This window comes from Arvicanthis niloticus, chromosome 18, assembly GCF_011762505.2.
Source record: "Arvicanthis niloticus isolate mArvNil1 chromosome 18, mArvNil1.pat.X, whole genome shotgun sequence".
Classification (NCBI taxonomy): Eukaryota; Metazoa; Chordata; class Mammalia; order Rodentia; family Muridae; genus Arvicanthis; species Arvicanthis niloticus.
The window spans coordinates 32,251,458-32,485,176 of record NC_047675.1 but is presented as its reverse complement, the minus strand read 5'-3'; the positions used below and the strand labels follow the sequence as shown (position 1 = coordinate 32,485,176).

The following is a 233,719-nucleotide window of genomic DNA, read 5'->3' as shown; positions in this document are numbered from 1 at the left end:
TGTGCATGTGAGTGGGTGTGCATGTGTGTGTGAGTGCCCAAGTGCACATGTGTGCAAGAGAGAGAGAGACAGAGACAGAGAGCTAACCCATCTTTTACGTTAGCATGCATTTTTCTTTTTCTGGCTTTTAACAAAATTTCAAGTCAATAACAATGTGTAGTATATATTTCCTATAATGCATATATGTTGTTATGTATGTATTTTATATAATATCACAATATATATCTAAATTTGTATGTATAATAATTAATATAATATAATAATAAATGACATTTTGTGGGTTGTCATTGTTTTGTTATTTGCTTTGGTTTTTGAGACATGATCTTACGTAGCTCCAACTTGCCTTAAAACCACTGTGTGGCTCAGAATGTCCTTGAATTCCTGATCCAATTGCCTTCACCTGCCAAGTGTTGGGAGAACAGGTATGTACCACCTGCCTTACCTGGTGCTAGGAACTGAACCCAGGGTTTTATGTCTGACAGTCACTTAACTAACTACCTATAGTCCTATTTTGTGTGTTATAAACACTTAAAATTGGGTGTGACGCACATGCCTGTAATTCCAGCACTTGGGGGTTGGAAGCAAGATCAGAAGTTTTCAAAGCCAGCCATGGCAACCTAGTGACTAGGTCAGCCTGAGCTATATAAAAACTTGTTCAATCAAAATAGGGGAGGAAGATGACTCAGTGGGTAAAGGCATTCACCACACAAGCCTGGTGACTTAAGTTCAGTCCCCAACACCTATACCATATAAAAGTAGAAGAAGAGAAGCAATGCCACAAAGTCACCCCCTGACCTCTACACACATACTGTGACAAGCATCACACACACAGACACACACACACAGACACACACACAGACACACTGAAACTAATAAAAAAACAAGCCCCCTATTCTTTTGTTGTTATTGTTATTTTTGTTTCTCGATACAGGGTTTCTCTGTATAACCCTGGCTGTTCTGAAACTTACTCTGTAGACCAGGCTGGCCTCAAGTAGCATGACTGGGGGGGGGGGGAGGGCAAACTATGAAAAAAAAAACTATATGCATACTTTTGGCTCTGGCGCTGCCAGCACAGTTGATCTCAGCTCCTACCAGAAGCCCAAGTGGCTTGGGATTTTGATGCTGGAGGAAACGCCACATCCTTGCTTCAGTGTCTTGAATGCCTAGACAGACTTGCTACACATCTCCATCTGCACTTGGCAGAGTTAGTGTTTTTCCTTTTAACCGTGTGACTCAGAGTGTGCTTGTAGTCCAGCGGTTTTAATGTGCATTTCTCTAATGATTAGTAATGCGAATCCTAAGTGTTTTTATCTACAGGCTCCTTGGCATACTGGGAGCATCCAACCACCCATAAGGGAGCAGACGGCAGGCTCTGGGCTATGTCAGGAGCCTCATTTTTCTAGACGTGAATGGTCCTTGCTATTCCTCTATGGCCAGCCTCTTGCCTGGGATGTGGTGGCCAGCTGGGCAGTGCTGCTGTTGCTGAGACCTTCCTGGGCATGGATGGGCTGTTCACTGTGACACAGCAAACCATAGGGTGGAGTATCAAGTTCTTCAGCCTCCCAAGCTCCACCTTTTAGAAAAGAAGTGTTGGCCATTGAATGGGTGGGGCTCTCAAGCTGCAGGAGGTTGGCTTCTGCACCTAGGATGGCTATTTATTTATTTATTTATTTATTATTTTTAAAAAAGACATTGTGGTTTCATTATGTAGCCCTAGTTGGCCTCGAACTTGCTGTGTCAAGCAAGCTGGCCTTGAATTCACATCCTCCTGCCTCTGTGTCCCAAGTGCTAGGATCAAAGGTGTGGGCCATCATGATGAGCTAAAATGGCTTATTTTTTTTAGTGATTCCTCAGACTTTGTCAGCTGAGTTCTGTTGTTAAGAGTCTCAAGGGAGGGCTGGTACGTTGGCTCAGTGGGCAAAGGTCCTAACTGCCAAGCCTGACAACCTGAGTTCCGTCCCTGAGACCCACATGGTGGAAAGGGAAAACTGAATCCCACAAGTTGAATGTTACTTAAAAATCTCAAGGGAAGGTACAAATAATACTTCTTTGCTTTCTTGTCTCTACCATTGGCCAGAACCTTGCCTGGTACCCCAATGAAGCCTCATTTGACTCAAACTTGGGGTCCTTTAAGAAGGACAATGTCAGCTTATTCAACCTGTTTATTGCCCCACTCAGAAATCTGAGAACCTCAAGAGGGTCGAGGCAACATCTGTCTGGCAACTTGCTCCTTCTGTTGCTCAGTTGGCTAGCAGGCAGGATGTCTGTCTCTCTAATATCCAGGGTTCAGGATGGGCAGACTCAAAGAGAAGCCCAGAGGAAATTTGTAGGTATGGTTTGTGTCTTAGGGGCAAGACAGTGACAGGAATAAAGAGTGGAGAAAGCGATGTCAAGGTTAAGAGAGAAGCCAGTTTGTAGAGGAAGACTGGAAGCCCTTCTTTACTTGGGCTTCTTCCAATGAACAGAGCATGCTCAGAAAAAAAAAAAAAAAAAAGTCCTCCAAATATAAACGGGAGAGGTGTGGAGTATAAAGGACCACACACTGCACTGGCCAAAGGCTTTTTGGGCTCCTTCCTCAGCACACGTAGTTCATTTCCAGTCTCGGGAGTGGTTTTCCTGAATTGATAAGCTATTTCTATTATATTCAATTCCAACTTAAATGGGGTGATTTTTGTCTCCATCTCTCCCATTCCTGGCAGCTGCCACGATTTACAGTTTGCCGGCTCTGTTGTTTTTCTTGCAAAGTCTAAATAAAACTGTCCTCAAACTTCCTTGTGATTCCATTCTAAAATTATTTTATTAATGAGATTAAAGCCCTCAGAGGGGAACCTCGGTTTCCCTAGTAACAAAACTACGCTACCCGGATCCATGCACCCAACATCTGTGTCAAAGGTATCAGGCCTGGGAGAACATTTGCTATACTAATATACTAAGAACCCAGCCTCCCTCCCCTAACCAGAGCTTCCGCATTCCTCCAGAGGAACATGGCCCTTCCCCCGCCCTCAGCAGCACCACCAAGGCAGGGCTGATAAGCATTACTCCCCTGCCTCCACCTTGGTCCCTAGGAGGAATTTGTTCACTGGGTCCAGAGATGCCCAGCCTGGATATCTGGCCTGAGCTCAAGTTCCTCCCTGCTAGACTTTCTTCCTGTGGTTTCACAGGCTGGCACTACCATTCAGTACCCAGCTCAGGGCTTTACTATCAAAGGACCAGGGGAATGACCTGGCTGAGAAAGACAGCTAAAAACCTAGCCCTGCACTCTGTGCCAGGCACTGCCCAGCTCTACACAAACCTTATCTTCTGCAGTGAGTCAGAATCTAGCTGGACTAGAGTCTAGCCTTAGACTCCTGACAGCTCCTCTGAGCCTGGGGAGAGCCCGGCCAACAGGAAGACCTCATTCACCCAGCAGGCCTGGCCCAGGCAGTCTCTCTTCTTCTAGACACTCCATAAGCAAGGACCCAGCAGGCCTGGCCCAGGCAGTCTTTCTTCTTCTAGACACTCCATAAGCAAGGTTAGGTGGGGCTTTTGCTAGTGGTGCCTCAAGACAGGGAACGTGCCAAGGTAGTGACAGTGACTGAGCCAATGGTCTCCAGGAAGCTCCCAGAAGTACATCCCAGAAAGCCAAAGTGTAGATATTCTGGAAGTCCCTGGAGCTCAGGCCGACAAGGTTGACCATTTCTGCCTAGGGTTTTGGTGGCCTGGCTTCCCTCTTTGGGTCTCTGCTTTATCACATACCAAGTGGCAGGCAAAGAGGTAACTCTAAGTGCCTTCCCAGGTCTGGACATTGACTCTGAAAATCCAGGGGCTTCAAGATTCATAGACAGGTCCCTGGCAGGATCCAATGATCCAGTGATCCTTTCCTCTCAACCAAACCAAATTCTCCCACTGGTCTAACTTAGAGCTAGGATGGGGAGCTACCCACTGCGGGCATTCAGCATCAACTGGCTGACAAGTGGCCACCTGAGCAAGAGAAACAGGAAGAACAACTTCAATTCATCTCAACCTGGTTTGAAAGATCTGAGCCCCATGTCTTTGCCACCCATGACTCAGGTCAGAGAAGAAGGGCACAAACACAGCTGGCAGGTCCCTCGATCAGGGTCCAGCATCAGCTCAATGGGGGTGAAAATACTGTTTTGTGGTCTCCCTAAGTGGCACAGAGATGGACATGGGCTGCCAGCTTTCACCATGCATCTCCCAGGATTTTTCATCCACAAGCAATCCCCATACCCCTGCCTGCTGTTCCTCCCTTCTCTGCCCCTTGGCCCTGCACACTGTTCTGAAGGTGAACTCTAGATATGGCAGGTGTCACTGAAGGTGGGTGGCTGAAGTGACAAAACATGCTGGACTGGTGTTCTGCATTTGGTATACAGCCAAATGGCAACAGCAACAACACAAGAGTCCCTTGTTCCAAGAGCTTGACAGTGATCACAGCCAAGACTCAACTTTCAGCAAGTATTAACACATCTAACGCCACCACCCTCCATAACAGGCTCCAATTTTCCCTCCATTATGTCCCAGTCTTGAAGAAGATCTATCCAAGGGAAACTGAGTTCTTTCCTTTCAAGGAGTTCAAAGATTTGGTCCTTGGGGATTCATCAACTGCCTGAGGAATTGGGAGGCAAGAAGAGATTTCTGAGCTTTTGTGTCACAGGTGACTGAGCTGCTGGGAGAGTCATTGCAGGTTAATAGTTGCAGGTTAATAGTTGTCAAATGTGTGTCAGTGACTTCCTGATAGCCCCAAGAGGACACCTGTGTCCTCAACCATCATCTCCGTGAAGAATGACTGCTCAGAATGGCAAGTGATGGATGAGTGGAGGAGGCGGGGAGATACGTGCCTTGGCCCAACTGTGATCATTGAAGGCTTCTCTGCTGGGACCTAGCCGCCACCCTCCATCCGTCCAACCATGCCCCATCTGTTTATTGTTTACACAATCCATGTTTGCTGGTGACTGATGACAACAGTTTGAGTAGAGCCAGGAGACTGGAGGCAGCCCTGGGCTCCATGCCAGCCACTCTGCTGGGCTTTGAATTATCTCACCACTGCTCGACTTAGTTCTCCCTTAACTCTTCCTAGGGATCTATCTGGTCTATGCTTGATACTTTGTCTCCTCCATCTTGGCTTTAAGGGATCTTTCTAACCCAAACCATATCTAATTACTCTACTGTGGGGAAGCTGTTAGTGTTCCCTGTGATGAATGTTGTCTAAATTACTTAGTAGGGTCTTCCTGGGTCATCTCTGGATCTGATAAGGATAATTGATATATGAATGAATGGATGGATAAATGAAGAAATGGACACACCTTGAACTCCAGTGGAGCTTATGCCCTGTAGATTATATTATCTCTTAACATCAGAGATGCCAAGTCCCAAACAGGGGACTTGACCAGAGAAAAAGGCCTGGCCCCAGCAGTAGCTATGCAGACAGTGACATTGGTCCTGGATATTGTCTATCAGCTCTTTCCTTCAGGGAATGGGTCTAAATCAACATTCTCTACTCTAGGAAAGTCCTCAGAGCTCTGGACTCCTAAACTATGTTTTCTTTCGGGGGGCGGGGGGAGAGGTTCTTGCTGTGGACTTCCTCTCCAGAGTCTGAGATCAGCCCTACAACCCTTGGGGGCCCTGACACCAGCTCAGATACATGCTCTTGAGAAAACTAGTTTCTATGATATTTTACCTATAATTTATGAGATTTTCCATCTTCATGGCCAGATGAATTATCTCAAGTACTCCGTTTGTTGTGTCCTCTGGGCCTGCTCAAGTTCTCCACCCTCTAAAGCATCTCCAGAGCTGGCAGCCAGCTGAGAGGATGAAGCATCTCTGAGAGATTTCCAGATGCTCCTCACTCCTTGCCCCAGGCCCTGGAACTTTGGTGGAAGTCACGAACTGGACAAGTCCAGTGGGGACTCAGTTCTGAAATCCTTCCTGCAGTTTGTAGCAGCCAATCAAGAAAGGGCGTGTGGGAGCCTCAGAGAGGAGAAAGTGTAAAATGGAGCAAGCACTTTGGAAAAGATGTTCTGAAATGTCTTTTAAAAATGAACATAGAGCCTGAGATGACTCAGCAGGTGGAGGTGCTTGCAGCTAAGTCTGAACAGCTGAGTTTAGTCTCCGTCTGGAAGGAAATAATTGATTCTTAGAGGTTGTCCTCTGGTCTCCATATGGGCACTGTGACAAAATGCACACCACCCCGCCCCCCCCCCCCAACACAGATAAATAAATGTAATAAGAATTTAAGAGGCTGGTAAAATGAATCAGAAAGTAAATAAAGGAGCTTGCCACCAAGACTGATAACCTGAGTTCAATCCCCAGTACCCAATAATGGAAGAGAGGACACTGTGCCATGCCTCCCCTCAACCTGCATAAATAAATGTAATTGCTTTTTTTGTTTTTTGTTTTTTGTTTTTAGTTTAAAAGAGGAGCCTTAGAGGAGAGGCAGGCAGATCTCTGAGTTGGAGGCCAGCCTTGTCTACAGAGCGAGTTCCAGGATAACCAGGGCTACACAGAAAAACCCTGTCTTGAAAAACAAAACAACAACAACATTAAAAAACAAATCTTGACAAGGATGGTGGAACACAATTTTAGTCCCAACACTTTTGAGGCAGGTGGGTGAGATTCACCAGCCTGGTTTATATAGTGAATTCCAGAGCAGCCAGGACTATGTAGAGAGACACTGTCTCCAAATTAAAAAGAAAGTTAAAAATAATTTAAGCATAAATCCATTATCTACTATGGCATTCTATCCTCAGGTATTTATTCATGAGAAGTGGAAGTTCATTTTTGACATAGACACTTGTATACAAACATACACATAAACTGTATTTATAACAGTTCCAAGCTGGAAACTATCCAAATATCAATTGACAGGTGAAATGGTAAATTGTGATATAATTCAGAGGAGGAAGTAATATTTAGCAGGAAGCAGGGACCATCTGTGACTATGCTCAGCCACGTGATGAATAAAAGAGCAAATAGAAAGAATATACACTAGATGATTCTATCTATTGAGAAACCAGAAAATACAAACCCAGGTTGTCAAGATGGCTCGGCTAATAAAAGTGCCTGCTACAGAGTCTGATGATTGAGTTCAGTTTCAGGAACCACAGGGTAGAAGGAGAGAACTGACTTCCTGAAGTTGTCCTCTGACCTCTACAAACATGCTGTGCTATGCATCCCCTGCCCCTATATGCACACATCATGCACACACACAAAAAGAAGTAAGTGTAACTTAAAATTAAGAAAAATATTTTTAGGTTAATACAAACTCATCTATATAGTGACAGAGTGTTGCCAATGAGTGACTGCCAGGAGACAGTGGGTGAAAGGGACAGTTTACAAAAGGACGGAAGGAATGGATGTGGTTGTCATTGTCTTAGTATTGGTTTCACACATATATGTACATAGGTGAAACAATCCAAATGTACATCTTCTGTATTACATATACTTGTATGCATCATATATAGATAGTATTGAAGAAGAGGAGGAAGAAGAGCCTGTGTTTATCCAAGATATTGTCACTGTTCAACATAATCTTAAAGGTTCTTGCTCTCCTGACAATCCATACATTATCCATGTCTGCCTGGATTGGCCAAGATGGCTGGTTCAGTCTTTGGCTTGATCAGTCAGAGAACTTGTATTCCTTTGTCAAGGCTCCGTTCAGTTGTGCCCATTTCAGGGAAGCTTTCTAGACTTTGGCAGATCACATTGTGCATGGTTCCTTTCTCTGTGTTTCACAGACCAGGCACACAGCTGGTTGTTGGCTGTCTGCCTGACCCAGTAGAGGAGTCTTTGAGGGCAGGATCCACATGTGTGTCTGACAGGGCTGGGGGATACTGTGGGTCTACATGGGGTGGTATGCAAAGGATTTAAAGGAAGGGAGAGTGTGAAGGTCTATAAAAAGCAGAAATTCCAGGCTTTAGGGAGAGCTGCTGTCTTGGGAAGAATGGCCACATGGGTCACTAATGTGGCTCAGCCAGTACTTTGGGGGTATAGGGGTTGGGTAGGATATGTCCACTTCTTCCTCATACAGAAACATACAGAGGAACTCTGTCCTTGGCAGAGTAGAAAGGATGGTTTCATCTTTCCTTCAGAAAGCCAGGAGGCCCAGGCCTCTGACCCACAGATAATCGGGAGGTTCCGAGGCATTGGCCAATCTGTATTCTTTGGGTATGCTGGAAACAGCATGAGAAAGGCTGTAGGTAACAGCTTCAAGGGTGAATGTGAGATCCAATTTCTCAGTGATTCCTGTATACACAGAACGACCACAAGAAGCCACATGAGCTCCTGATGCCTTTGGTGACCTCCTGGATAGTCCTGACCTTCTACCTGGTGTCCTTGAGTCCTGAGCAAGTCCGGCCCTGTGCCTTTGCAGTAATCTCCTTCCTATGCAGTCTACTGTGTGGGTTTCCCATTCAGCTCTAGGCTTAGATGAGTTGTCAGGAGTCGGGTCCTGCAGGCCATGAGGACTCCCAGTCAGACTAATCAAGGACCAGTGCAAAGGCCAAAGTGGAGAAGCCTAGGTAAAATCAGTCTTTGGGGGTTGAGCCTGAGAAGAAAGATGCATTACCCAGAGACCATGCACTGTAACCTTCTGCACTGGTAACTAGACACACATGTGAGTAGCTGGAGTTCAAAGTGTCCTCAACATAGTCACACCTGAAGGGGCAGCCAGAGCCTGGGCACTGCCTGGGCAACAAGATAGAACCAGTAACAGTCAGACTACTTCCTGGTGCCACCTGCTGCTGATCATTTAGACAACACTTTTTTTTTTTTTTTTTTTTTTTTTGAGCTAAAATGAAATGGATGGAGACTTCTCAGCATGTTCACCCTTAAGCAGAGCCAGCCGTGGTCCTCATTCTAGCTAGTCTAGTACTTATTTCCCACACACAGGCTCCTTCAGGGTCAGCTTCTCTAGAAAGTATCCCATTGTGTCTTTCTTAGAGATAGGTTGACTAATAATATTTTGTTGCTTTGACATTTTTCAAGCTACGACCCCAAAGTAGAACTCTAGAACAGTGCTCCTAAGGACTAGGGCATTGGCTTAGGAAAGTCACAAAGTCTCATTTTCCTTTCATCAGTGAGCATATTTAGGGAACCTATCAGATGGAGTCCTGCCCTGGCTGTTCTCAGAAGAAAGATGAATGTCCTACTAGACACTCACTGGCAGCCATGGTTTTTAGAACCAGGCCTCAAAAGGGGGCCCCAGGGATATTGACGATGAGGTCTCAGACCTGGTCTTAAGGATTCCACAGTCTAATAGAAGCACAAGTCATAGTTTACTGATGCATCAATGAAAGAATGTTCTAGAACAGATATAGTAGAGGAAGTCAAGAAGGGCATTAATATCTCTCTTTTTCATTCACACCCAACTCCAAGGACAGCTAGCTTACGGCTGGTTCTGCTCAAAGATGAACAAGGTGAGTAGCCCCTGAGAGTGTTGAAAGGTGTGTTGTGCAGGTGCTGCAGTTGGAGCAGAAGTGAATGGTTTTTCTGTTGAGAGAGTCCAAGGTTAGGGCAGGCTCTGGTGAAGACAGCCGCTGGACCACCTCTTGGGTGATGATGAAGAAAGAAAGAGAAGTCCAGGCCAAGAAGGCGATGAAGTAAATCTCAGAAAGCATCTTATGATGTAAGATCAGAAGTACCTCCAATGAAGTCCAAGCCTCTGCTATGGGATCGTCGAGTTCCAGAGAAATTCCAGATTTTAGAGTATGACACAGGAATGTTCAACTTCTTGGTGCCAGGGTGAGTGCTGAAATTGGCACTCACCTAATTCTCCTCCCTTTGTTCCTGTGGGGAATTTCTTTGAGACAGCTCATGCTAAAAGCTTTCGATAATGGTTTCCCGTGAAGACACACCAATTCCCCACTGGATAATTAGGATGTAGCAGAATCCTCTGAGAATGCTTGCATTCTCCAAAGGCTGTGGCTGCCACGGCCCAGGGACTGGGGCTTCTTAATTGGTTCATATGATCCACATCTGAATTTCACTTGCATTTGGGAAGGAGGGCAGTATATATATATATATATATATATATATATATATGTGTGTGTGTGTGTGTGTGTGTGTGTGTGTGTGTGTGTGTGTGTATGCACATGCATATGTATATAATATATATGTATATATACACATATACACATATACATATGGAGAGAGAGAGAGCTTGAACGACTTGTTTAAATTGTGTGTTTTATCCAGAGATATAAGTAAAGTGTTGAAAGTGCTGTGTTTGATTAAAAAATGACTTTGCTTTAGGATGAATGCCATCAAACTGTAGCATCGTGTACTCCCCTATCCCTGTGCTGCTTGATGACTGAATTTGATGTTCTGCACCCTGATCCTTGCCCCACATGACTCTGAAACTTGGAAGGGCCTCTCTGGCTGGCATCTTGCCTTACTTGCTCACATGGTGTGGACACACCCAACCTGTCTGACAGATTTCATCTAGCGTAAGGAATTAAAAATACAAGGGCCAAGGGTACAGAAATGGCTAAGGCAAGGTTCTCAACCTGTGGGTTGAGCTCCCTTTAAAGGTCACATATCAGATATCATGCCTATCAGATATCTACATTATGATTCATAACAGTAGCAAAATTACAGTTAGGAAGTAGCAATAAAATAATTTTTATGGTGGGGGTCATCACAGCATGAAGAACTGTATTAAAGGATCAAAACATTAGGACAGTTGAGGACCACTGAAGTAAGGCAAGATTCAGGGAAAGACAAGACTCTCTTTAACTGACACCAAATGGGGCTGAGGAGACAGGAGACAGCCATGTCATCTGACCTTGAGTTTGGGAACTGCCACTGGGAAGAAGAACAGCTTCCACAGAAAGCAGTGGCTATGAGTTTGGAAACCTCCTCAAGTCCTCTGGTGTCAGGAGGCGCGGCAGTGCCCCTGGCAGATGAGGGCAGTAGGGATTGTAATGAGAGAGGATGGGGAAGGTGCAGACCCGACTGTTTACTGTCTCAGGGAACTCCTGTCTTATTCCAGCTCTCCATGGTCCAGAGGGCCATCCTTGGTTGGGTAGGAAACCAGTTAATTTTGGAAGGGATACTCCCCACTGGCTTCTAGATCCAAAGGAAAGAGGTTCCCCAGTGGCTCAGCTCACTCACCAAGGCACCTTGAGCCATTCGCAGTCAAACCTACCTTCATGAGCCCAAGAGCAGCCCTTCCTGGAAGGTTGCTGAGACCATGAGTCCAGATACTCCCAGGGTTCTTTCTGTTCCTACCAGTGATGCTGGTAGTCAAGTACCTCCTCCATCACTGGTACCTGACTCAGTCTGATTGTGTTGCTGGACCCCACCCCACTACACACACACACACACACACACACACACACACACACACCTATAGGTCTATAAGGTCAAACTTTGAGAAGGTGTCTCAATGGTTGATAAGGATGAAGAATAGAAGGAGAAGAACCTTAGAAGAAGGGCCTGGGATTGAAAGGCTGGTAGGCTGCTGGATTCAGTCTCAAGGATGTAGTCCCACCAGGCTTTAATCGGGAAGAGAATCATCGTGCCAGTAAACACATTAGGCTCTTCACCTTCATTTTCTCATCCGTTTTTCCAACAATGAGAAAGGCAAGGCTGAGGTCTAAACAGGGGAAGAGGCTTATTCAAGTTCACAGAGCATGGAATCTGCCAGCTTTTGTTAAGGGAGTATAGTTTATAAGGGGTGTCGGGGAGGGAGAAAAGAAGAAAGAAAGGAAGGAAAGAAAAGAGAAAATAAAAATATAATTTCAAGGAATTACAAGTATGATTTTAAAAACTTGCATCTTATTTGGTGTGGGTGTGTGGGTGTGTGTCTGTGGACACACACACACAGAGAGAGAGAGAGAGAGAGAGAGAGAGAGAGAGAGAGAGAGAGAGACTGACTTGTGGTGCTTGAGAGCCCAAGTAAGCCTGCCACCCATGTGCTGATAAGCAGAACCTTTAGAGGAGTTTGACTTCTGCCTCATGCTATGACCCATAGTATTGAACAGAGTAGCTTTGGAGTCATGGTAGATGCTCAACTGGTGGGCATAAATATCTACAGAGGCATGGTTTTGCTGGTAAACTTGGCCAGAGCTGCCTTTCCATTCTCCCCCGGGATACTCAAGGTGACCTGTGATTGGCCTTGTTAGTGCCTTGTTCTGCCTTGATGCTTTGAGAAGTGCCATCATTCTCTTGAAAACTTTGTGCTGGGATCTGGTGAAGCAAGTTGATATGATGGAGAGAGAGAGAGAATGAGCAAGCAATAACGAATGGACCATGCTTCCAGTTCCATGTGACTTTAGAAACATCAACCTCCGCCTCTAGTTCTGCAGCTGCCTCCTGAAAAGGCCCCAGACTTCCCACTGCGCCTGTCTGTTGGCCAGTCTTCTCTTCCCACCACCTCATCCTCTGAGCTCCCCTCATGGTGAACTTCCTGACACTCAGCCTGTGGCAGGACTTATCTTTGAGATGAGTTGAGATCACAAGTGGCTTTCTTCAGGTATCTTTTCCTCCATAGTCCCCTCAGCCCGCCAACCTTATCTTGATACCCAGCAGTCCTTTGCTCCTTGTCCCAATTCTGCCCACATCTAGAAGAGAAGCATTAACTTCACCCTCAGGCTTTTGTAATCAGGATGTCCCCACCCACCTCCAGTTCTTGCTGTCACCTGATTCTACTAATCCCTTCTTTGAGGCCATGAAGGCCTTACTACCTCCTACCCATCCCTTCTGGAAAGCCTACAGTGGACAGCTAACACCAATGCTATGCATTTCTTCAGTGCTTACTGAATACAGGAACATTACTGTACACATTCCAAACCATACCTTCATTCACTCCTCCCAGCCACTTCATCCCAGGGTTACAATGAGGAAACCGAGGCTCTGAGAAATAAATTAACTTGCCCATGGTTCCCAGCTATGAAGCAACAAAGCCAGGCCTACTTGTCTGACTAAGAAGTCGTGTCTATAAAGCTAGCTTTCAAGGATGTTTATGAATCAGTTCCGAGCTACTACTGTAGGCTGATACCCCTTGCAATTCCCTACACTCAGGCAATGCTGGCTGTTCACTGTCCACTGAACACTGGCTACATAGTCCTAACACCATGCCTCAGCTCACACACCCCTTCTCCCGAAATTCCTTTCTCTAGTTCCTGCTCTCAGAAAGTCTGATCCAGAATGGCTTCTTACCACAAACAATCCCCTTCCTTTAGTAATCAGCCCAGATTTGATTTATTTTTGTACCTGGCTCATGTTTCAACATTTCTAATGGGCAGCAGGTTCACTAACAGCTGAGACCAAGCCCAGTTTGTACTTGAGTCTCTTGGAAGTGTCCTGCATGGAGCATGGCATTCTTGCTTACAGAACTGTTTTTGTTTTGTTTTTATTTCCAGTGTTGGGTGTTGTACATGCTGGGCATGTGTACTGCTTACTGTTGACCTACACCCACAGTCAATGTTTTTGTTTCTTTTTAAAAATGTATTTATTTATTATATGTATGAATATTTTGCCTGCATGTATGTTATATGCACCATGTGCATGCAATGCCTGTAGAGGCCAGAAGAGGGTGTCAGATCCCCTGAAACTGGAGTTACAGATGGTTGTGAGGGGTCATGTGGGTGCTGGGAGCTGAACCTGGGTCCCCTGAAAGAGCAGCAAGTACTCTTAACTCTACAGCTTCATTTTAGAATTCTTATGTTCAAGAAGATGAGGAGAAGCTTCATAGAGTGGGATCCTCCCTCAACAGGACAGCTTGGAGGGCAAGGTACATTTCCTGGAGATTGGCATGTGGAATATGGGAGCGTGCACTATGGAGACACCCCAGGCTCAGGCCATCCTGTGGGTGAAGCAATGGAGATGTTTCCATGGGCAGGAGTATTCCTGGGTGGGGCAGGGACCTGCTCTGAGCCCTGGGCCTCTTTGGGTGCTTGCTTCTCTTATCTTTAAAACTGAATGCCAACTGTTATCCATCCCAGCCTCCATCCCTGACCAGGGCTTGCCTAACTGCACCCACCCTCACCTCTTTCCTTTCTAGGACTCAGAGGAAAACTACAGACTGCAGTTTGAAAACTTGCCCACTTCCTACCAAAAGTCAACCTTGGGAAAATCTGATGATTGAAACCCATTGGGATTTGTCAAGAGGATGATATCCATGCTGAAGAGACACAATGCTAAGAAGCAGAGCCAGACCCTCCTCTGCTTAAGACACATGAGAAAGCTATACAGAGGGAAATGCATGAGGCCCAAATATCAGTTCCAGGCCACAGGGAAAGAGGTTCCACAAGACTGAGCTCCAGAGACAGGCTTGCCACACGTCAAAGTGGCCATGTCTAGAGTGCCAGGGCAGGAAGCAGGCCTGTTTTTTGGGTGACAGACACTGGGACCCATGTTGGCTTTTTGCCTCCTTAGCAGAGGGCAAAAGATGGATGCAAAGTTGAGCAATATGAGAACCATATAAAGGATGATTGTTCTTAAATCACTAGCTCAACCAGGTGGATAGAGGCCCAGGGACTAGCTTGTAACTTGGACAAGCTGAAGAACATGGCCCATGACAATAATGAAGCTCTTTAGAAATCCTGTAGTAGGTAGGGTTGGGAAAGAAATGTCAGACAGCCCCTTCTTGCCCTCCCCTCCTTCTTTCTCTTTCTCTCTCTTTTCCCCCACCTTTGTTCCTTCTCCTCCATCCCTCCTTTCTTCTTTGCCCTCTTCCTTCTCTTCCTCCTTCCTACCATAGCCTCCGTGCTGTGAACTGAGCCCTCGGCCCTACAGGAGCACTTCCTTTCCGGACCCAACGAAAGGCAAAGGAAAACAAGCCCAGTTCTTCTGAAAGGGGGAACACTACCCTCTGCCAAACCCAGGCCTTTGACTTACACTCACAACCTTAAATACACCCTTTGAAGACTTATAGCCAAGACCTTAAACACAGTCTTTGAAGTCTCTTGTCCATTGAAGTTGCCTTTCTTTGAAACCATAAAAGGATGTGAGGCTTTTCTTGGAAGCAGGAAAATCCCACATGCAATTTGCAACATTTAAAGAAGCAAGAATAGCTAACCAGGGAATGAGAGGTCTAAGCTCAGTCCATTCTTGATGGTGACAGCCAGGTGGTTGGCAGTGTGGCCCAGGAGTTAAGACTCTTTCTAGAGGGTGTCACTCTGTGGACAACTTGAACCAGGTCACCAAATCTCGTGAAGATCTTTCTCACTCCTGAAGTAAAGAGGTCAATACTTTCCTCCAGGACTGCTTCCTTTCATGGTTCATGAATCAAGGGTACCAGGCTAATTGATATACAGTTGAGTTTTCTTTCCCAGTGAAGAGTCCCAGTTCCCCCACTGCAATAGATGGATGTCTAGGAAGGCAGTTAGCACTGGAAATAAAAACTCTGACCTTGAGTAGGAGGGTATCAGAGCTGAGGCCATAACGTAGTTGGTCAGTGGCTTGTCTAGCACACAGGGAGACATGGAATCAATTTCCAGGACCACCCAAACCAGTGTGGTGGCTCTTACTATAATACTAGCATGAAGGGACATGGTAGCAAGGCCACTCTCAGCTACATATTGAGTTTGAGGCCACCCTGGGCTACCTGAGAATGTATCTAAAGGTGTGGAGGGAGAAAGAGAAAAAGAAAACGGGAATCATCTCAGAGAAATGCAGTTTGATCCCCTCCAACACTGACCCCCATGCTCAATGCCACATGATACACTTCTGGAGAATCAGGAGTAAGGTGAAGATGAGTCTTTGTCTCCACAACATTCTGGAATATGCAGAAGGAGGTCAGATGGTTGATGAAGGAGCCATCTGAGATTAGAATGGGTCTTAGCTTCACAAAGAAGTGTAACCGGAGGTCTTGTGAGGAGAAAGAAGAATATTGACTCAGAGCATCAGGAATGTTAAAAGAAAACAACCAAACTAAGTTTATATGTGCATGATGTGAAGAAATTCACAAAAATAAACTCGAAACGGATCATTGACCAAAATGAAGGGATTGAAAGTTTTAGTTAGAAGAAATTCTTATGGCACTGGATTTGGCAAAGACGTCCTAAACTGTACAGTAAGCATTAGGTTTACTACATCAATTCACTGATCTAAATAAAGATTTAAAACTGAAGCCAAGTTTAGTGCTGTGTGCCTTTAATCCCAGCACTCAGGAAAGGCAGAGGTAGGTGGATCTCTGTGAGTTCAAGACCAGTCTGGTCTACATAGCTAGTTCAATGCCATCCAGGGCTATGAAGCGAAACCCTGCCTACAATTTAAAATTGGGCTGGTAAGATGGCTTGTCAGGTAAGGGTACTGCGGTCAAGCCTGATGACCTGAGTTCAATCACTGAGTCCGACATGGAGAGAGAACTGACTCATGAAGGTTGTCCCTTGGCTTCCATATGCCTGCTGTGGCACTCACATACTTACAGATGTATACATGCTCACATGTACACACATAAAATTCAACGTTGATATTTATTTAGTTATTTATTTATAAGACAAGGTCTCACTATATACTTTAAAACTTACTATGCAGATCAAGCTGTCCTTGAACTCACAGAGACCCACCTACGTCTGACTCTGTGATGCTGGGATTAAAGGCAGCACCAAATAGGGAGGAAGCAGTAGTCTTGGTCTCTTGGTGAAGACTAGTCACTCCTCGGCAAATCCAGTCAGATGTGGGTGTGGGGTCTGATGACACAGATTCCATCTGCTGTTCTGTATGTGGGTGCATTACTAACTCATTTGCAAGTGTATTTGTCTATGTGTGTGTACATATGCGTGCACACGCACACATGTACATGTATGTACACATGCGTAGTGTGTATGTGTGTAATGTATGTGAGTGTGTAAGGATGGTATGTGTAATGTATATAGTGTGACTGTGTGTATGTGTGTAGTGTGTATGTGTGTGTAGTATGTATGTATGTGTAGTATGTATGTGTAGTGTGTGTTATTTGTGTATAAACGCAATCGTAGAAACTAGCCTAGTAGTGGCTGACACAGGAAAATTATGAGTTTGAGTTCAGTTTGGATTATATACATCTCTAAGGCCAATCAAAGCTATATAATGAGGGCCTGTCTCAAAAAATAATTATGAAAATGAAACACCTCAATTACTGAAAACAAATAACTCAATTTAGAAATGTAAAATATTCAGAGTATCACCAAAGAAGATACATAGATAGCACGGGAAAAGATGTTCCAGGTCATTAATCAGTGTGGGTGGAGGGATGCAAACGGAAACCACAAAGAGATACTATGATACACACTTGTCTAAAATTAAAACCACGGAACACATCAAATGCTGATAAGGCCTCGGGGCAACTGGGACTCCCATAAACAGCCACTGGAGTCGTAAAATTTTTTAATCATGCTGGAAGACAGTTTGACAACTTCTTTAAAAGTTAAAGACAGACTTGTTGCATAGGCGAGCCATTCCACCCCTGGGTGCTTACCAACGATGTAAAAGCATGTGTTTGCATAAACACTTAGGCTCATGAAGCAGCTCTGTGGTGCTCACTTGCTTAGCATGCATGAGACCCAGGTCCTCAGCACTGCCCCAACCAAACAACAAGAAAACCTCAGCTAGAAACCACTCAAAACCCCCTCAACATGTGAATACATGTTAATGTAACTCTACCAATAAGAAAAAACAATGCATTTTTTCAAACAATGGCGTGGGTGGACTTTCAAATAATGATGTGCTGTAGGATGGAGACGACGGACAGGAACATAAGCAAACTGTATACAGATTCCACTCATAAACAGTTCTAGAAAACGCAAGGAAATCCTTGATGAGTGGCAACACATGAGTGCTTGGCTGGGTGTGAGGTGGGAGGGGCAGGAAGAAGGGGATTTGAAATGGATGCAAGGGATTAAGGGAGACTGAAGTCAAGTGATGGATGGAGTCATTGTCTTGACCACATTTTACAAGGCAGACACATCTGAAAGCTCATCAGATCAGACTTTAAGCATGTGCAGTTTATTGAAGCTGTTTAAAAGAAGGAGGATGGGCCAGGTATGGTGAGTCATGCCTATAATTCCAATACTTGGAAAGCTAAGGCAGGAGGATTTTGTGAATCTGCGGCTATATTGGGCTACCATATTACTATCTGTCTGTCTGTCTATCTATCTATCTATCTATCTATCTATCTATCTATCTATCTATCGTGTGTGTGTCTGTGTCTGAGTAGTCTTGCTCCCTTGATGAAAATCAGACACTCCTCAGCAATTCTAGTCAGATGTAGGTGTGGGGTCTGATGACACAGCCTAAAGATTCCATCTTCTCTGCTATCTGTAGGTTCATTACTAGCTCAGTTAAACCTTCCCAACTCCTGGAGGGCAGAGACTAGGTTTTCTGTATCAAGTCTATCCTGCCGAGGAAGGGGATAATGACAACAATGAAGCATCTTCCACAAGTGGCAGCAGAAGAGATGTTTATCACCAGTATCTTGGAGAGTCACCTAACCGTGGGCCAATAACATCCCTGCCATTCCTGTCTTGTTCATGGAATATGAGTAACTCGCTCTGGGAAGACTCCCAACATAGCTGAGGAACTGGCTAAGGCAGAGCAAGATGCTGAGTCAAGTCAGCTCCTAGAAGAACTGGACCACTGGGGCTCACTCTTCAGGTCTGGGCTGTCCTATAAGACAGTTCTTATGTAATCTATAGTGAACTGTGATATTCCAGAGCTAGGAAGTCAATGCTATAGATGAGGTCTTCCTCTCTGACAGCTGAACCCAGATTCCAACCTTTCCCACACTGACCTGATTAGTGTCTCCGTGACCTTGTGGTCAGACTTGTTCTGCAAGACACAGAGGCTGGCAACTGCAAGAACCCAAAGCTGAAGTTCTCTCCCTTGAAGAAGTCAGTTCAACAAACCTAAATCAAATACCTGTTACATTCAAGCTCCATGAGAGCAAGCCCAGGCGATGGTCCCCATGTGGTTATGTAAGTCAAAGTATAGATGAGACTAAGAATGCAGCCTTGCTATCCTTTCAATAACCTATTCTCCTCTGCTTGGTAGCATTGGCTCTGCTAAGGAAAAGCTTGATTCGAAAACTCAGCCTCAGAATAGAAATGAGTGTTAGGTTTACTGCTTCCACAACAAAAGAATTAGCCAGCAAGCTGCTGGTTAAATGTCCTGAGTGGTCTCTCTCTCATTCTCCCTCTCCCTGTCCCTCTCCCAGCGTATGTCTGTGAGAGACAGAGAGAGAATGAGGAGAAACAAAAAGACTAAGAACAGAGAGAGAGAGAGAGAGAGAGAGAGAGAGAGAGAGAGAGAGAGAGATCTTGTAGGTCAGGCTGTCCTTGAACTCACAGAGATCTGCCTGCCTCTGCCTCCTATGTGTTGGGATTAAAGGTGTGCACCACTGAAGTGGTAGTATGTTAATCTGTAGCATGTTCTCCCTACTACCCACCCAAATGTTTTGGATCTACAAATGAAAGACACACACACACACACACACACAGCCTTCTATTTTAATATACCTTAAACAGCACAATGACTGGGCACTTCAAAACCTCCCCGTGGCTAACATACTCTCCCCTCCGATATTCCTGAATTATTACTTACTAAAGCTTATTTTCCATTCTGGCTACCATGGACCCAGGCCTATAGCCTTTGTGGGCCATGACCCCCGACTCTTACATCTTGGCAGTGTCTCTGTCTCTCTGTCCTACACTTCTCAGGCTGGGACCTTCTCCTCCTCAGCAATGGTGATTCTCTTTTTCCCTTGAGTTCCTTATCCAGGAACCTCAAAGTCCCGCCTGTCTCCCTGCCCAGCCATTGGCAGCCAACAACTTTATTTACCAATTAGAACCAGCTGGGGGCATGGACCGCCAGCGTCTCCCGTGTCGACATGTAAATTTTTGTGAATTTGGGAACTCAATTAGCACAATATAAACAGTAAACCAAACCCACAACACACCACCATGCTCAGCTCTGGGACGACCTTTAAATGACACACTCCTTTCCTGGGCATCCACAGATAATCTGGTTTTCAGATACCACGTGCAGGTGATTAGGCATTGCCCAGGGAGAAGCAAGATGATGCTTTCAGCCAAGTTTCTCCTCTCTACAGTTTTCTCGGGTTTTTGTTTTCTGATCGTTTGTTAGTTGTTTTATTTTTGGCTTTTGGCTTTTTGCTCTCAGAAAGTTTACCCCAACTTTGAGAAAGGCCAGGTTGCAGAGCATGGTGTAGGTTATGTATGGCAGACTGTACTTCTCTGTCATTGTCTGTACCCTGCTGGCTTCCAAGGACACCACAAACCTTGCTCCCAGGCATCTATGCTTGAGTTCAGCCCTACAATAATGGAAAGGCAAAACTTCTAGGTATCTTACCCAGTAGATTTCACTGAGTCGGGGAGCCTAGGAAGTCCTCCAGATGAACTGGAGTGTTAACTATGACCATCACTCTGTGCTCAAGGCAAGACAGAATTGCTTCTCTCCAGACCAAGAGCGTGGCATGTTGCCCCAGTATGTGTGCCCCCACCACATTGTACATGTATTTTATCAGCACGCCATCTCCCTAGGAGAGCACTGGTGGCTGCTGAGATATACATGAGGGTACGCACAAGCAAGGCAGAAAAGTCAGCTGCAGAATTGGAGGAGGGTGGGGTGGGATCTAAAGAGAACTGAGCGCTCTAACTTCAGTTCTGTGAGACACACCTAGGGATTGATGGTCTCCTTTATACAGTTTTGCACCCTTGCAGTGGGGTGAAGGGGAATCCATGACCAGAGGCTGCTCAGGAGTTGCATTTAGAAAGTTTCTGTGGTGGTTTGAATATGCTTGGCCCAGGGAGTAGCACTATTAGGAGGTGTGGCTTTGTTGGATTAGGTTGCTGGGGGAAGTGTGTCACTGTGGGGTGGGCTTTGAGACCCTCCTCCTAGCCACCTGAAAACAATCTGCTCCTGGCTTCCTTTGAATGTAGATGTAGAACTCTTGGCTCCACCAGCACCGTGCCTGCCTGGATGCTGCCATGTTCCTGCCATGATGATAATGGGCTGGACCTCTGAACCTGTAAGCCAGTCTCAATTAAATGTTGTCCTTTATAAGAGTTGCCTTGGCTACGGTGTCTGTTCACAGGTGTAAAACCCTAATTAAGACAGGTCCTAGGACCACCTGGCAGGCATGAGCTGGGGACAGGCTCAGCTCAGATTAAAGAGACAAAGTTGTGGGAGAAGACAGTATTGAGGCCTCCTGGGGACTGTAAGAGCTGATCTGGGAAGTACTGAGCATAGATAAAGTAGACTTGAGGCCCAGCATCTGTGAGACTAAAGGAAATCAAGAAAGCTGCTAAGATAACTGGCAAATTTGTTGTCTCTTTTTGTCTGAACCCACTGTTGTCTTTTTCCTCCTCCTGTATTTTGTTTGTTTGTTTAATTAATTAGTATTAATTAACTAAGTGTGTGTGTGTGTGTGTGTGTGTGTGTGTGCGCGTGTTTCGGTGAGTGCATGCCACAGCGGGTGTGAGGGCAGAGGTCAAATAGTCAACTAGGGAAAGTTGGTCCCCTCCTGCTACCATGTAGATCCTAGCAGTCACACTGAGGCCATCAGACTTGGTGGCAAGCATCTTTACTGAGCCACCTCATCAGCTCCATCACTGGTGTTCGTGGCTCAAATTCCCTCTGGGCTCCTGAAGGGTCAGCACAAAGCACAGATAGACGACAGAAGTGTCCCTATGACCTAGACAGCTAGGACAGTGGCTGCTAACTGAGGCTCTAAAGAAAGAGTGCATTTGCTGACCTCGTAGTCAGAGCCCGATCTTCCTCAGGGCGAGGCACTCTTTGAGCATGGCATTTCAGAAAGGGCTTTTTTTTTTTAAGCTCCCACAGGCCACAAAGATACAGTTACTAAATTTGCCCAGAGGGGCTTTCCCATAACTGTTCCCAGCTATTCATCATGCGGAATCGGGAGCAAAACTGTAGTGAGGCACTAAGCACTTACTCATGGTTCCAAGATCTCAAACTTCAAAGAGTTAACTCCATTTTGCAAACATATAATCAACTCCCAAGAAGAATGTGGCTTCAAGGTCTTAATTAAATGAAAAGGATGCTGAGATGCCTCTAGCCACCAGTCCTACAAGTGTCATCTCTTGCTATCTGCAGCTGCATGGCACATGCTGACTGATGCAATTGACCATGAAAATCCCCGATCCTGGGGCTGGACCATGCCACAGTTTGCTGTGTAATTCTGGGAGGATGCTTCTCCCCTGGAACCAGGGTCCTGCTTAGTAAAACCTTCAGCACTTGTGCTTGCTGGGGACCATTCCTCTCCCCTGCCAAAGAAGCAATTCTTCCCTGAAGCTCTTTGGCAGGTATGCAGGCAGAGAGCACTGGGAGCCTTTCTTTAGCAACAGTGAGTTCTCTCCACATGGCCCAGAGAAGCAGTTAAAAGAACAGAGAAATTAGAAGCAAGCCATGCTCAAGAACACTGGGCTTCCTCCCTCTCCACAAGGATGTTTCCCTGCTGTTCTTCAAAAGAGAAGTGTGGCCAGAGGATCCATGGGATCCATGGCTTCTTGACTCTATCGCCATGGTCAAGTAGCTACTCTGCCTTGAGCATCAGTTTCCCCACCATACATGACCATGATTGTGATATTAAACAGGAATATGCGTTTGATGAGGGTCTCAAGCACGCATCCCAGCAGTGAAACTGCTGTCAGTTTATAAGCAAGACAAAGGAAGAATCTGCCTGCTGTACAAAGGTTTCCTCTGAGGTTGAAGTGGCAAGGGAAACACCTCAAAAGAGTTTGATGACGTCCCTGAACTGATCAGGTTCATTGAGCTTATCCCTGCCAGAGTAAAGAGTAAAAGCAGAGAATCCCATTCAGAAATAAAGCTGAGCTGCATAATCCATTCTGAGACCAGACTAGCTGCCTAGAACCTTTGCAGAAACCAGCAAAGCTGCCTAGAAGGGGTGTAGACCAACTGGGGGACCTGGAAAGGACATTCTCCAATCTGTTAAGCTGCCTGCATGACATGCAGGCAGGAACTCCAGGCTCCCAACTTTGTGAGCTGTCACTTTGTATGCAGAGGTGGGCTTTGGTGATGCAGCTGTTTTTGAGTCATTTCTGCTCCTATAAGTAACTCCTCACCCTCACCCATATTCCTTTAAGTAACCCCAATAAAACCCATTGGCTTACCAAATTGGACTTTAATGGTATCTATACTTTAGTCTGTTGTGGGTTCCCTCGCTGGGGTGAATAGTATATGTGTGTTGCATCTCCCCAAGAAATATTTTGTCATACAACACTGTCTCCCAAGCTAGATGGGTGAAATGGGGTAATTGTAAAAATAGGTAAATACACACGAGCATTTGTACCCATTTTCAGGTATGTACCACTCTATCTGGCCTCACAGTGTTTCTTACCTATTATTTAGGCTGGAGATTAGGTTTGGTATTCACTGTACTTTTACTGGCATTTATCTCATTGATTTCACTAGATCTGACAAGGATTAACCAGAATTTGCTGGTTTGGTCTGTCATGGGAGTTTCTATACTTTGCCACTGGATGGTATATTATTATTGTTACTGTTGTTACTATTATTATTGCTAGATATTGAACCCAGAGCCAAGCCAAGCACTCTGTCAATGAGCTAGATTCCCCCCACGCTGGGGCTAGTTTTAAGCATTATTTTGGTATCTCAAGCCTAGTGACTATAACAGTAATGAACAAAATACACTATCCTACTTACCAGAAATGAAGAGGGCCAAGAGAAGGATTAAGTTCTATGGCTGTGGCCATTGAGGGAGAAAGGGACTCATACAAATTCCAAATAGGCACAGGCTTGATGGCTTGGGGATCTTTTTGCAGAAATCATGATCATTGTGCTAATGAAATTCAACATGCTAACAGAGAATCCAAGACTGGGAAGATGATGGATTCAAACACCAGCGAGCATAGCACTTTTTACCCAGCCACATGGGACATTTCTGCAGCATGCAATAGCCTGACAGTAAAGAACTGGGAGTGGGTATGTCTTCTGCTTCTGTTGAGAGCATTGGGGACTATGACACATGCTTGTAAGAACATACATTGGGACAGACAGTGGTGGCACATGCCTTCAATCACAGCACTTGGGAGGCAGATGTAGGCAGATCTCTAAGTTCAAGGCCGGCCTGGTCTACATAGTGAGTTCCAGGATATCTAGAACTACATAGTGAAACCCTGTAAAGTCCAAGAGACACACAGTCCTAAAGGAATTCCTGCACATGTGCACAAGGAGACAAGATTAAGAGCAGTACCATGGACAACATTCCCGAATCAGGAGCAGTCTTTATAGAGCCTGGATATGGTAGTGAGTCCTTACCATGAGCTCACACAAAGCAGCAAATACCAAGGATCATAGCTACATGTGGCCACAGGTAAGACAGTGGGATAAAGCATGGGGCAGTCCTATGGATGTAGTCTTTATGAGCAACAGTTTTATGGCCTTCAATTGTCTGAGTTCTTAAACAGGGAAGGAGTGAGTCACTGTTAAGAGTCCTCTCCATCCAAGAGTCCCAATGCCTGAACTTCTCTAACTAGAAATGGATTCCTCTGAGTCAAGACTGTGGGCTGTTGGAAATCCAAGAGTACTGACGGTTTCTGGTTTGTAGTGAAGCTATGGGCCCCACTGGTCACAGCACACATCCCTCCCAGAAAAGGTGCCCAAGAGGAAACTGATGGTCGGGAGGCTGAGTAGCAGGATCAAAGGCAAACCCCAGGCACACCAAAATGAGGGATGGATGATGTAGTGAGAAGTCATAGAAGGCCAGAAAAGCCAATGAAAATGACAAGTTTTAAAGAGCAGTTACTGAAACTGGTTAAGTATTAGGAGGTCACTCAACACCACCAAAGAACAAACATCTGTCAATTAATAATTTGACAGTTAAGGAAATCTTTTGTGGTTGGAGGTGTGGTTCAGTGGTAGGTTATTTGTGCAGCTCGCTCAGAGTCCTGGGTGGGTTCAGTTTCCAGTACTGAAAGGAGGAAAAAGTTATTTCGTGTTCTATAGCTGTAGCTTAGAGGTAGAGTACTTGCTTAACTAGGTTCAATTCTCTGGGAGGAGGAGAAGGAGGAGGGAGAGATGGAGGACATCATTGATGACCTTAGCAAGGGCAGTTTGGGCAGGTTCATGGAATGAAGCCTTGGTGGGAAGTAGAAAACACGGAAGACTTGGAAGCACAACATGTGGGCTCTTTTCAAGAAGTTGGTCAAGAATAGGATAAAAACTCCAATGGGGGGGGGGGAGGAGATAAGATTTTCTAGGAAAGGGAAGAATTATGTTTATAAGGGTGAAGGAAGGAACCAGACACAGAGAAGGATCAGATCAGGGAACCAAATGAAAGGGTAACTTGCTGATTTGGATCCTAGAAGAGGCAGGAGAGTGTGGGAAACAGACCCCTGGAGGAGAGTGGGTCTTAGAAATGCCATGTGATGCCAGATGCCCATAATCCAGCATGTGGGGGACTTGAGCAGGAGAACTGTAGATGAGGTACGCTGTGGGACTTGCATCACACAGGGGGCAGAAGTTTACATCATTAGAAACAGATGGGGAGAACAACTGAGTGTTGGATATTCAGGAAACACAGGATGGAATCGAAGTCCTGGCAGCTGTGTATGAAGGACTAGTGCAGAGCTATTCCCACATTGGTACTACTTTTCTTTTGTCCCATGACAGCCCTGAACTTCTACAGAGAAAATGGAAGCGGAATTATTCCAGGTTGGGGTAGACTCAGAAGGTTCAGCTAGCCATGAATATCTATCACATCGTGATAGATATGGTGACTGCGAACAGCTGGGGTAGGCAGACAAAAGGGAATCAGGAACTATGAACTATTGTAAGTTTCAAAGATAGTAAATAGGAAAGTCATTGGGAAGGTTGGAGCTGATATTTTCAGCATCACAATAGCAACCGCACCCCACCTGGCTGAGTAACAAGCAGGGTCAAGTGATTTCTATGAACATATGACCTCTGGCTCTCTCTCTCTCGTGTCTGTCCCATACACACAGAGGTAATAACACGATGAGTTTGTCATCTTCCTTCTCCATTGGACACAGGTACCTACCACTGCAGTGCTTAAGAAGAGAAGTATGCACGTTCCTGCACTGTCTAGTTTTGACATGTTGAGAGGCTGACTGCACTGAAAACCAGCACAGCCAAGTCATTGTATTTCTGAACGAGGACCAAGTTTTAAGCTGTCCAGCAATGCCTACCCATCACAGAAACTCCCAAGTATCTCTGGCCAAATTTGACAGTTGTTCAGGGATAAGGTAGGTGTGTGTGTGTGTGTGTGTGTGTGTGTGTGTGTGTGTGTGTAGCCATTTCAGCAGCCCATAATTTTTAAGTCATTTTCAGCCTTTTTTCCCACTGTCCCTATCCCGGTCTCTCTTCCTGTCCCTGTTCCCCTTCCCCACTTTCTTTCTAAAAGGGTTGCAAGCCTAGGCTATCCCTTAAATTCTGTATGTAGCTGAAAATGACCTTAAACTCCTGATCAGCCAACCTATATACTGAAATTATGCTATGTGCCAGCACGCCTAGTGAACTCTCCTTGTATTTAGGCCTAAAGGCAACACACTACTTTACCGCTTTACCTTTCTTTACCATACTGAGGGTTGAATCTTACATATGTTAAACCACATACTCCTGAGCTACACCTCAGCCCACATTACTTCTTTAATGCAGAGAGACAGAAAATTATGAATAAATATTATCATTAAATATTTAAGTATTTTGTACATTTTAGGGGCATAAATAGTGAAAAACAAAAATAATTAGCTGAGAAGATAGCTCATTTGATAAAGTGCCTGCTAGGGTTCAAGCCCCAGGATCTTCAGGATTGCATAAACTGGGCATGGTGAATCACATCTGTAATTCCAGTGATGAGAGTTTATGCAGAAAAATGTAAATGCACATAAGCGAAATGATAACTGAAGGATGTGTGTGCTTACTCCTAGAGGGGCCACTGCTACTTGTTACCCAGGAACACCACTTCAGAGGCTCCTTTAAACCTGTACCCAGTGAGTTTACACAAGACTTCCCTTTGGCCACCTCTTATAATTGCCTTACGATATTCAGCTCTCCAGGGCTTGTGGCTCAGTTGTGCCCCACTTCCACACTACACATCCCTCTCTGTGCTCTAAGGAAAGAGTATCAGAAGGGGTTGAGAATGCTGTATGGCTAACCGAGGGAGGAAGCAAAAGACAACATGGGCACCCCCTGGAAGGTTAAGTGACCCCTTCATTGAATAATCACGCCCATAACCGGTCTCAGACATCTGTGAATAATCTGGAGCCTTGTAATTTGTGTCTTTTTAGAGTTCCACAAAATTTAGAAGATTAAACAAGCTAAGAATGATGACATCTCTTTGACTGCTTGTTGTCCTAAAATAACATGGTATGGTTATTCTTTCTCCATGGATCATACTACCGTGCCCAGGCAGTAATGATGTGGGTGGCCATCTGCCCCTGGGGTGGTTCAAGAAAGAACTAAACAAAGCTACTCTGATCTGAGGGTCCTGAGGCCTGGAGAAAACAGATTCCGTACCAAAAACAAACAAACAAACAAACAAACAAACAAACAAACAGAAAACCCAATAATATAAAATAAAACTGCCTTCTATATAAGACCCTATCAATAGTAAGGGTCTACTTTGCTTTGGGAAGGACTATAGTATACCTTGAGTAACTGTGTAGATGTAAATATAAACTTGTGGGATACCCATATGTTTAGCTACAAGGTCTTCTAGAAAAGGGGGGGCTTCTAGAAAGTCCTTCAGAGGTTAAAGAGAGTAGAAGCCAGGCAGGATGGAGGACTAGAATGGAGTATGCAAACTGCAGACTGCAGAACCACATACTGGGCCTTCCCCATGTCCTGGGAGACAGGTTAGCACTGATGACAGGAAACACTAATAACAGTGTAAGAGGTTGGCAGGAGCCAGGAGCCCACAAATGAATCCACAGATGGGCAGAAAAGGATGAGACTCTGCACTGACAGGACTGAGGGGGAGAACAACACCCACTCTAGTCGCCCCCTATTCCAGGTGACAAAGAAATCCATTGCCCAAAAGATATAGACAATCCAAGGCCCACTGATCCCCCAGAAAGAAACATTAAATGGCAATAAAGAGGTATCATTGTTAGGGCTAAAACCTCTCTTCAATTAAACAGACAAGTAATAGCAAAAAGATAAAAATGAAATGTATTCAAAGTGGCCACATTGGGAAGAGGAATTAAAAGGTCCAGTGTGCGACCCAAGTCTGTCTTCCTGGTCCTCACATGAGTTTCAGGTCTAAATAGAGACAAAGAAGCACATAAGCAATTCTAGTCAAAGTGTGGTTCCACCCACCGTTCACTCCTAGGTGTTTGTCAGCTCCAAGTCTCTCCTAAATGGTGGTCTAACGAGTTGTCAGAAATGTGTCCAACCTCTTTTGGGGGGACAAGTTCCTCTACTGGCTGGAACCAGGTTTCAGCCTTTTCTTTCTTCCAGCATGAGATTCCTGGAGAAATTCCATTTTCTTGTAGACCATCGTTCCACTTGTCTGTTAGCCAAAGGGACAGTCTAGGCATCTCTTAGGATAGCTTCACTCCTGTCAAAATGATTACAGGGAGAGAGGTCCAGCTTTGCTGGGTTATGCATATGGTGGGCACTTACATAATACAGTGTGCTATGGTGATGACAAGATCTGGTCCTCAGGGTTGGAGCTGGGCTCTGTCCCCCAGTTTGATGGCCTAAAGAGGTCTCTGAGGAGGTCAAGCTGCTCAAGGGCTGACTCCATCATCCCAGGAGCCAGGGCTGAAGCTACACAGGAAGGTCTTAGCCTTTGTCCCGGCTTCACCTGAAGGTCCAGACAGACCCCTGGCATAGGCTCTGCACGTTGCCACCTGCCTAAGACAAGTTTCCTCTTCTGCCACCCACGTTTGCCCTCTGCAGTTTGGTCTTTTTCCACTGCTCAACTTTCTTGGGAATGGGAGATGCATTTTACCTCTTAGATCCCCAGAGAGGTTACCTTTCTGTGCCCACGGGCAGGGCCTGTGATTTCTGCCATTTCTGCCCTGGCAGAAGGAGATAGAGATGGGAAGTTTCTTTCATGACCCCAGGAGGCTACACTTCTTACTCAGAAAGTTAGGTAACCCAGTTTTAGGGCAACACGTTATGTGTGAAACAAGCAAAGCCTCAGGCAGACCTGCATTCCATCCTTTTCCAGACCTTGATAAAGTCACTCAGTTGCTTTGACTTTACAATTTATTTTTAAATTACATTTACTTTGTGTGTGTGTGTGTGTGTGTGTGTGTGTGTGCGCGCGTGCGCGTGTGTGTGCATATAACATTGTATGTGCATAAAGGTCAATTCCTTTCTTCCACCATGTGGTACCAGGGACTGAACTCAAGTGATTAGTGGTGGCCAGCACCTTTACCCACAGAGCCATGTCACCAGTCCCTTGGGTTTTTGTAAAATAGGTCTCACTGCAACAGAGTTTAAAGACTCCAGTGAGCCTAGCATGCCCATGGTCCCAGGTCTTCCTTGCCGTGACCTGAGCAAGAACACCCTGGAAATGGGCAGGAATAACATTCATCCAACCAACATTTCTACAAAATGTCTTATGCTTGAGTACCCAGGAATGCCAATGTCACATAAAGATTTAGGGGAGAAATGCTTTAACAGTGAGAGATAGCAGGGACAAGTGACAACTGTGGTAACATACCTGGGAGGCAGAGGCGGGGGGAATCTCTGCAAGTTAGAGGCTAGCTTAGTATAGAGAGTAAGTGCCTAGGTAGCCAGACAGTGAGCAGCAAAGTGAGCAACCACTTCAAAGAAAAAAAAATAGAAAGAGGGTGCAAACTTTGTACTAATTTGAAAGAAAAAAATATGAGCTGTTTGGCCCATGCCCTTAACTTCTCAGAGATCCCAGCCAGGGGAGCTCACAGACACCGATGCTCACAGCCATGGCCTCGGGTCACTTCACATGGATCCCCCATCTTTTCCTGTTGCAAGTCAAGAGCCCTGTGAAATCATTTTGGAGCTGGAGAGGTGCATCACAGGACAATCTAGAAACCACGGTGGCCCCCTACTTGATGCTCTCACTCTTCCCAGAGCCTGGCTCACACAGTCTGCGCCTTTCTGGCTGTGAGTCATCCTGGAGCACAGTTGTCCAGGACTGTCGCTCTGGAGTCTCAGGAGGAGGCACTCCCATTTCTAGGAACACTCCATGAGTTTTGCTTTGTGTCAAACAGGATGTTCAGCCAGGTCCAAGTTATTTTTCCCACACCCATCCTTGTCTCTTGCCACTGCTGAGGTCACCCTGGAAGGTCAGATGCTTAGATATGACCTGGAGGTGACCCTATCCCTTCACTTGGACTGCCTGTGTCCTACTGAGCTTAGAGTGGTAGGCCTGGGCTGGCACAGGGTCTTCTCCTCATGGTCTCACTATGCACATCCTTCCTGGGACTATCTTAATTGAATATATAATCGGAAAAATGGTATTAGCAACTAAATGGTGGGGGTGTAGTGAATTTTATTTTTATTGCCTGTTTTGTCAGTGAAATATCATGAAAATATATTATTTATGTACATAATATATTAATGTGATAGGAAAAAGGGAAGGCCAACATTGCTTTCTGTTAGCTGCTTCCTGGCAATTTTACATTTTGAATTTAAACTAAAGTTTTATTTAATTTAAATAACTTTATTATTTTTTAAAATCCATTTTGAGATAGAGTATCACCATATAGCTCATGTGATGTACCAAAGCTGGCCCTGAAATTATGATTTTTTTTTTCCTGCTTCAACCTCCCAAACACACAGAGCATAGGTAGGTACTGCCACAGTGGCTTAAGTTAAATTTTTGTTTGTTTTTGGAGACAGGGTTTCTCCATGTAGCCCTTGGTTGTCCTGGAACTCACCCTGTAGTCCAAGGTTGTCTTGAACTCACAGAGACCTCCTGTGTCTGCATCCTGAGTGCTGGGACTAAAGGCCTGCACCACCACCACCCAGCTTAAGTTCAAATTTTAAAGTAGAAAGACACAGAATGTTTTTCCCATGGGTGGAAAGAACTAGAAACTCAATGGTTCCTACATACCTGATGGAGCTAAACATAAATAGTATTTATTCACTAGGCTTTAGGTATTATTAAAGTTATCTTTTTATGAATCAAAATCATATGCACACAAAATAATTGGAAACCTGTTAGTGGAGTAAAAGAATACAGATTTTAAAGCTATGGACTTGGGAAGTCACACTCTCCCCCACCCCCGAAAACATACTGACTGGGGCAGTAACGGCAGATATGAAACTGTAGTCCTAATCCACCCAACAACGACTGTGATTTTCACCACACATTAGGCACAATTGTAAGAATGACAACAGTGGACACATTTGCAAAAGCTCCTGCCCCCATAAGCCACATTCCAGACAGAAGAACAGAGAATTTTCATCCAACAGCAGCAAGCATCCTTCACACAGCGCTGCTGCTATGTCTGCCATTTCTCCTCAGGAAGGGAATCTCTCCACCAGCCCCTTCTCAGAAGGTGTGAGCATCTACACTTTCTTGCCAGCATAAGACAGAGAGATGACCGGTCCATCTGGGGTCAAAGTGACTAGAGAAGGTGTTTCTCCTTATGCTTTGCAACACAGACTGGTTCAGTCATGCCCAGTCCTTTGGCATTGCAAAGAGATGCTATCATCTACAAAGCTTATGTTCAAGAGAGGTGCAATGGAGTTATGAAAATAAAATGGAGTGCATTCCTTTCATGTTTTTTCTTTTTTTTTTTTTTACTTTTGAGATTATAATTTCAACTTTTCTCCTTTCCCCTTCCTCTCTCCAAACCCTCCTGTATTACCCTCCCTGCTTTTCTTCAAACCCTGCTTTTTCGCTAATTGCTATTGCATGCATATATGCATGTATGTATATGTATGTATATGTACATTCATATATATTCCTAAATATAACACATTCAGTCCATATAATGTTACCATAATGTTTTAAACAAGTTCAGGCTTTTGTGTTGCACCTCATTCTTAGCTATCCTTGGTTCCATGGTGCCATAGGTTAGACATGCCTGATTTTTTGCAGAAAGAGAAATGGAAATGTCACTTCCATGATGGAGTTCACAGCTGAGTCAGAAGACTGGGAGTCCAGGGCTGCCTAGTGAGGAACTAGGAGAAGCAGAAATGGGAACAGTATTGTCTTCGGGAGGCAGGTTTAGTTGCATATAAAGGACAACTCCTGGAGGCTGAGGCCCACTTGAGTCAGAAGTTCCAACCTGAGCCACACTGTGAAACCCCAACCCTGAAAAGGAGGAGTGGGGATCACCGAGTAGGCCCTGTCCCTTTATTATTATCCTGGTTCTGCTGCCTTCTGATGAAGCCCATGACAGGAGAAGCAGAGTCAGAGCAGTGAGAGAGAAAAGAGCTTTACCAGCAAGAAGACGGGGATGTCCATCTTTTTAAGAAAGTCATCTTGGGCCAATGAGCTAGCCACAAACTCACATGCCACACAAACCTGAAAACTTGAGTTTCATACCCAGAAGCCCCAGTGAAAAAGAACCAACTCTTGGGAAAACATTCTAACTTCCACACACACGCTGTGGCACGTGAACACATGTGCACACACACAAGAAGATTTAAAAAATTAAATAGCCATCTTACAGGTTTTGGGTTGCACAGACTGCTATTTTCCACAAGTCATCAAATATTCTGAGTTCTGTAGATCTAAGGAAAATTGACTTTTCACAAAGTCTTGAGCTGAGGATGCAGCTCAGAGGTTCATGCACACGAGCCCTGGGTTCAGTTCCCACCCAGCCCCCCCAAAGTGAGAAGTTTTATAAATCATGTTTTTAAAGTTTCTTTTCCCAGATATAGCTTACTCTGCAGTTAATGTTTAAGATATAAAAGGATCTTTCCCTTGGAGAATGAGGGATAGTAAAAGGTTGTGCTTCCCCGGAGGACTAGGAAAGCTAGAAAAAGGCGATTTTCCTCCAGAGGACAAGGGGAGGTAACATTTACTAGAGAACAGTTTTAAACCACAATTCAAAACACAAGTGTGGGCAGGGAGGGGGGCCCTAGAGGTATCTAGATCTAGGGGTATCTAGAGAGCCAGGGCTTCAGGCCTATGGCCACATTCTAGCTCCTAAGGAAGTTGTCTCTGTCCCATGAGACATAGAGTTACATAGAGTTAATTCCTCAAACACATGGAGGAGGTTCAGATGCTAAGCAACAGGAGTGACAAACGTCTACTCTTGCATCTCATTTCATCATTATATCAACACACGTTGTTAGAAATGCCTTCTATCTCTATCCCTTTGTTTTAGACACAAGTGTGACGACGAGCTGGTGAATGACAAAGCCTTGCTCTCAGGTCTACAAATTGCAGAAGTATCGGGTAACAGGGACTAGAGTTGGCTGCAGGACACATGGAGAAGACTGCGAACTGTCAGCTGATCAGACACTTCACATAAACCAGCTGAAGGAGATTCAGCACCTCATGGAAACCAATGTAAAAGGCTGATGTATTGTAAGCCACCCAAACTTTCCCAGCAGTTGGATATTCTAGCCTGGCCATGTACTTGTGGAGATGGAGTTAAGGTGAGAGGTGCAAAACTAACCTATGTAGCACATAGATACATATGATATATGCAGTATGTAGATCCTGTTTCTGTGAAGGCTACATCAGCCACAGGGGGCTGATGCCAGCTCAATACTTGTAGAGCACAGAAGTCTCCATTAGCATGGACATGCAAACAGAGGATGTCAAAAATTTTAGTCAGTATAAATGATTGATTCAATCTTTCCCTACTCTAAGATGCTTTGTGAAGCTTTCATGGTGTGTCGAACAGTGGCCATGATGATCTTTAAGAACCCTCCAAAACCTATCTGGGAAACTGCTGAATTAGCCGCTGACAATGAGAAAATTTTAAATGGGAATCCTGGGAATTAGGGAGATGGCTCAACTGGTAAGGTGCTTGCTGTGCAAGCATGCATGGGGACCTAAGTTTGGATCCTTAGCACCCATGTAAAAGCCAAGTATAGGGGTGCATGTCTCTAACTCCAGTGCATTGGGGTAGAGATAGCGGATGGGGAAGGACAGGCTCTCAGACCAGCAAGCCTAGCTCAAACAGTGAAATCTAAGTCCAGTGAGTGTCAGGAGTCCTTTGCCTGCTTCTCTGAAACAGAGAGAGAGAGAGAGAGAGAGAGAGAGAGAGAGAGAGAGAAAGGAGGAGGAGGAGGAAGAAGAGAAGGAGGAGGAGGAGGAAGGAGAGGAGGAAGAAGAGGAAGAAGAGGAGGAAGAAGAGGAAGAAGAGGAGGAAGAGGAGGAGGAGAATGAAGAAGATGAGGAGGAGGAAGAAGAAAAGGAGGAAGAGGAGAAAGAGGAGGAAGAGGAGGAAGAGGAAGAGGAGGAGGAAGAAGAAGAAGGAAGAGGAGAATGAAGAAGAGGAGGAGGAAGAAGAAGAAGAGGATGAAGAAGAGGAGGAGAATGAAGAAGAGGAAGAGGAGGAGGAAGAAGAAGAAGAGGAGGATGAGGAGGAGGAAGAGGAAGATGAGGAAGAGGAGGAAGAAGAAAAGGAGGAAGAGGAGAAAGAGGAGGAGGAGGAAGAGGAGGGAGAGGAAGAGGAGGAGGAAGAAGAAGAAGAAGGAAGAGGAGAATGAAGAAGAGGAGGAGGAGGAAGAAGAGGATGAAGAAGAGGAGGAGAATGAAGAAGAGGAAGAGGAAGAGGAGGAGGAAGAAGAGGAGGAAGAAGAGGAGGAGGAAGAAGAGGAGGAGGAGGAGGAGGAAGAGGAGGAAGAGGATGAAGAGAAAGATGAGGAAGAGGAGGAAGAAGAAGAGGAGGAGGAGGAAGAAGAAGAGGAGGAGGAGAAAGAGGAGGAGGAAGAAGAGGAAGAGGAGGCGAGACTGCTTGCCAGAAATGCCAGGCATAGTCACGGCGGGTCGGGATCTGTTGGCAGATTTCCCAGCCTGCTGAGGCATGGAAGGATAAGAGGAAGCACACTTGAGGCTCAAGGCTAAAGAATCTATTGACCTTGGTGGAAGAAGTAGGGAGGCTTTTGAATGGGAACAGATGTCTTGTGTGTATAATTCAGCAAATTTCTCTGTTAGTTTGTGGCTTTGCTCCCCATGATACTGAGAGGTATAAAAAGACTATAAAAAATGAACTTGCTGCTGGTGTGGTACTGACCTGCAGCCCTCCTACATCTGTCTCTTGCATCTCCCCCCCTCCCCTTCCTATCTTTAATCCTTGCTCTTCCCTCAGAGGACTTTGTACCTGCAGGCTGGTGCAAGTGAGAACTCCTGTCTCAAACCAAAAGGAAGGTGGAGAGTGACACTCATCTCTAGCCTCCACACACACCAACATTTTTTTGTTGTTGTTGTTAAAGATTTATTTATTTTATATCTGAGCACACTGTCACTGTCTTCAGACACACCAGAAGAGGGCATCAGATCCCATTATAGATGGTTGTGAGCCACCATGTGGTTGCTGGGAATTGAACTCAGGACCTTTGGAAGAGCAGTCAGTGCTCTTAACCACTGAGCCATTTCTCCAGCCCCATACACACCAACATACATTGACACATGCACAAGCACACTCACACATGCATGTGTATACACATACCACACAAATACACCAAAGAGAAATGTGTGTGCTTGTCGGATATAAATTGAATGCAAAGATAAAAAGGACTGTTTTATCTTGTGTATTAGCAAAAGTATGAGTTATGCATAACGTGGGCTAGAAGAGAACCGGGGCACTCATGCTGCTGATTGGCTAAGTTGGGTACCGCCTTCAAACACAAGTACCAACAGCACCCAAAAGTCCAAACCGCCTTGAGTTCTTTAACTCAGTAACTCTCTGTTTAGGTATTTTGTCATGAAGAACGATCTATGGGAAAGTCATGCTATGAGCTTGTAGATGTTTATTTATTAATAACAATTTATTAATAAAATCATTCATTGATAATAGACAAAAAAGTCTCAAATAAGGGAGAAGTTAAATATAGGAAGATATATGATGGACTCTTAGGTCATCATTACAAATAATATGTGTAAAAATGTTTCTCAAGCGCTGGGCAGTGGTTGTGCACACCTTTAATCCCAGCACTTGGGAGGCAGAGGCAGGTGGATTTCTGAGTTCGAGGCCAGCCTGGTCTACAGAGTGAGTTCCAGGATAGCCAGGGCTACACAGAGAAACCCTGTCTCGAAAAAAAAAAAAAATGTTTCTCAAGGCAGTCCTGCACTGTTTAGGGCACACGGACATCTCTTTGAATATTTGTTGGACACCTGAGTGAACACATAAACAACTGATCAAGTGAATTCAAGCAATGGAAAACAACACTTACAAAAGACCAGCACTAATACTATGTGTGAGCCATGATACTCAGAATATGAAAGGCTGTAGATGAGTTTTTGGTGTGGACTATAATTTGGAAAAATTAAAAACAGATGCTAATATCATGTATTAGGATAATGTATTGTTATTCTTAGTCATTCAGTATGTTTTGCTGAGCACATATTATGTATGTGGTACTGTTCTATATAGTATGTGCAACAGGGGGGCAATAGTAGATGAAGTGTGATCATTCTAGTGGATCACCAGAAGGTTAAGATTGGAGAAAAGACATGATAACAAAATTATACAAATAAAACACACACACACACACAGATTCTTGGGGCGCCTGCATGCATGTGACACATGTAAAAACAATATAAATCTTTAAATAGACATTTAAAAATAACATTTTAAAAAGGAGATTCTTCAAAGCAGCTAACTGATCTCTCTCATTTCTGTAGACATTATAGGACTGTGTTTCTGAATTCACATTTAGATGCATGTTTCATATGCTGTATCAGGTCACATGACTTCAGACCGAGCTGCTGTTTGGGAAATCCTGAGGTTGGCTACTTGTTAAGGCTGCTCTTAGGAATTCCACACAAAGGACATCCGCAGCATCATATCCCTCACAGATCAACATCACTGAAGGAGGCCTTGTGGGAAGTCTGAATGTGTTGGCAAGATTATTTGAAAAAACTAATAAAGTCCTTGTAATCCTTTTCAAGGATACAGAGAGAAAAATGGCTGCATTTCAAATTCGTGGCATTTCAAAGGCATGAATTAAGCTCTAAACTCTATATTTGGGGGAAAAATCAACATAAGTTCTCTAATTTATGTTCTAAACTGAGAAAACAAATCGTTGCTAAGAAATAAAATTTGCAAAAAAAATTTAAATTTGTTTCTTAAACACATTTTCTAGTTGATATGCACATACTTAAATCTACAAACTACCCTGAAACATAAATTATAGAAATCACTATCACTGAATGTGGTTGATACAGCACCACCAAGAAGTCTAGAGCTGCATTTTCATCTGGCTAATTTTATTCCTAGGCGTTCTGCCTTTTAGGTGTGTCTAAAACGGCCTCATGTGTAGATGATGTTGACACAATAGTTCTGTGAAATGTATTCAAAAGCTCACTGCTTCTCTTTTCTCCACACCCCCAAATGTTAGATAAGACGACTTCCTCTTACTGTCTCTTGGTCTCTACAAGGCTCACATCAGAGGGTCCTGTACTCCATCTATACTCTTTGTTAGCTTACATTGTACAATTAGGATTAGAGATGTCACGTTCAAGGCAATTATCTTGACACAAGCTAGCAGTAATCAGACAAACTTTGTTTTCAATCCCTCCATCACTTCTGCCCATGCTAATCTCCCTGCCCAGAGCTACTCCACCTCTGACCAACATCACAGGCTCTACTCATAACCACATCGATGCCCCAACTCACCCAAGACCCGATTGCCCTGTGTCCGCTCCATACTGCTTCACTTCCGCTGGGTGAACTACAGCTTCCACCTGTCTTTTGTCTTTAAACCTCTTGATACTCTCTATTGTCTCAGAAAGCCAAGCTCTAGATCAGACTCATTATGCCTTTCCCAGCACTAGTGGGAGTTTGGAGAACATGTTTCCAAAGATTCTCACACGGCCGTGGCCTCCAGCATCTGAAGGTCCTGTTCCTGCCTGGAAGCCTCTGGAGACCACTTTTAGGTTCTCTTCTCTTTTCCACAGCAGCTACCTTGAGTATCTTCTTCACTTCAAATGTCCATTCTTCTCAACCTCCTCCCTGAACACATCCTTGATTCCGGTATTAAGGCAGAAACAGCTTTTCTCTTCCGGTCCCAGGCGCTGCGGAAGCCGCAGCTTACCGTGCAAACATGGCCAAATCCAAGAACCACACCACATACAACCAGTCCCGCAAATGGCACAGAAATGGCATCAAGAAACCCCGGTCACAAAGATACGAATCTCTTAAGGGGGTTGACCCCAAGTTCCTGAGGAACGTGCGCTTTGCCAAGAAGCACAACAAGAAAGGCCTGAAGATGATGCAGGCCAACAATGCAAAGGCAGTGAGTGCATGCGCAGAAGCCATCAAGGCCCTTGTGAAGCCTCAGGCCATCAAGCCCAAGATGCCAAAGGTCCCAAGCCGCCTGGCTTTCATCGCTCACCCCAAGCTTGGGAAGCAGATTCGAAGCTACATGGCCAAGGGTCGTAGGCTCTGCCAACCAAAGCCCAAGGTTCAAACCAAGGCAGAGGCCAAAGCTCCAGCTAAGGCCCAGGCCAAAGCTCCAGCCCACGCTCCTAAAGGTGCTCAGGCCCCTGTGAAGGACCCATAGAAAAGGCTCCTGCCAACATGAAGACAGATGGACTGCCGTGACACACCTACCCACACTATTTGCAGATGACCAGTGTCCTAGACTGTTTTTACAAATAAACTCGAGGCAAGGAAAAAAAAAAAAAAAAAAAAGGCAGAAACAGGGACCAAGCTACCTACTACACAAGGCTACCTCCAGTTGCCCCCTCCTCCCCTCCCATGTGACAGGAAAGCATTTTTCTTCCATCTGCATTAGTGCTCTCAGGACATGTGTAGGTCAGACTACAGCTTGCTGGAATGTATTGTCTCCCACCATGTGGCTCCCAGAGACTGAACTCATCTCTTCAAGTTACTCTTTCCAAGGCCACCAGTGACCCTGTTGCTAAACTAGGGGTAGGAACAGTTCAGAGCTCGGCTTTGCTAATCCTGACTGTGTGGTATCACCCCACTCCCAGTTTTGGCTTCTGTGACACAGCATTCTCTGATTTTCTCCAAATCTTTCTGTTCTTCTCACCTTTCCATTTGGAATCCTCTCCCTCTGCTTGTTCCTTAGTTGTTGATAACCCACAAGGAATTTGGGCCTTCTCTTTGACCCCCTCTAGTGAAGAATTCAGTTCATTTTCCATAGTTTTAGTGATGACCTATCTTCTAATAAGTTGGTAATTTATCATTCTATCTCACTAGATCTCATAAGCCTCAGACCACCTCCTGGAGATCTCACATGGACATACTACATGCAACTCAAATTTACCTCCTTGGTTTTTTTTTTTTAATTCATTTTGAATGACTTATTTTTATTTTATGACCATTGATTGATGTTTTGCCTGCATGTATGTTTGTATGAGGATGCCAAATCCCCTGGAACTGCAGTTACAGAGAGTTATAAGCTGCCATGGGCTGGGAACTGAACCCTAGTTCTCTAGAAGAGGAGCCAATGTTCTTAATGGCTGAACCATCTCTTCACCACCACCCCTTATTTTTTATTTATTCTTCTGGGTTTTCTGGACAGGTTTTCTTTGTGTAGCCTTGGCTGTCCTCAAGCTCACAGAGATTCATCTGCTTCTGCCTCCTAAGTACTAGGACTAAAGTCATGTGCCATCATTGCCTGTCTCTTTTTTATTTTTAAAGACTTACAAAAATATTTATATTTAGTTATGTGTAGAAATATTTTACCTGCATGTGTGATTGTATACTACATGCTTGCTTGGTGCCCAAGGAGGCCAGAAGAGAACGTTAGATTCTCTGGAATTACAGTTTTGAGATACCAGGTTGGTACTGTGATACTGGGTCCTCTGCAAGAGCAACAAGTGCTCTTAACCACTGAGCCATCCCTCTAGCCCCTTCTGTTTTCTTCTTTAAGGAAGAGGAGACTAGCATGACATTCTTCTGGAATCTTCTACAACTCTAGCTGGGTACCCAGCTAGGCACCCAGAATTCCATTCCTTCAGGGTTCTAAACCCTAAAATTGCTCCCAAAAATGAAAAACTAAATCTATTGACCATTTTTTTTTTCATGAGTCAGGCACTTTAACTTGCTCAGGTCATCCTTTCAGCTCTGAGGTATCATCACCTCCATTTCTCAGATGAGAACATTGAGATGCAAGAGATTAAAGCTTAAATAACCTGAGCAAGTCATGTAAGTACGAAGAGAGGGGACAGTCTAATTGCCCTGGGTGTCATCATTCCTTGTTTCTTCAGTCAAATCTCTGTCTGACAATAAGACCCAAAAAAAAAAAAAAAAAAAAAAAAAATCTAAAAATAAAAACATTTGTTGAGGCTTAATGCATGTGAAATACTTTACATGAGGCAATTTTATCCACCCTTTGCAACATGAAATAAGCAAACTATAAATCCGAAACAGTAATTTCTGTAAGGTCATTCAACCAGTAATTGAAGTTCCCCACCTGTACTCATATTAGCTTCTTCCTAACACCAATAAACAGCACTTTATAGCTGAAGAAACAGGTCTAGCCCAGAGTCACACATCTAACCAGAGACAAAATCAGGATTAGGACCTGGCTTCCCAACTCTAGCAGATTCTATTTAGGCACCCATAGTGGTTCTGAGAGAACCCAGGAACCCTAACTTATTCCTATTTGGTACCATTTCCTGAAAATTAGCATAACTTTTGGGGGAGGGGCAATACTAGGGGTCAATACTAGGACTTAGACAAAGGGCCCTGTACATGGTAGGTAGGTGCTCTGTCATTAATTTAATTCCTGCCCTAGCACTACTTTTGAAGGGCTCAACTGACCTCGAGGATTTCACCTCTGGCTCCAGGTGGGCTTCTTCGATAGCCTTCTGTTGATGTCCACTACATGGCATAGTCCTACTCTCCCAACAGCCTCTGCTCTCACTGTATCCACAGACTTGGACACTGAGCTTCAACACACCCTATTTCCCTGTGCTCCCTGCAGTTTTCTCATCCTTAGTAATGAGGCCGCATCTATTAAGTCAGCTCCAGTAGCCCTCCTTCATGATTTAGCCAAGATCAAAGCCCCTCTTCGATGTTTATCAGAGATCCTGTTAGGGAAGAACTAACATTTTATTCATTCCTCCGCCCTAGTCTTTGTTCTGTACAGGGAGAGCAGGCTTCCTTTTCTTCAGGCTCTGTTCGTAGTAGTAGTTTTTCCAGTTACTTCCTTTCCCACTGTGATTTAACTATACTTTAAGACATTCTTTCCAGAATGGTTTTGTTGTCATACATCCTAAACATCTAGGACAATGACAAACAAAACACGGATGGAATTAATGAGACATCTAATCAGTATCAGAATCTTTACTGGGGATTCAGGAGGAAAAAATGCTACCTAGCAAGGCAGGAAATCACCGTGGAGTCCCACGATGCTGAGCAGAGGGTTTAATGGACAGCCAGCATCTTATTCCATGACTGACAGGTGAGAGAAGAGCTTCCCAGAAATGGAGTGGGAGGTAGGCATTTAGACATACAAAGTAGGGCCAACAGCTAAAATAGAGGAACATGAAGGGCTGATGACATTTAGTGGGAGAATTGACAGGAATAGCAGGCACAAATACATTTCTCTAGAACCACAGGAGTAGAAAGACCCTCAGGACACTCAGGCAAAATCCCAACCAATCCTAAAAGTATGAATGGCATTTAAGCTTTTTTTTTTTTTTTCTTTTTTTTTTTTAGAATCCTTCTAGTGAACATCTTTAGGAATGGGAAACACCTTAAAAAATAAAGATTTTGAAGGTGTATGTTGAAATCAGATAGACTGCTGTTCATTTTCAATAAATATCTATAGGTAAATCTCAGCATTTGTTTAGTGCCTCCTGTATGTCAGATGTTATAGACATGGGACTGAAAATATGAATAATATAGGACGTGCCTCTGCTTTATGAGTTTACAGTTTCATGAGGAAGATGGGTGTGTAAACATGCAAATAAAATAGGGGAAGTAGAAGCTGACAAACACAGAAAGAGATGTGCAACACTCGGCAGAACATCAAGGAAGTCGTCACACATCAAAGCAACATTTAAACTGGGGCTTTAAGGATGTTGAGGAATTAGAGGAAGGCAAGATGGAGGGGATCAGAGGAAGAGAGAAAATCGGTACTCAAGGCTTGTCCGTTTCCAAAGTTCAGAACGATGCAAAAGAGAGTGGAGTCCAATTCTCAAGGGACTTTCCAGCTTTGCTGTGAAAAGTGGATTTGATTCCCAAAGGCCCAAGGAAGCCTGTGAAGGGTTTTAAGTAGAAGCAGCTCACTCTACCAGAAAGTACTGAAGGAAAGGCTGCAAGAATGTGGGGACAAGGAGGAAAGGTCCTAGTGGCGCAAGGAATGTGGCCAAAAGTAAAAAACCTTCAGTGTCAGGATTAAGGCAAAAAATAAAAGTTGAGAATGAGGTGTAAAAGTCTCCTCCTGTATCCTTTATCTTTGGTGGGCAAGAACCAAAGCGGCTCGCTCTCGATTGGCTCCACCGAGTGTTGCAGCGAGGCCGTCTCGTTACCTTTCTTCCTAGACAGGGAAACTGAGGTCCAGGGTCCTCAAGTAGAAACAGAAAGAAAAAGATAACCGAATCCGTCTTCCAAGACGCTGCCCACAAATCACGTGTGATTTTGTGAGGGTCCCAGGGCCTGTTCCACTTCCCCATCCCCCATCCCCCAAGGGGCCGAGTTTGCTATGGAAACAATCCTCCCACCCTTCTCCGCGCCTAGGTCTCCTCAATGCACTCTGGGAAATGTAGTCCATTTGCTTATCAGCCCTCGGCACAAGCCCACTCCACAGCCCTAAGAGACTACATGTTCCAGCAGGGAGAGCAAACACTCGGGCGGTCTCTGGGGACGAGGTCCCAACGGAGGGACCGGAACCTCCCAATGGGCAACCTCCTGGGCGGACCCTGCGTCTCCATTGGCTAGAGCAGCTCGCGGGAGGCGGGGTCAGTGGAATGAGGCGCGGAGCTGTTCGCCGCTCCAGGTGCTGAGTCCGAGGGAGGCTCCGGATGCCAGAGCCGCGGCCGCTGCAACCATCGCCGCCGGGAGAGCTGCCTCTGGGAAGCCCGGGTCGCAAGGAACTGGGAGGCGCCGCGTGCGCTGCCCCGCGCCGAGCGCCCTCCTGAGCGCCGTCTGAGGTGGGTGCTGTAGGACTTGCTTTTGTTTTATTGAGGAGAGAGGGGCCTGGGGAGTTGATGGGACGTGTCCTCGCTGCACTTAACACCATCTGTCCGTGGAGCTTGAGGACTGACTGCGGGCCTCTTCGTGGCCCAGTGCCTGAGGTCGGAGCAACCTAGGCTGGGTTTTGTCGTATGGTGAAAGAGCTTCTTGAGTGTAAGAGATGAGGGCTGGAAGACCCTCTCCGGTCTCTCCTGGGAGAGCATGGAAAAGGCTTGACTCTCCCTTTCCCTGCGCCTAAAGTCGAGGCTGCTTGGGTTGTTGAGGATGGAGGGACTGTTCTGGGATGAGAGGTTTGGAGATAGAAGGACCCTTCCTTACAACACCCCAGCGGCTAGAGGTTGCAAACAGGGATTGGGATGCGATTGATGAGACTCCTCCCCTCCTCTTAGACTCTCCTAGGTTTCGAGTTGTTAGGAAGACCCTTCCCTTTGCCCTCCTTTGCATCCTAGGAAACAGATAAACCCAGGCTCTCCCCTTACCACTTGCTCTCAGTTGGGTTCTTTGTGGGATATTTGTTTTTGAGGAATGGAGAAAGTGAGGGGCTGGAGGACTCCTCCCCACCCTGCTCCAAGCACTGATGGATGCTTTGGTCTTCTGTGATGGAGCCGCACCTAAGGTCTGAATAGCCTGGGTGTGGGAGGTGGGTAGAAGTGAGAGTCTGAGGTACCCCTCCCTACCTAGGTCTTATTTCCCAGGCCCTCTCCACCTAGATCCAGGTCCCAGGCAGTACAGAGTGGAGATCATCTCTCTTGCCCCGCCACACCCCGGGAATAAGATCGCCAGCACCGCGGCTAAGAGTCTAGATGGGCACCTGAGGGAAAAGACCCAGTGGTCTCCCTCTCCAGCAACCCGCAGCTCCAGGCGACGTCCTCCGCGTTCGCGGATCCTGAAGGGATGCTCCGCTGCATGCCGAGCGCGCTCCAGGTCTGGACGCCGGGATCTGGTACCCGGCGTGCAGTGGCTGCTCTCAGGTGCCTGGCTTTCGCGCTCTGCCCAGGAATCCACGGGAGGACAAAGCGGCGGTCGCAGCACTGGCAGGCTTGCAGGGCTGGACTGCGCGAGGGGCGCGGCTGAGGAAGGGGGGCTTCGGGCGCGGCACGGGTAGCTTCCACGGAAACGTGCTAGGAGAGGAGAGGAGAGAGAGAGACAAAGCGCGCTCGCTCCTCGCGGGCCCGCGCGAGCTGGGATGGAAAATCCCGAGGGAGGAGGTGGTTGTGCTGTGCTGGGTCCTGCATACACTCTTCTCTGTCCCCACCCTCCAACCCCACAGCCAGTCTTGCCCCAAGAATGCGATGGTTACTAGAGGCAGGACTTGTGACCATGAGGACAGAGATGACCAGGGGGCTCTACCTTGCAGTTTTGGGGATCTGAAGAGGCATGCTGACTAAAGCCACTCAACCTCATGCCCTACCAACTATATTAGGACAAATTTGGTTCTGTGGCTAGATGTGTTTTTATTGATGATGGTGTAGGTCGGAGCGTGAGTGAAAATGTGACTAGGTGAATGTATCTGTCCATGCTCCAATATTCACGCGTGTACTGTGCTGTGGTGAGCCTATGCATACAGCTGGGGGAGGGGTGGGAAGAAGGAGGAGGAAGAGGAACTAAGCGTGGATGTAGAAGGTAGCAAGACAGTTAGTTACCCTTTTAACTCTCAAGTCACAGTTGCTGACCTAAGGACCAAATGGGTGCCTTCAGGATGAAGGCAGCTTTGAACTGCCTCGGGTCTAACCTGAAGGACTGGCTATGTTCCAGTCAGTGAAACTTCACAAGAATGTGGCACCCTCTTCAGCCCTTCCGGCACCCAAATCTGACTCTGACATCTTCATCATCCTCATTCCCTGGTGCACCTTATCACACTGTAGTGGGCTGCCCTAATAACCAAAATCTACCTTAACACAAGTAACGTGTGGGAAGCCTGTCAATAGAGTCTGGGACGGCTATAGAGCTACAGGGCTATTACGAGCAGTCAGTCACAAATGGAGACTCAGAAACACCAGGTACAAGCCAGGCATGGTGGCTGCATGCCTGTAATCCCAGCACTTGAAAGCACGGAGGCAGGAGGATTGCCACAAGTTAGGGGTCGGCCTGAACTATATAATGAGACTCTGTTTTAATATCCCTAGAAGATGAGCACAACCCTCTCAGCCTTATCAGTCCCAGCAACTGACCCAAGTTTCACCACCACCATCACTTTTATGCCAAAGTTCTTCAGGTAGCTTCAAGATAATCTCCTTCACATAATTAAGGGGATAGATTATGGACTCTGTTAAAGAACCAGGCAGTGGAAACACCAGTCAGCCAAGCCTACCTGGTCCTTTTCCCTTAAGTGTCCACTGCCAGCATCCACAGTGACCTCTGCTGGAAGGAAGTCAAACCAAGGCACAATCTAACAACCACTACTCCCCTGTAGTGTAGTGAAGAGAGGCTCAGAACTGGTGTGGACATTGTTAAACCACACACCTTTCTGCTGGAGCTAATTTCATGTCTACCTTTGGAGTAGATGTCCTTGTTTTGTGTTTGGTTGCTTGTCTCATAGTGTTGAGGATGGAAAACAGGACCTGGATGCCTATTAAGTAAGCACTTTCCCACTGAGGCACCTTTCTCTGCAGGATGCCACTCTTGTCTATGGTTCTTTCAAACGACATCAAGAAGTAAATCTGCTGCTGTCTTCAGCCACATGGAAAAGTGGGTCTGAAGCCTACTTTTGATACTCTTGTGAAAGAGCATCAAAACCATTTATTAGAACAATGCATAGAAAACAATGATCAAGTTCAAGGAAGTTCTGTTATCTTTCTGGGCTCTTTCCCTTACTCTTCTTCACTCTTCCCTTCCTCTCATATTCCACCCTTTTATTTTTTTTCTCTTCCTCATTATTAGAGCAGTCAGTAACATTTTCAGAACCAAGCCTTATTTTCCTCCCTGACATTGTGGCTTAGAAACGTCAGACATCTGGAGTTACTAAACACAAAAGGTCCCTGAGCACTGGCTCTTCCTAAGGACTGGAGCTGGGGAGATGGATGGGACATGCTCAGTCTTAACTGCCCACCTGGAGACGTGTGTCTCTTCTGGAGTCACTCTGAAAGGATTTCACACTGTCACAAAATTGTTAGAGCTCCTCAGAGGAAAGGAGGTATTTAAATACCTGGCATTGTTCTTACTTTGGCATCCATGTGATTTGCATCGAACTATGTGACTCAGTATCATAAAGTAAAAATAGGACTTAATTTCTTCCTCGCCTGTTCAGAAGGTGACTGCATATAGTGTGTTATGTTCTGCATTGGCGAGTGAAAAGCTAAATCACCTCATAAATTGAGCCACCTGATTATCTCTATCAGAGAAGAGTGTTTAGCATCACTCAAGGCAATGACATTATTTTATGTTTCTTTTAATCCATACCTGAATCTTTGTCTTGTAAAACATTTCCTCATGCTCATGTGTTATTGCTTTTACTTGAGGTTAATCAAGAATGTTTAATCCAGCTGGGCAATGGTGGCCCATGCCTTTAATTCCAGTACCTGGGATGAAGAGGCAGATAGATCTCTCTTTTTTTGAGGCCAGCTTGGTCTACAGAGTGAGTTCCAGGACAGCCAGAGCTATACAACAAAAACAAAACTAAAACAAAACAAACGAGAATATTTAACCCTTGTACAAGAAATTAAATACCTGCAGGTAACAGGGAGACGTGGTGGTGTTTTTGTTCTTTAGAGGCTCAAAAAATTTCTTGAAACTCATAGGAAAGAAGTAAAGGACTCTAAATTTGAAAATCTTGTGGGTAAAGTTATGGCTTGCTGAGAAAAGGCTCCTTAAAAATATGCAGGAGGGCGGGCAGGGCAGTTGAAGAGTCTGAGCATAAATGACAGTGTCAGTGTGCATGCACGTGGCAGCGTTCATGTTGGGAGTATCTCTGTTTTAACACAGCCTTTCTGAAAAAATTGTGCCACGTTGGAGTTGCTCCTCCAACTAGCAGCTTCTGAGCAGCAGACTGGCTGAGTAGGGAAGGCTTGGATCTATCCAAGGTTCTGGAATACAGGCCTCTGCCTGCAAGCTGCAAAGAGTAAGGAATAGAACAAAGCTGAGGGCCACAGCATCTTAGAGGATTTCCCCAAAGCTGATCACAGAAGAGAATGGGAAAAAAAACAGAGATGTAGAAGTTTTCGCTGCATCATTTTGAATAAGCCCATCAGCAATCCCTATTTAAAGAATTACAAGCTAATAATAAATTTTCTAAATCAGTCTGTTTGCATGCAAGAATGCATTTAATCCTGACAGTCCTGTGAAGTAGGTGCTGGTGCTATTCCCACTTTCAAGATGAACAAAGCTTTTAAGAGCAAGGGGGCTTACCCGAGGTCACACAGAAGGGGCAGAGTATCGGTCCTATTAAACTCCCAATCTATCCTTTTTCTGCCCGCAGAAGCAAAAAATGGAAGTATTAGACTGTCCTATGTAAAGATATCTCTAAATTTAAAGGAATGAAGTTAGGAATGAACTAGCATTCAAACCCAAGCCACAGAGTGATTTCCAATTCAGCAAGTAAGTATATGGCCATTCTTTGTCTTATTCTGGTAAGGTTTGTTGCTTGAACCTGGTTACCAAAGAAGACAGTGTAATAACACAAGGCTTTCTTTCTAGAATGGAAAATTTTCACAGGAATTTAAAGCTGGATAGCAATAAAGCAGTTTTTTTTTTTTTAAAGGAAGGAGAGAAAAGAGCATATTTGCTGGAGTTTTTTTTAAACACCAAGTGCATTCAGGGATATTGTTAGGAGACTCCTTTCATCTATTCCCATTCTCGGATTCCCACATCAAAGTTCTTAACACCTACATAAAACTTCTCACTGTTGTGGACCTCACTCAGCCAGTCTTAGGGAAACACCATGTTCCTGTTCTCACACCACCACAGCCAATGCTCTGCCTTCATATGTGGCTGCAAGACTCCTGGAAATGGGCAGCTTGGAATAGTGAACTTCCTGCCACATGAAACTGCCCCCATCTTTCTATACACAAAAGACCTTGTGCCCAGGAACTCTCCAGTCAGTAGCTGTAGCATTAGCTGTTTACACTGGGTAAAAAGGAATAAACTTGTCTTTTCTCCCTAGGCTTTGAATTGCATATCATCCAGAAATAGCAGGCTTATTCCCCTAATAAAATGCTTTTCATCAAGCTAGGTCTCCATCCCATTTCTAAGTGATTCCTTTTCGCTACGTGCTGGGGCTTTACAGAGCTCTGACATGAAATGTGGTTCCTGAGGGCATTTGGAGGCCACAGATTTGGCTTCCCATCTGGGTCTGCTCTGATTCACAGGACCACAGACAGATTTGATTGTTTTCTTATTTAGAGTCTTAGTTCTCCCAGCATCAGAACAGCATGTAATAAGAAGCCATTTGTGGAGGCCTCTGAGCAGCCATGCCTAGGACTGAGCACCACCCAGAAAGCATATACTATGAAGATTTTTATCCAATATAAAAAAGGAAACAAATATAATTAACTCCTAAGACTATTATAATTATTCTGGTAATAACTCAAAGTTCCCTCAAAGGAAGACTAGGTATATAATCACTCTATAAATATTTCTCTGCCTCTAATGTACTAGGTACATATCTGGGCTCACGGAACCCAACCCCAACCTTGGCACAAGTCCAGACATAAAGAAATATTGAGTGGATGCAGATGCTGAATTGCTCAAAAGAGTGTTGTTATAAGCAGGACTTTGTAAGGATGGGAAGTGAGTTTAAGTATCATAAACTATCCTCTTGCTTTATCATGAAGACAGAAGCTAAAGGAATTTAAAGAAGTCTGTGACCAACCACATCCCTGGTTGGTGGCAAAGATGGGTCTTAAAACACATGTTTTCTGACACCTAATGCATATTCTTTCTTAAACAACTGCTATGTTCATCAAATTATCCAAAGGGCATATTTCCATCAGCATAGCCTTATTTGACCCAATTATAAAGCAAAAATTGAAACAGGAAAAAAGATAGAAAAATAGAAAGTCTGCTTTTATCTGTCATTCAATGGTAGCTATTGGCTGGCTACTGAACAGGTTGTGACCAGGCTGAAATATTTTGATATTTTGATATATTGAATTAAATCAAAGATACTATAAAATTAATTCTACTTGACTTCTTTTTACTTCTTCAAATGCAACTTTTAGAAGAGACAGCTCAACAATTAAGAGCACTTGTTGTTTTTGCAGAGGACCCAGGTTTGATTCCCAGCACCCACATGGTGGTTTATGACCACCTGTAACCCAGTTTCAGGGGACCCAACCATACATGCATGCAGGCAAAACATTAACACAATAAACTAAAAGTAAATCTAAATTTTATGTGTATGAGTACACTATAGCTGTTTTCAGACACACCAGAAGAGGGCATCAGATCCCATTATAGATGGTTGTGAGCCATTATGTGGTTGCTGGGAATTGAACTCAGGACCTCTAGAAGAGCAGTTAGTGCTCTAAACCTCTGAGCCATCTCTCCAGCCCCTTAAATATTTTAGATTATAGCTATATACCTGAGTGTTGGTATATAGTTCAGTGCTCAGCACTGTGAAAATTTATATCTATCTATATATTTGTGTGTGTATGTGTGAATATAATTATGTATTATTTACATTTATTGCCATTGTTATATTTGTATTGGATTAGTGCTATGCTAATTATGGGAGGGAATTTTTCCTTATAAATGGTTATTTAGCAAAGCAATTTCTATAACCAATTGGCCTGAGTTTGAATTCTGACTATCATTTAGGCTATGTGTCCTTAAACTTCTGTATCCACAGTTATAAAATGAGGGACTAATAGCCCGCTTCTTTTATTATGAATTAAATTACTTAGAACAATAAGTTCTGGTCTACAGTTAACATTAAGTAAATACTAACTGTTGTTGATAATGGAGACATATAGAATATTAAAAACCAGGAACAACAGGAGAAAAGCAAGCAGGAGATTTTTCAGATAGATCAAACAAAGATTTATTGGTCATTAGAACAAGATTGAAAACATTTGCAAGTATAACTCGTGAGTTGCTGAGATTTGGCCCCTGTTTTCTGGTGGCTGATGAGGCTGAGGAAAATTTTCAAGCCATTTCCATAAGCACACAGTAAATAAACAGATTAGCTAACCATATTATGTACGTATCTTGACTTCTGTTAATGAGTTGAGGAAGAGGATGATTAGGGTGCCTGTACCAGATGACTCTAACTCTCTTGGTCTCTAGGGTTCCTCAGGGGAATAAGAGCCTTGTGCTCTGGGGGGAAATTCCTGGACAGGAATCAAATACACCCTAGATCAAGGCTGTTCTGCCTTGCTCTTGGCCTTGGCAAGAGTCTTAATTCCTCTTCTGTAAAATGGAGATAGTTGCAGCTCTCTTGGAAATTGTGCTAAGGAGAAAATTAGACAATATAAATGAAAACCCAGGTGCATAGAAAGCACTCCATAGTGGTAGCTACTGCTGAGTGGGACTTCTGCTGTTCTTAATGGTAATCTCTTTGTTCTTAGCAGAGAGGCTTCTATTCAGAATCTCTAGAGCCTTTTCAACAATTGCATTGCTTTATTTCCCATCCTTACCCAGTCTTGGAGGGGCCCAAGAGAAGGACAGCCTCACCAGATAAAGTGTGCCAAAACACAGGATCTTGGTAACTTTGAACACACACTACCCAATTTTATGTTCTTTTGTCCAATGAGGTTTTTCTCTGGGATGAGGAAGCAGGTGGCAAATGGGCATTGTTCTCCATTACATTTATCTTGAAATCCTGGCATGTTCACCATGGTTATTTAGGAGTATGTAACATGCAGTTTTCCTTTTAAAAGAAGGGAGAAGCAACAGGGAGGGAACTTGATTCCAGAGCTCCAGAACTAGGTCCTTTTGCCCCTGGAGCAAGCTATATCTCCATTCACTACTTGTTACTGTTCTTGACCATTTTGTCTTCTGAAAATTCACCTGGATCAAATAAATAACAAGTGATCCTGATGTGGTGGCCCATATCTGTAAACACAGCACTTGATACATGAGGATGGCCATGAGTTCCAGGCCAGCCTGGGCTACAGTGTAAAACTATCTAAAAAATAAAAACCAGAAAGAAACAAAGAAAGAAGGGAAAGAAAGAAAGAAGGAAGGATGACAAACAGACACACACACACACACACACACACACACTGGGGTGTGTCAGAGAAGGGAAGGAGGAAAGGAATGAATATATGTGGAAATTATGTTGGTGTCGGATTTCATAGGTTAACATGTGATTGGTTGATTCAGGTAGAAGAGCCTGGGGACAAGCTCTTCCATGGTTCTGTTGGAAGGTCCCTGACTTACAGGGACCAAATATTGATGCTAAATTTAGGGGACAGCCAGGTCTTAAAATGCATGTTTTCTGAATGGGAAGGAAAAGGACCCACATACAAAGTAGACCAAGAAACAAAAACTGAAGTAACCACAAGGCTACATTAACGCAGGTCAGCTATAGCAGTGAGAAAGATGTGGATTCCATTACAGACTTCATCTTGAATCTAATTTTCATCACCAAATAGATGGCCTCATGCAAATGTGCAAATGTGTTTTTTAACTCTGTGTGTGTGTGTGTGTGTGTGTGTGTGTGTGTGTACATGTGTGCTGCAGAGGTCAAAGGACAACTTTAGCTACTTTTCCTCAGATGCTGTCCAGCTTGGTTTTTGACACAGCTTTTCTCATTGGCCTGGTACTTGCCTAGCAAGCTAAACTAACTAGCCTATGAGTCCTAGAGATCCATGCCCACCTTTTAAAATTTGGGTCCAAGGAGATATAACTCATGTCCCAGGCTTGCAAGGCAAGCACTTTACCAATTGAGTTTTCACCCCAACCTGAGTTTTAACCTTTCTGAGCCTCATTTTTCTCATCTAGTACAATAAAACAAAGTTTCCCTGTGCTGCCATGGCAATTATGGCAACATATAAAAATGCTCCAGGATAATACTACCCCTCCTTTATCAAGGCTTACAGTGGCTCAGACATTGTGTGTAAAACAGCCATTATTTCTGTATTTTAAGCTAAGGAAAGCAATGTTCAGGGATTTTTAAGTAATTTGCCCAAGGTCATGTAGTCAGTAAAAGGCATAACCAGGACACCACCCCAGACCATCACATAGCAGAACCTGCCCTTAACCAGTGATCATGGCTTCTCTAGTTCAATGTCAGAGGAACCCAAAACTGTTGAAGGAGGGAAAGATTCTTTGTGGTAAGTTTGTAGAGAGGTATTTTGTTTGGTCATCAAGGGTTAGTGCAATAGGAAAGGCTGGGTGGGGGCAGAAAAAAACGTTTGAGACACTTGAAACATCTGTATGACAAGTGTTAGAGAACCATGGTGGTTAATATTGTGAACATGACAAACTAGAAACTCCTAGGAGACAAGCCTTTGGGTACACCCGTGAGGGACTGATTAACTAGATTAGTTTAAAAGAAGGGAAAATACCCTCTTAACTAAGGGAATCCCCATCCATGGGCCAGGGTCCTAAACTGAATAGAAACAGAAAATGAGCTGAACGCTACATTCATTTTTCTCTGCTTCTTATCTCCTGATAGATACATGTGACCAAACTACCTTAAGCTCCTGCTGCCATGGCTTCCTACATGATACACCATACTTTCAACTGTGAGCCAAAATAAACCCTTCCCTAGTTGTTATTAATGTATAAAAATATGCTTTTAAGTACTTTAAAAGTGTGCGCACTATAGCTGGCAAATGGAAATCAAAGGACAACTTTTGAGAGTTGATCTTCCTCCACTTTGTGGTGCCTAGAGACTACAATTACATTGTCAGGAGTCTTTACCCAGTGAACCATCTTGAAGATCCCTTTCCTTTTTTACGCTGTTTCTTATGGGCACTGAGTCACAGCAATAGGAAAAGTAGCTACTGAAGAACCAAACATATTCCTAGGCAAAGGAATATAAGACACAAAATGGCTAGCTTGGAGCATCCCACTGGATGTACTCATTCTGTGGCAGTATTGAGTGCATGAATCCAAGGCCAGAACTTTGGAAGGCATAAGCAGATACATCCAACATTCCATTAGCACTCTTCAATCGCCAAAGAATTCACATGGCCTCTTTCTTTCCATCTTTTTTGTTCCCCTCCCTTTTTTCTTCTTTTGAGATAGGGTCTCATGTAGCTTCAGCTGACTTGTTACACAACCAAGGCTGGCTCTGAACTCTTCATCCCACTTCCCAAACACTAGGATTCCAGGCAAATTCTACCACATGCAGCTTATGCTACTTCATTTGGTCTTCACAAAAGCTCCAGGCAGGATAGGCGGTCTGCTGCAAGGGCTACAGGCTGTGTCACCTGGCAGGCAGCAGAGACTGCCAAAAAACACAGATGTGGCACCCAACCTCAAACATAAAACTTAAGAGAGGCCGTCTCTGTGAGGCAGAAGGCAGAATGTCTGTGTCCTGAGCTGAGGCCTTTGCTTCTGCTCAAGAAGACAGGCAGTTTTGTTATCTGCTTCGTGATTCCCCAGTGACATCTCCAAATGGTTGCCTCCCAAGGCGGTTACTGTGAGGACCTAAAGCAAGGTCTCTGCACATCCCAGAGCCCTTTCTGAGTGAGTTCCCATCATCAGTAACCCCTCCTGTGCAGAGAGCTTGCTTCACAATAGGAGATTTCTCAGGACTTGCCATCTTAAATTTATTCTGCTTATTTTTCTATAGGCAGCAGGGTTGAAAACCAAATCTTATCCTCTTTTGGCTGGTTAGAGGAAAAATCAGAAATGATTGCAATCGCAATCTGCACCAGATTTCTCTCCCTGGCTGACAATGAAAAACAAAGGCAGGAAAGGAAAGAGGTAGGAACGTGACATTTCTTCCAAGAGGCACCTGCAGCTATGTGGAGGATACAAGAAGTGGAGTGGGGGAGCAGCTTCTACAGCTATGAGAGAATCCCTTGGTGAGTCAAAGGGGAGTTTGATGTACAGGATGATAGACACTGAAAGAGATCATGGAGTCTCACTGTATTTTCTTTGATAAGTCGTGCTAGGCTTCCAGACACCCTCTACCGTATTAAAAGGCTAAAAACAGGGTAGGCAAAGCCACAAAGATGTTGCCAAGTTGTCCATTGACAGAACCACTAGCGTTTATAAATGTTTCACTCATGAGAAATGACAAACACTGAATGATAGAATGTTAAGGGCTTGTTGGGGCATTGACTCCAGCAACGGTGCCTACCTAGATATGCTGACCACCACGAGGTTGAATGGCAACTTCTGATGAAGAAAACCAGACTGAGAAATCATCTGAATAGCAAAGGCATGGGCATTTGCAATGGCTGGGCAATGGAAGGTTACACTTACAGTGACTTCATGGCTGCAACAGCAGCAGTCATTTACCTCTTCGTTCTGAAACCAAGGCTCTGATATGCTGAGTCTTAGAGGTTCCTGTGATCAGCCTTGAGCATACGGACTGGCACACAAGAGATGTTCTCCGCAGTGTTCACGGTTTACTCACATATCCAGTTCCTATTGTGTTCCTATTCTAATGACAGACACAGAAGAAATAGAAATAAATGAGACAGTCTCTGGCTTACATGAGTTAGTCAGTCAGTTCTTTTTGATTTTTGAGACATGTGCCTCATTGTATGGCCCTGGCTGGAACTCATTATATAGAGCAAACCAGCACTGAACTCAACAATGTCTACCTGCCTGTCTTCCGAGTTCTGGGAGAAACAAGTGTTTCCCTGAAGACTCTTTGCCCTACAATTAAAGCATTTGCCGCAAAGGGCAGCACAAAGCAAAGGAATCTGAGCAGCCATAGTTTTATAGTTTGGAAGCCTACAAAGTACACAGTTTTAGTGGCTGGAGAGATGATGGTTCAGCGGTTAAGAGCTCTGGCTGCTCTTCCAGGGAACCCAGACTCAATTCCCAGTGGCTCAAAGCCATACATAGCTCTAGTTCCAGGGCATCTGATGCCATTTTCTGGCCTCTATGGACATCAGGCATGCACAGACAAACACAGGCAAAAAAAAAATATATATATATATATATATATATATATATATATATATATATATATACTTTTTCAAAAGAACATAATTTCAAAATAATTGATTTTTTAAAAGTATTACCATTTTAATTGACACAGTATACATATTTATGAGGTACAGTATAATAATTTGATACATGCTTGTAATTTATAATAATCAAATCAAGGCAATTAGCATTTCCATTGTAAAGAGACTACATATTTAATAGGACCAAGCCATGGTAATCTATGCATGAGTGCAGGGTTGTAAATTCACCAACTTTTTTTTTGTTTTGTTTTGTTTTTCAAGACAGTTTCTCTGTTTAGCCCTGAATGTCCTGAAACTTACTCTATAGGCAAGGCTGGCCTCAAACTGACAGAGATCTGCCTGCCTCTGACTCCTGAACGCTGGGATTAAAGATGTACACCCACCTCCTGGCTTAATTCACCAAGTTTTTAAAAACAAAATCCCGACAGTGCTGCTCTTAGGTACTCAGTCCTGCAGGGATAGACAGAGACAATTATACTGTAGGGAGACAAGAGATGAGGAGAAAGCAGAGCAGTGGCTAATTCTGCTGGGAGGAACACATATACACACATTCATATGTTAGGTCTAGGTATTAAAACCTGAGTTAGCAAGTTCAGCACACTGAAATACTTTGAGATAGGGTAGATTTATTTGAGATAGGGTGGATTTGGGTGGATTTATTGAGTGACTTTGGATATATCACCTACAACTTTAGACCTCAGTTTCCTAATCTGGTGTTCTGAGGGCTTGGCAATGGTCATCCTGACCATGTAGGCTGGAGCATCATGAAACCTGGCTTTGTCCCAGTCCCCAGACTTCCTTGACTCCTGCTTGTCTAGACCCTTGGAGATATTACCTCTTAATTTTAGCTAAAAATGTTCCAAAGGATCCTAGCCAAGATTCCAGTTCCAGAGAAACTCTGTATTATAAGACATTCGCCTGTGGAGTCCAGTGGAAGTGCATCCACTCTCCTAGTGCTACTTGCCTTCATCACCCCATCAGAAAGTTACACTGACCAACTATAGTGCTAACCACCCATGTGCTAGCCTCTCTCTTCTCACCAGCAAATCCTAGCATATTACCTGTCTCTGAGAATATTCTTGGGGAAACCGAGGCCCAGTCAAACAGGATCAGTAATGGCAGGTCAGTCCCAACCAAGCCCTGCTGCTCAGGGGCCCTAGAAGTCAGAGCTGCCTCATTTGTATTTCCTCTAAAATCCTCCTAGGGCATGAAGCAGGTTGTTCCAACTCAGCTAGCCTACCTGCTTTTTGTAGACTTCAGCCCTCCTTGCCTGTGGGTGTGGCAGTGGCCTCCCCACAATCAACACTGTAGTAGGGAATACAGAAGAGCAACCATCTAAATAAATTAAACAGTGCCAGTGTTGAAATTTAAACAAACCATTTAAGGCTGGTAACTACACTATAGAGTTTTATTATACTGCACATCAGAGTTTTAATATACTGTATTTTGCAAAGACAAAAGACAAATGGAAAACTAGAAAATCTCTCACTGAAATTCCATTTACAAGTCATTAAGAGGACTTTTAAAAATGATTTGTGTGCCAGGAAATGTCATACCTGACACTGATATGTCCTGCACTGCCTATCTAGGCAAAAGTCATCAGGTCCCCTACATAACCTCTCTCTGTTCCTCTGCCTGGGACCCTCTTCCTGACAGAGCTCATTTCTGTCAGCTGAGATGAGAACTACTCATGCTACTTTCTCCACTTGAGGGCCAGAAGACCTGCAGGAAGGGCTCCCACACACAAGGACCAACTGTTGTGAGATACATACACCCTCTGAGGAGGATTTGGTGTCCCTCATCTCTCAAGAAAGCAATGAGGGCACTTAAGGCAGCCTGTCCTCTCCTGCTCCAGACACACAACTCCTTCCGGGAGTCGGTAAACAAAACTTAGCATCAAGCCTTTAGAACCTTTCTGTCCAGATGAGAAGGGCAGGCTGAAATAAGTCAAGCTGCTTAGAAACTGAACACAGAGACAAATTAAAACATTCATTGGAGGCAACAGAAGGCAGATCAGTGGAGTGAGAAACAAGATGTCTCCCTTCCACATCACTGCAGAAAAGAAAAGAAGAAATCACCAGCTATGGCTCAAAAGTCACAAAAGAAAGGAAATGCAGGAAACACAAAACACGTTGGCAGGGAGCCACGCAGAGTGGTTACAACAATCAGTGTAAGCATTTAACCCTCCCCTGGTAGAAGACAAAGGTCCCTATATTAAATTAATACAAGAGACTCACCTGAAATAAAACGGCTGCGGGGTAGGCAGAGCTATAGCAAGTAAATGCAAACAAAAGAAAAGCGTGAGTGGCTGGATCAGACAAAGCACAATTTAAGGCAGTAAGCAACGTCAAGCAGGATAAAAGGGTAATTTCATATTCATAGAAGCAATTGTGAAGGCATAGCTGTTCTGAACATTTGTACACTCAGTACCTTAACATCAAAACATGTGAGGCAAAAATCTGTCACAAGGAATACAAGAAGCTGGCCAACAGACAGTTGTGGGTATAAATTAACATACTGCTCTGGGAGTCTGACATCAAGTAGCCCAAACAGACATGAAAATAGAAAGCAGTGGTACAATTACGAGTGAATTAAAAGGTGGTACAGAGTTTGATGTGGTAGGAATGATGTTTGCCATGTTTCAAGAGATTGATGCTTGTAATCTGAAGGTTAAATTTAGTGCACATTTTTACATACAGTGTAATTATAACTGCATTTAAAAACCCTAAACCACCAAAGAGCCCCTGAAAGAAAATATACCAAAATTAACATCTGGTGTGTTTGGAAGATTAGAATTGAGATATTTATATCTTTCCACATTTTCTTCCAATGTTCCTTAATGATCATATAATATTCTATGACTTTAAAAAATAACTAAAAAAGAATATACAAGAATGGAAGAAGACTTACTCTCATAGCATAATTTTCAATATTTGAGGAAATATATTCATGGAAGATTTGGTAAAATGTAACAGACAGGGTATCAGATAGAAGTCTGGGCAGACTAATATTCCTAACAGTCTAGGCAAGACTAGGCCCTCTGAGGTCACTCTTTGGAATGCTGTTTTCTGTGCCTTGGATTCTTCATTTTCCCAACTTCGTTCTCATGCCTCACAGAATACCTTTTCCACCTGCACCCTGCACAGTAGTAGCTCGAATACCACTTTTCTAAGGTAAGACATGCCTGTGCTCCAGATGACCTCACCTATATTTGTACAGTGATGCAGCCCCTCTCTAAATGCTAAGGAATCCTGATTTCATTACAGCCCCAAACTCATTACTTAACTTCACGGGTGTATTACACGTCAGCCTGTAGATTGAACAATACCAGCAGGTGGGCAGGGTTGGACATGCCTGCAGACAGGTCTCTCTGAGAACCTGATGGTGAGGAAAGGGGAAGGACTGAGTGTGAGACAGGGATGCCCCCGTGGGTGGTGATGAGAACATTTAGGCATTCCCAGTCAGATGGAAAAGAAAGTTCCCACGAATGAATCAGAATAAATCATCGCCCACTCTATGCCATCCAAAAATGAAACCTATGGCTCTCTCTAACTTGCATGATTATATGAACTAGGTTATTGAAGTAATCAAGAAAAGCAGCAGAGCTGGATTTTAAACGCTGCCCCAGCCCTGGAGACTCCTTGGGTTTCCTTCTGCCGACCATACTCATCCAGCTGCCAGTTCAAAGGGTAGACGCCCTCACAGCTGAGATTTGATGGTCAGTGGTTTCTAGTCTGGCCTCCTGACTTTTCAGGGCAGAACACGAAGTCTGTAAATACTCTAAGGGTTTTTCATCTACCAGTAAAATGAGTGAGGGTTTACTCCAACTGATGCAGCATGTTAATTCAAAGGCTTTTATAACTACTAAGGTACAGTCTCTCTTGAAAGGGCAAAAATAAACTTTACTAATGCTAAACATATATTCTTATGAATTTCAGCTAAATATATGTACACACTCTTCATTGGAATGTAAATTAGTTTGAGAGCTTTCTAAAATTATCATATATAATTTCTCTTTCCTAGATCTGAATTGTTATCCAGTTAAACATTTTATTTTCAAAGGCAAAATGTTCATGAGACCACTTTATGGGAAAAATGGTCTCATGAAATCCTATACAGCTGTCTGGTTTCAGGGAAGAGACGTTGCTAAGAAACCTCTAGCAAGTAGCTTGACTTTTCTAATTCACAGTCTCCTCCTTAAACATGGAGAAAATAGTACCTATCATAAAAGACTCACCATGAAAGTCGTATTTCTCAGTACAGTGCCTGCTACAGTGGCTTTCTTGCTGCAGGAGCTCAGTAAACACCAGGTATTATTCTTACATTAAATAATAGAGTTTCTTGTCTCTCCCCTCTAGCTGCTGTATGTGATGATTGAGAATCTGTGTGGGGAAAGGCCCAGGTTTTGCACAAAGTCTCATCAGGACAGCTCCAAGTCCCGCCCCCCAGGCAGCAGCCAAACGCACTGATTTTTATTCTAATCAATGTAACTGTAGGAAAAATCCCAAGAATCTGCTTATTAATTTTAATTAAATTACTTCCAAACTTTATTGCTTTATCACCAGTAACAAATAAATGTCTAATGTCTAAAAGTCCCAATTACCGAAGAGCCTACTTTCATTAAAAAAAAATAAATGTCTACAATAACTTCTCTGGGAATCAGCAGCCCTGTCAGCCCACTCATTAGGTGAGACCTGGGGCCTGCCTCCCTGCCATAGGCAGCCACTCAAGAAATGGAGTACTACAGACCGCATTTCTTACTTACTCCCTCAAACCCATCTTCTCACTGGTACAGTGCTTTGCTGCTTTTGGCTGACAGTTAGTAAATGTTTTATGAATAAATGCTCCCTCCCTGAACTGGGACTGGCAAATGTGCATTATGAGCCAAAATTGGGTCAGATGACCTGGCTTCCAGCAATAATGTGCACAGAAGGCAAATGATTAAATAATGCATGTCTATCCACTCGACACGACATTCTGCAGCCACTGGAAATGATGCTCTCGAAGACTCAAAAGCCAAATGGAGACACATCTAACATTAATTGAGTAAATAGACCATAAAGAGTGTCCTGGTATAGTCATTACACACATGGACCCAAACTGAAGGGGAAGTGCAAACAGTGTATACACTATGAGAAGGTTCTACAGGGCATATTTCCAAATTCTCTTCTGTATTGTTTTTATGGTAATATAAAAATGGGCTGGGGGAACAAAACAGAAGATTAGCTTAGGGCTTCCTCATAGGCACATGCCCAAAGTCAAAGTACAGAACTCAGGATGAAGGCTGAGGAGCCAGTGGGGGAAGTCCATTCCGGAATAAAATATGGACTTGACCCAAAATAGCTGCCATGCTGTTTTGGTGTCTGAATTAATCCTCCTCTTAATTTATTGACACCTATGAAATTGATTCTCACCACAGAATCACAACCCGTAGCCCCAGCATTGCAGTCAATAAAAAGCATGACTAGAGAGGCAGAGAAAAGCATCTGCACCAAATATTCATGGAAAGGAACCACACTATCTTTTATGGAAGCTTATGCGTTATCTGTGAAAAAAGGTTTCTATGAATTATTAGAGATGAAGAGAAATTACAATTAGCATGGCAGGGAGAGTTAAGAGGTGGGGGGTGGTCTTAGTGCCTTCACTGGTACTATATACAAGAGTTCTCTGGTACTGAATACCAGAGAACAAGTAATTTATGAAAACTAAAGGGTTATTTGGCTTCTGGTTCTGACAATTGTGAGGTTCATGATCAGTTGGCCACATCTGGTGATGTCCTTGCTTGGAGGCACTTTCTGCAGAGTCCCAGGGCAGGATAAGCTATCATATGGCAAGATGGGCAATTCTAGGTTAGGCCATTTCTCTTCTTATAAAGCCACAGTCCATTGGATTAGGACCCCACCCTTATGGCCTCATTTAATCTGAATTGTCTCCCAAAGTTTTATGTCATTTAGATCAAGTTTCCACCCTTTGCATTGGGAGTTACATTTCAAATGAGTGTTAGTGGAGATGTTCAAGTCACAGCAGAGAGTAAATATTGGTAGCAGCGAGTTGGGGGGGGGGGGGAAGGGGTGACAGCTTCTGAAGCTGTCAGATCAAAGCTGACCTTGGGTATGCTGCCTCCTCTACACTAGTTGCTAAACATTCAGCCCCACTTTAAGTTCTTTTCCTCACTGGAGATCTAAATTTACTTCTCTCTCCTAAAACAAACCCCCTTGTTGGCCCCAGGAGAAGAAAAGAACAGAGGTCTCATAACAGTCACTGTTAGCAAGGATGGCTAGGACAGGCCAGCATTAACCCTGTATCACACTGCCCCATTTCTTCCTAACTGGGCTACATCTGATAATGCTACTCCCCCAGGCCCATAGGACAGGTCTGTGGTACCCATTGCTTGTACCCAAGTTTGTATTAAGAACAGAACTGCTGTGTTCCTGGATCAGTGCAGGAATCTTGGAGGCCTGGTGTTCTTGAGTCTCCTCTGATCCTTCTCTGGAAATGCAGCCCAGCACTGAGGTTTCTAGATCATGATGGGGGCTTATTGAAATTTTTAGAACCACATTTGTAAAGGAAAGAACACTAAGCAGCCTTCTGAAGCCCTGGCTAGTTCCTTGTCTGGAAGTACTGATCATACAGTATCTAACAAAAAGCATGATAGGAGTGGATCCCACTGAGCTCAGCAAGAAAGCCAACAGGCCCGTGGCTTTCATACGCTGGAGCCCAGTCACCAACAGTCAAGCTCCAGGGTTTCTACTTCTACCTCTGTGTATCTGGTAGGCCAGGGCCAACTTCAGATCCATAAACCTGCAGTTATTTAGACCCCAAGCAAGTAAGTGTACCCTGCTTTTTACGCACAGAGCATAGCCATCAGAGCTGTTATCTGTACATGATAGCCAAGTTTGATTATGTCATGGAGACGTCCCCTATCATAGCCAGGCTGGCCTGCTTTGACCATAGTTAATACTGTCCACTCAAATGTTTTTTCTCCAATGGTAAAGACTGAACCCAGGGTCTTGATCATGCCAGGTAATTACTCTACCACTAAACTACAGGAAACCCCTGCTCTCTGCAGGGACTTTTTGATGTTATTGCAGTTGTTCTCAGACTCTAGAAACTGATGGGTCATAACCTTTTCAGGGCTCTGGACACACCGATGTGTCCTGGTTATCTGTGTCCAGATCTGTCTCCAAGCCAGAGACTAGTTGTAACCCTTTTAGCTCCCAGTCCAGATCCAGGCATGGGTAGAAACTTCTATAACACGGATACCTCCTTTTGTAAAACCAATCAAGCTCACTCTATTCCCTCCATAATCAGGCACCAAAAAGCAGGGGTTAGATGTCACTTCCCAGCATGGCTTCCTGGAAAGTCCTTTGCTCTCTGTGACTATGTTTGCTGTTTATCTCCTGACCTGACCTTTAAAGCTCAGACTCAGGATCATCTGGGGACAGAAGGATAATCCCTGCTCCCCTTGAAAGTCCAAGCAACAAGTCCTTTTTGGAGCTAGCTAGCCAGACCCTGCTGCTGCTGCACCTGCTCCCTGCTGAGCTGCAGGGACAGAAGAGGGAAATGCATTCAATCTGCAAACCAGAGTGCAGTGGCTACTTGAAGCGGCCTGCGATGCTGCTGTTATACTGGGAGTGTTGCCTCTAACAGACCCATCAAGCACTAGTCCAAGTCTTTCCGATCACACACAGTTTATTGCCTGCTGCCTCCTAGTGCTTTTTTTTTTCCCATGGCCAAATCTTCCTGGGCAATGCTCAAAGAAGCAAAAGGGCCTTCAAGCTGGAAAATCTTGGGCTGTTAGCTACTGTAAGTGGAGTCAAGTGAGTTTGTCTCCACGGTGATGTTTATTTTGTTGCTCTTGGGACGAGACACAGGCTACTCAGACCCACCAAAGCAAACAAGGAAATGGCATGTGGTGAGGTGGACACCAGCACATGGGAAACTCAGAACCTGGCAGAGGGACTGAAAGTGATTCCCTCTGGGGCCTTGAGTTCTCTCCTTGAAAGCCTCCTCTTTCCACTGTATTTTTGGGCCTTGAGCCTGGGGAAAACAGGGATCCTCAAATGAACCCACTTTATACCCGCCCCCACTTTCTAAGCCTTCCTTCTCCATTCTGTCCTGCCCACACCTCTCTTTCCTTTCTCTGATTTAATGTCTCAGCTCCCACAGTGTATCAACACCCCCAGCCCCAGTCATCTTCAATTCTCCATCCAATCTTGGCGTTAAAATTTGGTTGTTGAGCGAACCAAGGATTCCTCAGCCTCCTCATCTGTAAAGTGGGAATAATTGTGTCAACATGTGGACTGATGGGAGGACACAATAAAAATATTGAAAGTATTTGACAGAGACAAGCAACCTCTAAACAAGGTTATTACTGCTGTTGCTGTTATTAATAAACTCCAGCAGCTTGGGGTGACACTGAGTCTGTGTGGAAGACTTAAGTGTGTACACATGGTCAGGACGGAGAGCAAGCACACTGATGGAAACAACTAGGAAGTAGCCATGTCCCTCGGCCTCTTGGGGATATTTCTCTTCTGAGTACTTCTGTCTCTCACCATATTGATTTTAAATCAATTGTTAAGAGCTTTTCATTGTTTCACGGCTTTTTGAAGCGTATCTCTCAAACATTCAGCAGTTACTACAGGCAGCTTCCATCAATGAGTTACTTGTATAGGGGCCAAGGTGTAGGGATGCGTTACTGGACCAAGCAGGGGTCAGCTTCAGACTGCCCTGGGGAGACTCTCAGAAGCTTCTGGGCATAGTCAGGAGCTGGCTGTCAGCATGACCTGGGTCAGACAGTATGCCACTTTTTCTTTGTGTCCAGTCTTTATAATGACATAGCCCATGGGGTTGTCAAAGATCAAACAGGGTTATCAAGTCAATATTCACTTCCCTGGTGCTATAATTATGTCTAACATCCATGTAGCCTGGTTAGATGCTGGGCAAATGTTCTGATCCATGTGAAGATTCTATTTTGAACTGAGCTATGCCTTGGCAAACATGAAACAGGATTATTACTGCAATAGTTAGTTAAGAGGATCTACCAAGCTTCTATTATGTTATTATATTTGTTCTGCCTTAAATTTATTTTTCTTGAGGCAAATATGGCCCACAATCAACATCAGAGATCCCTGCTCCTTTCTAGTTAAATCCACCCACTCAGCACCCCCAAACACCTTCACATTGGTAGGCTGTGGTAGAAGCTGGAAGTGTGTGTGTTTGACTGACTTCTGTACAGCAGAGTACAAGGGAGAGACTTGGCAAACCTGGGTTCTCTCTCTTCTAGATAGTGTTCTTCTACTTCTCTGACAGTGGAAATATTTGTTTTCCATGTTGCTATCACCTAGTTCTAACCTGGTCTGGCTTGCCCATATACCTACTAGCTCCTACCCTGCAGTTCACCCCTCTTCATCTCCTTGCAAAACTACCAGTGCTCTGAAAAGCTTGGGGCTAACGTTAAGACTTGTCATGGCCTGACATCTTCCCATCAACTCTTCCAACACATTTTGGTCACTTTCAGGCTCTAGAACTGCCTGATAAGCCTCCATAAGTAGCTTCATTTTTTTCCACGTTTCTTCCATGCTCAGGGAACCTGGGCCATACAAGAATGTCACGTTCAGAAAACACCTGTCAGTAGGTAAACAATGAGTTGGTCCAAGGTCCCTTGACTAAGTCAGCAGCAGAGATCTAAGGTATAAGAATAAGACCCCAAGGAGGAAAGGCCAAACCCTGTTTGCTGGTAATGCTCGGCAGAAGCCCCAATAAGTCTTCAGCCTGGTGGAACAGTCACAGGATGCAGTGAACCGATGATCTTTGAAATCTCTTTTGTGCCATAAAAGGCAAGAGAAGGAGGACAGAAAACCAGAAAGCCTGGCCCTCGTGCTAACTTGAACCAACCACTTTGCCTTGGTAAGCCTGCTTCTTCACCAGTAACTGGGGCTCTCAGTTCCTGCTCACGAGTAGTGAAAATCGATGCACTTATAACTGAACACCAGAGTAAAGCCCTCTATCAATGATTCTAACTAAAATCCTAGAAGGCAGGGTAAAATCATACACAAGGGACAATGGTGAAGAAGTTAGTCCCCATGCCCCCGAAACAGGGTTTCTCTGTGCATAGCCTTCGCTGCCCTGGAACTAACTTGCGCTCCCCCCCCCAACCCCTCCCTTTTGATCTGCCTGCTTCTGCCTCCTGAGTGCTGGGATTAAAGATGCACACCACTACCATCTGGCTAAAGTTGGTTCTTTTTCAAGGAGACTTTTTAAACTGAAAGAGATCACTAAAGACTTTTGCTTTAACGACCATTTAAAAAAAAAAAAAAAAAAAAAAAAACCCACTGCTGGAAAACCAGACTCTGGTGACATCCGGGAAGTCAGAAGCTTGCCTAGAGCTCACTGGAGGTCATAGTAAAGAGGATGCATATGCATGTATAGGATATAGTATCATCTCTCTCATATCTGTGGCCAAGGAGAAACAATTCTCTTCCTTTCTTCTCAAACCCTCGGCATTAGCAGACCTCAAGGAACTCCTGAGCAAGAGCTCAGATCCCTCTCAGCTGGTTCTCCCCTGGCCAGCGCCTCAACAGCTGGGCCCTGTGCTTCTTTCAACAGCAAATGCATTTTCTTCTCTGAGCCTCGTCTTATTTTTCTCCTGCACTCTTTTTCAGCTCCTGACTTTCAGAAGGTCTATCCCTGAATCTGGCTCTTAGCACCTGGCCCAACATATGTGGCTTCCATGGTTCTGGAGAAAGGGAGAGATCAATTCTGGTTCTGTAAAAATTAAAATAAACCTCCTTTCTAGTATAAATAAGTTCCTCCTTGGGCTGAGAATTTTGCTGGGGTTAAATGATGCTGAGTTTTTTTTCATCTTACCATCTCAGAGGCTGGAAACCTCGTCTTTTGTTTATTTAATTTTTACAGGGTCTCATGTATTAAGACCCAGGCTGGTCTCAAATTGGATTCTCAACAAGAGTGACCTTGAAGTTCTAATCCTCCTGCCTCCATCTCCTGAGTGCTGGAATTATAACTGTGTATCATTGCCAAGGTTTTTTGTTTTTGTTTTGATGTTTGTTTTAAGACGAGGTCCCGTTGTGTAACTCTGGCTGTCCTGGAACTTGCTATCTAGAACAGGCTGTTCTTGAACTCACAGAGATCACCTGGCTCTGCTTCCTAAAGCAGATTGGATCTGCCTGATGGTCAGAAAATAAAAGGCTCTATTGGATTACCTCCAGACAATCTCCAAGTCCTGCAAATCTCCTTTCTAAATTAAAATCCCTGCTCTCTGCTTCATTGCCACAGCTCAGTTGGAAACCCATTTCTACTTCCCAGTCTCATTGTCAGGCCCCACTGCCTCTGCCTTCCCAGCCTTCATCCCACATATATATTTTTTTGTCCTATCATGCTGAAGCACACCTGTGACCATAACCTCTGTCCCTTTGGGGACTCTCTACATCCTGAGGTAGAGGGTTAAGTGCTTTACTCTGAGTTAAGAATTCAGAGCCACATTAAATAAGCAGATGATGAGGGAGGGTGGATCTGAGGATAAGGAAGAAGAGGGGGTAGGGTGCAGATAGTGTTTCAAGGATGGGTTGACACCAGTGACCCCTGTGGATGGATGCATTTGGCCTAAACATGCTAGTGGGCACAGGCCTGAAGCTATGTCAGTCCCCAAAGTGCAATTGGGCCATCAGTGGGCACCAGTTAGGGCTGTTGGCACTGTTATAACTCAGATATGAAATGGCTTCTGAGGGCTGATTACTGTACCAGTGAAAGACAAGTCTACTCTGCAAATGATCATGACCAGGAATGGGGAATGCCGACTGGATCTGACTGGTCAGAAGGCCAAGGTTTGCTGAGGGAGTGATTTGTTCTTTTTTTTTTCACCAGCTGAAGACACATAGAGTAAGCCTAGGGCTACCACCTAGCTGAGTCACCACCACAAAGCTTAATTAATGCCTGCAAAGCACTTTGAGGCTTTGACTGAGAGGTTTCACGTGAACACAGAAGATCCTTATTAATCACTGTGGCAGCACCGAGTGGGGTGTCCTAGGGGGCAAGCTGCCTCCATGCACAGAACAATGAATGGTTAAACTATGATTTTGAAGAGCAGTTCTGATCAGCTGGCTGGAAAGCAGCTTAGCTCAGAGGAGGCAGGCCCTTCTGGAAGCCACTTAACTCACCTGGTCCTTATCAGCCATGCATTAAGTAGAGGAATAAAACTTCCATCCCTGCTGTGCATGGATAATGGAAGAACTGTTAGGTAGTAGTGAAGCCTTTCCAGGTAGGCCAAGTGGATGAGCATGAAGGCTTAGCAGCAGGCTCAGTATATCTTAAGGCACATCTCTCCCTCTCTCTGAGCCTAGTTTCCTCATCTTGAGAGGAGAATAACAATAGGCACTTGTTCCTGTACTGGATTATGAAATTAAAATGACATTCAGATGAAATGGCCTTGATGCCTGTGTTAGTTATCCTTGCATTGCTGTGACCGAAATACACAGCATAACTGAAGGAAAGAATTATTTATTTGGGCTCATGGCTTTAGAGGGTTCCCTAAATTGTTTGGCTCCACTTGCTTAGGTAGTACTCCTCAGTGGCAGGAATAAGGGGGGGGGGGGTTTCTTCACTTCATGGTCCAAGCACAGAACTGAGGATCAGGTACTACCTTCAGAGACAGGCCCCTAGGACCTATTTTCTCCAATTAAAACCCATCTCCTAAATGTTCTAGAACCTCCCAAGACAGTGCCACCAGTTGGGAATCAGATATTCAACACATAAGCCTGTGGGGGAGTATTTTATATTCAGATCATAACTGTGGGTGAAATATCTAATATATCTAATATACTAACAGTAGTAATGATATCAGTAATAAGAACGATTACAGCAATAATAGTATCAATATCAAGAATAACAATAATAATAGCAATAGCAGGTGTATACATTGACCTGAGTCAAGCAGTCTTCTAAATACATTCCAATACTTAGTTACTTTGAGATTTATTTTTGCTTTTAATTATGTGTATGTCTGTGTGTTTGTATTGTGGGTATGTGCCTATGAGTGCAGTTACCTGAAAAGGCCAGAAGAGGGAGTCAGAGCCCTTAGAACCGGAGTTACAGGTTGTTTGACCCATCTGACATAGGTGTTGGGAACCAAACTTGGATCCTCTGCAAGGCCTGTAGGTGTTTTATTGGTTCCAGTCTCCTTTCCCTCTCTCTCTGCTGCCTTTATTAGTATTATCACCCATTTGAACAATCAGGCTTTGTTACAATTGCCATTATCACAGCCCTCATCACATGGAATAAAGATGCTAGGCTCTAGGGCATCTGTGCTTGGGTCAGGGATGAGGAAGGGCCTGTAAGTTTCTCACGCATCAAAATTCTGGGGGTGCAAGGAAACTGTAGGTAGCTGACTTTCTAAAGAAAAGCTGTCAATAGATGTGGAAAGATAAGGGGCTGGGGAGAGAGGTGGCTCAGCGGTTAAGAGCCCTGACTGCTCTTCCTAGAGGTCCTGAGTTCAATTCCCAGAAACCACATGGTGGCCCACAACCATCTGTAATGGGATCTGACGCCCTCTTCTGGTGTGTCTGAAGACAGCGACAGTGCACTCACATACGTTAAATAAATAAATAAATAATATTTTTTAAAGAGATGTGGAAAGATACTGAGATGTGACACCATCATATCCCTTCCCTCTATTTATGCTTAAGGGACAGTACCCCCACATCTGGGAGACAAGGAGTTACCTGTTACCCTAGTTACTCAGGCATTTCCCAATTTCCTGAATTGGTTGATTTCCCCCCAAAAGAAGGGCTGAGGCCCAACCCCAAATCCTCAGTCTGATCCCTATGCTCTATCTGTATCCCAAAACTTCAACTAGTATCTGCATCAGGACCCTAACTCAAGAGCTGTCAACCTCAAGTCACCCCTTATCTCATTGGTAGTCATAAAAGATCTGGTTAGTTTCTTCCAGCACCTACCTGACCCATCCCATCCTAAACCACCCCCAGAGTAAGAGTTAGGGAGGCTAGGCAAAACTAAGTGTCCCAGACACTTATTTTTGTATCTCCCCAACCACATTCCAGTTCTTTGTTTCTCTCACCTGTACAAAGGCCTCAGACTTGTGCACATGCTACCTCCTCTCCATCCTGTCCTGGTACCTCTACTTCATCCTGCCTTTAACCTCATCTTCAGCATTCAGCACTCCCACCATCCCCTCTACACAAGGTGCAGCCAGCAAACTCATTCTAGACCCATCATTGGCTGGTTCTCTACTCTGGACCCATCCTCCAAAAGACAAGAAGCTAGGCATGACAAGCACACATCAGCAGTCTCAGCGCTTAGGAGACTGATGTGAGGATGAAAAGTTCAAGGCCAGCTTGCACTACACAGTAAATCCCTGTCTCAAGCAAGCAAGCAAGCAAATAAAAGGGAATCCAGTTTTAAACCCATCTTTGTATAAATTAAAGACTATGGTTCAGTCTTATCTGGGACACAAGTGGAGAGAGCCAGAGGCTGATTAACTTTCAAAATAAACAGAAGAAAACTCCTCTGGAACCACCTGCCCTTTGAAATAGCCTTCCCAAGCTGCTACTATGATTCTGAACTGGCTCATAAGGTAATGTGTAGCAGGCACATGGGCTGCTGTTGTAGACTATAAAATACATAAAGCTCCCAGTTGCCTATAGGGGAATGTGATCTCGTGTTGTTCTATGCCTTCTCTGCTTGCCTTATGAGCAGAATATCTCTATCAAAAAAGTGAGTCTCTCATCCTAGGAAAGATCTCAGCTTTAAAAAATTTAGCGCAATGCTTTTTATATCAGTGGGTTATATTTAAAGCATTCAAAGGCCTAGATTTGCATCGACTGCATTTGACTTAGTCAAATTATTCACCATCTATCTCTCATGTACAACCCTCTTTTCAGTCTATGAAGGCTCCGTTTACATAGAGTTTAGGTTTCTTCCAACCAAATTGATGATCAATTTCTCAGACCTCATCCTACCAAGTATCTGGGACTAGTACCACCATGTCTGGCTCTCCTATTGGTATTTTAAATGTGACTAAGCTCAAATCATGGCCAGCAAGCATTACCACTGGCTTTTCTGCTGCAGTGTCTGAACATCTTTCCCATAAGAGAAAGTGAAACCAAACAGGCCAGAAATGTGTCTTAGCTGATGATGAGCACAAGAGAGGAAGAAAGAAGGGAGAGCATCTTACGTGGTAGGGCAGTTTATTGAGAACATGATTTATAAACAATTGTGAATGTCTACCATTTATTGATTACTTGATAAGTTCAATATATTTCTCTTCAAAACAATCCCATGGACACGGACACACACACAGAGGCTGATGAACTGATTTGGAGTAGCTGTGTCTTGGCAAATGTCCCTAACTCATGCAGAGCAAACATGCCTGTCTGACACCACACAGCTATATGTGTTTGTTTATCTATACCTTACTTTGTACCACATGGCATTTGGGGTAAAGGGGGCCATGTGTGACACAGCAAGACACAAAATGACACAGTGAGGAAGACAGGCTAAAGAAACTTAGAAGATGAGAAGATGCCAAGACCTTTGTTCTGCTAGCTACAGGTTTCTGACTGGGCCCCGAGCTTCCTGCAGCCATGTTGTGGGGGTGGAGAGCAACATGGATCTCCTCCCATTGTTGGTATTTGTAGCATAAACATAAATCAAAATAGACCAAAGACCTTTAAAAACACAAATTTTCCAAATCTCAGGTCCCAAAACAAATGCCCCCCCAAGTGGCATCCTTGGGAGGCTTTCATGTAGAAGCATACAGTGGAATAATTAAAGGGGCCTTTGTTCTACTGGCTCCCCAGTCAGCAGCCTCATCGCAGCTTAGCCAAGGTTGCTCTGTAGGATGTAGAGGACCAGGAGGATGTGTAGTTCAGTCTCTCTCAGCTGAGCCGTGCAGCTGTCCAGGACTGGATTTCTTGAGCCTGCATAGATTTGTAGTGAGTTCAAGGGAATGAAGGTGGGATTGGGCAGAGGCATAAGAAATGATCCCAAACTGGTTGCAATAGAAGTCTCGATGGTTCTTTAGGGAGCATGGTAGCTGAAGTGGCTCTTAAGAATTGTCCCGTGGAAAGTCCAAAGGGCCTGGCCTTGTATTCCCTCCCCATCTGCCTGTCACTGGCCACCAACCACCCTGGAATAGGAGCTTAACCTTGAATCAAGCCAGGGGGGAGGGGGAGGACACTTCTGTAAGATATTGCCAGTGGGCTTTGGGTGCAGTGTTCGAGACCATTGTCCAACAATCAGTTGACAACCTTCTAGCACAGAGCTCAGTGAGGCTTATGTATTCTCCAGTACCAGGCATTCCTCTTAGACTGGCCAAGGAGGGAGGCCCTTGGACCAGCCAAAATACCATGGAATATAGGACATATTGCCTCTGCTCTGAAGCCCTAAGACTGTTCCTTTAGTCACAGATAACAATAACCTCAGTCTGTTAAACCTAATAAACACAGATACACACACACACACACACACACACACACTTGAAATAAAAGCCCCAGAAAGCACCTAGCTTTGGCAGTATTACTACTTCCTGGTGTGCCTGCCAAAGTAAACTGTTTGGTTTGCTAAGCACACAAGGACAAGGCAGAATCGGCACAGTCGGGTGGTGCAGTTAACAGGAAATCTGCAGAGGTTAGAAGATGATAATGGCATTAAACTTGGACTTTGTAAAGTTTTCAAGCTATGGGGTTAGATGAGAGGGTCGGGAGGGACTCAAGGTGAAGGCAGCTGGAATAACTTGTGGAGGGGAGTGTGGGGAAGTGTGGGCCTGATGTATGAGGGTTAGAGGCCCTGGGGAAGGATGTAAAGGGGCTGGTAACCTGCAGGAGACTGCAGGCTCTCCTGCTCCATCAGCAGTGCAGGGCTCCAGCTGCCACCTGAACCAGCTCTGCAACTTTGCAGATGGTTTGTTCAGGGTGAGCTTCCTGAGGGTTTCTAGATCTGTCTGTGGACACAAGCCTAAGGCTTACAATTTCCCCTGCTGGGTCTGTTTAAAGTTAGGTAACTTGAAAAGTGTAACCATGACTGTTGTATTTATATTATTCTAATTTTGACTTTTAAGAAATATAGCAGGTGTTTATGTTAAATGTTACCGTGAGATTCCTTTTTACTATCCTTTATATTCTCTAAATGAAAGTGCCTGAGGTATAGATCAGAGGAGAGGGGCTGGCTCTGAGCCATGTTTCCTGAGCACTTTCATTCACAGGAGTTCTCCTTGGTACATCCTGTCCAACAGGAAGCAGCTGGTTTCTTGGTGAACATGCCTGATCACCAAGCACAGTGGCCACAGCAACCTTTAACTTTCCTTCCTGAAAGTTTGGCCCACAGAAGGCAGAACCAACAGCTCTGTTCAAAGCCTTTCAGTTCTGCCTAGTTTGCCTTGCTGCCCTGGCCACACAGATGTTGTCAGTTTGGATCTGCTGTAATGAACTCTTTAAATAGCTTCCCTAATGGATAATCAATCATTTCAGAGATTTAATACTGAATCAGGCTGCTGGACACATTTGGGGGCAAAGCTGTTTATATCTGATCCAAACAAACCTCCTTTCCTCTTTTACTTCGCAAAGCAGAACACGTCACATTAAATACCTAATGATCTACGACAGGTCTCTGGTGATCTAAAAAGAAAAGCTGAAGACAGAGACCATTTAAGACAATACAAATTATGTGTAATTTGTGCATCTCTTGAAATTAGGCTCTTCATTTAAGGAATATAAAGGATAGTAAGGTAGAAGCTCGTGTTACCATATAACATAAACATCTACTATATTTCCTAAGAGTCAAAATTAGAATAATATAAATACAACAGTCATGGTTACACATTTCAGGTTACCTAACTTTAAACAGACCCAGCAGGGGAAACTGTAAGCCTTAGCTTGTGTCCACAGACAGATCTAGAAACCCTCAGGAAGCTCACCCTGAACAAACCATCTGCAAAGTTGCAGAGCTGGTTCAGGTGGCAGCTGGAGCCCTGCACTGCTGATGGAGCAGGAGAGCCTGCAGTTTCCTGCAGGTTACCCCAACAGCCAGCCCAGCCTCAAAGGCCTCTGAGCCCCACCCCCACTGCACACACCAGCTGCCCAAACCCTGCTGACTCCCACCTCAGTATCCCTACTCCACGTTCTCCCAGTCATAGTCTACCCACTCCACAGGCTTCTGCTTCAAATTCTAGTGTCAGTGATTTCAGGAGCCTCTGATTGGCTCTCTTTGGTCTTATTCCAAATGTTCCCTGCTGAGTACATTTACTCTCTGGCCTTCTGTTATCTGTTATTGACCATTCTTCAATTTCTGGCTTCCCCAGTACATATCATTTCTGCTGTTTCTACATGGGTGTGGGTGTAAATTAGGAAATGAAGGCCAACTCCCACCAGTCATTCTTCCTAGGAAACCAAGCTTGCCAGACCCAGCCTTAGCTCTGACTCTATCTTTCAAATGTCTAGTGGATTGGGCCAATGTGGTAGAGCGGGCCAGTCACCACAGGGTGAGGCTAACACAGAGGATGGATAAAACCCTGATTTGATAAGGTGGAGGAGATACCACCATTTCTTATCTTCCCAAAGACACTCTTTAAAAGATTTTCTCCAAGTTCTTAACTGTTTTCAAAATACTCTATCTTCAACTCACCACTTGCTCAGCTTCACAAAAGCTGTTAAATTGCCAAGTGCCCTTTTAAAATGTCTTTGTGATGTGGATCTCACAGTTACTTGTTTATCTTCCAATGGCAGGGACTTCACAGGTCCCCGAGTCCACACACTGGCAGAGCTCTAGCTGAGTCTGGGAACACAGTCAGGTGGCCAGGAGGGGAAGGCAAGGACAGAAGTTCTGTCTTCATCTGCCTCTCCCAGGGCCCTTCTTAGTTGGCATTTCAGCCAACCCAGGATCCATCTGTCTACAGGTGAGTTTCAGGTGGAAAGTCCCAGGTTGGACAGCAGAGAAGGCTCAGGTCCTTCTGAAGAATACCCGGGGAGAATGTGCCCATTTATCATACAAAGGAACTGAGGCTTGAAGGTGAGGAAATTGCCTAGGCTTTATACTTGGTGTGTAGCAGTGGTAAGGATTCTGATCCAGGGCTCCCTTTCAGTACAGCCCACACATTCTACTCATTGAAAAGTACTTACTTTCTGTCCTTGTACCTGAATTTAACACCCATAGGGAGAAAGTACAGAGAAGATTATCACCAGCGGCTTCCAAAGAGGGATTAAATTCTTTTATGGATTTCTCCTAATATGCAGCCATGTTCTGTGACTAACCTAGAATTCTCCGAGTCCACTTCGCTTTTTACAGTTTGACCTTTGCACAGGAAAAAAAAAAAAAAAAAAAAAAAAAAAAAAAAACTCAATGATTTCCCACTATTTTGAATAAATAGAAATGGATATGTTTTTCTGAATGATTAAAGAATGAAAATCAGAGACTACATCATCCAAGTCCTCTGGAAATAATTTCTCTTAGAAGGTAAGGTTCACAAAACAACCTTCCAGGTGAACTCAATCCTGGCATCAGAGATCTGGTATGCCTTTTGTTTATCTTCCGTTCTTGCCACGGAGAAGAGGGTAGCTATATCCCGGATACAGAGGCAGGAGCAGGACTTTTGACCCTCTGACCCTCAAAATGGCCAAAATCTTGGATGTCAGACCAAGTACATTGTCCCCAGAGTGTGCTAATGGGACACTGACAGCATCACCAGTGCCCTTCAGAGCATCGCTCAAGCACAGGTCCAGGGTCTAGCAAAGCCTCCTTCACCAGCTGTCAAAGCAGGCTACAGTAGCACATGCTCGCTGTCCCAACTACACGGTAGACTGAGGCAGGAAGATTTCTTAATTCCAGAAGTTCAAGGCCAACCTAGACAATACAGTAAGGCTCTGCTTCAACATGCACAAATCAATGCATGATAAAGCAAGCTTCCCTCATATCCATTCACAAAGGACTGGGGGAAAGCCAAGGGTGGGGAAAAAGCAGCATTAGCATCACAACGGAGATGCCCTCCATAAGCTCTCTACTTCCTTTTCTGAAATCAGTAAAGGTAATGGCTCCTTAGAGGACTGTTATGAAATCAGGGAGTCTAAGACAATGGCTATGTAGCTGGTGCTTAATAAAGGTGCTCCCATCCCTCTTCAAATGCCTCACCTTTAAAGCAGATGCCATGTGCTACCCTGCTTCTTAAGCAACTGAGATGGAGTGTTATTTTATAATGTCTTACTGACACCAGAATCCTTACTACAAAAACGTGGGAATCACACACTACAGTGTCTAAATGAGTTATGAGCCTATCCAGGCGAGTGTCTCACTACAACCTTGCCCATTTGAGATTTGCAGAGCCTTTTGTCTTGTGGTTTTTCTTTTGGATTTACAGGTTGTTTTGTGTTTTGTTTTGTTTTTTTAATGGAAACCAAGAAAAAAGTTTGATCAGAGCCATGTGTTAACTCATGCAGGCAGAGTGCATGAGACCTCTCTTTACAAACTAGCCTGAGGGAATTAGTGGTGCTGTGGTGGCCAGATTAAAGCTGCAGGATGCTTTCAGATTACTTCCTTCTAGTCTCACATCTCTGTTTGGGGAGTTACATGTGGCTGAGTGTCTGTGGGATTTCTTCATCTTGACCTTGGCTGTGTTTGGTCATATGTGACTGGGACATTTGTGGGATTCCAGGACTGCTGGCTGACTTTGGGTTTTCTTCCTGCCACTCAAGGAGCATAGCTGGCAATCGGGAACAACACTGTAGATGGCTGCTGGATAGTGACAGCGGGCGCTCTCAGCCAACAGGCTGATGCTGAAGAGCCTTGACAGTCCTCACCACCCACTCATTTCTCCTAATCTGTGCTACATGCCCTTCCCTCCTTATTCTTTTCCCAGGGAGGAGCCAGGCCCACCCTAATCTGCCAAACACAGTGCCTCTGCCTCCCAGCCTCCTGTACTATATTCTTTCCAGAATGTCTCTGTCCTGTCATTCCCTGGTTCTAATTTCAAGCCTTCCTTATGGCCCATCTCTGGCTAGTTTATCTTCTCAGCAACACCACCTCCCCCCCCCCCAAGCATCTCCTAATGTAGTCCTCTCTGACATCCTGCCTCAGCTCTCCAGATCCAAGCCCACATTTCCAGGTGATTGTTGTCTTCTCAAACTCTGTGTCACAAACTCAGTGTGTCACACACCTTTTTGCTGCCCTCCCAACCATGCCAGCTCAGCTCTCCTCTGTTTCAAAGATCTGATTGTATCTGTTCATTCAACTGGGGCCTCCTCCCATCCCTCAGCACTGTTGATAGCCACCCAGCTGTCTTAGACCCCACAGTGCCATAGCCACTTCCTCTTGGTGCCACCAGAACAAGTCAGGAGCTTTATTTGTGGGAATAAGACCAATATAAGGCTTGCTTTAGGGACCTGGCTTGACAAAAATGCTCAACACACCGGCTGTCGGTTCTTTCCTGCTTGTGCACCTCATGTTTGATTATTGTCGCTTTTCTTTCTGCCTGCTCAGGTTCAGGTCCTATGGGCAACTGGCATTATCAGCACTAGCTTGTCCTTTTCTTTCCCTGACTCTTTCCAACCTTCCCCTCCATCATGCTTATGAGGTCCCACCCTTCAAGTGTGCAGGGAGAGAGCTCGGAACAGGTCAGCACTGTCTCTGAGGCTTCCTTCCCCTATGCCTTTTCAAAGCCCTTGCAAGCCCAGACTTAGCTACCTGAGCAGAGCCATGATCGGTCTTTTGTAGTCAAAATACATCACATCTTACTTACTGGGCACTTCATAACTGCCTGCTTCCTACCGACAAGGTCCACTGAAGTATTTGTTTTGTCTCTACTAAAGAATAACTGCTGTTTATTGTAATGTGGATACTATTCCTGCCTTTAGTTTGTGAGACATCATTATTCAATATAAATTGAGTACTGACTAGTCCCAGGCCCATACCCAAGGCATGCTAGGAGCTCTCACCCTTTGGGAGACAGCCATGGCTGAATTCTTTAGGTGCATCGTGTCTATACAGACCTGTACTGTCTGCACAGCCTCTTACTTTAGGGTAGACCAGATGCTTTGAATGCTGAGATCCAGGCCAGTGACTTTGTGTTAATTACCATCCCAAGTGATTCATTCATTCAGCAATGAACTGACTAATCTAGAGCTTCCCCATGTCCACTCAGATAGTAAATGTGTCTATCCTCATTATGGCTTTTCCTCCCACTAAAAAACCTCAAAATTAGTCTTTTCTAAAAATTTTTTAGATCTTTCCTCCAACTTTGTAATTGGTTATATTTCTCTTTTTGCTTTGAATTCCATGAATCTCAAGGATTAATTTAGAACTTGTTAAGATTGGCACTGTGGGGGGCTGGAGAGATGGCTCAGCGGTAAAGAGCACTAGCTGCTCTTCCAGAGGTCCTAAGTTCAATTCCCAGCAACCACATGATGGCTCACAACCATCTGTAATGGGATCTGATGCCCTCTTCTGGTGTGTCTACAGTGTACTCATGCACATACATACATACATACATACATACATACATACTTCTTTAAAAAAAAAAAAGATAGGCATTGTGGGGCTGGGGTTCTAGCTTTGTGGTAGAGCACTTGCCTAGCTGCATAAGGCCCTAGGTTCAGGTTTTATTTGTTGTTGCTGTTGTTGTTGTTGTTGTTGTTTTCAATGGCCATTAGGCTTGGTGTGGTAGCACATGCCTTTAATCCCAGCACTCAAAAGGAGGAGGCAGTAGGTCTCTGTTAGTTTGATGCCTCCCTGGTTTAGATATTGAGTTCCAGGACAATTGGGCCATGTAGACCTTGTCTAACAAAACAAAAGAATGGCCATACTGTCTAGAAACTTCTATCTCCTTTCTCTTCAGAGTTGGGTTCTAGTCTTCCTTCTAGTTTAAAAACCTCATTGCCACATTTGTTGTACGCGTCTACTAATCCAGCGTTGATAAAGGGAAGAGAATAAATGAAGTCTCTTTAAAGACTCCAAGTAATCTTTTAAAAGATGTTGCCTCTTTCAGACATGAGTTCTGTAAATTGATGAGGACAGCTCTTGTTGCCTATGTTGGGTTTTCCCTAAATGCCCTTAGGCAATCTATAGACGAATCAATGCACCTCGCCAAGCTACATTTATGGTTAAGCAATAATTATAATGTGCCCAGATGGAGGCCTCAAATGTTTGCCTCAAGCAGGATGCGAGTCCCCTTTAATATTCTCCTGGTCAAGCTCCTGCCCTGTTTCTGGTCTCCACTTCTGGGCAGTAATTTAAAGGCATTAATGTAGAAACAGCCTGGAACACCCATCCAATTTTAGAAGATTTCCCCCCCGGCAAGCATTAAATCTGCAACCTCCACACCCTACCCCCAGTGCCTTGGTGATTTGCTGAGAGCAACTTTCATTCCTACCAGCTGATTGTGTTCAGCAAATGTTTGTAAATGTCCATGGCCGTGTCTCCACCACACTACAGTGAGCTCCCACCCTCCCCACCCCCCCCAAGCTGTGTTTTCAGAGTCTTTTGTGTCTCCTAATGGTGCCTGGAACATTTTGCACATGATAAGGAACTCAAATAAAATGAACAATAAGCGTCCCAACCAGCTTGAGCTTTTTACAAGGCTTTCGGTGAAAACCCGGAACCACATCAATGTCTGATAAAGGCAAACATCTGTAGATGCCAGTGGCAGATGCCCAATTATGCTGAGCCTGGCACATGGTCGGCAGTTATTTGGAACTTCACAACATTGTTCAGCTTTGCCTGCTGCTGCTGCCGCTGCAGTGGTGGCGGCGGCTGTTGCTGCTGCTGTTATTGTTGCTGCAGCTACTGCTGCTGCTATAGGCACTGGGCCTCCCTTCCCAAGGCACAGTCCTGCCCCAGACCATACTGGGAACAACTGTGTATCTACTCGTCAGGCTCCCAGATGACCACTGCCATAGCCTCACACCTGAGGATAAGGAAGGCTGGCTAAGCTTATTTTCTCCTTCACTTTTCCATTTCAAACAAATATACTTTCTATAAGAAAGTATTAATTATACCACAGACACCATCAAATTCACCAAGCGATAATGAAATGTTCAGGGGTTGACATGTATATTGTTTCAAGTAGCTTCATGATTTATTATCTAATTTAGATAAATGGCAAATAGTGATATTATAATAGCCTCTTTTTATTCTAGTTTATGCCTCATTGTCTCTGGGTATAGAATAAGAAATGAATCATCAAACAGGCCCCAGGGGAAGATCATTAAGAGTATGGGCTCTGCCTGGCGGTGGTGGTGCACGCCTTTAATCCTAGTACTTGGTGGGTAGAGTCAGGCCCATACCTGAGTTTGAGGCCACCCTGTTCTACAAAGCTAGTTCTAAGACAGCCAGGGCTACACAGAGAAACCCTGTCTGGAAAAACAAAACAAAACAAAACAAAAAGAACAAAATATAGGCTTTTAGGGTTCAAGTCCATGACAAAAGCTGCCAATACTAAGAGACAGGGAATAAGAAAGTGTGGAAAGAGTGAGTGTGATTGACGTACACTGTGTACATGTGTGAAAATAAAGAGAAAAACTCTTTATTTTCTACTAATAATATAAAACAGAATCTTTTTTTAAAGACCAAGTAGGGCTGGAGAAATGTCAACAGTTAAGAACACTGGCTGCTCATCTATAGAACCCATGTTCAATTCCCAGCACCAACATGGCAACTCACAACTGTCAATAACTCCAGTCCTTGGGGATCTGACACCCCTTCTGGCTTCTTTAGGTACTACACACACAGTGCACAGATACACATGCAGGCAAACACCCATATACATACAAAATAAAAAGTGTGTGTGTGGGGGGGGACCAGTATTAAAGGGCTTCCTACAGAGTGACAAAGCTGAGGCTTAGGGAGCTATCTACTTGATACTGACTGACGTGAAAAAACGGGCTCTGCCTGTGTAAGGGGCCAGGCCATGCTGAGTGAGGAACATGTGTCCCCAGCACTTTCCATACTGTACCTGGTGGTGAAGAGAGGGTTTGGCTGCTCCTGAACCCTTTCTTCAGCGTTGTCACACATGAATGAAGATAGGTAGAGAAGAGGCTAGGGCAGGAAACTGCCACTTCTCAGGTCAGTTCTGGCCTGCAACTTGAAGCCAATGTGTGCTGTGTCTACTCCAAGCCAGGCTGTTCTAGATGTCTTACATGCAGCAGTGAAAAGCCAATGCCTGCGACCTGTCCTGTAGTTCAGCTGGCATCTCTCCAGGGCCCATGACATGGTAACTTTCATTTCTGACAAAGACAAGGGGTTTGGGGGCCACAAATATCATGCTAAGAAGTCACATTTTCATCTGCATTTAGTGACTTCATGGTGGCCCCCACAGATGTTTCTGTGCATCTCTCTTAAGGAGGCCAGCAGAGCCAAGTGAACTGAGTAATCCAGTCAGATGAGAAGATGTAAGATAGTCTCAAGTCCCAGGGCTGAGTGTGATGTCAGCTTTCTTCAAAACAACTGCTTGGAAAAGAAACTGCCAAGAATAGATCTCTATTAGCAGACCCCAAAAGACAAATTCTACAAGCCAAACAGTCCCAAAGTCAATTTAGTCAGCAGAAAAGAAACTTCCCACTGGGGAGTTAGTAAATGTCTGGTTGAAGCCAGATTCTGTCACAGCATGGGCCACTGGGCAAGTCTGACCATCGTACAACTGAGGTTTCAGAGAGCATACTCAGGTCATCTTCTGGAGTTTCCAAGATTGAGGTCCTTCGCAGTGTTCTAAGTCACTGCAGAAAGTCTACTAGGCCCCAGTATCTTTTCCTGTCTGGTTTGGATGGAAGTTTTTATGACAGCATACTCCCAGATATGGCATTGCTCCTGAATTTAGTACTGAGCTGGGCTGCAGACAGTACCCTTGAGGGGTGGGAGTTAGTACCTCAATGACTGGCAGTCTTAACACAGAAGGACCTCAAACATGTCCTTTCAGCCTTGCTTCTAAAGGTTGCTTGCCTGAAACTCCTTGTACCCTAACCCATGAACACCCACTTTTGCAATTGCTAAGATGCAGCCTACAAGGATTCCAGGAGAAAAGAACAACAATCCCGGGATAATTCCTCTCAGCTCCATTTACAATGCAGCTTTGCCAGAGCCTGGTTGTTCCCTGCAAAACACAGTGCATGGGCTTTGTGACAGCTCCTCTCCTGATAGACTTGCCACACACCCCCATTCCTGTATGGGGCATCCTCTAGTCTCAGGCACTAGTAAGAGGTAAGAGCTGAAACATGACAATGGAGATCTGCTCCCATCTGTTACAGGAAGACCATCAGCGATCTTCAGGGACCTGGTTTGGAAATGAGTCGGGGTAAAATCATTGCACAAACAATCAAACCTCACAAATCCATCCTAATTCACCTCACTTCTAACTTTTGTTTTCTATAAAGGATTAGACTAAGAAAGAATTTAATCACAGCAAATCCACTTCCAAAATAGTTACAGATCCCAAGACCAGGCAGAGTGATTAGAGGAAAAGACTGAAAACTCCCAGATGCTGAGCCCCTGTTAGGTACGTAATTATCAAATTGCCCCTCCAGATCCTGAGAGTAGCCTGCTTCTGGGGCTGGGACATGTTTGTCAGCATTGTCATACACAAATGAACACAGAGGTAGAGGTCGAGACCAGGGCAGGCTGCTGCTCTTCATTGGCAATCAGTTCTGACCAGCAATTAATTTGTGTCCTCTGCTCTGAGCCAGGGAAAGCTCTGGAAATCATGTACCCAGCAACAAACAAAACACAAATGGCTTGCTTTACCTTCCGGTGAAAAAAGAAAGACAATATAAACATGTAGAATGTGTTAAGTGGTGATGTTGGGGAAGAAAACTGAAGCAAGGAAGGGATCAGAGTGTGACCTGAGGGTCACTGGGTGCACAGGGTGGTCCAGGGAAGGCTATCCTGAGGAGACTACAAGAGAAGCAACCTGAATAATCTTCCTTGGGCTGAAGGAAGATTATCAGTGGGGCCATGTGCAAAACGCTTGTCACTCCAAGGCCTCTGGGAAGGTCTAAGGGACTGTCCCCAGCATTGAAGTGAGGTCCCGGGCAGTAGAGCTTCTGAGAGTGAGATGGGTGGGACAGGACCAGGCAGGGAAAGAGGAAGTTACATGGATACCCAAGGGTAGAATATTACAGCAAAAGCAGGGAATCAGGGTTGAAGGGATCCTAGGGCTCTGTGTTCTGCATCCTGACAGCAACTGCAAATTCACTGTATAAACTCAGGAGACAGACTACCTCATCGTTACAGGAGCACTGCCTCTCCAGCAAGCCCGCAGAGCACATCTCAGTCCCCAAGAGTCACTCTAGCTCTTCTCAGCATCTTCCTGGAAGCCTCCTAAAGCAGCATCCCTCTTCCCAGGGGAACAATGTTACACTTGGGGGTTACTCTCCTAACTGAGATGCAGCATCCAATCAGGAAAAGCTCTGACCAGCTGACACCTCAGATACTCAGTCCCAGCACCTACCACACCATGTAACCCATCATTGCCAATGCAACCACTGACACACGGCTCCTTCCATCACCAGAGTAAATGGATCCTCCTCTCACTCTAATGGGGCTGCTTGGTAGGAGTGCTTCAGCGGATTCCAAAGTGGAAATCCCGGCTGTGCTATGATTCTGGCCTGGAGCTTATTCCTTGACTATGCCCAATGAACATTCCCCAGAACCAATCCCAGGCTAGTAGCCCTTTCCACTTAAGGTAGCCTTAGGAGATAGATAGATAGATGATAGATAGATAGATAGATAGATAGATAGATAGATAGATGATAGATAGATAGATCCCCCATTTTACAGGAGATAGAAAATAAAACCTGAAGAAGTGGGATGCCTAGCATTCAGGGTTCAAGAGTGGAGACAGAGCACTAAGAAGGAATAGGAACTGTTATAGAAATTGGACCTTATCAGCTGGATGTAGTGGCACACACCTTTGATCCTAGCACCCAGGAGACAGAGGAAGGCATATCTCTGTGAGTTCAAGGCCAACCTGGTCTACATAATGAGTTTCATCACAGCTAGACCTACCTAATGAGATCTTGAGGGCTATGGGGGGTGGAGAGAGAGAGAGAGAGAGAGAGAGAGAGAGAGAGAGAGAACCTTATCAATCATATGCATAACTGAGGAAACAAATCTGAAAAGGAGACGTGGCAGATGAGAAGATCAGTATCTAACCCTGTGGGGTGAAGGAGAGTCACAGCTTCCAAGGAGCTCTCTAGAAGACTGTGTATACCAATAAGGGATGCTGGGGGAAGAGCCCATGAAACTTATTGCTCTCTTTGTGCTCCCACCTGTGAATTATTAGGGAAGTGTCTGATGTGGGCCTGGGCTTGCTGGGGGTCAGCTGGGACAGCAGTCAGGGATAAATTGAACAGACTAGGGATAAATTGGAACCTGTGCAGATCCTAACCCTTTGGTGTATTTGCCTTGCTGAAATGCTAAAGGTTTTGGGGGAGAAATTATATGGTTCTAGAGAATCTAAACAAGTATCTGGCTTAGCAACCTTACCTCTGTGAGATCTTCTCTAAAACTCCCAGGCAGTACCAAGACTACATTTTTTTGGCATTAGTTTCCCAATAGCCCAGGAGGATGGACATATAACACAGGGGTTGGGAATATGGAACCAGAAGCCCTGTAAGCTACAGGACCTGCTCTAGACAGGTCTATTCTCACCCTGCCCCCAGACTTGCCCCAGAGCCTACCTGCCCTGCTCCCTGGGCCAGTTCCTAACATACTCCCTGTAGCGTCTCCTTTATCCCATGATTTCCAGTCAACTTCTACTCCACTTACCAATGCAATCGCCCCAAATCAAGCTCCACGTGTCTGCCTCTCTGTTGGACATTGCCACTGGTGTTCAGTACAAACTGAACCAAACAAACAAAGGCATTGATATGAAACCACCACTGATCACTGGCTGCTGAGAACACTCAATCCAAACACTCAAAGAGCAAATTAGTCAGCTGCAAGCTTAAGATTCACCTACCTCTTAGCAGTAGACACCTTCATTAGCCACTGTGACATCTCAAGTGGACTGGTCAGAAACAGGCAATAATCAGATAATCTGTGGAAAGTACCCAGAATCTGAAGCATGACAATTCAGAATTCCAGCCTCAGTTCTGACACCCACTGACCTAGGTGTCCCAGCCAAGACTGAGCTTCTGTGTCACTGTCCATGTGACACAGGAAGGTTGCAAGGATCACAGCTTCTGTCTCTTCAGTGCCTGGTACTGTCAACAGCACAGAGTGGGCCCACTGAATATAACCAATGCAAAACAAAAGAGGTGAGTGTCACTGGGCAAGGGCCTAAGGCAGGCCTTCCCAACCCGCTTCTCTGTTCTGCTTACCACACGTAGAATCCTATTCCCCTTCCACACTAATCTCAGAGATGGGCTACTTCTCTGGCCTTCCATCCTGATATAGCTGCCACCTGTGATGGCAGCCAAGGCTGGACAGTTCTAAGCTCAGTTATGAGTCCCATTTCTTCATCTACCTGGCATTACTATGAAGGTAGGAGACAGGGAAGAAGGTACAAAGGTTCAGTCTAGTGCAAAAAGCAAGAGATTCATAGGGGTAGACAAGTGGCTCAGTCAATAAAGTGCTTGCTTCACAAGCCTGAGACCCTGAGCTGAGCATAATCTATCATCTCCATGCTGAGAAAGAAACAACCAGATCCCTGGTGCCAGCTAGCTTAGCCAAGTCAGTGAGTTCGGTTCAGGTTCAGTGAGAGACCTTGCCTCAAAAATTAAAGTGCAATACAGAAAGACACCCAACACCCAAAGACAACCTAACACCAAGGCGTCCAATTGCACCCAAATATGCACATACACCCTTTCACACCTTTTAAAACAGTAAGAGATCCAGTCACAATCACCTAATAATCTGATTATTTGACCTCTCTGACATCCCTAACTCATGACAAGTTAGAAGACTCTTACATTCAGAGCTGGCCACGAGTTTTCTATGTACACATGTGCAGGTTTGGCGAAGTTGGTTTGTTTCAGTTTTATGAGGGCTGTTTGTGCTTTAGTGTTTTGAGGCACGGTCTCTCTGAAGCCCAGGCTGGACTGAAATTCACTATGTACCCCAGGATAGTTGTGGATTCTACTGTGATTCTTTTGCCTCGGACTCCTGAATGCTAAGATTTTAGGCATGAGCCACTATGCCTATCTAGGTTCAGTTTTGAGCAGGACATCAAATCCAGTCATCTAAATACCTTTGTCATGGTGTGTGAGGGATGACCATGGCAGAATGAGGCTGCAGATACACACATAGCTATCTAAAAGACGCTCCCACATGGCACTATGAACCTATAGATTCATATACCTGTAGCATATGGTACTAAAAGATCATTTCCACTCAAGTCTTAGAAAGTTGTCAAAAAATGCAAGCTTAGTCTTCTGGTCTGAATCCAATCCTACTTCCACAGCTGTCTGGCCACAGTACAGCTTCTGTACCTTGATAAATGTTACTTAGAGCCACCATATTGAATTAGGAGCCCATCATATCTGATTTACCCTGTAACACGGTTAGGTCCATTTCCTGGGATGTAGCAGAAAGACCTAATGGTCATCAAGCCCATCCGTAATCATCTTTTAAAATTACAGCCCAAACCAGTCATGCTGACCAGGACCTGCAACCAAAAGGGACAACCCAACAGAGCTGGCAGGGCGTGACAATAGGCACCATAGTTGCTGGCACCTCATCATAGCTCTTGCTCTTTACCCAGGATTCTGTCACTTTTGATCCATGTATGTAAGGGTGGCTCCTTCTAGAGACTATCAGAAGCAGGATGTAGACTTAGGAGGGTCTGGCTTAAGAGTCAGATGGATTCAGGTTCAAATCCCAGTTCCTCCACTATGATCATGAACACCATATTTGATCCCTCTGGCCTTTCAGGTTCTTCATCTATAAAATGAGAGTAGCTGCCTTGCCATGGTGTTGATGAGGAAGTTGGTGATCCTCACACCAATGCCCAATGAGCAGGAGACTAGGGTAGAAGGGAGGGACACGGGGTAATTTGAGATGATACAGGGCTTCAGGTTCATCCTGATGTCACTGGTGTGCTATATTTGTAACAAGGAGTCCCTCCCTCAGTGTAGTTACAACAGTACCTAACCACTGGTCAAGTCTTTGGACCAGTGAGGACCTGAAAACCTGGCAGTCTGAGCAAGAAGTGGCTAACTGGCCTTGAATCATCCAGGGAGAATGGCCAGTCAGGAGAAAGGCCAGTGTATACCCACCCTACATTACATGTACTGCCTTGGAAGGGAGTGGGCTGAAAGGTCTTTCCATGCAGGTATCCATGTGAGAAGGTAGATACACATTCTTTTCTTGGTTCCATGGGCCAAGAAGGAATGCCTCCAATTCTACTCACTTCCATCCCAGTCGGCAGGTGTGTTGCAGGGCATGCCTAGCAAGCAGTGTTACTTGTTCATATCTACAGCTGTGGGCCCTGTGCCTTCATTCACAAGCAAAGTGGTGACTGCTACAAAGATGGGGCACGAGGCAGAAGGGCACGGAATTCAAATGGTGACCCCCTCCTGCCTCTCTATTCTGACTTCTATTTTAAAGCTAGATGAGGAGCCAGGCAGTAGGAGAAGCCAGCCATCTTCATCTGGGGAGACATGGCCTCACGCTTCAGCTGGCCAGGTCTGCTTTGAATCCTGAAGTGACCCTCCAATGCTTTTACCTGAGGGACACTTTTCTGGCTTTGGCATTTGAATTCAAGTCTAAAAACCCAGAAAAGCAGGCAGAGGTTTGGACAGAGGAGGCCCAGGATTTGCTTTCTTTGTCCAGAGCCAACTACAGGCTCAATATTCTCAAACGTTTGAATCAACAACAGAGACACTGTTTACCAATATTTAAAAAAAGAAATGTAATTAGAGGTTGGTGAACCCCCAGTGTTCCTGACCACAGATGTCAAAGCTTCCTTGACTTGGAGGGACAAAATGAAAAGCAGCCACAGACACCACTGCCATGGCATGCTCGGCCACAAATACCACTTGACAGGCGCTCCCCACCGAGACTCATAAAAGATTCTGTGGCTAATGGAATGGCATTTCACATATGGCTGTGTCTTTTTATTCCTAGGTAGTTTTCTTTCCCAACTTGGGAATGTGAGGATCCTATTTTAAGAACGGTAATTACTGTCCAATTTTAATGTAACTAACATGAACAAAAACACAACTTTGAACTGAAACAAAAGCAATTTGTGAAGTAAATTTGTGTTCACTTCCTGCAGGATGGCCTGAGAACACAGGTCTGGTACATTTATTTCTGGTCAAGAGAAGTGAGGAGCCAGTGTTTGGGTGGTTTCTGGAGAAGGAGGCAAAGGCTAGCCACAACTGCCTCAGAGATGCCAGCCCAGGCCACCTCAGGCCAGGCTCCCCACCTCCTCCAGGCTCAAAGAGGTAGTGTGGAGAGGCAAAAATAGAGTAAGGGATTCAGCCACAGCTTTGACACATGGTTCTCTCATCCCAAGGACTGCCATGCAGGGCCCTCCTTTTCAGCTATTCTAAGTAGAAAAGAAAAAAAAATGAGAACTAAATAAGAACAGTGCTACATTCTAGCCACCTTCCCTGAGATCATCCCCCTCCCCCAGTGCCCTTGTTGACTCTTCTTTCCACACTAAACCAAAAAATGGATGAGCCCCAAAGTCCTGTCCTTGAACACTCCCTACCCACCCCCCTTTTTTTTCTTACCTGCTGGACCTGAGAATAAGTATCCATATCAACAGCTTTAGCAGACGTCTAAGTAATACAGCTCTGACACTGACTGACTGGCACAGCACTCTTGGATGATCTCTTTCTCCCACAAGGCCCTCACATCCCAGAAGCAGATGGTACACCTCCCTGTGGAGGGGTGTGCTTGAGGCACAAGCATTACTCTCTGCAGTCATTATCCCCACAGCCTTACCTGTCTGTAGGTGGGTGGGAGGATTTGACCTAAGAGTGTGGGCCCAGCCCTACCACAACCTACTCTCTGCTCAAAAGAGTGTTGGCCTGAAATTCAAGTGAGGATGCTCTAGCTAGACAAGGTGTCAATTCCAAGCTGAGGAAGGGATCTTGAGAAGACACAGATGGCTCTGAGAACAAGTAGAGACAATAACTGGCAAAGAATGAGCTGGGAGAAGTGAGTGGGTACAGGGCATGGATCTTGCCTGAGACCATGAGAGTGGTTCAGCTGGGACTGTGCTTAGCAGGGTATAGGAAGGCCAAACTGGCTTCTACATACAGAGGTAGAGAGCAGGAGGCAAGGCTGACCTACCTGGGGAATTATGTGGGGCTTGGATATCCCCTCCATCCCATGGTCTACAGCAATAGCTCTACCTGATTTATGCATTCCTGGGTACCCCCTCCTCCAGCTTTTTGATCAGACCTAAAACAGCAGACAAAGCTCTTCTCACACACTCAACCACTAAGAACAAATGACAGCAACATCATTTGTTCAAATCCCTCTCAGACAGACCAAAGTGGCAAGAAGGCAGGGAAGGCAGCATCCAGCAGGCTTCTCCACCGCTCTGGGGTATTTCTGCCTTGCCTGGGACCATTCTGTATTTGCTAACCATTCCAAGTCATCAGGATAGGACCTCAGAAAAGTTTTATCCATGAAATCTAGGCTGTGCCAATCATAGATAGCTATGTGACTCTGGGCAAGCCACTTGGGTTTCTACTCAACTCTGACTCTTCAGTGTTCTTCTCTGAGGACAGGGACAAAACTCCTCAGCCACTCCAGGTTCTAAAGCAGGAAATACATAAGCAGTGTTCTTAGCTCAATGCCTGGTACATGGTAAGTTCCTCAAAATATTCTTGATGATGACAACAAGGATCCCAGCAGGCTGCCAGTGCCAACACCACCCACATGAGTTCACACAAGACCTCTAGCCTTCAAGGCTTCACTTCTGGAAGTCTTTCTTGATGACAAGCAGCCTAATTGATGCATTAGTTCAAACAGTCAAGAGCAGACGCTCACGTTCCCACTGTGCTGCTGTTATGTACAGAGAGAATTGAACCTTCGGTGACTGACATGCCAGCCTGCCTAGAGATCATTTTATTTCTTCCACTAAGGTTCCCCAAGTATATCTCAGGGACTGAGCCCTACAGGGCTTGGTTCTCATGCTCTCTCCATTTAAAGGCTAGAGAGATGGTTCAGTGGTTACAAGCACTTGCTGCTCTGTCAGGGGACCCAAAGGTCCAATTCTCAGGTTCTACATGGCAGCTCACACCCATCTGTAACTCCAGCTCCAAGGGATCCAACACCTTTTCTGGCCTCTGTGGACAGCAGGCACACAAGTGGTGCACAGACAGACTTCAGGCAAACATTCATACACATAAAATAAAACTTAAAAAAACAGCTTAAAGATGCGAGTCTGAGGAGGGGTGGAGAGCTTCAGCTTTAAGCTTGAGAGGATGGGTGCTGCAGAGAGCACTGCTGGGGCCCTGAAGCACTCAGTAATTAGGATGTCACAGAATACTCGCCTCTCAAATATGCTTGATTTATTCACACAAACACGCCTTACAATTCCATGCTATTAGACAGGTTATAGTAATCCCATGCAAACAGGTATCCACTGATTGGGGACAGGTTGGTGGGACAGAAACTGCTGCAGGGTTCCACTAGGGAATCTTCTGCAATGAAAATGCCTGGGGAGCTTGCAAGCTCCACCTGTATCTGCTTTGAACTTCTTCCGGCTGTGGCAGGCTGGGGGTGAGGGGAAGGAGTGACACTGTTGCTGTGGAGAGTGCTTACAGGCAAGCACCTGTGAACTCAGCAACTGTGCTGGAAACAGTTGTCAAAGCCAAGAGTCACAGAGCAACCAGTCTCAAAGTCCCTTGCTGATGTGTATCAGCAGAACATCAGCATCTGTAGATACACTGTGTATAGTGGTACAATCCTAGGGTCTCCAAAGTGCTGGGTTTTTTTTTTTTTTTTTTTTTTTTTTTTATTATTCCAATGTATGTTCGTTTTGTACTACTAGAGCAATGCCACCTCCTGGTTGGTTCATTAGCACATCCAAGACTGCCTTAGGCTTGGCTCACAGCTAAGCTACTTTGTGGCTGACTCCTATCTTGCAGTCCTTACATTATTTTTTCCAAATTACATGAAATGTTTTCACTATGTTCGCTAACAGGTGGCAAGTGAGCCACCCAGGAAGGTGTTCCGGACATAAGGGACAGCACAGATACAGATATGACATCATGAAGAGCATGATATATTTCTAGGAAGGAGGAGAGCTAGAGGTGGGTCCACACAAGTGGGAAAGAGGAGGGTAGAAATGATGCTGACCCCCAAGGAGGGCGTGTCGGTAGAGGAGTTGTCCTGTGGGCGCTGGGAGATCTAAAAAAGGCTGGTCACGGGCAGAAGGATACCCAGCCCCGCCCAAAACTATGTGGGGATCATGGGCTTGGATTTGGAGGGATGGCAGGGGCCAAATACAGGCTCAGTAGTGGCATGCCAGCATGTGTGCAAACAAGAAGTAAGAGACCTTGAAAGGTGGTGACAGACAGTTAAGGACGAGTAGAACTGAAGAGAGACTGTTAGCATTCCTTCTAGGCTCTGCCCAACAGTTACCTGGCAATAGCCAGGTAGGCTGGGCCTGCTATAAAAGGGACTGTTTGGCCCCTCCTTGCTCTCTCTGCCCCTCCCTCTGACTCTCTTCTCTCCCTCACCCCTTTTTCCCTCTCTCTCCCCTTCCCTTCCCCCCTCCACGTGTTCCTGGCTGGCCTCTCCCCTCCTTCTCCTACTCTTCTTCTTTCTCTTCCTCTTCTTCCACTGTCTCTGTCTCTCTGTCTGTCTCTCTGTCTCTCTGACTCTCTCTCTCTGTCTTTCTGTCTGTGTCTGTCTCTCTCTGTCTGTCTGTCTCTAAATAAACTCTATTCTACACTATACCCATTGTACAGCTGGTACCTCAGGGGAAGGGATGTCTCAGCATGGGCCTGCTGAGGCACCTCTCCTACCTCACCTTGGTGCTCTACAGAAACATCTCCTTGTCTTTTTAAAAACACAACAGACTGTGCAGCTAACAGTGAGTGGCCTTGACACGAGACAGGACAGGGACAGGTTGAAGGAGGGAGGGGCCCAAGATACAGTCCACTGCTGAGGGGCATGGAGGACCCACCCAGGCAGGGCACATACAGAGGGAGGGCAGCACTCCATTCTTGCTTTCTCTCAGCAACAGCTGGGGAAGTTGAGTCCCCCCTGCCCCCCAACTGTTACAACAGGAAACCAAATATTTGCCATCCCTGTGCTGAAGAGCGAATCCTTCAGCTCCTCAAACAAAATACTTTTTAATTCCTTACCATAGTTTCTAATTTTTAATCTGAAAAAAAAAAAAAATGAGTGAGGTATTTTCTTTTTCTTCCTCAAACAGAAAAGACAAATTACCTGTACGTGGTCTTTCCTGTATATGAACCTCTAGACTTTGTTTCCCTTGTGTTTAAAAAAAAAAGAAAAGAAGAGAAAAGAAAAAAAGACAACAGTTAAAAGGTATGTTAGCTATTGGTGCAGGGAGCCAGGCCTAAGCTCACCTGTCCTGACTAGCTTGTCATTTAGGGGATTGGGCTAGACCCTGACATGACAGGTCTTTATCTGCAGAGCTGAGCTGGAGGGCACATTCTAACCTCTGGGATAATGACATCTTGATAAGGTTTTTAAAAAACGATTTCACTTTGCAAGACAAACAGCTAATAAAATAGATTCTTTTTTGGTAACCACCCATACAGCAATCAATCTGTCACTCGAAAACCTGGTTCCCAAGAAGTGTGAAATGAGGCCACGCTGGAGTTCTTTGGAAACAGAGGGCCAGAGAGACCTTCCTCTCAACCAGACTCCAACTGCCCTCCAAACAGGGAGAGTTCAGATTCAGAAATCAGGGATCACAACAAATGAGTTTCTCACCCAATACAGACTATGGGAGGACGCTGGGGGAGGGGGCAGTGCTGTCTACAGCCTGGCAACTCCTCCTCTTGTGTCTCCCTCACCCTTTCCTACCCCATCCCCATTGAGTTATAACAACAAATGCATCTCCCACTCAGGGCTGATGGCATGAGTCACACCCCGGGGGCCTCTTCTGCGTTACAGCCATTCAAGCAGGATCTTAAAACAAAGGGTCATTTCAAAACCACCAGAAAAAGATCAATAGGACAAGCCTTAGTCATAAGATATATCACCTCTGTGTCCACCTGAGGCCACCAACTCCCTCATTCTCTCTGTTTCTAGCTCTGCCTGGATGCCTCTGGAGTTTTCTGTCTTTATTGAGGGAAGTTTTGGAAAAGGAAGGCAAAGGAAACGAAAGGGAGAAAGAGAAAGGAAAGGTGTCCTACTGCACACAGAGCATAGCTGAGACCCTTTCCACTCTTTTCAGGAACAAGATAGAACAAATAAATTATGTAGCCAGAAAGCAGCTCTAACTGAAGTCTCTGGGTGTTACTGCCTTAAACCTGGGAGAAATCAGATTGCTACAAATGCTAACCAATGAGCGGCGGCATCTATACACAATAGGCTCTCAATAAATACCAATTAATTTAGTTTCTAAGTGATGCAATCTGAGTTGGGTGGGGTGGCTTACACCTGTAAGGCAGGAAGACTGCCTCAGATTTAAAATTTAAGGTCAACCTGAGCTAAAGATAGACTGTTTCAACAAACAAACCCCCAAATGACCAAAACCATGGATTCTCGAAGATCTGAGGAACAAATAGAAAGAACTCACTAATAACTTAAAAAGTCCAAATTGGAAAAAAAAAAAAAAAAAAAAAAGCAGAAAGATGAACAGATCAAAAAGACAATGGCTGCGATTCCCATGTGGATACATAAAGGAACCGATAACACCTGGAAGGAAGGAGTGATTGGCAGAAAACTGAGACAGCAGAACAAAAGAGTCAGGGGTGCTGGGTGAAGGCACGCATCAAACCCAAAGCATAGAAAACAGGCGCTAAGAACCCAAGGGAGGCAGCCTTCAGTAAGGGGGAGCTTTGGGTGAGGGGAGTAACCAACAGCCTCCACAGGAAAGAGCTGACAACCGCCCATGGTGCCTTTCAAGTTTAACTCAGGAGACGGGGATGAGCATGGCTAGCTAAAACCTTGAATTGTAAATTATCCATTAAGTTGAAATGAAGGAAGATAAGCTTTTTTGAAACTGGGTAAAGTGACAAGAGAGTTTACATCACAGACATTGAAGAAAAAATGGGCTGAGGGGACAGGGTGATTCTAACATGTGGGTTTTAACTCAGTTAGGATCCTAAACAAGATCAGGTCTGTAAAGTAGGAAGAAGATAGTCATGCAGAGGGACTGGGATGGATTAGTACACAGTGAAGGTTTTTAAAGCCAAGGTGGCTGTCTGCCTTCATAAAGGTGTAAAGGACAAAAGCTATCTTATGTAACAAGAATTAGAATTAGAATGAGCCAACTAAGGAAGAAAGAATAAATGATCTGACGAAACGCTGTCACTCCAGAGACTTCATCTATACTCCAATAAGTCCCAATTTCTGTTCCAGCCAAGACCTCAGCTCTGAGTCTTACTGCCACCTGGCACACACATAGATGCTGTACAATGCTTACCCAATCCCTGGGTGGGAAGCAACTGCAACAGTTACCTGAAGTGGGAAACCTCAGAATGTCTCCCCAGCTACCCAGCAGGTCACCCTTTAATCCCACCCACTGGAATCAGTCTGCTTCCCTTGCCATGAAGGTACCACAGATTGGGTGGTTTAAACAAATGGCATTTATTTTCTCATAGTCATGAGATCAAGGTCTGTCGACAGATTCCAGTGAGGGCTCTCTTCCTAGCTTATAGACAGCTGCCTTCTCTGTGATTCTCCATAAGCCTTCACTTGTTGTGTACATTCGGCAGTAGAAACACTAATCTTGCTGGGTGGTGGTACACACCTTTAATCCCAGCACTTGGGAGACAGGGGCAGGTGGATCCCTGTGAGGCCAGCCTGGTCTACAAAGAGTTCCAGGACAGTCAGGGCTCCACAATGAGAAACTATGTTTGCGGGGAGGAGGCGGGGGAAACAAAAGGAAAGAAGAAAGGGTGTAGTTTGTGAAGGAAAGAAGGAAGAGAGAGAGAGAGAAAGAAAGAGAGAGAGAGAGAGAAAGAAAGAGAGAGAGAGAGAGAGAGAAGAAACACTAATCTTATCTGATCAGGGCCCTACCCTTATGATCTCATTTAACTGTAATTACTTCCTTACAAGCCCGGTCTTCAGTTATAGTCACACTGGAGAGCTAGGACTTCAACGTCCATACTTAGGGAGAGAGACACATCTGGTCTTAGATGTCCCCCATATATGTGACCACTCTTTGTTCTGCTGTCACATTGGCCTTCCTGCCCACATCCCCCCCCCACAGTCCATGTAGAATTCTTTCCACAATAGACAACAGATCACTGGCTATCTATCAAGCCTTTCTAATGTATCATCTCTGCATTCTCCCAACAACCCTGTAAAGTGATAGAAACCCAAGGATGTTCCAGAGAGGTTAAGTGAGGCCCAGTGTCACTCAGAGTCAGAGCTGACCCATACTGAGCTCGTAAATAATGTTCTTTCCATGGATGCTGTACAAGCACCTGGAAGGGCTCTAGATCCAAATGGCCGGGACGATTAATGAGGAGAAGATAAGTTTGTGTATAATGTAACCTCAGCTTCTCCTTCTTCAGGACTTATGGCAAAGCTGATTTATTTTCCTGATTTCATTAAGAAACCCAGGACCTCTGAGTTGCTACTTCTTTGGAAATGACAATATTTTTCTAACTCAAATTAAAAAATCTCTTGTTTTTCCTGTCAAGGAAGAGTTCTTATATGTGACTCCAATTATCTATTAACAAATTTACTTGTGCTTTTAAGGGTAGAAATTTTACCAGCATAAAATAACAAATGAACTACTGCTTTGTCTTAATTCCCTGCTAGCTGATGGTCTAGCCTCCACTCACTACAGTAGGGGTACCACCTCAACTCACCAGAAGATCAAACTGAATCAACCAAGTGGACACTCGGTTCCCCCCAGAGTTCTTGAGACCCTGCTGAGGCGAAGGGGTGTTCCTCTCTTCCTCGATAGCAGTTTTCTAGCAGTTGCTCTGGGCACTTCTGCACGTTCAGCTCCCACAGCCTCAACCAAATACACATGGGCTGCCTGTGCTTGCCTTTCTCCTTGCCTTGGTGCTGAGGGCATCATTTCTGTAGGCATGAAGTTAGAGTTACCTTTGTTTCAAAAAAGTACAAACTGACACTTGGAAAGGTACCCTGCCTGAGCTGCGGGCGGTTCTGGGGAACAGCCCACTCAATTCCAGTTGGTTTTGTTATCCAGGAGAGGCAGAGGCATCCAGGAACCTGACCACACTTGAGCCTCCAAGGACCGTAGTCTCACTACATATCCATCAAGGGTCACCTCAGGTGCTGGTCTGTGGTCTAAGGGCCTGTGGGCTCCAGGCCACCTGGTGGACAGGCAGGCAGGCGCATGTCTAGACCACTGCTGGCTCCTCGGCCACTGTTTTGCTGTGCTGGGTAAATGGCCCTCTTTCCATGCCCACCCCACTAGGCCTGCCCTGCCCGCTACCACTGCCTATTTAAGCTAGAGGCCCTGACTCCCAGCCAGACACAGCCAGCTTCCAGAACCAGGAGAGCAATGCAGCCTGCTACACTCACTCAGGGATGAAAGGTCCTTCTGTTTCACCACTTCCAACGGATGCCATTTCCAACCGGTGTGTACTAAACGATGTCGCTGAGGGGGGTTGGAGCAAGAACTGATTCTGCATCTACCTGGGGAGATAGTTGGCAGAGGGAGGCTTTGATTGGATTGTTCCCATTTCTATTACCTGACTTGATATGGCCCTATGTTCAAAGAGGAAGAAAGAGTGTAGTTTGTGAACGGAGAGGGGAGAATGCATTTCAAAACAAGGTCTGGCTCAGAATACCAATTATCCCATAGCGTTTTCTTTTCTTTAAAAAGGGGGTCTGTAAATGTCAAGGTTACCAAGATTTCATTTCCCTTCAGAAACCCCTCCCTAGAACCAGTTCTTGTCATTTAGTTCTACTTGGAAAATATGTGCAGGAAATTTTGGGAGTGAAGGAACCATGTAGTTGGTGGGGGACAATTTGGTAAATTGTAGGAGGTCAAAGACTGCCTCACGGACATAGTACTGAGAGACAGGAATGAGCTCCTCCCACTGTGGCTGTCTTGAGTTCCAGAGATTGTTCTGGTCACCACTGTGGTTTACTCATCTCCTTTCAGGTCCTGACTGCCTTGATGTCTTAGGAAGGACTGCCCAAAGGGCAGCAGAGGCTGAAAGTCACACAGGCTCATGTGGGTGGGGTGGAGCCTGTCTCCTTTCAGTTCACTTACAGAGGCTTGTCAGCCTGTGCTCTTGAATCACTCACCTGTCAAGGGTAAGAAGGCAGGATTCCAAGGTCTCAGGGTCTCTTCCAAGAGGCCAGGTCAGCAAGATAACTTCTCAGTTTCCACTGGGCTGGAGTCCTGAGGATAGGGGTAGGACAGGATCTTTTCTCTGACAAAAAAAGGCGAGGGTACCACATGGCACTAGGGCCTCTGGAGAATCCAGAGTCACCTTGAATAGAACCTGGAACTATGGGCTTTCTTCTTCCCACCCTGTTCTGGAATGGACAAGTAGTGATGTTCCTTTGATGGTAGTCATAGGAATCAAGACCCTCATCATCCCTCAGTGTTCCAGGGAAGGGTTGCTGGAGGCACAAAGGTTAAGAGACTTTCTCAAGACCTTCATCAGCTGGAAAAGAACCAGGTTTTCCCTGGAGCTTATATCTTAACCAGGGGAAGCTAAGCTATAAGACATTCTACCAGTGCTTCCAAGAAAAGATGAATTCAGTCTCAGATTTCAGATTTATTCAATGACAGGGGTCTGTAAGGAATGTGGTAACCCTTCTCAGGTTGTGCAGATGATACAAGGGCTCAAGACAGTGCAGAAAAGTGGCGGTGGAGAAGGAAGAAGACAAAGGGAGAGCTTGTCTTGCTGTTGGGTACAGGATGAGCTTGATAGACCGCAATCAAGACATAGGTGGTGACAGCCAAGGATTGGCCAGTGATTCGTGGGTGCGGCCCTCACATGAGGCCCAGGTGGAGCTAGAGGGCCAAGAGCCAGACCTATAAAAAGAGAAAGGACACCTTCCCTCGGGCACAGGCCACAGCCCCTGGGCTGGGAGGGCTGAGGTAGTATAGGTAGTCTGTAGCATTCTGTCCAAAGGCCTCCACTCACAGAATACCCTCCCAATTGTACCCTTCGAAGTCGTATACCCACCCAGTTTTCCTTCTGCTGGTATGTCCATCTTTCTCTCTTAACTGCTACAAATCCCTCTGGTTCTTCCTCACAACTCTTCTTTCTGAACTGCAGCCAAGATGACCACCAACCCTTTCCTGATCAAGTTCGGCCTCAGGGCACTCTCCCCGCCCCTCTATACCTCAGATCTGTGGGAGGCGAAGATTCCACAAAGCTTCCAGAGAGGGCCCTGATTGTTATGGCTTCACCTACCAGATCAAATCCCAGCCCACAGCAGGGCTCTGAATTTGCCTCTTTGCGGCACCCCTTTTAACCTGCACACCAAGGGCCTGCCTAGGTGCAACAGCCCACGTGGAAGGTTCATCCATCTCACTTGGAGCCCTTCCCACCTGTCAATCTTCCTCACTTTCTGTTGCATAAACCCCGCCCTCATCCCCTCTGGCTGCACTTCTGCTAGGATAGTCAGACCTCACACCCAAGCCCTGGCGACAGTGAGGGCGTGGTAGCACCTCCAGGTGAGGTCTTTGTACCCAGCTCACCTGTGTGGCTGTCTTGCTCCAGTCACCACTGTGAATGGCTCATCCCCTTTCAGGCCCTGATTATCTGGACCTCTTGTCTCCAGAGGCAAGGACACAAGGCCCGAGTGGGCCCTCCTCAGGTAAGACAGACTTCCGGAACTTCAGGAAGTGGACTCTAGAACATGCCTCAAGGGTTCTTGTTTTGCTTTGGGTTACGGCTTTTTCTGTTAGTTTTGGGTTTTTAGATAGGGTATGTAGCCCAGACTGACCTGGAGCTTATAGTAATCATGCCTGGCAATGGGTTATGAGTTAATATTTTTATATAAAGAGGTACTAGGTGAAATAATTTTAAAAACCTTGGTTGTTCCCTTAAAAAGTTTGAAGTTGATGGCTGTAGGGTAAGAATCTGTGCAGGGCTCACCCTCCACATGTGTGAAGAAAGTGTGAAGAAAAGCACTTGAGGGGAGAGAAACAAATATCCTAACAATGTAACCAGACATCACTGCCCACCGAACTATTAAATAACAACGTTTTTTACTCTAAAACCCAGAATTGGTAAGGGCATTGTGAAATAATCCTTCTCAAACGATCTGTGAGCTGACACTGGTAGAAGACATTTTGGCAATATTTATCAGAAGCTTTAAAGTTGACTCATTCTCTTGAGTTCGTACCTGAGGAAGAATCAAACCAGACTCCAGGGATAAAACGGACACTAGGAGCACAGAGTGATCCCTAGAGTCCAGAACCTCAGGCAAGAGTCAAGCAGCAAGACCATCATCAGAACTCTTCCCAAATACTGACATACTACTGAGTAAGTGTTTTCTGGGCTGCCAAGGTCACCAGGCCAGGAGCAAGGAGATTTAGGGTCCCTGGTGACCGTATGAAAAAATGTAAGTGGACCTGATAAAGCCAGGACCAACGGGAAGGAAGGGAGCTTACTGGAGACTACAGGGGCCCAGCCCAGCCAGTGATGGATGGAACCTTTAGGAGAAGAAACAAAGCAGGATCGTATCCTGTGCAGATAGGGAGGAGAAGGCAGACAGGTTAGGAAGGACGCTATTCTTCCCTGAGACTCAGGCTGGATGTAAGGTCACCAGCTGAGTGGGTGTGAAGATGCTTGCTTATCGTTTATACTCGGCCTTTGTGAGAAAAGCAGAGAGAAGGGAAATTGGAGTCAAATGATTCAGCTGCTACCTCTCAGAAACTGCCATTTAGTTCTCTGAATCAGTTTCCTCATCTGTACAGTGGGGTCAGCTGTACCCATCTGGGGTGACTGAGGTACTAAATGTGATAAGAACACATTCTCTGAAGGTGCTTGACAACTAGTTGCATGGCCCCCAAAGGTCCATCAATTATTTCTCTGCTCATTTCCAGTCTCCTTCAGGTCTTTACCGTGTCCTGGTTCTTGGCTGTGCCCCATCTCAACATACAGATAGAAAGGAAGGGAAGGGGAAGAAGTCTGAGGTCCTGAGTGGCTGCAGGTGGACTTGGAGGAGCTGAGGTCATTCTGGCCATGGATCACGGTTCAGGGTACACAGGGTTGCCACCTGTCAGGCAGGTAGCAGGCTTCCTGTTCCTTTCCTACCGGCCACACAGCTAGGGGCAGATGATGGAATTAAGCACTGAAGGTCTGTGGGCAGTGGTGGGGGCATTGTCCTTGCTCCTCAGCAGGCCTGAGAATTAGAAAGCAGTGCCTTCTTTCTCTGGGAGGAATGGAAGAAAGCCTTGTGGGCAAGGTCCTTGGTCCTGAGAAACAACCCACCAGATACCACTTGCTTAAAAGTATGGGATGTGCTGACAGAGCTTGAGCCTCCAATCAGAAAAGCAGGAAAGGAAGGAAGCCAGGAAGTGGGGGCTGGGAGGGAATTCAATAAGGGCTTTCGTTTGCTCAATTCCTGTTTTTCTGCTCTTTGCCCCTGGTCCTGTGACACCATCCATCTTGCCCTTCTCTTGCTCTCAAGACTGCTCCATGCCAGAGCCCTTTGGTCAAATCAGTGTGACAGGGGCTGGTCACCTTTCTGGTGTACAGACTGCAAAGTTGCACAAAAACAACAAACCACCAAAACAGATATGTTTGCTTTAGGCAGATCAAAGGTCCACAGTGATCTTGGGAGCCATAGGTGGGAACTGGCTGAGCCTTGACAGGACCATTACTGTGCTCTGGAAGCTGCCCTCTGCTGAAGCCACATCCTTCTGCACAGATGAGGGCTGAGGCAACCATACCTGCAAAGGCATCATGGGAAACTGCTCAGGTCTGCGCTCCTGGGGCTCCAGAAGTAGGAAATAGAAGTCAGGCTGCTGGGCAGAGCCTGCCTTCCCCTAAGTAGATGCAGCCTCAGCAAGAGCCACTGAAGGGCTTAAGAGGAAGCAGTGCAGTCTACGGTGTAGTTTAGAAAGATCCCAGCAGTGACCAGGTGAGCCAGAGGAAGGGGCTAAGTGCGGGGATGTCAGGGCAGGCTGCTGTAGTCTGTGGTAGGAGAGGACCAGGCAGCTGGACATGGCTGTGGAAATCCAGCCCCAGGGCTCCAGAGCCAGAGGCAGGATATGGACGAGGACTATTGCTCAGTGACCCCTTGAGAGACAGAGCTGGCGTTAGGAAAACAGAAGAGGATTAATGGACCTGAAGGGAAACTTGTCAAACACATGGGGTCACAGGTCATGAGGCACCTGCTCTGGCTGTCACTTAGGAACAGATATCCCAGGAAGAATCACCTGAGGGGTTTGAGGAGAGACGGGGAAAGTTCAGCATTAAGAGGTGGGGCAGCATAAGGGACAGGTGTGAGAGCAGGAAAAGGACAAGAAGCATGGTGACAAAGGACTAGGGGCAGAAACAAGGAGACAGAAATCAAGGGGCTGAAAGCCTCTGAGGCTAGTCCTTTCTTCCTCTCTCCTGTCTTTCCTTCTCCTACCTGAGCAAGGTCTTGGACATGCGAAGCACTCAACTACTGGGCCACATCCCCAGCCCCTGGATCTAATTTTTAATGCTGTTTATATGAAACAAGGTCCCACCACTATGTAGCTGAGGCTAGCCTAAAACTTCCTGCCTCAGCGTCCCTATCGCTAAGATTGTGTGTATCACTACACCCAGCCTCCTGGAATTATTTCTTAAAGCACTTCTGACCAAAATTGCATGAACTGTGTTTTCTTTAGTGCTGATGTCTTTATGGAGATTTTCTTTTCAAAACTGACAGCAAGTCCACCCAGATACACTGGCCACCTCTTTGGTATGGATGGGAGTGCAGCCTCAAGCTGGGCTGTCATTCACTCCCTCAGCCAGCTAGAGGGCAGGTTCCAGATAGCACCAGCACACTGTGAATGGTTATGTAGGATAGCCTGAGCTACATGGTGGGTGTACTATCTGGACAGTGAGTCTTTAAACTAAATAAACCAGGGCTTGGGAGAGCTGCCCCAGCAGTTAATAGCATTGGTTACTCTGCCAAAGGATCTGGGTTTACTTCCCAGCACCCCACATGGCAGCTCGTAACAATCTGTAACTTCAGTTCCAGGGATCCAATGCCTCTTCTGGCCTCCAAGGCATCAGACATGTATACTGCATATAGACATACATGTAGGCAAGCCACCCATATACATAAAATAAAATGTAAAAGCAAGGCAAACAAACCACTTAGGGGGACGTTCATGCCCACAGCCCAGAGCCCGCCTTCCCTGTGTCTGTCTCCTTGCCTGTAAGCAGTCACTGTGGTCACTAAGGGGGTGGCCTTAGGAGGCAGGACTTCCTGAGTGGCTCCATCTCTCTTGTGTCCACTCTCAGTTCTCTATCTTTCTGCTCTACCTGCCTCTCCCTTGCTCACTGCTTGCCCTGCCCAATACCCAGCACCCTCCTGTCCCACAGCCTTCGAGGACACCTGCACCTTCCACACATGCATGGTCTACCAGCATTAAACTCCCGGAGGAATCATATCTGACTCTGGCACCCAAGTTCCTTGTTTAACTTCTCCGCCTTGGCCCTGTCTGCTGTCCAATAGCACTAACCCCTTAGTATCTGGCCACACCCAACATCTTGGCTCTGGCTCCAAGCATAGGCTCTTGGCTCTTTCTCAACATGGGTCCACATGACCCTACCTCCTGCCTGTCTTGTGGAGGCCCTGCTGGCCCCTAGATCAGCCTCTCGTAGAGGTTTCTATGTGTTCACAAGGATTTTCTTCTCTGTGTCTGTGGATTTACTGTCTACTGGTGTCAAACTGTGTCTCCCTGAGCAGAAAGCCTGCACTAAAATTGAAAAGCTTAAGGCTCAAAGGTCCCAGTGCCTTGTGGTCAGAGGATCTGGGCACAAAGCAGGAGTGGACAGTGAAGAGATGTGTGAACAGTGGGCCTCCTCCTAGCCTGGACTCTGAGCAGAGAGACATTGCTATCATTATTGAAATGGGGATGAAGAAAGTGGGATCCAGAGGTAGATCTGGATATAGTCCTAGAAACCAAAGCCTGTTATTCATTAAGGCTGCATTCTGAAGTCAAGCAGGGAGACTGATTATACAGAAAACCTTGCCTTCCTCTGCTGATCAAAATGGGATGTCTAATGCTCTGGTTATAATCAGAAGCTGTGTAGGGTTGTAGATATAGCTCAAAGGTATCAAAGGTAGAGTGCTGGTCTAAAAGCATGAAGACCTGGGTTCCATCCCTACAATCATATAAACAGACTGTGGTGGCTCACGCCTGAAATCCCAATATCTGAGAGGTTGAAGTAGGAAGATCAGAAGTTCAAAGTTATCCTTGGCTACATAGTGAGGTCAAAGCCAGACCAGGATATATGAAATCCTACCTAAAATTTAAGAGACTTTATTATTCCAGTTACAGAGTAGTAATCTGGGGCCCTGGCTGATAGAGTCACTGTAATCTCAAACACTACAGGTCTGTGTGGCAGAAGGAGACAGCTCTATGGAAGTTCTGACACCTGCTGCTAAGTGCTCTGTCTCACAAGGGGACTAGGAAATGCAAGCTTGGACAGATGTCTGGGCAAAGGGAAAAGTGTGTCCAGACTTTTACCAAAGTAAAGCATGCCCATCCCTTTAAGAAGTCACTGCTGTGTAGAAATGTTATTTCATCCACACTAGCGATCTACGTACATAGAACGGCTGCAACCAGAGCCAAGAGCTCCTGCACTCTCTGTCAGAAGCACTCAGCAGGAGGCAAAAGGATTGTGAGCTGGAGGCCAGCCTGGGCTACATAATAATATTCTAGAACATCAAAACCCAGTCCTGGACAGAGCAGTGATGGCGCACGCCTTTAATCCCAACACTGGGAAGGCAGAAGCAGGCAGATCTCTGTGAGTTTGAGGCCAGCCTGGTCTACAGAGTGAGTTCCAGGATAGTCAGGGCTACAGTGAAACCCTGTCTCAAAAGACAAAAACAAAAACCTCAGTCTCAAAAAACAAGCAGGTCTAGGGTAGTGGCTTGGTGTTTAAAATGACTGCTGAGCTAGCACAAGACCTGAATCTGGAGTTGGTGTTAGTGTTGCTGTTGCTGTTGCTCTGGTGGACACCATGACCAGAAGCAACTTGGGGAGGGGAGGGTTTATCAGGCCTGCATATCCTGAGTCACAGTCTATTGAGGGAGGCCAAGGCAAGAACTCAACTGGTGTTGTCGGGTGGGGGCCCTACATGGGACATTTTGAGGCATGAAAGGATGCAGAAGCAAAGGGGTATTGCTTACTGGCTTGCTCCTCGTGGCTTGCTTAGTCTGCTTTCCTACAGAATCCAGAACAACCAATTCAGGGGTGTCACAACCCAGGATGGGATGGGCTCTTCCCCCATCAATTGTATCAATTAAGAAAATGCCCTGCAGTCCTGCCTATGGCCGGATCATTTTTTAAAAAAGATTCATTTATTTATTTTATGCATATGAGTACACTGTAGCTGTCTTCAGAGACACCAGAAGAGGGCATCAGATCCCATTACAGATGGTTGTGAGCCACCATGTGGTTGCTGGGAATTGAACTCAGGACCTCCGGAAGAGCAGTCAGTGCTCTTAACCACTGAGCCATCTCTCCAGCCCACTATGGGCTGATCTTATGGAAGGATTTTCTCAATTAGGGTTCCCTCTTCTCAGATGTTTCTAGCTTGTGTCAAGTTGACATAAAACTAGCCAGTGCACCATGTAAAACCCAGGTGTGGCAGCACACACATCTGTAACATCCAGTGCTGGGGGACAGAAACAAGCAGGTCTGAGGGCTCACCAGCCAACCTGGCCAGAACTGCCAACTCCAGGTTCGGTGACTTTATCTCAAAAAATAAGAAATGACTGAGGAAGAAATGATATCAACCTCTGACCTCCATACCTACACTGATGGGCAAGCATGCTTGCACAGGAGAGTGAGTGCACACACATACACACACACACACATTCACACACACAAACATGTATACATAAAACAATAAACAGACAAAAAAATAAAGTACAGAGCTCAAGAGCCAAAAGCAGGTATAGACAGAGTCACTGCCACCATGAGTTGACCAGTTGATCAGTTGACATAGTTGAAACCCAGAGCACCCAAAGATTCCCGGTGGTGAGGATGGGAAAAGTGGCAGTCCTTATAAAGAACTCAGAACCAGAGACCCGCACAATCTCCTATCCATTCTGATGCGGGTAAATGACTGGCCTGCAGTCTTTACAGACTCCAGCAGCCCTCAGCTCCCTTGCAGGTGTACGCACTGGTGCACTGAACAGTCTCACACATGGGTCCTACACAAGGGGCCCTTGGCTGTTCTGTGCTTCCTCTCTCTGTTTTTGGTTTTTCGAGACAGGGTTTCTCTGTGTAGCCTTGGCTATCCTGGAACTCACTCTGTAGATCAGGTTGGCCCGAACTCAGAAATCCGCCTGCCTCTGCCTCCTAAGTGCTGGGATTAAAGGTGTGAGCCACCACTGCCCGGCCTGTGCTTCCTCTCTTAAGGGGAGGGAATATGGTTGGTTCTCTTAGAGCCAAGGGCTTCTCTATGGGTATATGCAGAAGGAGTCCCAGAGTATAGCAGTGGCCAGAGGTCAGAAGTCTTTGGAAGGGCCTGAGACAAAAGTCCTTGACTCTCAGCAGAGAGTGACACCTGATCTCAGTCCAGAAAACCCAGGCTCAGCTGCCCAGGGCTTGAGGAAGATTTCTGGTGTGCTGCATAACTGATTTAATTTGCTCACTGGTTAATTGATGCATACATTCTCTAGGACACAGTTTGTTAAATGTTTTTTTTTTTTTTTTGCGTAGAAAATTCTGGGCTGGATATGGAATGATCCTTCAGAAGAATGTCAGCATGCCTCCTCCCACAGAAAACATGGTGCTGTTTCTTTAGAAGCAAAGTCTATCCTTTGGTTTGCTTGGCTCTCAAACCACTGATACCAGCCTTTGTGCCAGAGATCAGGAACTCTGCTGAGAGAGAGGCCTCAGCAATAGGGTCTAAGAGATTTGAGACTACTTTTGTCACTGTGCCTGAAAAGAGACTCCTGGTACAAGGTAGGGCATGCAGGTATTTCCTTGTCAATTGACCAGCTAGGTAGCTCTTCTCACACACTGGATTTCCCAGAACTCACTAAAGACAGTAACATGGGCTGCTGGGGAGTTAGTTCCAAGAGCACCTACTGGGGCTGTTCTTAAGTCTGGACTCAGACCCATACTTCAGCATCCAGCAGCTCAGAACTCTAGGGGACATAGGCTCAGGCTACAATGCTCAGCTATTTACCCCTGAATCAAGTCTGTTCCACTGAGGCCTGTGAGCTGGGTGGTCTCAGCACCTACCCTCTCACAGAGAAAGCCTCCACCCCAAGTCTCCTCTGCTATACTGGTCTCAGCTGTCACAAAGGCACAGGACTGGTAGAAGTCCCATGGCTTCTGCTTCAATCAATGTTATGTGACAAATCTGGTGTAGGCAGGTCCTTACCCACAGTGTCAGGAACCATGGGAATGAGAGGAGGCACAGGCAAGGACTTAGGACCCAGCTACATCCCAGCTTCCCTAGCAGTGCCCTCTGCAGTCACCAATGGAAAAGGCAGTGAAGACAGAGTGTCAGAATGGCTGAGCGCCCTCCACAGAGCTAGCTTGAGATTTGCTTTCCAAGCACACACTAGTTGGCTTCATCCAGGCTTTCTGAATTCTGCCATGGAAACGCCCAGGCTGGCTGGTGGAAAGAACGTCTCAGAGCCGCTCCCATCCCACCCCTGATCTCAGAGACCACATTGTGAATGAATAGCGCCCATGGAAAGTTTCTTTTTGAAAAATTTATGGACCCTTGGCCCTCACTTGGCTCCTACAGAAGCCTATGACTCTGGCTTATACAAGCAGCTCAGAACAGACAGGAGGCAAGCCTGCCCATCTCCCACAGTGTCCTTGCCCTATCTCTTAGGAGAGCGGGTACCCTTCTGTAAGGCCAACCCACCCCATGAGATAACTTTGAAGCTTCTGGATGTATCTTGAGCCTTTCTTTTTTTCTTCTTGTTTTGTGCTCAGAACTAAGCTCAGGACCTCACAGATGCTAAGCAGGCACTACAGACCAGCTCCGTAAAGCAAGGGAAACGGTTGTGCTAGTGAGCCCACAGAAGCAAGGCAGGCTCTGCACTGAGTGCTGGAAACGCCTGCCATCTCCAACTAGCCCAGCAGCTTTCAACCTGTGAGTTGAGATCCCTTTGGGGTGGTCAAATGTCCTTTTCACAGGGGTCACATATCATACACCTACATATCAGGATTATATTATGATTCATAACAGCAAAATTATAGTTATAAAGTAGCATTGAAAATAATTTTATGGTTGGGGGTTGCCACAATATGAGGAACTGTAATAACGAGTCAACGTTAGGAAGGCTGAGAACTACTGAACTAGCCTAAGGAATTTTCATCCACATATAATACAGAAGAACACTAAGGCCCAGAGCATCCCTCAGCCGACCTGTCTGACATCCACCATGACTCCACATACCTGGCCTCAGAGCTGGTGATTGCAAGTTCTGTCTGCTCAGAGTGCTAGCTAGCTGCAAGGGATGCCTTGAGGCACGCAGACCTGCAGGGCCACTTGACTCAGAAGGACAGCTCTACCTTGCCCGGTGTTGGAATAGGGGCAGCATGGGAGTTATGCACATCTGAGGAGAACTCAGCCTTATAAAGACCACATACCTGGTGTACGTAGATAAAACAAAGTATCTTTAGTGGTGAGTGACAAAAACAGTCAAAAGCGACCAGAGCAAAGTCAGGGGGATTTGCTGACTCACTAATTAGAAAGTCTGCAGGTTGTGTGGCTTCAGGCGGAGAGATTAGAGCTCAAGTGTGTTATGAAGACTTGGCCTCTCCATTCTAGCCTTAAGGCCTGTTTTCCTCTGGGTTGGATTTATTCTCAAGGAAGGCTCTAGAAGCTGCAGGCTCTGAGTGTCGTCATCCATCTCAGAGAAAATGTAGACTTATTTCCTAAGGGGTCTGTTAGGAGTTCTAGGAACACTTAGAATTGTCAGGGGTGTCGGGGGACTATGGTGCCTCTTGGTGTGGCTGTCTGTTACATCACCTTGGAGTGGGGCAGGGCAGTGTGTTGGCCATTGCCAGAGAGGTGAAGCAGGGCAGGAGGATGTACGTGGAGCTGGGTGCTTTGGATTGAGAAGTATGAACAGGCATTTACTTGTGTCTGAGGGAGTCACTGCTACAGCCTGTGTGTTTATGCTAGACCCCAAACGCCAGTTCTATTTGGGTTACAGCTTTCCAACCCCTCCTCCAACTCAAAAAAGCATCTGTCTCTCATCAGTCTTTCTGTCCTCCTAGCAATGAGCTGACTCCAAGTTTCAGCAGCTCAGAGCTCACGTTGCCATGCCAACTTCTCCACAGCAGCATCTAGGCAGAATGGGCTGGCCTGATCTCACAGCCACTGAATGCAGGCACATTTGGGTAATTGGACTGGAGTGATCCACAGGCCTTTCCTTTGGAACCTGGGGCTCGGTCCAGCTCCTGTTTAGACTCAAAGACGTGTAGGATATTTTGCTCCAAGACTCTAAGCTTATAGTGAGGGAGAGAGGGCTCAGCAGGCCTCTGGTCAGAAGACAGAGTAGTAAAGGTGGGGCAAACCCCAAGCAATGACAAATGGAGCAAGTACCAGCCCTCCAAAGTTCAAAGACTCCTCAGAGATGGCATAACTTCCACACAGGTCAAGACCTGCTTTGCCCAGAACTGACCTGGCTTTCCCACCTTCCCACTGCAAGAGAAGCTCAGATTCACAGTCAGCATCCCCACGGGCCCAGTGGAGCTACTGTGAAGGTGTGTCCTGAGCACAGCTGGCAATGCTGTGGCCTGGTCACTTGATGCTCAACGGGAGTGGTCCTGCCTCCTACAGTTAGGGCCGTTCCTAAGGATTCCCTTCACTGGTGAGGGAAGATCAGCCTCTGGGCCCACATATTATCTAGGGTGAGACCTTGGTTTAACCCTGGCTTCTGAGCGGCAATAGTGCCCTTCCCACGCTCCAGTCACGCAGGTTACTGACCAGGAGTCAAGTGCATTTGGTGTTGGCAGGTTAATTTGTATGAATGGCCACACAAAGCCCCTGGCTCTTGATGCCTCAGGCTACCCAGAAACACTTGGGACTATAGTCTTAAGGCCATGCAGATGATTTCCCACCTTCCCTCTTCCACGTGGACTGAGGGTCTGCTGGGCTCTCAGACATTCCTAGGCCAAGTTCTTCTTCCACTTGCATCTGCCTGTGATCCACAGAGCTCTCTGTCTCTTCTGTCTTCACTGCCACAGAGAGGAGCAAATTAGTGAAGGCTTTGGCCCCAACAGTGGGAGTGGCACCTGTGAAGACCCCAAGGCACTCTGGTTCAGTCAGGGTCCTGCAAGTCCTGTGGATGGGCTCAGGTCATCCCCTTAACAATGCAGTAAACATAAACTGTGACGGTATGACACACTGGGTGGCCTCAGGAAATGGACAGAAGGAAGCAGGAGTGGCCAGGCCATCTGCCAGGTCCTTCTAGTCCTCATGGTAGCTCTAGAGGTAGGCACAGCTATCCCATTTAATGGTCAGTGCCAAGGTGTTACTTAGGCTAGCCTGACTCCCAGGCTGTGTGCAAGACTAAGAAACTCAGGTGAAAGGAGAAAGCCTGGTCTCTATGTCTCACCCAGAGAAGCTGGCTCCCAGGGGTCCTGCCTTGGGGCACCATATACCTCCCAGTCATAACCCGTCATAACCCCATAGCTTATAACGAAGGGATTGGGGATCCTGCTAGGAGCCTTGAGGACTGAGGGCCTGAGAGTATTCAGCTCAGCTATATGGACTATGGTATGAAGAGAAAGAGATGCTTCTAGTAAGCCTGGTAACTATATATTAGGATTTCCAAAGGGGACCCACCCAAGGGTGACTGTCAGTCTTAGCATAAACCCTGAAAGATCCACCTAATCTAAGAGGTTGAGGTGCAGAAGCTCAACATAATGGCCTTGGAGGACCCTGCTGCCTCCTTACAAATGTCCATGACAGGCCTTGCTTGCAAAGCTACCAGATCAGAGAAGAGGGACTGATGTCGAGAACGGGGCCCTGTGTCCAAAGCCAGAACTGACCCACCTAGACAGTGCACACAAGAAAAAGGGGAGATAAGCAGGGTGTGGCTGAGCACCTGCCTGGACTGTGCGAGCCTGGGACAGCCACGTCCTTCCACGGCCACTCCTTTGAGCACTTGAAACCCCTGGGAAGTTGCCAGCCTCTCGTGTTTAACAGCAGCGTTCCTCTTTCATGAGGAAAGTGTAGATCAGATTAATTAATGTGTGCTGTTTGTTTACCCTCCCTTCATTTCCCTGAGACAAAATAATTATCTAGAGCTTTAGAAACAGCCTCGTCCATGGCAGTCCCTTCTGTGTCTGCTGTAGCACAGCTTCCGGGTGTAGACAGGGGAATCAGTGCAGGGCAGAGCAGGTGGCAGCACCCAGGAAAGTCCTCCTTTCAAGGCACTGCAGAAGAGCCCCTTGGTAGCTGGATCTGGGGTGGCCGCATGGAGGACCAAGGGACTCAAGGCTGCCTCACTTTAGAGAATCACTGTGACAGCGCTACTCCCATGAGCTCCTGGAGCTGTCACCCCAGCTTCTCCCCTTCACCAACCCTTCAACTGGAGACAGAAACTATGCCTGTGCGCAGCCGAGGACTGGCAGAAAGATCACTGCAGACTAGGGGATTTTGCCAGAGGGTTTCTGGGCTTGCAACAAGAGTGGAGGGAACAGGGGCAGCTGAAGAAGGATTCTCTCGCTTTGTCCCCTAAAGCCCTATACCAGGTGATAGCTGGTCCCAATCCGGTCTGATTACCCAGTATTAGGGTTGAGCCACACAGGGGCTCAGAATGGGTCAGGTTTTTTTTTGTTTTTTTGTTTTTTCCTCAGGAAGTCTTTGATGAAGTAGAGTCTGATTCACAGGGGTGCTTTAGCCAGCTCGTGGACATTGCAGGGGCTCTTGGGGTGCTAACAGACCTCCTCCCTGAGCCTTTGTCCATGTGTCACCTATGCAGCCCACAGTACTGCCCACAGGTCACACCTGGCCTCACTGCAGAAACACTGACTTGACACTCACATTGGTCTGTTCACTCCGTAACTGGGTTGTTTTCTGCATTTGCTACTTCCAGTCTCAATCGGAGCAGCCAACAACCGGGGCTTGGCCTCCCTCAGACAGACTTAGTCTTCATGGATCTTATGCAGGAGGGGATCTTAGACACAGCTCTGGCTCTAGGCCAAGTGACAGCCTGCTGTGGGGAGGGCCTGTGCTCACATAATGCCTTGGACAGGTCCCTGAAAAGAAGTCTCAGCTGAGTCCTGAAGGGTACAGAGGGGTCACAAAGAGAGTTGTAGCCTCTTGGGCTGCTGGCAACTGTGTAGAAATCCCCACTTCACACGGGGCAGCTGGCAGGAGGGAAACAGCTGCCTCCTTTCTGGAACCAGCATCCTGCTAGCCCTCCGTTCATTTATCCTATCTCTGAGCCACCGGCCACTTTTGCCTCGACCTGGGACCCTTGTATAGCTCCTTCCCTGCTGGGTAGGTAGGCATATCCCAAAGTACGTGAAACACAAGCTGCAGGCCACTCTTCTGTGGGACATGCACCCTCAGTGAACCTGCCTAAGCCACCTGGGCAAGGAGGTGAAAAGTCTGCCCTAGAAAGCTAGTGTCTAAGCTAGTGTGGAGATGAGGAGCAAGCAGGGCTGTAGGAGGGCCTCAGAGTGAGGTTCTGGTACCGCCGTCAGAATGAGTAGGAAGAGAGCATAGCAAGGTGACAGGCTGCAGAGACTGTCGGCCAGCTGAGGAGGTGTCCCTCCAGTCACTGTGTAGAGAGGGTAGAGGCTGATAAAGTTGATGAATTGTGACACTGTCCTCAGCTCATACTGAGATGTTTCAGAGGGACAGATGAGACATGAGGATGGAGGGAGGGTAGTATAAATGATATCTAGGTTTCTGGCTCCAGTGACAGAGGACCTAGGAGGGAGGAGAGAATGCAGGCCCAGGATGCATGATGAGATTCTGGGTCCAGACCTGATGAGGTGTCAGGAGCAGAAGTGGTGTAGAACGTAATGAACTTACCTGGCAGGCCTTATAACTAAAATACAGATCGTGCATCCAGGACTTTCCCCTCAAGAGCAGTGTGGGTCCCTAGAGGCCAATAAACACAAGACTCCTGTCTTTATGGATATAAAAAAATCAGCACAGTTAATATACCTGTCACCCTATTCTAGGTGTGGCCAGGCCTGCTCTTAAAACCACTGTGACTCAGTACAGCCTGGGGCAGGGACCAAGGATGAATGTATTTAGGTGTCTGTTGGCTTTGCCTGAAGCTACATCTTAGACCACAAGCTGGAGAGTTAATAAAACTTCGGCCCCCCACAACCCCCAAGAACCTTCTCAAAGTGTCTAGGAGACTACCAGAGTCCCTATAACTGGATAAACTGTTCAGCAGGTCAAACAGTCTGTGCCTGGGTCCCCACTGCCTGGGGTTCTTCCGGGGCACAGTGGGGTAGAACACAGAGCTTAGTCTGTTGCTCAGGAAGCCAGACCACGGCCAGAGCGGCTGCATGTGGATGAGGACTCTTTGCTCTTCTGCCCAGCCTGCCACACTGCCCTCTAACTTTTGTCCCCTTTTGTCTTTCCGGGTCTAGCTGGCACTGGATAAAAGGTGAACAAACATGTTTGCAGCTGCTCTAACCAAGGCCACTGCCTGCCCACTTTAAACACTCCCCCTGGCTCCCAAAGGGTTTCACTTGCTTCCGGCCAGTGTCAGTCCAGGCACAGTGTCAGATCCTAACACAGCCCTTTGTACCCATAAGGCTATGCCCTTCTGAAAGCATGGGCCATTTTTTACGCAATTAAGTTACAGAACCAAGACAGCCAGTTAGGGACAGTCATATACTGTTTATTCCAGGAAAACAAAAACATATAGGCAAATGGAATGTGCTGGGGCATTCTTCTGGCCCCGAAACACTCCCTGGTTTTTGGAACAGCCTGATTCAGTAAAGGATTCCCCCATTCTCTTTTCTACAGGTGTTCAACACGCTTCGGTATCCCGGCATGGCCCCTTGAAGCGCACCATGACTGTCTGTGGGACACTCACCACTAATCATCCAGAGTTGCATCTCACCAGGAGGTGACCTGCCCTCCCTCCTCCACCTGCCCCCTGCCTGGGAAAGTGCTGCAGCTGCCATGGACACCATGTAGTAGGGCCGGCTGCGGCGCCCAGTGAGCTGCAATGGTTTTGTACACGACTCCCTTTCCTAATAGCTGTCTGTCCGCCCTCCACGCTGTGTCCTGGGCCCTCATCTTTCCATGTTACTGGCTGGTGGACCGGCTGGTGGCCTCCTTCATACCCACCACCTATGAGAAGCGCCAGAGGGCAGATGACCCTTGCTGCTTGCAGCTGTTCTGCACAGTACTGTTCACGCCAGTCTACCTGGCTCTGCTTGTGGCTGCACTGCCTTTTGCCTTTCTTGGGTTCATCTTCTGGTCTCCACTGCAGTCTGCCCGCCGGCCCTACTCCTACTCCCGGCTAGAAGACAAGAGCCCAGCTGGTGGGGCAGCCCTGCTTAGTGAATGGAAGGGCACAGGGGCTGGCAAAAGCTTTTGCTTTGCCACGGCCAATGTCTGCCTCCTCCCTGACTCACTTGCAAGGCTCAACAATGTGTTCAACACCCAAGCACGGGCCAAAGAGATTGGGCAGAGAATCCGCAATGGGGCCGCCCGGCCTCAGATCAAAATCTACATTGATTCTCCCACCAACACCTCCATCAGTGCAGCCAGCTTCAGCAGCCTGGTGTCGCCGCAGGGCAGTGACGGAGCCAGAGCTGTTCCTGGGAGCATTAAGAGGACAGCCTCTGTGGAATACAAGGGGAATGGTGGGCGTCACCCCAGCGATGAGGCTGCCAATGGCCCAGCCTCTGGGGAACAGGCTGATGGTAGCCTTGAGGACAGCTGCATTGTGCGAATTGGTGGCGAGGATGGAGGCCGGCCACAGGAAGCTGATGACCCTGCTACTGGGAGCCAAGCCAGGAATGGGGCTGGTGGGACCCCAAAGGGCCAGACGCCCAACCACAACCAGCGGGATGGGGATTCTGGGAGCCTGGGCAGCCCCTCAGCCTCCAGGGAGTCCTTGGTGAAGGCACGGGTTGGGCAAGACGGTGGTGGCAGTGGAGAGCCAGGTGGTAACAGCAAGCTGCTGTATAAGACCTCTGTGGTGAAGAAGGCAGCCCGAAGGAGGCGCCACCCCGATGAAGCCTTTGACCATGAGGTCTCAGCCTTCTTCCCAGCCAATCTGGACTTCCTGTGCCTGCAGGAGGTATTTGACAAGCGTGCGGCTGCGAAGTTGAAAGAGCAGCTACACGGCTACTTCGAGTACATCCTGTATGATGTCGGGGTCTATGGCTGCCACAGTTGCTGCAATTTCAAATGTCTCAACAGCGGTCTCTTCTTTGCCAGCCGCTACCCTGTCATGGACGTGGCCTATCACTGTTACCCCAATGGGTGCAGCTTCGATGCCCTGGCCTCTAAGGGAGCTCTGTTTCTCAAGGTAGGCACCCTCAGCCCCACCTGAGGGCTATCCTCAGCCCCATTGAGGGCTATACACTGGCTTTCCCTAAGCCACATAACAAAGTAGGCCACGGCCCCTGCCAACCCTTATTCCCTGGGAATCCTCACTCCCTTTATGGGATGAATTAGGAGCCAAAGCTTTTCATGGAACTGAACTCAGGGGCCCCAGCCCTACCACATGGACTCAGGCTCAGTGATCTGGGCCAGTTTCTCAGCTTGAAGTTACTTTTACTTATTTGTGAAGTGACCTGTGTGAGGCCCAGACAAGATTCAAAGCTTCTTGTCCTGAATGGTGACCATGGTGGTGGCGATAACAGTGGTGCAAGAGGAAACAAGCCCCATCTCCATTCACACAGCGCAGAGACCAGGGCAGACTAGAGTGCAGGCCAGCGTCTAGGCTCTCAGGTGTCCAGGCCAAAGACCACACTCAGCCACTGAGGCGTCACTGGCCAGCACAGCCCCCACTTCCGTTGTCAGCAGCTGCCATGGCAGGCTTTCTGCCCACCAGCCCCTGGCTTCACTTCATAGTCACTAATTAAAGTGAACCATAATTATTTCTGCTAATTTGGATGCAGTTGGAGGAGGTTTTAGACCATAGTAATTTGGTCATTACACATTATCTTCCACAGAGCCTGAAATACTGTGTCAACTTTTTGTTCTTTATCTAAAAGCCACTGTTCAGTGAATCTAGAGTTTTCTGAAGCATCATTTGCCGCTCTGATGCAGATGAGGCTCTCTGCCCCACGGGCAGCAGCTCTTCTGTCGGTGAGACTTGACTGAAGGGCTGCTTGGTAGGGACCCTGATTATAGCCCAGGGCAGGTTTCTCTTATTCTCAGTTCCAGTCTGTGCAGGAAAATGCCAGGTCAGTGCCTGCTGGGAGTAAGGGTACATTGATTCCACTGAGCCTGTGAGAGCTAAGGCAGGCACTCAGATGCCTCACCCTGGGCTGCTCGAGGCCTCTTGCATGACTCTACCAGCTCTCCAATCACAGAGATGCAGGTCAACTGACACAGTTCCAGCCTTCCTATTCTGACATATTCTAACATTTGGGTTGTATCTGAAGATGTATTTCTGTCTTGGTAGCCAGCGTGGCCTTCTGGAAAGGAAGGGGATGTGTCATTAAGTTCAGAGTGGACAGAGATGCTATAAGCCTGGAGCTGTCCACAGACAACCGCAGTGCAGGAGAACCCACAGCTTCTTGGGACAGCTTCTCCTCTGTGCCTTCATCATTAATGTTCTTTTTGTCTCCCTTTGCCTCATAAGTTTCAAACTAGTTGGCAAATATGTTGACCCATGCCACTCCGAACCTTCTTAAAGCTGGCCAGTGTGATTTTTGAATCAAACTTGATTTGCAACATCTTTCAACATCTTGACAGGGTTGACACATTTTCATATAGCCGAAGGCTGGGATAAGCATGTAGCCAGCTCTCTTTACTTCTCAGGGTCCCTTATTTTCAACTCTGTCGACAAGGGAGTATGATCTCCATTAGTCTTTGCTGGTAACCCCCATCCTTGTCCCAGGTTAGACCTCTCTCTCCCCAGAGCGCATGCCTGAGTCTGGCTGGCTCCTGAAGCAGGCTGAGCATCTGTCCTGCTGTTCTCACGCAGGCTCTCCTATGCTGAAGCCACCCGGCTGCCTGTGTCTGCTCCGCCTCTCCCGGGTTCTTCCTTTTACTTTCAAATGCCTCTGTTTCCAACTTTCCCATCTTAGCCCTGTACTTCTCTATACTTGCCCACTGTGAATGTGGCTGACCTCTTTCAGTGAGGCCTCCTTCTCTTAACTCTGACTCATCTTACTGCTTCAGTTTCCCCATTTCCGACAGTCCATGTTCCACCCTTCCCAGACCACCCAGAGGGGCCTCCACATCCCATGTTCTACTGCTCTTAAGCCTTGCTAAACACAAGCTAGTCCTCCCTGTGTGGGCTCCTTGACTCTTGCTCAGGTGTTTTGGGGGCACTTGTCCAGCCAGATGCTGCCTTTGGGAGCAGAGCCAGGCCCTGTTGGGTAAGACTGTCCTGCCACAGACCTGTCAGACCCATCTGGAGAGGAGCTGGGGACTCTGGGAGGATGCAACCAGCAGTCTGTCCCTTCCTCTGCCACAGCCCTCACTGGGTCACAGTTTCCCAGTTTATTTCGTGGATCCCTTGAAGAAATGGACATCCCCCATGACGTAAGGGCTGGGTTCCCTTTGGCTTCAGCTCAGCACAGCTAATTCTGAGCACCTCTTAAGTCAACATTCTGTGCCGACAGAACTAAAGGGCACAGCCTCTCAGTGCGACCGTTTTTGTTAGAGAAACACACATGACTGTGCAGGTCCTGAGGACACTATGTTTGGAACTGCTGAGTCCCAGCAAAAAATCAACTGGATGCTAGCGAGATCACATACCTGTTAAGAGGGAGTCAGGATACGTGAGAGGCAACTATGGCCTTGCTACTATGGTGTCCTCACCCCAAGGGGTGCTTCTCTGCTGCAGGGCCGGCAGCGATGCCTTTGTCCTGTCCTTTGTCAACACAGGGCAAGTGATACTAAGGGAAAGCCTGACAAATGGGTGGCTCATCTTGACAAAGACACCAGCAGCCCAGAGAGCAGCATCCAGAGGCCAACAGGTCTAACATGTGCCCATCTGAGTGCTGTGAGCCTTAGTGTGCCCGTCCATGAAATGGTACACATTGAACATATGAGGAAGGGCTAAGCTTAAGTGTCCATGGCTTAAGATTACAGTGGGAGAAACTTGTTGCCTGAGGAACACATGGTGTGTGTGTGTGTGTTTGTGTGTGTGTGCCATGGGCTGCCTTGAGTACTGCATTCTTAAACATGTGCTTTTATAACAAGAAGTAACAGTGGTCCATAATTTTACCAGACTAATTCCCAGAACAGGTGCGAGATGGCTGCACTATGGGGCTGGTATATGGACAAGAACTGAACGTGTAAGTTAGAAACAGCCTTAAGTCCAGCAAGAGAGCCTGTTATCAAATAGCCAGACAGAGGCATGGAGGAAGACTGGCATGCATGCTGGGGGAGGAAGGTGGAGTTGGAGAAATCCAGGGGACAGAGCTGAGGAAGCCACATAGGGAAGAAGATCCACTCAAGTTCAGCAGCAACAGAACATTGAGAGGCCACTGCTGTGTCCTTGGTCACTGAGAATAAAGCTTGGCTTGTGGTCCACCTCCCTGGGAAACACCTGGGTCTGAGGGCTCACCAACACAGGAAACCCAACTGGAATGGTTTAATAAAGTCTGGGGAGGGCAGCTGGTGCTCACACAGAAATATGTGTTATTGATATAGATTCTGAGGCAAGGTGCCCACAATAGTTCCTGAGGAGTATGCCGGTGAAGGACTCCAGCAGCTAATGATAAGGGGTCAGGAGGGGAGGGGCTGTGTATTCTCTTCCCTCCAGAGCTACAGCACTGACAAACGCTCATTCTTGGGTTACACACATGGAGGAGCAGCTGTGTTGTTTTTGGGACATACAATTAAGATGCCCATTCTTATGAAGCCAGAATTCGAGATGGCCTGCCAAAGTCACCTGCCTGACGAGCCAGGCCCACCCAATGTAACGCTCCCTAGTGAAAAAGAGGTCAGGGTGGAGAAGTGGAGGCATGAAGGTGTCACTGTGGGAGCAGGAGGGTCCGGCCCATGTCAGGGGCCCAGAACAGGGGACACAGGCTAGAACTCTGGTCTAAGACTGAGGGACTGCAGAAGACCATCTCCCATAAAATTTATGAAGTAATGAACCATACAGCCAGATGGGCCTTAAAGACATACTAGCAGGAGGCTGTCCAAGGCCCCTCAATGGGTTGTGGCTTTGAATTCAAATTGGAGGGGCGATAGGAGGTCAGGTTGAGAGTGTGGTCAGAGGAGGAAGGAAAGAGTCACAGAGTAGATGAGACTAAAAGGCGGTTGAGAGGATATATTGCTTTACATAAGGACCAGAGTTAGAAATCCAAGCACCCACATTAGGCACCTAATTCTGGCTTCTGTGGAAAACTGGGGGTGGGGCTGCACACTGATGATAATGATAATAAAAGACTGAAGGTTAGATTGGGCATGATGGCACACACCTGTGATCCTTGCACATGAGAGCCAGAGGCAGGAGGACTGCTGTAAGTTTGAGGTCATCCTGATTCATGTAAGTTTCCGGGCCAGCCAGGGCTACATACCAAGATTCTGGCTCAAAACAAAAAACCTGAAAGTCACGTAGCTGGATGTTCCAGTACCTGGCAATGCCAGGGACTTGCCTGTGACCTGCTGAGTTCCCTCCTTCCCCCATAAATCCTTGCACAGAGTGCTGATAACCATGTGACATCACAGCCTGCTGTTTTCTTTACGAATTTGCCTCTATAACCAGCCAGAACTTCTGGAAGCGGAGCATGCCCTGCCTCCACTTGGGCACTAGCCAGAGTCTAGCCAGGAGTCTGGCAGAGCAGGGTGGGGACAGTTTGAGCAAAAGGCTTTGGGTGTTGCCAGAGTCCCTTTGCACTTACAGCAACAATGGCCGTCTAATAGCAGTACTGACACCCTGCCTCCCCCCAGGTGCAGGTGGGAAGCACACCTCAGGACCAAAGAATTGTTGGGTACATCGCCTGCACACACCTGCATGCCCCACCAGGTAGGCCACAGCCTGGGGGTTTCTGGGTATGGGTTCAATATCTGGGACCTGATCAGGCTTCACAGTCTGGTCTCTATCCTGTCTTCAGAGGACAGTGCCATCCGGTGTGAGCAGCTGGACCTGCTTCAGGACTGGCTGGCTGATTTCCGAAAATCTACCTCCTCGACCAGCACGGCCAACCCCGAGGAGCTGGTGGTGTTTGACGTCATCTGTGGAGATTTGAACTTTGATAACTGCTCTTCTGGTGAGGCCTCACTCTTTCCCTCTCAGCTCTGAAGCTCCAGGCAGAACACAGGCTCCAGGCACAGTCACAGGCCATAGTTAGGTAGCTTGAAGAACTTTTAGTCCTCATGTATTCTATGTGGGAAATTTAGTAAGACTGATGTGTCTGTCCCACACTGAAGTCCTAGCATAGTGACAACACATACACTGCCAAAGAAGCAGGGGCCTCTGGCTGGACACAAAGAGATGCCCCCAAAATGGACCCAGGGCAAGAGAGACTCTTCCAATAATACTGGCTTAAACTAGGCCAGGAAAATGGCTCAGTGGTAGCTCGGTGGCTAAGAGCACTGGCTGCTCTTGCAGAGGACCCGGGTTCAATACCTACCACTAACATGGTCACTCACAACTGTCTGTAACTTCAGTTTCAGGGAAGTCAGTGCCATCTCTTGGCCTCTGTAGACACAGCAGTACATAGACATACATGCAGGCAAAACAGCCATATATGTGAAATAAAATGGATAAAAAAATATTTAAAAGCTGGCTCAGCAGGCAAAAGCACTGACCGGATGACCTTCACAAAAACTGTCCTGTGACCTCCAATGTTTGCTGTGACACATGTTCTCTTTCTTTCTTTCTCTCTCTCTCTCTCTCTCTCTCTCTCTCTCTCTCTCTCTCACACACACACACACACACACACATACACACACACACACACGAACATACACATACTCATAAATATTTTAAATACAAAAAGCTACTGGCTTAGACTACTGAGCTATGCTAGGTATGGTGGCCCATTGCCCGAAGTCTCAGTTCATGGGAGGTAGAGGCAGGAGGACTGCTGCAAGCTTAAGACTAACCTGGTCTACATAGTGATTTCTAGGCCAGCTCGGGCTACATGAGCCCTTGTTTCAAGAAATAAACAGCAATCAAACCTTTTAGGATAGAAAAGTCAATCATCTGCGAAGTTTTGAACACCTGGTTTAAATCTATTCTTACAAAGACTTCCTCTGAGGTAGGAGTAGTGTTGAGCCTTGCTTGGGCTGCGAGCCTCATGGTTCTGATGCTCTGGCAGGAGCTACAGCCCTCAAGGAGCCTGTGAGTTCAGGCCTCACCCTTAGAGCAGGAAAGCTCAAGGTCTCACCTGGAATCCAGGATGGTGCCCTCACCTGGTGGCAGCAGGTAAAAGCCGTTATAACCTTTCATGGCCAGGGGAGCCATCAATCAACAACAGTGGCAACTCCAGGATGGGCAAGGAGAATGCAGTTCCCACCATGAGACACACAGTCACCAACACAGAATGACTTTCTTCTGTGGGACACCAAGGCTATCACACCCAACGTAGAAACTCCTGCTCCAGCACAGGTGTCTGTGTTTTGGTCATGGCCCTCTTGGCATAACACATATAGGAAGAGGCTTTCAGAGGGGCTCCTACTAGGAACCCTAACTCAGCACTCTTCCTTCTAGCCCGGGGGGGGGGGGGAAGGGGGCCAGGGTGTGTGTCAAAGAAAGACTTTACTGGTCCAGTGAGTTGGCAGGACACGTGGTTCCTGAGCCATGTGTTATCCACTCCTCCCCAAGAGCCAGATGTCCAGATCTGTAGAGTCCTGGCTGCAGCATTACCCAGGCCCCACAAACAATTTACCAGGGACTGTGGGAAGGCTCAGAGGACAAAGATCAGAGTGTGGAGCACATCCTGAGGATACAGAGAACCAGTGACAAATGAACCACAGTGCCAACTATGAGCCCATTGAAAGAACCATAAACCTAGACTGCTTCCTAAGATAGAAACCTAGTGGCATACGGCAGGAGTAACTGGCAGGAACCAGGCGACAGCAGGTGCCTCAGGCCACATAGCATTCCTCTCTCCATTCCTCCCACACAGATGACAAACTGGAGCAGCAGCACTCACTGTTTACTCGCTACAAGGACCCCTGCCGCCTGGGGCCTGGGGAGGAAAAGCCTTGGGCCATTGGTAAGCAGGGGCCTGGGCTTACTATGGGCTCTACTGCGGAGGGGGGGGGTGCTAAGGTCCTGGAGGCCGCCCTTGAGGCTGGCGAGACCCTGCTTCAGTCACCACTCTCCTCCTTTGTTCACTCCCAGGCACCCTGCTGGACACAAATGGTCTCTATGATGAGGATGTGTGTACCCCAGACAATCTTCAAAAGTAAGCGCCCTTGCTGCTGAAGGGTGGCAGGGACTCGGATCCTAACCAGCTCCCAGGTCTTAACAAGGAATCAAGCCCTTACTAGACTGCAGAGATGGGGACTGGGCAGGTTCCTGGAAGGCCAATTTACTCAAGCCACTAAGGGCTTTTGTGTGTCAGGAAGCCCTTCCACAGAAGAGAGAGAGCAGCTGGGTGGAAGCTGTCATCACCCTCATAACTAGACATTTCAGAGGCTTACAGAGTCTGGAAGGGACAATCCTACGCCAGCAGTCAGGATCTAGACTCAGGTTAGAAAAGGGTCTTGTTGAGTATAGCTCATACAGGAAAAGAAGCCAGAATTTCCACGATCAGGTTGACGGCCAAGCCCTAGAGAGCTGCTGGGTAAGGTGTATGTGGAGAAGGGAGCCCATGGCCTCTACCTGCCTACCAGACAAATTAACATTCGTGGGGAGCACACACGCTGTCCTGAAAGGCAGCTCTACCTGACCAGCTCCATCCTGAACCCAGTGAGGCTTCTTTAAAGGACCCAGTGGAAGGGCCGATAGCAGAATGGATTTATAATTCACAGCCCGACAATGTACAGAGCCACTGCCATGGCTCCTTGCAGCTAATTTGAGCCAATTAATTAGATTATAGACTAAATTTGAAACATCATCCTATGCTGAGCGTATTATCTTTTCATGAGATGATGATTAAAAAATGACTATTAGTAACTCTTAGATCACTGATGCTAGAATTAATCATCAAAGCAAAAGACAGTAATGGATTATATCTTTGAGCCGTTAACAATCTCTGAATGTCATTAGTGTATTTATCTTAAGGCTGATAAAAACCTGTAGAAAACCGTGTTTACCAGCCTGGTCGCTCCAGGCACTTAAATCTATCTAGTGTTAACCACCTGGAGGCCTGCGCAGTGAGTGTCTCCCATGCCAGTCCCTGGCCTGAACCTGCTCTTGGTAATGGCCTGCAGGGCTCCTCAGCTCTTCCAGAGTTGCTTGGGCTCTCAAGGGAAAAGCTAGAAGGAACTGTGTTAGGCATGTAGACACCCCATGAGTTTCCTGGCTCTCAGCCCACTCCCCCAAACCAGGGGCCATAGCAACAACTCATTTTACAAAGGAAATACCACTCAGAAGTTTGGTGACAAGCTGACAGTGACTGTTTCTTAAGGACACACTCATAAAATAGCAGAAACCCCCAATGGAGTCCCTTCCTGGTTCCAGTAGCCTCTGCCAATCTTAGTCTTGGGGCTTCCAGAAAAGGAGGCCCCTGAGGTTCAAACAAGCTGCTTTTGGCTCAAAAGAGGAGATTGGGAGAGGGTGTTCCCAATACAACCACAAGCCAGGAACGTCATGACTAGTATCAAGAGTACAGAAAGGGACCAGGAAACTGGCTAGCCTGAGGCAACCTGTGATGGATGCTGGAAGACAGGCAGGTCTAAAACCCAGAGGTTTGGTCTCCCCTTCATACATTATGGAGAGTATGGCTCCACAGGCCAGGGCTGGCACGGACTTTAGGACTTTAGTTTGTTTCCTTTCCGCATGACAGGGTCTTGGAGAGCGAGGAAGGCCGCAGGGAGTATCTGGCCTTCCCCACCAGCAAGAGCCCCGGGGCTGGGCAGAAGGGACGGAAGGACCTGCTGAAGGGCAATGGCCGCCGCATCGACTACATGCTGCACGCTGAGGAGGGGCTGTGCCCTGACTGGAAGGCTGTGAGTTGAGGCTGGCCCAATCCCCAGTCCATGCTCCCTTAAAATGAAATCCACCATTTCCACAGCTGAAATCTTCAGTACAACCCTAGCCCACTTAGCCTACATCTGGAACCTCCCAACCCAGGACTCCCCTTCACAGGGCACCCTCTCTCTGGATCTAATCAGAATGTTTCCACCTCTTTTCCCCAATCTAGGAGGTGGAAGAATTCAGTTTTATCACCCAGCTGTCCGGCCTGACCGACCACCTCCCCGTGGCCATGCGGCTGATGGTGTCTTCAGGGGAAGAGGAGGCATAGACCAGCCATGCCACTGATCTGGAGCAGTGGGGCCTCTGCCAGCCCTGCACGCCACAGTTCGTGTCTGGGCTGTGCCCTCCATTGAGCACCTAGTGCTGGGGGAAGGAAGGCAGGGGACAGGGAAGACGAGCCCATCAATCCCCTGCAAGCCTGGAAGCCAGGCTGCTCTGTGCCTCTGGGCCATCTCTGCGAACAGAGGACTCAGGTCAGCCTGGGAGCCCCTGGCTGCCTGACCAGTGCCATTCTTTCCAGTCACGATTTTCTACAGAAATACACAGCACAACATAGTTTGTAACCCAAGGGTTAATATGAGGACCGGGTTTATGTACTCTTTGTATCTCTTCTCAAGCTTTGTCCAGGGTTCATTACTTTTGTCTGCTGCCAATGTTGTCTCGCATGCCTGCACCCTCGCATGCCCGCTGCCCGCATGCCATGTGCCACACTGTAGCACCCAGACCCCTTGCTCGGGCCTCACCTAAGGCCAAACTCAAAACACAAAAACACAACCAGAACCAGCCAAAGAAGCACTTCCTGGGCACAGCTGCCAGCTTCCCCTCTCCGGCTTGGTGGGGAGTGACTGACTGCTGTCGTTACCTGCCAGCCCAGGGCTCTTCCCAGGGTCTTGCATTCAAGGGCGATTACATTTTAAGAAGAAAACAGAAAACGTTAAACACAAAATCACCCTTCACTTAGGGTCTGTAAGTCACTGGGTAGAACTGTGCTCTTCCCTAGCCCACACAGCAGGGTCCAGCTGGCTCTGGCCACCCCAGCAGCTCCTGTAGGAGACTGACACCAGCTGTGGGGCCCTAACAGGAAATCCAAGAGGGCATCACTTTTGTACACAAAGGGGACCCAGAACATAAGGGTTCTGATTTTGAAAACGATAGGTTCGTAGTTTCTTCTCTCCTACCCAACACGTCCTTTTCTCCAGGGCCCCTTGGGTTAGCCTCTTCCTGAGGACTTCCCTCATCCATGTTTGGCTGAGCTCAGGAACCACTTGCCTGCCCCCAAGCCAGGCTGCACCTCTGGCCTCCCAGGCCCATCCTTCCTCAGTGGCTACCCTAGATGAAGTGGCAGGAAACTAAGATATAGAGAATGGCTTCTTCCCCACTGCAAGCTCAGGTGGCCAGCCACCAGCCACTGCTTGTCCAGAGCAGGGCTGATCCAGACAGCATCCAGAAGCCACTCTTGCCACTGTGTGACTAGAGTCAGCCCAAGCTCAGCACAGTAGGGCTGCTAGAAGCCCACTGCTCTCCACCTGGTCCTGCTCAGGTGCCCAAGAGCTCACTGACTCTGCTGACCTACCTTCAGAGAACAGAGGCCGATCCCTGACTACAAAGGGAGATGTCTGTCTCAGGCTGCTGAGCTACTAATTTGAGGGACTGTTTTGATATCCCCGATGGTCTGTTCTAAGTGCTCTGGCCTGGCTCAAGGCCAACTCTGCCTGGTGACAATGGAGGGAGCATCAGTCCCTTGCTGTTGGGACCTCTAAAATGCTGGTGCCCTGAAGCTGTGCCTTGTCACCCACTAAGCAGCAGGAGGGATCCAGAGGGGCACACATTTAACAGATGTCAGGCCCTGTGCTGAGTGGCGGTCTTTCAGAGTTTGGGCAGCTTGGTATTAGGGCATGTATAGCAGCTGGTGACACTGGCCTCTTAACCTCTTGGCCTAGAGAACCCTGCCTGTGTTCCCGTGTCCAGAGCTAGGACAGCCTTGCTGGGTTCTCTGCTGTGCCCCTATTCTGCCAGGGCCTGGCCTCCTAGGAATCTGGGAAGCCCTCGTGGCATGAAAGGATTCTATTCATTCAAGGTACCAGTGGGCAGGCCCAATCCTTAAACCAATGGCACTGTGCACAAGGAGGCCGATGCCAAGGCCAGGGTCCCTAAGCCTGGGGTTGGGGTGAAACGGTTGGAGTCAGAGCCACATCCTTCTCTCCTTCCCAACTCCCAGGGTGGCCTTTGGCAAGTTGTACTGCCCTGTGCCTCTGTTATTACAAGGTCACCTCTACAGTCAGGTTCTGGAGTCCAGAGGAAGGACAGCCTGCCCTCAGGTCCCCTACACATCTCAGCACTGAGGCCATGACCATCTGCCACACATTTCACTGTGGTTTGTTTGCCTGTGGACTCAGGGCTTGTGTACTGTCAAGCCTTTCTATTTCAGCTTTTAAAAAAGAAGAGACATTGCCAGATTCCAGACTCTGTAACATCTACGGCTGACACAGGGACAATCACAGGGATCACTTGAATCCTAACTGGCTCTGCCTGCCCAGGACCTCTCAAGGGAAGGATAGATAAGTGTATTAGCTTAGGAAGGACCATTCAATTCATCTTTACTTGTCCAAAACCACCTGGAGTTTTAAGTATGAATATTAATCGATGCTTTTTAACTATTGTATTAACTTGCTCAGATTTAGAAATACTGTTTTAAAAGAAAAAGAAGAAACTTTTTTAATTTCTGTATTTTTTTCTGTATTGTATCCTCATGGGACATTAGGGGTTTTATATGGTAAGACACCCAAGGTTTTGGTAAAACATTATCAAATATATATCCAGACGATTCTTCCCTAGAAGAAAAAACAATCTTTATGCCTGATTTTAAAAAAAAAAAAAAAAAGTTGAAAAGAGGTGGATTTTTCCTTTATGGTGCTGAAAGGAAGGACGGAGAATGAGGAGAAAATAAAACTGTGAGGCTCAAGACTGGCATCTTGTTCTGTTCTTATTGGGATAAACTGGGGAGAGCCTGCTGACTTCCAGAGCTGATTCCAGCCTAGGGACTTTGGGAAATGACTGAGCACACAGCCTATGTCTGCCATCTTGGTTCAATGACTCAGCCCTCCCAGATCGCTTCCGAACTGAGAGGTCATTAGCAAGTGCATGAGTGGGCAGAGGTGGGACAAGGCTGTGGCCAACTGGGGAATCTCTGCATTTTCTGCTTCAGCAAAGTTAGGCCATCACAGCAAGGGCCTTCAGACAGATGAGGCAGGAGAAGGCTACTTGTCCTGGTGTTCTCTCCGTGCTTCCCACAGGGAGCTGCTTGATGGAGGCCTCTTCCCTGGCCCGGGAGCAGCCTGGCATCTGGGTCTCGTGGCGGGCACCTGCTGTTGTGCACTGAGGCCAGATAACCAAATGCTTATGAATGTGGCTTAGTAAAGCTACTTGGGGCAGCCTAGTCATCTCAAACCAGACCCTAAAAGGGTCACGAAGCCCCAGGGAACTCCCTAGAAGGCCATTCTCCAAGCAGAGACAGGCCAAGCAGGTTCCAGCTCAGTGGGCAGTCCTGCACTTGTCCCAATGAAGCTGTTCCTCAGCCCTCCTCCAGGCCGAATAGAAGCTGTACCGCACCAGGGCTTTCTAGATTCTCAGGGTCACAACCTGTTCTCCCTGGTTGGTTAGGAACTCTTAGGTCACTCACCAGCCAATGCTGCCTGCCACACCTGATGCTGTTCCTCAGCCTTCCTTCCCCATTGAGCCATAAGCCATTCAGAGTCTGCAGCCTGTTGGCCATTTTATTTCTGAATAAGAGATCAGTTCAAGGTGTCTGCAAGCCTAAACTCCATGGTGATGTCTCCAGTGAGGGGGTGAAACTCCACAGCATAGCTGACTGACTGAGGGCCATCCAGAGGCACTCTGGGATCCAGCGTGGTGCTGAGGAAGTACACAGCTTGCTTGCAGTGGGGGTTCCAGCAGCAATCTCCCTGCATGATGAGCAGCAAAGGGATGGGAAGGGTCCCAGGCCCCCAGGCCACCTTCCCAGCGCATGTAACTAACAGTGGGAAATAACCTGGGCCACCTGGAGCTGTCTGCCCTCAACAAGGATATTCAGAGCACAAGGGGTACAAGTGGCTCCAGGGCAGACACACGCTGGACTTCTCTGGAAATCAGCCAGCTCTCCCCAGTTTATCCCAATAAGTACACGCTGCCCGTGCTACTACCTTGTCTTCTGCAGGGTTCATGAGGCCAGTGCTGACCATGCTGTCCGGAGTCAGCTGATATTCCATCCACAGGACAGCCCCATGGCTCTTCCCAGGTCTGGGAGGGAATATAGAGCCAAACAATCACATAGACATGGAGGAATCCAACCAGCACACCCTTCTGCTTTTCTGAACCTCAAACAGCCCCATCCCTCCCAGTCAGGAGTTTATTGTTCCTTGCTCATGTTGGTAAAGGCTAGACAGAACACTCGAGCCAGAGCAGCTGCAGCTCTCAAACGTACATTCCTCACAGCCTGAGCACAGAAGCCTCTGAGTACAGCTGCGCCCAGGGGCTGGTGATGAAGACTTCCTGGTCAGTGGCATCTGCCCTGCCCTTGCTGCTTGTCCCTGGTGCTAAAAGCTCTCAGAGCTCTAATACAGCTCCCTTAGCAGGACACAGCACTCTACTGTGAGGGGAGCCAGAGCTGGGTGGGGTCTCCCACACCTTGCAGCAAGTAGCGTCACCAATCCTGACCCGCTTTAACTCCCAAGAGAATTCAGGAAAATGGGCCAGTGGGTAACCATAGTAACTAAACTCATGTTTGCAGCTTGACACTAGGGGCTGCAGGTGGGAAGGTGAGCAAGGCTCACCCCAGTTCTCCTTTACCAGCACATGCCCAGAGGCTGTGAGAGCACTCCCTCCCCCATAATGCAAAAGATGGACCAGATAGAAGAACACATTCTGGCCCAGGAGCTAAGAGTCTCCAGGCTTTTTGTCCTTCACCACTGTGTGACTGCTAAGTCCCCTACTGTCTTCAGCCCACAGCTCCCTGCAGCTCCCATTCACCTCCGCAGCTCCATGGTGCCCTTGGATTGCATAGGTTGTTGGGGGATGGGCTGCTGGAAATCAAAAGTCAGGATCTCTTGAGGCTCAGAGAGGCTTCTGCAGGGGTATTCCCACAATGGGTGTGGCTCCGCCTCCCTGCTCTCTCGGAAATCCAGGGAGTGCTAGAGAAGAGAATATGGGGTCTGTGGAGATGAACTGCAGTCAGGCAGGGACACCCTCATTTCTGTGGTCCAATTCTCCTGGGCAACTGCAGTCACATGGAGCAGCGTGTTGTCACTAACACTGGGCTCCTGGTCATAAAAGCCAACTTCTCCCTTCATGTTCGTCCATCAGAAAGCCACTTTGTCTCTCCAAACCTCAGCTGCCTTTTCAAACAGGAATGGCAATGCCTACTCTTGACCAAATGTCTTTGTTTCTGGGAGAAAAAAACAGGCACACACACTCACTCTCTCTGACACTGCCCACTACATGATACCACCTAACAGGGGCTTGGAAGCTCAGGGAGACGAATGTGTGAACAAAGCCAGTGGCTAGGAAAAGCACGAGTATCTACGTGAGAAGAGGCCACGTGGGCAGAGGCAGGACGGGGACACTGCCTAGATGAAGTGAGACCAGGCAGAAGGTTCAACTAGAGTCGGGGACCCACTGTAGAGAAGGTAAGATACAAAGGAGTGGGAGAGGTAAGAGGCTAAACCAGAGAGGCTCTGACAAGGCTGGAGACTTCCTGGAACTTGATGAAAGAGCACTGCAAGGGAAGGCACAGCAGCAGGGGGATGCCAGTCTAGACCAGCAGAAGAGCTGCAGCCTGGGAAAGCACAAGGTCAATCCCTGAGATGTCTACCTCCATAAATAATCCCTCTTCTTCTTCCTTCTTACTCTTCCTCTTTCTCCTCCTCTTCCTCCTCCTCCTCCTCCTTCTTTTTTTGAGACAGGGTCTCTTTACAAAGCTCTGACTGCCTCGGAACTCACTATATTTACCAGGCTGGCCTTGAACTCTTGGGAGACCTTCCTGCCTCTGCCTCCTACTGGTTTAAAGGCAGGGGCCACCATACCCTGCAGCCATCTTCTTCAAGATTTATTTTTAACAGTTTAATTTGTGTGTGCTTTGGGGAGAGGTGTCCACACTCCTGTGTGTGTGTTTCCCACAGAGGCAAGAGGTGTCAGACTCCCCTGGAGCTGAAGTTACAGGTGGATATAAGGCACCCAACATGGGTGCTGGGAGCTGAGTCTGGGTCCCTGAAAGAGCAGTACTTGCACTTAACACTGAGCAAACCCTCCACTCAGGAGAAACGGACCCATTAGCCTGGCACTAGATTGGCAAAACCAGCTCAGCTACGCAGGGTTAGGAAAAGAGACTGAGGGAGACCAGAGACATGACACCTCAGAGGATGGCAGAATGAGAGGAGCCAATACAAGCCTGATGAGTGCCCAAATGTGGCAGAGGCATCCAGAACAGGGTCTCAACACAAAGATGTCTAGAAGCATGGACAGTCAGTCAGTAGTCTGCTGTAGAGAAGGCAAGATATAATTGGAAAACACCCATGGGGCTGACTTTAAAAATGTTAAAAAAAAAAAAAAAAAAAAAAAAAAAACAACCCATAGTCACACAGAAAAATGTGATTAACAAAAAGGAGAAAGGTGTCCATTTAATTAGAAGCTACGAGTTCCATTTTCTTTTCTCTGTGTGGATATGATTTTCCAAGCATAAGAATGGGCCCATGTGTTTCCTCCCTGCCTTCTTATGTGAGTTCATCCTGTGACTCAATCCCTACAAAGGCACACAACACTGTTGCCATCATGTCCTCTTTCCAGGGAACACTGGTCCTATGGGTCCCCAGCTCTAGTGGAACATTCAGGAACTGTCAACATCTCATCTGTTACAGAAAACAACCTTGCAGAGACCTCTCACAGACCCCTCGCCCTCTTCTCTGGAGCACAGTAGCCAGGATGAAAACAGCTGCCACAGAAAGTGACCAGTCAGTCACCTGTGGAAAGGATGTTCCAACAGGAGATAAGCTTCTGAGCAGCAGCAGGGCAGATGGAGTGCAGTCCAGTGACATTCAGATCCTAACATTCAATCCAGATGTTAGAACATGGGACTAGGAATGAGACTGGGATAACGCTCACAGTGGCTCAAACAAAATGGCAACACTGGCCTCACCAGACACACTCTCACTCTCACTCTCATTCATTCTCATTCATTCCCCCCTCCCCCCCCCCACACACACCCCATTCATGCTGCCCACACTAGGTCCCTACTAGAGTTTTGTGGTTATGTGAAAAGGTTGGACAGGATGTGTGAGCTGTATGTCAGAGCTGTGTGCCTGCCTACTGTCTGTTTTCAGTGACACTAGAGACTGAACCTCAGAGTGCACGGATGTTGAGCAGGTACACTACCACCAAGCTATATTCTAAGTCCCCTGCACCCTCTATTACATGGATTTTGGGTGTTGTCGTTTATGAGTATGGGTGTTTTGTCTACATGTATGTCTGTTTACCAGCTACACACCTGATACCCATGGAGACCAGAAGAGGATATCATACTCTCAGGAGCTAGAGTTACATTTGATTGTGCCACCATGTGGGTGCTGGGAATCTAATCCTGGGCCTCTGGAAGAGCAACCAGAGCTCCTAACTGCTGAGCTATCTCTCCAGCCCTTTGGGGTTTTTTTTTTGTTTGTTTTTTAATTTTTTTACATTTTGAGGCAGTCTTGCCGAATATCCTAGGCTGAAATTATAATCACCTCATCTAAGCTCCAAGTGGAGCTACAAGCAGCAAGTTGGACAGCCTGCTTACCTTGATCATGTCGTCCATGATGTGTACATCAAAACCTTCGCAGTCACCACAAGGACTCCGGATCCGCCACAAGTCCTGTGAAGGCAGAACAGTCCTGTGTTACACACCTGGGGCACAATAAACGGCTACATGAATATGGGTCAGGAGGGATGCTGGTCAAGGTGATACAAGTCTTTAATCTCAGTGCTTGGGAGGCAAAGGTGGACTCTGTGAACGTGAGTTACAGGCCAGGGCTGACACACAACAAACCAACAAGCAGACACAGAGGCACAGCTCGCTGTTCCTCTACACCAGACACAGACCCCCAAGGAAAAAGCAACAAAGACATGGAAGAGCCAGAGTGGCCTGTGTAACAGACTGGTCTAATATGTAAACTGACATAACACTAAGTCCCCTCCTGAGGAAACAATTAACCAGAACTCCTAGGCTGAGGATTCTGTAAGCAGTTCCCTGGGCCTGGGGGTCTAAACGGAGCATAACAGGAGAGAGGCCCCAAAGCCCGCTCTGGCCAGTCCATCTTCTGTCCCTGCCCCTCGGGCCTGGGAATAAACACCCTTTTCTATAGCCACTCTTCAGTCATGAGAGCCAAGATTCATATGGAAATTCCATCAGGTAAATAACAGAAAAATGCCCAGAAGTGAAGTGATGGAACCACGAGGCTCCAGATAGAGCCATTTTCTTAACAAGAATATCAAACGTGATTCACTCTCCATCTCAGGTACAAAGCACTTCACAATCCTTTTAATAAAAAAAAAAATGCCTTTCCCCAAATGACTTAGTGACTACTGTGCTTCTGCTTTGATGAGAGAATTAAAATGAAGCTTTTCAATTCCTTCTTGCATAAAAAAGAGAAGTCCCCATCTTGGAACGCTCTAACAACAGCGGCCTCCATTCTCTGTAAGAGCGCAGCGAGCTGCACAGCGTGCCTCCTGAAACACTTAATTTATGTCTTTAATTATTCTGATAAGCCACAATTGTAAAATGACAACACACAGTCATTTCCATTTCATATGTCAAATTACTGCTTTTAAAAAGTGCAGCCTTCCTTTATTCTGTCCTGCAGCCACTGATGCAGAAAAGAAAGTGCCATCAGCAGGGACCAAGCTGTTCCCTCTGCACTCAGGACTCATGCACACAGCCTCCCCACCCTCCTTTGCTTTGGTGTTTCCGTAAAGTCCCGGGTCACCTACCCTGAACTCCACAATCACGGCATGCAGTGAGGCAGCCTGGGGCATCACCACAGCTCCAGGTGCTAGGTGCTGGTCCACAGAGGTACGGACATACCAGAAGTACAAGTTGTGCCACGGCAGCAGGCTGGTGGTGAAAAAAGGTTCACCCAGGAGGAGGGAGATCTGGCAATAGGACAGGAGAACAAGTGTTGTCAAGTGTGAAGCTAACAAGTGAAGGGCACCAGCAATTTCATGAGAACAAGTCCATCCGCTTGTTCATTTGTTTGTCCATTCGTTCATTCATTCATTCATTCACTCAGTCAGTCAACAAATGAACATGCTCCTGAAGACACAAAGGACTGCAAAATGGAGAAACAACACACACAAGGGAGGGAAAAGTCTTCACTGGAAAGAAGCCGAGGTTGGCTCATGTAGGGGCTTCAGAGAGGGCTTCCTAAAGGAATTCTACCAGTCCACAAACAACTGTTTCACCCCAGGGTATCCACACCAGATGAACAATATGTCATCATCAATGAACTCGAGCAAATGTGGACCCTGTCAGACTACATTTCAATCAACATTTGTGCAATAAGCAGAAAGATTTATAACTAAGAGTCAGAAGTCAAAGAGGTGGGCAGAGACCAAGCAAGGGTGTAAGAGCAAGGCCTTCTTGGCATAAGTCGGGAGAGGATGAGAGGGCAGGCCAGTGTAGGGAGGCCAGACCAACCAGGACCCAAATAGCTAAGGAGGCTCAACTTGCCCTGAAGGCAAGAGGTCTTCCTAAAAGCTTTAACCAGGGATTCAAAAGATAGAGAACATGTATTTAAAAGATCCTTCTGAGGACCGTGAGGCATACAGGCAGAACACTGCAAGTAGAGACGGTGACTGGCGACACTCTAAGAAATGCTACAGCACTCAGGCTGTGTGAACCAAGGAAGCTAAGGCAGTGTCAGAGACTCTCCAGGCCTCAGAGGATGGGAAGCAGAGGACAGGCAACAGACACAGCAGACATCAGACCGGGGCTGACCCTGAAACTTCCTGCCCTTCACTCCTACCCTCAACATCCGAACACCATCAGATGCTTCTTTTAATCATTTATCAACGCTACCCAACAGGAAGCTGGAGTCTAGCCAGAACACCACAGAAGTGACTTATAACCTTACCTATCTTCTAAACCCTCAGCAAAAATTGAGAGAGAGAAAAAAAAAAAGGAGGAAGAGGAGAAAGAAGGAGAAGAAAGAAGAGGAGGAGGAGGAGGAAGAGAAGGAAGAGGAGAAAAAGATAGCCAGTACTAAAACCTTCAGAGTAGCTAAGAAATACCAATAGTAAAAATGTCCATCAGCTGGTAAATGGAAAAATGGACTGTGGTCTATCCATACAATGGAGCACCATACAACAATTTTAAAAAGATGAAGAACTGACTTAGGCTACAATGTATATGGTCTTTGAAAATATGTTAAATGTAAGACGTCAGTTACAAAGAGCCATGTATTGTATGATCTCAAATATATTATTTGTCCACAAAAGGCAAACCCACACAGACAGAAAGTAAACGGTGGCCTAGGGCTTGAGAACACATGAATGTGACCACCAATAGAAAAAGAGTATCTTTGAGGGTAATAAAAAATGCCCTAAGTTGATCTGGTGATAGCCGCATACTTTACCAATCACTTGCCCATACACTTGAAATGAGTGATTTGTATGCTGTGTGGATAAATCTCAAGCTGTCATTTTATAAAAAGCATGAGAGCAAACAGGCGAGAGGCTCACACACATTCAACTACGACTTATTCACAGCTGAGCAGAACATGAAAAGATGCTTACCATCACTGGCTATCAACAAGAAACAAAGTTAAACAACAATGACAGCGAGTGTGTTCCCACTAAGAAGGTGACACTGAAGAGGAGAGAGCCACACACAGAACCCTCGCACGCTGCAGCAACAGTGCAGCAGCGGCTTCTTATTTTTTTCTAATTTATTTTTCTTTATGTGCATTGGTGTTTTGCCTGCATCTATGTCTGTGTGAATGTCAGACAGAGATGGAACTGGAGTTACAGACAGCTGTGAGCCACCATGTGGATGCAGGGGATTGAACCCAGGTCCTCTGGAAGAGCAAGCAGCCAGTGCTCTTAACAGCTGAGCCATCTCTTGATGGCTTCAAGAAGTTAAACATAACTAGCCATGGTGACACAGGTTTTTAATCCCAGCACTCAGGAGGCAGATGTAGGCAGATCTCTGTGGGATGAGGTCAACCTAGTTTAAAGAACAACCCTGTCTCAAAATCAACAAATGCCTGCAGGGAGCTGGTGTTTAGTAACCCTAGGGTTCCTGGTGAGCAGTTCTGAGGGGGCAGGGGGAGGAAGATCTGAGCAGGAATACTCCGAAGAGGACTTTATGTGAAGCAGAAAAGGAGAGGCAGTACAGGGTGTTCCTGAACCTCAACAAACCATTCTGCTCTCCTATGAGAGGCACAGGAGCCCAGTTCTATACTCACAGGGCTTTATACAAACTCTCCCCCATCCTCATACCAGTGAGGTCTTGACTGGCCAAGCTACATGAGCGATATCACATAGCTTTTAGCCAAAGCAGCAAGGTGGGGCTTAGACCACCTTTGTGCTACTCTGTCCCCACTCAAACAGCCCCAGGGCAACACGAAGTCCCATTCCTTACCTTCTTACCCTCCAGGTCTGCAGATGTTAGCAACTCAGGCCGTTTATTGATGACACTAATTTTATCTTCCAAGTGGTTAACCTTGAAGATCTTTAAAAGACAGAATGGAACTGTGTTTATACTCATACATTGTTTTGGACCAGGGAAAAACAACTGTTGGGCAGAAAGAATACACAGTTCTATGGTGGAGTGCTTGCCTGGTATGCTTGAGGCCTGGATCAATCTGCAGCATCACAGAAAGCTAAAAAATAACACCTCTCAAAGTTACCATCTCTACTGAGTTCTGACCAAATGGCTCTAAGGTACCACTTTATCTGCTGTGGAAACATCTTTTTGGAGACCTCCTACAGACCATGAAAGAGGTCATGAGCAAATGACATCTTATCAGGCAGGACCTATATTGGTCTCGCAGTTGTGGTAGAGTAGGTTACTCCCAGGAACAAATAACTCAATTCTGTTTACACAGAGATGTTAGCTTCTTAGTCTTATGTGAAATGAGAAAAGACTAAACTTCTTCAACTACAAGAACTAAAAGCAGAGTATAAACACTTGTTTCTGACTGGATGCCAGAAGCCTGGCATGGTGGTGCACAACTTTAATCCCAGCATTTGGGAGACAGAGGCAGGCAGACCTCTGTAAGCTTAAGGCCAGCCTGCTTTACACAGTGAGTTACAGACTAGCCAAAGCAGTTAAGACCCAAGTTAGTGAGACCCTATCTCAAAAGCAGACAAACAAAAATCCTACTAATTGGCTTTCTGCCCCAAAGCCAAAAGGCCTGCTCAGCAGGTAGGAGTTGCAGCCTTGAAGCAGGACTCTCTCTCTCTCAGTTCCTGGTTGTGATGCAGTCACCCATCCCAGACTTGGACGGGCAGGCCCAACAGGCCCTTTGTAAATCTCGTAACAACTGTCACTTACCCTTTTCATCAGTCTATAGGAAGCTACTGAACTCTCCACTGTAAACACCTGAAGAGAACACAGGAGACGGAGTTAAAGAGGGTAGACACTCAAGACAAAAACATTGTCAAGAGAACACGGGCTGGCCTTACTCCATCCCTGGGAGCCGACCACACTGGATATTCACTCTGGAAGGTGGCTAACTCAGAGTCCTATGCTGCAGCTGTGTAGCCATTACTTGTTCCTGACCATATATGGAAATGGTAAATGTCCTTAGCACCCAAACCAAGCCCACCACACCCACAAAAGCCGCATCTGCTTTGGTCACAGAACCCCATGCCTGGACCACACCATGACCTAACTAAAGAGCCAGCCTTTAAAAAACTAAACAACAACAAACCAGAAAAGAAAAATAAGTAAAAGACTGAAAAGCGAAGAATGAGCCTTACAAAGCCAGCAGAAAGGCCCAGCAGTACCTGCTCTGCTCCGAGGTGATGGGCCAGCACGGAGAGGAGACTGCCGTCACTGACACAAAGGCAGATGCTGCCTGGCACCAGCACCTGCAGGAAAAGGGCAGGATCAGCACAGGCTCCTTGGTCCAGGCACTCCCTCCTGACAAGCTAACAGACATGTTTCCTTTCCCCCAAATCCACTCACAGGCTTCATTTTTTTTTTTTTTAACGTTTTATTTTATGTGTATGAGTGTTTTGCCTTCATGTGGGTCTGTAACCACTGAGGCCAGAACAGGCTTCAGAGACCTCAGAACTGGAGTCACAGGTGGCTGTGAGTCCAAGGGATCAAATCCGGGTCCTTGGGAAGAGAAACAATGCCCTTGACCACCTCAGAGACTCACTCGTGACCCAAGAGATTTCTGAATACACCAGTCTCCTCCTCACTGCCAAGCTAAACTTTCTTGTTCCCTACCTCATCATGCCTGCCTCCTCAGCACACACCATAACCCGCTGTGCCCCTTACTCATTTTCCCACCAGGGCCCACTGCTAGGAAAGACCCTCCACAACCCAGTCAGAAGGCCCAGCTAAACACCTGCTCCACTAGCAGGAAGGTACCTTCTAGTCTATGGTGGCCAATTTCTTTCTCATCTAGCCCATGTACCTTTCAAGTGGCTCCCCAAAGGTAGGGGTGCCTATATGGGTCATAGATCCACTGGAGAAGAAGTTATGGCAACTTGGAGTCTTCTCACCCCACAAAATGCATGCATGTGCAGACATATTTCTGTATACAACTCCAAGGGGTCAAGGAGACTCCTTCTAAACACCTGGGGACCCGAAGCTGAAGCCTAGGTCAGAGAGCTCCATGGTCAGATTTACACATTAGAGAATTTCAGAAAGGTACAACAGATGAACACAGGAGAGGTATAGCTGAAGGTGGGGCTGGTGACTCCAGAGATAAGAGCATCCAGAAGAACAAGTTTGGACTGGGGAAAGGCTCTCAGGGGAACTCTTATGGGAAGAGAGAACACCCAGTGGACCTCTCACAGAGCAGAGAACAAGGAAAGTCCAAGACAAGCTCTCAGGCTCTCTAGTGTCTGCTCCAGATGAAGCCAGGTGAAGATAGTCCATCAACAAGGAGACAAGACAAAATGTCAGAACACACCATAAGTGGAAGAGTGAGACCCAAACACAAAGCGAGGGACACTTACAGTCCTCAGGGCTTGGGCATACTGATCAGTTCTGTCTTGATCATTGATTTCTCCAAACCGAGGCCGGTTCCAGAGCAAGTGAGCCTGACAGTCACACACAGGTCGAACTTGGTAGGCACTGTCATTCTCATCAGGCCTGAGCAGGGAGATGAAAAGCCAAACATAAGTGATAAATATTCCACACTGGAGGGGCTGGAGAGATGGCTCAGCAGTTAAGAGCACTGACTGCTCTTCCAGAGGTCCTGAGTTCAATTCCCAGCAACCACATGGTGGCTCACACCATCACTAATGGAATCCAATGTTCTCTTCCAGTGTGTCTGAAGACAGCTACAATATAATCATATACATAAACTAAATAAATAAATCTTTTAAAAAATATTCTGTACTGGAAACCAGAGATTACAAGGTCATGAGGGCACAGCACAGGGAATAAGGATACCAGAATTCAGCCTGGCCCCTAGGAAATACATGCACAGGTCTCACCAAGACTCTAGGTGAGTCTGGACATCAGCACATTACAGGTTACAGAGCCCTATGAGTCTGTATTTTTCATATATTTGTTTTGAATAGAACTTAGCAATCCATATTAGTTTCTACATACACATAAACACACTGATATATCCTGCCACAGACTTTTGCTTTGTAAATTATTATTATTTGTGTGTGGGGCTGGGGAGTACCATAACACAAATATAGCAGTTAGAGAACAGCTCTGTGGAATAGGGTCTCTCCTACATGATGGATTCTGGGGCTTGAACTCAGGTCATCAGACTTGGCTACAAGCACCGTTACCCATAGGATCATCTTACTAGCCCTTGATTATTTTATTTTGTTCTGATATAAATCTGCCCATTCAAATCTCTGCAAGATCTTTCCATAGAAAGTTTATATCAATTCAATCTCTGAGGGCCAGTCCTCCACCCCAACAACAAACAGGCATACCTGGTTCTCTGAAGGCTGTACCACACACAGTAGTCATCATGGTGGGCTACCAGGCATCGGGGGGAGCCCTGCACAATAGGTTCCTCTTGCGGCAGGAAGTACACACACTGCATCCAGTGGTCCCGCCACTGAAATGAGTAGCGAGACAGCTTTCACCAAGCTGTGACAATGCTTCCAACCCAGCAGCCCAAAGCCCACTATCAGCTGCACAGAGACACACATAGACTATAAGTGCCTACTGTGGCCCTCAAGAATAAGAAAAAAAAAATCTAATCAGAGAAGCCAGTGTCCCAAAAGCTTTCTGGAACCTTCCTGACTTTAGAAGACAACATCAAGGGCCACGCTGACGTAGCTTTAGAAGGGACAAGTGCAATCTCTGTTCTCTCCTCACAGAGAGCACTATCTTAGGGTCACTACTGCTATAATGAAACACCATGGCCAAGTGCAAGTTGGGAATGAAAGGGTTTATTTGGCTTATGCTTCCACATTCTTATAATCATTGTAGGAAATCATGAGAAACTCAAACAGGGCAGTAAACTGGAGGCAGGAGCTGAGGCAGAAGTCATGGAAGAATGCTGCTTACTGGCTTGCTCAGGTCTGCTTTCTTATAGAGCCCAGGACTGCCAGTCCAGGGATTACATAACGCTGGGTCCTACAACATTAATCGCTAATTAAGAAACTGCCTACAGATCGTAAGGAGGCATTTTATCAACCAAGGTTTCGTCTTTTAAGATGACCCTAGCCTGTGTCAAGTTGACAAAAAACTAGCTTGCACAAGTGTCAATGCTCTTTCCTTCACCTGTTGGACTGTGAGTCATCTTTCATTTGAAGGAAAAATTCTCTGACTCACAACTAAGACCGACCTAGTGGCCAAGGGGAAAGCTTGTTTTAAGAGCCTCTTGGGAGATATCCAAGGCTTCAACATACACAAAATATCCTTGTGTCTTCTAAGTGGCTTCAAAACCAGAAAGGTCGAATATAATACATAGTATCTAACTGGATCCTAGACTAGGAAACCAAAAGCTATCCAAGACATTTGGGGACAACTAAGGAAATTTTATTTTGAACCATATTAGATGTTATGGAATAGTATACTGTTAATTTTCTTAGGTGTTATGATAGTATTTTGCTTATGAGGACAGTTTTGTTCTTATAAGTATCTAAGAGTCAAGTTGTCAGACATTTGTAACTTACTATCAACTGACTGAGCAGAAACTGTGTGCAGTGAGAGAGGAAAGGAAGCAGAGGAAACCAAGGAAGAGATGCAGCAAATGTGGAGAATATTAACAATTATTAATTAAACTGAAGTAAAGGTATGGTCAGTGTTCATTCTCAGTTACTCTGCGATTCTACAATTGTTCGAAACAAAAGCTGGGAAAACAGGGGCTGGGGAAGATGGCTTCACCGGTAAAGTGGCTGCTGCACAGCTGGAGGGAATGAGTTTGAATCTCCAGCACCAGTAAAGCTGAACAGTTGGTTGTCTACAACCTAGGGGATGGAGAGGGCAGAAGCATCCCTGAGTGAGCCAGCCTGGTCAAGTGTGAGTTTCAGGCTCAGTGAGAGGTCATGTTTAAAAAGTGAAGATGGAAGGTGACTGGCCTCTGGCCTACACACACACACACACACACACACACACACACACACACACTACTACTACTACTACTACTAGCAGAGGCCCACCGACAGGCACACACACACACAAACTACTAACAGCAGAGGCCCACTGACAGGCGCACACACCTGACAGGCACACACACATACACACACTAACTACTAACAAGTACATACACTACACTTACAATAACTCATACACATACCAGTTTCACACACTCTCAAAAGTTTAAAACAACAGTTTGTATAGTTTATTTCTTTGAATTAAATCGAGTTTTTAAAAGAAGTAAAATATTCTAAACTGTAAAAATGATTTACAGAGATTCTGACTAGAGATTAAAAACCCATAGCAGTCGAACAGTGATGGCACATGCCTTTAATCCCAGTACTCAGGAGACAGAGGTAGGTGGACCTCTGTAAGTTTAAGGACAGCCTGGTCTACAGAGTGAGTTCCAGGATAGCCAGGGCTACAGAGAAACTTTCTGGAAAAAAACAAAAAACAATCAACAAAACAAAAACATCAAGTATGTTAGGCAACTATTCTATCACTGAGTTCTCTTGAGCCCAAGTGAACCTTTAATAAATAGTGACAATCCTTACTAAAAATCCCACATATAAGGAAAACAAGAAGAAAAGATAAAGCAGCTATAGTCGCATGAGTATGTGTGGAATGGTGAACCATGCCAGAAAGCTTCATGGTCAGGGCAGGTTGATGCCTTGGACACTCTGAGAAGGTGGGCACCGCTCTGCTCCCGCCAGACTCCTGTTTCTGCATGCGCCACACTCCCCAAATAAGGAAACTAAAAGACATGTTCAAATGACAAAGACTATGATACAGAATAAAACAACAAACCAAAAAGCTAAAAACATACACACGCGGCACACATGCACGCACACAAACACACACACAGAGGTTAAATATTAGTAAGACCTCATATTTGGAAAGAGACACAAGAAAGGTAGTTATTTTGGGTAGTAGGGCCCAATGCAAATTTTGCCAAAAAGTATTATTATTATTATCATTATTATCATTATCATTATTGTTACTATTATTAATTTTGGGGTGTGGAGGCAAGGTCTCACTATGTAACCCTAGCTGGCCTAGAACTTGTTAGATACACCAGGCAGGCCTCAAATTCAGAGATACACCTGCCTCTATCTCCTGAGTACTGGGATTAAAGGCCTATGCCACCATACCTGACTGGTGTATTCTTTTTTTTTTTAAAGATTTATTTTATGCATATGAGTACACTGTCGCTGTCTTCAGACACACCAGAAGAAGGCAATAAATTGCATTACAGATGGCTGTGAGTCACCATGTGGTTGCTGGGAATTGAACTCTGGACCTCTGGAAGAGCAGTCAGTGCTCTTAACCGCTGAGCCATCTCTCCAGCCCAACTGGTATATTTTTATAACCTATAATATATATGTCTTGTTTTTTAGAAAATAAGGTGCTAGCATTTGAAAAAATTAGAAAGAACAAACTATCCTAAAAAGTTGGTAGCTGAGTTAAATGTGTAGCACAAACCTGCAACCCTAGCACTGAGGGAGCTGAGGAAGGAGGACCATGAATTTGGGCCAGCCTGGGTTACCTTGTGAGTTTAGGCCAGTTTGTTATATAGCAAGATCTTGTCCCAAAAAATAAAATAAATAAAATAAAATATAAAAAAGACATCTGGCTCAATTCTAATGGGGTGACCACCTGCTTCTTGTTATTTCTAGAAATTAAGGGAAGTAGGCCTTGTCAGTCTGCAGTGGCATAGATGCAAATGAAGACAAGCTTGTTGCACTTGCCTGGGACATAGTTCATCCACTTGTGCCTGGACTTAGCAAAAAGGCAGGTATCTAAGATGTCTATTCAAATATAGAGGCTAACAGAGGACAAACTGCTTAGCTTCTCTCAGGTTTCTTACTTCTTCCTGTATTGTATGAATTTAACCTGCTGTGTGCTCCAGGGGGCTTCCCTAATACCTCCCCCGGAGGCTGCTGAGTCTGCATCAGTGCCCAGAGAGATGCCTTGTTCACTGAAAGACACGGGTGATTTGAGTCCTTACAGATACCCTTTCTGTTATTCTTTTCCTACAAAATTAAAAATACAATGATTATCTTGCAAGTGAGTCACTGTGCACATAAGCACAAGTACCAGGGCCCTAACATCTACCACTTCCTACCAGGGCCCTAACATCTACCACTTCCTACTAGGTTAGACTGTGTCACCAAACTCTAAATTTTATTTACTAATATGTAAAAGACAGTATTTCATTGCAGTTCATTTACTGTTTTATTTTATAACAGTTTAAAGGTGAACACTTATCATATGTTGAATAGTATTTCCATTTTGTAGTTCATATTCCTCTGCTCATTTACCCTGAGCTGAAAAAGGTGGATTTTGAACCAAAGTGAGTGAGGTTGTAGTTCTCAATTCCAAATTGACTGAGCCCCTGGACCATGGCAGGAGGTGAGGAGGCGCAAGGCTATGCCAGGACAAGGAGAATGGTGGAACCAATTCACTAAGACTTCTGTTGCTCACTATGGCCACTGGTGTCAACCATGAACTCTCCCAGAGAAGAGGTCAACCTTACTACACACTGGCAGGATGTGCTAATTTTATTTTTGATCATTTTTCTTTGTAGTATTTGGGGTGTGCATACATGTAGCACTCACGCATGCTATGGAAGTGCTCTATTACTGAGTACAGTCCCAGTCCCTTGTACTTGTATGTGTGCATGTGAAAACTTCTTCTTTGCCTTTGACTGACAGAGTGACCTAGGGGTAAAAAGGAACAAAAGCTCCCTGACTGACAGGAAATGTGCCCAGCTCCTGCCTCTTACCTGAAGCTCCTTCGGATCTGTCTGTGCCCAAAAGGGCGCCATGGTGCACTTGATCCTGCCCTCAGGATCCATTTCAATGTCCCACCAGGAAAGAACCACCTGTGCCTGGCCAGATGCCAAAGGTAGAAACTGCCTGCTGTGGCATGCTGCCGAGCTGCTGACTTGCTTGCTGAAGTCCACGCTGTGGAAGAATATGGGAACTGAAGCATAATTTAACTCACACACACCTCTGTTCTCTCTTCCACAGAGACCTGCCCAACAGCAGTCCTGATGTGGAAAGGACTCAGCCTGGTTTCTGTTCCATAAAAGAAGACATCCGATCAAATGTCTCAAAGAACAGCCACCCAGCGAGGTTCCACGGTACCTGAACATTGGCAGCACATCACTGAGGACAGTGAAGTCAGCAGATGACACTTGATTCAGCTGAATGTCATAAACTGAAGGGGCACCAGGACACTTCTCCAGTTCTGAGGGAGGAACAATGACCTGCTCTCCAAGTCTAGTCTGAACACGGACGGGAAACAGCTTGTTCCACGACCACATCCTTCTGGACTCCACCAGCTGGGCATAGACAGTTGCCCTATGAGGCACTGCTTCACAGTCTTCCTAGGTTTACATCACAACAGACAACACAGCAGTAAGTCAGGGGCCTCCTCACCAGTGCCTCACCGGGTCAAAAGTAGTCCAATTTGGCTGACTTAGAAACTCTAACACCTTCCTGTCAGGAGAGTAAACTGCTTTCTGCCCTATGTCTTGAAAGAAAAGAAAGTACATTATGCCTAAAATAATTATTATTTTTAAAGACATCTTGTTATATAGTCTAGACTAACCTCTTACTTACAGTCTTTCCTGCCTTAGCTTTGAGTACTAAAATGACTTAAGATGAGTTCCTAGTTACCTAGAACTATTAAATGTAGTGAGAATTTTGGTTTCTTTAAAAACTACAAAAATAGGAATGTACTTTCGTTTTAATCCCAGGTATGGGGACTATGATCTGCCTCATGTTCTAGTAGAGGTGTGATTTTACCATCGGCAAACAGTTTTTGTGATTGTGTGGTATTTTGAATTCTGGAAACTTTTCATAAGAGTATATAAACGCTATAGGGCCTCAAAAGGCAGGGTCGGCTGTCGGTCACAGTTTGTTAAGTAGTCATGCACAAAGAAGAAACAGAAAGAAGAAATTAGACATCCTGATGGTAAAGATAAAACTTGCCCCAAGGAACTCCATGCCCCTAATGAGCAGGAAGTAGTCTAATGATAACACCTCCCCCTTTCCAACCCCGCCTTTACTCAGGGAGCTCTTTCCTTTCTCTGCATCTTTTTTCTCTCTCATCAAGTGTTAGGAGTTGGAAGGGCAGGAAAGGGAGAAGGACGGAAGAAGGAAGAACCCACAAAGTAGCAAAACCCAGCTACAATTAAATATGTCAGAAGCCTACATATTGGCACACTAATGAACTACCATATGGACCTGGCAGCATCTTCCACACAAGCAGCCATTCTGGCTTCAGACTCTTGCCTAGAACACCAGACAAAAGCCTTCCTAGATGTGAGCACAGTGAGCAGCGGCCCACCTGCCTGCTGGGCTTGCCCAGCACTGATGAACACCATCCCTGCTTGTCGGGGACATGAAAGTCTTTGTGCCCCCAAACACTAGGGAACCAGGGATGTTAAACACACTGGGGCCTCTCCTTAATGGAGGAGATAAAATACCTGTTTTTTAGTGAGAGGGCTGGGAGTGGATGTTGTTAATGACCTGATGACCTTTTTGCCTCTCTGGAGGCAATGTTGACCCCAGACTCTCCCTCCCTTGACCTTAGGGGAGATGTCACATACATTTCAGCCTGCTGACTTCTACACTATCATTTGGAGACTAAATTCTAGGCCTTTAGCCCCTGACCCCACCCTCATGCTCACATGTACTTTCCAAAGGAGTCACACCTTAATTTATTGCACACCTAGAATTGGACTGATTACCTGGAAACCTGGAATGGGACTGACTGTTGGGGGAAAAAAACTTTCCCCAAATCATCCTGTGTTTTAAATATGCTGACAATGAAGCACCTGGCATTAGACTCCCTGCAGTCTGATCTAGGATGACAAAGTCAACAGGACACCTACAGAGTCCCCCTCACCTACTTTGCCGTGGTCCTATCTCATTCTGCATCCATCTCCAGGCCCTGAAGATGCAGCAGTGAAGAGGATTTTTCACAGCTGGGAGTTATAAGCAAAAGTTTCTCCAGTTCAGCACTACTGCCACTTGAGCTAGATGCCTGCCAGGATCTGAAGGGACTGCCAGGACCTGAAGGGAAGCCCAGGGCATCTGGAGATTCTGAAGAGCTGTACTGAGTGAGCATGGTGTAGCAGAGGCTGCGTATGATGGCTACAATCCCAACACTCCCAAGGAAGGGTCTGAACTACTACCTGTACAAGATGCTTGTGTGCGTGCTCATAAGAGGGCAGTGCTCCCTCCCCAATCAGTTCTGTGTCAAACAGCTCCGTGACCAGAATGTTAGCACGACATGGCAAGTCACCATCTGAAAACAAGTAAATAGAGTCACAAACATGCAAAAGACTAGGAAAGATATTTATGACAACAAATAGATCAAAGAGACACATTAAAAGTAGGAGTTAGAGAAATGACTCAGGGGTAAGAGCATGCACTGCTCTTGCAGAAGACCCAAGCTCAGTCCCTAGCACACACATCTGGCAGCTCAGAACCCCTGTTAACTGCAGCTCCAGATCTGATGCCCTCTTTGGGACTCTGCACACATCTGCACTCACATGTTCAGGCATCTACACACACACACACACACACACACACACACACACAAATAAATCTTAAAGAAAAATAAAAAAAAAGTTCATGCCATTGAGAGCAGGTACACATGCTGAAGTATCTGGAACTATATCTGTAACTCACTTTCCAGTGGTTAAAAACCATTGACATGGTAACAACAGGGTCAGGAATGAGTCCCCTCTGTACTGCTCTTTCTGGCTTTACCAACAGCCGGCTTGCATTTCTCTTTCAACTCTCTGGTACTTTTAAGAATGGGGGAAAGGATGGAAGGTGGTGGCACGTGCCTTTAATTACAGCACTCAGGAAGCAAAGGTAGGCCATCTTTGTGAGTTTGAGGCCACTCTGGTCTACAAAGTGAGTTCCAGGACTGCCAGAGCTAAATTGAGTAACCTTGTCTCAAAAAACAACAACAACAAAACAACAACAAAAACAAAAACGGGAGAAAAAGGAATACCTTGGAGAAAAAAAAAGTCTGTAAATACCTAAAATAAAAACTAAGCAGAAATAAAAATAGGGAGAAAAATACAATTTCAGAAGGGGAAAAAAAAACCTCAAATGGATTTTTTTTTCATCCTCACTAGCAAAACTGAAAAGCAAAAACTGAATGAATGCCAGTACTTCAAGTATATAGAAAGGACAAAAAAAAAAAAAAAAAAAAAAAAAAAAAAAAAAAAAAAGCAAGAAGGGGTTGATCTGTAAGTCTGCAGTTACTGTAAGCTCAGCCATGAAAACTGAGATCCAAGTCTTAGGACACCCAGATTCTTTCTGCCAAATCCTTTTAGGTGGTGTCTTGCTACCAAGTAGTCTCCAAATGCCAGCTGTTTAGGAAAAGCAGGGTTTTGAGGCGTTCTTTTGTCAACTGTTTTCTAAACCTCTAAAACATGTCACTGCTACTGTTATAGTTTTTAATGAGCCAACAGATTTTGGAAGGAGCTGTTTCTCACGGAGAAGGAACTGCAGATATTCCTAATGGCTCCCGAATTACACTGACAGGGCCCATGGATGTCACTGACATGGGCCAGAGAGAATGGGTACAGAGAAGGACAGAGCCTGGAGATTGACTTCCAACCATCGTCAGCCACCTCAACTGTGAAACGAGAGGCAGTAACACATGGGCTCTGATGCACACATGGGCTCCTTTTTACTTGCACATCTAGCAAGTAAAGTGGAAGTTGAGAGCACATGCCATCTCTTGGCTTAGAAATAGTATCCCTTCTCTCTCATATGCTAAGTTCCAGCTGAAATACACTGTCCCAACCTGACCCCACTCCGCTCCCACTCACCTGCTCGCCTCTGCCTTAGGGAGCAGCGCCTGCCTCACTGCACAGAAAGTAGCATCACCTGTTAGGACTAGCACACCTATTCACCACCATACCTCAGTGCCAAGAACAAACCTCAGTGCCAAGAACAATGCCCAACAGTGCATGGAAGTCAGCAAACACCAGCTAATGCTTTATTGCTCCCTGTCAGTCATCACCAAAGCTTGCCATTTCTACCTCCTAAATAAAGTCTAAGGTGATTATGAGACTTGAAATGATTTACAATCCAAATTTGTTTCATTAAGGTAAAAACAACGCTTTATGACCCAGTGAGTTTTAATAAGTACTTCTTAGAGCCTGGCATTTATTAAATGAGTGTAGATTTATGAGGGATGATATAAAGGAGCCTGGAAAAGGGCAGTTACCCCAGGTGTGTCCTAATCCATCACATGGCTGCAATGGGGAGTTCAACAACTGTTACCACACATATTCAGCATAATCTAGCTCTGAGGTACAGGCTCCAAACATAGGTGCTTTTTTTTTTTTTGGTTTTTCTTTCGAGACAGGATTTCTCTGTGTAGTCCTGGCTATCCTGGAACTCACTCTGTAGACCAGGCTAGCCTCGAACTCAGAAATCCGCCTGCCTCTGCCTCCCAAGTGCTGGGATTAAAGGTGTACACCACCACTGCTCACATAGACGGGGCAAGCTCTTAGGCCTCAAGCTTCCACAAAGAACTACAAGCAACTAAGCAGTGTTTGGGATGGGATGGGATGGGATGGGTTGGGTTGGTGGGTAGGGGTGACAATCTTCAGAAGGGAAGACATACCTACAAGTATAGTCATATAGACTGAACAGGCTGTATTGATGTATTTAGGAAAAGTGTTTGTAAGTGTATGTGACAAGAATAAATAGGTAAAAGAGGGAAAATGAATTTTAAAGAGAACAAAGAGAAGTATATGGGAACATGATGAAGCAGAGGGGAAATGATGTAATCACAACCTCAAAAAACAAAACAAAACAAAAAAAAAAAAAAAAAAAAACTGGAAAAACTGTAAGATGCCAGACCAATCTGAGAGTGCTCACAATCTTAGAAGACAATAGATGCGCAAACCACAGTGTTATGCAGCCATTTAGAAGATGATCTTTACAAGAAGCAGTGAGATCACAGAAGAGTGGTATTGAAGGTCGCTCCAGGAACAGAAGAGACTTCAGCAGCTGTGACATGGAGTGAGAATTTTAGTTTCCTTAAAAACACTTAAATGTTATGTGAATGTTTTTGTTTTAATCCCAGGTTGAGATATGGGGCTGCTTCAGACTGTCTGCAGCAGCTGACTATGATTTGTCTCGTGCTCAAGCAGGGTGTGATTCTGCCAGCTGCAGATAGTTTGTTAGGAATTCTGGGGACTCTTGAGAAGATATAAAAACTCCAGAGCCCTGACAGGGCTGCTGCTACTGCTTGTTGTGGTTTGTCCAGTGGTTGTGAGCAAGAAAAAGACTACAAGAAATTGGATATCCTGACTGCGAAGATCAAACTTGCCCAAGGAACTCAATGTCCCAGTCAGTAGCTTCAGGAGATCGATGCCCCTTTTCCCCTCTAACCTTTCTCTCCTCCCAAGTGTTGGGGGCTTTTACGGGATTGGGGTGGAGAAGGGAGATAGGAAAAAGAACCCAATAAAGACAGAAGTCTAGCTACAGTGATATGCTTCTGTTATTGCCTTAACCAAGACAAGGAAGTAAATGGAGTTGGTTAGGTAAGCAATGGTGAAGGTGAGCAGAAGCCATGAAGCTGTGAGAGGTCAGCTAAGAGTCCAAGAAGTTCAGTGTTGGTGTGCACCGAGTAAGATGGCAAGAGAGGAGATGTGAGGGTGCTGGGAAGGTGTTTATACTTCAGATGTTACAGATGGGGGCCTCAAAGAATTCTGAGAAAAGGCAGCATGATGGATCAGTAGGAACAATGGTTTACTATTTTAATAGCCAGTGTGAAACATGAGAGCCTGAACTACCATGTGTAGTGGAGATGAAGAGAGGAGTGTTAAGTGGAAAACATGCTCAGGAACTAAAATAAATGGTGTTTCAGTAGTATGGGCGATTAGATGTATCAGAATGACACTAAGTACCTCTGTGTGAGCAATAAAATAACAAGTTCTACTCTGGATATACTGACTTCTTTTTCTAGATATCATTATTTAATCCATTCTTTTCCAAATGTATTTTTAGATCATATATATATATATATATACACACACACATATATGTGTATATATATATGTGTATATATATGTGTGTGTGTGTGTGTGTGTGTGTGTACACACACACATATATATATGTATCAGGTAATACTTTCTGCCAAAATTATAAAAATTTCTGAGCTCAATAAGAAAAAACCTCAGCTGAAGAACTGCCTGTATGCATTTTCTTGATTGTTGGTTAATATGAAAAGGCCCAGTCCTCTGTGGGCCTGAACTATATAAGAAAAGTAGCTGAATGTGAGCCTGGAAACAAACCAGTAGTCAGTGTCCCGCCACGGCTCCCTTCAATGACGGAATGCACATGAGTGTGGAGAGCACTTCTGGAGTTAACTTTGACTGACTTCTTACTCGTGCTTAATCTTGAGTGAGTCTCCCAACATCTGTCTTTGTTTTTAGTTAAGATGTTTAAGACGTGTGTTATACCCTGACAAGTTCCTCTACTCACACATACATCCTTGAGAGACTGTCCTGGCCTGAAGGAAACGGTCTTAGTCAAACATACAGATACTGTGTACCATAAACTTGCCACATAAGAATTTATAGTCATTGTTTATATTCCTGGAAGTGGTCATGCTTTGTGTCGCTTGCCTTGAAGACATTAAAAACATACATTTGCTGCTGGCACAGTATCCCAGCAGCCCTCCTGTCACCTGCATCTTCTTTCTGCCTTTCCTATAATACCCTCCCCTTCCCCCAGTCGTGGTTCCCACGTTGACTGACCGACTGGATCCAGCAAATGAGGCAAGTAAAACCCCTTCCTTTCCAAGTTGCTTTGGGCATGGTGTTTATCACAGAGAAAGGAAAGCAAACCTGGGTAAAAACACTTGCTGTGAAAGCAAGAAGACCTGAGTTCAAACCCCTACCACAATGTAAAGCTAGCATGTCCTTCCAGCATCAGGGAGACAGGGAGACAAGTGTGAACTCCAGTCAGCAGAGCTACATTTAAAAAAAAAAAAAAAAAAAAAAGGTAGAGAACAATGGAAGACATCTGAAGTTCCTCTCAGGTCTCTGAATGTATACACATGGGTGTGCCCGCACACACATACATACATACATCACTTATACACATCATACTCAGACACTGGGGAAAAGGACAAAGTGAGAATTTACTAAGCTTTAATATAGAACTAAGGAGTGTTGAAACAGAGTGACGTTTCAGAAAAGAATACACACACACTCAAGTGAGGGGCCTTGCTTCTCAGTGGTGGTTTGATTAGTTCTTTGTTCAGCCAGGTGTAGTGTGCACACCTTTAACCCCAGCACTGACCATTCAGAAGCAAGTGGGTCTCTTGAGTTTGAGGCCAACCTTATCTACAATTTTGAGCTCCAGACCAGTCAAGGCTACACAGTGAGACCCTGTCTCAAAAAACAAGCAAGTACGCATATAATTTTAAAAACAAACAAGTAAGTCTTTTTTTAAATGAAAAAGAGGGGGCTGGAGAGATGGCTCAGTGGTTAAGAGCACTGACTGCTCTTCCAAAGGACCCAAGTTCAACTCCTGGCAACTACAGGGTGGCTCAAAACCATCTCTAATGGGATCTGATGCCCTCTTCTGTAAGGTCTGAAGACAGCTACAGTGTACTCATATACATAAAATAAACAAATCTTTTTTAAAAAATGGGAAAGAGGTTTTAAGATGTTAGTTTGTAATTCCATCAACCTAACCTTAACTGATGAGGGTCACAAACTGCAAATCCTAGTAATTCCATTAAAGTTAGGGCCTGGAACGGTGCTCAACAGCTAAGAGAGCTCCTGCATTTGCAGACGAGCAGAGGTCAGAACCCAGCACCAACATCCATATGCTTTTGGCTTCAGTGGATACCAGCATACATTGTATACATACACATGCATACATGTATTTTAAATCTTAAAAATAAGATAATTACGCCAGGCAGTGATGGTGCATGCCTTTAATCCCAGCACTTAGGAGGCAGAGGCAGGTGAACCTTTGAGTTTGAGGCCAGCCTGGTCTAAAGAGTGAGTTTCAGGACAGCAAGGGCTACACAGAGAAAAATAGGCTGTATTGAAAAACTCAACAACAAAAAATATTTTAAATGGCATTATTTATTATATTAACATAAGAGTGTTGGAGTAGAACTTAGGGTAAAATGCACAAGGCCCCATGTTTGATCTCCAAATCTGAGACAAAGGGCCATACAAAAGACCACATTCTGCAATACAATTCCACCCTTGAAATTCTAGAAAGAGATAATTTACATGAAAGAATATCAGTGAGAGCCTAGAATCACAAGAAGACTAACTGCACAAGGGTCATAAAAACATCTCTTGGGTATGAAAGAGATAATCTATTGTCTTGATTATGGCTGTGATTACAAGTTTCCCTCAATTGCAAAATTCAAACAACAATCCTATGTTCATGTTTTGTTTTGTTTCTGAGAGTCTTGCTATGTAGCCTGTCTTAGTTGGGTTTTACTGCTGTGAAGAGACACCATGACCAAGACAACATTTCACTGGCCTCGGTTACAGTTCAGAGGTTTATTCCATTATAATCTCACGGCAGGAGGCATGGCAGTGTGCAGGCAGGGTGTGCTGGAGAAGGAACTGAGAGTTCTGTATCTTGATCCACAGGTGGCAAGGAGGGATTGTAGATGTGGGCATAGCTTGAGCATGTAGGACCTCAAAGTCCCTCTTCCACAGTGACACACTTCCTCTAGAAAGGCCACACTCTGTAGCCAAGCATTCAAACACATGAATCTATGGGGGGCCATACCTATTCAAGCCAGCACACAGACCAAGTTAGCCTTAATTTCACAATCCTCTTAAATGCTGCGATTATAGGTATATATCACAATAGAAGACTACACTATATTCTTAAAGTAGAAGTATCCTCATCATATGAATTTACACTGAAGTAATGGGCCCAGTGTGACAGCATGTGTAATCCCAGCACTCGAGACCCTCAAAAGAATTTTCATAGTCATGAGTTTGAGGCAGCCTGAACTGAACATATACAACACACACAAAAACACACAACACACACACACACACACAGATTTTTAATTAGTTAAATTTATTGATTTTATTTTGTATGTTTTACCTGCATGTATGTCTGCATACCACATATATGCTTTGTGCCCACTAATGTCAGAAGACATTCCATACCCTGGAACCAGAGTTATGGATGATTGTGAGCTACCATGTGGTGCTAAGAATTGAGCTTCAGTCCTATAAAAGAACATCCAGTGCTCTTAAACTCTGAACCATCTCTCCAGCCCTATATTTGGGTTGTTTTCAGAAAAGATTTTGCTATGTAGTCCAAGCTGACTTGAAACCCAGGATCATTCTCCTGCCTCAGCTTCCAAAATGGTTGAGATTACCCATACCTAGCTTAAATTACTTTTATTTTAGGGTCTTACCAAAATCAAACCCAGGGCTTTATGCACCTAAGTCACTCTACCAGTGGCTACATCCCAACCCCCAAAGTAATTTTTTTTTTTAATGAAGAAAACCTCCAGGACTCAGGAGGACCAAGACCAACCTCAGCTACAGAGCCACCTCCAAGCCAACCTAGACTGTATTAGATCCTGATGGTATTGACAAAGTACACTTACAATAAAATACTGACATTAAATAGATTCTAAAATACTGCATCTTAAGAACTGGTGGTGGCCATGAAGAGCTGCAGCCTATCCCGGAACTTCTGCAGACATCTTAGCTGTACTCTCCAAGTTTCAAGGTACATGTGGAATTTTCTAAGTTTTAAACTCCAGACTCTAAAGACTTTTCTGGCTACCTCAAGGTTTACAAAAGTTGGGCTACTCAAGAATTGCAACATACTTAAAGCAAAAAGCAGCTTTCCTGTGTGTGACTGACGACTGTAAACTCACTGGCTTTGCTTTTCACACAGAGCTTCCCACACCAGAGGTATGGCACTCACCTGGTCCCACCGTCACCTCAGTGGAATGCTTGTTAATAACTTTAATCTTATCACTGAAGCCATTTTTCTCCACAATCTTCACAGCAGCCTCAGCCATAGGCTTAAAAACCTATAAATCAAAAAAAGGGGAAGGAGAAAAAAACAGGGAGGGAAAATGAGCAATGTACTATTTAAAAAACAAAAGCCTTACCACTCAAGGACTCAGAGCTAGCAAGACAGTACCTGACTCAGGTCCCATGATTTGCTAAAAATGTTTTATTCTCCAAATATGTCATGAAAATGAACATAAAAGGATGAAATCCAACCAGGTATCATGTCTGCTATCCCAGAATTCAAGAGGGTAAGGCAGAAAAATTATCATGAGTTAGAGATAAGCCCAAGCTACACAGTGAAATGGTCTCAACAGCTTCCACCTGAACAAAATGATAAAGTTCAAATCCAAGGCACTCTTTAGAACTTCCCATTTCACGCCAACTAAGTGCAAATGAAGGAATCTTGCACTACCTAGTAAGGGCAGTAGGTGTCGCTGCCATGGTAAAGATGGTAAGAACAGAGCTGTCCCACACAATCCTGGGAATGCATACTTTGTGTTACCCAGTTCAAAAGCACAGCCTGTATTTCCCTATGGTACTTGGGACCCTCCACAATGTAGACTACTTTACTCTCCCAGCTGCACCATCTCTTCACCCACATGGCCCTCTCTAGCATTCACAGGCAAGTCTAAACTATCCCACCTCATCTGCCAAATCGAATCCTACTGGAGGCTGGGAATGGTGAACAATGCCTTTAATCTCAGCACCTGAGAGGTGTAGGTGAAGCAGGAGTTCAAGGCCAGCCTAGCTACATAGTAAGTTTGAGGCCAGCCTAGCCCATACAAGACCCTAGTGTGTAAAGCAAACACACAAACACAACCCACAGGGAAGCACTAAGTTTTTTCTCCAGAAGTCATGAGCCCCTGAGCCCTTCTCTAGCCCCTCTAATCCTGACTTTTCAACTAGCCTAGTCTGGATGTCACAGCTCTAACCATAAAAACACAGAAACTCCCATAAATACAAAGTGGAAACAAATAAATGATAGGATATTTTCATTCTTTTTTCCTAAATCGTTTTCTGTATTTTCTACCATGAAACTGATTTTGGTTTTTACACTACTGAGAAAAGCCATATTTTTGTGTGTATGTGAAGACTGTTCAGCTGGGGAGAAGCAATCATTTCTAAAGTGTGGATTTTTTTTTCACTTGTAGTCTATGGCCTCAAACCTTCAGTCCTCATCAATCACTCTGACCCTCTAAAATGATCACAAGGCAAGTGTCCACCTCCTTCTGCTGCCTTCCCTAAACATCAGTCTGACCATCACAGCCTCGCCTCAGCCCAGTTCAAGATCTCATAGGGCTGGAGAGACAGTGCACCTCAACAGTGTGTGATGCTATTTTTAATTGTCACTTGGCATAATACAGTATCAATTGAGAAGGCCATGTGTGGATTAGACTGGCCCGTGAACACGCCTGTGAGGGACTTTTCTTAATTGGGTGAACAGACCCACCCTGAATCCTGACCAGCACCATGTCATGGGCTAGGTCCAGGACTGAATGAAAGAGAAGGCCAGCTGAGTGCAAACCTGCATGCATCACTCATTACTTTCGGCTTTTGACTGGGAATATAATTCAACTAGCTGCTTCAAGTTCCTGACACCCTGACTTCTCCCCATTAATAACCCGGAACTGTGAACAAGGAGCCCTCTTATCCCTAAACTGCTTCTGTCAAAACTGAAAATGAAACTACGGCAGCAGTGCAGGTGTGAGGACCATGGAAGCCCCGAACGGGTGGAACAGTCCCTCTGCAATCCCAGCCACAGGAGCCTCACCCAGGGGACAAGACTCAGCTCGGCTTGGATGAGCTCAACTGGCTTGCTCTGAGTCCAAGTGGCCCCACATCAATATATAAGGTGGAGATGAACTGAGGAAGACAACAATGTCAGCCTCTAGCCTCCACATACAAGCACACAAACATGCAAACCCAAACATACTATCCTCTCACCCTAAACACGTGACGACTTCCCCACACCTATTATCCCCTCCCTCAGAACAGGGGCAGTGGTGCAGTATGGGAACTGACCTGCTTTAAAGTGATGACCCCCATCTGGCTGGAGGGGAACTAAATCCCTTTGTCAATTATTTCAGCCAATTATAGATACAAGGACAGAATTGCCAGAAATGTGTACGAAAAACCTACTGCTTTAAAAGAGAAAATAAATGCCAGGCGGTGGTGGTGCACGCCTTTAATCCCAGCACTTGGGAGGCAGAGGCAGGCGGATTTCTGAGTTCGAGGCCAGCCTGGTCTCTGGAGTGAGTTCCAGGACAGCCAGGGCTACACAGAGAAACCCTGTATCGAAAAACAAACAAACAAACAAACAAACAAAAAGAGAGAGAGAGAGAGAGAGAGAGAGAGAGAGAGAGAGAGAGAGAGAAAGAGAAAGAAAATAAGTAAGTTAGGCTCACTTTCCTGGCTCACGCCCCCTCCAGCAGCAGCTCACAGCCAGCAGAGGTATAAGCCTTCAAAGGAAGGTGGTCTAGCAACCCAGAACAACAAGGAAGATTCATACAGACATGAAAGATGGCTCAGGAGTATGCACTGCTTGACAGGAAACCAGAATTCAGTTCCCAGTACCCCCATTAGTCAGCTTAGAAGCATGCATAACTTGACTTGGTGCCCTCTTTTAAGTCTGAGGTCACTGATATGGAGGTACACATACACACGAATACATGCATGCACGTATAAATAAAAACAACTCTTCATAGGGGCTGATAAGATACCTCAGTGCTTAAGAACACATACTGCTCTTCCAGGGCCCACGCTTACAGCTAAATTAAGGGATTTAATGCCCTCTTCTGGCCCCCACGGGCACATGTACTCATATGTGCACACACACACAATCAAAAATAAGGTCCTGAAAATTAAAGGTCATTAATAAAGTGGGCAGTGGTAGTGTACACTTTAAATCCTACCACTCAGGGGGTAGAGGCAGGTAGATCTTTTAAATTGGAGGCCAGCCTGGTATACATACAGAATGAGTTCCAGGATGGCCAAGGATAACAGACAGCCAAGGAGATAGAAAAGCCCTATCTCCAAAAACAAAAAAAGCAACAAAAAGGTCACTAATGATTTCCTATTGCCTATTGTCTTTACCTAGCTAGCCAAACCTTTTTTTGTTGTTGTTGTTTAAGATTTGGCTTTTTTATTTTTGGGGTTTTTTGGTTTATTTAATTTATGTATGAATGCTCTGCTGCATGTACACCTGCATGCCAGAAGAGGGCATCACATCCCTTTATAGATGGTCATGAACAACCATGTAGGTGCTGGGAATTGAACTCAGTACCTCTGGAAGAGCAGACAGTTCTCTTAACGACTAAGCCATCTCTCCAGCCCCTCAGCCAAACCTTTATACCTACCTATACTATCTAACACAGTAGGAACATGTAGCTGATTAAAATGGTATGAAATAAAAAATTCATTCCTCAAGTACTTGCTAACTGTGGTGGTTTGACTAAGAATGGCTCCCAGAAGTTCATACATTGGACCACCACTGTCTAACTCCAGCACAGCCTCTGGCTTGCTGAGCCCCGGCCGAAAGAGCAGGGGGTAAGTAAGGAGGTGCCCATACCATGGCTCGTACAAAGCAGACTGCCCACAAATCCAATGGTGATAAAGCACCCAGAAAACAACTGGCTACAAAAGCCGTTCACAAGAGTGCGCCCTCTACTGGAGGGGTGAAGAAGCCTCATCATTACAGCCTGGCACTGTGGCACGCTGAGAAATCAGACGCTATCAGAAGTCCACTGAACTTCTGATCCGAAAGCTCCCCTTTTGCCATCTAGTGCGAGAAATTGCTCAGGACTTCAAAACAGACCTGTACTTCCAAGTGCAGCTATTGGTGCTTTGCAGGAGGCAAGTGAGGCCTATCTGGTTGGCCTTTTTGAAGACACCAACCTGTGTGCTATCCATGCCAAATGTATAACAATTATGCCAAAAGATATCCAGCTAGCAGGCCACATACTTGGAGAGCTTGCTTAAGAGTCCACTATGAGGGGAAACATTTCATTCTCAAACAAAAATTTTTCCCCTCTTCTTCCTGTTATCGGTAGTTCTGAATGTTAGTTTTTCCATGAAGTCAAAGGTACCTAAGTATATGATTGCAAGTGGAAACATAGGGGACAGAATCAGGTATTGGCAGTTTCTCCACGTTCATTTGTATGTGACTTTTTAATATAAATGCAAGGTATAAAGCATTAATGCAAGCAAAATGTTTCAGTGAACACATTTCAACAGTTCAACTTTTTAACAATTATAAACGAACCTGTTAAAATTTTCTGGACAATGCCAGCATTTGGATTTCTATAAAATAAGTAAATTTCTTATTGACAGCAACTAAATGGTGTTTGTAGCATTTTTATCATACATTAGATACCATCCATTCACTATACTTTTCTAACTGAGTTGTCCTACATCCAAGTACATGTTTTTAATGTTGTCTGTCTTCTGTGCTGTTCCTGTAAGTTTGCTATTAAAATACATTAAACTATTGGGGGGAGGGGGGCGGGTCTACACCACATCCAGTCTCTCTTTGCTTGCCAAATTGGGATGTAGCTCTCAGCTACTTCTCAGCACCACATCCACCTGCCATCACTCTCTTTGACATTTTGACATGATGACACTGTAAGGAGACTCCCAGCTAAATGCTTTCTTTTATCAGAGTTGCCTTACTCATGGTGTCTCTCCACAACCACAGTGACTACATCACAACCGTAAGTCACCTAGCTATACCTGGTGAGTACTGCCTCCTTTCCAAGGCTTCCATGGATCTGTTCTGTCGGCTTCCACACTACTCTACCTTTTGGGATCATTTCCTGTCTGAACTTGACTTTACTGGCCACATTTTCTCAGCCATTGGAACATGGAAACATGTTTCCAAGTTTAGCTCTTCTCCCTTCCCTCCCCAAGCCATCTCACTGCTGACTTTACCAGTTACATGCCGGCAGGTGAGCACCACGCCCACCTGTACACAGCCTTTCTGTGTACTTTCAGAACCGCAGTCCTGCCTTCAGGTCTAGCTCCTGTTTGTTTCTTTACCATTTGGCTGAAGATCAAGCTTCTTGCATGCTTGGCAAGTATTATGCTAATGAGCTATCTCCCCAATGCTTCTCTTGCTTACTGACTGCAGGACCTAAGTCCTTTACAATTCAGAGTCCTGGCTCCTTCATTTGTAACAGGGATAACAAAATGTACTTTGAAACTATCAAGGAAATCATCCTAAAACATAACTTCTTTGTATCTGCTCAACACTTTGGTAATGCTTTAGTTTTTGGTTGGTAGTGTTTGCTTACTTTGGATTTTTGAATTACAGTGTCATGTAGCCCAGGGGGGCCTTAAATTCCTGAATCACCCTGCTTCTCTCTCCCAAATACTAGAGTTATAAGTGAGCACCTCTATGCCCAGTTTAAACATCATTATTTCATTTCTTTATGGCTGTGTAAAATTCCATTGTGTGCATGCAGATGCTTTTTACTTTTCTATCATCTACTTATATACATCTAGGCTGATTCCAATTTCTGCCTATTAAGTAAGAATAATGCAGTATTATACTTTTTTTTTTTTCAATGAAATTCAAGACAATAACTCTCAGGATTTGATCCCATGGAGATCTCAAATAGATTTTTTTAATGATCTCTTTTTATTATTTTTAATTGTATGTATGGGTGTGTGCACAACAGACCCAATGATGAAAGTACCATTCAGCTACAAACCTCAGCACACAGGCTGTACCACCTGCTAAGACAAAAACCTATGGACCACACCCACCAAAGTCCATCGTTCTGGGATAGTTTCTAAGTCTCACTTCTTGGCTTCTGTAGCTCCACTTCTGGCTAACTGAAGTATACAACCCCAGGACATGTTTTTTGTGCTTCCAGGCTCACCCTGGGAAAGGCTCAGGGCTACGCTGGAATCGACACAGTATAGCACAGTATAGTCTGTCTAATAAATAGACTTTATACTAACTTAAATCCACATCTCAGCAGTCTTCTCTGGTAGATAACCCACAACAGCTTTTAACTGCTAAGCTGTATCTCCAGTTCCTAAACACCTTTTTTTTTTTTTAAATTAACTTTACTCATTTAATTTATAGTTTGTTCATGGGGGGGAGGGGGGGACGGACAGGATTTATTTAGTCTTGGCTGTCCTAGACCTCCATATGTAGATCAAGCTGGCTTCAAACTTACAGAGATCATTCAGTCTGTGCCTCACAAGTGTTAGCTGGGATTGAATGTGTGTACCACAACTAACCTACTCATTTTGTGGGTTTTGCCCACAAAAAATACAAATATATATGCAGGATATGGCACATGCTTGGTGCCTGAGGAGGTCAAAGAGGGCACTGGATCCCCTGAACTGAAATTAGAGATGGTTATGAGACACCACCTAATGCTGGAAATTGACCCCAAGTCCCAAGTCCTTTGAAGGAACAAATGTTCTCAACTTCTGAGCCATCTATCCAGTCACAAACAGACTGTTCCTACCCCAGGTTAAGTATATCTAACTTAGGCCAGGTATACTGCACATGCTTTGTGTGTGTGTGTGTGTGTGTGTGTGTGTGTGTGTGTGTGTGTGTTATGTACACGTGAGTACCAGGACAGCAGAAGTCTAAGATGTCGAACCCCCCTGGAGCTGTGAGCTGCAGCCATGTGTGCTAGCTCCCTACAGGAGCAGCACAAGTTCTGAACCATGAGCCGTCTCTGCAGCCTATGCTCATCTTTCTCTTTTCTTCCTTTTTCTTTTTTTTTTAAGATGTATTTATTTATTATATGAGTACACTGTAGCTGTCTTCAGAGAGGGAGTCAGATCACATTGCAGATGGTTGTGAGCCACCATGTGATTGCTGGGAATTGAACTCAGGACCTTTAGAAAAACAGTCAGTGCTCTTAACCACTGAGCCATCTCTCCAGCCCGCTCATCTCTCAAAGATATTGATAAAAGCAGATTTGGTGGCACACACCTTTAATCCCAGCACTGAGGTTGGGTGCAGAAGCAGATGGAGCTCTGTGAGTCTGAGGCCAGACTGGTCTATATAGTGAGTTCCAGGACAACCAGAACTATGTAGAGAACTTGTCTCAAAAAACAAAATATATAAGTAAATAAATAAATACTATGTTTGTTATTATGCGTGTGTGTAATGGTGTGTCCGAGTAAGTGAGTGCACATGTGCCACAGAGTGCATGTGAAGGTCAGAGACAATCTTGGGACTCTATTCTCTTTTTTCATTGTGAGATCTAGGGGTCAAACCTGGGTTATCAGGTTTCCAGGACAAGTCATACCTCTAACCACTGATCCATCTATTACACCATCCTAAATACTTTGAGGTTAGGGCCACATTACAGGGATGACAGGGTGGACAGCTAGAAGGAGTCTAAGTAGAACACATTCTACTGTTGACCTCAGGATTTTATATGAGCAAAAACTTTTATATTATTTAAGCTACTGTTATTATTCATTTACCACATTTCCTGTTATAGTGTATACTATGTACATTTTCATAAGAATAAGATGACCATGAACCCTGATTTCCCACTGAGCCATCTTTCCAGCCGACATAACTATTTTTTTTTTTAAAGTTCCTTGGGGATTCTCACACAGCCCACAGCCAAGTCTGAGGAAAAAAAAAAAAAAAAACAAACAAACAAAAAAAACACCTGCTGGAGAAAGGAACCCCATCTGACTCATCTCTTTGTGTGAGGAAGTTGGTCATGTGCTTGGCATGTGTTTGTCAACAGACCAGGAAACCCCAGGGACCCAAAGGCCTTCCCATGTTAGATGACACACACCCGAAGAGCCCGTCTTACCTCGATAGCATAGCAGAAGTCAGCCCCTGCAGTGACCGCCATCATCGATAAGAGGCCTGTGCCAGTGCCGATGTCAAGAACCAAGGCCTGCTGTCCTTTGTCCTTCACCCTGCTCACAGCTGCCCGGATACCCTGGTAATATTTTATATTCTACGAAAAAGGAAAAGTATCTGTCATGTCACACATTGTAAGTAAGTAAAAAAGGTGCTATACAAAGGTGGACCCTATGTCCTGTCTAGCCTCTAGATGTCAGCACTTGCCAGCTGAGCTAGACAAGACTCCAAGATCACAGGTCAGCCTCCTGACCTGGATTAAGTGATTCTCTCTCTGCCTTATCATCTATTTCTGTTTAGGAATGCTGCAGCGTCTGCAAACCACTGTCCTTTTTAACTGTTAGGTATAGGAAATAGGGAAATTAAGAGGGTGAATGGCAGGTATGAGGGAGTAGTATGTCCTTCCTGTAAAAATGCAGTTCTGATCAGTTTCCTGATCAGGCAGCTGCTTCCAGGCCCTCTTCTCCCAGTACCCCAACAAACAGCCTTCTGGTGCCTCAGAGCAGCACCAAAACCTAAGCACTAATTCACTGAGAGGTGAAAGCAGGGGCCCACAGACAACCCCCGCCATGCTGCTGCCGCCACAGCAGCCAACTTCTAAAAATCCTGAACATCTGCTTCTGTCAGTCCCAGATCAGGACTTCCTACCTGCACAACTAAATTTGTTTTATGTGCTCACTGAATACTCTACTAAACCTGGGTCCTCTGGGGTGCTCTTAATCACTGAGCCACCTCTGCAAACCCAATAAATAATTTTAAAAGTATTTTTCACATACATTTATTTGTTTGTTTATATTCATTTGTGTGGGATGGATAAATGTATGTACACACATCAGGCCACATGTGTACATCACAAGACGACTTGTAGGAGTTAGTTCTCTCCTCCTACCATGCAGGTTCTAGGGACTGAATTGAGGTTGTCAGGTTTGAAGACAAGCAGTCTTATCTGCCAACCCACTTACAAAAAGTGTTTTTGGTTTTGGGTTGGGTTTTTGTTGTTGCTGTTGGTTGTGTGTTTCTAAGTTTAAACACTACATGTTGATTTCTTTTTCCACTGCTGGGTATCACTCAGGACCACATGTATGCTAGGCAAGTATTCTACTGAGCTGTATACCAGTCGTTAAAATTACAAATGTTGATAAAATTTGAGGAAACTAGAAACATCATACACCAGTAATGGAAACATAAGATGACACATCCACCTTAAAAAAAAGTTCCAACAATTCTTAAACTGTCAAGCATACACTTACTAGGGGCTAGAACCATGGCTGGTCAGTTAAGAGCACTTACCACTTTTGTTGAAGACCAGATAGCTAGTGTTCACATGGCAGCTCACACAGACTGACTGTTGGGCTGTCATGTAGAAGAATGTGAAGAGGAGCTTAATGCAAGTAAGTTGAGCAACAATTTGTAGTCGGAAGATCAGTGTAATTTGATGACAGATCTCAGGCTCACAAAAAGGGAGAGTGTATTTCTGGCTTGCGTGACTGTATGAAATGTCATTTGGCCGACTTCCCTCTAAAATAAGAAGGACCCTTTCTATATGGATCATACTAAATCAGAAAATCTCATAAATGCAATACTATAATAATAAGATGAGTATGTTACATTATTTGTCTAGTCAATAACCAATACTGATTTTTTCCAGTTAGCTCAGCAAACACACTCAGATATTTGATAAAGATTAGCAGATCCTTCAGTATAGTCTATACATTAAAGGTGTTCAAGAATGTCCTTTTAAGGCTAGAGATATGGCCTAGCAGTTTAGAATGCTTGCTGATCCCACACTGGGCAATTACAATACTCCAGCTCCAGAGATACAACACCCTCTTCTGGCCTCCAAAATCATTTGCACATAGTATGTATCTGCACAGACAACATACACACTAATAAAAATAAAATAAAATTGCTAGGATTGATGGTGCATGAGTTTAATTCAGCATTCAAGAGGCAGAGGCAGATGGACATGAATTCAAGGCCAACCTAGTCGGTACAATGAGTTCCACACCAGCCAATGCGGCACAATGAGACTGTCTAAAAACAAATAAAAACTAAGAATCTTGACTGTAACATACAGAACTGTAAGAGGTTTTCCTTTACCCAACCATAGGAACACTACGAGAAAGGCTTAGCTGCAAGTGTCATTACTCGGTAAGCCATCTTTCTTCTTTGCTGTGGATGCACTGTGACCATCTGCACCAAACTCCCAGAGCCATGACAACCCATGCTTGCTACACCACAGCCTCCTACCTATGAACCTTTTTCCCTTAAGTAGCTTGTATCAGAGTATTTGATCATGACAGGAAAAGTAACTAAGGTATTATCATTATCAACTAAGTTGACATACAAAACAATGGGCTTCAGAGTACAGTGTGATAGTGTGGACTTGTGATCCCAGCACTGAGGAGCCAAGACCAGAGAACTACCATGAGTATGTGGCCAGCCAGGCTATATAGTGAGTTCATGGCCAGCTCTGGATACATGTTAGGATATTACCTTCTAACACAGGGGTGGGAAGTTCATTAAAACATTTTCATACACATATGTCTGTGTACCTTGCTCACATCTGCCTGCACCCCACAACAACTTATTGTAAAATAGAACTAGACGGCTCCACAGTTCAAATAAAGGAGAAAGAAACACAAGTCAACAAATGAGAAAAGGGAAACATGAACTGTAACTCTGCATTGATGGCCAAATGTACTTTACAACACTGTCCTTCAGAACCTCCATAAGTATGATGTGAAGGACTCAGAATCTTATCTTCTACAGCATACTCTAAAACCGAGCAAGCAAGGTTGACAGAGGCTGTGTATTTTTTTTTCCAGCTCACAGATCAATGGCAGAGGCATCATCACTAATATACAAAGAAAATATATTCCTACAAAATGACATAGTATTCATTTAGTCTTAAAAATGAAAGAAATTTTGGCAATTTCTTTTTGACACATTTTGACAATAGTGACATTTCTGTTAAGCGAAACAAGTAATAAGCAAGACACAGAAAGACAAATATTATACGCTGGGACTGACATGCAGAATCCACACAAATCGACTTGGAAGTAGAGAATGATGGCTGCTGGAAGCTGAGGGGACACTAGTCAAAGGTCAGAAAGCGTCTGTCACACAGGGTGAGCAAGTTCTCAACACTGTGACTGCAGTCAAATATTAATATAGTACATATTCTACTGAGGGTAGATTTTAAATATTCTCAGCTTATCACCAAAAGAAAATTATAAGTATGTAAAAGACAGATAAGTAATTTGATTTAATAACTTTACAATGTGTGTATATGTACATGCACACACACAGTTAAAACATTATTGTACCAATAAATATACGAGACATTTAAATGTTAACTGTACTATATACATGGATAGGTGTGCATGTGCCTGCTTTCATGTGTGCCCATTCAGAAGACAGAAATCGGGTGTCTTCCTCTATCAAATTCCATCGTATTTGAGACCAAGTCTCTCAGTGAGCCTCAAGCGACTGGCTCAGTTAGACTGCCTGGCCAGCAAGTCCTTACAGTCTGCCTGCCTTGCCACCCCTGAGGTTAGAGACACTGCCATACCCAGCTTTTACATGGCAACTGGGTATCCAAATTCAGGTCCTCATGCTTATGAACCAGTATTTTATCCACTGAGCCACCAGCCCTTGTCAACTGTACCTTAATAAGGCTGTGAGGAAGAACAACAGGCAGAAGCAGAACGCAACATCCTGAAAGGCTTTCTGTTATACCATACATCTCTCAGCATCACTGAACATCCCAATTCCTGCAGGAGTTTCTGACCTTGATGATGCACAGCTTTAATCCCAGCATTAAGGAGGCAGGAAAATGTGGCATCTCTGACCTGGAGGTCAGCATGGCCCACCAGGGCTATACAGTGAGACCCTGTCTTAGTTACAATATGGTTTACTGTACACTTACTCTGTCTTTGTCGTGTAGCATGTCAGCATAGGATGACCTAAAAAGATAAGAAATAAGTAAAGAGACAGAGTCAGAAACCTTTGCTAATAAAGACACGCACATGAGCACGTCAGTGAGTTCCCACCTACAAATGCTGTCCTCAATTGGACGGAACACGTGTCATCCATTTTTAAATATTTAAATAGCCTGGCACCATGGGCTCAAGCCTATAATCTCAAGCATTTCAGGATATATTTGAAATTGGTTCAAGCTTGGTTCAAGCTGAGAAAGAGAGTAAGTTTAAGGCCAGTATGAATTATATACCAAAAGTCTAAAAAAAAAAAAACTCTTTTTAAAAAACTAGGCATTTCAAATATCACTCACCTTTACTCCCAGGACATGGACGACAGAAGCAGGTGGATCTCTGTAAGTTTGAGACCAACATCGTCTACATAGTAAGACTTTGTCTCAAATAAATAAGTAATCGATCAATCTACTTATTTATTTGGGGCAGGGAAAACATTCACCATGGCATATGTGTGAAGGTCCAAACTCAGTTTTGTGGAAGTTGGTGCTCTCCTTCTACCATGTGTGATCAGTTGCTGTCATTATTTATTACTGCAAAAAAATCATCTTAGAGCAGATGTTCTTCTTGTGTCTATTTACCTATGTGTGTGTGCATCTGGCGATCAAAGGACATACTCAGAAGTTGGTCCTTTCCTTCCACATTTACATGGGCCCTTGGAATTAAACTCATATTGTCTATATTGGTGGCAAACACCTTTATCCTGCTGGCCTAGTTCACGAGCCCACCACAGAGCTTGCAATAGTCACCTGTAACCATGAACATCCCGAACGCAACAATCCTAACACGTGACTCAACCTTGAGTAATACATGTACACCTTAGAACAACCCCATACATCCATACTAGTAAGAGGAACTGGGAAAGTATGTGTCACCATGCTCAGAAGTTCACATCACATCAAGGGATAATGAATGGCCAAATACAGTGTGTAAAGGGAGGAAAGTCACATGCATATTTTCTATTTCCCTCTGAATCACCTTACAGTTCTTCCTGTGCTTACTTTCTTCCCCCAAGCTGGGGTTACCACTCAGAGATAGAGTACTTACCTGCCTAACAGGCTTTAAATGAGGGTGAGGATATAATCATTAGAATCCTCACTTCAATCTCTATGTCCCACTGTGCTTGTTTTTGAGACAAGCTCTCAACCGTGTAGCCCTGGCTGGCCTGGAACTTGATACATAGAGCAGGCTGTCCCTGCCTCCCAAGTGCTGATGTTAAAGACATATGCTACCACCAGCCTGGACTGCTTAGTTTCAACCGTCAACTTGATACAACCTAAAAGCATCTGAAAAGGAAGTCAGTCTGAATGAGGAATTGTCTAGATTAGCTTGGTCCATGGGTAGTCTGTAAGGTAGGTCTTGCCACAATTAGAATCATATAAGTAGCTCCATCTGAAAAAATTTTCTGAATTTTCTGATTGCCTTGAATGAGGTGAAAAACTGCACCCTGACTGTGGGTGGCTTCCGGTAGCAGCCAGATGAAAAAGGGTGTTTCAAAAGGAAGTAACTACTGGTCTTTGAGGTTGGGTGTCTCCAAAGTTAGTTGTTCCAGAATAGCTGTCAGCCACTAAGGGTCCATGACCAGTAGTTACTAGTCTACAAGGTGGGGGGCCTCAGTAGTCCCAGTCTGACACCTGTAAGTTCTTGGAGAGTGGCTGGTTCCTGTTCCCATTTGAAGGCTTAGAAACACTGGTTCTGCTATTAGAGAAGGAAGCAGCAGCAACCGAGCAAACCGACTCCCTGGCAAGCAGGACAACCAAGCAAAGACAGCGAGGACACTAGTTTCTGAGACACCCTCCACCTCATCCAAGGCAATCAGAAAAATTCTTTAGGTGTAGCTATTCAGGTGATTCTGTGTCGAGTTAACACTAACCAGGTGTAATAAGCACACAGCCGACCCATTGGTAGCTAATAGTCTACAGCTAGTTTTCATGAGTTTCCAATTTATCTTTCTAGTCCTTCTTCTTGCAAAAATAAGCAACACATTTCACCTTATTTCTGACACAAAGAGGTGTAATTATATACTTGCTTTTTTCCTGTGATATACTGTGAAGATCACTCCACCAGTGGAGAATGAGATGAAAATAAAGAACATTTCAGTTTTCCCAGCTGCATTGCATTCCCCTAGATAGATACACCTTAGGTTTGCCTATCAATGTTGATGGACATATATATTATTTTCAGTGTTTTGATATTTCTTTTTTTTTTTTTTTTTTTTTTTTTTTTTTGGTTTTTCGAGACAGGGTTTCTCTGTATAGCCTTGGCTGTCCTGGAACTCACTCACTCGAACTCAGAAATCTGCCTGCCTCTGCCTCCCAAGTGCTGGGATTAAAGGCGTGCGCCACCACCGCCCGGCGTGTTTTGATATTTCTGAAGGAGAATAAAACCAACCAAGCTAAGATTAAAGAAAAATGCATTTATTTGGTTCTAATTAGGATTGCAACTTAAGATAAATTCACACCAATGAAAACCTGCTCCCTACTGATTTGGTATGTTATGTGAACATTCATGTGTATGTGGCTACACAGTACATGTTTGTAAAAGCAAGTAAAAAGTGGAGGGAAATCTCCAATCATCCCCTTAAATACTATCTATTTCCTTTGAGTCAGGGCCTCTCACTGGCCTAGAGCTCACCAACTAGACTAGACTGGCTGACCAGCAAGCACCAGGGATTCTCCTGCCTCCATTTCCGAAGTGCTGAGATTACAAACAGTTGTCACCACACACACTTCTTGTTTTGTTTTCCTTCCGCTTTTGGGAGCAGGGTTTCTCTCTGTAGCCCTGGCTATCCTGGAATTCACTCTGGAGCTAACCTAAAACTCTAAAATCTGCCTGTCTCTGCCTCTCAAGTGCTGAGATTAAAGCTGTGAACCACCACCACTTAGCTTAAAATGTGTAGCCCAGATGGCCTCAAACTCTTGATTCTCCTGCCTCCACCCCCTTTAGCTATTCCTACCAGCTTTTGATAACACAACTGGCTTGTTCTGTTTTTATGTCGATTCCAGGGCTCGAGAGGTGACTTGCCAGTTAAAGAGTACTTGCTGCTCTTGCAAAGGACCTGGGTTTGATTCCCAGCACCTATATGGTGGTTTACAACCATCTGTAATTCTGGTTCCAGGAAATCTGATGACCTCTTCTGGCCCTGGTGGACACATGCATACATGCAGGTAAAACATGTACACACATATCAATAAATTTAAAGGGGTGGGAGTCATGCAGGGCAGGTGTCACAAGCCTTTAATCCCAGTACTTGGTAGGGAGAACAAAGTGGATCACTGAGATCAAGGCCAGACTGGTCAACACAGTGAATTCCATGACAACCAGTGCTAAAGACTCCATCTCAAAAAAACAAAACAAAACCCAGGACATTCTAGAAACTGAACTAAGGTCCTATCACCCTTTTACCAACAGAGCTGTGTCCCCATCCTTTAAAAAAAAAAAAAAAAAAAAAAAAAGATTTATTTTACGAGCTAGAGAGATGGCTCAGCAGTTAAGAGAATTGGCTGCACTTCCGGAGGACCAGGATTTGATTCTGAGCACCCACATTGTGGCTCACAACTGTCTAACTCTAGTAGCAGGAGGTTCTGACACCCTCTTCTGTCTCAAAAATAGCCAATAATAAATAAATAGATAAAATCTCAAAAATTTTTATTTTAATCATACGTGTATGAGTATGTCTGTGAGTACAAATGCCCTGAATCCAGAAGGGGCAGCAGGTCTTCTGGAGCTAGTTACCAGAGGTTGAGCTGCCCACTGTCTTAAGTGCAGAACCATCTTTCAGGTCCACTCACAGCTCACCACCGCACCACCAGCGCTCACCCTCATCATGCCTGCACACTGCTGCTGCTATTGGGCATCAGTCTAAACTTGTCTTTCCTTTCCATCCTAACTTTCCTTCTGGCTCTACCTCAGCCTGCTCAGCTAATCCCGTTTTCTACACTCCATAACCTCTTCCACTGAGATGCTGCAGCTTCTTCTCTCAATTTCACCTTTACCAAACTCTGCAAATTCTGTGTCTGCAGACTCATGCTTCTTTCTACCTCTAGCATCACAGGAATACCCAATCCATAACGTCTTCTTCTCTCAGGAAGGCACCCATCCACCCAGTCATCTAACCAGGAGAAATCTTGGTGCTTCTTGAACTTTCCCCTCTTGCTGCATACAGGGGGTTACCAAACACCCGATCCTCCAAGTGGCTCTCCCTCTGTCACCTCCACCACCTCTACGTTAGGGCTGCAGGAACCACTCACTGTCCTCTCTCCAACCCACTTCGCACACTGCTCTTAGCAAGTGTTCTGTTCTCCTAGCATCTCAACTGCTCAGAAAACGAATCTCCAGAATCTTCTTCAAAACTAACGTAACATCCACGAGCCCTATACACCTGTAGCCAGCTGAGAAGCAACCCTTGGTACCTGGCGATTTCCTGGTGGTAGTCATAGTGTTCGTCCTCCTCCAGCCATTCCAGGGATCCTGTGGTTGGATTGGCACGACCACAGAAGACCTTCATGGTGCCAACTGGTTCCTCAATGTTTGCACAGAAATGTGGGCTTGTCAATTTAACTTCTTAGGAATAGATCTTGATATCAGAAACCTAATTAATTATAATGCCTAGGATAGAGGCAAAGAACAAGTAAACAAAGAGGAAAAAAAAATCAAGAACCAGACAAAAATGTCAAAGTTACTTAAATTTTTTTTTTTAATGATAACATAGACCTTCAGTCTCAAGCTCTGGAAGGCAGAGAGAGGCAGATTTCTGTTTAAGTTCAAAGTCAACATGGTCTACATAGCAAGATCTAGGCCAGCAAGAACTACATAGTGACAGCCAATCTCAAAAGAAAATTAGTCAGTATTCTGATATTTCTAGCAAGAGTAATTTCATTTTGCATACAGGATATACCATCAAAAACTATAATAAAAGCCAGTGTAGCAGCTCATGTCTACAATCTCAGCACTTAGGAAGCTGAGGCAGAAGGATCTGAAGTTTGATGCCTGACTGAGCTATGCTGCAAGACCTCGTCATAAAACAAAAACAAAATACAACTACGTGTTGGTGCGTGTCTTTGATTCTAGCACTAGAAAAGCAAAGGCAGGAGGATCTCTATGAGTTCCATGCCTGTCAAAGCTACACGATGAGATCCTGTCTTAGGAAAAAGTAAGGGGCGGGGGGGGGGGGAGGGCTGGGTGATCTTACAGTAAATATATAATGCCGTTTGGAAGTTTTGACACTTTTCAGAAATTCCAACATAATTAAAAGGGCCCCACAAGTTCATCGAGTTCCATTCCTCAAGTGAAGGCAAGTGAGAAGGCAGGGTAAGCCAAGCAATGAGCTAACATTAGACGTAAAAAAATGCACAAGTGGTTATTCCGAGACATATCAAGGACACTTACTTATCTGTGATGTCGCTAGGGTTTAACTAAGAATACGCTTAAAAATGCACTGAGGGCCACTCCAGGGTTTTAATGTCCACCTAGGGTACACACACTTATGGCACTGCTCCGGGCAAGTGTTGTGAACTGAATGGTTCCCAACTACTCAGAACACTGACTGAGAAAGCCCTCCCGAATCCGAACCGCCAGAACGGTTCCGGGACCGAATCGTTCCCGGTTGGGCTGGAGGAGCTGCATACAACTGAGGTCCGGGTTTGAGAGGCTGGGGCGAGGCTCCTTGCACAACTCCTGCGCCTCAGACCCCACTCTGCTCTGGGCAACAGTCTGAGAAAGGACAATCACCCACAGGAACTGTTGAGGCAGACCTGTTCAAGGTGCTTCAACAACTCCACGTGGACTCTGGAGAAGTCCAGAAGTACACCGGAAACCCGAATATTCCCACGCCAGAGCCCTATGCCAGAGCCCTAAAAATGAGGTCTGAAGACGGGCTGCACCCAGGACCAGCCACGGCCCTACCGCCCCAACATGCCCAACAGCTCACCCGCTGTGGGAAGCACCCCACTCGCCGCCGATCCCGCGGCCATTTTGCCTCACCCACTGGGGGCGGGGCGTCGGGGCGTAGAGTGACGTTCCACGAGGCACGGCCTCTGCGGAACTAGATGTATATCCCGTCGCACCCCGCGCCTTCCCACAGTACTCCGCGATTGCGGCTATGGAGGCCGGCAGGACTGCAGTGCTGCGCGTGAAGCGGAAGCGCAACGCGGAGCCCGCAGAGGCTCTCGTGCTGGCCTGTAAACGCCTCCGGAGCGACGAGGTCGAGTCGTCCGCTCAGGAGACGCCAGAGCGTCAGGAGACAGCGGAGGAGAGAAATGTCTTCCAGTTGGTTGCTACCGTGCGATCCCAGGTATGAGAAGGGGGATGGACTCTTTGTGGACGCGATCTTTGAACGCTGCCCACATACAAACAATTGCTGAGGCAGTCGTCCTTTTCCTGTCGTCCCTCAGGAGGAGCCAATCCAGCAGCTTGTACGGGCTGCCCTGCGCCCGTCCCGGAGCAGCCAGCTGCGTATCCTCCGCGATCTTCGAGCTTCGGTTCGCGAGGTCCGTAAAGAGGGCCGCTACAGGGTAGTCTCCAGCCACCGATCCTCGGGAACCTCTAACAGTTTGGAGCCTACGTGTGTGTCAGAAGCTGTCGGGGACGCAGGCTTCGAGTTGTTGGACCTGGTCCGCGAGGAGGAAGACCCAGAGGCTGCTGCCACAGACTGCAAAGTGAGTACTATGCATGTCTGGTCTGCTCCCAAAGGGAGCTATTAAGAGCATACGCACTGTAAGTTTAAGAATGGATGATCCACCCTAAAGGTTGACCTGGTTTTGCCTGTTTGGTTTTTGTTGTTTTTCTTTCAGTTGAGATAGTTTTGCTGTGTAGCTCAGGTTGACATAGTACCGGCTTTGTAGCCCAAGCAGGCCTCTGACAACAGTGGTCCTCCTGCTTCAGTCGCCTCAGTGCTGAGATTGCAGGCATGTACCACCCACATCCCTTATGATTGGTTTTCTTTCCTTCTCTTTTTGTATCGTAATACACACCTTCCTTCCCAGCATTTGGGAGGCAGTGCCAGTGCCAGGTGGATCTCTGAGTTTCCGGGCCAAAAAGGACTACATAGTGAGACCCTGTCTCAAAAAAAAAAAAAAGTTTGGGTGTGCTTGATCAGGCCTTTAATACCCAAGAGGCAGGGATGGGGGCAGGGATGGGTAATCTCTTCTTTCAAGGCCAGCCAGAGCTACACAGTGAGAACATGTATCAAAATAAATAAGCAAACAAAATTGATGTAGGCATTTTGAAAGTAGATTTGGCTATTTAAAATAAACAGTATTTAAGAATGTTAAACTTTTGTTGCTATGAAAAATGAGATGAATGTGTGGCCGGCCTACTCAGTTACTATGGATCTGTACTGTAGCAGAATACAGGAGAATGTAACAGTAGTCACCCTGTAGTGGCTAGCAAGCAGAGAAATAAGAAAAAGAATGCTAAAAAAATTAAAGTTTTCTGTTTTCCTAATAATCATACTCCCCAGACTTAACCTAGATAAGCAATTCACCAAAAGAAAAGAGCTATGGCAGTAACAAAGATACTGTTGCTTTCCTGTTACTGTGCTAGATACTTTGCTAATTATTTGGGCTTTGCAAAGCCTAGGGAGTGTGGCCAGTCTTTGCTACTCTGTAGGTTCTTCCTCCTCCCCTCCCCCCATCACTAGATAAGAAAAATAATAATAAAGGGGAGAAATTTGATAGGGATCTCGGAATCTAATTTCTTCTTATTTCTTCTTTACTTGTGGCTGGTCTTTGCCACTTGTGGGTTATTTTTTTCCCCACCCTTTATCCCCTCACCCTCCACTTCACCTCCTATTACTAGGTGGAGAGAAGAGAGAGGGGAGAGAGAGATCTCTGAATCTAATTTCTTTTTATTTATTCTTTGAGTAGGACTAATAACAATCCGCAACCAACCTCCCTGAAGATGGGGACCTAGCATTTATATATACCCACTGACGGAATTCCAAATATCACACAATCGCAGAAACTGTCTGCAGCTGGCAAAACCCACCTCTGCTAGGGCCCGAGGCAAATCATTGTCAGCTGCTTTGGACAGTTCGAAGCAGCCCCATGTCCCCACACCTGCGATTAAAACAAAATATATTCTTATAATATTTCTGTGTTTTTTAAAAGAAACCAAACCGGGCGGTGGTTGCGCACGCCTTTAATCCCAGCACTTGGGAGGCAGAGGCAGGCAGATTTCTGAGTTCAAGGCCAGCCTGGTCTACAGAGTGAGTTCCAGGATAGCCAGGACTACACAGAGAAACCCTGTCTCGAAAAAAAACAAAAAAAACAAAACAAAACAAAAAAAGAAACCAAAATTCTAGAATTGTCACTACGAAGGAGCAGACTTGGGGCAAGTGTTCTTCCACTGAGCTATATTCCTAACTCGATGTTTTCCTTTACTTTTTATAAATACTGTGAATTAAATACTTTTATCACCATCTTGTTTTCAGAAAGTTTTTATTAGCAGGAATTGGTTATTCAAACTAATAGTTTTTATTAGGAGATTTTTGTGTCTATAACCCTTCTTAATGAACTTAATAAGTAGAATTATTCTACTTTTATTACTATGGTCTTTGAGTGTGTGTTTCCATTAATTTACTTGAGATTGCTCAATTATAGAAGTGTGGGTGAGGAGTTTCTAGCTGTATTATCTGGGCTTTTCTATGCCTGTATTTGTTTGTTTTGGGTTTTTTGAGACTATATAGACCAGACTAGCCTTTAACTCAACAGAGATCTGCCTGCTTCTGCCTAAAGTACTGATTAAAGGCTTGCACCAGTGCACCTCCAGCTGATTTGTGTGCTTAAAGTTGTGTTGGTAATTAAAAATTACATAGACTGATGAAACTGAAGTTTCCTTATGAGGTGGTCCATGAAAAACAAGCATAGTACTTTGGAAAGAACTTAGAATAATGGTTCTAAGCCCTCCTAATGCTGTGACCTTTTAATACAGTTCCTCTTGTGATGTCCAGCCATAAAATTATTTTGCTACTTTATAACTGTAATTTTGCTACTGTTATGACTTGTAATGTACATATCTGATATGCAGGATATCTGATCTGCAACACCCCTTCCCCCAAAAGGGGAACCCCCACTACCCATGGGGTTGAGAACAGCTAATTTAGAGGCAAAACAGCTGTGAAAAAAAGAAGGCACCAGGTAAAGCTACAGTCTGCATTCCATAGGTTACAGGTGACTAAACTTTACAGAAATCTACTATTGCAGGTACCTTGCATAAATTAATTTTTCCTAGGAAAGGTAATTTGAACCTATAGTCAGTGGACCACAGCAAGTTCCTTCCCTTCCCTTGGTTGATTGACATGCAGCTCTCAGATGGTGTTAAGTATTGATGCTTTTCAGAGTCATTTACATTTTTAATTGGAATGATGGTAGTGAAGTTGGGTAAGGGCTTGTTTTCTCCAAGGTTATCACCATTTTTCAAATGCAGAAATGAAATATTGTGATACTGCTAATGATTAGTTCAAGAACTAGGTATGCATAGGGCTCTAGACATGGTTTACTTGATGTTTCATGAAGATTCCCAGCACCCACATAAGGCACCTTAAAACTGCTTGTTACTCTACTCCAAATGGAGTAGAATCGACACCTTTGATAACATTGAAGATTGGCAATATGTGAAGTATTTGTGTCTAACAATGGAAAATGGTCTGTATAATATAACTGAAAATATGGGTAAGCATGTATGCAAATATTAAGTTTTCCTAAGGGCTGGCAAGATTGTTCAGCAGGTAAAGGTAAAACCTGAGTTCAGTCCCCTAAGATTCCCATGTGCACCATGCCGTGCAAACCATGTAGGTGGTGATATCCAGCCATAAAATTATTTTGGAAAATAAACTATTTTAGTTTCCTTTCTGATTAGACCAAGCTGCCCTTAAACTCCAAGAGGTCTGACTGCCTCTGCCACTTGCGTGCTGAGATTAAAGGTGTGTGCAGCTATGCCCTGCTGAAAAATGCTTCCAAGGTTATGTTTAGTTTCTTCTGTAGCCGTAGACCACTTGCTCGGGAAAAGGTGCAGACCTATCTTCTCAATCCTTATTGAGATTTTCTTCACTGGTGGCTCAATGCCTATAATCTCAGCACGGAGGAAACTGAGGTAGGATGTCTATGAGTTTGAGGCACGTCTGGGCTACATACAAAGTCCAGGCTAGTAACAAAAGTTATAAAAGCAATGTCTGTTCATGAAAAAACAGTAAGCTAAAAGTAAACTAGGAGTTTAAGGATCCGTGATAAAACTTTTTAAGTAGTTTACATAGGCCCTCAATTCCAATCTCAGAACTGGAGAGAAAAAAAATCACTCCATTTACATACAACCAAAAACTAAGTAGACTGAAGCTGGTTAATTTACTCGGAATATAAACTTGATTGGCAGTTGTGTTAGTCTTAGAAACTTATTGGCTATTTAATTTGCTGGACTGGAGAGTTTGCTTACAGATTAAAAGCACTGAGTTCTCTTTGCAGAGGACTTGAGTTCAATTCCCAGCACCCACATGGCAGCTCATAACCATCTATAACTCTGGTCCAGGGAATCTAGCACTTTCTTCTGACTTCTGAGGACAGCATACATACACATGGTGCATATCCATACATATAGGCAAAACACGCATATAAGTTAAGCAAAAGGAGAAAAAAGCTTTAAGGAACAAAGCTTGTACAAAAACTTGCTTCACTGATTACTTTGTGGCTTTAGAGCAATGGAAAAGTCCCCTTTGTTTATATGTGACAGCATCAATCTTGCTCTGTGTGTTTTAGTCGTGAAACATTCCTACTTTTGTATGGTTGCTAGTTGCACCTATGTAGCTTTCTGTGGTGAACTTGTTGAGAAGGAGCCATCTGTAGCATTTTCCTGCAGTTTCATACTGACCTGTGCTACCAGGGTGCCTCTAGAAGCTGGAAAACATCTTAACCTGGGCCAGGTTCTAGAACCTTGTTTTCAAATACTTCTTTCTAGCATAGAGATTATAGGTGAGGTTTTTTTGTTTGTTTTTTAATTATTACATGTAGGATATTGGTCAGTCAGGTTGAGCCAGATGACACATTTTAACAGGTTTTGCCAGGAAACCTATATGGATGGGCATATGGATAGCAAAGAGTACTCAAAGACTTGTAGAAGTTGGTAGAAGAAAACAAGTGTGAGGATAAGAATCTTGAATACTACTTGCAATCCCAGTATTTAGGAGGTAGAAAGAAGCATAGAAAAATCTGGGAGTTCAAAACCTGCCTGGTCAATATAGCAAGTTCCTGGCCAGCCAGGGCTACATAGAGTGAAAGCCTGTCTCAAAACAAAAAGCCATCTTGACTAGGGCATAAAAAAATACAGGCCTTCGTTTACCTAATCTTTAGAGTCCTCATTTGAGTCTTAATCTCTGTCATCGGGTTTCTTTGTAGACATCTGATCCAGATGTGATCCTCTGCAATTCTGTAGAGTTGATCCGTGAGAGGCTGACTATATCCGAGGATGCATCCCAAGTAGAACACCAAGAGGAACCAAAGCACAATGATGACTATGTATATGACATTTACTATATGGAGATGGCCTCTCCAGGGTGGATCGAGAACATCCTGTCTGTGCAGCCCTACAACCAGGAATGGGAGCTGGTAAGGGGGTCCAGAAGGAGAAGGGCATAATGGGGTACTTCTTACTTCCTAGACCCCACTCCCGTTTTTAAATTTCAAAAGCAGTTTTATTTAGTGTGTATGCATGGTGCATGCGTGGAAGCCAGGATAATTTGTTTGTTTGTATCACGTGAACTCCTGGGATGCAATTTAGGTCATCAGGTTTGGTGGCAAGTGCCTTTAACCACTAAGTCATCTTGCTGTCCTTTTTTTTTTTTTTTTCCCCTCTTTTGGAGATGGGGTCTCATACAGCCCATTGAGTGTCTTCCTTGATGCAGGGTCTCGCACTGAAACTAGAGCTTGCCAATTACAACTAACCTAACCCCAGGGATTCCTGTCTCTACCTCCCATTTGCTGTGATCTCAGGCAGGCTACCCAGCCGACCCAGCTTTTAAATAGGTTCTGGATATCTGAACTGGAACTTAAACTTGTACAGCCCCTTTTTATTTTGTAAAAGGATATGTATGTCGCCCAAGCTTGTGGAAATCTGAATTTCCTCAGCTTCCTCGATATTGGGATTACAAATATGTACCATTACACCTAGCTGTAGACTCCTCTCTTGATAAACATTTTTCTAGTTCTTGTTTTTGCTTGGAAGGAAAACTCAATTCTAAATCCTTTGTAGAAACCCTAGTTCAATACAGCAAATATATTGGACTACTTACTCTGAAAGTTTTGATCACAACCTTGAGACAATAAACCAGACATGAGTAAGAACAAAAAACTTAATGGATGGTTTTCCTGCATGAATATCTGCATATCACTTGCATGCTGGTGCCAAAAGAGGCCAGAAGAGAGTGTTACATCTTCTGGCAATGGAGTTTATAGGTAATTGTAAGCCAACATGAAGGTGTTAGGAATTGAACCCAGGTCCTCTTAAAACATTAAGTGCTCTAACCACTGAGTTATCTCTCCAACCCCCAAGAACAGAAACATTCTAAATTTCAGGCATGCTGGCATATACTTTTAATCCCAGCACTTAAGCAGAGGCAGGCGGGTCTCTGTGAAACCGTCCTGACCTACACATAGCAATCTCCTTGCTGGCTAGTAAGTTCCTGTCTCAGAAAAAGAAAAGGGAAGAAAAATTTCCTTAATGTCCTGACTCCAAAAATGTTGAGGGTTCCTCCCCCACCCCAGTTTATGTGTATGTATGAGTCTACGTATCTGTCTGCCTGAGTGGGTTTGCATGTATCTGTGGGTACCCTTGGAGGACATTGTTACTTGTGCAGATAGGCACCACCTTAGTCCACCACTATGTGGTCCCTCCTTTCCTCTACCACATACCCTGAAGTTTTTGGTCCTAACCTTTGGCATTACCCACAGTTGTAAAACCCCAGTCCCACCTGGCCATTCATTCCCCTCTAATTGCATTGGGGTGTGGTATCTGTAGCCAGACTCTTGATTGGATCTGGGCCTAAGGATACTTAGCCTTGCTCTTGCTCTCGATCCCTCTGTCCCCTCACCCCTTCTCTTCACGTGCTCATGGCTGGCCTCTACTTCTCTACTCGCTCCCTCTCTCTGCCTTTCTCTGCCTCTACTACCCTCTTAACTCTCCTCCCCATTCCCTGAATAAACTTTATTCTATACTAAATAAAAAAGATTACCTAGTTTCTAGTAAGGCAAAGTCAGACAAACTCTTCCTTGTCTGCCTTTTTCACATGGCACCTTTACTTGAGTCTCCCCGAGCTGGCATTGCCAACAGTGTCCCAGAAGGAGCGTCACTTTAGAGTTTTGGACGTAAACTCATGTCTATGTTGAGATGCTTAGGTGAATGATGGTGAGCAGCCAGAAGATATTTATGAAGATGAAGACGATGAAAACAGTGAAAATAACTGGCGCAATGAGTACCCAGATGAAGAAAGCAGCGACAGAGATGAAGATTCCAGAGGTGGGTAGCAACCCAGATGGCATGGGGCCAGTATGAGTCACGATTGAGGTGAAGGTGTAATTAATTGATGGGTATGCTTGCCTATGGGTGGCTTTCCCTCTCTTTATAGGGGAAAGTATGATGTGGGACAGCCTGATCTAAAATGAGAGTTCCAGAACACCCGGGGATACACAAACAGTATCTCAAAAAACAAACAAAAGGTATTAATATTATAAGCCAGCAAGGTCTGGCAACATGAGTTGCTAGAATCTTCTCTGTGAAAGGAAAACCAACTTCTGTAAGTTGTCATCTGACCTCTACACATAACACACACATATAAATTTAATTTTTTAAAAGAGATATTTAGCCGGGCGGTGATGGCGCACGCCTTTAATCCCAGCACTTGGGAGGCAGAGACAGGCGGATTTCTGAGTTCGAGGCCAGCCTGGTCTACAGAGTGAGTTCCAGGACAGCCAGGACTACACAAAGAAACCCAAAAAAAAAAAAAAAAAAAAAGAGAGAGAGAGATTTACATGTCTCTAATAGGACATACCTGTCATCCCAGCATTCACATGGCTGAGGTGGCAGAGCAGTGAGCTCTAGGCAAATCTTCAAAGACAGTAGGGGGAAGGAGATGATAAAGAAAAAAAGACCTGGTATGGAGATGGTTCAGTGGTTAAGAGCACTGACTATGCTTCCAGAGGTTCTGAGTTCAATTCCCAGCAACCACATGGTGGCTCACAACTCTCTAATGGAATCCAGTACCCTCCTTTAGTGTGTCTGAAGGCAGCAACAGTGTACAATATACTTACCTAAAACAAATCTTTAAAAAAAAAAAAAAGGCTTCTGACCCTTGATCATTTGGCTGCTAAGCCTCATGACCCAAGTTTGATTCTCCAACACCCACATAATGGAAGGAAAGAGCTGACTCTTGGAAGTTCTTTATCATAAATTTTATCTCTTATCTCCTTGTAGGCTCTGATGAATACAGCAGCCTCAGCGAGGAGGAGGAAAGAAGCTGCAGGCAACTGGTGTGGAGCAAATACCCTTTGGATGCACAAAAGGAATTTGGCTACGACAGTTCCCATGATCTGGATTCAGATTGATGGCCTGCTGGTATTTGTGAGGCCTTTATTCCACAGGCCTTTAAGGCTCTGACTACAGAGTTGTCATCTTAGGATTCCTAACTGAACATGTGGAAAGAAAAACTTTACCCCGGCACAGTGAGGACTTCCATTTATAAGTAATAAGTAAAGCCAAACATGCTGGGCCATGCCTGTAATTCCAGAATTGGAGAGTTTGGGAGCCAAGAAGAGCACTGAGAATGCAAGGCCAGCCTTTAGACTACACAGTAAGTTCTAGGCCAGCCTGCGCATTTAAAAAAGTGATCTTACAATCTGGAAAATAAAATGATGTAAAACCTCCAGCCCTGGTGGTTTTCCTGTCATTTTACTTCTATGCTCAGGCCTAAAGAAGCCTGTTCCCTTTGATTGGAGATGATCTCTGCAAGGACAACAGTCCTTTGATTGGAGATGATCTCTGCAAGGACAACAGTGGCTCCCCTGCTTTGGGAGCCTGTCTTCCCCCAGACCCCTTTAGACTCTGATGATGGTTGTAAAGACTGCTATCACCTTTTGGCAGTGGTACCAAGGAACAGTACGTATGAATGTGATACTCTTTAATAAAAACTTTTTACACAGAAGCAATTCTTTTTAAAATCTGATTGTTTTAGGTGTTTTCCACATAGAAAAAGGAGAGGTTAGTGAGATACATGTTCAAAATTAACTTTATACACTATGGACTATGTCAGCTGTTTATAGCACTCACTCAAGCCATTACAGTTGTCCCTCATTCTGTGGTTCCAGGACTGCCAAAAACTACCATGTATCCAAGTCCCTTACTTGGGTGACACAGTATGTCCACAAAATCTATGCCTATATTCAGATTATAAAAATGCTAATGTAATTTAATGTACACTAAATTGTTATACCGCAACTCTTTGGGGGAATGATGAGAGTCCATGTTTAGAATATGCAATTTCCCCAAAACACATTTCTTTACATCTACAATTAGATTAGTAAATGCAGGGCTCACAATCATGGAAGGCCAGCTGTATCATCAATAGGACACTGTCACCAGAATTCAGCACTCATTTCCCCTTGTTTTCTAAAATCTCAGCTATAGATGTAGTACTACTATCCAATAAAGCTACCCATAGCATGTTCTCTGTATGCACAGTGCAACTGTGTGGCTATTGAGCACTTGAAATAACTGAGAAGCCTCAAGGATTTTTGATTGGGGGGGCTGGGGTGATACAGAATCTCTGTGTAGACGAGGCTGCCCAAATTAAAAGGAATTCACCTACCTCTACCTCCTTAGTGCTGGAATTTTTGGTTTTTGTTTTTTTTTTTTTTTTTATGTAAGTTGCAATCTTGCCTTAAACTTCTAAGTGCTAGTATAACATGTGGATACTTATCAAATTGGCTAGATTTTCATTTTAACTTAGCTACATGTAGTAGACACTAAGTGTAGGGAAGTCACACTCAACATTCAGTTCAGCAAATACCCTCTTTTCCTGCAATGGATCCATGGGAAAGTAACACAGATGCCTTCTTCCTAGTACTTACAAGTTCATAAGCCTCTCTACACATCTACAAGGAGTTATTAAGCTTGTCAAAGTGATCTAATTTGTATATTCAAGTGATTAATGGAACTAGTCAAACCAACAAAACTATCTCAGTTGCTCTATTCTGAGTATCAAACAATTCAGTGTTTGGAGCAATAGGCGGCAATGTGGTATCCAACACTAGTCATCTTGATCTGTAGGCATACAAGCAGGACTAAAATTCTATTTGCCACTACAATGTGCTCACAGTTATACTAACATTAACATTAAAGGGCTGACAACTTCACAGGCTGTACCCACTACAAGAGGGGAACAAACTGTACCACTATAAATGGGATTAGCACACCAGGAGGTGGATTCAAAAGAATTCCACTATCAAGTTTTAACTCTGTAGAAGTCTGGCTTCTTTCCCACAGAAAGGGTTCCTGGGGGAAGCTCAGCTGTGTTCAGCTCAGAAAGAAAAAATGCTAACAGTCAAGTGATAAGGAGAACATGGCTCACCAAGCAAGTATCAGAGCACCTTCAATGTGAGGTCCCTTCTTCCAGAAACCACTGGAGGGCAGCAGATCCCTGGGATTGGTTAAGGGCCAAAGACCTCTAAAACCAGGGTCATAGATTACTTAAAAGCTTTGCTCTAAGCAGAGCCTTGGAATGTGATGCCAGCTTAGCTCAGCTATGAATCATATTTGTATAGTCTAGGCAAGTCAGTCTTTACACAAAACTCCTTATCAGACAGGATTCCCAACCCATGACAGTAGGAATGTCACCCTCTCACAGATGCAGGCCCAGAACCAATGGCAACTGTGATCATACTCCCCTAAGTCTTTATTGAGCAAGCATATATCCAAGGTAATTCCTGTGCATCTAGGGCCAGTTTGGTACTGGGAGACTGCCACATAGTTATTTACTATCTGTATTGTTCACAAACTCTAAAGCTTAAAGAAGAAATGTCCATGAGGGATGCCAAGACAGCAGAGCAGGTTCTTCTGTGTCTAAGATGGCAGTGTCTAAGGGCATCAAGATAGTTGTACAATCTAGTGTAGACAAACTGCTCACAAAGATCCAAGCCTGTTTTGGCTTTAACTGGTAGCCTAGTTTGATCACCAGAATTTGCTGTTTCTCCCCTTTACCAGGAGCCAGGTTGAGGTTGAAGCTGTTTTCTTTTAGTCTTCATCAGTCTTCACAGGGAGAAAACAGTAGATGCACAAGTACCAAGCATTTTCTGAGACTTCAATCTCACCAGCCCTTGGGCAAGAGAAGGCAAGCAGGTATACCATCCCATGACCCAAGATGGTTCAGAGTGTAAACAAAGCTTGGTGCTTTCAGAAAGTTAATGACCACTTCCAGCAGAGTGGGCTTTTGTGAGTCCATACATAGCAAATCTCACACAGGCTCTTAAAGATAATTATTTGATGACTTGAATCCAGGAGTCCAATGACAACTGATAAATCAGGTTATCTACCTGAATTTTGCATAAGACCTTATGCAAAACATTCCAGGTCTCTTGCAGTTCATACCAAAAATCCAAAGATTTATTTTATATCAAGTAGAACAAAGATCTACAGTCTTAATAAGACAAAGGATTGTCCTTCAAAATAGCAGTATTACCAGACTTCTGACTCATGAAGTTGATCATCTGTCCTTGCTGGAACTGAGCCAAATGATAATAACATGTGACTTATCTATATATTAAAGTATAACAGGTATATGATGAGATAAGATCTTAGCTGATCTTTCCAGAGTAACTACCTGGAAATTATGTAACCTAAGTTAGCCTCAAATTCAAACTCCTTATGCATCACCATGCCAGGTGTTCAGGTTACAGATGCGTGCCACCAGGCCAGCTAAGATACTTTTTTCAAACACAATTCACTTATTGCATCCTGTAGACAAATGATCGCTAATGGTTTGTTACAACTGGTGTCCTGGATTAAATATCAATAAATAATGAAATACAGGAGTTGAAATTTGGTGACAGTTGTGGCTTGTCCAGGTAGTAGATGTTCCACTTGGCTGGAGTAGCGAGGTTTTCTTTCAGCCCTTGTTTCAAGGGCTCCACAGCACCATGGATTCAGCTAGGAAGGGCACAATCAAGTTGCCCAGGCAAATTCCTTTATGAGCCAGAAACTCACCTCCTTGCCTAAGGATCCTGACCATACTGCTAATACGATTGAAGCAAAGTCAGACAGGCAGCACCTCCTCAAGGAGATGGATAGTCTATACACAATGAGATCCCAAAGATACCCCAACATTCGGATCCACAAATTAGAGGACTTTCATGCCTAGATCCCGAACAGTCTTCTCATCAAGCTTACTGTTTGCTTGAGCAGGACGTTCCAGGGAGGGAGTGCTGTTCCTCTTGTAGAATTCAGGAAATGAGGCACACATTGATCCCAAGTCAGTTAAATAACGCCTACCCAGCAAAAAAACAGGGAATACAACGCTCTCCTCAAGGAAGAATTTTGAGCCACAGGAAGAAATGGTAGCATTTCAGACCTCTAAAAATCAAGTCAGACTTGGTCAGAGGAAAACTTCCCATGAAGGAGCCCCACTGTAGACTCCTGATTTAAACTATGAATAGCTGTGAATCAAAAGCCAGCACTGTCAATCTAATATTCCTTCAGGGCTGCATCTACTCATCAGAAGTAAAACTAAATCAACCCCCAATCTCCCCCCCATTAAAGTCCCCCATCTTCAGGCTGGCCTGATCAGTATCTTCCCATAGCTTACCAATGAGAGAGCATTGGCCCTGAGCCCCCTTAGAGAATGTGGGCCAAGAGGCTCCTTTAATTCAGAAGGTTTAGGGAACTGGTCTTTGGTGGCTGTAGTCACAGCCTTATGGGCTTCAGGGAATGTCATCTCTGGCTTCTAGTCAGTTTTCCTCTCAACATTTTTCTCTTCAGCTACATCTAGTTCAGTCAAGACGCAAAAGCAAAGCTTCTGGGTTACTCTGGTGACAGTAGCTAAATGAAAATAAGAAGCACAGGATTTAGCAAACATACTCAGCTCCAGTTACAATCTCAACAACAAAAGGCTGAAAGAATATCAGACTCTTTCCCACCTGTCCCTTAAGCACACAAAGCCTGGTCCCTTACAACCAACAAGCCTCTCCATTCCACACCCAGCCTTTTCTTCTCAGATGTGGTGGTACACACCTGTAATCCTAACACTTGATAGGTAAAGGCAGGAGGATGAAGAGTTCAGGGTCATCCTCGGCTACATAGTGAGTTCAAGATTAGCCTGGGTTACACAAAACTCTGTCTCAAAAAATACAACAAACCCAAGAACACTAAAAAAACAGATAGTGCTTTAGCGCTGGAATAGAACACAAAAAAAGTATGACGGGACACCAGGTTTTATACTTTTGCCATAAGTAGGTGGGAGAGTTGATAGCCTCTGCATATTGCTAAGCATAAGCATTCGGCTACGAACAACAGGGCAAACAGGAGCAGAGAGACACTCACCCAGAATATTCCTAATAAAGAGTGGCCTCCGGGACTCTGGCAGGTAAACACCCATGAAGTAGACAGGGACCCCAGAGAGGGCAATCCCAATGCCGATGAGGGAATTGATGGTGTCACTGAAGAGGGGTACGGCCACCAGAAACAAGGAGCATATGCAGAACACGATGGGAAAAAAGAGGCTCAACTGAAATAGAGGAGAGTGAGATTTAGTAGGATGGGATGATAGAACACAGCTCAATCAAAAGGCACCTTAAGAAGAGGATCTAGGGCTGGAGAGATGGCTCTTCCAAAGGACTTAAGTTCAATACCCAGCACCCACAGCAGCTCACAACTGTCTGTAACTCCAGTTCCAGAGGATCTGTCATCCTTGCACAGACATGCGGCCAGAACACCAATGCACATAAAAATAAATCTTTAAAAAAGAACAGGATCTCCCTCCTCTTGGTATGCATGAGCTGTCCATGTTGAGCTCTCCTCGGCCACATAGTTAGTTCCAAGCTAATCTGGACTACATGAGGCCCTATCTTGATGATGATGAAGAAGAAAAAGGAAGGGGAGGAGGAGGAGAAAGAGAAGGAGGAGAAGGAGAAAAGAAGAAGAAGAAGAGGAGGAGGAGGAGAAAAGAAGAAGAAGAGGAGGAAGAGGAGGAGGAGGAGGAGGAGGAGGAGGAGGAGGAGGAGGAGGAGGAGAAAAGAAGAAGAAGAGGAAGAGGAGGAGGAGAAAAGAAGAAGAGGAAGAGGAGGAGGAGAAAAGAAGAAGAAGAAGAGGAGGAGGAGGAGGAGGAGGAGGAGGAGGAGGAGGAGGAGGAGGAGGAGGAAGTGGAGGTGCTGACCTTGAGAGGTCGAGGCCAGTCAGGCTCTTTCCAACGAAGGTAGAGCTGCCCAACAACGGACAAGCCCACAAAGAACCAGTAGCTGAAGCTGAAGTAGTTGATGAGCAGGAAAACATCCTTCACGACGAGGTAGATAAGTGTCATGGTGCACTGTGGGATAGATAGGTGGTGGAGAAGAGGAATGAGTATCATTACTTCCAGCCATAGCAGGAGACGCCACCATCCAGCAGTCTGTCACAGCTGAAATAGCTTTACCAGATTAACTCTGGTTTTCAGTGACTCGCCCTTGACAGATAGGTCCATTAGCCACATTAACCTTCAAGGCAACATCTCCACCTCTGCCTATACTTAGTGCTCCCCCTTGTTGCAAGTACTGTGGTTAACAAGGTAGATTCTGCTTCCTTTTTGATGTCTGACAGGGAGGCCCTCAACAAACCAACCACAATAGGAGTTACACTGTTAACCTAGAGTTCTTTAGGCCTGGGGCCCAGCTACCTGACATACACATGGAAAAAATGCCTCCAGAAGCATCATAATGACCTGGAGCTTTTGAAAGGGAGAGGAGCAAAATGGATCCATACCCACTCCAAGAGGGATAACTACTTGTCTTCTTGTATGAAAGAATCCTAGTAGATAGGGTTTCAGAGACTAGCTTTTCTAAGACAAGCTAATATTTGCTTAAACTTAAAAAAAAAAAATTTAATCCACCTGTCTTTTCACCCTGATATATCAAGAAAAAAAAAAAAAAAAAAAAAAAAAGCCCTTCAGAGAAGCAGAGGCAAGAGGTTCTAAAGCTCAAGACCAATTTGTTACATGAGAAGACCTTGTCTGGAGGCTGAGGAAAATGAATAAATAGTGCCTAAGAGTGTGGGACAGGTAGAATGTCTGCCTAACTTATATGGGGCCCTGGGTTCCATCCCAGACACTAGAGAAAAGATAATGAACTATGCTTCAAACCTTGGAACAAAGCCTAAAGTACAGTGTGAATTAGGAATCCTGCACAAAGCTGCCCACGCCCACACTCTCCCTGCAGAGCTTACATTGAACAGCAAGGCAGGCACAGGTGTAAAGCGCTCAATGTGGATCATGGACAGGAGGTTCGGGAGGTGGCCCTCACGAGAGCCCACGAAAAACAACCTGTAAGGGGATGAAATGTGTCAGCAGCCTCTTATCCAGTCACACTCCTCAGATAAACTAAGCTCAGAGCCATGGGCAGGGACGACGCAGAACAGAAGCCACCATCACAGGCTCCACTTACACCCAGCCCATCACTCACGCTACCCACAAATGTCTTTAATTCTTAGCACCTCACCACTACCCAGGAATGCTCACCCACCATTATCCATTAACCACTCCAAACCCTCAGCGATGAAATCACTATCACCTACCAATGTTCCTACTTCTGAACCAGATCCCTTCCCCCAAATCCCACAGAAGCCGTGCATTCCCGCACCTAATGGCATCCCCATCCCACCAGGGATACCCTTATTCTGCCATTACACAAATTTACAGCTACCACACTGGTCTTTTTTTTTTTTTTTTTTTTTTAAGAGACAAGGTCTCCTATGTAGGTCTGGCTAGACTCAAGCCTGGGATCCTCCTGTCTCAGCTCAGATTGCATAGCCCTTCTGTGAAATGCCATTGTGGGGGTTGAAAAGATAGAGCAGCAATTAAGAGGAAGTACTACTCTTGCATAGGTACCCCTGCAACTAGAGTTACAAATGGTTGTGAGCTGCCATGAGGGTGCAACCCCTCTCCCCCAATAGAACAGTCTATTATCAGAAACCAAAGTACCTTGATGAAGCAAAGATAGATGCATTTAGGCCCCCAAAGCAGGACAGAGCAACAGCAATGGGGATGGTCCAACTGAACATGCCAAATGTCTGGTCAGCAAAGGTCTGAAAACAGAGCAAAGAAGGAATACTCAACACAGGAGAGTTTGGTACCTCTTCTTTAGCTGTGATCTCTGAGCAAAGGCAGTCCTTGCTAAAATGCCCACAGCCTGCCCTATCTAGACCCATCCTTCACTGCAGAGCCAGGACAGCTGCAGGAAAAGATCACACCATTTAGGAGCTGAGCACCATGTAATCCTCATGATAAGAAGAACAGGAGCAAATGAGGACAATCCCTCTCCCCCAAGAGACTCACCACAGCCACAGCGTCACTCTTATGGACATCCTGAATGTTCAGCACTGTGTAATAGGCCACGTTTGTCAGGATGTAGATGAGTGTCACAATTGGCATAGAAATTCCAATGGCCAAGGGCAAATTCCTGTCAGGACAAGTGAAATAAGACTACCTAGAGCCAACTTCTGCTGAGAATGAAAAACCATCCAGCACCCACTGGAAATTTCCTAACATTTAACAGTTCACTGGCTGCCAGGCCTTTGAGATGAGCTCCTCTTCCCTGAATGCCCCAGGGTGGGTATGCTTCCCATGTTCCTGGGCATTTTCCACTGAGAAAGAAGAGCCCTTTCCCTGAGAAAGGACGCGTAATTAGTTTATCCTATGACGTTAGGTCCAATAAACCACATGTGGCTTTCTACCCTTCTTACATCTATGATCTCAGGATAAATGCAAGGGGCAATAGCCTCTGGAAACTAGAGGTTGGGCTGGTCATCTGGTGGGCCAGAGACAGGCCGGGCAGCTCAGGCCACAGTCTCAGCACCACAGGGCTAAGTCCTGCCACCTCAGCCCTAGCTGGGTCCATTGCTGCCCACTAAAGACCTCTCCTCCAGGAAGGACCCTGGGTGCTCTCCGATGGAACATGAGGCTGAGAGCCAGGGCTTTCCCACATTTGCTCACTCCCATCCTAGCCCCCAACCCCTCCTAACTGGAGAAGGGGAGCAGGGAGAGGATGAGGGGAGAGGAGGGAGAGGGAGAAGGTGCTATGGGAGAAGGGCAACTGTGCCCACCATCAGCAGGAGTTCCAGCCAAGTTGGAGAATGTGATCTCGCCTTTACCTTTCTGGGTTTTTGATTTCTTCTGTTACAAAATTAAGGGTGTCCCAACCTGAGTAAGAGAAGAGGGCAGAGTACAGGGCAAGAGAGAGGTCTCCCACATTCCACGAGGAACCTTTAAAGGCGTCCTGAAAGTGCTCAGTGTGTCCTGTGGGGCAAAGATGGGTGGGAGACCAGGTAAAAGAGAAGAGAGACAGAAGGAATATGAAGAAGATAAAGGATACAGAGGGAGAATTAAAAAGATGAAACAAAAAAAAAGATAGATAGAAAAAAATAAAGCAGGGCAGGGAAAGAAAAAAAATCAGTTAATACCAAAGGAACAATAACCAGAACCTCCCCAAATTTCACTACCTAATCTACTCTCTCAAATTACGTTTTATTTTACTTTGTAAAACTAGGTAATCAAAAACAAAAGCATGCTTGGCTACACTCTGAAGAAACACTTCTTCCAAGGCCCTACGAATGTCCATTTCCTGCAGGTGACCTCAGTTCTTCTTCCTATTTTGATGTCACTGGTCATTTCACACAAAGGAGTCATTTCCACTAACAACAAGACCTTCTAGCAGAAAGTCTTGGCTCAGATCACTGTTCAATTTAGACTTTCGGTTTTATCAGTCTGTTTGCAGTAGGTGTGGTGTGGTTGTCTGGAGCAGGAAATCTAGGGCTACAGAGTAACTGAAGTCTTATCTCTTAGTGAGCCAACCCCACCCTTCAGAGCACCAACCCAAGCCACAGCGATTGTCACCTTTCTTGGGGGCCTCTGAGGACTACAAATAGAAAGCCTACCTAGCTGCTCAAGACAGACATGCAGACAGCATGGAGTTTTAACAGGAGTCAGCCTTCTAAGGTGCTTGTCATCACACCCTGCAGAAAGCCTAGACTTGGGAGTAGAAAGAAGGCTCAGTGGCCAACCACTTGTAACTCCAGCTCCAGGGAGATCTGACGCCCTCTTCTGGTCTCCTCAGTACCTACACGCATGTGGCATATTCACACATACCAAAAAATATTAAAAAGAAAGGTTACACCCAGAACTCACTGTGGCAAAAAAGTGTAGGTGTGCAGCAAGAGCTTCCAGGGTTCTCAGCAACTGCACACAGCAGTGGTTCTCTAGGGCACATATTTTAGAGGAAGGATTACTCAGTGGCCCAATTTTACTCTAAGATGCTCCTGAGACTCCAGTAACATCTAGAAGCCTGGCTGTAGTCACTTGCTTCCTTAGCTCAAAGCTGTGCTTTTATGAAGTGCACTAGGCAATTCTCAGGCAGGTAACCCAGGAACTTTGTACCAAGTAACTACACCCAGGCATCTAGATACCCTTGGAGTATCAGGTCCTTAGGACCAAACACACATAAAAACTTTTCAATTTTTCAATTCAAACCAACAGATCTGAGATGAAAGCTCAGCTCCCGGGGTGACTGTGAATACAGCCATGTTTAGGGACTGGTAACACAGAGAGCTGGCTGTTAAATGAGGAAGACATGCTTTACCAGAGATTTTTCAGGATAAGCTGGAAAGCCCATTAACCTCAGTCTGCACTGACTCCAGAGTGAAAACCTTTCAAAAGCCAATATGTAGCTGTCTAGGGTGGTGCATGCCTTTAATCCCAGCAACTGGGCAACATGCTAAATTACAGGCCAGCCCAAAATTTAGTTCAAGACATTATCTTTTAAAAATTTTTAATTTTTTTTACAATTAAAAGGACTAAGGTTGCCGGGCAGTGGTGGCGCATGCCTTTAATCCCAACACTTGGGAGTTGGGAGGCAGCCTGGTCTACAGACTGAGTTCCAGGACAGCCAGGGCTACACAGAAAAACCCTATCTGGCAAAAAAAAAAAAAAAAAAAAAAAAAAAAAAAAAAAAAAAATATCACCCCCTCCCCCAAAAAAGGACTAAAGATGTGGCTGAGTGGTGGAGTTTAAACTAGCACACATAAGATTCTGGTTCCATCCTTAGCAAAAGTTAAAAAAAAAAAAAAAAAAGAAGAAGAAGAAGAAAAGAAAGGCCAACATTCTGATTTTTTTAGAGCTGACTTTTTTTGGGAGCTTCCTCAATATAATACTTAACACAAATCCAGATAAACAATAAATACTGCAGAATGACCATGCACCCCTTCCCTACTGCCCCTCTCCAGGAAAGCCAGGTTTCCCACTCACTGCTTGATAACTACAGACCACAACCAGGAGGCAGAAATCTATACCCCTAGATGACTACTATGAGTGACCCCATTAAGTTTCAAAAACTCCTAGCTTTCCGAGCTTTCTGAGATGCTCTATATATCCATAGACGCCCTAAGGAAAACTTGACATTTAACGTGTCCAGTTAGTTAGCCAAGGTAGCCTGGCTGACAAAACCCAGGAAGAGGTTCATAACCATCTCTCATGTTCACTAACAACACTCTAAAATGTACTCAAAATGTGCTGAGAGATGAAGCTAGCTGAGTCCCCATAGCCTCCTCAGGAAGCCCAAGAGACTCCAGGAGACATTGACCCTTCTTCCCGCCTCAGCCCCTCTTACCCTGGCACAGTTTAACAAGGCCCATGATAATGATAGCAATGAGTGCCAGGACCTTGGCATACGTGAATGTGTCTTGTACTCGTGTGCCCCACTTGACATAGGCACAGTTCACAAATGTCAGCAGACCTAGAAGGAAAACCATAGTATTACTGGCAGGCTTAGGCTGAGCACACAAGACCCCAAACTCTCTATGGAAAGGATTCTTCTGCCCTTCCCGGCTGAGTTAGAGGGACAATAGAACAATGAGAACTGGAACAGGTAACCAGCAGAAACAGCACACAGGCCAGCTCAGGATGTATGAATACCCTACATTGTATCCTAAGCTACTAGGGCATGTATGAACAGATACATGCTCTAAACTGCCAGAACAATTCCTGGAAATGTTCCCTAGCATCAAGAATGGTTAGTCTCACTTCATCCACTCTTCCCCAACCATACTCCCAAAGCACCAAATGAGAGGCACAAGACCTGTCCCTAGTCACAGACAGTAGGGACAAAAAAGGACCCGTTAACAAATAAGGTAAATTTGAATTCTGATGACCAGTCACGTAAAGTTGTGTGTGTGTGTGTGTGTGTGTGTGTGTGTGTGTGTGTGTGTTATATACTTGACAATTTCACAGGCATCCTTGACTACTAATTCTCACAACCCCCCAAATATAGATGTCTGTTCCTATTCCCCATCTTATATATGAGGAAACGAAGGCTGAGAGAAACTATCTTTCCCAAGCTTGCACCCCCAAGTCCAAATGTTCTCCCTTCCCCTACTCAATGCAAACCTGCTAATTCTCATCAAATCCCATAGAGAATGAGCCTTCCTGAGAGCTTCTTAGACCTGTGTCAGCCCTGCTACCTTTGAGATGCACACTCGTGTACCTCAGTAACATCTGAGCCCTGTAGACTACCAATGGCTGTGAACTGCTAGCTGACTGAGGCTTAACCCACAGAGAGAACTCTGTTCCTGCAAAATAAGGAAAGCTTTGATCTAGGGGAGAACACAAGAGCAATTATCCAAAGGCTTCTATGGCAACAAAGTACATAGTGATACCTCTAAGTACTGTCCCTACCTTCCAAAAACAAAACAAAACAACCCCCCCCCCCCAAAAAAAAAAACCTTTTGAGTGCAAACAGTCTTCAGAGGTTCATATATTTGAATGCTTAGTCACCAGGGAGTGAAGGTGTTTGAGGATTAGAAGGATTGGCAGGTGTGGCCTTGTTGGAGAAACTGTCACTGGGGATGGGCTTATGGCTTCAAAAGCTTGTGCTACTACTCCAGTACCATGAGTGCCACCATGTTCCTGTCATGTAGCTGTAACCCTCTAAAAGTGTAAGTAAGCCCCCACCTAAATGCTGTCTTCTATATACTCTTGAGGCCCATTCTCTCAACCACGTGCACACACTCCCACCTAATTACTCCTTTAGGTAGACTCTCCCTGACCAAATACACATATGAAGAATTTACCCTCTTCGTGCCACAGCCACTACTGACATCTACTTCCAAGGCCTAGTTCAGCCCCAACTCCCTCTGAAAACGTTCTCCAAATGAACTGGGCGGCCCAAACCCAAGTTTCTTCTTCCCTTCATCCTCAAGTCACAATACAGCTTAGTACCAAATGCTACAGTCCTAGGAACAACTAATTCCAGGAGATCTCTCCCTCAGGTTTCTCAGTCTTGTTTCTGAAAGACCACAAACTCTCAGAGGGAAACAACAGTTTATAACATTTCTAAAGCTCATGCACCAGCAAAGAGGGAAGCTGATGAACCTGGCTGGAGGCAAGGTATTAATTAATGTCTTTCAGATAACAGCCAGTTCCCTGGAACAATTATCAGAAAGGTGGACCTTTCTCTACTCAAAAGAAGTGTTCAGGGCCAGCTGTGAAAATGACCACATGTGATAGAATAGCCTCCATATGTTTCAAAAGCCTCACTTAATATGGTGTCAAGTAGGGCTAAAGAGTTGGCTCAGCAGTTGAAGAGGCTGCTCTTCCAGAGGACCAGGGTTCAATTCCCAGCACATACATGGTAACTTACAACCATCTGTAACTCTAGTTCCAGGAGAACTGATGCCCTTTTGCTGACCTACATGATAACCAGACACACATATGCTAGCAAACACTCCTACACATAAGAAAAAATATTAAAAAATATGCTTCCACATATTACAGGTATCCACCAGTCAGGCATATAAGGTAGGGCAATTAAATGTAGTTGGGTTACAATGGTTAAGTAGGTTGGTGGGAAAACGAACATGTGCTGCTGAAAAATCTTCATAGGAATCAATTGTTGATCAAAGTTCTCTCTGGCTAAGCCTGGTTACATATTCAGCTAACACACACAGTTAACAACCACCAGTAAAGGCCGGGCGGTGGTGGCACAGGCCTTTAATCCCAGCACTTGGGAGGCAGAGGCAGGTGGATTTCTGAGTTTGAGGCCAGCCTGGTCTACAGAGTGAGTTCCAGGATAGCCAGGGCTACACAGAGAAACCCTGTCTCGAAAAACCAAAAACAAACAAACAAACAAACAAACAAAAAACAACCACCAGTAAACAAGAACCACCAATATAGTACAACAAGCACATTTTGAGGTACTTGTCTATCTCTTTGTTAGGACTTGCTCTCTCTCTCTCCCCTCAAACCTGCTCAAGCCAAACAATGGATCCAATCTGCAGCTGTAAGTTATCTTTCCCAGAATACCAAGAGAGTGAGTCTATCCAATAGCAACAAGGTACCCTTAGAGTCTAGGACTACACAAAGTCAAAAACCATAGAAGCCCTGACTTGACTAACAGCAGAGCAGAATCTGCAAGCAGAGAAAGAAAGCAAGACCACAGAAGAAGCAGAAGACAGAAGGCATGAACTTGTGGGAGGAAAGACCAAAATACAAAGAAATAGAAAAAAAGACAGAGATGAGAGACAAAGGTGAGGTAAAGACAGAGAAAAGAGGAGAAGAGAAAAAAGACCAAAAACTGACATCATAGCAGAGACACAAAAGCCTAGCTGGGTTCACTGAGCATGCGTCACACCCTCAGCCCATGAGCAAGCAGGCACTAGTTTCTCAGGCTGGCTCCTCTCTCCCTCCCTCTACTGTTCTGCAGACTCCCTGCAGACGTGGTCACTTCTATACACAAGTAAACACACAGCCTGCAGAGGAGACAATGACTGTATTAAAGGATGAGGGAAGGCATGCCTCAGGAAGTCCCAGCAGGGTCTATTCCAAAGGCCAGCTGGAGAGGCACCAAAGGCACCTGGTCAGTAAGACTGACTCCAAGAAACAGACTAAAAGCTGGAGAGGAAGGGAGCCTTTCTCTATGGTGTGTTCGCTTACATTTTGATTTACTGACCAAGCATATGCTTCTTTCTCAATAAAAGTAGTTAATGAGCCACAACACATTTACCAGAGAGCAGACCAGTAGGATGAAGTGAGTCAAATGCCTAGGGCACAAAATCTAAGAAACACTCCCTCTCTCAGGGAATCAAGCAAAGGAATCCCAGAGTGAGTATAACCTCAGAGCTGGCCCCAGGCACCTAACTTGCCTCATGCTCTTAATCTTGCCAAAGAACACAGTCTACCAAGCAGAAGCCAAATCCCTTGACTGCTTGCCTGCTTCTAATTAAACAAACTTTCGCCACAGGCCCACACCCTGTGTGCTTCCAAGATCTCCTAGCCCCGTCCAGCTTACCAGACTGGGCCTGGAGGCCAGGTGCTACAACTCAAACCTCCAAGCCTTCCCTCTTCTGATCATATTTCCATGCTAGACAAGCCAACATCAATGAGCATGGGACCTATACAATAGTCTCCAAGGCTCTCTGAGAGCTTAGTTTTAGTTTGTCTTGGTGGTTCTAGGAACTGAACACAACATGTTCTGCATGCTATCCCGCTATTCTACCACTGAACCTAGCTTAACCCTTCTGGGAACTTGTTACAAATTCCCCAAAGTCACTCTGTAGCAGACAGTTTGTCACCTTCCAGTATTTTCCCTCCTTTCTTCTTAATAGAAACTTTAGCTGAAGTCATGGCTACCCCAGACACGTCCCAGAGTTCCTCACAGATAGATTACCTACTTAGATTTTCCTTAAGGACATGAACAGATGTTTCAGGTAGGACCTCAGGAAATATCTTTGAAGCTAAGCATGCCTTCCTTTTGTCCTTCTAGTAAGCTACATGCAAACCATTGGAGTTTAAGGAGCCTCCCTAGGCTATGGCAAGAATCTACAGACTGAGGACAAGGCAGAGAACAGGAACAAGACAGGAAGGGGAAGCCCTGCCCAAAGCTGTTCCACCAGGCCACTCTGTGGCCTTACTTATTTAACAAGAGACATAAATGTCTGTCAGGTCCAAGGAAATCTAAAATCTTCAGTTGTGGTTATAATAGTAGCAGTGCTTTACCAGGCTAGATTATCAGAACTCCACTGACTTTAGCCTCATTTCTCACATACCTTAATCACCTCCTTTAGACCCTCGCCAGGTCAGTGTTTCAGAAATTCTGCTTTGGTTTTTCTGCTACATGTTGAAACCCAAGCAATACAAAAATGCATTTCTGGACTGGACTGAGTCTCTCATACGAATCCTTCCCTTGACAAGGAGGTAGCCAGGCAACCTAAACTGCAATTCCATCTACATTGAGTCCCAGTTCCCTCTTCCCACAGAGCAGGGCTGGGAACTGAGGCTGAAGAACACCTTTCATATCCTCACAAAAGCAGGTTGGGTGTCTTCCTCAGGAGCATTCATTGAGAGGGAGATACAATTCTATGTAACAACACAGATCCAAATCAGACCTGGTGCTGCACCAGCCTGTCATTCTAGCATTTGGGAGGAATAGAAGTTCAAGGGCAGGCAAGTAAGATGGTTCAGCAAGTAACAGTACTTGCCATCTAGGTTGACAACTTGAGTTTGATCCCTAGGACCCACATACTGATAAGAGAAAACAGACTCCTAAAAGTTATCTCAATGAAACTTTTAAAATATTAACTAAGATCAAAGCCATCATTGGTTACATAGTGAGCTGAAGATACGTAAGGTTATGAGGAAGGAAGGAAGGAAGGAAGGAAGGAAGGAAGGAAGGAAGGAAGGAAAGAAAGAAGGAAGGAAAAAGAGGAGGCAAAGAGTAAATAAATAAAAAAAAAAATGGATAAAGGCACTTGCTGCCAAGCATCCCCAGGATTCTCACAGTGGAAAGAGAAAACCCACTTTTCTGCTGTCCTCTGGTCTCTACACATATGCCATGTCATGCACACATGTGTGGATACACACAAATTTATGTAATTCAAAATTTTTAGCCAGAAGTAGTGGCAAATGCCTTTAGTCCCAACTCTTGGGAGGCAGAGGAAGGTAGATCTGTTTGAGGCCAGCCTGATCTACAGATCAGGTTCCAGGACAGCCAAGGCTACACAGAGAAACCCTGTCTTAAAATACAAAAATGATAATAATAACAATAATGATAATAATATAATAGTAGATTAAAATACTTTAAAACTTTTTCAGATAAAGGAAAAGAAATTATTTTACCTAATGTGTTATTATACAGCTGTAACCCCAGTACATTGTAGGCTGAGGCGAGAGGAGAGGAGATCCAATTTGAAGCAAGCCTGGCAGATACAATGAAGTTTTGTCTCAAACAAGTGCAACAAAAAGAAAAATAAGCCCTTACTCTTCTACAGCTCCTAAGTTGTCAAGAGCCCCTAAGCTTGTTGGGTTGAGTCAGCACCCTGAGACCCACCCATCACTGAAAATTCCAAGACCTCAGAGCACATGTTTAGGAAACTTTTCTAACTGCAGCACTATTGACATTTTGAGCCAGTAAGACTATATATATCCCGTTTGGCAGGATGGTCAACGTCAGTCACTCCTAGCCTCTACCCAACAGATAAGAGTAGCACTGCTTCCCAGTACTTGCATCCCAAAAATGTCTCTGATGCTGCCAAATGCCACCTTTGTGCCAATCTAAGGTCCCACTGAGAACCACTACTTTAGGATAATAAGTAAGACAACCTGAAATTCTACAACCACCATCAATTGCTTAGATTTCCCTGCTAAATGTAATCTGAGAATGGAGTAGGAGAAAGCAGTGGGAAGACAGTGGTGGAAGCAGCAATACTGTCAGGGATCAAGAAAGCAGTGCATATAGAAGGCTGGAGATGGCACAGTAGGACTTGCTGCCTTTCCAGAGGACCTGAGTTTGGTTCTCAGCATGCACACTCAGCAACTTATAACTTCCAGTATCACCAGCTCTAAGGGATACAATGTCCTCTTCTGGCTTCTGTGAGCACTGGCTTACATGTGGTATACACTCACATGTAACACATCTCACACACACACACACACACACACACACACACACACACACACACACACTAAAAGCAAACAATTTACAAAAGATAAAAAAGCAATTACACAGCAGAGAACAGCAGTTGGAATCTTTAATCCAAGCAATAAGGAAACAGGTGGGCAGATCTCTGTGAGGTTCAGGCCAGCTTGATCTACAGAGTGAATTCCAGGCCACTCTGTCTCAAAAAAAAAAAAAAATTTTTTTTTTTCAACAAAACAAAAGAAACAACAAAAATGGCAATGAAGTCTGGATACACAGTGCAAGGAAGCAGAGAACTGCAGGAGACTGGGAGCCACACACACTTAACAGAATCAACTGCTGTTCAAACACAGCTAAGTGTTGGAGGGCCAGGAATCAGGGTTCAAATCTGCCAGGACTTTCTCAAGAGAAAGTGCATTTGTGTCTGCTTGTTTTAGAGACATGATCTTGCTTTGTAGCTCAGGCTGGCTTAGTCCTCACTTTCCAGCCCAGATCAGCCTTTTAACTCAAAGCGGTCAGTCCTGCCTCATCTTCCCAAATGCTGAGATTACAGGAATATGTTACTACATGAGTACTCAGTAGACTGAGGCAGACATGGATTATTTAGCAAGTTCCAGACTACCCTGATCTATGGAAAGAAGGAAGGAAGAAAGAAAGGAAGGAGAGAGGGAGGGAGAAAGAGAGCTGTACAATTCTCCATTGTGTAGGCCTAACAAGTCTGTGGGCCAATCCGGCCTACATATGGGCCTCATAGCCTATGCCCCATAAGTAAACATATGGACACTTCCTGGATCTTACATTCTAGAACAAAACTTGGTCGTAAAGCCCAGCATAAGTGGCACATGCTTTTGATCCCCTAGCTTGGGAGACAAGAGGAAATGAGACCTCTTTGAGTTCAAGGCTCACAGGTCTGTTAGTTACACAATGAGACCCTATCTGAAAAAAAAAAAATTCTTAATGCTTATTTTTATTATTTTAAATTATCCGTATGCATGTGCCTGCATGTAGTTTATGTGCACTTGAGTGTGGGTAAACGTGAAGGCCAGAGAAACTGACTACCCCTGGGGCTGAAGTGATTGCAAGAAGTAAACCACCTGACATAGGTGCTTAGACCTGAACTCAAGTCTGGAAGAACAAACAGTAGCAATAGAGAGCTCTTACTGTTGTTAGAGACAGAGTTTTCTCTGTAGCACTGGCTGTCCTAGAACGTGCTCTGCAGACCAGACTGGCCTGAACTCAGAGACCCACATACCTCTGCCTCCCAAGTGCTGGGATTAAAGGTGTGCACCACAACCCTATCCTGCCTAGGAAGTGTTCTGAGCCATCTCTCCAGCCTCTGGGTTGAAAAATCAAAATCTTTGTGCAATCTCCCAGTCAACAAGGTATACTCCTCTAATGTCTCAATCTCCACCAACACAGTGGACCTTTCTATGTCTTAATTTCAAAATGCCATCTCCTACTTATTAAAACCTCACGTAGGACTCAATGAGGATCCTTCATTTTTTCACCTCAGAAGGTATGTCTCCAGAGATCATGCTGCTCTCAATGTCATTCCTACTCAGTCTCCCTTCTACCTACCATATCTCAGCTCTGTCTAAAGTCTGAGCTTATGCTCTAAATTCCCAAAAAAAAAAAAAGGGGGGGGGAGGGGGGAATAAGCTGAATCCCAAAGCCTCATTGGTTAGAATGCAACATGGTTTTATTTTATAACTTAGCCTTACTTCTGTCAAGTTCCTACCCTCAGATTTGAATTCTGGAACTGCTTGTGCTTCTAAGAAATCCGGAAGCTCATGATTGCAATCCTAAGAAATCTGGGTAAAATACACTGTGAGTCAAAGAGAACCAGAAACCCCATGACTACATTTCTAGGAGGTGATGCCGATTCTTGAATCAAAAGATAAATTCTTGGTATGAAGATGGGCTTTCTGTGCCCAAGGTAACAAAGGAAGAATCATAAGGGGATGGGTGGATTAGCAAATGAAAATAATAATCTTCCATGTATCAAAAATATAGGGGCTGCAGAGATGGCTCAGCATTTAAGAGCACTTGTTACTCTTGCAAAGGAGTTAGGTGTGATTCCTAGCACAAACACAGCAGCTCACAACCAACTGTAAGTCCACTTCAGGGGGATCTGGCATCCTTTTCCAGCCTCTGAGGGCACCAGGTACACATATGGTATGGTATAGATATATATTCTGGCAAAACACTCACATATGTAAAATTAAAATACCAGTCCCCTTAGACTTAGCTGCTCTCTGAATCACACTACTGCTGTCAAACCAATGCACAGGCACTGATGCTCACACAGGAGCTCAAATGCATAGAGCCTTCTCAAGAGCAACTGCATAATACATGAAGGACGCACATGTATTATGTACATGTACACAAGAATTTCCCTTGTAAAACTCAATGCCAAGAAATATGCAGATGCCCTAAAATGACCTTTAAATTTTTATCTTTATTGTGAGTATGTGAGTGCTCGGAGGTCAGAGCACACCTGTGGGAGTAGGTTTTCTCTCTCCACCACGTGATCCTACAGATCAATTCAAGTTGTCAACCTTGGCAGTTAAGTGCCTTTACCTACTGAGATACTCACCAGGTTATTTGCTTATTTAAGTAAGACAGGGTTTCACAAAGTAGCCCTGGCTGGTCTGGTACTTGATATGAAACCCAAGTTGGCCTTGGCAATCCTTTTTGCCTCTGCTTCTCAAGTAATGGGATTATAGGTGTGAGCCAGCAGGATCAGTTCTTAAAACTACTGTCCTGTTTTTATGTTTTGGTTTGGTTTTCAAGACAGGGTTTCACTGTGTCTGTCTTAAAACTCACTCTATAAAGCAAGCTAGTCTTAAATTCAGAGATCCACCTGCCTCTACCTCCCAAATGCACCACCACACTGTTTTATTTTTTATTTGTTTGTCTGATTGCTTTGAGACATGATCTACACTAAGTAGCCCTGGCTGGCCTGGAACTCACTATGTAGAATAAGCTACCCTCAACTCACAGAAATATGGCTGCCTCTGCTTCCAAAGTACTGGGACTAAAACTGTGCACTACTACACCTGCCTAAATTCAGTCTTTAAAAATCTCAGCAAGGCCGGAAACTGTGTGGTGAAGCCCCATTAGAGAGAGCCAAGGAAAAAAAGGACATAGAGCTGGGTCCTGCCTTGCTCCCTCTTCCAGGAGTATCTACTTCTCCTATCTCAAGGAAGATGAAGAGGTTACCTTTATTGTTTGCCCTTAACAAAGCCCTTAAAGTCAGGAGGCAAGGCACACTATGATCGTTTTTTATTAACTCCAAGGTATTACTGATCTATTTTTAAAACTGTCAATAAACTGTATTTACAAGTGAAGTTTTTGCAAGCAGAGATAAAAAAAAAAAAAAAGAACAGAATATGATTAAATACTTCTGGAAGAACAGTGCTAAGAAACACAAGACTAGGCACTAGCCAAATTACTAGCTCTACAAGGCTGGCTAAGTTCATAGCAATCTTCTCTCATTTCCATGATTTCACAGTAAATATCCTTTCTCTGCCCCTAAAAGAAAAGAAATAGGAATCCCCTGGGATCTCTCACACTTGGTTGTAAAACACATAAGTCATGTTCCTCTCAGTGGCAGCAGGCAGAGCTTGTTTACAAAGTCAGTGTAAAGAAATCTGAAACACCAACGGGAAAAGGCCATTTGGTGTGGTGCCTGCTGCTTAGAACAGGTCACAAAAAGCAGCAGTGACAGGAAAGAGGGACCCCCATCATCCAGAGAAGCCTATTTCCTCATTGATGACTTTAAACTAGTTTCTAATGAGAAGCTGGGAGCACAACAACTTAGCTCTGTCACACTAAATAGCCTTGCTCTGACTTGCTCGCTGAGATAAGTTACAAATAGTGATGTTGACATCATCCAAAATACTTTGCTGGCCCTCCAAGAGGGGGAAAAAAAAAATCACTCGGTAAGACAAATACAAGACATGTGCCAACCTGCCTCACAGAGTAGGCAATAGAAATACGGCACAGCTAAGAATAAGAGGAACCTAAGGCCACAAAAGCCACGAGCAGACTCAAACTTCTCCAATTTCCATCCTGTTTACTCATCTCTCAGAACCAAATAAGTGATTAAATTATTTTTTCAAAAGGTATGATGCTTCACACCTTCCCTCCTCCCCAAGAGCAAAATAAAACATTCAGGTATCAGGTACCCAGACAAATAACATAGCACCCCACCCCTCCACACATGTTCCCCACCCATACTTACATATGCAGGCAGCAGCGAGGAGACGGCAGGCCAGGTATGGAGGATCACAGGTGGGGAAAGAGGGCTTGATGATGTAGTTGGCAAAGGTGATGGCGATGATGGCCTGACTGGTGGGCTCAACAATTAGAAGTGAGACCCACAGGCGGATAAAGGCAATGAAGCCTCCGAAGGCCTCTAGAATATAAGCATAACTAGCCCCTGACTTGGTGATAGTGGTCCCCAGTTCTGCATAACAAAGGGCACCCACAACAGAGAAGAGCCCACCAATGGCCCACACTACAAGTGACAACCCATAGGAAGCAGTATATTTTAGAACACCCTTGGGCGAGACAAAGATCCCTGAGCCAATCATGTTGCCCACCACCAGGCTGACCCCGTTCAGCAAGGAGATCTCCTTCTTCAGCTGCATAGTTTCTGGAGACCCTTGAGATGGTGAGCTGGCATCTTCTTTTACAGTGTGCTGGTTGGCCTTGGGGAGAAGATGGTAGGTGGGTGTGGGACTCCCAAGCTCCCTGGCTTCCATGGTAAATGGTTTCTGTACGCCTGTGTTTACTGTGGCCTGGCAAAGAAAACAAGTATGTCAAGTCTAGGGCAGGAGCTAGTGTTACTTCTGGCTTAGTTATACCTGCCAGTCAGCCAGATTTCCCTGCCCAGCACCTACTTAGGTAGAGCATGCAACACATAAAACACAACAGGATTGTCCCAGTTTCGATCATCGGACACAGGGAACTTGAGGTAGGCAGTATCCAACACTCCTGAGTAAGTCAGACAATGTGAGCACTCAGTTCCAACCTAATGACAACTTGCAACAAGAGATCCTCTTACTGAGCAAAGAGGCCAGCAAAATTGTATTAGTCCACAGTAGATTCTCCCTAGTTTTGCTCAATTCTATTTGATTGTCTGAGACAAAGTCTGCCTATGTAGTCCTGGCTATCCTGAAACTCACTGTTAAGACAAAGCTGATCTCAAACTCAAGTGCTAGAAGAATCAAAGGTGTTAAAGCTCACAAACTTGTCCATCAGAGAAAACCAGAGTACCCACCTACAGCAGACGCATAGCACTCACCAGCCTGAAAGACAAGTGAGACCACAGAAAAAGACTAGAAAAATCATTCCAAGAAATCCTGCCACTTGGCTCTTTGTAAACAGTGATTTCTACTGTAAACAGAGAGTTCTACAGGAATTCAGGCACATCTGCAGTTAGATGGAGGGAAGGTTTAAGAAGATGCTAAGAAGAATGTTTCATCACTAATACGGCTTGATGTGCTGGCACACACCTTTAATCCTAGCACCAGGATAGGCAGAGGCAGGCAGAACTCTGAGTTCAAAACCAGCCTCATCTACAGATTGAAGAGAGTGAGTTCTGAGACAGCCAAGACAATACAGAGAAACCCTGTGTCAAAAAAAAGAAAGAAAGAAGAAAGAAGGAAAGGAAGAAGGAAGGAAAGAAAGAGAGGGGAAAAGAAGAAAAAGTATGAGGTTGTTGCAGAGATCTTCAGGAAAACATCCCCAAGCATCACCATGTATACACCCACCTTCCCCACAGATCTCTGCTTGCTGATTCAATATCTTTCTTTTCTCAAGTATCCAAAAGAGCTTACAAGGTTACAAGAAAGAAGGGAAAAGAGACAGCCAGGCGCACCCTAACTTGGGGCTAACCTGCCATTGGCTTATCTGCTTTTCTCTTCTGCATGCTCCTCACTACCATCTGAGGCTACAAAGCAATTCTCCCAAAATAATTCCCAGAGTCTTGTCCCTAACCAAAGCCATAGCCTCCTCTTAGTTATAGAACCAGCACTGGGAAACATCTTGAAAAGATGCCATGTGCATGTACAGAAACACACTCACTCTCTTTGGGTCTGAGTTGGACCAACCCAAAAGAAAGTGGATTCTATTCTTATCTTACCTAAGAAGGCTCTGCCAAAAAAGTAAATCTCCTGACTCCCCAAACTGGCCTTCTCCCTTCCTCAATCCCTGTGCTGGTCAAGAGTCAGAACCACTGAACCTACCTCACCTTTGGGAAGAGGAATGTGGTGGGCCATAAATTTCCACCCAGGAGTCAGTCCTTAAAAGGTCACAGGGATAACTTCTAGAGGCAAGAATGTAATCTGCTCTATTCAACAAAGTTATAAATCTATGCAGACTGGCACACGCCTGTGATTCCAGCACTTGGGAGGCTGAGGCAAGGAGATCCCAGGTTCAAAGTAAACTACATTGTGAGACCCTGTCATTTTTTTTAAAACTGGGGGTGGGGTGTGGCTGGAGATCAGAAGAGCAAAAAATGTCTATATCAGATCATGGCTTCACATGCCTCGGAGCAAAGGAACCAAGGTCAGTTCTCAGGGGAGTGAAATGTTCTTAAGGGAAAATCATATCTCCACAGACCCCACACAAAGCCCTTGTCTTAATTGTCCCAATTCCCTTCCAAGGGTCTGGACCTGGGCCCAAATTAAAAAGCTTGTGTGGGGGAGGCAGAGGCAGGAGGATTTCTGAGTTCGAGGCCAGCCTGGTCTACAGAGTGAGTTCCAGGACAGCCAGGGCTATACAGAGAAACCCTGTCTCGAAAAACCAAAAAAAAAAAACTTGTTTGGGGCATGAGAAATTTCTAGAAATCCAGAAGAGTGAACTCAGCCTACCTCTACTTTAATAAGACTAGACTTATTAAAGTCTAGAAAGCACTGTTCATTCTTGGCACTAAGCTATGCAAGTTTCCCTATGCAAGCATGTGGAAGCATATTTGTTTCACATGTCTGTCAAGTGAGTCCAGGTTTCCATGGGAACAAATCGAGTAAATAGCTAGGAGTGCACACTCTCATGTAAGAGTGAAGTACAAAGAGACCTTCCAGGTACCTTTTCTACCTAACCCAATACACAGACAGGCAGAAAAGCCTGGCCCTAGAGACCACTCAGTCTCTTCAAATCCATCAAAACTTAGTTGAGAATGTTATCAGGCATTCTTTTGGTATGTGAACAACCTGGCACTAGTGCATCTGATACACTAGACAAAGTCCCCAGTGGCTTGTTCTGCAATGATGTGCTATGATCAATCACAGCCCTAGAAGACCTCTTGCCTAGAACCTCAGTCTCACCTGAATGAGGGACAAGCAGTTTACGAAGGACTCCTCTCTCCTTCAGCCAAGGAGAAAGTCCTTTTCTTCATTCAAACACAATTATCACGATAAGCCTGTCCTTGGCCAAAGTAATTAAAACCCCTATCTTTTTTAACCCAAGAGCAAAATTGTGAAATAACTACAATAAACTCCTGAGGACAGGTGGCTAAATTCCAGGCTTGCTTGGCCACAAAACTCCAAGGTCATTCTTTACCTTTCTTCTAAATCTAACCCCTACCTCACATTCCTCTAGAGAACCTGCCAAGCACCTCATTCTCTAGAGTTGTATGTAAAGACTCAGTAATAAGAAAAAATCAGTATGGGCATGGATCATGTCTACCAGATGTGGCAACATGGACACAAGAAAGATCAGAAATCCCAGGACTCACCAGCTAGCTGCATCTCACCATTCTCTGACCTCCAGCTGTTCTTTCCAAAAGTCTCACTGACCTTCTGTTAGTATTATATATAGATATAACTATATATTACTAAATTATATATACACATATGTGTAGATAGATAGATAGATAGATAGATAGAGTTAGTATAGTGTATATATTTCTGCTAGACAATATAAAACTCTTCAATAAAAGGCAAAGGCTTGGACCAGAGAGATGGCTCAGTGGGTAAAGGCACTTGTCACCAAGCCTGATGACCTGATTTTGATCCCCAGAATCTATATGGTAGAGAGATCCAACTATCACAAGTTGTCTCTGACCTTTACACACATGCATTCATGTATACACACAAATATACACAATAAAAGGTTTTGAAGATGAAGAAGAGGAAATTATGATAAAGTTGGGCCAAACATTTGAGAAAGATTAAGAGATAATTTGTACACCATTTCAAAAACCAAAAGAAAGAAAAGTAACAACAAAAAAAATCATTTGTGCCTGAGGAAGAGACCTGAAATTCTAGTCAAAACCACTGAGAATAATCTCTGTGCCAGGCAATAACCCAGAAAGACCCATCCCACCCAGACACAAGGAAACTGAGGCTGAACCAGAACAAAAGGAGACCCTCCCTGCTCCCCACATAGCACACCATACACTGAGAAGGACTAAAGCTGAGAGTAGAACATAAACTTTGAGAAAAAGTCTTCCCCATAACAAAGCAAACCAAGCACAAGGAAATACCAGGAGACTCTGAAGCCAAAGTTACCTAAGGCAACAACAAAAACCCAACAAGTCTATAGAATCAGTCCAAATTCTTCAACCAACAACCTTACAAAAGGGTCATACCCATTTCTCAGAATAAAAATTATATATCTCAATTTTCTTCTGTCCTACAAACTATGAAAATCACTAATGAAGAAGAAGAAGAAGGAGAAGGAGAAGGAGAAGGAGAAGGAGAAGGAGAAGGAGAAGAAGAAGAAGAAGAAGAAGAAGAAGAAGAAGAAGAAGAAGAAGAAGAAGAAGAAGAAGAAGAAGAAGAAGAAGAAGCAGAAGAAGAAGAAGCAGCAGAAGCAGCAGAAGCAGCAGAAGCAGCAGAAGCAGCAGAAGCAGCAGAAGCAGCAGAAGCAGCAGAAGCAGCAGAAGCAGCAGCAGCCGCCACCACTACTCTCTAGAGGCAAGAAATCAACATGTCCAGACTTACAGAGGACTCAGACATTAGAAAAACCAAACAGACTGTTTAAAATAAATATAATGGAGAGGCAGAAGTAATCAGTGGCCTGTAGTCCGAATAGACAAATAAAACAACCACTATCAAATGGTCGTAAGTGGGGGAAAAAAAACTATTTTAAACTATTTAGAATATAAATGAAACCTGAAGAAAAATGCAGAAATGCACTGTAGGTTTGTAGCATAAAGAAAAAAAATGTCCAGCAATACTATCATAAAAAATAGGAGGCAGCCGGGCAGTGGTGGCGCACGCCTTTAACCCCAGCACTTGGGAGGCAGAGGCAGGCGGATTTCTGAGTTCGAGGCCAGCCTGGTCTACAGAGTGAGTTCCAGGATAGCCAGGGCTACACAGAGAAACCCTGTCTCGAGAAACCAAAAAAAGAGTAGACTGTGATTAAAGACTCATGACATTTTATAAAGTACAGCTCAGTGGTAGAGAACTTGCCAACCATATAATTATGGCCCTATTCCCTGGAAGCCAGTAAAAGATTTACACTGTAAAATTAGGGCAACAATTAAAAAAATATTAAAGAAGAGGTATAACTAATAGCCAACAGTTGAGAGCTGATGTGATGACACATGTCTGTATACCAGGTTTACCTCACACTTGCCTCTACAGGAGCCCTGAATACTGAGTACTGAGACTACAGGGGTGTACCAAGTCTACCTGAAATAGCAGACTTTAATTCAGCTAAAGATACTATTAATATGAAGCTGTAGAGATGGCTCAGCAGTTAACAGCACTGACTGTTCTTCCAGAGGTCCCTTTTCCAGTGTGTCCGAAGACAGAGACAGTGTACTCACATAAAATAAATACATCTTTTAAAAAAAAGATACCATTAATAGTGTTAGATTGGCTACAAAGCAAATCTCAATATGCAATCTATCGGAAATCACTTTAACTATAAAGACATAAATAAACTACTGAGAAAAGGAGAAAAATTTAAATTAAAAAAAAAAAAAAAAAAAAAAAAAAACCCAAACAGGAAGGGTATAGCTCAGTGGGTAGAGCATTTGCCTAGTGTGCACAAATTCCTCAGTTTGCTCTCCAGTACAGCATAAACCAGCATAGATGCCCATCCTGTAATCTCGGTACTCAGAAAGTGAAGGCAAAAGGATCAAAATCATTTATCCTCAACTATATATCTAATGCAAAGCCAGCCAAGATTACATGAGGCTCCAGCCTAGGCTACGGTGTGTTTCAAAAAAAGAAAGAAAGAAAACATAAATCAAAAAGAAGTTGGGAGCCCAGCATGGTGTTACATACCTACCAACTGGGGAGAACAAACCAAGGTAGAAGGATAACAAACTAAGTGTGTACCCTTAACTACATAGAGAGAGACCCTATCTCAAAAAAGAGGCCAGAAAAGTGGCTCACCAGGTAAACAGCACTTGCGCAGTCTGATGACCCAAGTTTAATTCCTGGAACTCATGAAAAAAAATCAGATGTACATCTGCAATCTCAGCACTGCAATAGGGCCAGATAGGACACTGAGATAGAAAAATCAGGAGGAAGCTGGTCGCCAGATAGCCTGGAGTATGTGAACAGTAACAATCAGCAAGACAGATTTTTGTCTCAACAAGTTAGAAAATGAGAACCAATTCCTAAAAGTTGTCCTCTGATCTCCACATTCCATGGTTCTAATGTGTCCACACTCACATAAATATGAAGAATAAAAGAACTTTAAAAGCAAATATAAATGAAACAAAAAAAAAGATGATTTTGTTAAAAGCTGTTTAAAAAATACATGCACGGGTTGGGGTGGTGGTAGTGCATGCCTTTAATCCCAGCACTTGGGAGAGAGAGGCAGGTGGATCTCTGTGAGTCTTAGACCATGTAAATGTAGATCTTATGGGACTGGAGAGATGGCTCAGCAGCTAAAAGCACTGGCTGTTCTTCAAAGGACCAGGGCTCAAATCTCAGCACCCCAGTTCACAACTGTCTGTAATTCTAGTTCCAGAGGATCTGATACCCTTACATAGACACCATGGAGACAGAATATAACACTAATGTAAATTTAAAAACAAATATTTTTCTTAAATCAAAAAAGCATATATATATATGGGATTGTTTTTCTTTTGAGACAATGTCTCCCTCTGAATCAGAAGCCAAGCTGTCCTAGAACTCAGTATTTAGACCAGCATAAACTCCAGACATTCTGTCATGTACTTGTTTTTCAGGTAAAAGCTAATAAAGGAAGATAATAATGGGAACATGACAACAGTAATGATTTAAATTGCATTTAGTCAGTCCCACAGTATACACAGGCCTGAAAAAGGACTCCCTACATATGTGAAAGACATTGTCTATCCCATCCCTACAGAGATCTGCAGACTCTCAAACAATGGGATGACAATTGCTGATTTAAGTGACCCATTTTAAGCCAGGATCAAGTCTGGTATTAGAAGTGGGTTATCAGAAATCCTACCAAATCACCTGAGTTGATTGCCTTCAATTTTTATACAATACTTAAAACAAATCAGTATAAAACAATCACATATAGTTACTAGTCTCAGTCTCTAACATGCTGATAATCACTACAAATTTTTTTTCCATGAACCATTCAATGCACCCCTCCAAAAAATCCTTTCCTGAAATAACAATGTCACATTCTACTTGTAAAGACACATCCCAGGGGCAGAGTGTGACTCAATGGGTAGAGTGCATATTTAGCAGGGATGAGGCTTGAGGTGCTGGGTTCAATCCCCAGCACTGAAAAGAAGAAAAATAGGAAGAGGAGGAAGAAGAGGAGGAGAAAGAAGAGGAGGAGGAAGAAGAGGAGGAAGAAGAGGAGGAAGGGGAGAAGGAAGAGGAAGAGAAGAACACCAGTTTTTTCCAGTTCATCCTATTTCCCAGAAGCTCTTGGAGCAGGTTGTAAATGAGTTCCCGAGACCCCTACAATTTCTTCATGAAAATTTAATAAGGAAACTACCATGTGTACTTTTTTTTAAAAAAAGTAAATCAATATAAAAATGCAATTACAGGTCTGGAGAGATGGCTCAGTGGTTAAGAGCACTAACTGCTCTTTCAGAGGTCCTGAGTTCAATTTCCAGCAACCACATGGTGGTTCACAACCATCTGTAATGGGATCTGATGCCCTCTTCTGGTGCATATGAAGACAGTATACTCATCATATTTTATATAATAAAATAAATGCAATTACAAAGAGAGGTGTCAATATTTATTGTAACTTTTTTTTTTTTTTCGGTTTTTCGAGACAGGGTTTCTCTGTATAGCCCTGGCTGTCCTGGAACACAGTCTGTAGACCAGGCTGGCCTCGAACTCAGAAATCAGCCTGCCTCTGCCTCCCAAGTGCTGGGATTAAAGGCGTGCACCACCACGACCAGGCTGTGTTTATTTTTCTTGAGACAGGATCTCTCTCTCTCTAGCAGCTCAGGCTAACCTGGAACTCATTACATAGTTCAGGCTAACCCGGAATTCATTACATAGCTCAGGGGGCCTTGAACACTCGAACTCTCAGCCTCCTGCCTAATGTGATTAGCCATCATATCTTAAATTATAAGTTACCAGAAATTACTCTTTAGGAAACATAAAATAAAAACAAAATTGTGACTCATGCCTATAATCCCAGCACTTGGGATGCTAAAAGTCAGCCTGGGCTACATGAAACCCTATCTTGAAAAAAAATTTTTTTAAATACATAATTTTAAAATAAATACATAATTTATGTATACAACTAATAACATGTTATGTTTCATAATGCTATAATTTTTAAACCCTTTTCCTAGCATCATAGTTACAGTGTGTACAAATAACTACAGATTCCTTTTAATAAATCACTAAACTCCCTCCCTAAAAAAGCAAATAAAGAACAGAGTGGTAATATTCACCTGTCCAAACTAAATAAAAATTCACATTTTTAAAAGTTGTTTCATCACAAATGGGTCAGGTACCAAGGAAAAAATAATTCCTTGCAGTGAGGGCTAATTCTACTTCTCTGCTTTGGCCATTCAATCTCTGCAACAAAGAATAAGTTTAGTTACTTATCAAAAAAATTAACTTATAAAAAGCATCCGTAAGGGGGTAGAGGCAGGAAGATCTCTGAGTTCAAGGCCAACCTAGTCTATAGAGTGAGTTCCAGGACAGCCAGAAATCCTGACTCCAAAGACAAAACACCCGTCCCAAATCATTCCCTTCTAGGTTGCTATAGCTCTGGAGTCTAGGGTCCTAAGGGCATCATTTACATAACTTTTGTAGAAACACATCCACACTCTAGAGACTATAGCAAGAAAGCAAAAATGTCAGGAAATTTCCTCTACCAAAAAACTTGGTAGATCAGCCACGTAACTGGAATATACTTTTGGTTTTAAATAAATAAATAAATAAATAAATAAATAAATAAATAAAAAGCCGGGCAGTGGTGGCGCACTCCTTTAATCCCAGCACTTGGGAGGCAGAGGCAGGCGGATTTCTGAGTTGGAGGCCAGCCTGGTCTACAGAGTGAGTTCCAGGACAGCCAAGGCTATACAGAGAAACCATGTCTGGAAAAACCAAAAAAAAAAAAAAAAAAACCAAAAAAAAAAAAAAAAAAAAAAAAGCTGAGCATAGTGATGTTTATCCCAGTGGGAATGGGGCTCAAGGCCAGCCTTGTCTACAGAGAAGAGTCCAACCAAGGCTACACAGAGAAACCCTGTCTCCAAAAGGGGGAGAAAACTCAAGCTTATGGTTTCTATCTTTGTCTTTCTTTTTCTCTCTGGTTCGAGGTGCTAGAAATGAAACCCAGGACTCTGCACGGCAAGTACTATCCAAGGCCGGCTATCTCCATCAGGATTGATTTTTCCACACATTTGCCAGGAAAGAAAAATCAAATGTAACTCAAGTAAACAGCCTAAGACCCAAGTCGGGAAGCAAAAGTCATCTGTATGAAATCACAATGGAACTTTTAACAAAATAGGAAGCCTGGGTAGCTTCCTGAAGGACCTCACCAGGTAAAGAGGTAAAAATGACCCCAAGAAGCAGATGCAGACTTTAAATCTGCTCCTGCTAAGTCTTCAAATCCGGAATCGGCTCTCAAATATAAGGAGCCAAACAGCTGAGAACACTGTCTGTTAGATCAGCTGCCCAAAACAGAGGGGGTCGTTCCTCCCCGACCCCACTGCCCCCATTAACAAGAGGAGACTGAATTCTTTCCAACACATAACCCAGTGTACGCGATTGGTTCCCCCAAGACTTGTTAAATTAGATGTTTTCTATTTATACTGACCCATTACACAACACGGTGACCAGCCTTTTTGGCTTAGCGCACAGTACAGAATTTTCAGAATATTTCCCAAATATTTTCTGACATGAGATGGCCCAACGAGATGACAAAATACGGAGACACTCAAGAGAGGCACAACAAGAGCACGGTGTTCCCAAACGCCAATACCTCAGCACTCTCAGTCCCAAGACGGAGTCAGAGGTTTCAAAAGCCCCAAGAAGCTGCATTCCTGCATTCACACGCCCGCCCTGCAGTCTCTGCCCTGCTCACACTCACGGTCCCTCGAACAACGGCTTCCTCCTCCTCGCCACCTCTCAGTGCTCCAGGGAGGATCACTCAGGCTCACACACGGTCACGGACTGCGGAGGACTCAGTCCTTCAGTCTTTACGCCCTTCGCGTGTCTCACACTCAAACCTCCTCCACTGTCTCCGTCCCCCTCAGGGTCGCACACCCTCCAGAGTCAGCCACCCTCACGCCCACAGCTTTTCTCCTCACACTCTGGGTTTTTCCGTCACACACACATACACACCCTACACTCACCATCTCGCAGTTTTTCATACCCGGTCCCCCTCACACTCGGGATCTTGCACACTCACAAAGTCACTCGGGGTCTCTCCTCTCACACACGCGCGCGCGCGCGCGCCCCCGCGTCTTCCTCACACCACCGTCCACTCCGGGATCCACGCTCCCGGCGTCCTCCTCTCAGCCGCGGCGTCTCTCCCGCGCCCTCCGCTCCACGCGGTTTCTGGCCCGCACCCAGCACGCGGCGACGGAGGCCACGCAGAGGGTTCGGCCGCACACTCTACGGCCCCCGGGCCAAACCGGAGCCAACCCCTCACCTCCTCCGCCCGGCCAGTTACCTCCTCGTGGCCCGGAGCTGCCAGGATGCTCCGTCGCGCCGTCGCCCCGGCCGCTCAAGCCCCGCCCACGCCACGTCACTCGCACCGGATCGCGACAGCGCGCGCCGCCTGGGGACCCGGCTCCGAGCGGGGGCCCCAGACGGCGTTGCTTCCGGGCACTAGAGCACGCCGGGGCCCTAGGCGATCCGCGTACCGTTACCGAGCAGCCTCCAGCAGGCCGCGCCCGGGCCCTCCCCGGGGACCGTAACTGGAGTGCGGTCACCCTCACCTGGGATGGACCCTCCCGGGCTCCCCACGCAGTCACTTGAAGCCTCTGGGGCTCCACGTGAGGATGCTGCTACTTGGAGCTCTAAAGGGCCCATACACTCCTTTTTCTTCTTCGCCTTTGGGGACTGCACGCCCAGTGGAACCCCAGACAGTTGACACAAAGAGCTCTGGACCACCTCCCATCTAAATAACTGCCTCCCTTCATCCTGGGGAACCCAAGAAGAAGTACACTCCCGGGACCGGTGCTCTGATGCTCAGTTCAGACTCAGTTCGACCCTGGAAGGCTGCCACTTCTTGCTCTCTTTGCTTTGTCCCGGTCTCCCCCGACCCTGCTCACACCCCTCTACGGGAAGCTGCGACGACATCCTGTCCTTTTTTTTTCTCCCGCTGATTGCTCCTCTATCTCCTTTTATCTTTTTCTCTAGTGGCGCTAGCGTTCAAAGACCTCCTGCCTTTTATATTCCACTGGACCTTCTAACTGACCAATCTGGCAGGAATAAATAGAAAGAGACACTTGTGCTCTTCTCTTAGGCTATCAGACTTTAAAAAAAAAAAAAATGGACCCCAAGAAATCAGTATTTCCTCCAGGAATAGCCAACTAGGAGAGGAAGTGGCTGAAGCGTCCAAAGGAGGAACTTATCTCCTGGAGAAAATTTTACAACTTGTCAGATGACCTTGAAAGAGACAGACTTGGAATTTGTTTGCAAGGGACCGCACTCTTTCTGCATTTCTCGTTCAAGATTTAAGCCTTATTAAGAGTTAAAATAGTGCAGGGCATGGTGGCTCATACTTTTATTTTTAATCTCAGCACTCAGGAGGCAGAGGGAAGTCAATCTCTGAATTGGAGGCCAGGCTGGTCTACAAAGCGAGTCCAAGACAGCCAAGGCTCTGTTACACAAAGAAACCCTGTTGGGGGCGGGGCCAGAGGGGGTGTAAGTAGTTAAGAGCACTTGAAGAGGAAAGGGATTCTATTCCCAGCACCCCCATGGTGGCTCACCACCACCTGTAACCCGTTTTTCTGGACCCAACAGGCACGCATGTTGCATACAGGCAAACAAACATACACAAAAGATAATTTTTTAAGTTAAATTTTAAATTAAATTAATTTTAAATTAATATTAGAGTTTAGTGACACCTGCCTTTAATCCGAGGGGGGAGGGGTCAAGGGAGGTGGATCTCGGTTAGTTCAAATTCAGCCAAGGTTACAGAGTTAGACTCTGTTTCAAAATAAACAAAAAACAAAAAATTTTTAAACCCTCTTGGGTGGTGGTGGCACAGGCCTTTTTTTAATCCCAGCACTCAGAAGGCAGAGACAGGCAGATCTCCGAGTTCTAGGCCAACCTGAACCGCTTGCTACATAGCAGTTCTGGGACAGAGAACTCTTGTCTTGAAAAATAAAAAAAAAAAATTTTTTTTTTTTAAAAAAATAAAGAAAGAAAAAGGAAGAAAGAATAAAAAAGAAAAACTTAAACTCTATTCTCATATCAGGAACCCCCAAAGACACATTTGAGGGGAATCACTGGCTATCTTTGTCCTTCTTCCCAGTGTAGCCACATTGAATAAATCTTTCTGCTTTTCATTATTAATTTGGCTCCCTTTATCAGGATGCATGGCTAAACCTAGTTTGTTGAGGAACAGGCCAAATCTGGTACCATGATCTTCTTGTCCACTATTCATCGAACCGGATCTGCTTCCCAGTCACTCAAACCGTTCTTCCCACCCACTCCGTGGGGAGTCTGGAAACAGCTCAACTCTCTCCCTAGTCTGCATGCCAGTCCTGGCCAGCTGCCTCAGATCCCAGCCTGCAAGCACCTGCCACATGCCCTCCATGCCCCACCCAAAACTACTTAAAATATTATGAGATTGGCTTTGTTTGTTGGTTTGTTTTGTGAAATTCTACAAAGAGTGAACTTCTGTAACTTGATTGGGTGGTTCTACTAAGTGCAAAATTTGTAATGTCAAAGTCATGTTGAAATAACAGGATTGTATACACCTGTGAACCTAACACACACACACCCCCATGGGGTAGGAGATATATTAAAATACAGATTGAAATAGCTTCAGGCCTCCCCTAAACAGGCTGGAGAGATGGTTCATCAGGTTAAAAGTGTCTCTGGGGGCATCATCACATACTCACATACACATCCAATTAAAAATAACATCTTAAAACCTGCCCCACCCCCACCCCCATCACTCCCAGAGGCTCTACCCTACATAATCCAGCCATTTTGGTCTCTTGCTCCCTCCTCCTCCTTCTCATCTCTGCAAGAATCCTTTTCTCTCTTTTTCTCTTCCCCCTCCCACCCCTCTCTCCCAGAGGTGACTTCCCTGGCCTCCTTCCTTGGTGACAGTGAACTCTCCCACCCAAGAGCAGCTTCCCAATAATCTAATATAATCTAATTAGGCCTGAATTGGCTCATTTCACAGGTGGAAAAATAACCTATCACTCACCTTTAATCCCAGCACTCCGGAGGCAGAGGCAGGGGGATTTCTGAGTTCGAGGCCAGCCTGGTCTACAGACTGAGTTCCAGGACAGCCAGGGCTACACAGAGAAACCCTGTCTCGAAAAAACAAACAAACAAACAAACAAAAAATAATCAAACCTCTCCTAAAACACTTTCCATCCTCCTTCCTGATGAGAACAGGGACATCATCACTCCTGGGTATGGTTGAAGAGAAGGATTTTCTTGCAGATATGAGGGAGAGCACAGCCAGAGGCATCTGGAAGAGTCCAGACTGAACATGGCCAACAGAATAGACCAGGCCGTAAGAGGTGACAGGGTGGAGGAAAGCAGGAGAGGAGAGAGAGGGAGGAGAGAGGGAGGAGAGGAGGCAAGGACCAAGAGGCCAAGAGAAGAGACAAGAGAACACGTAGCCAAAATGGCAGAGTGTATACAGAAAAAAAGAAGCTGGGGGAAGGGAAGCAAGCTCAGAGGATGAAGAGGTTTGGGAGCTGGTAACAAACACTGTCTCTCCAGTGGGTGGTAACAAAGCCTGGCAGCCTCAGCCTTTTTACTATGTTAATAGGAACCACAGCCTTTTGTCCCAGGTTTCTTGGGAAGTTAACAACCTATAGGCCTAGGATGCAGTCCTTGAGGAGCCCTTGTGGGTGCTGCCCCCTTTTGGATTCTCTTCTTAGGACCCTTGAAGAATCTCTGGTGCAGCTCAAAAGGGCCCCAAATTCAGGCTCCAGGTCCAAAGGAGGAGCATGGTGTCTACAGACAGGATTTCACTAGGTCTTCTGAGGATGGGGAAGGTTTCCCAGCACAAACCCGCAGACAGACTCTGATTCCCTGACGGGTAGGGGGTAGAGGGTTGGGGAACAGGGTACAGAACCACCAATACTTCTTTGATGCAAACTCCCTACCCTACCTGAGAAACCCTGTTACCTAGAGATCCACAGACAGTCAGGCAGTGACTGTTGGTATTTGGGGGAGGGAAACTGCTGGAGGTATTGCAGCCTGGGCAGCAGCTGGATGCCCTTACATCCTTACACACCTTCTGGAAGAGTAAGTGAGCCCGCATAGATTTAGATCAGTTGAGCCTGACCCTTCACTTCTGGAACTCAGTCCCTCCAACAGCTTCCTCCATTCAATGAGAGGCACCCATTTGTCCTTGCAATAGCTATGGAGAGAAATCTGGCGTCCATCGAGACCTCTGGCTTTGCTGTCTCACATCCACATAGAGAAGCAGCTCAGCCAAAAGTTCACTCACTATGTACACCGGATCAGAGGCTTTCCAACATCAGCATCCCTGTTTTACGAGCGCACCCTGCAGGATACAGTTATGTATCCTCGTTAATCAGATAAGGAAGCTGAAGCTCAGGAAAGTCAAAAGCATCACCCAAGCAAACGGGCTGATGCTGGCAGAATGCCTTCTCTGCAGCTATGAAACTGAGGTACCCGTAGGGCTCAAAAAGAGTTGGAATGGGAGGGGGGAGGGTGCAGAGAGATAGCTCAGCAGCTAAGGGCACTGCCTGCTCTACCCGAGGACCTGGGTTCAATTCCCAGAACCTATATGGCAGCTCACAACTGTCTGTATCTCCTGTCCTGAGGGAATGAAACCACCAATGGACATAAAATTATAAATAATAAAAAAAAAAGCTTCGGAATGAATGAGTAGTTCCTACAAGGTCATCATGAAAGATGTCATGGTGGGTAAGTGTCAAGCTGGGTTGGACCTAAGAGTGAGACTTTTCATGTTTTATCAACTTTTCACTTGGGCCAGTGCCACAGCTGGGCTTGTGTGTTCATACCTCATTTCCCTTCTTGACCACCCCTTCCTTCCATGCATTACACCTGGTACAGTGAGGCTTAGATCGCCCTCTAGTGGCCCCCAGAGTATAGCAACACCTGGAGTCTAGTCTGGCCAACTCAATGGAAACTGGTGTTGAACTGTTTCTACACCACAAAGTTTAGGCTGGGGCCCAATCCCTCTGCATGCTTCCCTATTTCAGACACTCCCTTTATCCGTCTCCATGTGCTATCTGTCTCCATGTGCTCCTACGTCTTAGTCATCATCCCTACTCATCCCTCTCTAAGCTAGTCTCTCTCCCTCCTGCTAGAATCCTTGAGAACAGGAAAGCTCACAGGAGACTATGGACTTCTATGTCTTCTACTCCTGGGTTTTCAGGGCTGGCAATAGTTTCCCAGTATCTAAAGCAAAAACCTTCTGGTGAAGTTATAGCAGTCCTGTGTCTGATTTCTTTGTATGGTTTCTTGTTCAGGCAGGTAAGATGCTGAATCTAGGAAAGATGACCTCTTAAAATGAACTTTAAATTCAAAGCATTGAGGGCAAAAAGGCCTTGTGCACACAGATAGGCGCTGGAGAAGCCAGCAAAGTTAAACACACAGCTTCCCTCTTCACTGGACTGAGGTGCCCAGCTGTTCTTCCTGGAATGCCAGGAATGATGGAGTTTCACAACTTGGTGATCCTTTGCTGTCTGATGAGACAGACTCAGTCCATACCTCCCAGAATTTACTTATCCCAGATGCTTTCCCCTTAAATCTTGAACATTGCTTTTAGGTTATAAAATCTATTCTGAGTGATGTCACCTGTGCTTCACAAAGGCCTAAGTGACTTCTATGTTATCTTAGGGCCAGGCCAATCCTGAGACTCCCACAAACATATTTACTTCAGCCATTCTCCCTCATCTTGTGCATTATTTATTTCTAAGTCAACAAGAAACCATCTATGGATGAAGCCATATGTACTTTGCAAAGAGCTTCAATGCAAGCAAGCATGTTTTAAATTGTTGTGCACTTGGGACTGAGTTAATTGTCATCTGAATATTTTCTCCCCAAACTATGCTGTGCTTAAATATGGCCAAAGTAAAATTATTTTGGGGCCAGACTCTAAAAGTCCTAGTCTGGCACCTGTTACCATAAAATCAGGCTGAGCCAAGTTTCACTCTTACCTCACCCTGACCGGCTTTCCCTGCCTGCTATAAAGCCTTCGAGGGAATCACCGCCACACCAAAGGATGCTGAGACCAGAAACTGAGGGAAAAAGAGCCCGTGGAATCCAGCCAGGGTCACAACAGGCTTATCCTTTATCTCTGCCCCCAGATTTGGGGCATCATATTGGAGTCTGGGTCTGTTTCTTGATCCCAGTGGAGAAATGGAGGACAAAGTGTGAAGGGAAGGCAGAGGGATAATGTTGAGATCCCAGCAAGGCCCCAGTAAAGTTACAGACCAAGCACCCATCTCTACAGCACTTTCACACATCGTGGTTCACCCCCCCACCCCACCTCAGGGCAGGACAAGGCACCCTACAGCATCCAGAATACTTTTATTGCCAAAATCGAGGTACAGCTTGCTCAGGGCCCCAAGTGGGGGTCCCACCACTCAGGTGAGGGATAGATAGGAATGTGCTTAACAAGGAAGTCCAGTGCCAGAAACGATATGGGAAGGCAGTGTGATCCAGCCTCCAAGTGGTTTTGAGAACCCACCTTAAAAGCTGACCCAAGCTTATAGTCAGGTCCACTGTCCCTAAGGCAGGCCCAGATTCTCCATCCCCGCTGTCACACAAAGACCATGTAGCATCCCTGGGGCAAACAAACAACCAAACCCCCCTAGCTAAGACTCTAAGTTCCCAGCTCTCTTAGGAGCCCTTTCAAAGCTCTGAACTGTTTCCTGCAAACCAAAACCCATTCAGCTGCCTGGTGGTAGCAAGCGTTGATCAGGAACTCTACCACCTCTCAACCCTGCGCCAGCCCAAGTAGATGGTAGAAAGACCCTACCGCAAGGTGCACTGTGGCGGTGGAGTTCTCAAGGTGGCTCATGGGAAGCGCTAAGCAACCATGGCTGTTCCCTTGAGCTCACTTTCTTCCTAGGAACCTAATGAGAAGGCATGACATTAGGCCCTGCTCCCCCTTAAACTATAGTCCCAGAACCAACAGAGCCAGCTTCGGTACTGGAACCTACGTCACGAACAGGGAGATCAGGAATCCTAGGACAAGGCCCCCAGAATTGAGAGGTCCTCTGCTGTCCAGTCCAGAACTAGGATGCTGATAAATGAGAGGTAGGAGCTGACGGTAAAGAATCCAACCTGAAGGAATCAGAGAACACAACCAACTGCCCTGCCTGCAGGGGCTTACCCAACTGCCTCCAGGAGACCCCACACTCAGAATGTATACCAGTGAGGTCACAGGGAAGCCAGCAGTTCTAGCCACCTATGGCCACTGTAGTAGGCTACCTGAGGCCAGTGTGTGGAAAGGTCACCAGAGGATCTCTGTGGAACCTTTCATGGCAGGACATCAGCTCAGTAACCAACATCCCTCACGGGAAGGTTAGGGCCCAGTGAGCTAGAGTAGAAAGACCAGAGAGCTAAGAGGATTGCATGGCCCAAGTTAGGGACTGGGGTAAGGAGCCAAACAATCCAGCCTCCAGAGCCGGTGTGAGGTCACAATTGACCACTAGCAGCAGCAGCGTTCTTTCCCTCAAATGTCCGAGTCCACACCCACTTCTTCCTTCTTCCCTGCCATTCTACATAAGAAGGTTGAGAAATAGCATTCCCCTGAGGCAGATGCCTCCTAAGACTTAGGACCTTGAAATGATGGTCACAAACTCTGTCAAGCTTGGAGACTATGAAAGAGTCAGAGGCCAAGAGAAGCTCCATGGTCCAGCCATCCAGCAGCCCTGCTTGGCGTAGGAAATCAAGGTTCCAGAAGCACACGTTTCAGATAAGCCAAGGTAGTGGCATTGGCTAGCATCTCAATGTGTTCACTTCCTGGCAGCTCCTGCAATGATACTCTGTGCTCTTGGTGGCTCTGCCAGGCTTGGCACTGCAGGACACTCTCCAAGTTCACTGTGCCGTCGCCATCACCGAAGTAGATTTTGGGGTCACGATCAGGAAAGCTCTCATAGTAGAAAGAGTTTGGCGTAGGAACACCAGTCCCGTACAGGCAGTGCAACTCCACACCAGGGGGCGTCAGGGCTTCCACCAGCCCTTCTGTGTCCTGCCTCATGAACCAGCCATCTTCAAAGCCGATGTCCTGGAAGAACCGGTGATAGTCCCGGAGTGTGTAGTTCGTTGTGGGTGTGTACACAAATACCTTTTCATGTGACCACGTGTGGTTGTACGGCAGTAGCCAGCTGGTGGAGACGGCGGATCGTTGCTGTTCCCGGATCTTCAGTGGCCCAATGACAGGGATGCGATTGTTGTCTCCTGGAAGGAGAAAGCTCTTATCAGCCTGCACTCAGGAAGGAGCTTCACCAACCCAACCAATGGCTCAGTCAATACTCATAACCTTAGACCACTGGTTATCACCACATTCCCATCTACGTAACACTGGCTTTTATTTCCTTTCCTTTTCTTTCTTTCTTTCTGTATGTGGAAAACATACAACCTCATTTCCTCACCAGAGATTCAGAGAGCACTCCCATCTCCCCCCTCAAATTGTTTATTATGTTTGTTCATCTGTGAAGGGCACCCTCTGCTAAGTGTGTATCACCATGCCTGTGGGCACAAGTTGTGTACTCAGCGAAGCTGCAAGTCAATAGGCCAGCTGGGTTTTTTGGTTGTTGTTTGCTTCTGTTTTCATCACATTGAACGATGTACATGCCTCTCTCATGTACATGCCTCTCTCATGTACATGCCTCTCTCAGGCCCAGAAGGCCAGGCTTGCTGGAAGCAGGCAATGGGGTGGGGAGCTACCGCTGGAGCCAGCTCTTCCCATTACCCAGTGAGATTTCAGGGGCTGAGGCAATTTAGACAGTGGCTACTCACTGGTTCAAGTACTGTCATCACCCATTATCCAACACTGTCTCAAAGCAGGGTGGCATCTCTGGCTGACCCCAGGGCCTCAGCTTTGCCTGCTACCACTGGAATCCTTGGGGCAAAGGAAACTCCTAGGAGTGCATAGATTTCCATCCCTTCCAAAACCCATGGATTTCCAGAGCTGAAAGCAGTTTTTGACATCTGAAGCAAAGATTTAAGAGGTTTCACAGGGAGGCTTTGAGACAGCCAATACCTGAATCCTTATCATGTCTCCCTGTCCCATTCTGAAGGTGCCCGAAACTCTTCCTGTAAGCCCAGGAATGGCAAAGCATATGGCTGTGATAAATCCTCCCCATATCTAAACATCTGAGCCACTCAGCCATGAAGTTATTGTCCTCTTGATTCGGGATCACCCGGAGATTATGAACCTGACCTGATCGTAATGACCAGATGAGCAAGTGGGTCAGGCAGTACCAGTGATGGCAGAAAGATGGTCTAGGGATTCTTGAGATGGTCCTGGTAAGGGGTCCCTGGGGCTACCACTTAGTCATGGTGGAGGGGGGTATGGTAGCTTCTTTCTGCACTAGGAGGCCCCCGCCTCATGGCTGCAGATGGTGACCCCTTCAGCCATAAAAACATAAGTCACTTGGAGAATGCCCAAGAGAGGATTGACTTTCCCAGCTACCAAGCAAACAGACCCAACCAGATCACCACCTACTGCCTCCCTGAACTGCCCACAGAGGCAGGTGAAACTCAGCAGGGTACTGTAGTCAGCCTTCCTCCTGTGAGGCAAAGTAGGAATGACTGAGAAAGGTTTGAGAAGGGGAACTATCAAATCAAGGTATACAGCATTGTGTGTTTTTGTTCGTGTGTATGAGAAAGCATTCTGGAAACAGGCATCCATGAGGGGTCAGGGAGGTCTTACCTGAGGCCAGGACACGCAGGGTCTTGGCCACGCCCCCCCAGGGTGCACCCAGCGAGATGAAGGCATGGATATACTTGTCCTTCCAGGCCTGTGGCTGCCGCTGCAGAAAGTAGAGCACGTACATGTTGCCCATGCTGTGGGCAACCAGCACCACGGGGCCCCCATACATCTGGTACATCTCCTCAATCATCTCTCGGAGGGCCAAGAAGTAGGGTCCGTTTTCATCTGCAGGCCAGAGCCAAGCAGGAGTCAGGCAGGAAGTGTCCGGGGACCTGAACCACTAACTAATCTACAGAGCAGACCCAGGACTAGGGGGTGCAGAGAGTATTGGAAACTAAGTAGGAGCAGACTAGTCCCCCCAAAAGTTCATAAAAAGAGGACAAAGTGACCCCCCCCACTCCCCAGTCTTAGCCTCTGCTCCTGCCAAGACTCAGAGGTCCAGAAATCCTAGAATGAATGACAGGGAAAGACAAGACTGATCAGAGCTGGTGGCAGTATCCACTGCACTGGAAGCCAGAGATTCAGATGTAGAGAGAGCCCAAGGACTATTAGTGGCCAAGACAACCTTATTCCTGCCTCCCAATCCCTAGGGAATGGAATAGGGTGGGGGTGTGGTGATTTCTTACTTGGGGCTCGGCGCCAATCATAGGGAGCACCTCGGACATCTTCACCCCGTGTGTAGCCCCAGCCCACAAGGCTTTCCACCATAGTGTAGAAATAGGAACCTACGGACAGAATTCAGAGTTACATAAAATATAACCAGTGTTAGCTACCCACACCACCCCCACAGAGACAATGACATCTGTCTCCCTGAAGGAGTGGAAAAGGAATTTGCATTCACTAATCAAAGATAGCTCACAGGCTACCCCTTCAAAGCAATGTAGTACTTCCCATATTCTAGAGGCCCACCAGAACCTAGAGCCCCCAGTCACATACCCTGGAGGCCCTGAGCAAGAGCTACATACCCACATTCCTTTTGCTGGGGTCTAGAAATTCCATAGAAAATGTTTCCCCAAAGCCAGGGACACGCACATCTACACCATCAGGAAACTGAGTGGCCCGAGATGTTCTGTTGTAAACCAATCTGTCAGGAGAAGATAGTGAGTAACTACTGGTACTGGTAAGCTCAATATGTCTCAATACTGCCCTGTGACCTTAGCCATACCCCAGTCTCACGCCCTGATTTGGTCTGAGGTCTAAAGGAGATTTTTAAAAAAGTAACAAAGCAGGCTTATAAAACACATAGCAAGGACATACATGGACCTGGGAGGTAGAGTTGGGAAGATCAGGCAGTCAAGGATATCCTTTAAGAATTTACATATAAGTTCAAGGCTAGCCTGGGCTGTAAGAGACCCTGTTTCAAATAAACAAGCAAAGAAAAACTCCAACAGTACAGAGGATCAGAATAACAAAATCCAAATGAGAAGGCTTACTCCAGAGACTAATGGGGTGGGGAGCCCCAAAGCAAATTCCCCTCTCTAAGTGTCCCCTCACCTAGAATGAGGGCCTTGGACCAGGCAGAAGGAAACACCGGTTATAGCCAAGTCGCCAACATCATTCTTGATCCCAGGAGGCAGCCTATTCTTGTTGGTGCCTTCCATCCCTCCTAACACATCACAAAGCAGACAGTGAGTTAAGCACACAGCAGGTATGGCCACCTCAGGGCCTGAGCACCTATGGTTCCTATACAGATGGGTGGACAAGGCCCAGAGGAATCATGCGAACAGGTGGGGAGAGACAGGAGAAAACCTATATTTTAGACCCAGACGGGTACAGATGAATCCCTCTTGCTCTGGGCACTGGGCACTGGGCACTTGCCCAAGGCGTGCCACTCAGAGATAAAGGGAATGGACTGTACCACATGACCCGCTCAGAACTCCAGGGAGAGATGAGCTGCCAGCAGTCACAACTTCCAGGGTGTGGCCACCAATTCCTAAATGCAGAGATAGGGCCTGCCCTCTTAGCAGTCCTTCCTTACTGTTCTGCTGCTGCAACAGACTACCACAGGTTTAGCAGTTCCCAGCTCAAGATTTTGTCATCGAATAGCCTCTGTGGTTGCCATAAAAAACCAGAACCAAACTTAGAGCAGTCAGTATATGGCTGCTCTGTTCTCAGTCCTCAGGTCAGGTGTCTGCAAGGCTTAGAGAAGTAATCAGAAACACCAGAGGCAAATATGCCCAAGAAAAGCTGAATCCTAGTGGTCCTGAATCCTACCGTCATTAAAGATCAATTACCAAAAGGCTTGGAAGGGCTCAGTGGTTAAGAGCACTTGTTGCTGTTTCAGAGGATCCAGAGTTCAAGTCCCAGTACCCACATTCACACCATCTATAACTCCAGTTCTAGAGGATTCTTCCACCTCTTTTGGCCTCCACAGGTACTATACACACCTGGCATACAAGAAGGCAGAAAATCCATACATATTAAATAGTGGTACATACGTTTAATCCCAGCACGCAGGAGGCATAGACAGGTGAGTTCAAGGCCAGCCTGGCATACAGAACAAGTTCCAAGACAGGCATGGCTACACAGAGAAACCTTGTCTCAAAAAACAAACAAACCTCAGTGATAACCCCTAACTGATCTCGTGATAGGGCCCGAGGCCACTCTCAGTGGATATCAGCAAAGTGCAAAACATGGTTGTAAAAAGCCAAGGCAGCTTTGTGCATGATGAAAATCTAAACAGGTCAAAGGAGCCATGAAGACAAAGGGGCTCCTGTCAGCATCAGCCTTTGACTCCACTGGCAGCACCTGAGGCCATGTGTCTCCACGACAGAAATAGAAATGTAAATAAATCAACAGCCCAGGAATAGCTGCAACCACACACCAAACAGAGCCAACAAAGACAGCGGTGTAAACAACAGTGCCCAGAGGACCAGCCAGCAGGGAAAAACTCTTAATTGATGAAATTCTAATCAGCACAAATATTTGCCAGCACCAACTATGTTCTTCAATTTGGATTAGCTATTAAGAGCACTTGTTGCTTTTACAGAGGACCCAGGTTCAATTCCCAGCACCAAAGAAAAGAAGAGAAAGGAAAAGAGAAGAAAAGAAAAGAAAGGAAAAGATGGGGCCAGAGAGTTGGCTCGGTGGACAAAGGTACTTGCTGACAAACCTGAAGACCTGAGTTCAGTCCCTGGCAACAACGTGGTGGAGGTAGAGAACTAACACCTCAGGTTGTCCTGTGACCTATATAATTGTGCTATAGCATGTGCATTCACCCCTAAATAAATAAATGTAATTTTCTAAAACTAAGTTTTTTTAAAAGGAGAAAACAGGGGCTGGAGAGACTGCTCATCAGTTAAGAGCACTGGCTGCTCAAGGACCCAGGTTCAATTCCAAGTACTCGTGTTCAATCATAATAACTAGTAACTACAGTTCCAGGGGACCCAGGACCCCCCTGGTCTTTGCAGGCACCAGGCATATGCATTGAAGCAAAACACACATACACATAAAATAAATTAATAAAATAATTCAAAGGAAAAGAAGATCACCACCACTGCAATCCCTAGTGCCCACATGGCAGCTAACGATCGCCTGTAACTCCAGTCCAAAGGCTCCTCTGGTTTTCTTGGGCAATGCATATATATGGTACCAAGACATACATAATGGCAAAACACTCAAACACATAAAATAAAAATAAACAAACCTTAAACAAAAGAGAGAAGAGAACATGAAGGAAGGAGATGAAAGTCTTTGGAGGGAGCTGGATATGATCAAGATACAGTGTGTAACCTGGGTGTAACAGAGCAGGCCTTTAGTCCCAGCACTTATAAGTAGGCATAGGGGTGTCTGTCTCTGTGAGTTGGAGGCCACCCTGTTCTACACAGTGAGTTCCAGAACAACCAGAGATATGTAGTGAGACTCTGTTTTGAAAAAAACAAAAACAAACAAAAGATATATTATAGAGTAATTCCAGTCCTGTAGGATCTGACGCCCTCTGATGGCTTCTGTGGCACTATACACATGTGGTACACAGACATGCATGCAGGCTCAACACCCATAAACATAAAATTAAAAGTAAAAAAATCTCGCCGGGCAGTGGTGGCACAGGCCTTTGATCCCAGCACTTGGGAGGCAGAGGGAGGCAGATTTCTGAGTTCAAGGCCAGCCTGGTCTACAGAGTGAGTTTCAGGACAGCCAGGGCTACACAGAGAAACCCTGTCTCGGAAAAAAAAAAAAAAAAAAGTAAAAAATTTCAAAAGGGACAAGAGAGATGGCTCTTTTGCAGAGTACCCAGTTCAATTCCCAGCATCAACATGGTAGCTCATATCCATCTATAACTTCAGTTCCAGATTGATGCCTTCCTCTGCCCTCTGCAGGCATGCATGCAGTATATATATGCACAAACAGGCAAATATCATATGTATAAAATAAAATTTAAAAATATAAATTTTTTTTAAAAAGATACATTGTATATATGTATGAAGCTGTCAAAAATAAAAGAGTTTTTTTTAAAAAAAATCACTTGTCTGGTGGGTAATGACAAATGCCTTTAATCTCAGCATTCAGAAGGTAGTAACAGGCAGATCTTTATGAGTTTGAGGCCAGCCTGGTCTATAGAGTGAGTTCTAGGACGGCCAGGGCTACACAGAGCAAACCAAACAAACAGAAAAATCAACAAGACCACTAAAACCTCTGTCATCCAACTAAAATGCTCACTTCCCAGCCCTAACCCGTAACTGTATCCTCTGAACACCGCTGATCTGCTTCCACATAAAGGAAATCAATTCATCTGTCTGTTTGCTTTTTAAAAGTAAGATGACAGGCAAGGAATGGAAGTTTTTGATCCATCACACTTCTTCTGGCAATAAAATTCACCTAATAACAGAAAAAAAAAAAAAAACTCCTATATTGAATTTGGTAAAACACAATTCCTTGCCAATGAAATTTGCTAACAGTGAGGGACCAGCAAAGGCCAGTACTTTTGGCTTTGTTTTGATTATTTTTGACATTTTTTATATATATTCTATTTTTTGTATGAGTGTTTATATGTGTGGTACCCAAAGAACCCAAAAGAGGGGAACAGATCCCCTGAGACTGAAGTTACAAACAGTTGTACCCTTGGGTGCCAAGAACCAACCTTCTAGCGCAATGGTTCTTAGTCTGGGTAGAAACCACTTTAGGGTTGCATATCAGATATTCTGCATATTAGATATTTATATTGATTCATAAACAGTAGCAAAACTACAGTTATAAAATAGCAATGAAATAATTTTGTGGTTGAAGGGATCACCATGACATGAAGAACTGTATTAAAGGGTCTCAGCATGAGGAAGGTTAGGAACCACTGTTCTAGGAGTCTCTGTCTGTAAGAGCAGCCACTACCCTTAATCTCTGAGTCAGACCAAGAGCAAGATTTTAAAGAAAGAATGGGAGGGGGTTTATCAGTAAAGGCCATAAAATCAGACCCCCTGCGTCCGCACGTTAATGTGCAAAAATGTAGACTTACTGCAGAAAGAACAACCAGCTGGAGAGGCAGGCTTAGCCAGGACCCAGGCAGAGGAAGGTGAGGCACAAGTCTGTGAATAGAGGATGGGTTTGGGGGGATGGGGTTGGGGGGACCCTGAGAGTCTAGGAACTGATAGTTGAATTAGACGAAGGAGAACAGGAAACAGCAGGAAGAAAAAGAAATCCATGCTTCTGAGAGTGTAAGCCAGTGCTGACCAGACCAGACCAGACCAGACCGATCAAGGGCTACAGAGCTCAGGAGAGAGAGAGGTCATTTTTCTATCTATTGAGGATTGAGGACAAGGACTCTGAAGGCCTGCCTCTCTAGGCCCCTTGGATGAGTGATCCCTCATCTTGTGTGCACCCACCCTCACCTGATATTGTCAATCCAGCAGTCAATGATAACAGGCAGAAGCAGTTCGAGATTCAGCCAGAGTGTGAAGTAGCTGTCCGTCCTCTTAGAGCAAAGGTAGTGTACAACCTTTGGCTTATCCAGCTTTGCTTCCAACTGGTTACCCAAATCACCAGGCACTGCAGAAGAAAAAGACAGGGATGGCCTCAGGCCCTGGCAGCTGGTGACACCCAAGCTTCTTGCAATCTACAAAAGAGCCACTCAGAGTGATAAACACCATGGCTCGTCTTTGTAATCCTACTCTGAAGTTGAAGCACAATGCTAACTAGGAAAATCAGAAAAGGCCAGGACACCACCTTCATATACAAAAGCCACTACAATCAGGGCATGGTGGTGGATACCTGTAAATCCAGTACTTGGGGGGCTGAGGCAGGAGGATCAAGATAGTGCTAACTCAACCTGGGCTATACAATGAGATCCTGTGAGAGCCACATTAATGGGAAAGAAGATGCCAGCAGATAGTGGAGACTAAAGAGGGGCCTGGCATGTTTGGGGCTGGGGCTGTGATGTCATGTGATAAAAAATAACTTCCCTAGATCTCCAAAGGAACTTTCTCGTTGGCCATTCAGAAGGGAATTCAAAACCAAGTCACTTCCCCAAGAGAGGCTGTGGATCCCTCTGAGACCTCAACTACTGATGGTTTCTAAGATTAAAGGACCCAGATCATACTCTAACAAGAGGGGTTTTGAGGCTCATGAGTTTTTCAGAACCTCCAAATTTTTGGCCAATGCTACAGCTCTGATATTAGATATATATCACCCTCTGTGCTTGCTAAAACGAAAAGCAAGGTCTTCTCTACCCACAAGCAGTTGGGACACAAGACAGAGTGGTAAGCCAAAAATTAAATCTAGAGGCAGTATTCTTATGTTTAGTTTGTTTTTATCTGAGACAGGGTCTTGCTGACATCAAAAACCTGCTTTTCCTGCCTCCAACCTGCCAAATGCTGGGATTGCAAGCTTCTCCAGTCAGTAGGAGCTATGATAAAAGAGAGAGAGAGAGAGAAACTTATAATAGTACCAGCAGGCCTACCAAAGCCCATAGGCCTTGATAAAGGCCAGGAAAGTTCCAGAGGGTAGGTCCTGTGGAAAGCCTTAACATGGTGGAGAGGTGTGCTGCAAATGACTAATCTGCGATCACATGCCACACCAGACACAGGGCAGGGTGTGTGACTACCAAATTCCAAGCATGACAGGATACCACCCTTGTCGATCTCTTTGGGCCACACAAACCCAAGCTCACACCCATCCCTTTAACCTCCAGTATTTAAAGCCCGTTAACCTTACAGGCTACCACCTACATTCTGAACACTTCCCAAGGACAACCTCCCCTGCCCTGCCCCTTGCCCGCCCTCCTGTTTTTTTCCTAGAAAGGTTTCTCTGTGTAGCCCTGGCTGTCCTAGAACTCAGATCTGCCTACCTCTGCCTCCTGAGTACTAGGATAAAGGCATGTGCTACTGACCCCTGAGGAGAAAACCCTTTTTAAGAGCCACAGTCACTATAAAGAGCCCCTTGGCTTTTCTCAACACTGTCTCTGAACCCAGCCTAGCACATGTCCTTGCCTGAGCAGTTATCCCAATGTCTTCAGAGTGTCATGGGAAGGCATGTGCCTTCCGCTCTCCTCACGATGTGGGAGCCTGTACATGACATGTCTGTGAACTGGGCAGGAGGATTTGTCAATGTCTCCATGCACTGAAGGGGAAATGGGAGAAAGAGGAAGCCACCAGATACCCCTTGCCCTGGTCAGGCTGTGAGGCCTCTAAGAATAGCAATGGCCCCTTCCTGAGGTACTTGGCCCCTGAGATAAGGACAAGAGCCAGACACAAAATTTTTACTTCAAATAACCCTGTTCATCTTTACCTGTATATACACTGTAAAATGACATTTCCTGTGTCTGTCTGTATGTGTAGGGGTAAGAGGAGAGAGCACAGCCCAGCACATATGCAGAGACTGGAGGACAACTTGCCAGAATTGGTTTCATCTGGGGATAGAACTCCGGTCTTCAGGCTTGGTGGCAATCCCCTTTGCTCACTGAACCTTCTTGCAGGCCCTCTTTGTTCATTTAACAGGTAGGAAGATTGAGGCCGAGAGGGATGCAAACTGACTGCCTAAGGTCCCACCCCCTGCTCCAAGATCAGTTTTCTGCTACCTCTTCCACTAACTCAGGACCCGCACTCTGTGCCTAGAAACAGCTCTCTCGGGTCTGAGTTCACAGCAGCAGCCCCAGACCTTGAAAAGACGCACAAGAGCGCAGACGCTCAGATCCTTTCGGAGTCTAAGGTTCTCTGCTATGATTTAGGATGACCAAAGTCTGGATAGATTAATGAATGCAGTTAGTGCCACTCCATCCAGGCAAAAATGTTACAAACAAGCTAGGTGTGGTGGTGCACACTCCTTTAATCCCAGTGCTGTGGAGGGAGAGGCGGACAGATCCCTGTGAGTTCAAGACCAGCCTGATCTACAAAGACAAGGCTACAGAGTGAGACCCTGTCTCAAAAAAGGAAAAAAAAAAAAAAAAAAAAACAGGGAGCAAACATGTATGTGTTCAGAGAACGTACATATCGCAATGCCAAGGTGCTTATTCTTAGAACTCCTCACACTCACATGTGACTTCTTCACCTGGTCCCCAGGGTAGAGTCCAGATGACCCAGAAAGTCACAAGCTCTTCACCACCCATACCTCCCACATTCCCCAGTTCTATTCCAACCATCCCTTTACTTTCCCCGAGTACTCCAGGAAGGCTTTCCTGGTGCCCGCTCAGCCAGGCTGACTTATCCAATGCAGTCTTCATCTCTGAGAACCACTGCTGCCGCCATCAGGAAGCTTGAGAAAGGCAGAGCCAACTGCATACAAATCTCAATCTGAATCCCCCATAGCCTTTTCTGACTTAGAATGCCTAATTGTTTGTTTTCTGTTTTTTCAAGCAAGGGTTTCTCAGCCCAGCATGATGACATACACCTTTGATCCTAGCACTTGGGAGGCAGAGGCAGGTGGGTATCTGAGTTCAAGGTCAGTCTGGTTTATAGACAGAGTTCCAGGACAGCTAGAGCTACACAGAGAAACCCTGTCTAAGACAAGACCAAAAAAGAAAGAAAGAAAGAAAGAAAGAAAGAAAGAAAGAAAAGAAGGAAGGAAAAGAAAGAGCACAGGAATTTATGCTCCAGCAGAGTGTGTGTGTATATATATATATTATACTCAGAGAAATGCAGGAACATACACTATATATATACACTATATATAGTGTATGTTCCTGCATGTCTCTGTTCTCAGGAGTCCTGGCTGGCCACCAAGAAAGAAACACCAGTTCAAAATGACAGCCATTGGCTGAATGGAGCATCTAAGACTCCTAGAGATTTTAGCCTGGCCTATTAGCATATGCAAACATTGTTATTTCTGTCCAGCTGCCAAGTCTGAGACGGAAGAACAAGTGGGCAGGGAATGTCTGTCACCTGGCCTCAGTACAGCCTGGAGTAATTAGGTCTGGTAGGGGAGAGTGGAGGCCCACTCTCTGACTCCCTTAACACCAGTTCATGACTGTTGTCCCAACCCTTTCCTCTGTTTTCCCTTCCCTTAGCCATCCCGTTTCCCTTAGGGCATCTCCTCGAAAGTCAATGCCATCCATTCCATAAGCTGAGAGCAAAGAGAAATGATTTGGTGGCTAGTGTAGATAGAACTTGCTATCACTCATTCCCTGTGAATTACAGAGGGTAGGAGGGTGATGACTCCTAGGTAGACTAAGGCTAATTCTGAGACTACCTAGGTAGGAACCCGCTGACGTAGGGTTGAATTGCCTCAGTCTTTCCAGCTAAAAAATGGGGGCATGGCGAGGAATGGTTTGGAGCTGATGCAGTTAGGTGGAGTGGAAAATTGGACATTATCTATTCCCTTTGCTCTCATGTTTTAGAGGGTGCCAGACCACACCCATGCCCAGTATGGCGGGAGGTGGGCTAACCAAACTGACCCAGGTTAGAAACCAAATGCTCTGGGTTTCGTCCTTAAAACAGATGCACAACAGAGTAGTTGGCCCAGTAGACCTTGGCTGCACTGGATCCTGCAGGATCCACCCGCCATCCCACCGGACACAAGTCTCACCTAGCACCACCGGGGGGTGACGTTGGGCCGGGAGCGCCAGGTCTGCCAGCATCATTAGTAGAAGCAGGGGAAACAGGAAGCCACTCCGGAGCTGGGTCTCGTGACAAGTACAGAGATGGCGATCCATGGCGTGAGGCCGTGGCCGCAGGTCCAAGGGGCTGCTTCAGAGCTTAGAGATGGTGCCTAGGCCGGAGCCGCAGCGTCGCTCTTAACCCCATCGCTTGCAGCTTCCAATCAATCAGGACCCGCCTCTTGCTAAGGCTCTACCAATTGCAACTCTCCGCCACAAGCGTCCCTCCCACCGAAGCTCTCCACCCGCATATGCCCACCTCCGGGACTGTGCTGCGCGCCGAACGCATCGATCGATCGATGAGCTCTGCCTATATCCCAGCTATCATCCTGCTACTACTGCACAACCCCATCGCACCTTGTAGCCAGCATCGTACAATTCTCAAAGTCCACTCAAGGAGTTCTCATTCCTAATTCCTACCTTTCCCACACCAGAAGGACCGAAAACATGCCCACCATTTGCTGTGGTTGAATGACCTCTTTCTAAACAAGAAAAGAGGAAGTTAGTCCTAGACAGTTCGTTTAGTTTTTGGAACTCGGGTGACCAGCAGCTGTCCGGGACCTCTGTACAACCTTTACGTTGGCATCCCCAGGGGCATCTAGGTTTGGCCGCCCATGCCCAGAGAACTTTTGCCGTCTGCCTTGTCGGTAGAAATGCAGGTAGGACCCAAGAAACAGGTCTGGGAGAAGCTAGATCAGCCTGTTCAAATGGTCTGTCTCTCTATAAGTGCACCACATGAGTTGGAAGTGGTTTGGATCCGAAAGTCTGAACCATTTATAAGATTCCCCTGCAAAGAACAGAGCACAAGAGCTCATGATGGCACTTTAGCCCCTGTCCATGCAAGCCTGGGCACTCAGGAAGGGCATAAGACTGGAGCCAGGAGCTGGGGCCCAGGCACACTAGGCAAAAGGCTCAACACTGGTAATATGTCAACGCTGTGGGGTTGAGCTGACCAGTGCTTCTGAGAAATAACCCTCCACATACTTCCTTCTGAAGGCCAACTGTGCTCCTGGGACACTGCCTGGTCCCAAGACTTCTGTCCCACCCCTCACCTCTTCCTTCCCTCTTCTTGGTAAACAGCTGACCCATGTTAATGCCAATAATTCTTAGTTTTTATAGAAAAATAGGAAGTTATTTATTTATATTTATTTATTTATTTTTGGTTTTTCGAGACAGGGTTTCTCTGTGTAAGCCTGACTGTCCTGGAACTCACTCTGTAGACCAGGCTGGCCTCGAACTTACAGAGACCCACCTGCGTCTGCCTCCCCAGTGCTGGAACTAAAGGTGTGCACCATCACCTCATGGCTTAGGAAGGTTTTTTTAAATGATTTATTTGTTTTATTTTAGGTGTATGAGTATTTTTTCCCACATGTATGTGTGTGCATCACATACATGCCTGGTGCCTGAAGAAGTCAGAAAGAGGACTTCAGTCTATTGGAATAGAGTTACAAGCAGTTGTGAGGCACCATGTAGATACTGGGAATCAAACTGTGGTCCTCTGGAAGAGCAACAAGTGCTCATAAATACTGAGCCATCTCTGTCGCCCCAGTAAGCAGGACATTTTAAAGTGCACTAACCCCCACTGCACCCTACTTTAATTTCTTGCACCCATAGGAAGTTGCTACAGATTGGTCTGATGAAGGCCAGTAGAGAGTCATAGAGACACTCTGCCAAGTCTAGGGACAGTCAGAAGTCCAGAGCCAAGAGGGGGAGGGGAGATGCTAGAAGGCTTGGACAGCCTTGGGCACTGGCCAGTATGAACATCTTGCCAAACTAGCAGTCTCAGATGACCACAGACCACTGGAAGAGTGGCACTGTTTTCAAATGGGATTTAATGGTGCACCACCTCCACAAGCCCTCAAAGTATTAGGAGTCGGGATTACTGGGGGAATGGTTAGCAGTGACCTTTGCTGGAACTGTAGACAACATCCGAAGATGACCTCCTCCCTCTTTTTAAAGACAAAGGCTTACTACGTGGCCCAATGTCTTGGCTAGTTTTCTGTCAACTTGGCAAAAAAAAAAAATTCCCTCTGAGAAAAGGGAACCTCAGTTCAAAAAAAACAGGGGGGGCCTCCATAAGATCAGACTGTGAGCAGTTAAGCCTGTAGGGCAGTTTTAGTGATTTATGGGAAGGTCCAGCCCACTGTGAGTGGTGCCATCCCAGGGCTGATGGTCCTTCCTGGGTTCTATAAGAAAGCAGGCTAAGAAAGCCATACGGATATGAAGCAAGCCAGTAAGCCGCACTCCTCCATGGCCTCTGCATCAGCTCCTGCCTCCAGGCTCCTGCCTTGGTTTCCTTCAGTGGGTTGTAATTTAGAACATGTAAGCCAAACAAACCCATTTCTCCCCAAGTTTCTCTTGGTCATGGTGTTTCTTCACAGCTCTAGAAGAAGAGATAATATGATCTTCACCAGAAGAGGGCATCAGCTCCCATTATGGATGGTTGTGAGCTGCTGGGCAAGGGTGGTCCCAGCACTCAGGAGGCAGAGGCAGGTGGATTTCTGAGTTCAAGGTTAGCCTGGGACAGAGCAAATTCCAAATCTAGGGTGGCGCACACCTTTTATCTAGGCCACACCTTCTGCCGGAG

General features: G+C 45.4%; 5 protein-coding genes, 2 long non-coding RNA genes and 1 pseudogene across 24 annotated transcripts; 3 read left to right on the top strand and 5 right to left on the bottom strand.

Annotated features, from left to right (window-relative positions):
• Positions 1–37,957: 37,957 nt before the first annotated feature.
• Positions 37,958–39,074, top strand: LOC117723409 (large ribosomal subunit protein eL29 pseudogene; annotated as a pseudogene).
• A 2,259-nt stretch (positions 39,075–41,333) lies between these two features.
• On the bottom strand, positions 41,334–84,704 carry LOC117722980 (uncharacterized). 2 transcript variants are annotated; one of them, XR_013104885.1, is made up of 5 exons: positions 84,565–84,704; positions 84,204–84,472; positions 57,475–57,505; positions 54,558–54,702; positions 41,334–44,323 (listed from the first exon to the last, which is right to left on the bottom strand). It is a non-coding gene; the product is annotated as an uncharacterized LOC117722980 (long non-coding RNA). The 2 variants fall into 2 exon arrangements; XR_013104884.1 differs by lacking the exon at positions 57,475–57,505.
• Smpd3 (sphingomyelin phosphodiesterase 3) lies at positions 42,757–125,684 on the top strand. Of its 10 annotated transcripts, none has more exons than XM_076915823.1 (10): positions 42,757–43,159; positions 105,189–105,434; positions 106,425–106,584; positions 112,447–113,965; positions 118,522–118,597; positions 118,686–118,841; positions 120,705–120,794; positions 120,923–120,986; positions 122,532–122,694; positions 122,889–125,684. In XM_076915823.1, exons 4-10 carry the CDS (start codon positions 112,652–112,654, stop codon positions 122,988–122,990), a joined length of 1,965 nt encoding a protein of 654 aa, XP_076771938.1. In that variant the 5' UTR covers positions 42,757–43,159; positions 105,189–105,434; positions 106,425–106,584; positions 112,447–112,651; the 3' UTR covers positions 122,991–125,684. The 10 variants fall into 10 exon arrangements, with proteins under 10 accessions (XP_076771938.1, XP_076771940.1, XP_076771945.1 ...); XM_076915824.1 differs by lacking the exon at positions 42,757–43,159 and adding an exon at positions 97,966–98,119; XM_076915825.1 differs by lacking the exon at positions 105,189–105,434.
• On the bottom strand, positions 94,695–96,760 carry LOC143434971 (uncharacterized). The gene is made up of 3 exons (XR_013104886.1): positions 96,590–96,760; positions 95,858–95,971; positions 94,695–95,389 (listed from the first exon to the last, which is right to left on the bottom strand). It is a non-coding gene; the product is annotated as an uncharacterized LOC143434971 (long non-coding RNA).
• A 784-nt stretch (positions 125,685–126,468) lies between the features above and the next one.
• Prmt7 (protein arginine methyltransferase 7) lies at positions 126,469–170,543 on the bottom strand. Of its 2 annotated transcripts, XM_034522307.2 has the most exons (18): positions 170,396–170,531; positions 168,879–169,074; positions 164,403–164,439; positions 160,419–160,568; positions 152,528–152,636; positions 144,745–144,857; positions 142,688–142,929; positions 142,324–142,504; positions 137,882–138,009; positions 136,940–137,075; positions 135,755–135,838; positions 135,300–135,347; positions 134,385–134,474; positions 131,735–131,896; positions 130,545–130,619; positions 127,748–127,908; positions 126,922–127,018; positions 126,469–126,684 (listed from the first exon to the last, which is right to left on the bottom strand). In XM_034522307.2, exons 2-18 carry the CDS (start codon positions 168,971–168,973, stop codon positions 126,514–126,516), a joined length of 2,079 nt encoding a protein of 692 aa, XP_034378198.1. In that variant the 5' UTR covers positions 168,974–169,074; positions 170,396–170,531; the 3' UTR covers positions 126,469–126,513. The 2 variants fall into 2 exon arrangements, with proteins under 2 accessions (XP_034378198.1, XP_076771936.1); XM_076915821.1 differs by lacking the exons at positions 126,469–126,684; positions 126,922–127,018; positions 127,748–127,908 and adding an exon at positions 129,368–129,814 and having other exon boundaries at positions 170,396–170,543.
• Positions 170,544–170,566: 23 nt separating this feature from the next.
• Slc7a6os (solute carrier family 7 member 6 opposite strand) lies at positions 170,567–179,647 on the top strand. Its single transcript, XM_034522316.2, has 5 exons — positions 170,567–170,758; positions 170,859–171,122; positions 175,851–176,060; positions 177,846–177,966; positions 178,921–179,647. Exons 1-5 carry the CDS (start codon positions 170,567–170,569, stop codon positions 179,049–179,051), a joined length of 918 nt encoding a protein of 305 aa, XP_034378207.1. The 3' UTR covers positions 179,052–179,647.
• Slc7a6 (solute carrier family 7 member 6) lies at positions 179,609–211,859 on the bottom strand. 6 transcript variants are annotated; one of them, XM_034522314.2, is made up of 11 exons: positions 211,704–211,765; positions 201,260–201,445; positions 200,887–201,060; positions 190,341–190,466; positions 187,831–187,975; positions 187,016–187,139; positions 186,662–186,765; positions 185,908–186,004; positions 184,868–185,017; positions 184,036–184,219; positions 179,609–183,534 (listed from the first exon to the last, which is right to left on the bottom strand). In XM_034522314.2, the coding sequence occupies exons 4-11, from the start codon at positions 190,363–190,365 to the stop codon at positions 183,440–183,442; spliced, it is 924 nt and encodes a 307-aa protein (XP_034378205.1). In that variant the 5' UTR covers positions 190,366–190,466; positions 200,887–201,060; positions 201,260–201,445; positions 211,704–211,765; the 3' UTR covers positions 179,609–183,439. The 6 variants fall into 6 exon arrangements, with proteins under 6 accessions (XP_034378205.1, XP_034378206.1, XP_076771947.1 ...); XM_034522315.2 differs by lacking the exon at positions 211,704–211,765 and adding an exon at positions 211,440–211,658; XM_076915832.1 differs by having other exon boundaries at positions 200,887–201,445; positions 211,704–211,859.
• A 5,883-nt stretch (positions 211,860–217,742) lies between these two features.
• On the bottom strand, positions 217,743–231,693 carry Pla2g15 (phospholipase A2 group XV). 2 transcript variants are annotated; one of them, XM_034522917.2, is made up of 6 exons: positions 231,063–231,675; positions 226,937–227,093; positions 222,080–222,198; positions 221,741–221,839; positions 221,115–221,339; positions 217,743–219,637 (listed from the first exon to the last, which is right to left on the bottom strand). In XM_034522917.2, the coding sequence occupies exons 1-6, from the start codon at positions 231,187–231,189 to the stop codon at positions 219,126–219,128; spliced, it is 1,239 nt and encodes a 412-aa protein (XP_034378808.1). In that variant the 5' UTR covers positions 231,190–231,675; the 3' UTR covers positions 217,743–219,125. The 2 variants fall into 2 exon arrangements, with proteins under 2 accessions (XP_034378808.1, XP_034378809.1); XM_034522918.2 differs by having other exon boundaries at positions 219,318–219,637; positions 221,115–221,214; positions 231,063–231,693.
• Positions 231,694–233,719: the final 2,026 nt, after the last annotated feature.

Bases quoted from the DNA above. Each gene is read 5' to 3' on its own strand.
- Pla2g15 (XM_034522917.2), bottom strand. From the start codon at position 231,189: ATGGATCGCCATCTCTGTACTTGTCACGAGACCCAGCTCCGGAGTGGC. The intron at 221,840-222,079 runs GTATGTAGCTCT...TTCTGTCCGTAG, and splicing joins CCCCAGCAAAAGGAATGTGG to GTTCCTATTTCTACACTATG. The intron at 219,638-221,114 runs GTAAGACCTCCC...TTCTCCTTCCAG, and splicing joins CCTGCGTGTCCTGGCCTCAG to GAGACAACAATCGCATCCCT.
- Slc7a6os (XM_034522316.2), top strand. From the start codon at position 170,567: ATGGAGGCCGGCAGGACTGCAGTGCTGCGCGTGAAGCGGAAGCGCAAC. The intron at 170,759-170,858 runs GTATGAGAAGGG...GTCGTCCCTCAG, and splicing joins TTGCTACCGTGCGATCCCAG to GAGGAGCCAATCCAGCAGCT. The intron at 177,967-178,920 runs GTGGGTAGCAAC...ATCTCCTTGTAG, and splicing joins CAGAGATGAAGATTCCAGAG to GCTCTGATGAATACAGCAGC.
- Prmt7 (XM_034522307.2), bottom strand. From the start codon at position 168,973: ATGAAGGTCTTCTGTGGTCGTGCCAATCCAACCACAGGATCCCTGGAA. The intron at 164,440-168,878 runs GTACCAAGGGTT...TTATCTTTTTAG, and splicing joins TACCACCAGGAAATCGCCAG to GTCATCCTATGCTGACATGC. The intron at 131,897-134,384 runs GTAAGGAATGGG...TCCTATTGCCAG, and splicing joins CAGACCTGGAGGGTAAGAAG to ATCTCCCTCCTCCTGGGTGA.
- Slc7a6 (XM_076915831.1), bottom strand. The intron at 190,467-200,886 runs GTAAGTATGGGT...TTTTCCTTCTAG, and splicing joins CCTCGCTGCTGCCTGCATAT to GTCTGCTGACATTTGTGAAC. The intron at 186,005-186,661 runs GTACTTTGGTTT...ATCCCCTTACAG, and splicing joins TCTATCTTTGCTTCATCAAG to GTTGTTTTTCGTGGGCTCTC.
- Smpd3 (XM_034522309.2), top strand. From the start codon at position 112,652: ATGGTTTTGTACACGACTCCCTTTCCTAATAGCTGTCTGTCCGCCCTC. The intron at 120,987-122,531 runs GTAAGCGCCCTT...TCCGCATGACAG, and splicing joins ACCCCAGACAATCTTCAAAA to GGTCTTGGAGAGCGAGGAAG. The intron at 122,695-122,888 runs GTGAGTTGAGGC...TCCCCAATCTAG, and splicing joins TGTGCCCTGACTGGAAGGCT to GAGGTGGAAGAATTCAGTTT.